At 38.9% G+C, this 255,650-nt stretch overlaps 3 protein-coding genes and 1 long non-coding RNA gene across 5 annotated transcripts; 1 reads left to right on the forward strand and 3 right to left on the reverse strand.

The window, feature by feature from the left end:
* Positions 1–32,680: 32,680 nt before the first annotated feature.
* Positions 32,681–89,401, reverse strand: LOC104566993 (uncharacterized). Of its 2 annotated transcripts, none has more exons than XR_015913079.1 (2): positions 89,280–89,401; positions 32,681–32,716 (listed from the first exon to the last, which is right to left on the reverse strand). It is a non-coding gene; the product is annotated as an uncharacterized LOC104566993 (long non-coding RNA). The 2 variants fall into 2 exon arrangements; XR_015913078.1 differs by lacking the exon at positions 89,280–89,401 and adding an exon at positions 87,999–88,045.
* A 21,231-nt stretch (positions 89,402–110,632) lies between these two features.
* On the reverse strand, positions 110,633–167,737 carry ARSB (arylsulfatase B). Its single transcript, XM_088519619.1, has 8 exons — positions 167,474–167,737; positions 164,253–164,439; positions 162,710–162,900; positions 161,953–162,160; positions 131,998–132,241; positions 125,562–125,632; positions 111,516–111,644; positions 110,633–110,992 (listed from the first exon to the last, which is right to left on the reverse strand). The coding sequence occupies exons 1-8, from the start codon at positions 167,735–167,737 to the stop codon at positions 110,727–110,729; spliced, it is 1,560 nt and encodes a 519-aa protein (XP_088375745.1). The 3' UTR covers positions 110,633–110,726.
* Positions 167,738–172,392: 4,655 nt separating this feature from the next.
* On the reverse strand, positions 172,393–213,860 carry DMGDH (dimethylglycine dehydrogenase). The gene is made up of 16 exons (XM_088519618.1): positions 213,739–213,860; positions 212,105–212,264; positions 205,508–205,606; positions 204,408–204,572; positions 203,881–204,085; positions 198,370–198,618; positions 196,959–197,157; positions 192,589–192,758; positions 192,269–192,422; positions 191,251–191,416; positions 188,843–188,973; positions 187,166–187,383; positions 186,183–186,340; positions 185,098–185,157; positions 173,309–173,443; positions 172,393–172,707 (listed from the first exon to the last, which is right to left on the reverse strand). Exons 1-16 carry the CDS (start codon positions 213,858–213,860, stop codon positions 172,492–172,494), a joined length of 2,607 nt encoding a protein of 868 aa, XP_088375744.1. The 3' UTR covers positions 172,393–172,491.
* Positions 213,861–214,071: 211 nt separating this feature from the next.
* Positions 214,072–227,557, forward strand: LOC104581206 (betaine--homocysteine S-methyltransferase 1). The gene is made up of 8 exons (XM_010228770.2): positions 214,072–214,197; positions 217,214–217,346; positions 219,566–219,684; positions 222,201–222,392; positions 222,891–223,038; positions 223,904–224,086; positions 226,481–226,709; positions 227,201–227,557. Exons 1-8 carry the CDS (start codon positions 214,156–214,158, stop codon positions 227,373–227,375), a joined length of 1,221 nt encoding a protein of 406 aa, XP_010227072.1. The 5' UTR covers positions 214,072–214,155; the 3' UTR covers positions 227,376–227,557.
* Positions 227,558–255,650: the final 28,093 nt, after the last annotated feature.

A 255,650-nucleotide genomic window follows, 5' to 3' on the forward strand; every position in this document is an offset into this window, starting at 1 on the left:
ATGACTCAATTATGGCACTTCTTAGTGAGCACTAGGGAATTGCTTGCTGAAAAGACAATACTAAGACAGGAAAGGCCTCGTGAACACAAGAGATCAAAGACGCTGCGGCTGCCTAGGAAGGAACAGCCTCTCAGTGGAAGGGAAGAGATGTTGTTTTGGACAAACAAGTTTAAGAAATATGTGCCAGCTGAAGGAGCCTGTTGAGATAGGCCTGCTTGGATCACCGCATTGACCCTTATATCTTTAGACAAGACAGGAGCACCTGCATAAGAGCCTTTGCTCCGTAAGCAAACACCACAATAATTTTAGAAATTATCAAAGAGAAACTGATTCCAGTTTCTCTCCTTTCCAGCTGCAAAGTAAACACAAGGGTGAGCCTACTGCTTTGCCTGTGCAGGTGAGTTGCTCTTTTCTTACTGCAAGTCCGAAGGAGGTCTCGGCAATGCTGTTATCATATTTTCCACTGACTGTTACTCATCGCATATACCCAAAAAGAGTATCTTACATCAGTCCCTGCAGAGAGCCCCTAACAAATCACACCACAGGTACTCACTGTGGATACCTGCTGTCTGTACCTGCAACCCTGGAGATAGAGAACCTGATTTAATCTCCTCTTAATTCAAACTGAAATTGAAATGTCCTTAAAAAAAAAAAAAAAAAAAGACAGATCAGTGACTCAGAATAACAGTACAAACCAGTGTACACCACAGGACCATCCCTCTTGAGCAAATACTAGCATTCCTTTGGCCCTAGACCATGGGAGGATCAGCTCAACTTGAGATAACTTAAATACATCATAAAAGATCAGAACTGTCATATTTCCATACAAGGAAACTGCGTAGACATCTGAAATGCCTGGGTACTACCTATCTATCGCATAACCTGAGAAAAGCTTATAAAAATTAATTTCTTTATTCTGAAAAAGGCAATACATATCTGCAAGACTCTACTGAACACAAATTGTAGCATTAGCAATGGCTAACCACTTAACCATAGCTGAGAAGGAAGAATAGACATGTGGCCGATGCTGCATATTTTGTTAATTAATAATGATGGAAATGCTAAGTTTAGTTCTGGTCTTGAACTTAAAATGGAATCTCACTGCAAAAAGCTTGGAAAAAATCTAAAATAATTAGTAAGTCAAAATCTGGAAAATCCATTTTAGAACAAGAAATTAAAGGAAATAAACTACTTTAACAAATTGATTCAATTCTAAAGTCAACTTTGCTTTGACGGAGTTGAATCATGTACTAAATTTTGTGGCTTGCCTTATGCCTTTTGTCTTGTCAGACTGGTAATCACAAGAGCCCTTTTCTGGTATCAGATCCACACAACTGCTCCAAGTGTGTGGCAACACTGGGACCTGAATCTGAATACTGCTATTAGGGACCTGTGGGGTTTGGATAAGCTCGCTGTCACACAGGGTGCCAGCCACTTTCCTTATCACCAGATCACCAGCACCTAGAGCTTTTACTGAGTGGCTAAAAGAGGATACCTGATTTTCTATTAATTATGACCAAGGACAAGCAATACTCCAGCAGTAACTTTAATCTGTTTAATTAGTGAGCAACTGTGAGTTCTGTTATTACCCTGCAAATTTTTCCGTACAGTTTTCACTGTTGAATTAGACAACACCCATAGCAACAGTCCCTGGCAGCTTGTCCATTGCATCAGGAAACACAGATTTGCCTGCAAACAAACTCACCTAATAATGTTAACTGTTTCTCTGAAATACACAGGTACAAATTACAGAATTTATCTTCCATTACCCATATGCCCTCCCAGAAAACTACCTATTTTCATTACGGGCAAAATGAAATAGATCTGAATAAATCAGTAATAGAATTTATGAACAAAGAAAATAAGAGCAATGTGGAGCAGACATTTATTGAAACATCAGAAATCTACTCATAATCATACACAGCAAACCTACAAAGGTCTCCCGACATCAACAGCTCCACTGTGCCAACATTTGCCCATATTCCTGCTCACAGTTTTTACCCAGTACACAACTCGGGCATGTTCTCACACGAACTACCTTGTCCACATAACTGTACAACTGCCATTAACACTCACTGGTAACAGGAATGCGCCCATTTACTCTGACCCACCAAAGGAGCTTAACTCATGTATTCAAAAGGTTAAACTGCCTCTTCTTACATGGGTAACTTCACCTAACATCTCATGACCATGATATCTGTATTCAATAAACCTTTGTTTCCAGTTCTTAAGTCAAACTCTCCCACCTCTAAAAATTCATCAGAGTTAAGGTGTATTTCTTAAAAATCATAGCTTTAAAAATGGGATCATTCTATCAAGTGCTAAAAATGGCTAATTTCTGATTTTTTAAGATCAGTTTATTCCTTTAAAATGCCTTTTTTTTTTTTAAAGGTTTGTGCCATTTTTTATGACAGTGCCAAACTGACTGGTTGCACTGTTTCAGCAATTAGTTTTATATGATACTTCCAGAGCAGCACATGAACAGTGTAGAGTTACAACACTACGTCAGTCCTGGTGAGGTGACCTGGCACCGTTCTCTGGAATCCCAAGGGACCAAAGCAGGCGAGAGCAGCTGGAGCTTGTCCCACTATCCGTACCGTAGCCAACTGGGACAAGAAGGATTGCCGGATCCCATGAGGAACCTTACCACTTGTCTGCTGTGGATGTTACACAGCCGTCCTGCACATTCAAACCAATTCTCTTCTCTTTTTTTTCCTTCTTTACATCTGCACTTCTCAGGAGCTGCCACTTCCATAGGATAAATGCATAGTTCTGTGAGCTGCAAAACCACCGCTGTTTGACCTGTAACTGCAACTTCTGTGCCTGTACGGATCTTCTAGGGACAGAAACAGGTTGAGTCGAGTTAAAAAATGTTTTCTTCAGAAAGGTATGAGATATTTGGGCAAAATCTATTTTCATCAAACATGACCAAAATCAGATAACATTTCAAAAGGTATAGGGAGAATTTTTAACAGACCCGGACAGCCTTACTATTCTTGTCTAAATTATATATATGTGTGTATATTTATATATATATACATATATATACACCCATATCTATGCATACACACACACATGTGCGTGTATGTGTGTATATATACATATATATATATATATATATATATATATATATATATATATATATATATATATGAAATCAGCCTACAATGGAATTTACAGAGCAAAAAACACTCAAAACAAAACATTTAACCTTATGCTCCCACTGCTGAGTCACAAAGTCATGTTACTGGTCCAAAGTACTAGGAGAGAAAAAAAACCAAACCAAAATTATCTACCAGACTACCTAAATGCACAGAGGACAAAACTATGCAGAATATGCAAGTAGAGAGCAAAAGGTCCACACTATCAGGTCGGCAGGCAGCTTCCTTGCCAGCAGGGATTTGTTTTGAATGAACCATTACTTAACACACATGCTTTCCAATGCTGCTAACTGCCACCCTTTCCTGAGCTTCAGAACTTTGCAAAATCAAGCTGTGTGACACACAGTACTTCCAATACAAAGTCCTAACTACAAAAAGCTTCCAAACACTTTCTCCTTATAAATTAGCTTTCTATTCCTCCAGCATTCAAGTTGAATTGGGAAATCTATTTACTTTTTATTAAAACAGAAAAAAAGATAGGAAACATTGAAGACCTTGCTCTTCATAGAGAAATAAATAATAAAAGTGGTGATATAAAAGATGTAGGTTTCCTAACAGTTGACCTTCAACACAGAGATCAGGTTTCAGGTTCTACCATTCAATGCAAATGGACACAAAGCAGCTCCCGTGCACAGGAAGCCAACACCGTCTGCTCTCCCCTCCGAGGCACCGAGCACTGTCAGATAAGCAGCTTTTGCATTTCACCCAGAAGATGATCATGCTTCAGACCGCTTGGGCCACAATGGAACAGTAGGCTCCTTTCTCATCATATCAAAAGATACTCAATTCTACATAGAAGAGTAGAGAAAAATGTATTTATCTGTATTCAGTTAATGTTACCTTAGGTATATAAAAAGTAACAACTTACTAGTGTGTGTGTAAGTGTTCGTGAGTTTTTAAAGAACTTTAATTCATTCTGTAAAACACAAGTTGATAGATCAGTTTTGTGCTTTATATAAAATAGATTCTAAGAATATACAATAGATTCTAAGAATATACTGGTTGGCAACATTTTATTTTCAGCTAGTTTTGCAATCCACTTTCTGCTTTGGGGTAAGATAGAACTTTAGAGGTTAAAAAAAAATGCAAAGAGATAAGAAAAATACAAGGGCCTTTTCACTGGAAAATTTGGAATCACTTGGAATCACTTTTGCCAGTGTATCCTGTAGGCTATCAAGATGACTCAGAAGAGTAGAAGCTCTCACAGCTTGTCTGAGAAGCCTGGTGTGATTTGCAGCACTGCCAGAATATGCTGCAAGACCTAACTGGACTGACTCACTCCTTTGGCCAATGATCTCATCTGAACTGACGCTGTGAAAACATGAAGTGATTTGAGATGATACAACCACTGTTGCAAAATTCTTTTGCAGATCTCCTTGAAAGAGGGCTTTGCTGGAGGACAGCGACGAGGCCCAAAGGAGATTCTCCACATGATCCGACCAGGCCCCTGGCCTGGTGCAAGCAGGTGACTAAGTCAGAGCTGCTGCCCATCCCTCTTCTAGCAGCTATAGGAGCTATAAAATTGTTCACTGCAGCAAGACTACCATAAAGTTATCAGAAAAAAAAATTTAAATCAGTTTGAAGCGTTTTGGAAGATTCAGTTAACCCAGAGTACTCCCAAGATTTTGACTACTAGCAGAGGGATGTTGCAGTGATGCTTCGCTTACAGCCCCTGTGCTGGAGGCAGATGCTGCTGGCAGCCCTCACGCAGCCCTGAATCTCTTTGTTATTCTGCAGACACCGTGTGTGAGGGCTTAGCAGCAGTTGAAAATGCTGTGAAATATGCTGCAAGAGGAGCAATAATACACTTCAGTCTCCTCCTCATAAGGGAAAAACCTTCCATGTACCACATTTTGTTTTCTTTATGAGCTGTTACTGGAAGACTGTATGAAAATGTACCTGAGAAACTGGTTGATTAGTTTGTAGAAAAAGCAAAAAACATGACAGGTTAGATTACATTAGGCATGTATGCCTGAAAAGCTAACATGGTGGTCACACTTATACCTAGTAAAAACAATCCTCTCCCTTGTTTTCAAACCCATATTTATGTTTGAGAAGTTTTTTTTTCTTTTTTTCTTTTTTTTTTTTTTAACAGGAAGCCATAAAAAGAAACAATAAGCAGAAAATACTTAAACCACAAGCGAATGCAAGGAAGAGATAAGGTGAAACGCTAAAAATAAGCCCAGAGCAGTTGCAAGTGTGGTGAGGAAGGAAAGTAACAGCAAAACATCCAAGTCTTTATGCAAATAGGGTTAAAAAAAGAAAAGAAAAAAGAAATCGTAACCAGCTATGGAGAGGAAGAGCATGGTGCCACAAAGCACCCTCCTGGAATGCAAACACGAGCTGCTGCAATAGCCTGGGCAGGAAAACTGCAGAGCTGAGAGATGGTCGAAGCACTTCTGCATTCACAGAAAACATGAGGAGTGCGGAAAGGCCAAGAGGACTGCGCGGGGGAAGCCCGTTCAGCTGCACCTGTGAGGACTGACTCATTATTTGTGCAGAAAAAAAAAACCCTAAGTGACTTGTACCAATAGTCAGTACAAAATATGAAAAAAAAAAAAAAAGGTTTCATGATATAAATGTTAAATGATGATCCAGGAAAGCGACACTGGGTCTTACAGGAAGCTGTAGATAAACAGCAGCTGATTGAAATGTAGGCAAAGGAATGGTCAGTGCTGACTTGAACTTTGAAAACTCTGGAGGGATTTGTTAAAAAAAACAATAGAATGGAGGGCTGGAACTTATCAAACACAGCACTAACCTCTGGACGTGGAAGAGGCTGGGAAATAAAAATCAGTCCAGGCTCAGCTAAGACCCAGAAATAGGACACCTATGAACTTTGGCAGAGAAATTCAAGGTGAAAAAAAAAATCCTTATTCAAAAAAAAGACCAAAAAAACCCTCTTCAGCCTATGAAAAGATTATAGTCTCTGAGTCTCTGAATCTGCTGAGATTATAGCAACGAGTCTGTTCTCTCTATACCATGTTCCCTCAGAATGACAGGCTAACACCCAGTTTAAACCAGCATTTCTTTAGGAGGAAAATATCACAAAAGGTCTTGGGGCAAGTTATTCCTCCATGCATTTTAAACCATATTTCGTCTTCAGAGAAGTGCCCTGAAGACCACTGCTAAGCACAGTTTGTGCTATGCTTAGCTTGCTATATGGCATAGCCGCTGCCAGCGCCGCCTCCTGAGGGCCGGCTGCCATGCAAGCCCTGGCGGAGGGAGGCAGCACGCACGAGTTCAGTGCCCCATTATGATTCGTAGAAGTTTTACCTAATACTGACATAAGTCACGTCCTTATGATCATTACATGAGCAAACTGCTTAGATACTGCAAATGATCCTGAAGTTGATTTTGAAATAGTTCAAAACCCTCAGTAGTAGCACAATCCTGAGAAAAACAAGGAAGACTTTTACATTTCTCTTTTACTTTCTGCAGCAGCGAAGGAAAAGATCAAGCATTACTTCAGATTTGTTGGTACTGCACCACTGTACTCAACTGTAGTGCTATTCAATCACTCAAGAACAAGTAATGTCCTTGCAAGACAAGATATGGAAACAATTAGCACTGAAAACCTTTCCCTGCCTTCTCCTCTCTTCCTCTGTAGACACAAGTTATGTTTGCATCGATCCCAGAACAACAAGGGACTCATTTCTGCACCATTTCTTAAAAGCACCTATGTTGACCTTAAAAAACATACTTAGTTCCCTGTGTAAGTTAGCATATAAAGAAAATCCCTTTTAAAAACCTATTTCCTGTATTTTGCTTGGGAAAGCAAAGTATTACTGCAGAGCAAATTTTTACATTACACAATAATACTACACATAATTTAATTCAAAGTTAGCACAGTTTAGCACAGTATGTTGAGGAGACAAATGTTATTCCAATCCTGACCATGTTGCGCATGCTATCAAATAAACACATTGTGAAAAACAGAGAGAATATACGGAGAGATCTCCACATACATCCCCTTTTTTTCAGGCAGAGAAGGAAGAAATTAAACCCCATTTGATTTTGGCAGTAAAATCCAAGCAATACTCTCTGGCATTTTTTATTTGTTTTGCCCGATTTTAGAAAGGTTTGGCAGTAACTTGCACTGAACTCTGCAGTAACTTGTACTGAATAACATTATTTATCTCCCAGGGAAATATAACTGCAGCTGAAAACACAAAACTAATACAGACTATGATGATGATCTTTCAGTTGGTAAATGTTTTCATGCAGCCATTACAATATTAAGACAAATCCCTTTGATTTGAAGACAAACTTCGGACAATTTGGGAGCAAATCTGAAATCCCCAACATTGTTTGGTTTTGTTACCCAGAAGAAGATAACACACAATATGAAGGCTGCAGATATATCAGACTTCTCAAACTAAAACAAAAACTTTTAAAACTGTAAGTTTGTATAGTTTTTTCCCTGGGCAGAAAGACTTCATAGAATATATTTAGAAATGCTCAGTATAATGGGAAAAAAATTAGCTACATAGCCAAAATTTTATGAACTCATCATTTCCATAAGACTTGCCCTGCTACTTGATCACAAGAATACAAGCCTCTTTTGAGAATTAACATGAATCTACAAATGTAATCTTAGAAACAAAACAACAAACTGACTCAGTTACTATGTTTTTACTGAGATCGTCTGGTATTCAGGAAGCGAAGCTCTGATTAGTAATCTTTGAGAAAGCCCTTGAAATGATGAGTGACCTTTGAAAAGTTCAGAAGAATAAACACGTATCATGAAGTTACTGGAACAGAGCTGCTTAAAGAAAACAGGTAATGGAGAAACGCTGTTCTCTGGGCCAGGCACATCCTGATTTTAATGTTTGAAACATCACAAAAGACTGAGCACTGCCCTTCTCAAAAACAGCAATGCTTGTTTTTCCCTTCACCATTTAAGCAGATACTTACACTGTATTCATGTTACCCATACATAACATTAGACTGTGTTGACACCAGTTAGACATTCAACCTACGTTGAAGTATTCATGTGTTGTACTAAAATATTTGAGAAGAGCCAGTTGTTTCCTTCATGAGAAAGTACTAACAAAGAGAAGATTTCAGAGACCATGGGGAAAGGACATATCTGAAAAGACATTGAAAGTATGTTTTGGCAAGAACTGATTAAATAAAAAGTGTAGGGAACAGCTTCCCTACTTTCTCAGCCAGGAGTGGTATATGAGAAGGAAATAGTCTTATATTTATCAATAATATACATATATTTGCTCAGATATTCAGGAAATCGAAGATAAACAGATAGAGAATGTCTCTGGATGAAGAAAAGAGGGGAAGAGAACAAAACAACCTCCACCTCTAAACCATCCCCATCTCCCATTCCCAGACAGATGATAAATGAATTTTTGCTTTTATTTTAAAAATGTACTTGAAGTATCCAGGAATAGCAGTAACACAGGCCATTATTCAGTTATTTGTTGAAAGAACAACATAAAACAGCATGAAACCAAAAAGATAACATTCAATAAAGGTAAGGGCAACTTGCAAGAAAGAAAGATCAAATATTTAAGTGCTGAGTGAAGAACAGCTAGCAGTGCTACAGAAAAGGATTCAAGTGCAAAATGGGTCACAACTAAGTACTAGCCAAAAGTCTGACAAGATGTGAGGAAAAAAAAAAAACACCGAACTTAAAGCTTCTAAATTCAAAGATATATGAATCCTATTCAAGGGTAATACTTAATGATACATTAATACCAGGACACAGAAGATTATACACACTCACTCAATGTGGAAAAAGACACAGACAAATTTAAGAGGTCAAGGGACAGCAACAAGAAGGTCCAGACACCTAAAAAAGGCAACACATGAAAGACCTGAGGAGCTTCAACTCACGCTAAAGACTACCCCTATAATATCTTATTAAGCTTATACTCAGTTATACTATTCTCAAATTAACTGAGTTCAGGCATTTTGGACAGTAAAGGCTGTCAGGGCACCGCTCTGCCAGTCTGGGACACTCGTGCTCAGAATGGTCCCGGGCGCATTACAAAGCCAAGCAGCAGAGCACGTTGCCAACCAGGCGAATAGCTTCTCCTTATAGAAAAGGGCAATAAAAAGCCACCGTTTTTACTACAGCAAAAATTTCCTTTATCTATCAAAATGTGAGTTCTGTCTAGTTTAGATATTGTTCAACATTTCCACTATTAAAATATGTTTGTATTGCTTACAACTTTGCCAAAACAGCAGTTTGGGTTGAAACTTTCCATGCCAGATGCTTGCCTAAGGCTGAATTTTCTCAAACAAGTTTCAGCCAACATTTCTGATGTTTCAGGAATGAAGCTACATTGTGCAGCACTAAAATATCGTGGTGACCTTTCCTTCAAGGAGGTCAGAGATGGTGCTTAGGAGAAGACATTCCTGTCAAATTCCAAATGCACATTAGTTTGAAAGAGAAGCACGAGCTGTAGTAAGAGATGACATCATTTATTAGATCCGCCGGCGCCTGACGGGGAGGGGTGCATGTCCACCCTGATGAGCCTTCCCAAAGCTGCAGTTCAGCAACTCAAACCTTCAAAGACCGAGTCCTCGTTCTGCAAACCATCCCCTTATGGCTGAGTACTGCTCAGGGCGCAGAGTCACCATCCTCAGAGAAAAACAGTTGGCTTTGATCAGCTGTGGCCAGGATGTAACAGAGCTGCAGCCAGGGAGTGTTTTCCCTAGCATACGGTCTCGCCACTGTGCAACAGTGCTGCTAGGGTCTGGCCAATGCAGAGAAGGGAAAGAATTAGCCAAAGTTCTTTTTTTTTTTTTTTCTTTTAAAGGCCCCAACATTTGTTTGAAGATTGGGTGAGTAGAAGAAAATAGAGCGATAAAAGAACTAGCATCTAACAAATTGGTTGAGGTGGGAGAGATGGGAAATTACTCTCTGGGAGGAAATGTTGCATCAAGGGATGGATGGGGACTGTCCAGGAGATAAATCAGAAAAATAACTAAAGAGAGGTAATGATAACATGCAAAAAAAGCTTTAAGAATATGAGATTTATTTTGCACAAGCAGCCTCAAATCTGACCTTTCCTTACATCTTAAGGTTGCTGTCATAGAGTGTTTTAAAGTTCCTGTTCTGAAACTGCAACTCTAGTGTAAGTATTCACATGTGCTCTTGTGAATGGAGGACTGAAGTTCGATGCCATCCTGAGCCAGGCAAGCAGGTAAGCCCTACAGGTTATTACTGACCCCCTTCTGTCCATTCCTGGCTAAATTTCCTCTCCACTTTCCTTGATGGCTGTGCTGGCCATTGGGTCCCTCCACAGCACGATTCAACTCACTAACCAAGCAAAAAATTCACCCCAAAAGAGGAGGAAAAAAATCCTCAAAACCACCACACATGCATCTATCCGAGGGAGCCAGCTGAACGGGCTCTGGAGAAGGGGGAAGGAGCGCAGCTGGCAAGAGGAAGGGGCAGGAACACACAGCAGGGAGTGGGGAGTAAGACCTCCCCCTTCACTGCGGATAATGGCCTTCAGCACTGCAAGCTGAAGGAGATTTATTATCAAAATTATAGCATGACATATCAAAGCCTTAAAGGTAAAATGCTTTTTGCTCACCTAAAGCAAAGCTATTATCTCTATTTATAGACAAGCAACATTTAACAGAAGTCATTTAAACCTCCCCACAGATTATAGCCCCTGGAAACAGAAGCTTTTACCAGAAAATCTGACCAGATTGTCAATATTTCTCTGTGCATTGTCACAACTCTGGAGTCGCCCTCTGAAATCACTTCACTTCTGCAGTGTTACAATGACTCAGGCCACTGTGCAGTATATTCCCTCCAAAGGGCTCAGCTTTATTGCTTATCTAACATCTGTTCTGTTTAAAAACAAGATAGTTTTATTTAGTCTCTCATTTTTGTGTAGTTGAGCCACAGTGGCCAAGATGTACCCAGTGGACACTCCACTCACTGAGAGTTTAAAACTTCAGCTACAGCATGGAGCCGGAGGGCAGCTGTGATGGGTGCTGGAGGCCCCTGTATTGACACATCACATCCTCATAGGCCCATGAGCCCAACGACACAAACCTCTGGAGACTGAGAACCTCTTGGTCTGGGTGGCCGAGAAATCCTGGGCTGGTCACTCCCTAAGCTTCAGGGAGATCTGGTGAGGAAGACACAGTGGCACTGCTGCCATTGGCATCAGCTCGCTGATGTTGCCCAAAAGATACTGCTGACATCAGATCCTGCTCTTGGATGAGCCCTGCTAAATGTTTCCACCAGCCAAGCTGAGGAAGCTGCATACAGTATGTTCACTCTGACCTGGACACTGCAAGGCAAGGGGTAACATAATTTGCTTGCAAACTGCTTTGAGATCCTTGGATCTAATATTAAACTGCAGAACTGTTAAGTTACAAATGTGGATCTACTAACCATTTCCGAGCACACAGAATAACCTGCACAATTTAGATTCCCTAATGGTTCCCTGCAGTTAAGTCTTTATTTCACAGATTTATAGACTTTACTGCAGCTGTCTTCCCCTCCAGGCTCCTCTAGGTCAGAGCTGTGTGTACAGCACAAATTTCTGAGCAGTAGGAAAGGAATTGCAAAGCTTGTAGTTGCCATCAAGGGAGGACTGGGAGCCCCCGAAGCAGCACGTTCTCTGGCTACAGACTAGCACCATTCATCACACCAGTGGACAGAGTAGATGGGCGCACCAAGGGGGCTGCAGCCCGTTCTTCTTCCTACACTAGGGGCAGGGCCTTTGGGGGCCTCATCTGCCATGACTGCCCTCCAAGCTCTCTCCCTAAAGCTCTAAGCTCATCCTCTGAAGGGAGCTCTGCAGTTGGATATTGCAGCTACACATGCAAAAGAAATCTTACACACACTCTCCAAGCGAGTTCTGGAAAGGGAGCTTCAAGTTGGCTTAGTCAGCAGGTCGCCCAGGCTCTCCAAAGGTAAAACACACTTGTTCAGAATCTCCATCCCTGGCTGGGCTGCCAAGTGCCAAGTGCTTTTTCCTATTGCAGAATTTAAAATATGTTTGCTCTCAGACACATGACTGGGATCTCCTAATGCTTGAAGTAAAATACATCCTCTCAGTTTAAAGAATCAATGGGAACAGACATAACTAAAAGTTCCCACAGCAGTAAAAAAGTAATAAAGAATAATAATAATTTTTGTAAGTACAAATTAAATAAACCAATGTGTTACTTTTTTTATAAGTACACATCAGAAAGAAAGCAAAGGGACTCAACTTACAGCAAAATAACAGGAAAGCTAGCAAATTTGTATTAAAAAAAAAAACACCTTTTCCCTTCAGGAAGCTAATGGAAGTATTTTGGTTTGCAGATAACAGAGAGGAAAATTTCTCCAGGAGACAGATAAAAGTATGTAGGCAACAACTACATATGCAATGAGAATCCTCAAATGTTTGCCTTGCTGACAGATCCTGAGAGTCCTGGGGGATTAAATTGCACAATGTGCAAAACTATTTATGGGCTCCACTGTGAGGTAGAAAACAAAAACCTAGGTGAAATAAAGCTGTTTCTCAGTAAGTTGTTGGTAAAACATCTGAAATCAGTTTCTCAATTATTTTTGACATAAAAATGTTGCTTTACCGTAGCTAATTGAGAAATAAACAAAGAATTGTGAAGGTGTTACATGGGGAGATTAAGGGAGAAACAAAATTATTTCAGTGTTGGACTCCGAAATGAGCATTTTATTACTTACTTAGCCAAAATACATGTTTCAGATGCGTTAGTTACATGGTTTCAATTGATGTAATGAGGTATTCAACTTAACTACCATTTCTTTTCAGCACTAATTACTCTTCAGCACATGCATTCTGTCATAACAAGATTTTGCTAACATTCAGATATTTCTCAGATAGCTTGAAAGCCTTTCTATAACTAAGCCAGATGCCTAGAATGTCAATTCAAAAATCACAGTACTACAGACTAATGCACCAACAATGTATTTCCAACACATAGATTGAAAGACAGAGGGGGAAGGAAATGGAAAATTAGCAGAACATTTTTCATAGTCTAAAGTCTATTTTGTTCCTCAAACAATCTATTCATATTCATAGAATCATTACAGTTGGAAAAGTCCTCCAAGATCATCTAGTCCGACCACAGACCCTTCAACACCATGCCTGTTACACCAGGTCCGTAAGCGCCTCATCATTTCATGAACGTTTCACAAACACTATCAGAGACGGTGACTCCACCACTTCCTTGGGCAGCCTCTTCCAAGGCTTCACCACTCTTTCTGTGTAGAAATTCTTCCTAATATCTAACCTGAACCTGTCCTGGCACAATCTGAGGCCATTTGCTCTTGTCCTGTCAGTAGTTATTTTGGAAAAGAGATTGACTCCTGCCTCACTACATCCTCCTCAAAGAGTTGTAGAAAGCAATGAGGTCTCCCCTGACTGTCCTCTTTTCCAAACTGAATAACCCCAGCTCCCTCAGCCACTCCTCATAAAGTCTGTGTTTCAGCCCCTTCACCAGCTTTGTTGCCCTTCTTTGGACAAACATAAAGCATCACGACTTCAGTAAAGCGAAGGGGCAGGACACAGGCAGTCCCACGAGCAGGGAGGCGCAGGGCTGGGCCGCCAGCTCCCCGGCGAGCCACCCCAGGTCACTGCCCCTTCCCAGGCCAACGCTTGGGAGAACCAGCTGCTCTCTCAGCTTCACTCTCCTTTGCCTCCCTCATGAACTTAAAGGACCCAGGTCACTGATGTGTACCCAGGAGACTGCAGGAAGGGTGTATTTATTGAAGACATCTGGACCGAAAGTTTCAGGCCTAACTAACAATTCTGAACAATCACCTGGAAGACACAGAAGATGTTACTACTGATTTGAGCAGAGGTAGGGTTTCAGCTGTTCCACCCACTTGTACTTTATAGAGAGGATGACTGACATTTCTTATGTTCAACAGAGAGATGATCTGGAGTTGGATTAGGTCCCCTTATTGCATCATGCCTCTGAGATTAAGAGGCCACTTCTGTTCCAAGAACAGTTCAAAACAGTCCCAAACCAAGTATTTCTGTTCATGAAGTTTTGTTGGGAGACATTACAAAAGATCATCAAATTAACTCCAAGTATGTATAAAAGAAAGGCTGCAGCTGACTTTCAGCATAAAAAAAGAAAAAAACACAAAAACTAAAATTACATGTCAGAGCATGAAATACTTTCAGCCTTTGATTTTTTGTGTTGTCTTAGTGTCTTCAGTCTTCTAAAATGTCACAACTGCCTCTATGCTCAAGAAGCTGTATTTCAGACTCTCAATCAGAATACTTGTAGGTGAAACATGCTTCCGAGTTAGCCTTCACGTCTAATTATAAATTATATTTCCAGATTTAGTGAGAGCTTTCATCACTGACTTAGCAAAGCAGAGACTGAAAGAAGAATGCTGAAATAGGAGCAAAAAAAAAAAAAAAAAACATAATTATAATGGAATATTCCCTTAGTTAGGCCACATATTAAGAAGTCTCTTCAAACAAATTCTGATTCGCTCACCTGAGCAGAAGACAGAACTCAGTCCTTCAAGGTCTTTCTCAAGGAAGGAGAGGCCAAAGAAGCAAGTTTACAAAAAGGCTTGCAAGCAATAAAGAGATTCATGCAGGGTACCACAGGAACAAGTGATCTTTGCTTCTCGTATACAACCATGCAAGAATTGCTCTGGGTTGGATTAAATTGCCATTTAATGCAGAAAGTTAATAATAGGTTAGTACACCTAAAGAGTATACCTAAGACCCTATGTGAAAGTGAAGTTCTGCATAGAACATTTGGGATATTTCATCAACTATTTGACTCGTTCTTCCCAACACAGGCCTCTGGCAGCAAAACGAGGAGGAGGAGGAGGAGGAGATCCTACAACAGTTTTTCCCGGCCTTCTCTTTTGTAATGCCAACATCTTGCACATAACTGTTAGTCTGTAAGCCTATGCTGCTTTTTTTAATCTCCTGATTCCATAATAAGGATACAAAGATGCCTAGGTTTTGTGTCTATAGCTGTATATATGTATTTTGTGGGATCAAAGATTATAGTGGGCTATAATTTCACAGAATTCTTGTTCTGAAGAGTGCTGGCAAGGAAAATTTCATTGATTCCAATCTGTCAACAGTCTGAAAGGGTCGCTCACAAAGCTGCAAATGATTTTTCGGTATTTGACTGCAACGACCAGCTAGTGATGAGAAACACATAGGAAAGAAAAATGAAAAGAATATTCAAAAATATATCAAATTGAGTGAAAAGTTATTAAATACTTCCACACATTCACCAATGTATGCAGAGAGTAAACCTTCTCTAACTTCACAAAATTTTAAAAAATTAGGAAAAAAAATACATTAGATTCTATAGATATTCAATATATGGGGGGGAAAAAAAGGATATTTCTTTTTACAATTCCTTACACAAAAAAAAATGAAACAGGCATCAGTCTAAATTTCTTTTTTAAGTCAGAAGAATGCAAGGTTAATTTCAATTTTCCTTATTGTTGTTTAAAGCTGTATTTAAAGACAGTTCTCCGATCAGGAAATATTTTTACCTGTTCATCAGAACTTTAAATCCCTTCCTTCAATAACTAGTATGAGATCATTTTAAATAAAATGGAGGAATGCCGATCAAGGTTGCAGGTGCCTCAAACACGAAGTATTTGAGCCATCAGACTGTTCTGGAGGGGCACTTTTAATGTCAGTCAAACAGTATTACCTAGACATCAATGGTATCAAGACAAGCGGTTAAGGTTTTGCCAGTGGGTGCTCTTACCATCTTGTCTCACATGCACACATTTATTTGCCTATCAACACATCTCTCTATTCTCAGGAAGGAACAAACTTTAAATACATGATCTCTTTTCTCAGAAAGATCCTGCATAAACTTTTAGGAAAAAAAAAAAGTGTTAAACTTTTTCAATCTGTCAGTGCCTGTTAAGCAACAATGTCACATTTTTTGTCATCATGCAGCTCTTCCTCCAAACTTCTGCTATCCAATCTTCTAAAAATTCATCATATTGGTGTCTCAGCATGGAGCCACTGAAGAAATCCAGCCTGTTTCACCCTCCCTGTCTTGATGGTTGTCTTTCCCCTTTACTATTTAGCTATGGATAAAAGTGGCAAATGATTCCAGATAGATTGGCATTAAAAGGACAATGGAAAACCTTGACAAACTGATGAGGAAAATAACAGAAATGGAAAAAATATCCTATGTTTTATTTGGAGGTGGAAGACAGCATGAAATGGAAAAGTATGCAAGTGAATAAAATAATGAAACAAAAGGATACTTCCATATTATTATGGAAAAGATAATACAGATAGCTCATGTATTTGTGAGACTAATCTTACAAAAACAATTTCATTTTTTTAAAAAAGAAAAAGATAATCATCATGATTCTGTGTTTGGGAACTACACTAACAGAACAATGCGCTGCATAATCATTTTTCTTCTGCCCAAATATTTACATTTTTATTAGTGGAGAGTAACCCATACTCTTCCCTCCCTGGATTAAAGCATCACCACCAAATTACACAAAAAGTCATGGCTAACTGGAAGCAGCTGCTAAGTCACTTGCATCTCCATTGGATTGTAATACCCACTAATAACTCAGGATCATATCTTACATCTGCTTCCCTTCTACATCAAAGTAGCAATATACAGTTAGTAAGTGAAGTTGTCATAGAACCTAGATCTTGGAGAGACACAGAAAGTGATCTGGGGGTTGCTGCAGATGTTCCCCTCTGTACAGGGAGGAACTTTAACTGGTCTTGGAGCCAGAGTCTCCAGATGTCTCCTCCAAAATTATTACGAACAACTGGAAAGTTTACAGGAGTAACATGACCTAAAAATTCCTTTTTCCTAAATACATCACACAATTCTTGCCCAACATCTCAAGCAACTCCAATATCCACAGGGAAACTGTGCAATATAAATATCATAGATTTTCTGTCTTAACATAAACACGCACAAATACAGCAAACCAATGCAAAAGCATCCCAGAACACCCCCTACCTTAGACCACCACTTCTGTGCCAGAGAGGCACTTCTGGATTCACCAGCAGTGCTGAAGCCACCAGGCTGCACTGTCTCTTGCTGCTGCCAAGCACTGCTCAGAGGCTCTTGGTACAGGTCACGGTAATGCCTGTCACAGCAGAGACATTATCCAGGCAGGCCTGATGATGCAAAATAAGACGGTGAACTCAATGCACTAAATCTTCATGAAAATTCACTCCAACACAGACTTTCTACCAACATTTTCTAGACAATTCTAGAACAATTACATCTACTTTACTTTTTCTAAAAAAACAAAGAGAACGCAAAGAGAAGCTAGGATGTATGATTCACATGTCCAAACTTTCAAATCAGATGTTATTATAAAAGAACTTGGCAGGTTTTAATATTATCAAATTCATCAAATATTTTCTTATTGCTTTTGAATGAATGCAGATACTGTAATCTAACTAAAATTCAAACAAAACAGATTTTACAGAGAATTCCAGTTTCAGTGATTACAGTATTTTGTTCAACAACTTGAATCAATTCCAACGGGAAATCTGCAACCACGACGACTGAACATGCACACAGGCTCTTTTTTTTTTTTCTTAAAGTCACCATTTTATGAAGATTTACATACCCAAAACAGGTTTAATCCAGGCAGTATTTATTGCCTTCCTTGCCTCCTGCCAGAAACTTTTCTTCTTCTTTAAACAAAGAGCTACTGCTTTTCCTAATGGAATGAACATTTCCAAAGCCCCGGAAATCTAGCTGCAATTAGGTAATATAAATCAAACCACAGTAATGAAGCACTCAGATGACCCAGTTTTCTAATCAAGACAGTAGGAAGGTTCTACGGAAACATTTCCAGGGATTTCTAGTACCAGCATACTATGTCCTTATCTGTCAGGGATAGAGGCAAGCAGACAAATCTTCTCCCTTCCCACAAAAAGATGTCATAATTCTTCTTTGTGAGAAAAAAAAAAAACAGAAAAACAAAACAAACAAAAAAACACACCAAAAAACCTAAAACACTACCCACAAAAACTAAAAGCCACGATCTACAGGGAAATGGAAATAATTCCTATTTTAGCAGGAAGAAAGGCAACCATCTTCCAAGAGCCAGCATCACGAAAGCTAAGGGCAACCACTTTGCAGACAGAAAAAGCTTCAAGTTCTTGACCTGGTACAGGGAAGCAAAGCCATGAATCAGGACTTTCAGCTGAAATCAGGATGAGCTACTTCCCTGCTAGCTGTTTTAGAACAAATGAATGTCTCTTGTTTGCACCAGAAATTCTAATTTTGTCCAAGCTGAAAGCATATTTCGATGAAAAATGCAGATTGTGCAAAGTCTCAGATGGAAAAAGGTTATTGGAAAATTCTTCATTGGCTCAATATCGTCCAGCATTAGCTTGTAAATGACAAGTTGAAATAATGGCAGACTATGAGGCAAAAAATCATCTTTTATTTTGAGATGGAATAATATAAGGTTTGTAACCAAAGACACGAGACTGCCAAGAGCTATGATTTTCTTATTAATCCAGAGATGGAAGAAACAAAGACTCAATCACCTGTTCCCAGGAAGAACTACTCTTAATTTACAGATCAAGCTTCACTTCCTCATTCCCTCTCTATTTCTAGACTATCAGATAATAAAAGCTGTAGGTTTCACTAAGGTCACAACAGTACCTTCTACAAGAACTGCACAAAGTAACTCTGCACTTCAAAGACAGTAAGTAGGGGTAAACAAAGCCCTGAAATAATATGGATCGGCACACTGTACTGTCAGGAGCTACATAATTTATAGTTTCAACAACACTGCAAACTCCAGAGGGTTTCAGCAGCATGAGGAAAAAATAAAATGTTAAACAGCACTGAATGTTTTTGTATGAATACCTCTGCAGGAAAGCTTTCTGTTCAGCAAAGAAAAGGCTGGAATCTCTTCTTTACGTAGTAGTATTCAATATGCCACACACACAACTTCCAGAATGTCTGTGTGATTTAGAATCCTGAAGTGATCCTTTTTTCTTCTGCAAAACCACACTTTCCTCTTAGGCTTTTTACACTAAAACAGCGAGCTGCAGAGGACTAGCCTGTTAAAAGAGCTGGGCTCTTTGTATGACGGGCACAACTATGATGTTCGCCTGTGACAGGGCGCCTTCTTTTGCTAATGTTATGAAGGCAGCACGTTATCAGCATAGCTGCAATCACCCCGGTTGTGCAACTGTAAGCCATCATGTGCAAGGCGGCCAAATGCTTCAGTAACTGGAAAACATTAAGTCTAGACCTTTATCAGAGGATGATCGGAACAATAATAAGAAAAATGCAAAGATTTATACATCCATTTAATTAAAATTGTTTGTTCTTTGCAACTGTATGCACTTCACCACGCTTAGGCAAATAAATCAGCTCCATTACATCACTGTTTAAATAAATTTTCCATGTCAAGAAAAAAAAATTTATTGTTATCATAACTTTAGATTGAATGATAAAAGTTTTTTAACTTCAACAGAATTAGTAATTCTAGAATTGTCACAGAAACAACAGACTGTTCTGACTTTCAGAAATAAAATTTAAGAATTTTGAATCAGAGAATTTAGAATTAAGAATTTAAGAAACAGCTCTTTTTTCTTTTCCCCAAAAATCACAATTTAAAAAATGAAGTTGTAAAGTTGTAAACTATACTAAAACTGTGAAAAAAAGTAGGAGACGTGGAACAGTTCACTGTTTGTTCAACAGATTTTTCCATCTAAATACGCTTAGATCTCAAGGAGGAGATCTGCCTTTTTTTTTCCTCCTCAAAATAATTAGGGCAATGACAAAAGGTCCAGTCTTTTATCCGCTGTTTTCGATCTCTACCCTTTTATCCTCTAAGCATTTCTAAGACATCTGAAGCGAGTATTTGTTATGTTTCTCTCTCAGCCTGTTTTAACCTTGTGATTTATAGGCTCTACAGGTGAAAACTCACCTCAAATATAAGGAAGTGAAAGAAATAAAACTCCTTTATAATGAACTTGTAACTGCTTTCTGAATGCTCTTTTCAAATCACAATCCAAACTCCGAATCGACATGAGTCTTTTCAGATGAGATTTGTCACAACAAATTTGGTTGCAGTCAGAGCTTCCCAAAACCTAGGGGAGTTTTTTTGCTTGCCTTGCAGGGCCTTGAGACAGTCTCTGCCCACTGCACCAACATTACCTAAGACAGAGGTCTTTTTCCTTAGTGTTTAAATGCAATTGCTTGCATACAAACAACATGACAGAAACAGCTCATGAAAACACCACAGCTGTTTCCCACTTTAAGCCTCAGATCCAGGTGGATCATGTAACTATTCTTACAGTTGTGCTGATTACTCCAAATTTGAAGATCGCCAACATATTAAAAATGTCTCAACCTGGGTGGATTAGCCCACCCTGGTTGGAAAATCTGACAAAAGACATAACTTTGTATCATTCGAGTTGATTTAGGCACACTATAAATAGCTGAGTGTTATAATAGACACTGCATCACCATATCCTTTGCCAATTAAGAAATCGGATTAGATCTCATGCAAACATCCCAGAATATGGAATTAATCTACACAGTAAACTCGGGAGGAAAGTGGACTCATTTTCCACTTGCTCTAAGAGCCTGTTACTCCCACTCTTTCTTGCTTCTAATGAGCGCAAATGGAAATAATCATAAGAATACTGAAGGCCCAGTTTCAAAGACATATTTTGGAAAACAGTCCTCTTATTAAACATTTAACAATACACTAGTTTCCAAATAAACTGTAACGTTCTGTGTCACATTATTAGCTATCTTACTTTTAATAGATTTGAAATCAAGTAACACTGTGCCTTAGCGAATGATGACGTATAATTACTTTAATCAATGCTTAGAATTTAATCACCTGGCATAGAAAGTAAAGTTCCATTCTCTCTTGCACAGTTCCCAGAGATATTACTTTCCTCTCTATTAGCATGAACAACAACACAAAAATATGCTTATGCAAAACAGCTAGGGGAATCTACAAGCATGATCCTGCAAAGAAATGTGCAACTACGACTGATACCAATCGAAACTATGGGAGTTCAAATGATTTCCAGCTCCGGTGATTTTACTGTGAGTCATAGTTTGTTTTTTACTTGAGTCATTCATTTGGGAACCACAGTAGCAGCACTCATAATTGCATTTTACAATTTCATTATTGTGGTGAGGCCGTGTGCCTTTTTAATATATGCATCCACATATAGAGCAATAACATGACACTCCTAAGCAATGTGCCAGATCAGTGAATATCAGATTTTGCTCCACAAAAAGCAAGAGATTAAAATCAGTTTTGTAATAATCTTTAATGACACTTCCTTCATGACAGTTCAATAAAACCTGTTTACATGAAATCCAACATGTCTTGTTGCTTGTGTACTTTCACTAACCAGAGAACTCGCATTTTTTTCTTTTACAGAAAAACAAATACTACATTTGATCACTGGACAGCTTATGATAATGATAACATTCAACCCATGTGAGCTGGAATAAGGCAAACAACTGGAAGAACACAGATGAAGCAAACTTTTCTGATTTTTTTCCTTTACCAGCCTTGAGAGCCTGAAGAAGCCACAGCTAAGAACAGAGCACTCATGACCTTACTGTTTCTGAAAGCTTCTCACTCCTCATTTCTGACTGCTGCTTCTTTCCTGCCTTTCTTACCCTTACTGTTTATGTACAAGTGGTTTTGGTCTTAGAACTATGAAAAAATCAACCAATTTCGCTAGATGTAGTAGTATTCTAGTGACAGAAAAATAAAAGTCATATCAAGCTAAAATGACTTCAAAATTAATAATCAGGTAGAAAACCACATTGGTCCAGCCTGTATTGTTAAGAACTGTTACTCTGCTGCATGACTTCAAGTCCATGCTGCTTAAGATGCAAGTGGTCACATAAGAATCAGAGTTGTTATTATCTAAATTGGATGTGGGGAAGGAAAGCACACAGCGCTAGCAATACAAGTATTATTACATATTTCAAAATTCAGCTCCTGTGAATACCCACAAAACTCTAAAAATCTATCTTCTATAAAGTTTCTTCCAGAAGTTAATTGCTTGTAAGGTTTTGAAAAGCAACTTCTACAAGCGAAATGCCTTTTCAATATTCATATGAACCTCCATAAATCCTAACCATTGCCAGGAATGTATACTGCAGTTGAGCAGTGACCAAAATGATTAAACCCAATACAGCAACATGAGAAGGGGAAAAAAAAAAAAATCTGGCCCTATTTCCAGCATTGAATATGTTAAGACTTACTCTCAGATTGTACCCAGCAGAAAGCAATTCTGCTTCAGCCAACAAATAAGTAGATAAACTCATGGCCATATCTGTCTCATATCATATTTTGATTATGTTTCCACATTTTAAATAACTTACCATCTAACAACGAAAACCAAACAGACCCCAAAGTAAACCCTCCCCACAAAACAGATTCTCACAAACATGAATTTCAGGGTTCCGTGGTGTTGACTGAAGTAATGTACAGCCGAGGATGAACTTCTGGAATATGTTCTCATTTGCTGAAACAAGCAAGATCGTGCTTTGGCTGCTCTTCCTACTAACTTTCCCATCTGGCCTCCACAAACTGGGGAGAAGAGTAATGCAATTTCCATGGCACCTCCGCTCCCAAAGCCAGACACCATCAACTAGGTGTCAGCAGGCTCTTACTCCAGTCGTCTCAAATTATGGCTCTGCACCAAGACACGAACCTGGTTCCCTTTAACATCTGTTAATCTAATTGGTTCCTATAAGCCTGTAACAATTAAACCCGCTTTTGTGGGGAGCAGCAAGGAGAGAGGGTTTTATAGAGCCACAGCTGGGCAGTTAACAGACCAAACGGACCCCATCTGAATCAACGACTCGCCCCAAAACCCAGGCACGAAGCTGTGGGAACAAGCTGCAAATGAAGCTGATTGCTTCAGCAACTGGAGCAAACTCAAACTGCTCAGCGGCTGCTCTGTCACAACTGTGGCCATAGACAAGAGTGCAAAGGCTCAAAAAGCTCAAATCAGCAAATTTAGCAATCCTGGGAGAAGGAAAAAGGACTAAAACCATGCCAAATATGGACTGAATCACTCATTCAAAATAAAAACAGAATTTCTTTACAAGACATGACAGAACTGGCAATTTTTAGCTGATTTGTATTAGGAAAAAATTGGAATCAAAATCCATGATTAGTTTCAAAAATATTTTTAAGAAAGAGCAAACTATTATAATAGTTAGACAAATTCAAGTCTTCACTGATGCAGAATACTTTGTTGAATTTAGGTCAGAAATAGAAAAAAAAAACCATTTTCCTCCAAAATTAAAAGTGAAAATAAAACAAACTTACACCCAGCTCTATACTGACCCTGGTTCACGCACACTTGCATATGGGCCTGTCTCTACACACTCGGAGATGATTTTTAATTTCAGGAGGAATTCTCCTTGGCCTAATGCTATCTGCACAAGGTTTGGCAGACCAGTAGCTACATTGTCTTCCATATCCCAGCATCCAGCATAAGGAGAGCTAACGGTTCATCGGAAGCTTTGTAAAAGATCTCTAAGCCCTACCACCATCTCGCAGCCTCAGGGAGAAGGCAAACACGGCAGGTTCCTTCCAGAGTGCCTCCATCAGATCAATCTCAGCTCATTTCTTCTGTTCTGTAACCAAGTTCTAAAATGACTTCAAGGAACACTTTTCAAAAGATTTTGCTCCATGTCCTCTTCTGCATGTTCTGCCACAATTTTATGTCACCTAAGTAGCTGGGCCCAACACTGTCCTGAGGTGATACTAGTGCCCCTAAAAGGTCCTCAGCTGCTCTTGGGACACCCTGCCAGATAATGGGCCCCATGGCTGGACCCTTTTAATAGCCCACATCTGGGGAGGCAGGAGGGAAGGAGGCAGGCCACGTGTTATTTACCTGCTAGGAGCTAGGCAATTAATACGTCTCACCTTTGTTTTATAAGAACTATCTAGTGGTACTTACTTTTATAATTTTCTTGTTTGCTATTTATTACCACTTTCTCCACTCCTCTGATTGTCACGAACCCTTGTGGAATTTCACATAGTCAACTTTCAAAATAGGAATATTTCTAACACTCAAAACACCTGAAAATGCTTAAGTCTCCTGACAGGAGACACTGTCTCTGTCTGTTCAAAAACTTTTGAAAGTTTTTATGAATCCAGGTACATTTCAAAATAACACTAGGGCTCTATATTCATCTTAGGGTTTGGAAATTGATTTTAAATTATATAGCCTTTCTAGACCTTCATCTCATGAAATATCATTTCAGGTTTTAATGAGGCTGATCACCTCAAGTACCTCCAATATTTTTGAAGAATTTATTCTATTTCCTCCAAGTTTTCTCTTTTTTTCATTTCATTTTCATTTCTGTCCTGCCTACACAACCTGCTCTTCCATATCACAACCAAGATGCAGCAGAGAAAGACCTTGATTTATGACGACCACATTCTTCCCCACCGGCACTGACTGAGTATCCACCGATTCCGGCTTATTCCCAAGAATGCCAAGAAAGTTGTCGCAGCAGTGAGCGCAGAACCACTGGGACAGTGCCAGGACCGAGAACAGACAGGAATGAGGAGTTCCTAGCAAAACACGTTAAAAATTCCGATTTTGCTTTCAGCTCTGGAAGCCATGCCAGGCCAGTACGTGGGGGACGGGGCCACAACGAGCTGGGCTGTGGGAGGAAGAGGCAATTCCTCTCCCACAAGAGATTTGCTCTGCCAAAGCAAAGTTGTGCAAACAAGGTCAGAAGAAGAAACGCATACCTAGCTGGTGTGCACAGCACTGGCCAGGCAGCAGCGTGTCACACGGCAGAAGGGCAGCAGGAGGAGGGCAGATTTTGGCAGCAGGGCAATGGAACAGATGAGACTATACCTTCAAGGAACAACGTTGCTAGAGCATAAGATAAACAGGCTATTTCTGGGGAATATAGGTTTTTGATTAGTACCTTTGGGAAGAGTTGGAGTCACAGCAGCCTGTAGCAGACCAGAGTGCCTTCATGGACTTTGTAAAGTTATTGGGGGGAGGGAGGAGGAGGGAAAAATCCTGAGGCCATCCTAAAAATGTTTGAGAACCACTTACAAAAGAGTGATTATAATGTGACCATTATTGCAGGTAGGAAAGCAAAAGAGAGGCACAAAGGCCTTGCTGAACATCACACTGTTACCATAAGGAGACAGGACTAGAACAAATCCTGTTTTATGTCACCTTCACAAGGCTCTTCTCAAGCTTTCCAAGTCTGATATTCCTTCCATTATCTAGCCTAGAAAACATGCCCCTGTGAATGTGCTTCAGCAGCCAAAACTGTAGTAGAAATGAATAAACAGAATAAAGTCAAAGGCGAGTTTTTCCTGTCTGTGCGATGCATTCCCATATCTAAACTTTTCCAAGTCTCATTTCTATAAAATGATCAGTAAGCCAAGATGAGATACAGGAATCAGAGCATAGGAAAATAAAATTGCATAAACTACTCTAAGCATCAAAGAAGACTAGACTTCCTTTAATCACTCTTAAATGTTGAATTATTATTTTTAATAAATGAAATATCATGATATAATTCAAGAATGCATGACAATGCATTTCCCAGCACACTAGATTTGCTAACACAGTAATTTTCATATAATTTATTAGCATGCTTGTTGGTACTGGATTGAGTTTTTATTTTTAGATTCCATGTATAATTTTAAAAATCACTATACTAATATTATATTCTGTTAAATTACATTTCCTGAATGGGCAGTGTTAGAAATATACGATCTTAAGGTAGCAACATTTTACAAGACCACTGAGAATAGAAACTGCTACAAATGAACAACAGTCTCTAAAGATATTAAAATATGCATTCAAGGAGACCATCGGCCAAGTTCTACTCAGGCCCGCACTCTCCACATGCCTGAGCAAAATCTCTGAGCATATAATTAAGAAAACAGATTGAGAATATAAAGACAAATTTTCTTCATCATACAAAAAATACTGCCACAGCAGCTATCTTAGAAATATGTTTTTTTCCTAGTCTAGCTATATTTTTTTTCCATAGAACTTCCTATAGTCTCTACATGAGACTCGTCACCAGGAAACCATTGTTTATCATGAATTCCATTACATATTTATTTCCAGATTCAAAAAAGTGATTCCAAAAATGCTGCTGTTAGCAGAGTTCTATCCTAAAAGAGAAATGATGAATTCGTTAAATCATTTGTTGAAATATATCATAAATTAAAATGGACTAATACTGGTTACCACTTTCATTTAATAAGCAGGAAGCACACAGTGGTGATTAAAAAAAAAAAAAAAAGGAAAAATAAATGAGGTGAGGACATCTTTCCAAGCAAGAGTCATGGCATTTGGTTAATTCTACTTGCTCCCCTTGTCATCCCATCTACTGACTAGGCAGGACACCCTCTGCATTTTAAAGGTGTTAGTATGACATGCCCGCCCCTGAGGTACAGTCACTATCAGGAAAAGAGTCATCAACATAAACTCAGGAACAAACAAAGCCTGCTTGATAACCAAGCACCAGAGGGGGAACCGGTGGGAATGCCAGCGAGGGAGACCTAGGAAACGTTTGCATTAAAAATAATGTTGTCTTGACATAAATGCACAACGGCACTTTATTGTCATACTCCCAACAGATTTGACAGTTTCAGGATATGAACTGTATCCAACTTTCAGAAAGAAAAAGGTTCAATGTGTTCTGGAAAACTAGTTGGATTTCAGCAGATGTTTTCAACATCCCTAGTAATTTCTTTTTCTTTTCAGCATTTAGCTTTTCCAATAAGCAACAACAACAAAAAGTTATCTGCAGGGAAGGATATTTTCCTTGCTTAAAAAAATCTTAAAAGGCTACAAACTTATTAATTTTCAACTGCATTAAATTTTGCTCCCAAACAAATCTTTATGAAAATATTTTCTCTTCCTGTGTTATTTGTCTGAGAGATGGATTAAAAATAATCCAAAGGAAAATTGCAACCTTCCAGCAACTAGACAAAACAACAAGACAGATGATTTAAGAACAGATCATGCTCAAAGCAAGTTAATATTACATTCTCTAAACTAAAGGACATTAAAGGAGCATTCAAATATATTTTATAATTGTGGGAAAAGAAAACAAAAATAAGCAGTAAGATACAATCGAGCTGAGCTGTTACTCCAGTATTAATTGTATACCTTCTTCCTCCAATTTTCTGCACTGTTATAGATGCAACTCCAGCCAGCATTAGCAGATACAAAAGGACTGACATCTGCTCACTTACAAAAGTTGTGTTAATTTACTATTTATAATCTAGCGCTATCCTAGATGCTTCCTACTCATCCACAACCCCAGTGTGTTTCCACAGACATCAAGAGGCTTCCTGCCTGCTTGTTTGGAGGCCCTAATGCCCTCCTTCCTCTTAATAGCTTTGGGAATTGACCTAACAGCCCCAACAGTTTAAGACAGAGAGGCCTGAAGGACACAAAAGAAATCCTCTGAGGATTGAGAAAAAGGGTAAGTCTGTCTCAAGACATAAAATATGAACTATTTCTTTTAATTGATACAGATTTACTTGCGCATAAAGTCCTTGGCTCCATATTTGAGCTCTGCGCATGGCTCCACTTGCTGTGTAAGGAAGCCCTTATGACATCCAGAGTGGAAACCAAGATTCAGTAGAAGTTTAGGCAATTCCTGACAAGCAGTCTTCAATCTATACAAATTTCTTCTAATTCTTTCATTAACAGTTTATCTTTAAGCAATCTGTTTTCCTGGGCTTTATGATGCCCTATTTATAAAACATGATTTTCATGCACTGGCTAGCACATTCTTTGATGGATCTAAAGAACACAATGCACATACTTTGTGCTTTTGAAACAAGTCAGGGTGTTGTAGTAAATCTAAGGCAGAAAGACTGTGTTTTACCTTTTCTTCCTCTTCTGTCTGGCACATCTGAAAATGAGCTCAAGCTCTTTTTTAGTTCCAGCAGCTGCCTATAATGGAAAAAATGAAGATTGGCTGTTGCCAGAAAAGTGGGCAGTAAGAAATAACAGATGTGAAGTTTCAGCAGCACCAGTGGCCAGCTCAGTCTCAAGGCAGCTTTCAAGCCGGAGCTCTCCTTGGGCTGCTGAGCTCTATGAGCCCTGCCTGCCTTTTGAGCAGCCGAGTGATGCCTCCTGTTTAACTGGACTTACTCGGTGACCTCAGCAGTGCAGGAAATATTCATATCCTTGCAAACACCTGTGGGCTCTTTGTAAAAGATCTTTGATTAAAGTTAGTCATTAATTTTCCAAAATAATTTTAGCATTTCAGTTCTCTTCCTCTTTCCTGATGTCTTCCCTGTTATTTCACAGATATTTACGGTGAGCAAGGAATAAAAGATACCTCCCTCAACACAAGATCTTATTACACAAGACTCACGAAGAAAATAAGGCCAAAGAAACCAGTCTAATCTGGTGTACACCTTTTTTGGGAGAAAGGGCAGTGGATGAAGAACTCCCTTCAGAGTCAACTTGAAATCATTCGCAAAGAAGAAAAGGGGACATCATGAATATAAGAACTGTAGAGCATATCACATCAAGGGCAGCTTCTGTCAGTTCAATTTGCAAGATTAAGTAGACTTCGAGTTAAAGTCATATAAAACAAAAGTTATATTTAGGCATCAGAAATATGTCTAGAAAGCGCAAAAATGATTGCTACTTCAGAAATGCCAATTACAAATCAACAGTAGAAAAAGAAACAGTCAGTGCAGAACAGGCAACAGCAGCAACTAACATCAGCAGAAACAAAATTGGGCTCTGATCCCCTTGCAAGCCAGTGTTCCAGTATGTTCCAACTCAAGCTGTAAAACACAGCTCTTGGGGAGCAATCATTTCCATGCTGCATCTCCTTTGGCCTAGTTACTACCTGTTGCTGAAAGAAACTGCACCGCTCTCAGCGCCTGCTTCCAGCTACTGATTCCAGCCTGTCCCTAGTGTTGAACCTAGTAATTCCACGGCTGCGGGCCAAGCCAGGGCAGCAGTTAGCTGATGCAGCTTTCCTTGCCAGGAAGCTAGGCTTTTTGTTGAATCAGCTACTTACCTTGACTTCGCCTTGGGGCTAGGGGCTGATGCAAGAGAGGGAAAGAAAGAGCCGAAATGGAACTGCCCCTTTTGGCACTGGCCTCTTGTTGCATAAGGGGAACTGCAACACTAAACTGTGCTCTGGAGAGCATGAGCAGCTTTCTTCCTTCAGGATGAATATTCAAGTGTCTTCAGGATGCCATGTCACCCTGTGAGCCCCTGAGATTGAACGTCACAGCAGGAAAGAAATTCTTTATGTGAAAATAATCACACAACAACAACTTAAGGCATCCACAGGCATCAAGGCACAGTCAAACAAGTGAAGAGATAGTACCTAGACCAAAGGACTCAAAAACAGACAAAACAAGTAATAACTGAAGCAACGTTAGCAGGTTAGTTACAGGGGCAGGAACAGAACATATGGGTCATCACCAGCAGTCCAAAGCACCAGCCCAGCTTCCTCCTGCAACAGCTATTTCCTCACTGCTTCCAGTGGGTCACCCCTGTGTCAAGAACTGCACAAGCTTCTAGAAATAAAAAACATTTGTTGTTCCCAAGCAAATTATCAGTTCTGCCTGATTTACAGCGTTTGAAAGTTCCTGATGCTTTCCCAGGAAAGACCTCCTAACCTTAGTATTTTTTCAATTCAATAGTTCATCCTCTCCCTTCTAATGATACATAAAAGCAAAGTAAGTTACGAAAAAAAAAGGATTCACTGCTATTTCTGTCCTTATCAGACAGAAGTGGGGCACTATTTCAGGTTAGTGATTGTAGAATACCTCAAAATTCTCAGAAGGAGGAACAAAGATCAACTGTCTGAAATTAAAACACACACACAATAGAAGCTGCTGTTCCTAGCTTCACATATTACAGTCCACATAGAAAAAGTAGTACAAATGTATAACTTGCTATTTATTCTGGTTGTCAAAAACAAACAAACAAAAACCAAGTAAAACCAGCAATACTGGCTACACCTCTATTTTTGGCTTCCATGTGAGAGAAAAAAAAATCCCCTATCACCATGCCATTACATACAAAACCAACAATCCCAAACCAAACAAAAATACAGAAACCAGCCTCCTTCCCCCATCTGTATCCTTCTGTTGTGAACTAAGCAGGATTAGCACATAGGGACTTTTCAGTTGCATCAAACCTATTAAGAGTTTTTCTATTTGGGTTTAAGATAACATAATTCTTGAAGGGAAACACTGCCATGAGGCAGAGAAGCAAATTATACAGTTCAATAGAGGGAAAGCTGGCAGTTGGGACATCCTGAGCAAGCCACGGCTGGCCTTCCTCTGCTGGCTGTCAGGACACATGCAAAGAGCTTCAGAAAGATGCCCACTTGTTTCCAAGGCCAGAAGTACAGCCCTTATCCTCCAGTCTCAACCAATACCATAAGCAAGAGAGGGAGCTGCGTATCTGCACCTGAAGAACCACCCGCCTGGCTGGGCAGAATCTCCTTGCACAGTTATAGCTGCTTGTAGCTTAGCAGGGTCAGTCTTTCATGCATATGTTTGTGATCGATTAGCACAGTCACTCCCAAATAGTAAGGTCTGTCACCACTGCTATAAAGTATCAGGAGAAGAATTTCCATCCAGCTTTGCCAGAGGTGAACAAAAGTCCCGAGGTACCTTTCTGTCACTGCACAGAAGAGATTTCCTGTAACATTGCATTAATTTATTTCCAAACAATAATTAATATTTGTTTGTTTGTTTTTCCTCCTTCTGGATGAAAGTTTTTGATCTTCTAATTCATGGCTGAAAATATTCTCAGAGAATATTTTCCTTTTTGGAACAGGATCCTTGTCCCAAATGTCATAGTTAACAACAGCGTATCAAAAGAACAAATTTTTGTCAGTTTTGGCTCATTTATTTTACTCAGGTTAGGCCAACCTCTTCCAAACCAAACGTATGTATGTCTATAAAAAAGGGCATAGTAGCCTGTATCTTTCTTACATTGCAACACAATATAACACAATATACATACAAGTTGGTGAATGCTATTTGATCACAAGTATATGAATGCTATTACAATTAAATAGAAACCTTGGGGAGAAAAGGAGATGAAAGTGCAAGCAAAATATCGAGAATTAAAAGCTTATCAGAAAGTAATTTTGTCCTATAATTTTTCATCTCTCCTATTTCTCACTTCCAGTTACAATTTTATTCACACTTTCAAAGAACTGTAACTGAAGTGAAAAAAATCTTTAAATGTTTTCCTCTTTAAAAGTGTCCTCAAGTTAACTTCTATAATGCCTATAAAGAAAATTCAGACAGCTAGGCTCAGCAACAGATCTGGAAACTATGCTATTTACATATTTACTTATGGAAGAAGTTACAATTTTATCTTTCTTGCAACATGTTAGATCTACAGGGGGCTAACCTTAGCTGTGCAATCTATTGACAGTCACTCAAGTCTTTAAGTTAGCTTCTTGTTCCTTATGTATTTGCTAGTATTTTTGTTATGTTGCTAAGCATTACAAGATTCCCATCTTCACTGGTCACAAGCACATTACTGTAAAATAAGTCATGTTTAATCTGTACCAGTATGCCAGAAGGAAGTTTAAGTTATTTAAAACCCCTTCTAATTCTCAACTAACAGCTCCTTAAAGACCATTAAATGTATGGATACTTACATTCATTGCTGCATAAAGCTGCACAATTTGCCTATGATGTATCATGGCCAGAGTACCAAAGAGTTCAGCTTCCATTCCTAACAAGAGCTGTGAAAGTGTCGTATGGCATCTTGGTGACACATAACATGAGCAAGGCTCTAATTTAACAAGAGGTGCTGCTTCAACTTTTCCCTGTCCAACAAAATTCCTAGGCACTTCCTTAGTTTCTAAACAAACAGCATTTTAACTGTATTTCAGCAGCCCTCAAGCATATCCTCAAATTATTTGATGAATCAGAACCCCACGTCAGAGCAACCCACCAGAAGAATCACAAGATTAACTATAAAATAACAAGTATCAGCACTCTGTAAAGGAGGATATGATTTCAGTGTAAAATCATGCAATTAAATGTCAGTAAAATATTAGAAGTTGCTTCATATGAGGTAGCAAGTTGTTTATAAGATTACTTTTACAAACATACAAGCAAGCAAGGACAAGCAAGAAGTCCTAAGTAAGTTTCTTGCAATTATTTTTAAAACACTATGTATATTTTCTTTATTGTATGTTTTGCATGATGGAAGGATAGCTTTTATTTGCAGAATTTTAGGACAGGTGACTTTTGAATAGCAGGCCTATGGTCACCTGCCCATTTATCATTAGAATCTATGCATAAAGAGCCACAGGCCAGAATTCTCACCCCTAAACTTGGGAAAGCTCTTTCAAAAAAAAAAGATCAGCTTTCAGTAATTTATTAACTCACCTGAAGTTTCCATGTATTCTAAAATCATAGATCTTCTACATCTCACACAGCAGTCATATTTGAGAGTCAGACAGCACGCAGAAACACCAGCTAAAATATTCTGAATTTGTTTTACTCACGTGTGTTCCAAGATCAATCACTTGGGTCAGCCGCTTAAGAAGTCTGGCAACGCCTAGAAAAATAAGCAAAGCAAAATATAAGAAATGTATAGAGCCAAAAACATTAAAACTCTCTTTATGATAAGTATCAGAGGCTAGAATACTAGAATTCTGCTTGTAAAAGGTTATATGCACATGGGTAACATTTCACCACCACGACACTTCTGCTTTTTCAGAAACGCAACATTCTGGACACCACTCCAAATCACCAAAGAACTAAGAAAAATAAGCATGTGTGAAAGACTAATTCATAAACCACTAAGCATGCTTAAAATTACATCTTTTTTCCCCTCTATTCCGTTATTAATAAAATAGCAATACTAATAGAATAATAATACTTCCTCTTATTCTATTAGGAATATATGTCACAAGTTGAAACTATATTTAAAGAGTTTTGAACATTCCATTCCAAATTAATAAGTATTTTTAATTTTGGTGGAATAAAACTAAATGTTTTTCTATAATAACAAAATCTACATCCACAGATCCATAGAGAACCCCCCGTTATCTAAATGATTCATCAAGTTAGTAAGATCTAATGATAAGGTATATACTGATTTCCGAGAATACTGTTTCATAACAGAAAATCAGCTCTGGACTCTTATCAAAGCATGGCTGAGAACAGACAGAGGAAAACATACCGGGGTGCTGGAAAGTCAAGCATGTCCTCAAATTGCCTTTGAATTCTGGGCACGTAGTGTATGCCACTAGAAAAAATCCAGGGGACTGGATCAAGGAGCTTTGAACCAACTTCTCTCTTCTGCTCTTAAAGCGGTTAACACAGATGACAATGCAAACACAGCAATGCTCACAGAGGCAGAGACTAACTACAAGTTGTAAAAAAAAAGATCAAACTATTTTTTTCTAAACTCTGACCTGCTCAAACATCTAATTACAAGATCAACTGGATTGTGTGCACGGTTAGGATTCAGGGCTGCTTTTTAGAAACATTTTCCTTCATGGAGTCCTTAAGGAAAATAGAATGATATGCACAGGATAAGGCAGGATCAGCCTGTAAAGGCAAAAGGACTTTTTGGCATCCTTGTGTGCCCCTGCCAAAGCACAGCCATGATTTTCCTCACCCAAGAAAAGGTTGAGAGCAAGCACTACATTAAAACGACAGTGTTTTTGTCTAATTAATTTGTCACAAACCTAACAAGAAGCTTCGCTTGTCTTCTGCTACCCCCATAGCCACACAGGCAGTGCACTTTCCTCGGGATCCCAGGCGGCTTAAAGTAAACCAAAATACTTCCAAGCACATCAGATTGAAAAGGTTAAAAAAAAAAAAAAGGCCATTTTTCTCTCAAGAGTTTTTTCTACCAAATTGCACAATAGCTCATACTGATTTCTACAAGAGTTGGCAAAAAAAAAAAAAAAGAAAAAGAAAAAGAGAGAATTTTGCTGTGGCCTTCCCTCTCTCCTTTCCTCCAAAGGAAACACGACATTCTTAATTTTTAGGTACTTCCTCATTTGCAACAAGGAAATATTTTAGTATACTTCAGGGGGGTCTTCTGTGTTCCATATCTAGCAGATTTGTGGATTTAATGTTTTTATTTAGAGTCAACAGGAGAAGCAAAAAACCAAGACATTATTAACACAGCACAGACATTTTGGTAACATCCCTTTGTCCAATACACTGACTTTTTACACAGCAGGAACCATGCATACTTAGGCTCCTAAGCAAAAATGAAAAAAGAATACAAATATATCCGCTGTGTATAAAAAGATCTCTTTCAAGTAGCTTTTTCTTCAGATATACTACTGTGTAATACTTCCATGTATTATACAACATGAAGTATTCAAATCAAAGAAATATTTACTTACTTCAGGAAAGTTTGTATGACCAATTATGTCACTATGAATAGAAATAATTTGCTCAATAGGTTCTTTGTCTTCTGCTATCAATGCAGAACAGTATAAAATTTTTTAAAAAGCCACACATTATTTAATAGGCGTCATTAAGGCTAGCTTCAGAAATAACTGCAAAACAAGGGGAAAATATTTTCTTAAGGAACATACGCTAGCAAGTTAAAAAATTATAAATTAATTACAATGCTAAACAACAGAGAAAACACTAACAGCTCAAGAGAGACAATAGATTTACATTTTTTTCCTCAAGCTAATTATTCTCACAAGCTGATGGAGAAAAACAAACAAAAAAAGAGTCTAGTTTTTTTTATTACCACCTACCTCCATCTAGAAGGTCTTGCTTTCTATCTATCTGTGCAATTTAAATTAAACTCAGACTGGCCTACTATGTAGAGCAACATTACAACTTGCAAATTGTTTTAAGGAGAAAAGAAAAAAGTTCTCACTTTTTATACTACTGAAAATATTTCACCCAAATGCACCTGATCTGAAGTTTGCACCTAATAAAAGCCAGATGTACTTCTAATACACTTCTGATCCATGTCCTTAATTCCCGTTTTCCCAGCACACCACCTTGCCCAAGAAAGCGGTGCAGCCTCGTTTTACACATCATTAAAGTGTTTAAACCAAATACTACGTTTTTATAATCCTAGCAATTCCCACAAAACTAACAGAATAAATATGGAGGTATTAACAGACCCACACTGTGAATGAGAAAGATCCCTTAGCCTCTTACCTAATTTAACAAGCACCTGAGCGATTGGTGAATCAAATTACTGCATTTCTTTAGCAAGTAAGTCAGCAGCAACTAAGGTAAGAGATACCGTAGCTGTGTCTTCAGCTGTAAGCCCATTTCACAGAGGCGGACGGTGAGACAGGGACAAGCCACATGCCACGAGCAGCGCCTCGGGCCTCACTCCACAGCGCGAGCGCCGCAGTCGGGGCCTCGCCGAGGTGGTGATCCCTGTGGAGAAGGGCCCTGGGGCCCTCACTCCGCTGGGAGAGCGCACCCAAAGCTGCCAAATCGGCACCTTAGCCCCGCACTGGCCATAAACCTGCTCTCTTCTTAGCAAGCAGCCCCACGCTGCAGCCGTCGCCCCGCATCGTCTCACAGGCCTGGGACCTTCCGCACGGCGCCGATAAGGATCGGGTGGAAGGAAGACCCCTGGGTAGGTGCAGGCCCAGGGTCCAGGCTGGCAGGTTTCAGTTGCTCATGAAATACTCTTAGCAGGAGCCGTTTTTTCCACAACTGGTTGGAATTGCTTGGCAGGCTGAGGCCAGCCTTCCTTCTAAATGTCAAGCGGCTTAAAAATAACGGCTTCTGAAGAGTGCGGGTAGCACCCAAATCACAGGTCCCAGATTGCTACACACCATTACACAAAACCCAGCAAGTTTCCAAAAAAAGCGCCCTGCTGGAAGAAGGGGAGCAGGCTGCCTCAAAGGAAGGTAGCCAAGTCACCGTCTCAGGAACTCAGCTACCTCTACCTCCTGGAGAGGAAGAGCCGTGAACAAACTCTTACATTTCTTAAAATAGTTTCAAGCTCTTCTATGCCATCAGGACAAGCAACATTGTCATAAGGATATATCATGTTGGAGTAATTTCTATGTCTTCCTCACAGATTTAATCTTCACAGAAACAGTGATAAATATACACTAAAAGTAGCTTATAAAATTCACGACATACTGCTGGTCAGCAGGGTTCTTATAAGCCTTTCACTAGTGAAGAGCTTCTTTTTAAACATAAAGCCCTTCTGTGATTTACGCAATGATTTTGCTAAGTCACAAAATGTACTATTTAGGCCATTTAGGCCATTCCTTCTACAAAAACCTGTGTGTGTAGCTGAATAATCCTATGAGCAGCCTTATTAGGCACTCAGAGGCATTTAAAGCTAAAAAAAAATGCCCTTAGATCACATCAGCATATTTGTTTTCAACTGTTCTCCAGGGTGTGTCTCAGACCTGATCTTCAGTATTATAAAAAAAAAAATTGAACAAAACACAAACAAGAATAAATACATATATATATATAATGTTCTGAACAAAATTACATGTGCCTTCCTTCCTTGAGTGTATATCTAAATCTTGTAATAAAAATAAAAAGTCTTACTCAAGCATTATCTGCCCAGCTCTGGAGAATAACTCGCAGTTTCCACAGCCCTCTGCAAAGGCCCTGAGCCACTAGAGTTCATCCAGACAGCCCTTCCAACAGAAGGTCACAAGCCAAAGTAGGGATAACCCTTTGATGCTAACACCAGGAAGGGGAAACGAGGGAGTTGCTATTCTGTAAGAGTTGAAAATTATACACCATTTGCAGATGGAAGAAATAGCTGGTGCCGAGGACCCTGGGAATTTAGCAGCAACTAAGAAATATGTTAACTGTAGTTTTATTCACCACAAAGAAACTTTGCCTTTTTAATTTTTCTCATACTCTGGAGACACTTTATTTAAACACTGCTATGCACTATCATCTTCTCAGAAAATCAGTCTGTCCTGACCATACAGTGACAGTATCTTTGGGATTTATTAGTTCTTTCTCATTAGCTTTTCCTAAAGCTCTAAATATTTGGCTGTCATAGCACACTTTGTAAGAAGCTTCTTTAAAGTACATTTACTAGAGTATTTCATCTGATTAACTTCTGTATAACTAATAACTTATAGTTATAAGCTACATGAGCTAACTATAAATTATGAGCTCCTAGTGCTAACATTTTACTTTCCTAGATTTCTGCCGCTCTTTTTAGTGCCTAAAAGAAGACGCTGTACTGTGAAAAACTATCTCTATGTGCCCACATGCACATGAACAGGAAAACTGCATCTAAAAGTCCCAGATTCAGACGGAGACGGAAAAAAAAATCTGTATCTGCTTTTCCTTTCCTTTTCAAGGTTATAAATTATTTCTTTCTTTTGATTGTTACCTTTACTATTTCCTGTACAGAGGCACCTGAAAGGCTGAAGTGGATCACGGGCCAGTTTTGGACACAAATAACAGGCTTGCAGAATACTCCCCCAAGGACTCCATTTATACAGGGCAGGGAGGGCTACTCAGCCTTTTTACTCTCTTTCCCACCTGGGGTTAAGTTGACAGACCACAGAAACTTTTAAAGTTGCAGGTTGCTCAGGAACCTTCATGCCAGGAAATATTCATAACTCATCTGCACTTGACCCGGAGCAAGTGGATCCAAGCTGGCCCTGCTGTGAGCAGGGCATAGTGCCAGATGACCTACAGCAGTCCCTTCTAACTTGTATTATTCTTTGATTCTAATTACAAATAACTGAATATAAATCATATGTAGATATGTTTTCCCTGAATATGGATGCCTGGCCTTCCTAGCTTTCACGTTTTCTTTCGCTGATTCTTTGCATTCCCAAAGGTAGGCAGGTACTGAATGTGCAAAAGGTTTATGATAATCACAAGATCTTTCATGTCTTCTCCTTTCACTTCTCCTTTCCCACAGGAATAAATGAAGATTCTTCATTTTCCTAGTATTTTCCAGTTGAGAGACTGAGATAGGAATCCGTTCATTTAACTTGTTTTTGGTGTATATTATAAATTACAAAAAGTCCATGGCACTTTCCCAATTAATAAGTTTTTAGTTGAAGAGGTTTTGAGGAAAACAATGAGTTAAAAATTTTACTTAAAATTCAGGTCATATTCTCCACTTGATTCAGACATTTTAAAATTCTACTGGTAATTCAACCCTTCGGAGAACGCATATCTCATGCGACCTTCAGAAACATCTCATAGCTGATCTTCAGTCCTTTACATCCTGAAGATATGATGGTGAAGGTTGCCAGACTGATTTTAGAAAGAGTTATCACCAGCCCAGAAGGAAGCATTAATCAGTTGCTTAAAGGCTCTTGTGAAACTGAACACTGAATTGAATAGTTATCCCCCCCCCCGCCCCTGGTGTGGGGACATTTAAGTTGGATTGGAGACAGAGAAGAACCACTGGGCCTGAAGAAAGTAAAACAGGGCTGCCAAAACAGAAGAGATTTTGGCTTCTTTAGCCTAACAAAATGATGCTGATAAAAAGAATATATAGTTGTTTCCTACAGTTACTGTTGATGAAGAAGCAGAAAGGAGAAAGAGTAGCTACTTAAAAGGCAATGTTGGCACAAGAACAAATAGATGCAAACTGCCTGTGAATAAGTTTCAGGTGAAAAGATGAATTGCTAAATGTTCTGAAAGACCAAGATTCTGCAACAGCTTTTGAACAAGAAAAATTAGGCAGGAAACCCAGCTAGTTTTAAGTCAGAGATTGACAGTACCATGAAAGGAATGACATACAACCTGAGTACCAAGGGAACAAACTTACTAACACAGCTTTTCTCATCCGTAGTTGTTTGCATTTTTGAGAATATGCACTCTTCAATCAGCTCTCAAAGTATGTATTTTACTCCTGTAAAGCCACCCAGAACCCCACAGTTGAAAAGAAGACATACTGTTGCAAATCCATTTAAATTCGTACCAAAGCATTAAGAACCAAAAAATGCAGTTTTTCATCTGAGCATTACCATATGCATTAGGTTACAGAACCACTAGATATGCCCCATGATTTTGCTCATTAAAAAGTACCAAATACATTTATTAGAAATCTTGACCATGCACAAAGTATCACATCAACTACGTTCATAAAGCCATTTTTAAAGAACATGAAATAGCCATTTATAGCATTCTAGACAGCGCCTAAAAAGCAGACATGATGGTATGAAGCTCTTTATTCTGAATATTATTAGCCCTTCTTTTTTGTGAACTATATAAACAAAGTAATACCCATGCAAAAAAATTTGAAACAAAACATGAAAAATGAAGGTCAAACAGACCTCCCTACAAACAAAGACAAATGGAAAAATAGTCCCTCTACAGAGCACTAGCCTTAGAGAATCCCTATAAAAAAAAAAACTGTAAGAACATAGGCACTTTACAATAACCCTTGCAGAAAACTGGCCTCTGTAACAATCTGAGGCAACGTTTCTTTTGAGCACACAGCAACCACTTCTGAAAGTCCCTTTTGTTCTCTGAATCTCTCAGATCATTGTTTGGACTATTTTATTAGCAATGAACATTTTAACAGTCATGGGCCATTTCCTCGCCAGCAGAATGCGTGCAGTAATTCCTATGCTATGGGAAGGGCTAAAAGATGGCCAAGGAGGCAATGACATGAAGGGTGTAAATGTTCCCACCATGCCTACATCTTAGAAGGCTGGAAAGAAGCATCACAATCAGACTCCTCAAGCCCCACTTCAGGTTTTTGGGTCAACTCCATTGTTTTCCCAAAAAAAACCCAATCTGTAGCTGAATTCGCAGCTCTCCTAATCCTTCAACATGGTAGGATAATACTAACTGAAAAACTTCAAAGGGGACTTCTGGATTTCACAATTGAACCTGAAACAGGGTATGGCCTTATCTGTTTAATTGATCTTCCCCTCGTGGAAATTTAAGAGCAACAAATGTATGGGTTTTTTGTTTTGTTTTTCCTTTCAGGTTGAAGGCAAATTATTTCCTAGTTACATTTAAACAAATATTTTCAAATGATATTTCAAGCATAAGTTACATGTTTAATAGGAGATCCAATTCTGCATCAACTGAAAATGCAGATTCCTACCAACAGTTGCTATCTTTCATGACCAATACACATAGGAGAGAAGGCAAACACACTGGGGAAAATGACAAATAACCCAGATTTTATGAGCTGCTTAAAATCGTTGATGAATAAATTCATCCCAAGAGCAAGAATCAGATAATTCCTTAGGTCTCACTGACTGTTCAGTAAACTGATTCAAAATCATAATTCTGTACAGTTTGAAGCTGAAAGTTCCAGAATCCCCAAATACTAACCTCTCCTCTGCCATACTCAGAATTATTCTGATATATTTGAACTGGCTATATTTTTAAAAGAGTTTTTCCAAAGAAGGTTGAGTTTTAGAATGCAACATGAATAGATTTTCTTAGGTAATTGCTTTCTTATGGTATTCCAGCAACTGAACATTGACTCAAAATCTCTTACAGGAACAGCTGGCTGGTTTAAGTCATTGCCTTTGAAAGTGCAAAGATGGTATGGAGCTACTTTACTCCCCGGTATTCCTAAAAGCATTGACAACTTTTCAAATAAAGCAAGCTATACATACACACACAACTGCTCACATATACACAGGACATACACATACATGTAATATTCCCCAGCTTAATTCAGGTGGTTCCCAGAGGTTTTAGCTTTTAAAAAGTAGTTAAATATATGAAAAAGAAACAGACCCTTTCCTTGTTCACTTAGTACTGTTTTCAAAGGCTTGTTCAGAGAATGAAGCAGAAGAAAAATGCAAAGTCTCCACTATGCTCCAGTGACAAAGCACCCAGTCTGTTCCCACTGACTTGTAGCTCTTTTTGTGTCCACATGTAAGTGATTAAGAATACATTGTTTGAAACTTAATTCCACATCTGTTGTTCTGCAGGACTTGGAAAACGGATGAATTTTTTTGACAATTATTTGCAGAGAGTATAATCAGAAGCATCTGTAATGGTATCCTAAAGTGCAAAAGGAAAACACCATGCATCCAAGAAGCTTTTTTGTTGAGTATTTTTGTTTCCTTAGTAAGATTAAAAAATATATATCAGATGGAAATCATTAATAGTTGCTTGAGAAGTCATCCACTGTAACTCGAAACAAGCAAAATCCAGGTTTCCTTCCTAAAACTCTTTGTTTCGTGTCCCAGTAGTTTACCCATGCAGCCAAAATCCATTTTATGACCTGTCAGGTGACTTTTAAAAAATATGCAGAAGTGACAAAAGTCTGCAGATCTGTAACACAGAAAACACATGTTTTTTTTATCGATCTCTACAGCTGTGACAATTTTCAATGTTATTAGTTACAAGAGTCAGCCTGTTCTGAACGGATGGACGCTTGAGTGATCTGGATGTATTTTCTTGAAATCTTTATAAAATACTGGTAAGAACAGAAAGGAAGAACAGGATCTCTTCACTGAGTTTATAATGCAAGCACTGGTAGATTTAAGGGAAACTGGGGAACACAAGATTCAGGACAGCACTTCCTCATGCAAGGTGTATTTATGATGAAGAAATTTGCTGTAGTTTGTCATAAAGATGAATTTTCACATTTGCTCAAGAAACTACTGGACATCTTAAGGGACGAAAGATCCACTATTAAACACAAAACTATCCTCTGAGGACTGAATAAGTCTCCCAAATGCAGAGCAGTGGAGGATACAAAAGCTTCAGGTTTAGGCTGCCCTGAGCTCAAGGCCGCTGACCTTCAAGTTCAGCTTGATGAACTCTGCAGTCCGAGGGTATTTGTAGCCTTGCAACCTGGGCTTGGACCTCTGACCTGGACATCCAACAAGTGCAAGAGCAGCCTTAGCGGCAGCCGCTGAAAAATGTGGGATAGCGCTGAAGAACGGGAAGAAACATTTGGACCTCTTTTTTTCTTTTTTCTTTTTTTAAACTTCATGTTGAGCTTAAAGTAATATTTTGTCGTCTATGAGGACAAGTCAAGGAAAAGCCAAAATTTTAGTACAGTCACAGCAAACCAATGTGTTAAAGGAACCAGCCACTACTGCCGATTCCTACAACTTTGCTGTGAACTTCCCAATATTTGGTGTTCTCTTAAAACCACAAATGCCAGACTTAGGCAATTATCCTACATAATAAAAAAAAGGGTTCCAATTCTCCTCTCCCCCTCTCCTTTTCTTTTTTATTAAGTCATAAGGCACAAATGGCCTGCTGGCTATGATTATTATATACATTCAGCTTCATTATGTAATTCAAAGAATGGTATAAAGGAAAGACTAATAATGCAGAAGATGCAATTAGACAACACCTTGCTCTCGAAAAAACATTTCTAACAAATCTGTATCAAAGTACTGAAACAATTAAAGGATTAACAATATTGTTTGACTAATGATTAAAATACCCTGGATATTTATACATATTTATACCCCCTTATTTATACATTAATTGTAGTCAAATTGTGCAAGCACGACTATGATATCCATCAGTTTACTGTAAACAATAGCTTTGACTTTTATTCTTTCATTTAAAATGATTTAATATTGTAAAGAATCATATAAGGCTTCCTGCTTGTAAAGGAAGATTGAACATATATATCTTTAATTAACAATCTGCAGAGAAAAAATCTGGTGAAAACATAAAACTCTTGCATTTCATGGCCGGCCAGCACTGAGGTGAGTGTCCCCACACTGGTCCCCCTCAGTTGTCAGGGTGCTTTGAACACCGGGGCTCTCCCTGTGCACAAATTTCCCAGCTTATCTTCCATGGGCACTGGAAGGCATTTACCTTTAATTCTTCTGGTTGGAGTATGCTCAGCCAAAACCATTTCCTAGAAAACACAGCTTGTGTGTGCACATGCGCACACACACACAAATAAAAATCCATAACCCCCACAAGGTTATTCACAAAAGAATATGAACATATGGCCTTTGAAGATTCCTATAGCTTTTTCTATGCTAGTGTGACCAGAAGGCTAAATGAAATTCAATACACATAGGGGTCCCATGGGTCTCTTCCACTTTGTCCTTGTGTAATTGTACTAAAAGTCTGTCTGGAGTCTCTCTCTTAAAGCATCTGGAGTTGACACTTCTTGTATTTATCCAGCTAAAGAAAGGTCCACTGGTGTTCCCCTGCCAATACCATGAAGGATTTAATGCATCAGCAGGGACTTGAAGTCTGAAACTCAATCCAGTATTTTCATAAAATGATTCACAGACTTATACTGACCTTTTTGACTTAGCGCAAAGGGATTCCATACAGCAATTTTGGACCAGATTAATCCACTCATGTTTCCAATAGAAGGGGAGGACGGAAGCGCACTAATAACAGGCAACCACTGAATTGACTTTTATCATAGCGAGACAGAAAAGAAATCCAAATTAAGAGGCACTTCATAACTCCTTAAAAATATCACAGCAGTTATTCAATACCTCCTACAAAACCAGGAATACGAAACAACACAACAGCAAATTAAGCAGAAAATCAAAATGGAAGGGGAAGCAAGAATCATCATGAGACTCTTTTCTACTTTACAAGAGGAAAGTGGCTTGAAACCAAATCTTACCCCACAACAGTATGCATGGATAACAAGGAAGGATCAAAGGATGATTGGGATCAAAAGGACATTCACGTGCAAATCTGAGCAGGCTCCCCTTTTTATACCTAAATAACAAGCTAGGTACTTAGGATACAAGGAAGAGGTATTCTGCCACATATGCAGAGGAATTTGCCAAACTTCTCCTTTTATTATGCCAAACAGTATAACAAAAATCAGCAACGCTAAGTATTCTGAATTTGACTCTTTGAAAATGAAATATTTTGCACTTCTCCTGCCATTTTGCCTTTTAAAATTAATCGTTTATTTGTGTAGGATTGATACAGCTTGCTTTTGGAAAACAACATCCTTTCTCTTCCTTAGTTCCTCTGAAACTTGAAATGTCCTCCACTTATACATCAGCCACAGATGACATAAGACCCAGGTACATAAACATAAATATTATTTAAATTAAATTTAAAAAATCCCAGCATTTTTCCAGAAGATTAGACGTTTATATTGGGTGGTCTTCCAGTTATATAACTGTTCAAAGAAAGAGATAAAGACAGCTTTCTGGCAGATGAAAGGAAACTATAGAAGTGAGGGGGAAAAAAAAGATGGAATAAAGGCTCTTCTATTCCTTCTTTTTAGGCACCAAAAATCAGACAAAACTGTTGGTTTTTATTTTATTTATATTAAAAATGTTATTTATATTTTAAAAAAGCAGTGAGGAAAAAAAGAACATATAAATCTATTCCCAAATATCCTTCTAATGCCTTCATCATCTAAATTCTAAATTCCATTTAAATTCCAATGAATCTCAGTGTGAGATTCACTGGAAGCATTTGAAGTGGGCAAGAATCAAGCTACATGGAGTAATCCAGAAGCACGGCAGCAAATAAATTCATCACACGATGAATCCCACAACTTGCACATAATGATGCATTAAAGGTGTGCATGAGAAACAGGACCCTGCCCTGGGCAGGGAGGCAATTTCAACACTGATTAACCAGAAGGATGCATCTGCACGAGGCGCCGTCAGCCACAGAGCTGGCACAGATGTCACCTTTGCTGAACGCCCACCAGGGAAACCCAGACACTAGAATAAAGACTAACAGTTAAAGCTTCTGCAGCTTTATTCCAGCCTTCTGAAAACAGATTTCAGCCAGCAAAGCACATTTAAGATTGTGCATTAAGGTATTTCAGATTCCAATCATCAATAGGATATACTACTCAAAAAAAAAAAAAAAAAAAAAAAAACCCGCACAAAATTGGCTGATTTTTTGTTTTAAAGTACCTGTACTTCCATTGTTTGTCTTCTGAATGTGGTAGATGCTTACTAAAAATACTTTGCATGCTGAGAATGCTTTTGGAGGGAATATAGTCATACTCAAATTAATAAAAGATTCCAAAAGATTTTCTAAAATCTAACTAAAAATGGAGCCACATTAATTAAGTACTGTTAATTTCCAGGAGTATATTCCAGGCATCTGTAATATACCCCTCACATATTAATGAGAATTCATTTATTTTATATCATATCACATATATTCTCCATATATGTACGTATTCTATAAAGCATGTTCTCAAGTTAAAAATACTTCAAAAAGCCCATATGGTTAACATAATAGCTCATTTTTTCTATTCCTACAATCTAAACAATGTGGTTCTATTGCATCAGCTCCTATTTTCTCATTTCTTCTACAAACAAAAAAACATTAGAGACGACACATGCCATTTAAAGCATTTCAAAAAGGTAAAATACTTGCATTTTTTTCAGATGTTCAATTCTAGTCACCCAATGGTAAAAATGTGAACTTCTGTTTTTCTTTTATCTTCATTAAATCTGTATACCCAACGACTTCATGGCTAGAACAGACTGCCTGGTAAAAAAAACAGCCCCTTGAGCCACAGACCATTTCACCCAAGGGGAACCCTGGCACATACAAGACAACTGCACACTTCAGCAGGCAGGAAGGAACTATTCAGACAAATGGACAGTCAAGATACCTTTGCCAGAAAGGGTTTCTTCACTCATATACAGTTGTATAATATAAGGTTAGTCTTTTCTCTGCAGCGCACTTAACAGAGCTGCAAATACTTCAAGCTAAATAGATCCGTCTTATTTTGACTTTTTGCAATTGCTGTTCAAAAGCAGTTCTAGCATTGACAAGCCACAAAAGTTTAAGCATCATCTTGTCTTAATCATGAAGGCACAGACTCCCCTTTCTGTAACTTCCTGATTATTTGCATGTTTTTGACTTTTCCTTCACTGTGTTTCAAATACTAAATGACCAAACATTTGAAATGGTGAATCAGATACCGGTTTAATCACTGAGTCCCAGCTGAAGCCATCCTAGCAGCTAAGTCCCTGCAGTACAGCCAATAAACTTTAGTAACATTGGCTCTTCCACTCCTTTTCTGGAAAGCTAATCTGTATTTGGACATATAGTTGATTCTATATACAATGCTTGTAAGTTGCCGGGGTCCCAATATTCCATATATTACTGCCCATACTTTAAAGATAGCAATTTCAGCACTTATGGCACCTGCCTTCAAGTTGGCACAGGTTCTAGGCGTACTTTTTAGAACCCACCTTTAGGACCTCCAAGCATATGAAAACAAAATCTTTAGTCATTGACATCACATAGTAAGATGTACAGTGCTCAAAATTACTAAGTCATATAGTACATTTTTAAACTTTTTTTTGATGATTTTCCAAACACAGCCAAATTGAGCAGAAATCCAGGGGTGGTACTGTGTGTCCTTGCCCTGTCTTGCCCTTCCCTAGGCAACTGCTGGCAGTCATTGATATGCACATGGCTGCTTTTTTTATAGATTAGAAATTGATGTCAGCTAACCACAAATAGCCATGTAGCTGCACAGAAAGGCTTATCAGTGACAAATCCCATCTGGGAAAGGCGTTCAAGAGGTCCACGCGGGACAGAGATAGTTAAGAGTCTCTGGCATATACGTAGGTTCAGAAATGCTCTTTCCCTGTTCAACCAACACTTCCTAGGCCCACCAAATTTAGCAGGAACTATGTGCAGCTTGTACTACTGTAACCCATATTTCCCCTTTCTTGGGGTAACTGCTAGAATTCCACTAGCAGTAACTGAGTCCAGCCCCTCAGGAAATAAATTTTTGGCACTCAGCGTCAATCCATAAGTAAAAAAAAAAAGGCTTCTGAGCAGACAACACATCTTTACTCAACATATCTCTGATGCTGAACATTCCTAGCCTGCACTTTGTTTTTTAGGAGCTTCTGATTGTTTTGTATGAACTAATTATGAAATACTTTATTGTAATGACCGCAAATTCTTTGGTAAATTTAAGAACTTACATATTTCTACAAATTTTACACAGCAGACTATCATCTTTAGATTGATATCAAACAGCCTTCAGTCACACTTGATTTTTTTTTTCCCCATGTTGAGAATTTAAATGCATATCACATTTGGCTTGTTAAAATGTGTTCCCTGTATAAACAAGCAGCAGTAGCCACATCAATAATTAGGTAGCAAGAATGAAAGTCTGAGCAAGATGCTTTTGTAGAATAAAGAAAATAAAGCATCTCCAAAATCAAAAACTGCAGAATTTTTGAAAAATATAGCTTTATTTAAAAACAAAGTCGTACTTTATGCTACAAAAGGAATGTTCTTCATTAAAACTGGTATTCTTGACTTTATGGTTCATCATAGTATTGCAGTAGTGAAATTTTTAACAGTAAACTGCTTTTATCTAATCTTACTACCTACCTATTGCTGTGAAGTTAAGTGATTAACCTTCAAGGTTGTGTCATTTTTGGTAAAATAAATAAATAAATAAATAAACAGCACCAGAGTTTTACAATTTGAAAGGAAAAGTCATGTTTACAGAGCACATTTTCAAGTTTCGTTTAATATCCCACTCAAACTGACAGAAATGAATACTGAGACTAGAAACTTTTGAAGATAGAAAAGAATGAACAGTCCAACATGCACTGTTCAAAGATAAAGTATGTCCTATGTAATCATAAAAACAATACGTGTCACCCAAAAGATATACTGGATCATCACACCAGGAAAAGAGGTTGTACCGAGACAGATGTCGATCTCTTCTCCAGAATAACTACAAATAGAACCACAGGAAATGGGCTCAACTGTCCCTGGCAGTGTTCAAGAAATGGGACATGGTTTAGCAGGATGCTATTAAAGGGTTTATAGTGGGACTCAATGATCTTGAAGGTCCTTTCCAGCCATCATGATCCAGCACTGTAGGGAAAAGGAGAGAAGTCAGAGAACTTCATGACAGGGAGAAAGCAGAGAACTGCACAGAGGCAAAAGGAAAAGACCTTGCAGGAGAAAAATCTGAACTACAGTACTAAGGAGCCTGTGGCATTAAAATGCCTCATTTCTCTATTAATTACCAGTCACCATATTTTCTTTTCATTTTTTTCTGAAAGGTTTTATACTTCTTTAACATAATTGTCTTAGACTATTAGTGATGCAACTCTCATTTTTATGCCTACATGAAAATACAACCTTCTCTAAGCCCTCTTATTAAACATTAACTTGACTGACATTTTTGCATTCTTTGAACAGTGAAAATATATATATAAAGGAAAAACAGGTTAAAAGGAAAAAAAAAAAAAAGGAGGTGGGAGAGGACTTTTGAATTATTCATGAAGGCAGTAAACCTTCCTTTCCAACCATCCTTTCCCTAGTTTATACTTTTGTTAATGCCTGTATAAAACAAATTTAGTGCTTGCAAACCTGTTATTATAAAATTCAGCTTAGGATGACTTGGTGTCAGGTTCAGCAGAAAAAAAAATGCAGTTTGCACAAAAGTTTGTCCATGAGGCTTAAATATGTTTTAAATACTCCTATGAAAGGATAATGTTCATGGCATCATCAATGTCATATACATGCTGCAATCCAGCAGGTTTTTACAGTCAGCATTAACAAACAGTAAGAGTAGAAACCGACACTAGGGCTACTGCCCAGGTGCAAGAAAACAAGAAATTCCTGCTAGTGCCTTTGAATATAGTTGACTATAACTCTTTCCTAATGAGGTTATGTGCAGTAAAGAACTTAAGGACACTCCTTAAAAAAGGAGGAGGAAAGAAAAAAACACCTTTAATCCCTCACAGTTTACATTACTTATTCAATTTATAGGTTGTGTAAATTCTTATTATTTACAGCAAAGTATTAATTTCTAAGAGAAAGCATTAAGGGCAATTTCCTTAGCTTAAGTGTTTTGGGTAAGTAATATGTTTACACTGGCCCAAACAGCTTTTTAAGTTTAATAATTCTACCCAGTTTTACAAAGCAAACACTGCATTCAGGCAAAAGGGTATCTGTAAATTAAGAGTATTTTCCTGGTTCAACACAATGTTAATGGAATCTCCATTTGTTTCCTGTTTGAATTTTAAGGAAGGGTTTTTCTCATAAAGGCATCCTTGTTATTTCTGAGTCTTACAGAAAAAAAAAAAAGTCATAGACTTACACCCCATGAAAATCCACATGGCTGAGGTGCCCCCATCTGCACACAAGTTAGATGGTCTAACTTAATGCCTCAGGTTCTTATAGTCTTCACAGATGCACAAACTACATAAAGCTCCACCACTGCCATCAAACCAAACGCCACTATAGGTGATTTCAAAAGTACACTTTGCCTGCCCTAGGGCCTTATGACAGTGAAGTAAAATTAGCTTAAAGGCAGAATTATGACAGCTAATACATACATACCCTTTATGGGAAAAGGCTGGCACGCCGGGCACGCTGGTTCTTCTCTGGCTACCTCAGCTGGAACCACCTCAGACTGGGGTCAGAAATGCACCTGGTTTGCACTTTATGGCCAAACGCATTAACTAGTTGACTGTTGTGGAGTAGGGGACAAAATAATGTCTTAATGCTTCAGTAATTGCTTTTTTAAGCTGTTTTCACAAAAAAAAAAAAGAGGATGCTCAGTTATCCACAGGATGGGGATGTGGCCGGGCCTCCTGCCTGAGCGAGAGGCAGTGAGCAGGTCTGCCAGAGGCCAGGTACATCCTGGACATTTGCAGGTTACTCCGCAGGGACTCGCAGTAGCTGAGATTTGATGGGGTTTTACGTCTTTGCACGCTGAAGCAGAAAACAAAGAGAGATTCAGAGCCACACTTCTAAAATTTACTTTAAAATAAGTATTTTGTATTTTTACAGCAATATTAAACCCATTTTGGCCACTTCCTGCCTCAGCTTCTCCTCCACGTTTTAACGTACCTGGGGACCTGATCCAGAAATCTGCCTGCAGCCAGGACGCAGTGTTCCAAGTCACTGCTTTCTTTTTCGGGACCCCCTGCGCAGCCGTCTGCCTTTGGCCAGGCTCGGCCCTGTGCTGTCGCACCTCAGCAGCACGTTGCTGCCTTGCCCTATGGGCCCCGCGCAGCACCTCGCTTCCAAAGGACTGCCCCCGCGTTCTCTTATCTTTGCTCCCTTTCCTGTGGAAACTAAAACTTCTCTAAGCTCTCTGCAAGCAGGCTGAGGAAAATGTGCTCGTTTTATCTAGGGCACAATTCTTCCTTGGTTCTGCCGCCTGGGAGCTGCGTGCTCAGCACGCAGAGAGGCCAGATCGGCCCGCTGTCCCAGGAGAGTCACCACCAAGGATGGGAGCGTAAGAACATTTGGAAGGCAAGAGACAGCTTACAAAACCATATGAGGTGAACCTATTAATTGCACATAGACAAGTTCCCCCAATCGTTCTAGACGTTATGCGTATATAAACGCTACTGAAAAAAATTAAAATCTTTTCTTAAATATATTGAGCACCTTAATAGTTTCATTATTAAAATAAAAACACAAACGTTGCCCCTGGCTCTTTTTGCTTCCATAAAGTTGCTTTAACCTCTTTTCAAATGTATGTTCAGGGCCTGTCTAAAACCTACATTTTCTAGAGTATTATTTTTAGCTGAAGGAATTCACTGCAACATGGAACAGTGTTCCCACCAGTCTCACTGTTACAAACTAATGAAAAGTTGGCTGCTCGTTCTGTGCCTGAAGGGCAGAGACCATAGACCATGAGCTTCTGTCACAGGCACCAAGGAACACGTCACAGCATGAATTTATTCAAAGAGCCCAACGGAAGCGCTTTGCTTCCCATTCATTGCAGCGGAATGATCTCCTGGGCCCTCAAAACCATTAATTGTAGGGTCTTCTCCTCTTCCCGTGTTACTAGGCTTCTCCAAAATCATCTCTACAGAAAAAAAAATGGTGTTCTTTGTTCTTCTGTAAAACACAGTATGCGGGATAATCACGTATTTTCTTAACAGGACACACTCCACTAAATTTTAATGGCATGTTTGAAGAAAAGTTCACAAATAAAGTATTGGCAAAATTGGATCAAAAAGACTCAGTGCTGATCTCTGCATTAAAAACCCTGCTCTAAACAAAAGCTATAAAGGCATTTTAATTGTGTACTTTGGAATAATGCCTGGAAATGAGACTACAAAGAACCTCCCCATCCACTGTTCTGTTTTATAACACCAAATAAATTTAAAATTATAATATTTGAGAAAAAACAAAAAACCTAAAACAACACAACATGGTATTTGTTCAAAGTAAAGATTTTAAAAGTGCTAAACATTGTCTTAATTGGAGCACTCCTGCTGGTATCAGTGGGAATAAATTCAGCTATTCCTGCCTACTACAGAACAATTCATTTCGTAAGCTCTAAAAATCCTTAGCTTTAACAGTACCCTAAATTTGATCTATTGGCCTTATAAACTGTGCCAGAATTCTTTGTTTCTAAAGAACAGGGACATTCTACAACTTTTAAAAACAGATGAACAAAAGGATTGTAATGATCTACTTTTAAAAAAAAGTGTGAGTTATTAGATAATACAAGCCATTCCATTGGAAAGCCATGCTTAGAGTCACCCTTTATAACCACTGTGTTAGAAAGAATACATGCCAAAACTTGTAAGTTTATTTTCAACTTCCATAATTCAAAACAACATTGACAAATGTGCAGAGGAGAGACACGTAAAATGTTTGTCCTGAATTTTAAGCTCAGCATTTCATAGCAGACCATATACAGGCCCCTCCTTTCACCTAGCCTTTATTCTGCTCTCCAGCAGAGCTTTTCCTGTCTCCATGCTTAAGGCATACAGCCCCAAATCCCATTTAGTAGACGGTGACACGGTCTAGTGCAAAATTGTAACTTCTGGTGTGGAGTTGCAAATGGCACATGTACAATATTCTGTATGCAACCTAGCAAGCAGAAAGAACAAATGAGTCATCCACTGGATCCTTCTTATTGCTAGACAGGCTTCTAACACACTATATAAAGAAATCAAATAAAACAGTGATATCATCAACTTTTGGAGGAGTGAAGTCTGAATTATTCTAGTTCAAATTTATAGTGCATTTGGCTGCTAACGGAAAACTAGCATCTAAAATAAAACCTTATATGGTAAAGAATTCCTGAGCTATGGAAAACAGTAATTAAAGCAAGTAACTTCATGAACTCTGCAAGTAATGAATCCCATTTTTGATTTAAGCTTCACAGATGATTGAGAGATTTGACAGGATGGTTCAGAGTCCCTCCTTCATTTGGCCACCTATTTTTGTAAAATACAAAGGTATCCTCTTTGTTGAGAAGACTGATTTTCTGCCAACAGCTGAAATCAATTACTAAAGGAAAAATTACACGGAGAAAGAAGGGGTAGTGCCAACAGACCCTAGGCTAGCAAACTTAACGGCTGGGAGAACAGGGCCATGTAGCATGACTACACTGAAGACACATAAGGGCTCTGGGCTAAACATATCATTCCTTTTCACAGGGTGATGTGGTTTCTCCTAGTACAACAGTATTAGTATGAGTGAACAACTGAACTGGGCTTGGACATTATTTTGCCAGGCCGCAGGAACTGTGTCTCATCAGCCTCTCCATGGAACCTTTGCCAACCACCCACTGCCTCATGCTGAACGCATTCACCCGGCCAACCCTTCACAGGGTTCAGGGCTCCCTCATCCTCCCCTCCGCACAGTGCTCCTGTAAGCCTGTCACACTGCTACCCCAATATTGTTCTTTTCACTACTGCATGGCAAATATACCCTCACTTTTTTTGTGCAAGGGCACGTAGGTGCAGCATAGGCTAGGAGTGGTTGATGGATGGGCCAGAGAGGCACAACTGGATTGTCAGGGCCCATGGGAAGAATCTGCATACAGGCTCAACATAAGGGGTCCCAGCTCAGATCTAGTTCACCAGCAAGAACACGGATGACCTTCCTTGGAACCAGAACAAAGTATTTAAGTTCTCAAGGAATTCTGCTCACACTTAACTCAAGTTTTACATAATGTGTTGCTTCTCTGCCATTCCAACTGTTCATCAAAATGTTTCTTAAACAAAGTAAGATTCCCTAATAAGGCTGCATTCATTATTCTCTCTCCCCCCCGCCTTTTTTAATATAAAATACAGCTAATTATATGTGCTCTTTTAGCAATAGAAATGCCTATGGAAATATCCTTCATCAAAAATGGTAGTTAACGACTTTGTACAGCATACAAAGGCAGAAAGAAACTTCAGTAATATTGTACTTGCAGAAGTTACTATCATATTTTACATACTATCACTTTACATAATTTATGATGATGTGTAATTTATACACATAATCTGAACACAGGTATTAATCAGTATTCACAGAACCTCCCTCAATCAAAGAAATTTTATCCTAGTTTTACTAGTGGGAAACTAAATATGCAGACTCATTAGCCTCAAAGTAAATGGCCATGTTTTCACAGTGTTGCAAGACTATAACTTCTATTGGAGCCTTCTAAGACCAAAAAGATTCAAAGTCTTCAGCACACAATAAAAATTATGGAGAAGAGCACAGGGACCAGCAGAATAACAAACCAGCAGAAACAGTGAACAACAATTATTCCTCATTTCTCAGAGCAAAAGCTAGCAGGCAATGAATGAAATGGTAGATTTGAGACAAACAAGGAAATGCTGTTTCCCTACAATGTATATCCACTGCTAATGAATACTTGTACACAACCTAAGCCACTAATTAGGAGACCCAACCATGGGAAAGAATCACTGTATATACTCCATGTATTTCTTGCATATTTCTCCCCAAGCATCCTTACTGGAGGTCTTTAGAGAAAGCATTGAGCTAAATGGACCCTTGGCCTGATTAGAATGTCAGTTCTCTTCTCATGAAATCAGAAGATATGCCAAACATCAGATGAAGCAGACATGCCAACAGGCACAAAATGCATGCAGACTTTAGACTGTTATTCCCCTCCCAGTCCACCAACAGCATCAATCACCATTTCTGCACACAGCATGACATAATATAAGACATAACAGATTTGGACAGAGCCACGTATAATTACTGAGAGAAACAGAAATTACAAATGAGAAAAATGATTTTACCTCTCTTGCATGTATGACTTCATTCACTACTGGGAAACAAGCCATGATCCACAGCCAACACTTAAGCAGGAAAACAAATTAGGCACAACCAGATTTAGAAGCTGAGAAGTATTCGACAAGGAGGTTAAATATTGATTCCCTTTTAGAAGGTTCAATTACAGGATTGGACAGGCAGACCCATATCTAAAATGTCTCCCAGCACAGGACATAGATCCTACTCAAAACAGAGTAGGAAAGGTCATTAAAATCAAGAAAAAGCTCAGTTTAATTATAAAGGTTTCTGTTCCATTCCTGTCTTAAACATTACAGTCCCTCTGGCTAACGGTTAAATTTCCGTAACATGTAGAGTCCCTTGAGACTGATCTACACATCTGTAAACTGGCCAATTAAATCCAACTATGTAGATTTGTTTGAACTGTTACAGTTGTTCTTGCACAACCCCTGTAACACAGTCAAGAATTCTGTTCCTTCTGTGGTTTTGAGCTATTACCATACTTGAAGTTTTTTAAAAAAAGGAGGAAGATATCTACTCTGGTATTCTTGCTAAGGGGAAAAAAATAATAATTTTGTCACGACCTCTTCATAATGAAGTAGGATCTGGTGCTTTTAGACAGATCTTCTGCCCAAAATGTATTCTTTATTGTGCTGAATTGCAATACTTCAGCCTGGAAAACTAGGGAGACTTGGATGCCCCTAGAGCCTGAAACTGCTGTCAGTTAAGTGCCATGTGAGAACCTATTCTTCGTAGTTCACCAAAATAAAATTAAGATGACAAAAGATTAGACACAACTACTTTATTTATTAAGGATGTGGGAAGACAAATCTTACACATTTGTCCAAATGGTTGACAATGTCTCTATCTTCTTTAGACAAAGCTTAATTCTGTTCCTATCCTGTAGGTTCAGGTTACAAGCAAGCCCTCTAATGAAATACCCCACCTTACTGTTCTCTGGCATAATATTACCTGCATGAATGTTCATTCCTGGGGGGTTGGATCTTGTTCTGTGAACCAGTTAGTATGCTTCCCCTTGACTCAAATGGTTTGTGTACTTGTAAAACCATGGGAGGAGCTAAAAGAGACTTCAAAAGATCATCTTATCTAATTCCTGCTGTGAGACACGATCAAGGATAGTTAGATCATCCTCAAGACTTTTTTGCATCTAACCTGTTTTTGGAAACTTCTAATCTCAACGGATATTCCACAATATCTTTAAGTCATCTATTTCAATGCTTAACTATGCACACAAAAAAGTTATTGAGACTAAGAGGGCTAAACCACATAATAGCTGCAGGGTATCAGACATCTGCCACAGAAACTTTTCTGCATACCTAAGACAATTCCTATTTTTCCTATTATCCATCCAAAAGCATACTACAGTAATTGTTAAATTATTTTTTTCTGCCTTCCACTAGCACGAGATCTTCTATAAATCTTTTCACTTCCTGAGAAATGTCTCTCTCAGCCATTATTTTTCCTATGAAATGAAGCAAATACAGTTTCTTCATCTTTTTTCCTCATAGGCAGCATTTTCAAAGCATTTGCTTTCTTAAGACACTACAAGATGTTTGTGCTCTTTAAAAGAAAAAGTTAGTAATTCTGAAATGAAAACAATACTTTGAGACTTGAGCAGTACTAAATAGACACTAACAACTGCTTGCCCTTTTACATGGCATTCGTTTTTCACACATCTCAGATGATATTTGCCTTTTAGCTATAAACCCCAGGTTTTGTTTTGCTAAACTGCTTTAGCCTTTTATTCCTCCTTTAACATTTGTGAAAAACAGTAAACTGTGCTCACCTTTTGGAATTTCAACTCAGTGTCTTTGGACAATGTCTCCAAGTAGTTAAGAAAATTGCTTTTCAACTTTTTTCATGGCTGAACCCCTGTAAGTGCTCCAGTAAAAGTACAGAAGTCTTTGCAGTGAATTAAGGCTTCCAGATAATAGGCTTGCTTCTGCGAGTTTCTCTTCACGAACTCCCTATAAGCAATCAGTGGATTCACTCAGTCTGCAGGCTACAGCTTGAAAATCATCTATTGTCATCATTCTAAATTCTTGTCTTGATTTGCAACATGCTTATGAAACATGCCAGCTTGATGTCCACAAACAAATTCTCTCTACTCTAATAGCCAAATGCCTATTAAATATACAGAACAAAAACAAACATACATACAAAAACTCCAAACCTGGCCCTATTTGAAAGGCCCTCTTAGCTACCAGTGAGCCATTAACAACTTGGAGACCCTTCCCAACCACTTGTGTTCAGTTTATAAGAACTTCATCTAGAGCTCCCTAGTCATTTTCTAAGAATAAGTGAGAGATGGTGTCAAGAAATCACATGCAGTCATGGCCTAAAAAACATAAGGAAGTCAAGACATTTCACCAATCTGCTGCTCATCTTTAATTCACTAGACTAGCTATACTGGCAAGGAAGGAAATTAAAACTGTCTGACAAGTTTGTTCTTGGTATTTGGTACTGTATTGGCTACTTATGATTTTTATTATGCTATATATGCTAATAAAGCAACTGTTTAATGACTCATTAAAAAAAAAAGTTTGTGATTAAGATTTCACTTGCAGTAAATTTCCTTCATTTCCCCAGCACCTTTGAAAATAAAATAAAAGAAAGATGTAGGGAGAGAATTACTACGCTTGCCCTTCTGCAGTTCTCCAAGCTTTCCTCCTGTCCTCCTACGGTTCTCACAAAGATAGTACAAAGATTCAAACTAAAGGTTTCCTGACAAAAAGGAGAAGGATAATGCTGACTTTTTGGGTTAGTAACTTGAGCACAGTAAGCTATTAGCATCAATGAAGAACCAAGGTATGTTAGTCAAACAGAAGCTTAAAGAGCATGCTGAGATAGCTGGAGAGGACAGAGGAAAGTTACCCAGTGTTATCCCAGCCATCCAGACAGAAACATTTCACTAGTCTGCTGCCTTAGGGGATATCAGTGGGTTAAATGTCTTCAAAAATCCAAGTGCACTGGGGGAAGAAAGCAAGCTAAGTTGCTAGCCTTCCTGCCTGCCTCGAGCAGCGTGTTGAGGGGCAGTGGAGCAGGCTGGCTGAACAGATGCGCAGCAGCGTGCTCATGAGCCGCTCCGTCAGGCCCCTGGGCCGGCCCGCAGAAGCGGGGCCCGCGCGGCTGCTGCCCGGGGCGCGCGGGAAGCGAGCGCCTCTCCAGCGTTCCGGCCTGCGGCTCTCCTGCTTGCTCCAGCAAGAGGCTGTTCTGCTCCTGGAAACCCACTCTCAGCTCTAGGTTTCAGTCAGAACTGTCTCTTTCCTGACATGTTTACCCAAAACGTTAAGTGTCTGTGGCAGCCTGTAGTTAAGAAATTCACCAAGAGACTGTCAAGAGCAGGAGACACAAAAGGCAGCAGGAATAGCAAGAAGGCATTTTTGTGTGTGTATCTGCCTTGAGGTAAATGGAAAGGGTAGGTTACCTACAAGGTAGACTGAACGCCAGATCTAGCATGTGAAGACGACATCACCCCAGTAACAGGTACCGCTAGGCACTGCTCAGCCCAAGCGCTCTGCCAGAACTGCTAGTAACAACCCTATCGTAACTGTGCTGATTTAAATACCTGTCACACTAACCTATTCAGCCTTCAATGCACGCAAAAAAAAAAAAAAAAAAAGCAAAAGGTGCTTCTTTCCCTCTCTTTTTTTAAAAAAAAATAGAAGAAAAATTTTAAAGAGAAAGAAAAGCAAATGCAGAAGGTAGAGATTAAAAGTCAAGAACTACTTTTCCAGTTGACTCAACACAGACAGTTTGCAGCATTTTTGCCCCCTGGTTCATTTCTCCGTCAGTTCTAGCCACCATAACAGATGCTGAGTTAACAGAAGCTTCAAACCCACATAAAGCCCAGAGAGTACACCTGTGGAGGAATTTCCTTTACTAGCACCCACCCATGCACTAAATATTCATGCTTATTCTTTTAGCTCTTGGAGGCTCCATACAGGGCCTCCAAGTTTACTTGTGTGCACTAATTACCGCAGAGTTCCAGTCTGTCATGTTCTAAGCATAAATGAGATGCAAGCAAGTCCCATTCTGCACGCTGGCAATATACGGTGATTATCTTAATCACTGTTGGAACTGACCACTAGCATATTGGAAATAACCACAATAACAGAAAAGACTGGAAGGAAAAGAAAAAGTGAAGGAAGATTGAATTAGCACATTTTTTGTCCTATCCTCCAATAAATGTCCATCTTTCATTTTTTTAAACTGGAAATGTTTTTTGAGACCATTTACCTGGGACTGTTTCTCCATTTATAAATTGTTGTTCAACAAAATAATTCCTGCCTTTATCATGACATCTCGGAGTCTTTCAGAAACATAGCCGGCAAGGACTGTTAATCTACTAGCAAAGATCAAGAAAGCAGAAGTCTTTTCATTAGGATTCAGATCAAAACTTTTCTGAACAGGATCATGGTTGTAACACCTACATTGGCTCTCAGATGATTTATACTAAGACAAGATCCAAAGAATTGGAGAGAAGTCTCTTGTGAACTTCAGCAGTCTTTTCCTCGAACTCCTGTTCCAACTAACAGTAGTGTTATTTCCGCTCTCCTGTTTAATACTAGGATCATTTAGCTCAAGACAAAAACTCATTTATCCTGGCTGAATACAGGTAAGTGTTTTTAATAAGATTTTGCCAGACCAGGCCTATTTTCACACACATGATTACCCCCATTTAAAAATATATTTAAGTTAAATATTAAGTAAACTCATATCATGAAAAAAAAAAACCACAAATTTCTGAATTACCTTACCTTCTCAGTTCATCATAGTCGTCATATTTTTTTAGGACGCTGATTTTGAACATTGGTAGGTTATGTGAGCACACTAGAACAGTATGATAAGTTGTTTCATCTAAGTTAAAGGACGCTATATGCATACACACATGCAGTGTATCTATTACATCTTTAGAAAATAAACCAAATGCTGATAGCGCCCTCAGAAAAATAACCTCTCCTTCTTCAAATAGGAGAAAGGAATCTACATTTGATGATTTCACAATACAGATTGGGACCACATGTTTCATTGGGAAGGTTTTTTTTTCAATTTTTGTTTTTCTTCCCTCTTTAAGTACTACAGCAAGCTCTATTATGCACGAATTCTAAAAGCACGTCAGCCAAAAGTTGTAAATCTCTCAGGATAGACACATCCATCTGTCATTTCACAGCAGGAGAACAATAGCAGCATCAATATAGACACAACAAGCACACACAGTCCTTAAACAGTCAGACAGAAAATCTGCCTTCACTGATAACTAGCTGCCTTTGAAAACCCAGACAGATGTTCCTGCGTAGTACCAGGATCAATTTCTTTTTTCTTGATCCTGCATTTTCAAATTTCTCTTCTGACCATAGCAACCAAAATATTGTTAGTTTACTACTCATAATCTCTGCAGAGCTTTGTGAAAATAAAATCTCAGGAGCAACAGAACTCAAAACACAAGCACAGACTACTACACTATTTTTTAATCTGACATTTCTACTGCTGGGGCCTCTGTCAAAGTAGATGATTCACCAAGCTTGACAAAGAGTCTTCTTGTATTCCTGCAGTTTTCTAGAGCTATGCTCAGCAGCCTCCAATACTTTTTTCCCTAAATCTGTTTAACAGATGATATATTGTATTGCTTCTCCACTGCTGAAAACCAAATTAGGCTTTCTTCCCCCCACCCAATAATTTATTCAGCAATTTATCTGTACATCTCCAGAATATAAGTTCTAGTCAGGAACTGAATTTTATTGTTCTGTACCACACATTTGTAAACACTCTAACTTAATCTTTAAACGGCTGAACAGGATAATTGGCTAAGCATTTAGTGGGAGTTAAGTGTTTAAGGAAATAGAGCCTTACTGATAACACTCAAGCAATTTACATATTTAAAAATAATCTCACTAAGCCCATCTGTAAAACCTTTCTTTCAGTAGTATGTGTTTATTTTTTCTTCTTGTCAGTCAGTCTCATGGAGTTTTGATCACGGCAGACTTGCAAGTCTGGCTCTTTCACCCTTTTCAGAAGTAAACAAGCAGCTCTTTTTAAACAAGATAGTGCTGGTGTCATGTGCCCTACTGTAAAGTTTTCTTCTTTGAGAATAAGCTTCTAAAACAAATCTGACTGCTAGTAACTGAGGAGAAAATGAAATTGTACAGGCTAGAGTGACTTCACAATTCAATGTTGGGATTTGAAATTAAACCAACCCCAAAAATAAGAAAAAAGAAATCTCAAATATAATTCCTCAAGATGAAAGCTAACACATTACCCTGCAAAATATCACCAGCACGTGTTCAAAAATGCTACAACTTGCACTTCTGCTTTTCTACGATGACAAAGATGGAGGACTGTGATGGTCCAGGAAAACAAAGAAAACAAGGAAGCTTGGGCAAAAAGCAAGACAAAAGCTTTTATAAGCAGTGTAGGCAGTAACCAGCAATTTTTCAAAAAACAAAGACAGAAATGAGGTATATGCAGCTTATTAACAGAAAGTATGATTTATACAACCTTAAGGTTTAATTTCAACAATTTCTCTCAAATCTTTTTGAAAATTTTCCAAGCACTGAAAGTAAAGTTTTCCTTACTAGAATCATCCCCTTTTTCGAAACAACAAAGTAAACTCATTTTCTTTTGACATTGCACAACAATTTATTTCAGTTTCACTTAATCAGCAAAGACAATTGATGAACTGCTGGCCAGTAAAAGTTTGCTGGATGGGGACAGTATACAGAATTTGATCACTAAAGAGTATCTCCAGTCCTGAGCATATCTCAGAGCAGGGTGGGAGAAAAAAAAATAAAAAAGGCAAGATAAACACTTGCAGAGAGGCTTTGTGTTTGCATTTCATTTTGGGTGGCAGGGGCTGTTTGCTTTAGCATTGTGTAGAAAACGCCTGCAGTGTAGCCCAGAAAGTAGCCCAGGCTGAGTTGAAGCAAGAGTGCAGCTGGGGAAGCCTAAAATGCAACTACTCACCATGAATACACTTGTTCGATTTCCTTGTAACTCAGTGCTTTATGGAAAGTCATACCATGCAGCCCTATATTATCCAATAAAAGGTACTTTCCTAAACAGCAGATTACATTAAACATACTTGATTTGTCTTTCATTAAAGCAGGGTGTGTTCTACCTACTAACAAATTACAGCTTCAGAAGGTGAATTTCTACCTCTGTTTAACATGATACATTTGTATCAAAACTAAGATGAGTCTATGCAACTTACACCTCAAAAAAATCATGTTTCACGTCACATTTTTCTTTTTTCTTTACATAAAGCTCCACACATCCATTAGAATGGGATAAGTGTCTTCAGGAAGCAGAAGACAGAAAGCAAAATTAGGCTGCAGATGCAGATATACAAAACAATAGAAACTCCAAATTCCTCCCTCTTCCCAATCTGTAGTATATTGGTAACTTCTACCATAAATAAGAAATAAAGATTTAATGAGAAGCACATAACACCGAGCTAGCATTTTCCTATCTTTGCTGAAAACTCCAGCCCTCTGCATGCTTGAATTCTGTCACACAATGGTTGCTTCATCTTCCAAGCACACGCAGATTTCAGAATAAATGGGAAACTTTGCTTCATCTAGTCCAGGGGTAGCTCAGGGTAGGACAGCCATGGCAGCAGCTTCTATGTCGAGCAGGAGCTCACTGGGCAGAGCACCCCTGCTGCTCGTACTGGAAAGAGGGACACAGCAGCTCAGAGACTCTTTGCCAAGCTTGTAAAGGGCTAATGACAATCACCTGCACCAAGTCACAAAGATGCCTCCAAACAAAAGCTCCTCTCTGCAGTCACTGGATGCAGAAGTGAAAGGTTTCCATGGTAGATGAGCACACAGGACAGAGACACCTGCTATCATTGGATGTGTAACTCTTGCTTGCTGAATATATCTCTGCAAAGCAGCAAATATTTTGGTAGGTCTCAGTTTGTTTACGGGGTCTTACACTGCAGACAACTACATCTTCTCTTAATGTTTTTCTAGGGTATAACCTTGTACCTGGGGTTTGAGGATATCCAGCACCACGTTTGTGTTATTTCTCAATCCAGAATACTACAGGCTGCTACAGAGTACTACTGCTCCTTTTTGCATAAAGCCCTACTTAGATTTCCAGGAACAGACTACTAGTATGTTTTCTTTCCAAAACTAATTTTGCTACTGTAATTCTGGAAAAAGAGACACCCTGGGGAAGCCCAAGCAGAATCAAACACCGGCAACAGAAGTTTGAAAACAAAATGGCTGCCTCCCATCTGCAAAGCATAGCTGCTGCAGGCCGCAAAAGGGGGAGGGCTTTCAAGAGCAATCTCGGCATTAAGAACCTATTTAGATGTCTCAGACAGACAGTGCCCTGCTGTGCTTGTCCCCAATTAGCTGGAAGTGGAAATAAGATGGGGAGCAGATTGTAACGCTTTGATCTGAAGCAGAGAACGAATGGTTTCATGATTTCAGTCATGTCATGGCCTTTACAAGCAGCCAAGACCGAAATCTGTTCCTGAAACACTCATGTGTCCTTATAGTCTCCTACGTCCACTGATCTTCTTTGATCAAAATGATGAGTAGCCCTTTTGCACCCAGAATGAAAGGATGTGGTAGGAAAAAGGGCGCTGCAAATAAACCCAAGGCTTCAGCTGAGCCAGTTTGAAGATTTCCTGCCATCCAAGAAGGAACAGCCCCCTTGGCTGCGCTTTTTCCTCCCACTCTTTCCACTTGGCTGCTTTGTGCCATCCTGTCTCCTCCACCACTTGACAGAGCCTCCTACAATATACTACATTTAAAAGGGATGTTCTTCTTCAGAGTTAGGATGAGAGGACAGTCAAAAGGAGAGGGTTAATAATAAGTACCACATGCTAGGGTACAATAAACTCCTGTGACAAACGTGGTGGTATAAGGACTGCTCTGGAGCAGAGGAAGGGAAGTGGGACTGCTCATCAGAGCAGTGAGAAGTGCTGGGTCTCCAGGCCCTACAAAGGCAGCAGCTGTCACGGCTGTACTTCTTCAAAAAGTTCCTTCAACTAGGGGATTACAAGAACATCTCTAATTTGTCCCACTTGTGAGTTTTTTTTCTTGTATCATTTGACAAGACTCAGACCCAAACATTGATTTTTTTTCTGACAACTTCAGACATCTCTGCTTACCATCAGCGTTGCAGGAGTGAATAAATACATAGACTTGGTAATTGCTCAAGCTAAGACTTTCTGAAAAAAATGGTTATAACAGAACATAAACAGACAGTCCTTCAGATTATGAAGAGACCTACCTAAAAATGTTATTAGCTTGTTTGTGGGCTTTTTTAAATGACTTAAAGTATGACAACTTAACATAAACAAAACCACATGCTCTTTCTTATGGAGTAACACTAAAACAATTAAGTTTGTAGCACATTACCCAGTTTACAGATGCTTTGGTTTAATGAACTAGAGATATACTAGTACTATATGTCCTTCTAAATATTTTAACATAGACATATTCACAGTATATTGTGACACATCCAACAAATGGATGCTTACAACATGTGCCTAAAATTATTACTACATTATTTGTCACCTGAATATTACTACTTAAGGAGAAAGCCAAGATGATGTCAGGCTGAATTTGATACTCATGTTTCAGTATTGCACGTGTGGCTACCCTCTGCTATTAAATTCTCTCCCCAAAAAAATACCATCAAGACCTTGCCATTATGGACAAAAGCCCTTTGTCTTTGCAATTGATAACTAAGTTTTGACACTAAAGGAGTCCCCTATCCCAATCTAGATAAAGAAATTTGTCTTCAGAGAAAGCTTCAGATTTCATTTGCACCCTTCTCTGCAACCAAAAGGATTCACAATCTCTATTCTTAGGCGGGCAGATCTTAACAAAAAAAAAAAACAAAAGAAAGAATTAAAAAAGCCTTTCTTAAAAGCCTTTCTTAATTATTACAAATCTAGAAATTTACCAAGAGATGGCAATACAAATACAATGGTTTTCCTCTCAGATGAGATAATAGGACAGGTTCCTGTAGTTGTGGGGAAGAAATGTATGATGCCATATGGCACAAAAGCAGAACAGGCAAATAACAAAAATAGGTTTTTGTTGTTGTTGTTGTTGTTTGTTTGTTTGTTTGTTTGTTTCCTAGCAGTCTAGCAGCACACATGCCGTGACAGAACTACAGGCCACAAGTCAAAGAGTAGCCCAACAGACTCTGTAATTATTTCAGGCTTCACCTAACTTCTCTGCACTGGATTTTCCACCAGAAAGGAGGTTGGTCCTTACCTTTAAGTAAGGTCTTTTACTTAAGAGGGTCACAAAATATTCTTTAGTTAGGTTCCTTTGAGATGATGATCAGCACAAAAAACAAGGGTAAAAGGAAGAAAGGAATGTCATCATGGAAAGGGCATCTTGTGCGCTTTTAGCAGTCCCACTTTTCTGTTCCTACCTACTTAAAACAGAAATTACCTTCCCAGAAAAACATCTCCACGTGTTTTCTGGATACAGCCAGCTATCATCTCACAAAAGAAGAAAAAACCTCCTCCCCTCCTTTTGCTGGGCAGATGTCAAATTAACCTCATCTTTTTCCTTCTAGCTCTGCTTGCTATGCCAGACTCCTCTTACAGGTGTTGCAGAGAGCATCTGATGGGGCTTATAGTTTTAATTAAGCCTCATGAGGCCAGTATATTGCTTACACACCAAAAGTAGTGAAACTCAGTTAATACTGTAGAAAGCCAAACAGCCTTCAAGTTAGCCTAGATTTTAAACACATCCACAAAAGTGCAAATCTTAATTCAAATTAATTCACAGTAAAGCCATACATATATCTAGGTCTCTGTATCTGTATCTCTAAAAGGCAAAACTTCTTGGACCTTTAGTAGATTGTATCAATAATTTAAATGTGAAATAAAATTAGATTCCACTGTGTTTCACAAAAAAATTGTCTTAAAACAAAGAATTCACGCAATAAATATTAGCCCTTTACAGCAAATGTAACATATAAATGATCAAGCTCTAACAACTCCCTCTGCTCTACCGGGCCAGACAAAATCACTCTTGCTTCTTAATTGGCAAAATATTTAACCAGTCTGAATAATCACTTAAAGAGAACTTAAACCCTTGATTCCATAAGTTTAAACATTAACATTTTCAGTCTGCAAGAGATATAAGTCAGTTAGCCTTAAAGAAAGAGGCACATAAACCCCCAGAAAACACCCTCCTCAAGCCTATTTGCAGCCTGTTTTCTTTGATGTAGAAATAGGCACTAGCAAACAGCAGAGTTTACCAGTGGAGTAATTTTGTTAAGGTTTATTTTAATTATCAACTAGGAACCTGATGGTCTGAATGCTATTTGTGACTCTTTATAATACAAGTAACTAATTTAAACCAAAGTCTTTGCAATCTCACCTAACAAAAAATCCTGAAATATTTACCCAGTGAAACATCCAAACTCAGTCAATGGATAAACCTTAACTTCTCAAATAGCACAGGCTCTTCTTACATTTCCTCAGGATATTTCCTCAGGACAATCTTTGCAAAACAATGACGTGTATTAATGCAGTTCCAAGTAAACAGTCTTAAACAGTCTGAAAAAGCAAGTGTTACACCAGATAATGGATCATTTTTACCTTAAAATAGCATTATTCAGGTAAACCAAGATTACTCTCCTTTGATCGCTGAAAAAAGATATAATTGATAGCAAGCTGTACGTCTTTCACTGATTTTTACTGGACCCATCACTTTTCAGCTCCTTTAAAACAATCATGCCCTGAAAATTCAGGGAGGTATCACAGTGATACCCAAAGGATACCTCCTATCATTTTCAAGAGGTATTAGCAATTACTGCATGATTTTTTTTTTCTGACGATAAGCAAAATTGTCAAACTGTACTGGCAGTCAGGTATGGAAAGTGAACATCACCTTGCCTATGGTGGCACTTAAAAGTTACAAGGGGGAGGAAGCGACCTTCTGAAATACAAGTCTCAAGGAGGTCCCAAGCTGAGAGCAGCTCATGCCCTGAGCCTGCACGGCCAAGGTGGGTAGCAGTTCAGAGAGCTGCTCTGCGGGCCGAGTCCTCTGCTTGCACAACACAGCAGTCACCAAGCTCTGCTAACTTGAAGCAAGTGCCTGATTTTTAGGCTCTGTGTCTTTTGTGATTTTAATGGTGTTTGTACAAAGAGATGCTTGGAAATTGTACCCAGTGCTTTTATGACTTAATTTACTCATATATCAATCTGTAGCATAATTTTGAAGTAGGCCATTTAAAAGCCTATTTACAGAAGAAATATGTGTTGAGGGGGAAGAAAGATTCACTTTCCTTTTACATGTATATGTCATTTTAATTATCACCTTGCAGAGAGATCAGTTTATTGCTAAACAGAAGTGGCTCCTTTTCTTACTGGGTAAAATGCTAAACATTCAGATAGAAAATCTTAAAACAAACTAAAACCAGGACTTGTTTGATATTTCCAGGATATTTATTTTCCCTTCCTATTTTGAAGCTAATATATTTGCAAAATAATGGTAATCCTGCATTACTCAGGCATGTTTTTTTTTTTAAAACATCTGAAATCTTTTATGTCAGGAAATAAAACTATGTACTGTGTACTAGTATTGTACTATCTATTCTTCAAGCAAAAAGTAAATTAACCAAATGGATCTCTAGAAGTTTAAATTTAGATCAATACATTATAGAGGCTTTATTACACAGCATTATTCAGTACACAGGATTTTCTTCAAAGCTCTCCATCAGATCAGGTTTTGTTTCTATTTTACTATACCATAGGGGATGATGAACACAGCTAATTTAGCAGCGAAGGCCAGGAAAGACAGCAACTTTGATTGCCTTTTTTTAAATTATTATTATTTTTTATCGTGAAACAGCAGAAGTCATGCTAGAAAGAATAGATTCAGCATTACACAGTCTTTATAGCAGGGCAAGCATGCTGCAGAAGAGGCCATGACAAAACCTGCACCCATTATGGACGTGCAGTGGAACAACAGTTGCAAAACCCCCCCAAAAGGCATCTTTCCTTCTGGACTAAAAGGTCAAGTATTGCCGTTGTGAAGGTAACTTAAAAAAAAAAAAAAGAAAAGAAAGAAGAAATCAAATACACATGTTGGAGATTGAGACTGGAAATAAGACATGGCAGATCATGTATAAAGCAATCCCTAGCTGCCACGGTTTATTATTGTTGAGCAATATATCTGGAGAAATTATTTGGATTTATAGACTTTCTCAATTACATTCAAGTCTTCAAGGATGTATTATTTTATACAAGAGTAGTCTCCAAAGAAGCATTTAGGCTTGTGAGGGGAAAAAAATTTAGGCCAGAGATTGCTTTCAAGATAACCACCACTGGTAGTTGTTCAGACCAGTTAAAAAGGGTTATACTGCACCTGTGTGCAGGCACCTGAGCTTCAGGAGGGCCTACCCCAAAAGCAGCTCAGCAGGGCAGAAAGCACCCCGGGGGCACACAGGTTATCCTGATGCCATGAAAGCAGTTCTGAAGCACAGACAATTTCAATCGCTTAGAATTTTTTTTTTTTTTTTTTTTTTGGAGGGGGCCACTTGGTATAGACTTTTATCTAAGTGCAATACCCTAAAGGACTTCAATATTAATGAGTATTGTACGTTGCACAGCTTAGGCCAGAATCTGTCAGATGAAAGCCAGAGTTTTGCCAGATGGCCTTTACACAAATGCACACAGCTGAAGATAGAGTTAATAAATATACGCTATCTTCTGATCAGCAAGTGAAATAGATGTATGCCTTATGGAGCTAGAAAGGCCTGTATGTAAGTCAAGCCATATGACTTTCCTCAAATAATTCTATGTTGAATTACAGTTTATTTTTCTGAGGGAATATCTTGATTCTAAAATTACCTGTAACTCTCTCACTGACACACCAAACAGAGTAAGAATACTAGGGCATAATTCTCTGTCTTTCTGAGATTTTTCTGGCTCTTCTCTGGTCACAGTTAACATAATCTTTGATTCATGGGCAGTAGTACAGGGCTCCAGTAGCTGCTGTACCAGTGCCAGATAAATGATATAACCTCTGTATTGTCTACTCCTACCTGGAGTGTCTCATTTTTTACATACAGAATCACGTTTTCCCTTTCTGGCCAAACTGCTACACTGAGAGCTCACGTACAGTAAAATATGCACTGTGACTCTATTCGGAGTTGCCACGTTTTACGCAGAACGTGCCTGTAGCTGTTACCTTTATTCTTAGTTCCCAGCTGCATGTCTTTGACTTCAGAATTGCCATACCACATAGCTCACCAACCACATTGCTGTCCCTTTCTATTATTTATTATTCTACTACTTATTTTATATCATTCACACAGAAAGGGGTCTTTTTTCATCACTAGTGATTTTAAACTACATGGAATGTTTTCTTTGTTGTAGCTCAAGGGGTAGTTACTTCAGAAGTGTCCTAATGCCCCCAATTAGCCAGGCAGTTGGGTCCTCCTTTGCTTCAATGCTCCTTTTAGGTTTTGACTGTTTAAAATTTGAGAGATAATTTCATGCTTTCTTTTACGTCATCAGCAAAAGATTAGTGAAGAACCAGGAGATTATCTGGAAACCCAGTTAGACAATGACAGTTCTATAGACATAGTATATCGATATAATATATTTAAGAATCTACTCATTGCTTAGATTTTGCTTTGTTTTAAAACTAAACTGGATGTTAATAAGTTAAATGCTTAACCTAATTCTATTACATTGTTATCTATCAACTGAGCTTGTAGTTTCATCTAAGAAAATATCAAGTTCAGATAAATTTTCCACAAATTTCTACTAGTTAGTATTAATTTTACACTCTTTTCAGTGTATGTTAACATATTCCCACTTGGACAACATGATGCAGCTCCCATGCTAAAGCCTGCCTTTCCCAGTATTTGTGGTGACCCCAATTTTTTCCCTGGAGGGAGCAGAGGGTAGTTTTTAGGTAGCAGCTCAGGGAGCTGAGTATTTCTGCGTATTGCAGCCTGCTGCAGAGGGTCAAGCTGCTGCTGCCCGAGTGGAGCCAAAGGCCGTTTCTGGTGCAGCGCTGCCCAGCACCACCCCTTGGCTCTTCCCTCCCAATCCAGCACTTCAGGAGGCAGCCCAGGCCCCCTCCTCCCTCCAGCTGCAGATCCGGCTGGCAGCCTAACGGCTCTGAGTCCAAAACAAAAGCTGGATCCAGCCCATAAGCCCGTGCTGTACAATATTAAGTCATCACATATAATCTAATAAAATAGAGACATAATACTGGCGGCATTTTCTAGTCTCTAAGAGTTCCCCAGAGGTAAAATCCCAGGGGCAGGAGGCGGCGTAAGCAGCATTAGCGGAGCACAGGACTCTCTGGGCAGCTTTTTCAGGCATTCTGGATGCACTTTATTTGGCCCCAGTGACTTTCGTGGTTGCTGTGCGATGTGCTGAGTTAGGGCATGGGATGTGTTTCATTCTAAACCCATGGAAAGAGCTACATTGTCTCTTCCAGATAATGGACGTGGCTATCTAATTAAAATACTTGCTGGTTTTACAATCCCATTTACAGTTATGCCATTCTTATCTAGTAATGGACTGACTGAAGTGCTCAGGTTCTGTTTGTTCCTGCTACAAAAATCTCAGCTTCTACAGCCCCTACCACAGCAATCACGGTAATCACATCCATGGGACAGAATCTTGTTGCCTTTAAACAGGAACTATAGCTGGCTCTTCCTCGTACTCTTTTGCAATCTAAAATGTTCCACGTTGTTCCAATTACTTTTCAAATAATTGTTCCAATTACTTCATTTTTTTTTCCCCAGAAGTTTAGTGCAATGCTGTTTAGGGTACACATTTCCAAAATAAAATGATAAATTACTAATAGCCATTTCCATCAGTGTCTAAACATTTAAGTTTCTAAAGGCCCAAGGCACTTGCGAGATGAAACAAAAAGAAACTGATTACTATCCAATCCAAATAAGTTAAATCAAAAGGATTAAGGAAAAAAAAAGGTGATTTTTATATATTTGAAACCTAATACTGGTATACAGACATATAGATATACCAAATGAACACACATCTAGAATTTAATAGACAGCACGGGGAAGCATTGTGAACTGTGAGTGGTGCTGTGCAAAGTGCTATTCGAGGTTGCTTTTAAAACTGGAAATCTCCTATAGAGCTGTTTTTAACAGCTGGGTACCAGACTCAGTGACCCAGAGAGCCTCTGGCAACTCTGTGATCTTAAGTAATTCAGAAAGAAATTGACTGGAACAACCCTTAGAATTTTATGACAACTGAAAATAAGGATAGTGTTAAGGATAAGGATACTACTCAGAAGAACCAGTGACTGCATCAGCTATACTGCCCTGAGTTTTTTAATTATCATTATAGTTTACATTTTGAATTTCTGCACATGCAGAACTTGTTTTTTCTCATACATGCACAAGCCTAAGTATGTATATTAGTTATAATCTTGATGGGTGGAAACCATATATTTCATTTCTTTTATGCATAATACCTCTATAAACCAAAACCAGATCTCCATGGGCACTGGTAACACTATCACTGCCAAATGGATATGTTGACTTTCAACACTATTAAAAAAAGTCATTTTCTTTCATTGTAGAAATGAAAAGATTTGTACAAACATACAAAAAAGCTATTCCCTAGCTAAAGCCTTTCTACAACTATTCATAAATTCATTAAAGTTCCCAGTGTAAGTTCATGTCATAATTGATGTAGATATTTTCCTATAAACTTCCCTCTGACTCCAACAAAACTATAGTTTTCCTGAAAGTACAGTTAGCAATCACAGGACATTCACATTATCTACATTCCTTCTGCTTTAAAAATTAAAACATATCTTCAGTTCTAGATTATACACACACATACACATGTATATATAAAATCAGAATTCTGTAGTTAACTGAAATCCTATTTTTCAGTTCAGTTTTACAGAGGAAAATTCCTGCTCCTCAAGCACTCAGAGAGCCTAGCCTCAGCTAGGTTCAGTTTCAGCCTCTTTTGAGCAAAACCAAGCATCTCCTGAGCCGTGTCTGGTGGTTTCCTCCACTATGCTCGAGAAAGAGATGAAAGGCAGGGCAGCCTGCCTGTAAGAAGTCACTTAAAGCAACCTGCAGAAGATGAGAGTTAACTTTTTCCTCAGCCACGCTGAGTTTAAAAGCAAATTCAACATCCACAACATGACTACCCAGTGTGGTTGGGAAGCTACCATTAAATATTTGGGGCTTTTTATGTTCTGCTGATTTTGAAGCATACAGTGAATCTCTTACAGCAGCTTCTCTCCAGAGCTGCTGAGCTGCAGCACAGACCTTCCTTGTTCTGTACAAGCCAGACCAACTATAAAAAGAACAACAATGCTGTGAAATATCTGCAGAAAGGACTAATTCAAGTATGACAGTCATATATCACACATATCATGTTCCTGAAGGCAGATTTCTGCTTCAAGATGGAAAAAGAATAAGATCTTAAGAGTTCTACAATTAAGAACAGAAGGTTCAGGAGGACATCAAGGACATCAAAAGCTAATCAAAGGTACTACAGAAAGGGAGCATATGCCTGGAGCATATGAATGTACATCAAGGACCTGAACAATGCATGAGCACACATACCACTTGGGGCAGCATTTGTTTCTTTGGTAACTAACAGCCGTAGACCTCTTAAGTAAATAACATCTCTCACCTTCAACTACTATCTGCAATCGTTCCTGTCTCAAGTGCTCAAGATAACATAAACTTCATAAATTGACTAAAAGAATAACAAATGTAGGTAAGAATGGCAGGAAGGCTAAGAGATGAAAGAATACAATGTACTACAGTGGACGTGCTTTCTTTTCAAGAAAGTACTCTCATGAACTTCAGCTGAAACAGGACAGACGGGCTCCGGGCACAGACATGCTTTCAACATATCACCAAGAGGAGATATCTGGAAGGTGACACCACCTGGCCAAGATAGCACAAACTGTACAGCTCGGATGTCCTATTCCTACTAAGCTGAAGGAAACTCTAGTTTAAAAATCGAATCTTGCATCTTCATCTGCTTATGAGGAAAACAAAGATACTATTGGACCTTATTTTAGAATGAAACCAAATCAAATGTTTTCCAAATTTACAAAAACCTATTTAAAATGATGTTATTAAAACAATTTCCCTGTCCATAAATGAAAGACAAGATAGTTATGCTCTACATATTTTCTTAATCATACAACAGGTTGTCTCCATTACGTTTCAGAATACTGAGGATTTTAAGTAATTTTTCACACTAGCACATATGCCAGAATAAAGGATGATTAAGGATTTGGTTGTTTTTTAAAACTCAATATAATCAAATCATTCATGCAAGAAGAAAACTTCAAGTCCACTATGTGATGAAAGGGTAACTGTAAAAAATGGATAAGCCAGGGTTGTCTCTAAAAAATAGGGCTTTTTAAAAAATAACATTTGTCTTTTTAAAAGCATCAAATGTAAAAATAAAAGTAGACACAATCACGGAAAGCTGTCTGCAATTCTGTGAAATGCCTTGTATCTTTAAAAATAGCATTTACCATAGATAATTAATTCAATGGACCACACTTTATGGCTGGAATGGTGTGCCACATTCCACTCATTCGGAAGACACTGGAAACAACAGAACATTATATGACTACAAATGTTAACGTCACTGGTCCCCAAGTTATCTAAAAAGTACAATTTGAGCAGCATTTATTAAGTCACAAGAAGGGATTTAGTTATGAGGTTATGGAAGTGGGGTAGAAATAGCTCATGTGTTCCTCCTGCACCACCATGTTTCCTTTTTTAAGGCAGGCTGTATTTGTTTTTTTTTTTCCCCCGACATAATTCATTGCCTACAATCATTACATTGAAGGAATGGAGACTTTTCTAGTAGTTGTATCATCTCTAGTATCCATAACATAAAATGCCCCAATGTTACCCCACCCTTTTAAGGAAATGGTGACTTTAAACATGGCCACTCTGAAAATAGGAATCACAAAGCTATGTCTGGGGAACGCTCAGTGAAATGGGATACCCCCTCATTTGGTTACACGAGACATAAAGCTTTTTAGATACCTTCAACTGTAAATAACTGGATGTATATACCTTCGAGCAACCAAAACACCAAATCCCAGTGAGCAGAACTGCTATGGTGTGATGTCTGGCTGCATGACCTGCACATATGTCTCCTGTCCCTTGGTCACACACTTCCCCATCACAGGGTGGACAACCACCCAGGCACAATGTGCAGGGCCACCCAGCTGCAGGAAGGAGGGAGGGAAGGAAGAAGGGAGCAGGACAGTTTGCAATTCGCCTGGCTCTCTGCCCTCCCTCTGCTTACGACTGAAGGGCCTCAAGAAGGTGAAGACACAGAATAACGGGAAAAAATAGGCAAAACAACTCATTTAAACACATTTCTTTGGTCCAAATGGAAGTTTCCTAGAGGTGGAGGTGAAAGGATTCTCTATAGATCTACACGTCTAGGTAATACAGAACCTCCAAGGCCAAATTAAGGTCATTATGCAGTGAATATTCCCCTTACAGCCTACTAAAAAAAGTTCAAGAACTAGGAGACACTAATTAAGCTGAAGTTAATCAATGAAAAACAGACAGTTCTTACAAACCAGGGATATGGAAAAGTCAGTCTAGTCAATCTACATTAATGCAGGACTGCCCATTACAGTGTTACGTTGCAAACAAAGGATCCTATCTAACCTAAGAAGATGTGGCTGATGTGATTTCTGATATTTTATAGGAAACGCTTCCAGAGAAAACAATTTCAGCGCATGGCTACACTGACACCCAGTTTATATTTTCTTCATTTCACCCCGTTACAGCTTTGCTTCTTTGACCTAATTTCAGTACTGTTTAACAAAGCCACTAAAACTACTTCTGTCTTCCTCATAAATCATCCTGCAGTTCCTTTGATCCTTTTGATACCTTCTTCTTAACTCCTTTGATTCCGCCAACCTCTTTTCACAATAGGTACCTCAAGCTGACTGCAATTCAAATAAGTATAAATATATTCCAGAGAGGTATATTGTAAATCGGGAAGAAACACCTCTACTTTTTTTTTTTTTTCTCCTTGATCCATAGATTATTTTTGCAAACTAAACTGCAATTGATCTTCTTGCGTTGCTACCTCAAGCTCAAATCGTACGTATTCTCACATTTCTTGTATCTTCTGAATGGATACTGCTCTGAGAAATATGTTGCTTCTGCACCAGAGTCAACTATGAATTTTAAAAATAGTTCACAAAATCATGTCAATGATAGCAAATGATACTTCTTGCGCATGCCTTATCCAACAAAATTAAGAATGTATCTGCATTTACAAGACTAGAAATACAACTCAAAAGTTATTTATGTAATAAATATTCTTTATATTAAGTAAAATTGTATAGACAGTATTTATGCTTTGTATTAAATGTTTTTCATATTAATTATGAAATATTTGATATTTTTCCATACTAAATACGTAAATAGTTAAGTTTTAAACACTAGCTACCTTGTACTGGAACAAACAAATGGTTTGGCAGTGCATATTCCAATCGAACTGAATAAAAACTCTAGTACACAGACAAATAGGGAGCCAAAAATGACTGCTCTGTAAAGACAGAAACTCATTTAACCATACGAAAAAAACATCATCATTAGGGAAACTAGTTTATCTTCTGTTTCTGAAAGACTATAATAAATAACAGATACAACTACAGTGTGGGCCTCATCCAGGAAATCTGTGCGGTCTCTTGGACCACACACTCTTTCTAGAAAGTCTCACATAGCAACAATGAAGCAATTAACCCACCCAGGGCAACACTTGGATCACTTACATATGGCCAGAAAAATGCAGAAATTCAGCAAACGCTTACCTGCCCCTCAGGAACTACCTCCACTTCCAGACTGAATTCTACCCATCTCAGTGGCATTGAGGGGCAAGAACAGACTTACTCCCTCAAATGTTTCCAGTGCAGGAGCAGATTCCCCTCAAGACAAAGTCTAATGATGACTGCTTCTTTTTTTTTTTTTTTTTAGCTGCAATACACTATAGTTTTCAGAAAGGAAGCCAGAGCCAGTGACCATGGGAAGTGGGTGCTGACAGACATGTTCCAGCATAGAAGATACTAAATGCTGTACACAAATACCCAAACTCCTGTGAAAAAGGAGGGGGAAAACAAGTACATTTTAATCATGTTAAATTAGAGGAGAAGGAATATTAAATTTTTCACTCAATGGTTGCTTCTCTAACTGTCAATGCAACATTACCACAAGAAACCTCCCCTTTTTAACACCATACTTACACTAACTTCAAAACAAAACAGGAATCATTCAAAAAATTGGCTCTCAGCTGGGCCGTGATCCCTACCATGAGGGATGGACCAGATACTAAATCATTTATTCCACTGCAAGAGAATGAAAACTTCAGGAGAAAAGAAAAAATAAACAAACAAAAAAAGCTTTTGCAGCACAGACAGTTTTGGGCTAGCTATATCCATATATAGTAATTTGCTCCTTTAAATCTTTATCTTAGCCATGCCAAAAATAAAAAGCCAACAACTCTAATATAAAGTATGTATGAAAAAAAGCAAGGTTCACCAGGCTTAAAATAATTATTATATAAAAAAATAAGATTCACCAGCCTCTATTCATTAAAGACAAGGCTAAACAGCAATTTTCATTGCTTTCTTGGTTCATAAACAAGGAATATTACAACATTACTCTGCCATTAATACAGTCACAGCATGCCTGCGTTAAACACAAGAAATATTTAATTTGAATTAGTGAAATACAGAGTTACAAGAATACACAACTCATCTGGTATCAAACATTTACAGTTGCACGCAAAACCAAAATGTTAGTCTCTAGCAAAAATGTCCTTATGAAGTTGACAGTTATGAACAGCAGACAGAAGCAGTAGGTAGGAATATTTATTATTTTTAAAGACGACACTAATTTCACTGTAAGACCAGCAAATAAACTACTACTTTAATATGGTAATGACATAAACACAGATTAGGAGTTATATTTGTTTCTCACAAGTGAAGCAGAGATGTCCATAGCTATCCAAATATAACAGACAGTCTACTCCCTGAAAAATACTGAGGAGAAAGAAAAGGAGAAGTGTGAGGCTTTTGCAGAGGAGTAGAAGTCCAGATTTAGGTCCCAATGTGAAGCAACGAGGCAGTCAGCCTCACACAGTCATTCTGAACATAAATCCCTTCTATTCTTCATGATGAAAATGCCCTGCATGCAGGATTGTTCTGGAGAGCATTTGCGAGTATCAAGTCAACACTTATTTGCTGTTACTTAATGTGATGTTTTAGCTATTTTTATGGGGTTACTACCAATAACAACTTGACCCTACCTCACCTGCTTCCTCTCTGGATAAGGGAATACATATGGAGTTTTGAGCTTCTGAGGCTTTGAAAGAAACAATGGGAAAATAATTTTAAAAGCAAAACAGTGCTTTCTAAAACAGCAATTAAGTAAGCTTTATATATACCAACCAACATGCCAAAAGAGCGTTTAACACCTTTTTTTCCCTAATGAAAATATAGTCTGTTTACATAAAGATTTAGTAGAAGAATCACTATCACAGATATAAACCTTAGGTCATCGATCAATCACACTGATTGATTGAATGATTGATAAAAGGCGATTTTCCCCCTATCTTTTTAGAAGATCTCCAAGTAGTGAATGGGAAAAAAAAAAAAAAACATAAAAAGGACTTTTTTTGGACTGTATTCACAAATCATATCCAGAGCACGTATTCAGCTGTATTCTCTGATTATCTGGCAAAGACCTTTGTATTATTCATCAGCTAACAGGTAGATGGGTAAGTATTTAAGCAGTAGCTTACTCATACTTGACGTTTCTCAGAAGTATAGTCAGTCAATGACCCATGTTATTTAGCTAAACTTTCCTCTGTCCATAGAGAAGTGTTTCTGTCCAACAGAAGAACTGGTTCATTATCTTTTCTAAACAGAAAATTTGATCTTCTTTCATCAGTTCAGAAATACACAGCTGTGATACTGCTGAGTATGACTAACTGTGCTTGGCATGACTTTAATAAAACTTCAGAGAACAGAATTGTATTTGCTGTGTGCAAATACATTACCAGTTCAAATATTTACAGGTATCAAATTATGGCATTTGAACATAAAACTACTTCTGGGGTTTACTGAAGTTTATTCTTAAGGTACTCAAAAACAACTCTGTTGTAGTAACATTAATTAACATTCACTCAATGTGCATAATCAAAGGTGTGCAGAGATAGCCACTATATATGGTATAACAAAACAGCTCTCACTGTTATTTACAACAAACTTTAACAGTCTCACCCGCCCAGACTCAAATGCTGCCTTTCAAGCCCCTGTGTAGTCCTGCTTTCCCAGCCTCCAAAGCCACCTGCTTCAACAGAGCTCACTTCAGGGTAAACTGAACAGAGTTCCAGTATGATCAGTCTGCTTCAGAGGCAGAAGTGGGAACACACTGCAAAGACCCTGGAAAGGAACTTCATAACACATGAATGATTCATTTCATTTTAATCCTCTCTCCAGCGCATCAGCCCAGCTAATCTGGGAATTTACCGCCTGTTAACAGAGATGGTACACAGAATGAGGCAGCATTTCCGACAAAAAAGCTTTTTGGTGGAACAATCACTGCACGCACATTCCGTCTCCACGCAAAGTCACTTTTCCCTGTACCTCAGACAGGTAGCATGACAGACAGCCAAAGCATGTTAAATATATCAATACATGACAGAAAAGTGAAGAATGCATGTGCAAGACAGCTCTGTGTTCATTAAGGCCAGATTACCATCTGGCACATCACCGTCTGCTATGGTCACCAAGCAGTACAGATTTACCACAGAGCAGGTGTGGACACAATCCCACTGCTTCCGAATTTGCCAGAGCACTGGATACTGCATTCAGGCAGACTCTGCACCAGCTGAGGGAAGACAAACAGGACTTAGTCTGGCATTGTCAGAGCCAGTTTAACAAAGTTAAACTGGAGCTGACAAGATGCATATATACTAAATCTTTGCACCTTATGACTATGCATTTTGATCTGCTTGTAGGTACCCTGAAGATTTACTGTTGAATCAACACACAAAATTAACCTAGAAAATCAGTGTCTGTAGAAGAGTTAGTAACACAGAACCCTTGTCCTTCTACATTTCTCTGTCTGAGTTGAGATCTGAGAGCTTCCTTTCTTTTCTTTCTAACTCTGCAGGGCATATTGCATATTTTATGTTCATTTCACCAGGTCAAATGCATCTATAATACAAGAAAGAAGGAAAAGAGAAGAGAAACTTCCACATTAAATAAAAATTCACAGAAGTGTTGAAGAAAATAAATCAGCAAGCCCAGTTAGGATTACAGGCAAAGCTGTTTAGATTCCCTAGATGAGACAATGTGTATTATCTCATCTGGCATTTTAGCATGACTGAAATGAAACATAATTTGTAGCTGATGCCAACTGGCAGGACACAGCTTATGACAATGTTTGTTTTTTGCATTTTTTTTTTTAATATACTTCGGTCTTAAATTATAAAGAAAATGAATAGGATGCTTTTGGCCTATAAAGTGCAAGATCTATAGATGTTAGCCTGAACTGCTAACTCACAGAAAAGCAGGTCTTGAATTTTTATGCTCTTAAAAGACAAAAAAAAAAAAAAAAAGGAGTAAGTACAGCCACGCTGGGTCGAATCTTCTGCCCAGTACCCTTGCCTGGTTTCAAGAGCAACCAAAAGCGGATGTCTGGGGAAGAGGATTAAGAATAGTGCAACCATTTAGTCATACTTTCCCCAAATAGTTTCCAGTCTCCAACAGTTTGCAGTTCAAGGGCTTTCAAAGCCAGAGGTCATGCTTATGTATTTAATAATCCTCTACAAACCTTTTCTTCCATTCGTTTTATCCAGTCTCTCTTTGAATTAGTGTAAAATTTTACTATCTCTGACATCCTGTGCAGTTCCACAACTTATTGATACATGTGTGTGAAGAACCTCATCTTTTTGTTCTTCTGAGCTTCTTTCTTGCCATTTTCATTTCCATGCACGTTAGTTCTTGTACTGGGAGAGACGATGAAAGACTGACTGATCCCTAGCAATCTAGCCAGGCCATTCATAATTTTATAAAACTGTCATCGCATCTCCAGTTGTCTCTCTTCCTCACTGACTTAACTCACTTTGTATGGGAAGTGTTACACTTCTCTGGCTGTCTTTACACCACTTCTCTGGATCTCTTCTTGTTTTAATACATCCTTTTGAGATGGTGGTTCACAACATGGCAGCCAAGAAGTGGGCGGATTCAAATGGATTCACCATGGATTAAAATGGTGGATTTGTCTTGTATTCTTTAAAAGAAAACATCAAAAAATCCAGACTCCTAACATTCAGCTTGCTTTCCTGACTGTGTCATGAACTACTTTTTATAAAGCTTATATATCCCAGTGATAAGTCAGGTCAGAGACCACAGCTTTACATGAAAAGGTAGGTCTGTTCTCCTGTCCTCCCAATACCTCACCATTTTTTTCTATCAACATTGAGTGGCATATACTGTTTTACTAGCAGGTTACTTGACCTTGTAAGGTATTTCTATAAATTCACATAGTTATTACCTACATGACACTGCAGCAGCTCTACACAGCAGACTATTTATTTCCACTGTTTTTTACTTTCTGGTCCATGCAAGACACCTTTTTTCCCTCCACAAAAACTTACTTTCCTCAAGTTTTTTTGAAATTTAAGAAGACTAAAAACCAACTTGATCTCTGTAACGTATGTGTTTCTAGGTTGGTGAAACATGGACTGGCCCTTGATAAACTCGTGTTACCTCTTCCCCAGTATCTCATATTTTATATATGTTTCCACTAAGTCTCCTCTTTGCATATTACAGACATGCGACATACTGGTCTGTAGTTCTCCGAAAGCCCCCTGGAATTCTTTCAAAACTGCCAGACCATTTGCCAGCTCCAGCCCTCTACTAACAAAGCACATTGAAGAAGGTCTCAGCCCAACTAGCAGTTACTTCATTGCTGAGTTCCTTTAGAACTCCCGGGTGAACACCATCTGAATCGGGCAACATGGTATTGTTCATTTTTGTCAGTTCTTCTGCATCTCCTGCCAGGATTTCAATTTGAGACAGATCCTCCAATTAATCTTCCATTAAAAAAAAAAAAAAGAACTCAAGAACTCCAATGGAGAAACCTCCATTAATTCCTTCCATAGTGAATAGAAAAGCAGAAAATGAACTTAGTCTTTTTACTATGGCCTTACCTTCTTTGAATGTTCCTTTTATTTCTTGATAACCTGTTGGCCCTACAGGCTTGCTGGCAGACTCCCCAGTCCCTGAGGTGTCTAAAGAAGAATTTACTATTAATTTTTATTTCTTTCTCAAGTTAATCCTCAAATACTTTTTTTAAAATCTACCTTCCTGTGTTTGTAATGCCCATTTAATATGCCTGAGTGTGCCCTTTCTATTTGCTCTGTCAGACACAACTCGTACTTTTTTCAACTACAGATATTATTCCTGAAACTGCATTTTTCGATGAGCATCAATTACACAATGGCTGAGAATTAATATTAGTGAAATAAACAAGGATGAAAGTCAATATTTTTTCATGAAAAAACCTATCTCCATCACTTGTAAATTAACTTAAAGACTTGAAAAGAAATGAGGCTTCCCTCCATGCATTAACATTTGTGTGAACTGCTTTCTCCACTCTGCAGAGAGTCACTGGAGTCACCATAAATTTTCTTGTTTTTCAGATATTTCTATACCCATGGCTAAATGAAATCACTTGAACTCCAAAGAATATATTTTGGCCTAAAATTTTCCTGTCTGTTTCTCTCTCCTGCTTACAAGTAGGGGAAAAAAAAAAAAGAGTTAGTTAAAATTTATTTATTATTCAGTTAAAAATTATTCCCCATTTCTAGGGCAAGGATTTTATCTTAAAAAGTAATTGTTCTAGTATTAGTATTTTCAGGAAGGGCCTGCATGATGAAATCAAGTCATCTATTATATTACCAAACTATGTTAGGAGATGAGAATTTAAAATGAAGTAATGGAAAACAACTCAAAAAAACAAGAAAAGGTGTACAGAGAACAGCACCACTGAGGTCGCACAAAGAATTCAACTTAAAATAAAAACAGGATATGTCCAGCAAGAAGAAATATAAAACATTGTAGAAGATTTCAAAGAAAAAAAATGATGCTCTCTGTCCAACTCAGATGCTGAATGAGTAGCTATGATGTACAGCAGCAATAAGAAAGGTATGAATTGGACAACCGGGAAAGAAAACTTTTTCACTGGATGATGATGTGAGGGAGACTGGTGAGTTTCCTAACAAAAACTCAATCATGACAGATACAGGTGATCCTAATGTGAGTCAGAGGAATGGCCTGGATGACTCAATGTGTCCTCTTCCTATCCTACCTCTTTATGATCCCCAGCATCTGAGGCCAAATCTTCACTTGTAATTTCCAGTGATTTAACAAGAAAGAGTTACACGACTGTCTTGGAAAAATGAGGTTGCAAGCAATCCGCTCACACAAGAACTATTCATCCAGACCCTCTTCTTGCCCGTATCTGAAAAGCTCGTAAGAAGAAAGAAAAGCTTGGAGCTAGATGACTTGTGCTGATAGCACGGACTTCTCTTTGACCTTTTCCAGGCCTCCAGGAAACATGGCTTAGGAGCAGATGCGTCCTATGTTTGCACAGCACAGTGGCTTTGTACATACCCATATATGCGCATATGTACCCTGATGCATCCTGCCCATTCGCTGGGAAAGTCATGCAAGAGAAAAACTACACAAATGCTGCTGATACGGGCAGCCTGAGCAGCGGTGGGTTAGGCTCTCTTTCGAACTTTCACCATTCCACTTTAACACATCCCGCTCTTGCACTAAGCACAGTCAAGAAAGACTGGATATTTCAGTACTCCAGATATGGTTGCAATGAAAGACAAGCTCTAATTCATGCTGTCAGGGCTGTCATGGAATGTGCTTTGGGTCACACAGAAATAAAGATTGGTTGAAGGTAATTACACAGATTTTATGCAGTCATGATCACAACTAATGACTAAATAAACATGCATGCGCAACACAAACCTCATAGTTATTTCTGCAAGCTGGCAGCCTAAATTATCTAGCACCTCAACAGAGCAATCAGCAGGGCAGTCAGTGGAAAATCTTGCACTCTAGCTATCTGGCATGCACAAGCAGCTTAAAGAAAAGCTAAAACAGAGAAAAATTAGATCATTGTCAGCTCTTGAAAGGTAAACCACACCAGGCCATCCCCATGCTGAAAAAATCAATGTGGAATTACTACTGAAATATTAAAAAAGAGAACGAGAGAGAAAGAGAGAGAAGACTATCTTTGCATAAATACAATAATAATTTTGCATAAACTTTATTTTGAGCATAAAATTATAATTTAATCATTATGCTCAATTTGGCCCACAACTTCCTGCTGAAATTGTAAGTTAAATTTTTAAATATAGCAACATATCCACAAATATGACAACTTAAAATCCAAATATAGGCAACTGATCTCAACATATAAAAACCACACAAGAACATATTGCCTTATGGGGAATCACAGTTACATTTGAAAACCCCTTTTCAGCAAGTCAGTTTTCAACCAGAATCTTCCTATATACTTTAAATTATTCACATTTAGCTGTAAGAATGATGGTCAGGGGGCCTATTCCATTCTAAAATAGAGCAGTAACTTCTACTGCCATGATAACTATTTACACAAGGGAGTAAATGTACTGTCCTGTTTACTTCATAAAATAAGAGACTGGGAGGCCTAGAGTAAAAGAGGCCCTCCAGTGATAATACTAAAGTCAGAATTCAATGCATACCACTCATAAATATTAAATATTTATATGCAAAAAGCAGGAAGGCTAGGTTTTTCTTTGAAGACGAAAGGCTACCTTCTGTTGTACAAATCTCACTCAAACTCCACACTGACAACAAATTTTCTTCTCATCTACAACATCTTATATTTTGTGTCTGCTTTACTGCAGGAACAGTGACATATACATTCGTTCTGCACATACTCCAGTTATTTCATGTTTCAGGAAGAAACCACCAGATATGAAACTGTATGTTTTGCTACAGATTTCTGTCCCAAAATTACTGTTTGCAGCACGCGCTAAGAGACATAAGCAAGAGTATGTAACCATTAAAACATAGGTTCCCTCAAATGCATTTGCCAGCACATAAAAGTAGTGCATTAGCACCACCGTGTACTTTACTAGAGGTTAGTTTTTGAGACATGAAAGTTCAGTGCAACCTCTGAAAAAAGTATTTTCTGTGATCCTAGACGTAAACCTCACAACCAGCAATTCACGGACCTATGTAAACTGATTTAGTTTTCGGATAATTTACTGGTGAATACTATTACAAAATCCATAAACACAGATGGCACCAGCTGGCACCCAATCTGCAATCTCAAGTGAAGATCAAATATGGAAAATGAATTTATGCTACCACATCACAAGTGATCCTTCCCAAACGAGTCTAAGGGATTATTACTCGAAGCTGAAGGAAGAAAGTTATGTCACAGCTACCCAACACCTCATCTGCCTAGAAAAGTTCTATTGCCTGAATGAAACTGGCTTAAAAAATGTATGATTTTTTAATAAACCACTGCAGTGTTTGGTTCCTACCAGGTCCAAGTTATAATTCTGAACACGGAGGTCAAACAGTGGAATTTTTTTCAGGCACCTTACAGAAGAACCTAGGAAATACCTAGAATCAAAAAGAAAGCTGCAAGCCAGCAAGGCCAACAAACTGCAGTCCAACTTAAAAGACTTACCAATGAACTATTAAATGAATATTTACTAAATGATTCTATCTACAAAAAATAGTGTTACTTATAGGAATGCAGCACCAGAATTAACATAGGTAAGAGTAAATTATCATAAATGATGCATGAGAACACACACATAAAATATATGATGTCGGGTGTTGACCAAATGAATACCAAATGAATGAACTCTAATGCTAATTCCAAAACAAGGTATTTTCATCGATAAAATGACAGTTACTTTGTATAAAACATAAATCTAACAATAGCTCCACTCTTAAAGACAGCAAGACAGTATTATAGCAAAATACTCTGAAATGGGACACACCATTGACACAGGAAGGTGTATGGCTGCTTTGGCAACACCAATTCAGTAAGTCTTTCTTAAGTGTATGAAGCTGAAAATGGGAATAAGACTTTGAAAATCAGCTCAAGGTAAGGTTTCCCCATATGTCTTTTAGTTTCTTGGTTTTATTTATAACTTTTGGTCTTTTTACCTGGTTGCAACACACTTACTTTCTCTACGACAAGTGTCTTTCTCTTTGCACAGTACTTCATTTTCTTAGTTTATCATTTAGTTTTCATGTTTTCGTCTTTGGCCTTGATTCTCCAACCCCTTATTCCCCAACCAAGAACACTTAAATGAACACAAATTAGAAATGGAATTCAAGGAACAAATTCAAGAAACAAATGTGACAACAGTCCAGTCTCCTAGACTTCCTACAAAAGTTTGCGTCTATCTTCGCTATGGAGCTAACTATAAAATAATATAATTACCAGGAAAAGAAGACCAGGAGAATGAGAAAAGTCTTTAGCAAAAGACTGTAAAAGATTGTTTGTTTTTTCAGATTTACTGAATTAGAATCTCGATTCTGTTATGTCAACAGCACAACAAACCCTAAATAGCTTTTATTGCTATTTGATGCTCAGTCACTAAAACCCTAATTGGTCCAATTTCTTGGTGTATTCTTTGAATTCAGATTTCCAGGTATATTTCAGAACCATTCATATAGGCACAGCACATTTGCAGTTACTTACTCAACGTTTACAGCAAATTTACAGTTTACTTTGCTTTTGTGGATTTTTTTTTTCAAAATTATCCTCCATGAAAATACCTTCTAGGAAAATACCTCTAGTAAAATTGATTTTTCTATTCTTTGATTAATTAGTGTTAAAATATTGATTCATGGCTTATGTCTGATTTCCTGCAGTCTGAACATAGTGAGAAACAGTTAAAAATTAAAAATCTCAGCAGTAATATATTTTAAAAACACATTAGCTACTTTTAATAATGTATCAAGAAAATGACTGAAATATTTTATTTGCTCTACCTAAAGGGCTGTTTGTTTAAAAACAGTGGTAGATCTATTATTTACACAGCTTTTAGAGGATATGACCATAGCTCTCCAGCAATATACTACGAAAAGTAACAAAAGACCATTTTTTCTCTTTGTTTTTTTAAGGCCCTATATTCAGTTTAATTATGTAGTATTATCCTATTATGTAGTCTGATAATTTTGGAATGATACATTGTATTAGTTCCACTTTTCTGGGAAAGATTTTGGGCCTCATCACCTGGGAGAATCCCAGCTTTTTTGTGAAAACTTGAAAACCACAAGGTAGAAAGCCACAAAACAAAAGCCTTTGGCATCATTTTAACAGACTTGTCAGCCGTAATCACATCTGCAACTGTCTCTACATCAAAGAAAGGGCTCTGGGAGACAGTAACACCTTCCAGCAGCTCATCACCTCTGCCCCTGTTCCCAAGGAAGTACAAAATGCTGACACTTTGGATGATTTATCCCCTAGGCTCAAACTAGAGAAATAGGAATTGTTGTGGGGGAAGAGAGGAACTGGAAAGAGAGAGGAAAGAGGCAAATGAGAGGATACAGAGAGATACTCTTCACAGGAAGGTAGGAATGGGAACAGCTTTCTCCTGGCTAAAAAAACATTAGCTCTTCACTAGCTGTCTTTGCACTTCTCCCCACAGGCTGCACGGAGCCAATAGGAGAAGCTGTGTGTGTGTGTCTACCTGCGTGTGCATGCACACACGAGTGCAGCAAGTGAGAAAAAAGCAAAGGATTCCTCTTAGCTTCATTGAAAATGTCTTTTCCTATTGTCCTGTAATGAGTTGGCTTCAAAATGCTGAAGAAGGAGTTCCTAGAAGCTGGCTGTTGCCTACAGTAAACTGCAAATGTAGTAGGTGCTAGGAATGGAGCTGAGGCACAAGACAACTGCTCCACCAGAGCTGCCACCAGCCCTCCCTGGTCAGTGCAGTCTATGTCACATCCACTGCTTCTCATTTACTCTGTAGTTATCCCACTGATGGTGAATGTGTCTGCTGAAAATATAAAGTTGGATAAATAATAATTGTGTGTGCTTCATATCACACATAAAAATGATAAATCCATCTTCAACAGAATGATTATTTAAAGAAGAATATCTACACTGCAGAAGTATGCATAACAACATACTGCATTGCTTGTTGGATGCCATCAGTAAGATCACCTCCGATCCAAATAAGGCTCAACTGACCCAATATCATATTGCATTTAATACACCATTATTCTACTGCATTACAGAACAGCATAAGTAATTTTCACAACCACAAGCCAGAACATGAAAAAGGATCAGCGCAATTACTGCGTTTCTTTTCAGGCTTTGCCTTCAATGCTCCTGGTGCAAACTTGCCATCATGGTACAACGAAGACTGATTTAGATGATTTGGAGACCTTAGGTTGATTAAATAAGAAAGAATGGAATATAGCATTCTTATACAGAAATACCATGTCCAGTCCTGGTAATTTATGATCTTGAAAACAAGCAACCATGACTTGTTGGATATGCAGGTACATCACCACACAAGCATTTCCCAGAATGCTTAATAAAAACAGATGATTAACTAAAAAAGATTAAGTGGGCAACCTTCAAAGTACTGATTAAACGTAACTCATGACCCAGACAGAGTGAAAAAAGCAGCGACGTGACAAAAGTTGCAGCGGTTGCAACCAACATGTATTAAAAATCAAGAAATGATCCCATCAACTGAGTTTAATTTAAAAGCTCTTATTACTAACTGCCATAGCAGAGCAGAGTGATGATCTATCAATGGATGGAAGAGAAGAAAATACTCAAGAAAAGATTATATTTTATGCCATATTTTATTCTCAAGACTAAATAGGAATACTGACATATTTAGTGTCATGGATATTTGGCAATAAGTAATTTTTTTTGTACTGCATGTATTAAGGCCTCGATGAGTCACAGCTCCACAGGAGGATTTCTGTGACCAAACGTCCCTGCAGACAGCAGGGCCTGGCAGGTGGATCCCTGCACAGCCAGAAGCAACTGGAGGCCTGGGGCTTAGCCAACATTTTCACTGAGGTTATCTGTGAGAGTGCCTAGGAATGTTTTCCTGAGAAAGCCAAAACTGTTAATTAATATTAATAGTGCTTTCTTCCAAATGAGATCATCTAGAGCTTTCTATTGTTCCAGCTATCCCTAATAATAAATCTCTCATCAGGCTCTGCACATTCACAGCGCCTCGTAGCTTTCTTCTGGCTCAGCATAAGCCTATTGAGATGGAGACACCCATCCACACTGCCGCCAGTTACTGGCAGCATTCACACTTGTCAGCGCACAACAGTATTAGCCCAGGTTGTTTTACTTGATACTGCTCCAGCTCACTCACAACTTTAAAGTTACAGAGTCCAGTTTCTGCTATCTTAAAAAAAATGGCATTAACATTGTCAAGTTCCTTCTGAATGACACCTACAACAGCACTGGTACTTGTGTCCTTCACTCCTATTCCCTCTCCTGGAGAAACCTCTAAGCTAGAGTGCAGCTCTAGCAAGCCCCGCAGGCAAAGCCCCAGGAGACCCGGCGGAGAGGCGGCAGGTGAGGGCACAAAGCGCCCGGGGGAGCCGCGCGGCGCTTCCCGCGAGCTCCGCACCGCGGCCCGAGCCGCGGGGCCCCGGGGCAGCCTCGCCAGAGCCGCGGCGGCGGCGGCGCCTCCCCGGGCGCTCCCCGGCGGGAGGCACCGTCCCGGCGGCGCGGCCGGGGCCACGCGGGGCGCCCGCCGCCCGCCCCGGCCCGCGCGCCGCTCCGCTCCGCTCCGCGGCCGCCCCCCGCTCCGCGGCCGGGCATGAATGGGAAAGGCTCCGGCTGCCGCCCCGCGCCGCCGCCCTCACCTCGGCCGGGCAGTGGCCGCCGCTGCCCGCGGCTCCTCCGCGCCGGGGCTCCGCTGCCGCCGCCGTTGCCGGCCCGCGCCGCGCTCGCCCAGCCCGCGCTCCCGCTCCCGCCGCGACCATTCGCTGAGCGAGGAGGAAGGGGAGCCGCGGAGCGCGGCGGCTGCTCGGCCGGCGGGATGGGACGGGATGGGACGGGACGGGACGCGGGGAGAGGGGAGGGAGCCGGGGCGGGCAGCGAGGGAGGCGGGGAGGGGAGGGCGCCCGGCCCAGGACCGGCCCCTCACTGACGTCCCCCTCGCGGCACCGGCGGCTCCCACCGGCACCCAGGGCGGGCCGCGGTGCCCGCGTGGGAGCGGGGCGGCGCGGGGAGCGTGTCTTTAAACACCCCCCGCTTCGCCTCCCACCGCCAGGGCTGAGACCGGCACGGACCGGCCCGATGGCGGATACCGAGCTCGCTGTTAACAACGTTACTGCTCATCCCTGTAATAACTGTTCGCTATGATACCTCTTGCTTCAACTACTGCTCCATTTCACCTAGTCTTGGAAGAAGCTATGAAAAGAAGAAAAATATTCTCTCATTTCCAAATGTTACTCTTTATTACATCTTTTTTTTCAGAAGATCAAAATGAACTATTAACTTAAATGGCAGTAAAAATGTCTCAAAATATCAGCAAGGCTTCTATTTCCACTCCACGGAATGCTTCCCTCGCAGAACCAGACATTCCGCAGCAGTCTCCTTTAAAATCCTAGGTAGAATTCTCCCAGTTTCAAAGCAGCATTCTGATGACACAAGGTTTTCAAGAATTTTGTAAATTTTAAGGTGTGTTAAGATGTCCAGTTTTAAGCATACATGAACATATGAGCAGGGAAATTCATTTAAAGCATTTGCAAACACCTGCAGGGAAAATTAGTTTAGTCTTGGACATGTCCCTACTTGCCTGTGCTATTCCCTGCTTTGTGTCCTCATGTAATATACCAATGAAATATGCTGAAGGGTTCAAGGGGGTGGCAGGTGTCTAACTTCATACAGTGTTTCTCTAAAGCATCTTCACTTGCTGGATTGTAAATGGCAGTTGCCATAGACAAACCAGCCACTAAGTGAGTAAATAGATCAAATCACTGGGTATCTCAGAAAAACTCTCTCTGAGGTAAAAAGAAACTACCAAACTACCACATCAATGTAAAGTTTGCTTTGCAGCAGCTAAAGCTGTCTTCCTCAGAAATATAGGCAAGGGCTTCTCTTTCCATAGCTCTCAGACCTTTCATGAACACGGTATTTACCTGTAGATGTGTTTCAGGTTCGTTCATAGAGCTGAATTTCTGCTTCACTCGCTGACAGTACGGAGAACTCCGCAGGCCGATCAAGGCTGGGGTCTCCAGAGGCATCAGTAGGTCTGTGCACAGCCCATTCAAGCCGGTCCCCTTGATGGACCCAGGACTCCTTCACAATTAGTGTCTGCTGCTCAGCAAACCAAAAGGCAGTTAATATTTTCCTAAAAGTGTATACATTTAAGAGGAAGAAACAAACAGGAAGCAGAATAAATAAACGATGTTTGCATGACAGAGACAATCAAAACATACATATGGTTAACTACACATAGTGAAAATAGAGCATATGCTTTCATTACTTTAATGTCCAAACTTGTATCCTTATGCTTTTCCTCTTTCAATTGAGAAAAGTCATCTACTGAATCATTCAAAAAAATTTATTAAAGATATTTTTGTTAATTCCTGTTAAAGGCCCTGAAGACACTGTTTCTACAAAATAAGGGTATCTTTGTAAAGCTGAACTTTTTCTGACCTCAGAGAGTAGCTACTTTAACATACAATAGGAGACAACCCAGTAGGCCTGTCCAAAAATAAACATCTCTTTAACGAATATTTTAACCCTGGAGACTTCAAACAAACAGAGCAGTCAGAACATTATTTGATAATACAAAATGAACGTAATTAACGTATTAATTTGCAAGAGCTAGAGAACCTCTTGCATCTCACTTTGAGCTAGTCTTTGTAATAGACAGCAGTTACTTTAGAATAGAATTGTTTTCCCAAACAGATAGATTATGCCATTTCAAAAGCGTGTGTTTGAGCTTTGATGGCCCACTAGTTAAATGAAACTGGAAGGTATAAAAAACTGCACTGCAAATATTCTTGTAACAAAGATCATTTTTCTACTTATCATCTATTAACTTCCAAAGAGATTAAGTGCCTACTGATTTAATAGAGATCACCTAATATGAAAGAGAATAAATATTTTTGCAGCCATTATATTTCTTTAAGAAGTTCCTTGTGTCTTTAAACAGAGGCATCCATGTATGTTCAAGTCATATAAGTTTCACTGCAATTGAGTGATGGGATAAGGAGTGATGTCTAAACATGGCTAGTTATACAGAAGGTGATGGTGGTGTTTGTGGTGTTAGGGAGATCCAATGGTGGTAGCAGCCCTTTTCTTCCCATCCCATTAACTGTTTACCTTTAGGAGAGAGTTTGGCTGTCAGAAGCCTAGGAGGAGAGTGGCACTCACGCCTTGATCTTCACAGGGGGCTGCAGTGCAGACACTTTTGGGAGCAGTGAAGGCAGCTTTCCTACTAGTGTGCAGTATGGCCCACATGCACGCTGCAAAGATCCATAAGGCATGAATCTCATGCTTGTAATTCTGCAACAGAAGAAGTGAAAAGTTTGACAGTGCAAATGATAAACCAAACAAAACACTACATCAGAGAGTCAGGAATACAGATGAGGAGTTGTCCAAATGTGGAATTTAAAACTACATAGTAGGAACTGTTACACGGGGCTGCCATCATTTAGAGCTTGTGTGCAGGCTTAGCAATGGATAAAGTAACTACCAGTGAGAGTGATGATTCCAGATAACAAGAAAATGACTCCCCATACAACACCAGGATACAAGTTATAAGAAACTTGAAGGAAGTTTCTGCACGCTTCTTTCAGAGTGCAGAGTTACTGCACTCCGAAAACCCAGGAGAGGGTTGGGCTACCTGCTGTGCTGGAGAGGCCTGGTGGGACAGGCCTGGAAGAGTAGCTAATACCTGCAAGCACAGGGCTGCCCACTGCAGAACTGCCTCTCTCCAGCCATTATAGGAGTTCAGAAATCTTCTCTTCTAATTTAGAGGTCAAAATGGAGGCAGGGTGAGACAGAAATAAGGTATGTGCAGGACGCATAAAGGAGTTAACGCATAAAGGAGTTAATACTTATACAAGTGTAATTCCTCTAGGTGAGCTGGTGAAACAGACCTACAACAAGATCTCGTCTCAGAGAATGTGTACACTTAGAAATGCTTAATGAGTTTGTGCCTACCACCAAAATTGGGGACCCAGAGAGATCTTATAGTATAGCATCTTATTTTCTTACTTGGAAATAAATATTTATTTCGAATTGGCATGAGGGACTTGCTACTTCCTCCTATCAAAGTATAAATGTTTTAATGTCAACTAATTACAATATTGGCTTTGATGTGCAGATCTAAACATTTTTATTCTGATGATCTGAAATCCAACTGCACAAACAAATAATCCATCACCAGAATTTAGCACACATGCATTATACAAACAGGAAATAGAGATGTCAAACAAGCACACTTTAGATTAGGTAATATATTACATAGAAAAGATGATATAATGCTCTTTCCTCTTGCTCACAGATCTTCCCAAGTATTAACTTTGTAGGCATTCTTTTGTTTAGACAGTTTCCCTCCCTAAACATCAGTTTACTTATAACCCACAAATGATTTGACAACATTTTGATTCATCTATTTAAATTCTCCATGAATTGCTAGAATGAAGGATTATTTTACCTTGAAATTTCCTGAAGTTCACCTGAACAAATACAGCCTTGGACATGGCCCAAAAACATTCTCTAAAGGATGTAAGAATAGGATATAGACTGGGCAGACAACACAGGATAACACAAAGTACAACCAAAAAGGCTGTTACATCCAAGTAATCAGCAAATAACGTACAACTTGGCAATCAGAGCAGACACTACTTGGCTCAAAATGAAAATCACAGTCTGTGAAGAGTCACTGGAAACTATTAAAGAAACATTGGAGAACATACAAAAATGTCTATATGATGCCTAAAGCAAACTAAAAAGAAACAATGGATTATCATGTGTATGTATTAAAACTGGAAGTAGATAGACTGAAGTGCAAAGCCATCTTAATTTTGTGATTTTCAAATATATTCACCTTAGATATATTCACTGATTATGTTTACTTGTTTTTTTTTTGTAACTGGCTGTTGTGAAGAAGAGGAAAGAATTTTGTCAAGGAACCATAATGATCAGGGTCTGGAAAAACTATTAGAATTGGAATTCATCCTGAGATCTCCAAAGAAAAATGGGAAGAGAGGAGAAAGAGACAAAAATTGAGAAATATACAAAAGACGTTTCAACTCTGGAAGAGTAGAGAAGTCAGTGGAACTGAGGGAGGCAAGGAGTGTTATTTCTTATGTTTTCTTTGTTTCTCCCCCCCTCCCCGAAGAAAAGAAAGATTTAAAAAGTCGAACAAGATAGTTCTTGAAGAAAATGTGTCTTTTTAAAATAAAGCTTATTTTTCTTTACAGTTTCAGATTATTGGTTCCTGTAAGCACTTAGCTATGACATTTAATTTTTCAGTAGTTCATTAGTGTCAACCAGCACATAATGTTACAGAAAATCTGGTCCATCTGCTCTACAGCCAGTGACAGTAGCAATATAAAAAAATAAGAAAAAAGAACATTCGAAGACTCTTAACTCTGGGAAATCCATCCACTGTAACTTGTTTAGCCAAGACTTGTAGAAACATTGGTCAGGGATCAGATTCAAACTATACCATAAACATAGACTGAAACAAAGGCCGAAAAAATATTACACTCTAAAAAAATGACACAAGAAAAAAAAACAGTGTCCAGGTTTAGACAGGCAGAAAGATGACGAGCCCTAAGTATCAGTTACAATTATTGAGCAGCAGTTTTGACAAAAGTATCAATGAAAGAAAAATGGCACTAGAATCTGTCATTGTAAATTGCCTGCAATATAAAGGAAATTTTGGTACCAAATAAGAGATGAGAAAAGCCTGTGGTTAAGCTAAAAAGGACATTCAGAACTAGTATCTTATGTTGAGGTTAATAAAGAGAGAGTACGAGAGCATCTTGGGTGGATAACAGCAGTATCATATTGAATGTCGAGTTCAAAGAAGACAAATCTATAAGGCACAAAATAATGCTCTATGAGAATTTTAGACCTAGAAAGCCAGAAAATATGCTATTTTAAAGATACTACATAGAATAGAATGAATGTACAATATAGAGCCTGTCTGCATGTGAGGACTCAGGGAGAGATTAGTTCTAAGAGGGAAAAAAAAAAAAGTGAGATTTTGTCTACGGTGAGAAAGGAGACAGGAAGAAGGTTTGAAAGGAAAAACTGTGAGCTGTCTTTAACTGGACTGATGAATTGATGGCTTGCCTCCAAAACTTACAGTAAAATAGCCTGAGATTCTAGCCAGGAGAAGGAAGTCTACAGTAAGCCTGTCCACCCTCACTTTGGGAAAGTTAGTTTAATTTGTTTGAAGATTTTTTTATACTAGAAACAAGTACAAAGGGAACAAGTGACAGAGCTGTTTATAACTTGGCTAACAAAGCCGTGAAGAGAAGGCTCTTCCCACCAGGGGCAGCATGCGAGGCAGCAGCATGCGCTGATTAAAATAAAAACAAATTGAAGAAATAATGCCAGTTAAAAGGGGATGTCTCACAATCAGACACTTCTCTGGACTCCTCCTTTTTGAAGAAAAGAGAAAGGCTTCAGATGGTTTTACAAGGTATCTATTGACCCTAGTGAATATTCTATGGGTTGTTATCTACACCTCGCATTCCAGTTCTGAGCCAAGCTCAGTGTTTTTGGGACCATAACTGGTAACTAATTTGGGATTCAGCCAGCATGGTACCAGCAGGAATCCACCCCTATATTTTAAGAAGTCTGTAATTGAATGCAGACACTCAGGCTCACTGAAGGGATCCAGATTTATCGCTGTGTCTAATCTGTATTTTTGAAACACATATTATTCCAAGTAGTATGAAAAAAAGCTGTCTAGCCAAATATATGTTGCCTGACACAAAAGCAGTAACAGCTGTTTTATCTCCTTTCCCATAATTTGCGGCTCTAGGACAGAGTATTTTTAAGTGCACTTTGAGGTGGTAATTCATGGGAAATTAAATTAGCAATGTCCTTATACTGAACAAACTGAGACATCCATTAGGAATAATTTAAGAGGCTGAGTTTTAAATATGACATTCATCTATTGAAATTCCCACATTAGTACCCAGCTATGCTAATGTATTTCTCTTCTAATGTCTTAAAATATCTTTTCACATCCTAAGAAGTGCTAAGAGAAAATATACAGAGCCAAATGATTAAATACTCTTGAGCAGGACACTATGCAAATAGTATCTGAAACTACTCTATCCACTCATATATCCAGTTGAGAAAAGAAACACCGATATGTTCTTCAACTGCTAGCTTATTTATCATAAACGAGACATTTTCTAGGACTTTGTCCAGAATATCCTTCAATTCTACTGGCAGTGTTACAAAATATTAGGGGAAATAGTCTAGTGCTATTTCTAAGAACTGTATTTTGCAAAATTATTTATTCATCAGCGCTAGCATCTTTAGAGATGGCGAAACCTCAGAGATTATAACACTAACATGCTGAAGGTTTTCAAGTAATTTAAAATCTAAAGAAATTGTATGATAATTGAGAAGATTCGCTCTCTCCTGCTCAGATCCCCGAACGAGAAAGAAGAAAAAAAAAAAAAACCAACAGTAAAAAAAGTCTTCTTATCCCATAACATCAGCTCAGAGTAAGTGTCTTAAACATTTCTCAGAATTAAAACGGACATTCCAGTAGACAATCCTACCCGAGGAGAGACTGGACTATGATCACACTATGTCATTCCGAGCTCCAGCTGAAGTACCAGGGGGATGCAAAGCAACACAAATCCAGTCAGAGGGAATGATTCCTCCCACTGGCAGTTTGTACTGCTTTTAAGCTAATATCCATCTCTACCTTCAAAGATGGGGAGTGGATTCCTGCTGTATTTTATACTTGCCTGGATGTTCATGCTTGCACACACTTATATTGCCAGGATGGAAAAAAGAGAGAAACGAAAACTCAGTTGGCTTTTTTTTTTTTTTTTCCTTCTCAATTGCCTTTTTTGTTTTCTGCTGTAGATGAGATGCATCTCAGTTACAGTTTCCACACCTTGCACTTTACTAAAATTGCTTTTACAGAGGATTTAATGACGTCTCAACTAGTACTCCATCCACACCTTCCTTACTTGTCAGCCATTTGTCAGCCTTACGGTATTTTTGAAATCTTACCCCATCATCTCATGTGGCTCTAGTTTAACTTCACTTTCTTTTGTTGCTCTAATCACAATTCTCTTGGAACTCTCCTTACTTTTTAATATTGAAATTTGGAAGAATATCTGCAATATTCCCATCTAGCTCCATAATGAAATTACATAGCAGGCTAGATCTATTAACTCCTGATTTCCAGGCAGTATGAAAGTGTGAAATTCTCAGTTGAACAGTTAGATATACTCTCTTGAATCACACTTTCACTTTGATCTCTGTTTTTCTCTCAGAAGCATTTTCTTTATGTTTTGAAGCTGATTGACTGTGAAACTAAATTGGAAGGCAAACAGCTTAAGCCTTTGGCCAACACTATGTATTTTGGTTAAACCAGAACTCTGAAAATAAACCAAAAACCCAAAAAAGGGCTGTTCTGTGTTTAAATTTAAGCTTCCCGAGAAGTAATTCTTTTCCCAGATGTTTGGACTTTGCCACAGGCTATTCCAATGTACTCAAGATTCAAAAAATTAACCATTTGGGGAACATATTGTAAAGGTATTCTTAGAGGAAGCCTAAAAAAATGTATTTCATTTTTCCAGAGAGCAGGCAGCAGTAATACCTTGTAACAGAGTTATAAACTAACTTAAAAAATAATGCTGAGACAGTTTAGGCAGTTAAGTACCTGCAATGCCTATGAAGTATTGATTGAAAAAAAAATCATGTTTAAGTTTAGAGCAAGTCCTCTTGAAAAAAGACCTATGATCCTATTAATTCACCTAACTCAACTTTCACATTTTGTGGGACTAAGTCATGTTCATATTTATGGCCTTACTGCAGTACTAATCTGACATATGTCAGATTAAAGAGATTCAGATGTCCTAAGCAGCCTGGGGGCACATAATAACATATCTCTTCCAAAGAATGAAAGATAACACACAGTACCCACTGACACTAATTGTGGGATGATCTTTTAATGGGAAGGATCAAATACAGCCTATAGAACGGGGAAGAAAATTATCTTCCCAACAGAAAAGACTTGTAAATTAATCAGGAAAGTGTCTTTTAAGTTTACATGCAGTATTTTTATGTAGTCTATTTTACTGACTCCAGCACGGACTCACACCAGGGGCTTTTATTCTGTCATTCCCCAATCACAAGCCAGTACTAATGGTTACAAGGATGTAGCAATTTCCTTGTAACTGGGCAAAGTATAGCATATTACAATATTAGCTTCCTTGGGACATAGGCATGTGTTCTGAATTTGGACAGAAAGAGTAATATAAGTTATACAGAGAGGTTTACATATGATAGTTCTAAAAAGTCAAAAGCCTTTGAAGTGAGGCAGTTTCACTGTGCAGTGCAGCATACAACACCAAATTTAAGATAGCAGGCCTAAGTTTTAGAACTGTTTGCAAGAAGCATACCCTGAATAAATTTGGCCAAGTCAGCAACTTTTTACTTAAAATTTACAAACAGACTCCTCAGTTTTACATCATTATGAAGAACAATGTATAAATTCAAAAGTTGTTCAGAGGGCTCAAGCAGAAGACGTCCAGAAGCCGGAGGAAAAGAAAAGAAGTATCAGCGTACTTACAATTGCTCTAGTGCCTGGAACTATTCAGGACAAAGTAATGGAACTATTTTTGGATGATAATAATGTAAAGTCAAGCAAATGTAATAAACTTTCACATTCAAACATTCCCATTCAAGTGAATGTGATAAAATTTGAGAAATGATTGAGAAAATCCCAGTGAAGTAGCCTGAGAATTCACATTAATGTTATTCCCCTGTAGAGCACTATCTTTTTCATTTTTTCACGGGAAGCTGAATCTATCACTTTGATATATCTGTCTTGGATGTTAAAGAACGTGCAAATCAGCCTCAATATAAAAACATGTGACCCAAATAGTAGTTTACGGTACTATAAGACTTCAGACTTATGTAAAATATATAATTTACTTTGCTCTGTTTTTATTCATGTTAACATAAGAGATTTTTTGGGATCTTTGCATTAGGCTTCTCCTTTCCACTGTATAAAATCTCAGTAACTGAATCCCTACCTCTGAAACAGATTGATGTAGAAGGTAAAATTTTCACAGCCCTTAAAATTATTTGGAATGTAAAAACTACTGCACAATCACTCTCTACAGGAGATTTAAACTTTTCTTCTGGGATGTTATTTTGAATTTATATATGTTCAGTGTTATTACTGTCTTCTGACTGTAATTGCCCCTGTCAATTGCCCCATCTCAGAAATAACCAAATTATGTTATTCCGGATTACAGTCATCTCTGACATAAAACTTGCTTCCACAACAGGGATCCTTGTTATTAAACATCTCTCATGCTATAAATTAAATATCTCTCAGATCACATACTTGCAAGAACTAAAATAGCCTTTTATTTCTGAGAGATTCTATCTATGTCCTGGTAAGTGATCATGCTGCATCTTCAGCTCTTTTGCATGTAAGTAGAAGACTTCAAATTACATTGTTATTTTCTGAATCTTCATAAGAATTAAATTACCTTTTCAAGAGTGATGAATGATCTCCATTAAAACACGAATGAGAACTCTGATCTTGAGATAACATTACAAAAACTACAGTGATTAGTACCAGAAATTCATGCTTTCAGTGCTTGATTAGATGGGATGGAATAAACAGCTTGGAAACCTCGAATTTTGAAATAGCTGTAGATGGCACTGATCCAGCAAGGACATTAATTATTGGGAATCATAGGAAAAAGAAAATAGAAGATAATTTAAATAGCACAACTGATTAAATGTAAATGCTATTTATGGAGGAAAGGGAAAAAATATTTACAGAGAAGGAAAAAGACTGTATCAGAGTAGGTTGTTAGTAATTAGTGCATGCTTTTCCTCCAGAACTTAGCTATCAGCTACATCTCATGGGTTGGCATCATAGTTAAATTCACTATCAGGTTATTGAATCAGGTACAGATGGCACAATAATGCAGTACTGGCTGTCACACAGTAATTCTGCTTTGCAACTTCAAAGATTTCAAAACAAACTATCCCATTGAAACTTTAAGATATACATTTTTATTCTGTAAGTCATCTGTAAAATAAACAAATAAATAGCAAATTTATGGTTGTACTATTTCATTTGTGAGTTTTCTTCTGACATTTTTCTGTGATTCTATGATTTTCTTATTTGGTATTTGGCTTTTATGCAAAATTCATATAAAATAGTTATCTTTGGAGAGAGAAATGTAGCCACAGCAGGAAAAGTCATAAAGACATAGTTACATAATCAAGTGATAAGCAGTCTTCCCCATATTGTGTGCATTGTTTCATTTTGTAAAGTCACTGAATGACAAATAGGGAAAAGCTGCTATCATAACTAATCCAGCTTATGATCTTTCCTGAGAGGTGAGTTTGGTTACCAGTCCTTGAAAAACCTTCTGAAGAAGAGACTCTGTGAAAAATTAGACCTCTTTGCTCTAATACTGCAAAACATTACGTTTTGTCAGGGAATTTGTAGTGCAGCAATTTATGCACCTAATAAGTATGATCATTTTGAGCAGTCCAGGAAGAAAAGAGATGATCCTCAGATATTAAGAAATGGCTCAATGCAGCAGTTTCAGACCAAGTATTACACAGTGAAAATCAGGAATAAAGCCACTGTCAATATACAACCTCTGTATTAGGAAGAGCAAACAAAGAAAACCAGTCTTAAATGGCAGAGTGCATATGATTTACCAGTAATATTACAGTGGCAAAATAAAGAGAACACTAAACTACTCCCTAACAGAAGCTTTTAGTTATGTTTTTTACTAACTGTGGATATACCAGTCTTGTGGATCAGCATGTTCAAATACTCACCACTTCTAACCAGCTAGATTTTCATGGTTTTGACTCTGGGATTTCAACTGAAACATCAGACTCAGCCAAATCATAGTCCTTCCAAAACTGATTATAAACTAAATGGACTTCAGTGAGCACAGATATACTTCAGTATATCTGAACAGAACCAATTAGACTCTTGGTTTTCTCCCTTTTCAAATTAATTGAAGAATCATAAAGGGCCTGGCCTCCACTATTCCTGTTACAACTAAAATACACTAATCATTCCTTTATTTTCTTAAAAAAGTCTAAATCCAGTGAATAAATACTTTGCAACCAATAGGTCTACTAGATCTTTTGAAGGGCAGCTATCTTCCATTTTTTCTTCTGTAAGTGCAGAGAAGAGAGAATCGTAGCACAGCTAAGAATAATGAGCATCGAGATTTCCTTGTCCTTGAGAAGACCCTGGTAAAGTTATAAGAAAAAAGGGCACTCAGTTCCAGAAAGGCAATCATGGCTTGTTCCAGAAAGGCAATCATGGCTTGTAGCAGAGATTCAAAAGCTGAATAACTGTGAGGTTACGCTGCTAGACACTTAATGAATCAGATGTAGTATCCTTTGCCCAAAAAATGATTTTACAATTCAATTATTCTGTATTTAGGAACAGTTAAGAAAAACAATCAAGGATATGAAAGAGTTAAATTGCTTACAAGCTGTTATAACTGAACAAGTGAATTAGAGACTTGCGGTCACATTACTGTACAGTGAGCAGGACTGCACTCGGTATACTCCTTAAATTGATTGATTTCTCTTAAATGTTAAAATTGATCAAATGAAAGTTGTCTTTGTTACATCAGTAGTATGTCCATTAAAATTCAGTTAAACTGCTTATAATTCACTTTCTGTTCTTCTCTTTAGTAATTTTAACTATATAATTAGGATTTCCTGTCAGCTTTTCCTTGTCTTTCTTTTTTCTGATCTAATCTTTACTCAACTATAATATGCCTTTTATCTATAACATCTTCCTGAGCAGTACAAAAAAATCAACAAAAAAGAGAAACAGTGAAGAATGTGCAAATACGTGCAAATGAATGATCCTTAAACACACAAGTCAATAGAGAAAGTTGATACAACCAACCCTTACCACCATTAGCATATTCTGTCAACTCAGCCGAAGCTGACACTATCATTGCATTTGTGATAGGGAGCCATGCAGCTATGGCTGGAAGATTCCCACAGCCCTGTCAGATTCCTCAAGGGGATTAGCACTTGTCTGATTGCAGTACACAACAAAGACATTGTTAAAGTATCAGGACATCAATCAGGAGGAATTTGGAGACTTTGAAGTTAAAAAAAAAAAAAAAAAAGTAGCGTGGGAAAAAAAGCGGTTGCAATCGTTAAGTGCAATTATGCTCCTCTAATTTAGTTTGATGACACACATTATGATGGCTCAACTTTTTCTCTTAACAATGTGTCACCAAAAAAAACTTGGAAACAATTTTATCTCATCAAATAATATTGATAGTTATCTGAAAGAATTTCAGCTTTATATGATTTTTTCCCACTAGCAAGAAGCTAACAAAATATAAAAGAATATTAATTATGATTAACTGCAAGTCTCAGACTCTCAGTTAAGCATGCAGAGCGTGAGACTGTGCTTCTCTACATTCCTGCTAGCGTTTCTCCTCCGCGCAACTGCACCAGTCCAAGGTGGTGAAGCTATGGAGAGCAGGGCGCGGTAACTTCCAGTCTACTCCTTCTAAATCTCCCTCTGCTTTTCAGGTAATAAAGACACTTCAGCTGGATATCATTCACTGATAAGAAAGACAAACAGTAGCCACATTGTTTCCTATGAGGATAAATTCATTGTGCTGCAGTTTACTGTTGCAATCATATCCAAGCAATCTGACCTAAAGATAGTGAAATATGCAGGCTTTTATTTAAATGCAGAGTTTAAAATGCTGTTGTGGTAGGCTCTGAACTAGATGTCATATACTAGAGATGTCAAATACAGGGATATACTCAAACTGAAGGTTCAGGAAAACTTCTCACTTCTCAGAACTTCTTATATAAGTCCAGTAAATACCACATTTTAAAGAAATGTTCCAAAACCCATGAATGTATGTCTCCAACAGCATCTCCAAGGCTAATAGCAGAGATGACTACCTCTGTAGTGCAGTAGTCACGTCATTCAACATATGCACATAATGGGAAGCACACATTCAGAAAGCACAGAGAATAGCAACAAGAGATTTGATGATACTGCTGTCCTTACTACATTTGTTCATATCATGTTCACTTGATCCTGCTACACAGATATGTAGAAAAACACATTCATTACTTGCTTACTAGAGCCCAGAAATGTCAGCAAACTATGCTAAAGCTGCCTCAGTTTCCAAACATGAAAATCTAGGCTATTTTGTGGATCTTATTATTGCTTGGGAGTTTGGAACAATAGGGATGAAATTGGAAAATTAAACATGTCTGGTTAGATGATCTGCAGAGAGCAGGAACTGGCAAGAAACAGGCCAGATTATGAAGTTTTCAGTTTGTATGTGCCAACAGGGCATTAAAGGTCCATAAGGATTTGCAAATACTACAGTATTTGAAAATCTGTTCTGCCTTTGTTGTTGTTTTGCTTTGTTTTACTGCTTTTGAGAAGAGAGGAACAAAATGTGTCAAATTACAAAGTGTAATTCCTACTACTGACCAGAAAACATTGAATTTCCTTGGGGAAATTCCTCTTCCTAGGGGAGAGGACAGTAGCCACTGTTATAACTTTTTGGAAATTCATTTCTAAGCAGTATCATAAAGATAAATATGGACAAGTTTGGACTATAGAAATCTAACAAATTTGTGAAACTATCTGTATGTGTTTGATTATGGATCTAACAAATGGAAAATACATCTTAAATGTATTTTTTCCTTTCTGAGTTTGCAGATATCTTTTTATCTTTATGAAAAAATCCTTTCATGTCCAGGTTTTTGAGTAGCAGGAAGAAGAAATGGAGATCATAATGTTTTCAAGACAGAGCATTTACTTTAACGATAGTTAAGTTCCATGAATAAATGTATCTTTTTTCTCTGGAGTCATATCTAACTAACATTTATTTTAAATAGGATTACAATAACAATATAGTGCTTGTAATACCCATGGGGAAAACAATTTCCTATTTCCAACTGAGAAAGTAAGATTTTCTTCTTCCAGCAGTGCCCTAAACCAATAGTTTTAGGCACTTCATACCTTCAGATTACTTTTCAAAATAACACCATCATTACACAAGAAATACAATTTTATCAGGCAGCAAGAATCAGACTGAAGCAAGAACATGGCTCCAGCTCACATTTTAAACTGACATAAGTCAGCTCTGCAGCTAGTCTGGGCTGGTTGACAATATAAGCCCAGGTTGAGGATCAAAACCTTGAAGAAAGCTTTTCTAAAAGGCACCACCTTTGGCATAACCCTAGTCTCTATTTCTAACTGTAACAGTTAAACAATCTCCTTTCTTCTCACCATTTTTTCCCACATGTGGGCAACTGAGCCACACAGATGCTAATTAATCATTAATAACTCAATTCAACTCTTGGGCAAGTTTTACTAGAGGTGCTGTTGCATGCTTCCAGCTTGCCCGTGGCTATTGCCACATCCGATCCCGCAAGGCTGCTGGAAAGCTGGGCTGAGAGCCAAAGGGGAAGTGTGGGACCCTTCCCTTTGGCTTCAGGTAGTCTGCATTGAGAGCAATGTGAAACTGCACCCGCAAACCAATGAAAATCTGCTCCTCACTCATAATCAGCTAACAACTACTTAGAAATACACTCTGATAGGACATGAGAAGAAGAGTTGTTAAACAATGCTACTATAACGTAGTCTCAGCATCAGCACTGCTTGTAAAAAAGATGCCAATGCACTGAACAATTTAACTTTTGCTTAGAATCAGAGACCCAAGATGTGAAATTGAGAAGTACTACAAACTCGGTCTTTATAGCTCTGTTCACTCTTTCCAAAAACAGAAACCGAATGTGTTCTTGCAGTTTTATTTCTTGCTATAAATCTAATAAGAATATGGACAATAAAAATCTTCCTATTCTTCCTTTTTACATATAAGTGTTGTCTATTTTCTAGAGACAGAATAATGGCTAAAAAAATGGCTTTAGCTGTTTGTTTGATATTCTGTGACCTTTCTTTATTACAAAGTAAATACAGGGGAAAAAAAAAGAATTCTAAAAAGTTCTCCCTATAAAAGAACATACATGAAATCCACATGCAGTGCAGGCATTATAAAAATTATATTACAAAATTAATTATAAAAAAAATCCTACTGTTAAGAAGCAATTATGACTCAAAAGAATTTCAGACACCCTACACCAGCTGCCTCTAAGAGAAAGTTTCTCATTCAATTCTGCAAATGTTTCTTCAAAGTATTCTAGGGCAAATATAAACAAAAAATGCAATGTTACACTTGGTTCCCTACCACATTTTTCAGAATCCAGCTGGGATATTTTAATAAGTTTTCTTTGATACTAAAAATGAGCCTATATTTTATTCAGCCAAAGGCTGTGCCACTTCAATTGCTCTGCATTTCCTTAGGCTGAATTTATGGAAATAGAAAGCTACTAGCAAATTCTTATCCAGGCTTCTACACTCCATTAGTCTATGAGCTTGAGCTAGAAGCGGAATAGCAGTAAACGTAAATGTTGCTTTTATCCATTTGTTTTAATGCACTGTGACAATGTTCTCTTCATTAGAAAGTAAAACCAAAACAGAATTGAAAAGGCAAGATAATTACTTTTTATTTTATTTTTTTTTCTACAGCAAATCACTGCTCTGTGCGTTTGGTACCAGATAATTGACTACTAATAGTTAGCTACCTTAGTATTACTTCAGACAGTACTTTATCAATCATGTTATGTAAAATGAAGCAAAGAGGACAAGAACTGGAGTGAAAATTCAGTAAACCTACAAGGGCCACCTACAAAGAAAACATCATTTAGAGTTTCAGATCTGCCAATACGGGAATCTATAGATTAAAAAATATATATTTGTTATAGAGAGTTAAATAATGTGAAGCCAGAACTTATATATACATCTGGTAGAACTGAAGTCAAGAGGCTAAGGTTCATGCCCCAAAACCTCTGACTTAATGGTGTCATGAAGCCTTTTCTTCCAATGAGGCAGGACAAACCAAAGTAACATAACGACTCAGATGTCCTTGGATAAGAGTATGTCCAAGTTCCCTGTATAAAAAAAAAAAAGGGGGGAGAGGGGGGAGAATGGGCGTTTCACCCATTTCATCAGTGTTCTGTGAGACCATATACAATGAAGAAAAGTAAAGTTCAAACGTGCTGTTAATAGGGCCATCAAGTGATGCTTCAGGCAGAATTTTAGACCTCACAAAATGATTTGGGTAGGCCATGGATATCCTAACTAAAGGTTTCCATTCATTACTGAGGGCTTTATGCCCACAACTACTCAACAAACATTGCTGGATATAGAGCACAGACTTTGTTTGCATGCGCATTCACAAAGCCTAACTCCTTGTTTGCCTGAAGATCTCATAAGAATGCATAATACAAAGCAAGACACAATCCTCTATTTTTAGCACAGTTCTGAATGCCACAATCTGGTAGCACAGAACTGTGACTTTGCTGTTGTACCTTGTTGTGGCTTCTGGAGACTCGTCCAAATAAGCACTACATTCCTTTAGATTCAAATCCAGTGATTTTGACTGTACTTTTACTAACTATAGTCCTGCAGACAAAATAGAGCTGCTTTTGTTGCTATTGAGTTTGGTCAGATTTAGAGGACAAACATCCCATAGCTACTTTGATCATGACTGCTGAAAGTCAATTTTTAGAAACTTGGCATCAGATATATCACCAACCTTTCCAGTATCTCTTCACTACACTACTCTAAGGAGGGAACACTAATGCAACAAGAACTTAGTGCATCATCCCATTTTCTTCAACTAACCATAGGATGCAATTATCAGAAGGGCTGTTACAGAACACATCCATGGTTGGATGGCTGACTCGGTCTGCTCGCTCTCTGCCAAAACGTTTTTGCTGCTCTCTGCAGCAGTTCTGTTTTACGTAGATGTGCTCATGCATAGACTTTGAGCAAAAGAACATACTTTTGAAAACAGTAGAATGAGAATATCCGAATGAGCCTGGGAGCTTAGGTAACTGTTTACACTGTTTTCTTCCCATATCTGAAAGGTAATAATTTCATTATTACATTACATTAGCTGTCTGCAGCAAAAGAGACTGTAAACAGAAAGAGCTAGGTTGCTTAGTTTGAAACCTGCTAACTAGAATTCAGCTTTAAAAACTCCCCATACTTAGAATTTATGCTTTCCCTTAGTCCAAGTACTACTTACCCATCACAAATCTCGTTATTTTGAGTAAGAAGTCCCAAAAACTAGGGGTGCTTTTGGGGTGAAGTTGCAAAGAGGATGCTAAAGACTGGACCACGGGAAGAACGCTCCAGGCTCAGCCCCTGTCTGTAGCAAACCTGACTCTGATAATGGGCCTTAACTGCCCTGACCAGCTTCACCTGGGACACCCCCTGCACTCCTATCCCCATCCCAATCCCTATACCTGAGCTGAGCAGTGTGGCCTTGGTTCCCTAGTCACCTGCCTAATCCTCTTTTAGATTTCCCAGACCCTATTAGTACAAACCTGATTTTCACACAACAACTGCAGATCTTGGTGTGCCAGGTTCCAGCACACACAGTGGGTATCAGTAGTCCTGTCATTTTTACTCTTTCAGATAGTAGCAAGGTCACCCCAATAGGATTAATTGCGTGAATTAAAGCTCCTCTATTGCTTCTTTAAGAAAACATGGAAGAGCTTTGGAATTTTCCCAAGAAGCATCATTGCTATTTTGCCACAAGGAGTGAGATAAGAGGCAAATTCCAAGAAACCAACAAGGATGGTTAGTGCATCTTCATGTCTACACAGCCTGAAAGGGCCTAAAATCTGGTTCTTATGTTTAGATATTTTGCAAATAATTAAATAACTAAACTTAGGTTTTCATGCAAGACTCATTTATCAATTCTAGGAAACTTACAGGACATATATAGAGCCTTGGATTAAGAACAGGTTCAGATCTTGTGCTTTGCTTATAAAAGAATTCTTTCTTTGCTTGTGTACATCTATCAGTAAACTGTAAAAGAGACTGTATAACCCGCATAAGCATTCCTCCTAAACCTGGTTTCTTTACTTTTCTAAAGCTTAAGTTATTTTTACAACACAAAAATAAAGACTTTCAAATCTGAAATACGCAAAACTTTGCTAGATTAAGATTGAATCTTAAAGCTTGGAAAGGGATGAAATGAAGTCTTATTTAAAGAGTTCAAAATGCTTGCATTTTTGAATGTTATTCATGTAACCACAAAATGTATAAAGAATTCTGTACTTCCCAATCTGAAACGACTGAATGATATACAAGTCTCTGAGTCTCTGCTGATGCCAACTTGAATGTGTCAGCCAGCTTCTTTTTTTTTTTTTTTTTCCCTAACGCATTTCAATTAAAATATTTTATGGAGGACCACCCAGGGAAAACAATAAGAAATTAAAAGAAATAATTATATGCTCTTATATACTCTGTAGCTGAGAAAATAATGATTTTTAAAACAGAACCTCTCTTTGTTAGGAAAAAGGGGAAATAGAAGATGAATTCTAAACCACAGGAAATAGTGACATACCATGGTCTCTTGCTAGTAGAGGGACTTGTATCAGTTAGATAATAAAATACAGATTGCAGGACAGAGAGAAAATTTAAAAAAGGATATGTGACAACTCTAATTACTTTTGAAATTAAAATTAGAAATTCTCTGATCATTTCTAAATTTTGCCAAGAAGTTGATATTGAGGGGAGAACTTAAGAATATGAATTACCTGTGTTTTTCAAAAGAGCTTTTTTTGTATGTATATATATACATTTTAGTCCATGAAATTAAGCAATAGCTTACAAAAACCAGTATCTGTAAATATTACTGACAAAAATTATCACTTTTGTGTGTAAGCCAACATCCTTCCTCCTGTAATGTGAATAGAGAACACTGCATGATACAGAGAGACTTGGGGCCCATCTCTGCCCCTCATTCTTAAGTCTGTTCTTTTGGTATTGTGGCAACCACATCGTGTAATAGCTTTTATAAACTGCCATATCGCGGTATCAACCGAGAGCAGTTATCTTTTAAGTCTTTCATATCTACTAGTGTAGACAGAGTACTAAATAAATATTCACACCCCCAAAAATCTCAGTCCTCTCAAGAGTAATACTAATGTAAATTATTGGACCTAGTTTCCCTTATGTAAGTTTTCCCTTATGTTTCCCTTATGCCTTTCAAAAAGGCATTTGAAAGTCTAGCTAATTAAGAAAAAAAAAGAAAGTAAATTCATGAGATATACTGATACCTTGTTCTTTCAAATCCATGTATTCCAATCTATATCTGATTACTTACAAGTAATGAAAAACCAGAATGTGAGGATTACAGCTGCAGAATTAAAAGGTAAAAGCTATAAACTAGCATAGGTGTGTTGGTATAAAATAGATATACTGTATTGGTTAGAAAAGGGAAATACAATAAAGGTTTTCTAGAGCTACTGAAGAAAGGCAATGCCATAGCTAATAAAAAGGTTCTGTTGCTTATATTTTTGATCCCTACCTGTGGTTAGCAGATAAGAGAGATTGTCTCAGAAAGTTATCTCAGAGAATCTCTTGGATCTTGAGAGTGAAATGCTGTGCTGGGAAGCCAAAATAGAAAGAAATGTTGGTAACAGTTTTTGAAATTGAAAGAAGTATGTATCAATTTGCAGACAGAACATACAAATTCCAATTTTTATTATAAAGACATATTTACTATTAGCTTTATTATATTTTTATTATATTAATTATATTTCATTATATTTATTATATTTTATTATATTAATTATATTAATTATATTTCATTATTTTTATTAAATTTTTATTATAAATATGTATGGATATGAAAGTTATATAAAGTTAATACGAAAGTCACTAAACATGGTATAGTAGGAACTTCTGTTGCACCATAGGTATTTTACCAGTGAAAAGTCAAACTGCCCAGAAGCAGAGCACGAACAGAGATGACTACATGTGGTGCATAGTCAGCCTGTGGAACTCCCAACTATAGAAGAAGACCGTGTGAATACTAGAGTTTACACTGAGAGCTACTAAATACACAAAATTTAAATATCTGAGGTTCAGTTCTTCTCTGAACCACAGCTAAAATATGAAAGGCAATCTGGAGAATTTAACACACGTGTTTGCCCTTTACTGCTGTGCAGACATGTGTTTTCAATCACTGACAGAGATAGATTGAGCCTTGGTCTGACACAGGCTTCCAAGTCATGTCAGCCTAAACCATATGCTTGCCCAGCATAGGAAAATTATTCTCTCCCAGTCCATCTTTCTTTTTTACCCACCTTCAATACTGAAGACCACAAAATAAACAGAATGAAAAAATACTGGGATAAAGAGACGGAAGTGACAGAGGGGAGGGGAAAAACATGAGACTCAGGGAAAAAGATAAACAGTTGAACATGCTTTTGGAGAACTTTGCCTCCCCTTCTAGTATACAGAGGAACATATCAAAGGTGGGAAAGGCAAGGTAGGCTTAAACAAGCTATAGCAGAAGACATGAATTTCTGATTATTTTAATACATGTTTTTGGTTTCCTGAATTTCCGTCTTTCCTGTGCTTTATTTTTGTAGTTAATTTTTTTTTTTTTAATCAAGGTGGCTGTCTCTTTATGGGTCTGTTTGCTAACAAGTAGCAGATGTCTACTGAACTGGGTGTGCAAAATGTCAGTGCCAGTTATAGGACTCAGTCCCGGATTCTGAAAACACGCAGTTAGGTTCCTACTTTCTGGAGGATGGCAGCTAGAGCTCTGCAGCCTGAGAACTTGGCTAAGGACACCAAAAAGCAGTCCTGGAATTCTGGCCAGGCGCCAGAGGCTTACAGCATGAAGAGAGCTGGTGGGTGAAGCTGGTGAGCTTCTCGCATCAATTTGGTGAGTAACTGAGTCATTTGACCTAGTTTCCCCCTGGCTCAGAGCCCACTTCAAGATGAAAACAGTTGCTACTGTAATAATAATAATAATAAAAAAATCTACAGAAAGGATACTCATTAGAAAGGCAGGCATTAAGAGAGAGTAAGGCTTTGCTCATCACAGAATCCATGAAAAGGTAGGCTGAAAGGGCTCTTTGGAGGTGACCTTTTGGAGGTCATCTGGTTGTTGCCCCAACCATTACTAAAGAGGGCCACTCTGCAACTTAGAGTTAACTTCAGAGTTAAGATTGCATTATCCAGAACATTTCAGAGGATAGAGACACCACAATTGCCCTGGACTGCCCGTCCCAGTATTGACAACCCTTATGGCGAGATATTTTTTTCTTATATCAGATTATAACTCCCTGTGTTACACCTTGTGTCTGCTGCCTCTTGTCTTCCTTTGTGCACCTCTGAGTCTGGACTCATCTTCTCTACATTGTCCCTCACTGAAGACAGCATTTTCCCTTTTGTTTTTTCTTCTTCAGGCTAAACTAAATCAGTTCTTTAGCCTCTCCTCATGTGTCATGTGCTCATTTCTGTGACTACACTACATTATAGAAATGCTTTTTCTTGTCTGAGGAAGCCTAAACTGCGATGCAGTGCTCCAGTGGTGAAGAGAGGGGAATAACCACTTTTCTCAATGTGCCGGCTACATTCTTGCTCATATGGACCAATACATCCTTGGTCTTCTTCACTACTAGGAAATGAGGTCTTTCTTGTTCAATGCATTGTGCAAAAGGACCCCAGGTTCTTCCCCACGTCGATGTTCTCTCTCCATCCCAAGGGCAGGGCTCTGTGCTCTGAACTTCAGAAAATTTTTGTTCACTATTTCTCCAGTGTGTTAATGTACCTCTACATGGTAGCCCTGTCCTCGAGTCAATCACTTCTGTCTACCCCAATTTCATATGTTAGCAGTGAACAGGAATAAGGGATGTTGCCGCATAGTGGAAGATCTTTTGTTTATTTATTTTTATTATTGGAGATTTCTGACCTCTTCTCTGAACAAAAGTGCACCTCCAAGGTAAAAAGTCATGCCAATAGCTGTATTTCTTCTATTCTTTACAGATACATTAGAGTTTCTGATAGAATTTGTCATCTGGGCCTGCATGAAATAAAACATCAGTCTCTTCCACAGCCAACGTCTGAATGATCCTGTTGCCATGACTCATAGCAGTTTTTTAACAGAAGTAATTTCTTTCAGGGAGGGAAGCAACATTCTGCTTTAAAGGCACCTTTGTTGACAAGGAATATTCAAATAACAGATTTCTAATTTATAAGCATTTCATGTATGATTGTTGAGAAGGAGAGAGTGCGGAGGACTGAAAAAAGATTCCCACCACATTATGATGGTAAGAAAGACCTTGAGTAATTCCTCAAGGAATGAGCTCACAATTAGCAAAACTGTAAAAAACAGGATAAGAAACAAATGACTTGGACCTCGAAACTACAAATCAAATTCCAATCAGGTGAGCTCTGCAAGGAGCAATGCTCTGCACTATTCCCAAGGACCCCAGGCACCAGTTGCTTCTGGATCACAGCGGGGATCATCATCAGGGAAGAACACAGGCACTGAACGTTTATAGTAATACTGAAGTCGTGAGAGCAGTTTCTTCACCACATGAGGATATCTTTCGGACAACTCATTTTTCTCCTCAGGATCGTGAACAACATCAAAAAGCCAAAGTCTCTTTGTTGGAGGATCAGATGACTGAATCATTGACTCATTGAACAAAGATGGTGGAGGGAACCAGTGACTGCAGCCTACAGAAACAGGAATAGATCAAGGGTTAATTCTCAGATTGAGAGCAGTGATGTGGAGAGGCAGAGCTGCACTGTAATCAAGGAAATCACCAGGTTGTTTGTCAAGCCACTGGCTAGGGGTTGTTCCTGCATTCTTTAATTCTAGCCCAGCACCCAAGTCTGTCTAGATCAGGGCTACCTCTACAAGACTCCTGTTTGTAGAACGGAAATCATCTTAAAATGGTGATAAAACAGAAGGCAATATGCTCCAGGTTTCATATTCAGAATTTCATTTCACTTAGTTTTGCAGCAAATAATTTCACGGACTTTCTATTTGATGGTTTTTATACAACTGCAAAAGACACTTATATTATTTGATGTTGCAAGGTTTTTGTATGCATTGCGTGCACTTTAACCATGATCAAAACCCTTAAAACTCTGCAGAGTATATAAGAGAAATGATCATTTATTAAACAAAAAATTGGGCTGGGGGTGGAGGGGGCTGGAATATGATATGTTGGATGAAAAGAAGTTACTTTATTACCTGGATATCCTGTTAGTAATTTCCATTTTCCATGTCGAATTGCTGCATGCATGGAGATATTGAAAATTGTATCATCCCATGTAAAAGAACTATTCTGCGATAAAGATGTTCTGTTGTCGATACCAAGACCTTAAAGGAAAGCAAAGTAAGTTAGGAACATAGTATAAATATGAAGTCATTTTTAGAACTCTATTAGAAAACAAACCAATATAATTCATCTAGTCTTTGTGTGACAGATGCAGCATTTATTTTATATACATGTGTGTATGTGTACAAAGATGTGTGTTAAGGTTCCCTGAATATACCAAGCTAAGTGTGAGGCATGTCTTCATGTGATTTGGGTAGAAAGAGTCAAATATGACAGAGCTTTATGCCCAGATACTGCAGCAAAGGGTAAGTGTCAACTATGCCTAAATTTCCTCTCAGAAGAATCTTGTAGCTTTCTAGAAGGAGGCTCAGAAAAAAATTAGCGTGTGTGCAGCAAAGATGACTAGGAGGCCAGGTCTTTACTGAAAACAGGAGGGGTTCAAACAGACACTCCAAGAGCATACAAACTAACAACCATCTCACATTTCAGCTTCTGTGAACATGATCTGGCTTTCAGAAATAAAATGCTAAGAGTTTTATATTAACTGTATCAGCTGATATCTGTTTTCGAAGAGAAAACCTAAAGGTAGTTCTGTAATCCAACTAGAAATGGGACATCAGGAGGCAGAGAAAGAAAAAATTTCTTACATCTTTCGAGATATAATTTTCAATTAATTTCAAAGTCTAAAGGATTCAGCAAACAGATTTTTGCCACTAAAACAAACAAGTTAAAAAAAAAAAGAGTTATGCAATGATAAGAAACCCAAAATTAGAAGTAGTACAAGAGGCTTCTAAAAAAAGAGTAAATTCTCTAAGTCACAGTGATAGATAGAAATGGTAGATCATGCAGAAGAAAGCAAAATAAAGTTTGGGAAGAAAATCCTAGGATACAATTTCTTTAGTTTTTATGAAGATATTGATAAGTTTTTAATTTATTACTGGTCTTCGTACTTGGAATCATTTTTATTTTGATAAGCACTTCTTGTGCATACTCAAGTCTCCTGTTTACATCACACTTCCATAATGTTCCCAGACACATAAAACTACAAAAGAGGGCTTGTCTAGAATATGCATTTACAGAGACGGGAGGTCTCGGCTCAGTTCAGATCATGATGCACAGAAGCTGATAATGAAAAAAATAATAAATAAAAGAAAATACTGTTAAAAGAGAAAACTTGTAGAAGATAAAAAACTTGCTCTTGTAGAAGATAAATGCACAAAGGACCATGCGAGATGTCTGTAGCAGATACATAACTTTTAAAAGATTAATACTGCTCACTTATCAACATCATTACATTATGTATCATTCTGTCATGCTCTTTGTTACTGGGAAATTATTTCATCATTAATTTCCTTAAAGAGCACAAAGAAATACAGTCAGCAGATAAGAAACGACCATGTGCTTTAAATCCCTACGATATTAGGCTGTGGAATAAAGGAAAAAAAATTGAGTTCACAATTCCAAATTTAAGATTTAGCATGGAGAACATGCTTCCAATTGCTGAACAATCATCTATGAAGCCATAGCATTATAGAGCATATATATTAAAATACTTCAAATAAACAGTATGAAAGAGTGAATTTTTAGATATACTTTTCAAAACAACATTAGAATGGCATACATCAGTTTCATAGGATGACTACAAAATATAAGTTGATTACAAAATATAAGTCAACTAAAGGAAAAAAAAAAAAAAACAAAACACCAAATTGTTCCAGGTAAGCTTTACTGAAAAACAAACAAATCCTAAAATTGAGCAAATACTTTTGCCGGAGCTTATAGTTAAATTTGTTTGATAGAATATTATATTTGAAAAAAAATTATGAAAGAGAAAAAGGCAAGTACCCTCATGTTGAGCTATATATACAGAACTCTGTCAGTCATTATTTCACCCCTGGTAAACCCTTGTCTTCTGCTACAGTAACGTACTGTTCGTTCAGTCAAGCACATTGCTCCACATGTCAGTTCTTATCAGACATACTGGCCACAGAAAATAGACTGATGCTCACTGAAGTGATCTTAACACAGCATATATATACATATATACATATATAGAACTGTCAGATTAAACAATATATCCATTCCATCATATAATTTCTATCAGGCTAGTATATTCCTCCCCTAAACATTTATCTGACTTTCTTCTTTGCTGCAGCCCTACTGTTAAGTTTGTGTGTCTCTTCCACTTCTATTATTGCAGATGAAATTCAGAATTATTGCACAGTCTTCTCCCCATGTTGCAGGAATTTTACAGAATTCTCTTTCTCTGTTTCATAGACTAAACAAGCCACATTCTTTTTGTTCCCTCTGTTAAGATAAAACATTCACTCCCTAGGCATCTCAGTAGTTTTCCCTTCAACTGCTCCAGTTTTATTTTCTTATTTTTCAGCATGGTTGACCAGGCAGCAGCAATAGCCCCATGTACTAATTCAGTAACCAGACAGATGCCTTTTATGAATCTGTCCAATCCAGTCTGTCTTCACATGCCCACATCCTCATTTTATAGAGTCTGGGCATATATCAAAACTATGATGTCTTTCAGGCAAAGAGGCTAAACATTTATCCTCTGTCCTGTGATTACCAGTGTGTCAGTGGCCGATGAAATACTGAAGCTTTTCTTTTACCTTAAAAAATACCACAGTCTTTGCCATCAATTTTCTTATTTTCAAACAGAAGTCACTTTCCTGAAGCCACCCTCTGAGCATCAACAGCTGCTTTATTTCCTCAGAAGTACTCTATTGGGAAATTATACAACTTTTATTACCTCAGAAAGCAATGGAATTTCATTCAGCTGTTTCTTTTTAAATATTTAATACTACAACAAATAGTCTGATCTAAATATTTTTTTTTGTGGCAGGTGTAGGTTAGCAAAAAAGTATTTAAATAGATTTTATATCTGTATAGAAAAAAAAATTGCATAAGTGACTTAAAATGTATATCTTACTCCAAGCCCATCGTTAGTCTTAATAACCTGAAAGCTCATTTTATGTTCGAATTTTAAAAGAAATGGAGGTGGTCAACTTCCACTACACACAAAAGCAGTTTATGATTTAAATATTTTAAAAAAACATGTAGCCCTTATCCTCTCATGAAAACCTCCTAGTTCACTTATTTTCATTATTGCACATATTTTGTCTCTATAAACAGACATATTTCTAATTTTGGCATAAATTAAAGATACGATTTGAATTTCATTTTTTTTTGTCAAAGGAAAGCTCAACTTCTAGTGACTCAGTCTAACAGATAAAGTATGAAAAAAGACAAGAAATGTAATCAAATCATTTAAATGTGTATTCATTTAACCTTTGTTCTCTAATTTTTAATCACAGAAAGGAAAACAATAAACTGCAAACTTTCAGCTGAGATATAAAAAAGAGAATATAGATGGGATAACATATTGCCCTGTGCACATCTAGGTATATATTTGCACAGATCTAGTAAGCATATATAAACTACTCCCCCAGCTCTCCTTTCTCCCTCTAATGATGAGATCAATTCAAGTAACTGGCAGAATCCTAAAATGTTGTGATATAAATAGACAGTGCATCTAAAACCAAAATATTCTTCAGTCTATGATTAAGATGATCCATGCTAAGAAGTTTCCTCACAGAAAAAGAGATCAAACAGCACACAGTTCTCTCTAACATAGCATTTACTTAGCTCCTGACCACAAAAGTTAAGACGAATCAAAACAGTGTTGCTTGAAGCATGTTACATTTCTGTGCTCTATGGTCTTACATAGAAAGAAATACTGGGAATTGGAGAGCAATTTTGGAGAAAGACAAAAGAATACTAATTTATTACTTATTTGGGAAACAGAGCCCTATCTAAAGGATTACCCTGAACAACATAGCCAACTGTCAGATGGACTAGGCTTCTGCAGCTTCCCAGTATCCCTGGGAAGTTCCCTACACAATAAAAACAGCCTTCACCTGTAAGCATCTACATACAGCCAGAGTCTTTCACGGAAAATATAAGATGAATCTTTCTCTCCATTTCTTTAAAGGAATGACATAAGCACATTAACAGTTATCTACTTTTTTTTTTTTTTTTTTTTTTAGTATATTTCCCAAAGGAAATTTGAAAAATAACAGCATTCTCTATAGTGAAACTTCTGTCTTTGATAATATACTAGCAGACTGATCCAAATGACAGAGAAAATATAAATGGCTCCAAGCTTAATTGCAACCTACTTGATGGAAAACTCTGAAGCGCAGGCACTAAGAGAAGCCACAAAGCGCTGGTTTCTCTAGCTGGCTCTCCCTCTTTCCAGTCTAATCCAGAAGCACATCTGAAACGCATAATAAGCAGGTGCTACTACTTTGCAGGTCAGCAACGCAAAGTCCATTTAAGGGCTTCCAGACAAAGCTGAACAGCAACAGTACAATCTCCTGTAAGGGAAACACGTGTGCACATTATGCCACTTGGGCAGCTGAATAGTTTGACACTTTGCAGTGTGCAATGCATGCCGCACAAGAGGCTTCCCCAGGCATTCTCCTAGTAACTTAACATGACCTCTGTAGTTCTCCAGACTTCTACTGTACTAGAAATTGTCACTTGCAACTCACCCTATCATTTAGTTTGTTACTCTGCTCCCACTTCTATTACAGTATGAATTAATTAAGACTAACTAATTAAGATGAATTATTGCTGGAAAATAAGGCGACATTTCAGTCACTCATACATCAAAAAAAAAGTCACTGCTTTAAGACATTTAAAACAATACACTCTCATGCATACAGGCTGTGGAATCAGTGAAGACAGTCACTCCAAGAACACAGGCTTCAAAAGGCAGGGTCATCTGACAATGACCAAATTAGATGTACCATTCCATTTTTAATATCCTGATGAGTTGATACCCTAAAACATGCCAAGTGAATAAAAAGACAAGTTTTTTGTTTATTTTTTTTAAGAGAAGAGTGAACTTCTTTATATGTTACAGAGTAGTATTCCACTTAATACTTTAACCAAACACGGGGGAGGGAAAAAAAAAAGAAAACAAAAACAAAAACACACACAGGGGTTACTGTCACTAGAATTTAAAACTAACTGGCAGTAACTGGTAATATGTTCACAGCAAGCCAGTGCTTATCTCTTCCTGCCTCATCTGATCTAAGTAGTAGTCTATAAAAAGCACAGAGGAGATCCCTAGACAGAAGTCTGAGACTGGCAAACACCAGAACATTTATCCATGAAACCTAAAAGGAGAGATGATATTTTCTACTATGCTCATTATTAGCTTAAAAATTAACATACTGCTTTAATCATCCAGGAAATCCCTATTGCACTCAAAAGATTCTATACATTCTCATAAAATGGTATCATTCACCTATTGCTTCCATTGAAATAAATCAAGGATTTTACACACCATGGCTTCTGTTCTAATGCAAATCACCTCACTCTATTACCAGGATCTGAAACATTTTCTTTTGTGATACCTATTTATCAAAATAGTTTCTCCCCAGTGGTGCAAAATCACAGGCAATTATTCTTCTGTCAATAGACACTGCTGACATGTTCAAATCGTGCTGAATGTGTTTTTGTACCACAGCAGTTTTTTTTTTTTTTTTTTAGTAACAATCACTACAGACTACCTTCAATATTATAGAACTACATGTAAAAATTACTATCATGGAAACAGTCTTCAGCATTCTATAAATCTGACCAGATGCAGACAGAGAAAACTTGTCAACTTCACTGTCCCTTACAAATACTTAGTTTAAAAAAGCAGCAGTCTGCTGAGGTTTGGAACAAAACACACTGAAACTAGCAGCAGCCTTTCTGGTACCTCCCCTGAGCTCTTGAGCATCAGCAGAAACAAACAAGTGACTTCTATTAACTCCTAGCAATTTCTTTTAGTCACAAAATGAAGCTATGTCCCCAGTAAATACAGTTCAGTAAAGGCATAGTTCAATAGGCTTACACATTTACATTCACAACAACCATTTCTGGCAGCACCTAAGTTTTAAACCACCTACTCCCACCACCACCACCCCCAAAAAAAGACTGATAAATATTAAAATGATTGTGAAATCAAAACAGAGAAAAAACACTGATAGATTATTTAATAAGCCTCACAAGCAAAAGCTTATGAAAAACTTCAGTCAGAGCACTCAGTCCCAAGAATGTTACCAGAAACTGAGGCTTATGGAATAATGGAGAAAACAGAACTGCAGAGTCATTTTCTCTGCTGCAAAATACATGTCAATAAGCTTGGAAGTCAAGACTTAGAAACTGTCTATTTAAACATATCACTTGATCTTCCCTGTAGCATTGACACAACAGAAGAAAGGCAGTCCTCAGGAAGTAGGCACCAAAACACACAATTTTTTATAGTCAGAAAGGGAAACACTAAGCTGAGACTTGAACCATAACTTTACTTCAGCAAAACTTGGGAAGCCATACTGCAACTTTTCCTTGGGATCAGATTCCCATACCTGGAGCTTCCGAACTTCCTTTAGACAGGATTTTTCCAATCCCCCAATAGTTTCTTCTATAAAGGATAAAATTCTCAGGTCAGATGGAAATCCCACTGCAGGCTGTACAAATTATTGATAGTATGCTCACTAAAGCAATTAGAAACAGTTGCTAACGCTTAACTAATTTTCAGTAAACTCAGAATAAAGAAAGGGCTCAGATGAAAATATCTTCAAGATTACATTTTCTAAAAGTTTATCACAGTTAGGCTGCTGTTACTAATATTTGATGTTTCAAAAGACAGACAACTCCTCTCACTGCTGGAGTGAAAACATGTATTTTTTGCCAAGAAACATGATGCATTTCACTTCATCTACAATAATACTTTTATCTCCAGACACCTACACAGGATAAATAAATTAATTTTTGCTTGTCTTCTAGGTCATTTAAAGGCTAGTGTTTTCCCTTTGTGTTTAGAATAAACACATAAATAAATGATTCCAAGGTGGTTCTAAATGATAACATAGAAGTCAAAAACTCATTGCGAGTTTTGATTTTCCTATTTCCCTTGCATCTGTATAACCTTGTCTTTGCCCATTCTCATTTGTAAACTGAATTTTTGAGTGGCACAAGTAGGTGCGATGCCTTAATTAATAGGCTGCTATTTTTTTCTCCAGGGAAGAAAAAAATGAAAACATTTCAGAAAAATATGGAAACAAGTCTGCTACAGTCATTTCTAAATGCTGAGGGCCCTCAAGGTCTTTGCACATATATGCTTTTAATTATTGTTTTTTCCTGAACTCTGATGTATGGAACATTTGTCTCAAAATCTCAAAAAGGAAACTCTGGAAATGTCAAAGGCTCCCCCAACTAGTACTGTGGCAATTAATTATTGGAGAAATAAGGTTTTTGCTACTTCACTGAGGAAAGACATTTTGTGACCTTTTGTTGCTCTATAGCAATAATGAGTTTTCTACAAAACTATGAGACTTGCTGTTGCTCTATTAAAATAAAAGTGTTTGAGAAATATCCATGACCTTAACTTTGTAAAAATTAATAGAATACCGATTTTGAAGAAACGGATGAAGCCTGAGGCACCAAAACTTCTTGTTGTCCCGTTGATGATGCCACACAGAGAACCTCACAGAGTGAAGCTCGCTGATCTTAAATCTGCTAGTGGAACGGCAGATGTTGTTGCTAGTTGGCAACAGTTAGCTGCAACCTTCACTATTACTCCTTTTACTTTTCTCTTAGTGATGTTTGATTTCGAATACAAAATTTATATTAGAGTACCATGCTAAGACTGTTACCTTTCAAATTGCATGTCCTTCTAAACTTATGTTAACAATAGTAAGCATATACAAACACTCTTGTTGTTCTTTCAAAGTATTCTCCACTTTGTGTTTTATAATCAGAGATATATATATACAGTAGTAATATACATGCATATATATATACACATATATATATTTATCAAGCTACTCAGTAAAATCCAGAACTATTAAGGGCATCAAAAAAATCTTAAAACACTTTAACAAGGCCAAGCATTTATCCAGATTACTACATTCTTATATAATTACACATTTTTTCAAAAGGTTATTCTAAATGAAAGTAAACTACTTATTAATACATTTTCCCATTCCAGTTTTCCCCATTGAATTCTGTACACTCAGTCAGCTAATTGTACTAGTGGTTTTTCTTCACTTTGATTCTGTGCATTTTGATTCTGCAAGAGTAGATTCCAGATATTAACATGCCACAGACAGGCAGGATACTTATCCTATTCAAAGCCCACAGAGCACACTCATCCAGGAATATCTATACCTCTTACAAAACTCTGCTGTTATTGGATAATTCCATCACCAGGAGTTTTTCCACGCTTTTAATAATTGTGAAACAGCTAGGTCAGCAGTAATAAAACCAAGGAAGAAATCATCTTTCACCTGGGCACAATATGTAATAAATAGTGCCTAAACATGGCTAGTGTGTCCATTCCTTAACAAAGATTAATCATTTTGGTATGTATGTGTGTAGCTATATATAATGCTACAGCTATTCTAATGCAATTATAACGTCCATAAATGATAAATCAGTCCCAGAAATTAAATGGTTTCTCCACTGTATCACACAACACATCCATTCTGCACAGAGCAGACCTAGGTCTGTGCAGAATGCACCCTATAAGCAGTCATTTACTTTGACAATTAATAGTTCAATATATGAGGTAATGTCTTTTTCCAAATGCCAAGGAAAGCAATGTAAAATCTGATTGATTACCTTTGTTCAATGCAAGATCGGAGGGAAAAAAAAAAAAAAGAAAAAGAAAAATCACAAAGTATTTTTTAAAATTCTTCAAATTTCTGTCTGACTGTCTGCATTTATGAATACATCTTTAAAATAAATGAACTACAATTAGTAGGCTGCAATCTTATGCTTTTGAAGTTTGAGTTCATGGTAAAGTCTGAAATTTTAAATGAAGTTAGAAGGTTTTTCAGCCCCATATGACCCCACCTAGTCAACATTCAATCTGAATATATCTCTAGTTTATTTAAAGATTTCAACTTCCTTTTGAAGAGATAAAAGTATCCATATGAGCAGTCTAGAAGGTTTTATAAAATTTACAAACTTCATTAATGAATATAGCAAGTCAGATTAAAAATAATAGAGTGTGTAGTGACAGATTTTGATTTAACAACTCTGAATTAAAACATACATTTTCTTTCAGCATATCAAAAAAAAAAAAAAGCCTACTGTGGGATATAAAGTTTCAATATTACTTCAAGACTGGCCATGCAGCAATGACTGTGTGGTCAGAAATATGTTTAGTTTAGCAGTTATGAAAATCTAAACTTAAATTCAGTTGGTTTTTGATTCAGCTGAATCACCAAAGCTTGATGAGATGTCATGAGGTTGTCTAAGAGAAAGCAGATCTTTCACAATGGAAGAGCTGATGTCATCCTTGCAGCTGCCAAACCAGCAGCTTGCCTTATTTAAAAAAAAAAAAAAAAAAAAAAAAAAAAAAGAGAGAAGGAGAGAGAGACAAAACAAACGTACATAAATGTGGCAAAACACTATTTTCTTTTTTTTTTTTTCCTTCTAACATGTGTAAATTAGATTTTTATTTTGTTAACTGTTGAACTATTTTATGCATTTTATTTGAGCTTTTGTAACATTTATTTTGCAGAGAAAAAGACAGTCAAGTTTGTTTTAATTTAATACTAGTTCTGCTGGTTTTACTTTTCTTAATTTACTACCAAGTCCTAAAATTAATAGAAAATGTGAGTGTTTCAAACACAAATCTGGAAGAGACCAGATCTTTCATACCTATGTCCTACTTCTGAGACATAGTTTCTCAGCCATGCTGTCATCATTTTTGAGGGAAGGAAAAAAAAAATACTAGCATTATGAAGAAACAGCTAGAAGGACAAAAACAACAGCAAGGATGGAGAGAATGGTAGGATCCATATTTCCTCCCTCTGGCTCCGGCCTCATGAGCAGTCAGGTAGCACCTGGAAGGCTGCCTCCGCCTCTGCCTCCCCACTGCCAGCTGTGCAAGCCAGCTCACCCCTGCCTTGCTCTGGCATCTCCTTCGATGAGGGGATTCAACCCACCTGCCGAGGGAAAACCCATCTATTCTTCATGCCACGTGAGCAAATCAAAGCAGACCATGGATGTATGTGACAAGCACTGGAATAGGTGTGAAAGAAGCATCGAGAGGATGTGGCAAAGGGGAGAGGAGGAAGCAATCAACTGCTGTCACCTCTCCCCATGTCATGAGACAGAAACCTCAGAGTTTAATTTCAGAGCCACCAGCAAAGCAGCCTCACCTATCCTGTGCAATACCTTCCAGCCACCTCCTTTGTGTTAGAACTTGTGATTGGCAAAGTTATATTCTGAAACTGACCCTGGGCATGTATTCAAGAAAAAGAGGCTATTACAGTCTGAACCAATATCCTGAGTCACTTTATAGTTTGACTATATAAGTGGCATTGGCTACCCAAGGGAGTGGGCAGTGGAGCTGAGCATGTATGGGAAGCAGGACCTGCACATACGGGAGGCAGAACTTGCTCCTTGGTAAGCATTATCGACTTATACCACCTTAAATTACTATACTACCCTGAAAAAAAAAATACTGCTTCCAGGTGAGGTTTCCTGGTATCTTGTACAAATGGAGCTGCCAGGAGCAGTCTGCCACCAGCTATACACTCCATCCACTGGCTCTCAGTCATATAATCAAAGGGTAAATTGATTTAGCTAGTTGATTTGGTAGAAATCTTTCCTTATTTATTTATTATTTTCTAGGCCAGTTTGACAGGCTAATCTGGCAGAACAAACATCTTTTCAGGCAATTTCCAGCTCCAGGTAAGTAGAAAAGGATGGGAGAAAAGGAGTAATAGCTCACCAAGGTCCTGCCTTTGCTATTGAGGACACACCAGACCCTCCTCAGCATTTGGTTCATGGCCTTCACTCCAGTCTCACACTCCGAGGGCTACGCTGCCTCCTCTGTGCAACTACCATGAGTGCTGCGAGTTAACGCTGCAAACCAGGTCAGCTCACTCAAGAGGAAAGATTATTTTTGACCCTGGACTACCACAGGTCACTGCCATAGGTCAGGGAGTATCAAGAGGGCAAGAGCCTGCAGCCGAGGACAGAAACTCCTTTTTGGCACTGATTGGAAGGGAACAAATAAGAAACTGTAGTCTGAGACACTGTGAGGAATGTATAAACCATTTGGATGAAGAAAGTTGAGCTCAGAGGTAAATGGCAAATGCTCGAGACAATAAAAGAAGCCTGGTCAGCATTTTCTTATACCATAGTACTGCAGTCAAACTTCAGTGTTTTCCCTCTTACGTTGTTCATTTTTAACAGTAGGAACAAAGTATGGTACTTTGATACAAGACTAGCGTATGGCTATAGTATTTTACTTACTTCCAGACAAAAGCTCCTGAAGAAAGGTTTTTAAATGATGAAACGCATCAGATCTGCTGGCATAACCTCAACTGATGCCCAGGGGTCAGAAACCAGCACCCTTCAGCACTTGAAAAATTGTGTGTTACCCCATGAGCAGTAAACTCGCAGGCTCTAAAAGACCAGAGCCGCAAAAGATGTAGTTTCTTTCAAGACAGTGTCTTTTGCTCAAATTCTTCCCTGAAAGAACGCTCGCATGAATTTTGAATAAAATGCAGCTCAGTTTTTCTACTTCAGTCAAAAATCCATTGATTACACAACTTCTCATGATTTATGTTCTAAAATATACACACGCAATCAGCCCATTCAGACAGACATGAAGATAAATTTGTCCATTATTTAAAATTAATGTATACTGAACAAATATATGAATCATTTGCCAAAGCACTAAAAAGTACAGGAACACTGAACATGTACTATATAATGATAACTCTGTATGTGGTATCATCTCTACAATCACTACAATACAGTGTGTGTCTTAATTATATAATCACAGCTCTCCTAGGTCAATCCCAATCTCCTGAAAGACTTTTCTTGGTTATGTTTAATAGAATGTTGAGATTCAATTTCCTATTTGCTGCTCTGTAGTACTCTGTAAAACCAAAGGTTTGGCTGATCTACATCTTCCAGTCATTATTTTCTGTTTCAATTTCTACAGAAAAGAAAATATTAGTACAATATGGGCACACCGTATGGCATTAGGTTAAGTGAAATTTTAAATAGACTTGGACAGTTCATGTGCAAAACGGTCATAAAGAGGCCAAAAGACTTAGTAATCAGCACAGAAGGTGAAAAGGAGCTGAACAAAACATGTATGTATGTACTTTAAACCATAGACAAATGATCACTTTGATCTCAAAACAGGACAAGGAGACAATAAACAGCCAAGGCAAGATTATCCTGGTCAAAAACAGCATCCTAAATGTCCCATTAATAAAATGACCCATCTGTAAAGCAAAAAATCATTCAAACTTTTGATCAATTTTTAAGAAATTAAGCACATTATGATAATAACTCAAGTATAAAGAAATCTGGATTCTTCTCCCCCAGCACTGAATTGTAAATTAACATGCTCTGTTGCTTTAGAAATGATTCAGTTTATTTAGAAGAAGGGTGATCTGAGAAATACAGTTTTAGATCACTGTTACACATGACAAAAATATTCTTATCAAATCTATCAGTAACACAATTATTTGCTCTCAAGTACTTTGAAAATGCTATTATAAAATCAAAATGAAGAACCACGTATATGCAGTTGAGCACTGCCTGATTTTGACTGTAAGTGCTATTATGGCAGAAAGTAAAGTTGATAGTAAGGAAAGTTGCCAAAGCTGTCTTTGCTGAGGAGAGAGAAATCCTGCATGGTGCATAAGGAAATACTAGTAAAAAGTTACCCCCTTTTTTTTTTTTTTTTTTTTTTAATGTGACTCTAGTTTTTAAATGCATTTGGGAAAGCACTTCCTGAGCTTATACTCCTGAGCGCTTCCTTTTCTCATGCACCTCGTATTTAAGTCGGGAAGTTGTCTATTCCAACACCTCAGCTGAGCTCACTCATGACAGTGCCCATAAGCAAAAAGGTAGTCTCTGAAGTATGTCTCAGAATACCACATCAGGGCCAAGCATTATACAGGAATGCTACAACTCATTGAGCACTCTTTGAAGGGAAATTGGAGAGGCTACGCCTTAATTCCATCAGTATGTAGGAATTATCTGCAGGCACTGCTGTCCAGCCAGCACTAAATACCTGCAATGTTGCTCTTTCTCAGAGCAGCACCACAAAACTAGACATGCATTGCAGAGGATCACCTTATCCATTTCCATCAAATTAGTTGAGAGCAACTTCTACCTGCCTGCAGACCATTATCCATAGTTTCCCTCTGTCAGGTTTTACTTCGCTTAATGAAACACAGGAATGCTATGAAAGCACTGGAAAGGATACATTCAAATGTTCTGCATGAAAAAAATCTCTGCTGGAAGAGTTTGTAGTCCTTAGCAAACTAATAATGTTGAATCATAAAACAGACCATGTTTAGAAAGCTATACAACTGGCAAACTTAAGCTCCAGCTCAAGTGAAAGATCCAATTCCTGTGATTACAGAACAAAAACAACCACGAAGCCTGGAACTTCTTTGCCTCATGCAAAGTCAGGCTTCCCATTTTCAAAGTCAGTAACACAATCATGTCATACAGATGTACCAAGAGTGGATAGCAGTTCAATAAGAACTACCTACTAAGTCCTTTGTTTGTCTGAGTTTTTTGGCAGTGGTCCTCCCTGTGAACCTCAGGTTCATGGCTGTCCCTCAACAACCTCATGTCCCAAGGGGCTTCATTTATATCTCAGAGTCAGAGCTCTGTGAAATGGGGACTGTGTGGGGATCATGATTTTGGATGTATTTATGGTGCCTGGGAATGGTGTTCCTGTATCTTTTAGCTAAGCAATTTGCAAGCAGAAAGCATCCTACTCTTATTTTGCTTCACCTGGAACAAAATACTTTGTTAAAGGAAAACACATGGAACATTAGGAAGACAAACTACATGTTTAATAAGTTTTCAAAAACCAATAATATACTCACATGGGAAATCATCCACAAACAGGGGGTCTATGTTGTGAAGCAATTCGATTCTGGGAGATGCTTTTCCTTCACTGAGAGAGATTTCAAAAGGAAAGGTTAAATTCTTTTTACAGCTTGCTAGGATTATGCATATTTTATTTTTGTCATTCTAATACAAAACAAGTTCATGCACATAAACTAATTTCCATCAACTTTAATCTGAATGTTCTTTCAAGGCCCAGTAGTGACAGCTTTTGCCCAGTCTTCCCTGAATTCACCGGTAGTTATTGGTATTATTCAAAAGTTGATAAAATACTAAGTTGGGTCTCTGCTTACCAAGAATTACACAAAAGCACAGTTTCATAACACCCAACTTTAAAAATAAAATTTAGCAGTATAAATTAGCATGCTAGATTTGTCTTTGGGTATATCGTCTGGAAACCCACACAAGAACTCAGGAGCGCTGAAGGCATTTGGTGAGGTGCCTCACAGAGTGCTCTGGCATGGCTACCCCTCGAAAGCACCACCTGCAATCTGTAATGCAGGAAAAAAACCCAAAAAACAACCTACCTACAACAACTTCCAAATGACTTTAATTTTCTCAAAGAAGAAAAAAAAAAAAAAAAAAAGAAAAAAAGGAAAAGCAGAAAAGATGATCCAGGCCCCTGAACCACCTGACATTAAAAGTATAAAACGAAGTAATATAAAACTTACAGGAAACCCAGGAAATCTCCAAAAAAGACCAAGTTACTTTAATATGCATTTTTGGAGGAGGTATTTTATAATTAAACAACACTTACATGTAGCTTAAAGCTTTCAATAACAACTAATTAAAATCAATATTCTAGTACCTTTCAAAAAAATTTCCTTATACATTTTGATTAAATATAAAACTGCCAAGGAGGACTATCTAAAATACTAAAGGTATTCAGATGATTCAGCTGTTCGTTTAATGCACAGGGAGTTCTTCATCCCAAAGTATTTTGAATTCAGTGTCCAAAAAATGACAGAAAGAAATGTTTTTCCCCCAGAACATGTGAAAGGTTATCTTTTTTTTTCCCCCTCTAGTATCTTTACTAGTCACATGCCTAACTAAGAGTGTCTGGCCTTATTTAGCAGAATCTGTGCTTTCCAACAGGCCAGCCCTTAACCTTGTCCTAGTGCCTGGGGTTATTCCTTCCTGCACTTGTTCTTGTTGAACCTCATGATGTTCCTCTCTGCCCAACTCTTCAACCTGTCGAGGTCCACGGTTAACGTGTCCAGATTAATTTCAGCTATGAAATCAAATAGTTTATCACAGAATCATAGAATTGTTAAGGTTGGAAAGAACCCCTAGATATTACCTAGTCCCACCCCCCTGCACATGCAGGGTCACCTAGAGCACATGGCAGAGAACTGCATCCAAGTGGATTCTGAAGATCTCCAGAGAAGGGGATTCCACAACTTCTCTTGGCAACCTGTTCCAGTGCTCTGTCACCCTCACTGTTAAGAAATTTTTCCTTAAGTTTCTGGGGAACTTTTGGTGGCTGGCCTCATCCTCTACACTGCCTCCCTTGAGGTACCTATAGACACTGATCAGGTCCCCTCTCAGCCTTCTCTTTTCCAGGCTGAACAGGCCCAGCTCTCTCAGTCTCTCCTCACAGGGCAGATGTTCCAGGCCCCTGATCATCCTTGTAGCCCTGTGCTGGACTCTCTCCGGCAGCTCCACATCCCTCTTGTACTGTGGGGCCCAGAACTGGACACAATACTCCAGATGTGGCCTCACCAGGGCTGAGTAGAGGGGCAGGATCACCTCCCTCGACCTGCTGGAGACGCTCTTCTTAATGCACCCGAGGATCCCATTGGCCTTCTTGGCCACGAGGGCACACTGCTGCCTCATAGTCAACTTGTGGTCCACCATGACACCCAGGTCCTTCTCTGCAGAGCTGCTCTCCACAAGGTCGGTCCCCAGCCTGTACTGGTGTCTGGGGTTATTCCTCCCCAGGTGCAGGACCTTGCACTTGGCCTTGTTGAATTGCATGAGGTTTTTCACCGTCCAGTTGTCCAGTCTGTCCAGGTCCCTCTGGATGGCAGCACAGCCCTCTGGGGTATCAGCTACTCCTCCCAGTTTGGTATCATCAGCAAACTTGCTGAGGGAGCACTCTGTGCCTTCATCCAGGTCATTGATGAATAAATTGAACAGGACTGGACCAAGGACTGACCCCTGGGGGACTCCGCTAGCTACAGGCCTCCAACTAGACTCTGCACCGCTGATCACCACTCTCTGGGCCCTGCCATCCAGCCAGTTCCTAATCCATCTCACTGTCCACTCATCTATCCCACACTTCCGGAGCTTGCCCAGGAGGATGTTGTGAGGGACGGTGTCAAAAGCCTTGGTGAAGTCGAGATAGACGACATCCACCGCTCTCCCCTCATCTATCCAGCCAGTCATTCCATCATAGAAGGCTATCAGGTTAGTCAAGCAAGATTTCTCCTTGGTGAATCCAAGCTGACTACTCTTGAGCATCTTCTTGCTCTCCACGTGCCTGGAGACAACAGCCAGTATGAGCCGTTTCATCACTTTTCTGGGGACGGAGGTGAGGCTGACTGGCCTGTAGTTGCCTGGGTCCTCCTTCTTGCCTTTTTTGAAGACTGGTGTGACATTGGCTTCCGTCCAGTCCTCTGGCATCTCCCCCATTCTCCAGGATCTTTCAAAGATGATGGAGAGCGGCTTAGCTATGACCTCTGCCAGCTCATGCAGCACTCTGGGGTGCATCCCATCAGGGCCCATGGATTTGTGGGTATCGAGGTTCCTTAGGTGCTCTCTGACCCAATCTTCCTCTACCCAGGGCAAGTCTTCCTCTCTCCAGGCACCTTCTCTAGTTTCTAGGGTCTGGGATTCCAGGGGGCCACCCTTGGTAAACACTGAGAACCTTGGTTTACTCTGAGAATTTCACTATGATCTTTCCTGCACTGTTTTTAAAACAGAAGGAAAGATCTCGTATTCTTTAGTGAACTTGAACAAACATCTACACGTGATCTTTCATACTGGTTTTTAATAGTCACAAGTCCCAGTGTCCTTGGGAAGGAATCCAAGGTTTTCAAGGGTAAATTTGTTCCTCTCACACAAAAACATCCTCAGTCAGTAGGCAAAAGCATTTGTAATGCATTGTCGTATATTGTATTTCTCTGGGTCATATCTGTACACATTTCCCTAAAATAATTATTTTTCAGATAAGCCTTCTTCAGAAAAAGAGCTGAGCATAACATTTAGATATCTCGTTCTTCAGCATTCCTTTAAAACTAAAAATAGCTGTCAGATTTTTTTCCCAACAAGCATTTAATTCCTCAAATTAGATTTTTTAGCAGAACAAGATCAACTAGATTTTTAATGTACCAAATTATTACATTAGTTGATCTTGCTTTGCTTACTTCATCCAATCGATTCTTGTATTTCTGACATTACGAAAATACAAAACTCTGACAAAAAGCTGACAAACTTTGAAGACACTGACTATTTTGACTGCATTTTATCCCAACTCTCTCACTCCCTAACATGCTGCTATGCATGCTTAACAGTAATCAGCACTGTAGCTTTTCATTTTCCTGTTAATGCAAAACAAAATGCTTTTTTTCCTGAGCAAGGAAATACTGGATATTCAGTACTGGAGAACAAAATATATCAAAACAATGTACCAACCAGGGCAGCTTTCTACGTAAGAAAAATTACTTTGCTTCACATTTTCATTTCAATGGAATAGCAAACACCTAGAAACTAGATATTTCTTAGAAATGTAAGAACCTTTTGGGACACTTGCTCAGAAACTTGCTGTTCAGTCTAGACTGCTTCACATATAGTATTTTCCTTTTTTTTTTTTTTTTTACTAAGTATTCTTGGTATTCTCAATTGTTCTTTTTGTAAAAGTTTCCCAACTGATATTATTAATGAATTTTTGAATGTCATTTCTAATAAGTACATGGTTTTAGAGCTTCCAGCTGTATTGTAGCTGTATTTATGACAATCTGTAGTATTAGAAGAGCACAGTCTACTATGATTTACTCGAGACTGAAGTTTCAGTCAGGTGGGCAGAAATATTTTGGGAGTGAAGAGATGCATCAAAGGGACTGAATAGCTGAGAACAGCAGCAACATGCTGCAGTGGCAGAGGGAAGCCCATGCGGTGGCCCTGTGGGAACTCTGGAAAAATTCCCATTGTCATGTCCCATAGGCAGAATCTGGGAAGTCCAGATAGCCAGAAGTGGGAAGACACAAGAATACTGTGTTATTTGCATTTATTAGCTAGATAAGATAGGAAGGCAAAGAGGTTTTTTGGGTTTTTTTTGGTGACCAATAAACCTCTCTCTTCTGAAGGTGAGAGTTTTCATGCCATTTGCTCCTAAACATTAGCTTTCTTATGTTGCAGACATATAGGCACTTCAATATACCTCGAGAACATAATATAATCTATGTCATGTGAATACAATTCATAATTTGGACTACCAAATATCTTAAAATCCGTATGGAAACTTAATTTTGTTTAAAGGTTTCAGAATTTATACTAATTATAATACAAATGCATCCAGACAGATACTGGAATGAATTCCATATTCCTGGGAATTCTACATATATTTTGAATATCTAAATAAAGGTTCTAAATTTATATCCTTTTTTTTCCCCATTGCTTACCCACATATGTAACAAGACTTTCTAGATGAAAGTAATCTATTACAGGAGCATATGAATCTATTTTTATTAAACTGCGCTAAAAAAAAACATAATTGCCACATGGTAACCGGCTATTAATGACCACTTTTCAAATGAGGTAGAATATTAGCCAATTCTATTTCACTCATTATGAGCCACCTGGTCCTAGAAATGAAATGTATTTGAGCTTTCGATCAAACCTCACCAAAAGGGCATTGTGCTTTTGTTGTTCGCTATCCTATTCAAGTGACCTTTTGAGCTATGATCATGAAATTCGGCACGCTCATTTCTCTTGATTTTAACTGAAAACCATATGAAATTTGACATTTCTGGTGTAGGTCAGCCAAGCAGCAATCTAACAATTCACGAAAACTGACTTGTTTTTTTTTTTTTTTTTTTTTTTTTTTTTTTTTTACCTCTGAGAAAGTCACACTAGACACAGACCCTCCAGGTTGAAACTGTTAAAAATAAAAATCTGAGCTCACCAATTCTCTAAGTGTGCTAGTAAAAGTTATGTTCTGTCCTTATGCGAGTTGGAATCAGGTGCCAGGGCAAGCAGGGGATGCACAACTGTACCTATTTTACACTACATATACAAATCTTACCACTAAAGTCATCTGATCTGAGAAGATCAGTTCATGACAAAGGATTCGTGGCTGAAACTGCATCTGAGGCAGACAGGCATTCTGCTGGAGGAAAAGTCAGTCTATAGTTTAGGAGTACACTGGGATCCTGTAGACGTGATGCTCTCCCACAAAACATTAACACGTAAAACATTTCCCCGTCTCCGGATGGACAGGAGACTCCATTCCTTTCTATGAGTTAATGACCACATCCGTGTCTTCTTCCATTTGGAAGAGAGCCACACAGTGCACCTGGGCACGAGGCCCAAGCGCTTTGACATTCCAGCTAGTATGATTCGTTACAACACAGCTTCTCAGAAATAGAGACAGCACCAAGGAAACAAGCTAGGCAGCAGTTAAACACTATCTGAGCTCACAGGGTTTGGATATCCCAGGTAATACAGAAGTGCACAAAGGCAGAGGGAGCCCAGCAAGATTCATCAGCTTGGTCTCATTGCCAACTCCACTGCAGGTGAGCTGCCTCCTGTACGGCATTTCCTCGCTGCATTCCCGTGTGCTCCAGCTTGCTAAACCAAGCACAGCATCACAGCATCAGGTCTTGTAATGCCTCCAGGCTCACAGGCTTTCTGAGAGCATGGATAGGCTGCACATTATGTTATAGATCTACCCAAATGGTCATAAGGTCAAGCCACTGACAGGACCTGTACTGAGTTAAACAAATCCTGCAGATTCAAAGCTGAAACCACACTCAGCTGGTTTAACATCTGCACAGATTTCCCACATGTCCAATTCCAGAAACATACTGCAGAAATACCAATTTGGCTCTGTAGAAAGGAGGGCTGGGTTCATTAAATTTACTATACTGCACTCTATGATGTGCAAAATCAGCTAATGTACTTCTGGATCATGGAGGACTCTTGAAGCAGCACACCGTGTTTGAGCAATGTTGTGTCTATGCTGGTAAACTCAAACTCAGGCTAACGTTGCATGGAGATTTTGAATCTGTGACCGGGATCAGTCTATAACCTGGATAACTTTCTCATTAGTAACAAAGTTAACTGCGCTTCTACCTTCTCTCTATTTAGGTAAAAGAGTGTTTACACTTTCCCCCTATTCCAACTCTGTTCTCTAGGCTCATTAAATTCTTTTCATGCTAGAATTCTGACTCAGTCATTAGGCATGCAAGTTACCTGATAGTTTTCCAAACATCAAAGCCATCCAGAGGCTTTGTGCCATTGGTATGTCCTCCAGCCAGGTGCACCAGCGTTGGCAGCCAGTCAGAGATATGGATAAGTTCGTGACTTTCTGCACCTTTCCGCTTCAGTAAAGGACTTGCAACAAAGCCTACTCCTCTCACTCCTCCTTCCCAAAGAGTCCATTTTCTTCCTCTCAGTGGCCAGTTGTTTCCACCTGACAAGGTCTGTCCTCCATTATCTGAAATATGAGCAATTAAATTATTTGTTAAAAAGTAACTAAAAAAGCCTATAAGCAGCATTTACTCATTCATTTAAAAATGTTATCACAATATAGTAAACAAATATTTGCATGTCATTATTTAGATGTTCATACATGTTGCATATTCAGAGCACAGTACAAGCATAAGTTAATTCTTAGAAAAGTCTCACAAATTCTTATAATGAAGAGTAATGATGCCCAGCATTACCACAAGCTGATGATTTAGAATGATACTGGTAAGAGCAGCCCCTCATGATTTCAAACATATTTAGACAGCAAAAGCTTCTAGAATTAAAGATCTGCTGGAGCTGCTGTCAATGCCTTCATTAGTACTCAAACCACTCTATCATTCTATTTTCAAATCCTTTAGAAGACAAAGCTGTCATTCCAGTGTCCAGACAACACTTACATCCTGGAACAATTTTTAGGCAGGATGTGATTTGTGATATCACATAAAACTGACAGATTCTTGATCAAAAAGTTCTCTTTTTGAGAATGAAAAGAATTATAGTTAAAACAATCTGTGAATACACTGAATCTATTATGATTGGTGAGAACACCACAGGAGGTTGTTATGGAAAAAGAGGAACTGTTAAGACGTTAACTCAGAAATATTTACGTGAATTACAGACAGCTCATACTTTTTTTTCAATTCTTTCTGAATGTTCTTCCACATTTTAAAGAATTTTTCAATTCTTGAAACTAACAAAATTAATGAAAAAATATGGTTTGATTATTTGAAGTAACTTTCACTACTACTGTAGGGTTGTTCTTGTCCATTCCTACTCCAATACTCTAAGAAAAGTTATTGATAACAGTTCTTCCAATCCTAAGCAAAAAAATATTTAAGGAGTCTAGCACTAGTTTCCATAGTAGGTATTGAACGGACATTCAGTATTACTTTGCCTTGTTTATATTTTGAGTACTTTTTATTACTAGGAATTTGAGGGAAGAAACAGGAAATACATTTCCAGCATGTTACAAAAGAACTTTCCTATAATTGACATACAACAAAATAATCCCACTCTGTTTCATGGATTAGATATAACCCCCTCCTGTGAACATCTGTCTACTGTGCACAAGAGACGCCTTTTATTCCACTAAAGGGCAAGCTAGTGTAAGCAGCAACCAAAGAGAGGCCACCGATATTTATCAGGCAAGGATGATGTTGGGCACTAAGATCTGAGAACTCACATCACAGTTGCCAGTGACAGAAGAGACACCAGTTTTGACAACTCTCTACTCTTAGCATAAACATGAATAGTGTGTGTCAGGAATACTCAGGGACCTTCAGTAGCTTTTAACCCTGAGTGGCATTATAATAAATGGGATCTTATCTCCACTACAGTGGAACAAAGTTTGGACGTGTGTAATCAAATTGTAAACATTTAAAACATCTTCCTCCTATGGAAAGCTACTGACTTCCTTTATCAACTCAATACTTGCATGAGAGCCCTGAATGAGACTATCAGCAATGAAGTAGCAAGGAAATTATAGTAGTTGAGCATCTTGTTGAAGCATAAAAGAGGAATCATAGAATCACAGAATGCTTAAGGTTGGAAGGGACCTCTAGAGATCACCTAGTCCAACCCCCCTGCACACGCAGGGTCACCTAGAGCACGTGGCACAGGACTGCATCCAAGCGGGTTTGGAAGATCTCCAGAGAAGGAGACTCCACAACCTCTCTGGGCAGCCTGTTCCAGGGCTCTGTCACCCTCACTGTTAAGAAGTTTTTGCTTAAGTTCCTGTGGAACTTTTCATCCCTATCTGAATCAGAATTTTCACTATCCCCCATGTGTCCTTGTCCCAGTCCTCAGGATCTTCCACCCACAATTTCCTAATTTGTACTGTCGTAGGGGAGTATCTTGCTCAGGAGAGAGTAAGTTCTAGTTTATCTGGTAAAGAATGTGTATTTCCCAGGTTATAGTCAAATTTTATTATAATTTTTTTTTCCAGAGACTTTACCATTTTTAGCGTAGTTGAAGACATTCACACTCTACCACTTTCATTAAACCTTTTTTCCCTTCCATTGAGCTTTCTGGGACAAGCATTCCCTCTAACATAAACCTGTAAGTAACTGTGTGCAATATCAGTATTCAGACAACACACAAACAAAAGAGGAAAAAATAAAAGGTCTTTTTTTGATTACATCTGGCATTGAAATGAAACAAACAAAAACCATCGGCATATGAAACAAGCTTCAACCCGCTCATTCCTACTTCTTATTTGCACAATGCTAGAACTTGCAATTTCCTTCTCCCTAAAGAGTCACATTCAAGTGACCCTTTTTGCTTTGTTTCCTGACTAAATTATCAGATTTTTTTTTAAGGAGGGAAAGTGATGATTTTTGCTTTGATTTCTAAGGTTTGTTTCCTTTCCAGATAATCCCAACAGAGCTGATGTTTCAGTGTGCTTCTGATAGATTTTCTCATTCAAATAACCTAAAACTTTGGTAGCAGTTCATATAGAAGTGGAACCAATTTTTTAAAGTTAAATCTAAACTGTTTTTGCTTTGCCTTAATTATTATCTAGTTATTAGTATCAAAATTACAAATAATATGTTAAAGAGGAGAAAGTTGCACAATATTGAAAGATCATAATGGAGTCTATATTGATGAAATGTCAAACTAGCTAGTGATTAATAAAAAGAATGAGGGGAGAAGGAAAATACACAAGTTTTAGTTTTTGCCTAAGAAATAAATTCAGGAGAGGCTTGAAAAATAGGAGCCCTAGCGAGATAAGATTGGGTCCAAGGCCTGTTCAAAGGTCATGTCAATTACTCATCTCCAACAAGTGCATTCTGATGCATTTGCTGTTATGCTGCCTCCAAGCTCACTCCTTGGAGCTCACTGAGTCTGCCCACCTTTCCCAGGAAAACTCCATGCCTCTTATCGCATACTTTGTGCATTCCAGGAGATAGGAAACTACGTCAGCTAGGCCAAATGTTTCAGCAGTTTGAGTTAATCATGGTGGGCTGATGACCCACTTTGCCATCTTGCCATTGGTAATTTAATTTACTTTAGTGCTGCTAATTCTGAGCAGAATCCTACCTAAACCAAAGATACATTCAAATAGTTTTTCTCCCTGAGAATTCTTTCATATGAGGTTCTCTAGACCTATACTTTATCATTCCTTCCACTTGGTGTGTTTTTCCCTTCGTATTAGGCATTCTGTGCCCATGGGAGAGGCTTTGGTCACAACAACAGCCAAAAAATTCCCCCTTAAAAACTCTAGTCTACTATCACAATGTCTATGAGTAAACATAAGGACCAATAAAACCAGTTTGTCTTATGCTAAAACACAACAAATGCTGACAGAAATGCTCCCCAAACTGTTTTTATTAATGACTTCTGTCTGTAGAGGTGTGTAGAATACAAGGTGTGTAGAATACAAGCTCTGCTGTATCTGGCCTGCCAGGATGTGCCTAGACAAGAGGGAACAAAGTGGCTTGTGTGTGCTCACACATGCACATACAGATACCTTTCACCTAAAATACAGGTGAGGAAGTGTCCCATGGATGCTAAAAGTCAGCATGGACTCACAAAGAGAAGAATCACTGACAGTTCTTAAAAGAAAAGATATCACCTCTGCCTCACGAATTTCTTTAACCACAAAATGCTAGAGGTTACAACATGCTCTGGAGAAAGACACCAGTCAGGAATTCTAAAACTCTTTCTTAGGCATCTCCTACCAGGCATTGCCATAGGGAGGGGATACTTGGCTAGCTGGATTTTTGGTCTGTGGCATTAAAGACATTCTAATGTTCTCCCAAATAAGTAATGCCTTACTAATTCCTCATACCTTGAACCTGGAACAAACTCCAAAGACCATATGGAAAATCCCAGTGGTTTAACACACACACACACCCAACATCTATTAAGGTAAAAGACAAATGGGATCATTGTTGCTTCATGTTCTACACTGGTTCCTTATCCAAACCTATGTCCACTTCAAAACAATCTTTCCTCAATGATTTCTCATCCATTTTTGAGTCTGATTCTTGCCATGAACCATCCTAATACATAATCTCAGCAAACAGTCTCTAAAGCTTTTTAGAAGGATGTCAACAAGTGGCCCTGATTTATAACATTTCTTCTTTTAAAGCCTCAGTTTTGCTACGTCAGCTGGAAACACCAGACTCCTCCATTTCCCCTCCCAAGCATGATATGACAAGTTGTTCTTTCCTAAAAAAAATCATCAAATATGATTTTCAGTAAAAATAACAGTTAAATAGTCTGGAAAATGTAGTGAACATATTTTTTCCTATATGGAAGAATCATTTTTGTAGTTATACAACTACATACTATATAACTTAGATTTCAGTACTATCCACAATGTATTATGTGCATTACAAGAATTCTAAAACAAACCAGCTCTTGCCCCTGAAGAAAGGATGAAAGTGGAGAGAACTAGGCTATCATTAGAAGCGCTGTTGGTTGGTATAAGCATTATTTAACTAATTTATTTAGTTTTGTTTAATTTTCTTAAATGGAAGTATCATGTATTTCTAAAGATCTTTGCTGCTGGCTTGGTTCAACTTCCTTTAGTAAATGTTCAGCTAGCTTTTTTCTCCTCTTGTTATTTTTATTACTTCCACCCATGTTCTTTTTCGTTCTGATAGGATGTTCTTCTACAAGCTGAAATATAACAAATGAAAAACAACACTGAAGACGGACATCTTCGCTGATCCAGGGATCCAGGGATAGCTGGAGTGAAACATAAGAGTTTATCCAGTATATCAGAGTTTGTATCCGAACCACCAAAACCCCTCAAAAACATAAAAGACTTGGCCAAAATAAGGACAAAACTATTGAAAGGCATTTTGAAACAGTATCCTGTTTTAAAAGCTAGTTTTGATCAAAGTAACCCATCGTTGAATATCAGACACATTGACTATGGAGAAAATTGTAAGGTGTAGCAATTGGAACAGACACTGATGGCGTGCTCCACTGATATGGGAGGAGATGTGATCTCTGCTCTGCAAACAAAAGTTAAAAGCTTGAAAGAAAAAAAAAAAGGAAGAAAAGAGAAAAGAAAAAAAAGAAAGAACACATTGCCAGCTTTGAATCTGGGAGAGAACCTGCAACTGTTTAAAAACAAACAAACAAAAGCTACCATTCTTTCACTTAATCTTGAAAGCAATCGCTGCCAGAAAGGTACACATTCACCCTGTTCTCTAGCACATTCACAGCATTCCAGGGAAATTGGTACCAACCACATAGTGACAAACCAAACAGTTTCAAAAAGACAGTAACTATTTCTGAAGGTCAAGAATTGGGTTGTAAGATCATTGGGCTTTAAAATGTTAAAGGTCCATAGACATAAAAGTCAGGCTTATCTCCTTAGTGTTGTCATTCTCTATCAGCGTCTCAGTCGTATCATTCTCATAGAGCATCTCTTGCGAGCAGCATCGTTCTCCCTTTCAGCAGTCAAGAACTAGCAATCTGTGAAGCAAATTATTTCAAAACCCAAACAAACAAACAAAAAGACCCACAAAAAACTGTCATACAGAAGTTTCATTCAAACTGATACTAGCAAAATTAGAAGGCCTAAAAAACTCAAAGTGAAACACAATGCCTTCAAACCCAAACCACCACCACATTTCAAGCTAGTTTTTCCATACAAATGTATTCGTGGGAGAGACATCTTGATGAAATTGCCTGATCTAAAGTTTTCCAGAAGAAAGAATACCAAACCACTTTTGCCTCAGAAACATTCATACGCAGTAGACTAACCTCTTGAATACTTTTTAAAGAATTCACAAATTTGGACCTCAGTAAAACATAACACATATCAGTAGAGCAAAAGTAATTTTTTGTACTTTGAATTCTGCCTTCCATTTTGAGGCAAAGTGAGTCTGAAGAAACAAACAAACAAACAAACGTATTTTTCTTCTATCAACTACCCAAATATTCCTTCAAGGAAATATCTTCTTGGATAGTACTACTTCCACTGTCTTTCACTCTTTTTTTTTTTTTCTTTTTTTTTTTCTTTTTTAAACTTTCAAAGTAAGGAAAAATATGTTTTTATATATACCTGTAATATATATATAACAACATAAAATAACAATATAAAATATATTTGTTATATATATAACAACAAAAGCAAAATAAAGGCCATGCATCTTGAATATGCATTTCAAAATTAAGGTCAATATTGTCTCTTCTGAAACATCTGTTTTGGTAATTAATATTCATTGTCATATACATAAGAAAGAATTTAATTTGTTAAATCTGTAATTTGTAAACTGTCAACAAATCTTTGGATGTCTTGCAGGACCTCTTAAAGGAACCAGTAAACAAAACTAAGCAGACAGGCAGTTTTGTTTCTCCCAAACTCTTCTCTGAAGAGCTGCCAGCTGCCAAACATTCTGAGTAGTGCACTACACATGCGTCGATGCGGAATATACGTGAGCAGTAAACAGCCTAATGGCTATAACCACTTTGAAGACACAGAGCAATATTAAAAAATAAGAAAATATCAATTCTGTGAGCAATAACTAATGAAACATAAGGAGATTCAGCTGCTGAAGCTGACTCTCTTTATGTTGAATTTCTCCACATCTGAAGTAATAGCGCATTTCATACTGTGTAGAAAATCCACATAGGTTATAGATACCTCTAGTTGTGGGAAAATCTCCAGCTGGTATTTCTACAGACTAGAAACTTATCTACACTTTCCCAAGATTTCCCTCCCTAATTTCTCTCCAATTCTTATCTAGGACTTAACAGACAAATTAATTTTTCACTCTTCCAGCTGAAGAGACTTTACTTCAACTATAATCAGACAATACCTTTTTAAACAGCACTCTTTTTTTTTGTCTCCCTCGTGACTGCTCAGGGTGCTACATTCTTCCCCATGGCCACAACTGGGGGATACACCCTGGGGCTCCTTTGCCCACCCTGGCAAATGGTGCTAAGTATCCCCGGACAGGGTCCTCACTACTCTGCAGGCTTGTATTCGATTATGCTATTAACTACAGTATTTTTTTTCAGTCTTTGTGTTCTCCTATTGCAAATACGGAGACACTACTAAGCCACTACACAAGAAGAGGAGGAAGAAAATCACTTACTGACTACATTTAGTATGTATATTGGCAAAGTGAGAACACCTCATAAAAATATGCAGGGTTTACATACTGAACCAACTGCTATGTGTTCTAAGACTTCCACTCTCATAATGAAAGACAAAACAAGATACTTCAATTTGTGATTGTATAACTTGAGTTACAATGGCAGAACTGTAATCCTAAATATGTATTATAGTAAGCCTAATTATTACTCTAGCTCTATTAACTCTTTTTGGCATTTGTAGAACAAGGAGAACTGAAAAATAAGGAAAATATTTGCAATCAGAATTCTGGAAGTAAAGTAATTGGTCATTTCCTTTAGGAACACTAAACCTTAACCAAGAAATGGTTTGATACAACAGTCCACCAGAACAAGATGTTCTGCATTGTAGGTTTCACAGCAAATAAGAAACTGCATAAAGAAATTGAGAAGAAAAAAAAGAAGAAAACTGCCTGACATGACCAAAAAGGTGAAAGCATCAGGTAAAATATTTTATGAAAATAAGGTTAATAAATATTGTCAAATGTAAACACGTAACTGATGTGTCTACCTCAGCTTCATTTTTAAAAATAAATCATCCAAAATTTGTTAACAGATCTGTATGCATGTATATATACATACTGAGTAAGAAATACCAACCAACAGTAAAAGGAAGCATTTAATTAAGAAATTCTGACTGTCCAACCACTCGTTTATCCTGTTCAGACCACAGCACTAGAGCACTAGAAGTATTTCAAATAATACATTTGCAAGGGCAAAGCAAGAAGAAAATTAAGGTTTAAGCATCTAGGATAATATAAACACAGTTAGATAGCAAAAATCAATTCACTAATCATTTATTATGTATTATATTTTGCTACTTATTAAATTTGTTCAACTATTATAGTCTGTAAAAAGCAATTCTAGCCTAATAGTTCTGGCTTTCAGCTACAAACACCTGGATCTCTTTTCTCCCCTGTCGCTGAAAGCAATAACCAAATACTTGCTAGTCTTCTCACTGTACGTACAGTACTTCTCAAATCCAACATTAACACGCCTCAGCTTTTTTTTTTCCCCGTTTTTCAACCTCTGCACAAGCTCATACATTTTTAAATCATTGAAATTTTCTGAAGTTGCAAGAAAACACTCCCATGCCCTCTAATTTCTCCTCATGGGCCCCTGCAGTAAGCTGATCTAGCACACATCTGTCTGATATGTTAACCATGCCAAACTCAGTTTGAAAGGTTTGTCCAAAGGCAGGCAGTATTTTAAAAGTAAGTACAGACCTGGGAAAACCCAACTCTGTGTTATTTTATAATGGAGATTTGGACATTTCAGTACAACAGAATTAAAACATCCTGGAAATAAAGGGACAAAAAAAAAAACAAAACTAAAAAACAAACAAACAAAAATCCTATCTTCAATGCCCCTACTACTCCGGAAACTAAAGGCTGTTGACATAGGCTGCAATAATGTTGAATAAAATACTTGCACAAAATGCTCAAAGGGGAAGTATGGTGAATATTACTTCATTGTGCTTGTTCCAGTTTTTTGCTTTGATTAATAGGTTACTTTCTTCGTGAAAATGAGAGTCAAAGTAAGGCTATTTCTCTCTGCTAAAAGAGAACAAGATAGTCCCTCCCAAATTCTCCATCTTAAAGCAAATGTCTGCTGTAAATTTAACTCAGAAGAATGTCTGAATTCACATTTAGGTTCAAGCACCAAAACGCATAGCTGCCAGATACTGTCCAACAGCTGCAAACATTAAGGTGTTTTTATTCAGTAAAAGCATTCGGAAGTTTATTTTTAATATATTTGGATTTCTTCATCTGCTTCTGGAGAGAGGAGGACTCTCTTAGAACAGGCCTATCCAAACAACATTATGGACCTCATTAGGATGCATATTCATGGCAGCTTTTAAAAGAGGAAAAAAAAAAGGAGGAAGTGAGGCCACTGTTACTGTATTTAGAGATATTCTGTATAATCATCAATCAGACAAGACACCAACATGGCTGTACTTCCAGATGGGTGGAAAATATCTGGCCTCAATCCTAATGACTTTGTAATTTAAGTGGCAGTTGTAAGGTAAGGAAAGACTATCAAATTCTAACACACATGAGGACGGGAGCCAGCCTAAAACTAGTTTTACCTCTATTGTTCATCATAGCACCGTATGTGAGCACAACAACAAAAGATTTTCTGACTTCAGTCGCAACAAAAGCTGTAAGAGGTGCGTGGTCTGTAGGGAAGGCTGCCAGCCTTGGAGGATCATTGTTTCTCTTCACTCCAGTTTCCTCTTTTGGGGGTGGGGAAAAGAAAAGACTTCTTCAATCTAACACGTTTTTTTTCTCCTTAAAGGAGAAAAAAAATCACTTCCAGGGATATGAGGCTGCCAAAACTTAGAATTATATGCAAACAGCAGACACAAGTGATCTAATCTACATTCATTAAAGCCGCATGATTGCATCCAGAATCTGTGTCTTCCATCATAATGTTTTGTGCCCTCTTTCTTTGGAGTTTAGGTCTATGATTGTATTTTGTCACTTATCTTACACAAAATAAACAGAGCAATCTGGAGCCAATTTGAGCGGTTTAGCGTATCAGGATACAGCTGGGAAAGATTTTAAGGAGAGCGCTGCGTGTGCACAATAGCGCCGTGGAGGAAGGCTGTGCAGACAGCCCGGCAGACGGCCGTCAGCCCCTCCAAAAACAACCCCAGCAGCCAATGCAAGCAGGCTGGGCTCGAAACTCCCTGGCCAGCCTAGAAACTGCAACAATAAAAACAGAGAATTAAGAAGTCCAGACTTAAGGTTGGGAGTGTCGTGGCCATAATTCGTTGTCAGGAACATTTTGCCTGTTCTTTGCCCATCTAGCAATAAGCCGGCTCCTCTGGCACATCTACCTTTTTTATACTTTATCCACCGTGGGCCAGATGTCTTTTTTTTTTTTTTCCTGTTAAAATTAAGTGTAGCCACATGCATTAGCTTTACTGAGTGTAAACCATAACTTGATTCAGGCAACTGGAGGGATTTACATCTGTTTTTCACATTACTTTTCTGTGACGAGTGATTTGAGTTTTGAATTCACTTGGGGCCTTAGCTATACTCAGGATATCTTGACTCAATTCACTAGCAGAAAGAAACACACATCTGTCAGCATAAAGACATTAATATGAACCAAAACTCTTTAGTCCTCGTACACTGGACATTCAAAAAAGCAGCAGTATTCCCCTTAAGGATCTCTTCCTAACTCTCAAGCCACGAACTTAAACCACAAAAATCAATTGAAATTCTATCTGACAGTCCTTTAAACCAAGAATAAAACAAGAATAGAAGAATAAATAATAATATTTGCAGTACTAAATTTTTTTTTCTCTGAAGTTTAAATCAAGAGATACACTTCTTTGTGACCTGTTGCAACAATTCTGTCTCCTAGAGGTAATTACATTTTGTTAGAGATAACACTGGACCGAAACAAGTAACTTTATTCAGGAGTCACCAATTAGGTGGAAAAGATCTTAACCTTGCATAGGCATATTCAGCAATGCCCAGACCTCTCCAAACTGCTATTTCAGCTTTGGCTAAAGGCAATATGCAAAAATCAAGCCAAGACACAAATTACTTGATAAGCTTACATGGTGGGACAGAGTGCAGGTAATTAAGAGAAATGGAAGTTTATACAAATATTTTTATTCTCCTTTAATGACCTAAGCAGGTTTTTTTAATCAATTTTCCTAAATCTGAGTTTGTGAGCAATGGGTTGTTTTTAAGATGAGGAAATGTCAGAGCATAGACTTGCCAAATGAATATTTTAAAGTAATTTACTACTTGTTTACTTATTTAACACCTTTGCTAGATGACAGGTAGCAATGGCTAAGATAACACAGTCAAGTACAACTGGAGAGCATGTCAAGTCAGCCAAAACTGGCAAAAAGTGCAACAGTCTTCTGCCCTTCTTTGTTGCACCAGTACTACATTCAAGCGAGTGATAAGTACTTACATTCAAGATTTTTAATTGAACAAAAGGGTTTTATGCTGATTTTGCAGTTTATTTCCCAGCTACATGCCCAAACCTGCCATCTTCCAAATGCTCCCTTTGTCTGTCTCTCTCCCTGTGTCTGAGCCATGGCAGTTCAGCAAGGTCACTGGTGATTTCCTCTTGACAATACCCAGCTTTTCTCCAAGGCCGAATCCTTGAACCTTCTGCCACTTTTGATCACGTTTCCTGAATCCTGACATTGTAAAATATCTCCTCTGGCAACTATCTGGCATTACACACCACATTCAGTTATCAAACATGCACATACAACTCTCACTAGTTTCTAAAGGGGCTGTTCATATTTACAACAAAAACAACTGCAGACTTCAAAGGACTTTGATAACTAAGTAATAGTCACTCATGACTTTCCATTCTTCAGAGGCTAACTAGCTTCCTATTACATTTTTGATACTGGAAGAAAATTTGAAAAAAAAAAAACACAAAGCACTGATAAAGTCCTCTGCCCAAAAATAGTATTTCACTGTTTACAGAGCTTTAACCCTGGAGTTAAACCCCAAGTTTTTCCCAGTATACTCATACTTAAGCTCATCCTTTCATTTTCAGAAGAGCTCTTGCCTTCATTTCTACGCAGAAATTCCTTATCTAATGGAGTGATATTAGAATCACTAAGTGGACAAGCTTTAATGTCTCAAGCCATGTTTACAAAAGGAGTTTGCAAGGACTCCAAGCCTACCTGCCTCTGTTCAGCATCCCTGATACCACCACATGTGAGAATTCAACATCTTTCATATTTATGACCAACATATTCACATGATCACTCATTAGCTGGCCTCAGTCCAAACTGCATTAGCAAAGATTGTTCAGCCAAATGAAGGTAGGAAGAGAGAGGTGGGGGCATCCTGTGTGGAGAAAGACAGCGAAGGGCTCGGCAGCCCTTTGGCAGGCACAGATGGAGCCAGAGAGCACATTCATCTCCACCTACAAAAAACGCAACTTGGAACCTCCCCTGAGCACCATGATTGCGGTCATGAGTCCAGAAGTCCCATCTTTTCCCCGCTCCCAATTTGGCAAAGGACTTGCTAATACTTCAAATCCATTTTCAAGTCTCTCTCCACATTATGGATTAAGTGACCCATTAAATTAGCCAAGGTCCATGTTTTCCCAAAGCCTCCCTCCTTATTTGCCTTAGGCTGCAACAAGAGGCACTCTTAAACCAGTTTCAAGGATGAAGCTAATTAGAACCTCACCTATCCCAGAAGAGGTCAACAGCCCCTAAAACAGACTGGACCAACTGTATGTGTGCTACCTCTTACGCTGTCAAAATTATCTGTAATTTTCTATTGAAAATGTTCAGGCTACAGCCAAGATCTCTTGGAGAGAATGCACCAGGCAGCCTCCAAATGCAGCTGGGAGTCCTCAGCGGGTGCAGTGCTGAGCACCTGCAGGCAGAAAGACTAACCTTTAGTCCCCACTCATAAGCAGCCAGGAGAGCATCACTGATTACACCGCATTTTCCTTAGGGCATGGATTTTTCTTTTTTCTTCACAGAATCACATTGAATGGTTGAGGTTTTCACTTACATACTTTCCACTAGCTTTAACTTCCTAATCAACAGAATGTCCTGCTTGCTAACAGCTGATTTTGACTAGTCAAAGTGAATCCTTTGTGGCTGGTAGACTGTAACAAACAATTTTAAACAAAAGTGTTGCTTCTTCAGTCAATTGAAAGCATAGAAATAAAGCTTGGTAGCACATTTATTCAATACAGTATGTGATGCATTTAAGTATGATTTTGTGTCATTTGCAGACATTACTGCAACTATGTACAACCTCATGAGAGCAGAAAAGGAAGCACCAAGTAGTACTAGCGTAAAAAAACAGACTTGACAAGAGACCCTGGCTAGGATGTCATTCTTAATGTTCACTTGTTGCAAATGCTAATGCAATTGCAAAATACATTAAAATGATGCACTGCAAACAGAAAGCAGATTTAGAAATCACTTAACTCTAATAAAATCATTGTGAAAATTAGCACAATGGCAAGATATTTTAACTATCGTATTATTTATTTGTTAAAATATCTTTTTGCAAGGTATCAGAAGCAGTGTAATGCTCCAATGTATACAATTATTTCCAGTGATTAGTAAGAATCTTTCACATAGTGCATTATATATAATCATATAGTTTAGGCTAATGTTAATAACAAACAGCATGCACTACTGCTTCCTTCCCACTCCCCCAGTATAATTGGTTAAAGCAACTTATTTTAAAATAAATGTATTAGTGCAGATTTCTCATTCTTCACAATCAAGTTCAGCAGCTCTGCAATCTTACTACATAACTTAGGGTCAGCTCACTTCAATGTATACAAAACTCTGGCTATATTTTAACTTGAGAAAATACAAACAGAGGTCAAAGCTAAGAACAAGCACAGGCAACATTCCATAAGGTAGCAGGGCTCAAAGTTCAGACAAAAGGGGAGGATGTTTCTTCTTGAGAAAAAAACTGAAGAAAGAGAGATGCAGTATAATGGAAGACAGATATTCCAGCCACAGGAGGCATATGAAGGCTTACAGAGGTTTGCAAATGCAGTATAGAAAATTAGGAGTAGTGTATAGAGAAAGCAGACTTTTACTGTACAGAGATATAAGACGTAGCTGTAAAGAACTTCAAAAAAAACAATGATCCTTATGAAAGGAAAATCAGCCTGTTAAATGAAATATTAGTGTGAAGAGCAAAAAAGCCCAAGACATGCACTGCAGTAATAGTTCTCCAAACTAGCTTTATACTAGACATTTGCATGGTCTGATATATGCTCATTTGTGGCCAAATCTTAACAGCCATGACTAAAGTACATAATCACTTTGAAAATTTCTCTCTGCTCAATTTTACCAGCCTTGAAGATAGGCAAACACTTTTCTGCTTCTAGCCTTTTCTATTTTATATCTTTCCCAGTATAACACCTAACTTCTACAGCTCCAACAACTTTCATCAGAAAAATCCCTTCCTGTTTGCCCAGGATATAGATGGAACTAGTACCAATGCAACTCCCTGCAAAACATTTTGCAGCGATAATATCTTTCTAGTTGCCTTCCCCCGGTCTTTCAGCACTGCACTCCCAATTTTTTCTCTTCATTCCTTTACCATTTTCCATGGGAATTGACATTCAAAGGCTCTTTTGGTGAGGGTTACCAGTAACCTCAAACACTCTTGCGATTTCAGTCTCCACCTCTATCCAACAGTTGGGAAGACAAATGGTGTTTTTCGACGCTCATCTCTCTATGCCTTAGTCTAAGAGATCTTGTTTTCTTGCGTCAGACTGTGTTTTTTCATGGTCCAAGCTGACTTCCCTATCTGTGCTACAACATCTCTCTGCACCTGCTATTCACAGTCACTATTTAGTGTGGCAACATCCTGTCAAATATCTAGATCGGTATCACGGTAAGATCTTCAGTTCATACTACTTGAGCCTACACATCCCAGCATTTTCCCATCTCACATCCTCCAGCTTCCTACAAACATTTTTAAAAAGCAACCTATTTATTTATTCATCTAACATCCCTCAAAATCTCCTACCATAACCTAATCACTTCTGTTGTTCTTCACATCTGGAGTATTGTGTCCAGTTCTGGGCCCCACAGTACAAGAGGGATGTGGAGCTGCTGGAGAGAGTCCAGCGCAGGGCCACAAGGATGATCAGGGGCCTGGAACATCTGCCCTATGAGGAGAGGCTGAGGGAGCTGGGCCTGTTCAGCCTGGAGAAGAGAAGGCTGAGAGGGGACCTGATCAGTGTATATAAGTACCTCAAGGGAGGCTGGCCTCTTTTCACTGGTGGCCACTGATAGAACGGCCAGAGACGGAAGCATCAAAAGTTCCCCAGGAACTTAAGCAAAAACTTCTTAACAGTGAGGGTGACATGTTGGGGCCTTAGTAAGAATATATAGGAAAGCAGAGTTTGTGGAGAACTGGACCGACGCCTAGCAACCGAACACCTGGAGGAGAACCAATCAGCGGGGAGCCTGTAGCCAATGAGTGCTGCTCCTCAGCGCATGCCCACCTGCATGGGTATAAAGCCCTGCTACAGACAACAGCAGGGGAGTTGACCTCACTTTGTGTGGAGGTGTTGTTTGCTCTGGCTTGTGGGGAGGGCCCTGGCACTTGGCGCAAGAGTGACCCTCGACATCTGGTGACCCCGACGTGATCGTGGGCGACGTGATCGTGCGAGAACGCGAGGGATCTTACTGGAAGCGGATTGTGACCACGACCTGGTGAGTCAGAATGGGAATTGGCGCATCTAGAGTGGAAGTTGCTGCAACAACAATGGAACATGATACTGTTGAACGCTTTGTAAGGCTTGCTCAAAAAACTAAGATTGAGGTCTCGAAAACCGAGTTAACTGATTTATTGCTATTTTGTAAGAAGAGAAAAATCATAGAAGAAGCTTCCCAAGCATATAAATTTGAATCATGGGAGCGAGTAGGAAAAGAACTATGGGACGGTGTACAATTAGGCTCGGAGGAAGCGTGGCGCCTCACCAAGACATTTCGTCTAATATGGCCTATGTTTGAGCGGTTAGTTGCTATTGCGTTTTGGGAAGCGCTCCAGGGAGAAGAAAAGGAAAACGGGTCTGAAAGTTCTGAATGTACCAACAATACTGAGCCAATTCAGTGTAAGAAAATAGATAATAAGAGAAAGGTAACCTCACCTAAACAGGCATGTCCGGTAACTTTGGCCGAACAAGAAGTTTGGGGGGGAGTGGATGAGTATCTCCCCCCATGGGAGGGGGAGGAGCGACCACCCCCCACAGCACCCGAATGGGAGGGGGAAAAGCGACCAACCCCCACAGCGCCCGAAATGGAAGTGGACCCAGTTAAAGTACCGATCCCAGATGGATCGGACGATGATAATGCCGTGGTTCAAAAAATGCGACAAGAACTTCGGGGACAGGCAGAGAGAATGACAGAATTATTAGAACAAATGCGGCGACTAGACGGTGGGTCCAAGGCCAGAGATGTGAAGGCAGCCTATAAGGCTGCCCATAGGGCTATAGTCGAAGGGTTGGAAAATGTAGACAAACAATTAGAGCAGTGGGAGGCACGAAAAGATGCTCCTAAGATTCAAAAGAAAGCAGCTGGAGGAAGTGACCCAGCTGAAGAAGGATTGTTGCCGGAGCTCCCAGCCACTTCCACTGCAGGTGGAAGTAATGATGAGGAAATGCCACCTGTTAATCCAACATTTAATGCGGGAGCACGGTATAAAGGGCTCATAGAGAATGCTCAGTTACAAGGAGAATTTGTATTAACACCACTAGCAGCTCCTGTAGTAACGGGAGCCCAGGGCCCCAGGTGGGAACCTCTCGATTGGAAATTTGTTCAAGGCATACAAAAAACAGTAATGCAGTATGGGCACGACAATAAGTTGGTGAGAAATCAGGTCTCTGCCCTGTTTAAATATTCCCATATGGTACCTGCGGATAGCAGAGCGATAATGGAGCTCCTGCTTTCCTCTACCGCTTACATGCTTTGGTTAGCAAAATGGCAGGAAAGATTAGAGGAAAAACAGTTGGAGAATCTAAATCGCAGTATGGATGATCCATTAAGGGTTGCCACCCTTGATCAACTGATGGGCACTGGGCGTTACCGGGCAACCGAGGCCCAGGCAGCGCTCCACCCCAGGATACTACAGCAATCGAAAAATGCAGCGCTAGCCACTTTCCTTGCCCTACCACAAATAGGAACGCCACAGTTGCCATACACCAAAATAACACAAAAACCGAATGAGTCCTTTTTCAACTTTGTTGATCGACTGAAGGAAGCCTTGGATATGGCACCTAATGTGCCTGCGGAAATGAAAGCAATATTGGCAAAGGATCTTGCAGTTCAAAACGCAAACCAAACTTGCAAGCAACTGTTAGTTACTTTGCCACCAGGAGCTTCAATTGTCCAAATGATAGAGACCTGTGCCCGAGCGCCATTGATGGAGGAAGAACAAAAAGCAAAAATACATGGTGCGGCTTTGGCCGCAGCAATTAAAGGAGAAAGAATGTCTAGAAAGGAAGACAAGAGATTCCATGGGACATGTTTCCTATGTGGTCGATTAGGACACATGAGGAGGAAGTGTCCTAACAGATTCAGGATGGAGGATATGGGCCCGAGAGGATTCAATGGGACCTGTACGAGATGTCAAAGGTTCGGGCATAAGGCAGCGGAGTGCCGATCACGGTTCCGCAAAAACGGCACGCCAATACAGGGAAACGGGAGCCGCCGCGTTGTGAGGGACGCGGCGAACAAGTATCCCCAGACAATGGCTGCCTCCACGAACTCTCCGCCGCAACCCGAGGAAGTGCAGGAGTCGACCTCTCTGTGGCAAAATTCACAGTGATTAGAGACTGACGGGCACATATTAGAATTGATGTGCACTGGTCCCCTGGGGAGGAGCTGAGAGCCAGCGACCCCCCCCCCCCCCCCCCCAACCGCCTGTCCCAGCCCCTGTCTCTCGGCGCCCCCTCGATGCTCTTAACTGAGTGTCCCGCGGGGCCCGAAGCGTTTACTTTGAAAAAATTAGAGTGTTCAAAGCAGGCTGGCCGCCGGAATACTCCAGCTAGGAATAATGGAATAGGACCAACATTGACCCCGTGGGGAGAATTCAAATGCGTACTAGAAGAACGCTCTGGGGACACTTGGCTAAAATTTACGCAATGCACTGGGGGACTGATTCCAGGCTTCTAGTCAGTGCCTCCCAGGATGGCAAGCTTATAATCTGGGACAGCTATGTCTCCTCCTAGCTGGTTATGATGACTTCAACTGCAATGTCTGGAATACACTGAAAGCTGATAGAGCAGGTGTCCTTGCCGGTCATGATAACCGTGTCAGTTGCTTAGGTGTGACTGATGATGGAATGGCAGTGGCAACAGGATCGTGGGACAGCTTCCTCAAGATCTGGAACTGAAAAGAGCGGCAGACTCTGTGACTGGAAGAACTTTCCAGCGGTTGAAAACTAAAACTGATAGCATATCCAGTCTGACCATACTAACTTGGACCCCCATCCTCCCCAGCTCCAAAGGGCAAGATTTTTTCCTTCTCCTGTTGCTGAAATGAAGAGCACAATTACCTTTCCAAGAAGAATTTCTGTGGTTGTAAGCAAAATGAAATTGTGTATTCCTTTGGGACCATTTTCTTTTGTCTTGGGAATTTAAAAATGAAACACTATCATAAGCGTGACCAGAATGATTATATTTGTGCTTGCAACTAAGTTACTTTGTTTTTGTTCATAATATTTTGATGCATGGTATTGCCAATTTTTGTTTTTTGTAAAAAGAGGGGAAATGCTGAGGTTTACAGCTATGTTAATTTGTTTTTTGTAAATGTTGCAATGTTTATTGCTAATTTTTCTTTTTTGGAAAAAAGAGGGGGAGATGTTGGGGCCTTAGTAAGAATATATAGGAAAGCAGAGTTTGTGGAGAACTGGACCGACGCCTAGCAACCGAACACCTGGAGGAGAACCAATCAGCTGGGAGCCTGTAGCCAATGAGTGCTGCTCCTCAGCGCATGCCCACCTGCATGGGTATAAAGCCCTGCTACAGACAACAGCAGGGTGGAGTTGACCTCACTTTGTGTGGAAGTGTTGTTTGCTCTGGCTTGTGGGGAGGGCCCTGGCACTTGGCGCAAGAGTGACCCTCGACAGTGACAGAGCGCTGGAACAGGCTGCCCAGAGAGGTTGTGGAATCTCCTTCTCTGGAGATCTTCAAAACCCACTTGGACGCAGTCCTGTGCCACGTGCTTTAGGTGACCCTGCGTGTGCAGGGGGGTTGGACTAGATGATCTCTAGAGGTCCCTTCCAACCTTAAGCATTCTATGATTCTAGGATTCACTTGCAGATGCATTCATCTGATCGTGCCTTCACAAGTACTTCCAGGGTCTTCTTTCCACCTCATAAAATTAAAGCTTATCTTTACCTCTGCACTTGGCACATTTTAATGTCTTGCTATTTATCCAGCTTGATTTCTTTCTTCAGACTTTAGTGATAGAAATAATCTCGCTTCTCCTCATCTTTTCCTCCACCGCCTGGTCTGCATTTCCCTTACACATTGATTCTCATGCGGACAACACTGTTATTGGTCTGCAAAGCTACTGCCTTGAATTGTCAAAAAAATATATTTTTAGGAACCCGCAGATACAGAAGACAATGGAGATTTGCATATTAAAAAGTTCTTTATATATTAAAAAAAATCTTATCCTGTGAGATAAATAAGATGATTTATCTTGCCTCTTTCTCTTTCAGAATACAGCCTGTGTATCTCTCTTACAAAAGTCATCATTTCCCTGTATTTTGCATAACAGTGACCGGAAACAAATGTCTTCTGTCTTGCAAGCAGTTAAGCTGAATTTTCATAAAGATTAAACCACTTAATACAGAAACTTCTTAGAATATTCTTTCCAGAAGCGTGTTGAAGCAGCTACAAGTGCTTCAAAGAAATGTGCAATTCCTTACACTGATCATAGGGGGAGTCCCATGAACAGTCTCATGATCCCTGGCAACGCCCCAGAGAAAACTATTTACACTAAGGCATGAAAAGCTTAAATCCCTTCTAAATTTTTCTTAGACATATAGAGGGTCAAGAAAAAAAAAAAGAAAGAAAAAATACACACAGAGGAAGAAGAAAACATACATAACTAGCATATATGTTTATATTTAATTTTAAAGTCAACCTATGTTTACCAGATACAATATCTTACTATTAAATACTTGCAATTTAAAGTAGCTAACATTCCTGCATGTTACGGAGGAGAACTCTAAAAAGTATGAATTACTAGGCATTGAAAAATCTTACATCTTTAGCTTATATTAAAAGTGAAATCTTTCACAAATGCAGATCTATTGTGTCTTGTGCGTAAGAACAATACAAAGGGATTTAAAGTGAGAGAAAAAAGAATATAAATGTCAGTCATGTTGAGCTTTTATTTGGGAGGATTCTTCGTTCTTTCTTTGGACGGCAGCCTTCACGCGCGTCCACCTGGAGCTCACGCTCTGACTCTGGAATAGTGTTAGCATATAGAGCAGAGGTGCTCGCCTGATCTATAGTCTATGTGAACACACAGGTATTAAAACAAGTGGTAAATCTGCAAGCAGCTTCAGAACATCTCAGCAAGGATTCATTCAAACACTATTTATTCAACTGAGGCCATTTTGCAACATCTGCAGTTTCTTCCAAATTCTTAAGCCAGACCAGATAATATTGACTTAGGAAAGTCAAGTTTGTGATAGCTTCTCCTCGTCTTTCTAGAATCATTCATGAAAGCAAGGGTTGTCCAGTATCCGTATGGTAACTCTTAGAAAAGCAATATTTTTAAGATAAATATAAAACCTTTCTGTGAGCTTCCAAACAACATTAATCAGCTACAAAGGAAACCTAAAAATGTGTGTATATATAAAATCTCAAATTTCCATCTATTCACATTGTATATTAAACCATGATTTATAATTCTGTATGTCAGTATTTCATTAAATGGATTTAAGAATTTCCACCATAAATTTTACATGATATCTCACAATATTAAATCAAGCTTTTCTGAGAAAACACAATGACAGTAAAAATTGAAAGATAAAATTTAACAGATTTAACAGACATATTTAGCATGTCTACGTTAATTGATTCCTAGTGAATTTAAAAGCACTATTTTTTTTTCTCCTTCCCCCTTTCCTTACCTATCCAAAGTTCAAAAGTTTGGCTATACAAGAAATGAAGAAATGAAGGTTCTTAAAAATGTAAGTTCTTGAAGGATAAGGTCAAAACTTAATACCTTTAATAGTATCTTATATTTTTGTAAATTCATGACAATAGTCTGAAACAATTTACAGGACAAGGAAGAAATACTTAAAAGGTGCGCAATGGAGCACATGTAGGGAAAAACAGGGCTTTCTTAGCCTAAAGTTTCTCTAAGCTTTTCCCACCACTTGTGGCATTATGCCAGGAGATGGTCTCCTACAGAAAATGAAAGATATTTTACATTTGGGCACTTTAGATAGTCAATCAAGTAAACTGATAGAAATCCAGAGCCAGCAACAGATTCTAGCAAAATAGAGAAAAAGCAAATCCCTTCCCTCCACTCCTCAAGTTACTGATGCATTTCCACTGTGCAAAAAAAAAAAAAAAAAAAAAAAGAGCTCAAACAAGAAACTGAGGCATAGCCCTGCTCTAAAGAAAAGAGCTATAGGAACCGAGTCTAAGATCGGAGTTGCCAAAACCAGCAAGGTTCTATGAATAAACAAACAAATAAATAAAACGAGGTTTCATATGATGGAAGCTTACAAACTAACTACACACCACAGAGGGACATTTTTGTTTGTTTGTTTCTGGACTTTCAAGAAAAGCCTGAATGTACCAATCCGTCCCTGCCCCCGGCCAAGGAAAAAAAAAAAAAAGAAACAGCCAGCAACAAAAAACCCCACACATTTACCTCTTACATTTACCTGCTTACATTGGTAAAAATGAAAAGTAGAAGACATTGACAGACTGAAATAAGCTGCAAACAGCAACAGAAAAGTACTTTTCTTCTAATCCTGAGTCTCATAGCATCTAAAATCAATCGGAACGTGTGACCAATTTTTTAATGTGTTCCACATCAAGAAAAAAAGGCCATTAATTAACTGGACTAATTTTAATTTTCAGAAGGCCTTTAGGAAATCTTTTATACTGCACAGCATCCACAGAATGTGCACAGTTAGAAACGTCAAATACTCCCCTGAGCAGCTACATGAAACCTTTACACAAGTCACAAGCAACATAGTCCGTTCTTTCTAATGGGAAAAGTATAACTGTTTTTAGCTATGATATTGACTCCTCCTCACTTTAAATATTCACTTGGACTTGCAAGATGCAAAGTAAGCTAGAGCATTTTGTTATCCCGCTAACCTGTTACAGATCCCCCTCTATTGCATAATGACACAAGTTTGACAACATTCCTTTCAGAAATAACTGGGTCATATACAGCTCACACTGCTAAACAGAATATTAGTATTTTTATACTGAAATCCAAGAACATAGCGAAAAACAGATCTTGCAGGAAGGCATCATTCAACTAGGGCCTTGAGGTATAGGTCCACTTCGCCTCCTTCCCCTGAATATGTCCATCACTAAAGCTCCCTCTTCACTGAAGGGCGCAAAAAGATGACAACTACCTGCCAAAGGTGCAGGATGTCTCCTCCTTGCTGCTACAGTCAGTGCAGAGAGATGAACTACAGCTGCTGCCAAAGAGAAGGGTGGCAAGCAGGGCCAGAGCCCACAAACTCAGGTCACACAGTGGCAGCAGGTCAGCTCCCTTCCTCTGGAGCACCAGTCATCAGCCCTTTTCTCGCCCCTGTGTCTGAAAAACTGTACTCTGCTTTAAATTCATGTTAGAGCAAGATTTAAAGCCTTTCAGGTTTTGTTACTGCTAATATCAGGCAACCAGTAGCACTGCATCAGTCAAAACAAAATAAAATGACCTAAGAACTGAAGAATAACATCCTGCGCAGACCAATTATACAACTGCACATTAAGGAAGAGTCCAGCTCTTGTGGCTAATTATTTTATTACCATCCCTTGAGAAAAAGAGCAGGAATAAGACAACAAAGCAAATTCACCCATAGTTTTATGGTGTAAACTTTTGCTCTGTGTTACATATGCAGCATTTCTTGCAGGACTGGGGCCTTCCAAGCAAGCCTATTCTTATGTCTAATCAGATCCACATGGAGGTCAGCAGGAGGAACCATCCACCCTAAAGCAGGACTCGGAAGTTTGTTACAAGTAATTGTGAAATTACTTCAAATGTAACTTAAATCATTTGAGGACCAAGTTTAGTAATGTCAGTGTCTCAGTATTACTGAAAACATAGTATGTCATCGAACAGACTTGCTTTAGCTACAGTATTTCCATAAAGCAAATTTCTGAGAGTCTCATCTTGAACAAAGTAAAAGAAGCCTCAAGCAACGTGGAAACAACCTTAAACAAAGATACAGAACAGGGAAAAGAGAATCCTAGGGAGAAGGGGGAGGAAATAAACAAATAAATAAATAAAAATCAACCCCCTAGCTTTTCCTTGTTTCTAAAGGAAAGTCAAACGGCAGCAGGCAACATGGGGCAGCAACACCTCTTTTCTGCAATGCAAAATGTTGTGCTTTACATGATTTTGCTTTTTATGCTGTTAACTATTGAATGTCTCCCCAGTTTCACGGTAACAAAAAACAAAGAAGGATACAAGCAACACTAATACAACTGTAAAAAAAAAAATCCTATTTAGCAGATAAACACATAATGGATAGTACTTACTGGTCTATTTAACAATGAGGTGATGTCAATCTACATGCAGGATCCTGGTACACAAAGTTTGGGCAGAAGACTAGAAACAGCTGCCAATATCAACAACACAAGCATGCAGTTCAGGTTTTTTAAAACTTTTTAATTTTGTGGGTGAATTTAGCATTTATGAAAGAGAATTAAATAGCACTGACGAGTGCCAGACACAATATGAACAAGCACTAGACAATTTCAATGCACAGCTTTGTAAATGCATCTCATTTCTGACCTCCAGCATTCTTGCCAAAAGTCCAGGTCACAGAACAGGCCTTCAGAGTCTTCTCTGTGTGATTTAAGCTCATGATTGTGCCTCAGAATTAAACAGAAAGCCCTGTTGATAATAGTGGTAAAGGATCCCATTTGAGGAAAATTTCTCCCCTCTGATCTTCACAGCATGAATAATGCTTATTCTGTACATGTTCCAAGCACGGAACTCCCATTGAGGTTTCATAAAAAGGCACAGAATACACAGCAGAGATCTACACTGCGGATAAGCTACTCACAGCATGAATTAGAGAGTAACTTTGCCCTTAATTTGAACTCAAGTTCTTCCCCATGCTGCATTTGAAAGATCCATTTGTTGCTTCACTTTCCAATTGTTCCACAAATGTGGCAGAAACATCAGCCCACTACCCCTGATGGCTAGCAGGAAACATACATTTCCAATGACAGACACCCAAATTGCTTGCCTGAGACGAGTTGATGAAATAACATCTGTTCAGTATGAAGTTGCATATTCAGCATAAAAAGTAAGCTTGATGGCTCAATATAAGTAAGACAAAAGCCACACAAAAATATATGCCTTTATAGAGCTTATGCAGTATTATATTTTCAATGCTTAATATGGATTTTGTTTGTGTAATAGAACTACTGAAAGCACAATAAACAGAAAACCCACCCCTCCTATATAATTTTGCCATGGAATTTTTGCTATCCTTTATACACAGCATAAGGCTGTTCTTTTCCATCAAGGGAACATAATACTTTTACTGCATCAGGGTATCATGCAGTTGTGTGCAGATAAATCAGTTTGGAAGTTTTTGTGCATCACTGGAACTATCTATTATTCTGACTTTTCTAAAGTAGGAAAAAAGAGTAAAACTGATCTCATGGAAAAAGGCATTTGATGTGTACAAAATTCCACTAGATAAAGATCCAGCTCTATAACAGCTGTGTTACACAATGCTGTATTTCATCCTATTCAATCTTTTCCCCCCCTTTTTTCTCCTTTCCAGTACAGCTTTACTGGTAGAAGCAACCCTAGTGCCAATCGTTTCAGGCGACTGCTTTCATTGTGAGCAGTTTCAGTAACTAAACGGGTCTCACTACCTACAAACCCTGCTATTTCAGGTCTATGGTCCCATTCACCATCACCAAATACGAAAGGAAGACAGGGAAATTTGAACCTTAAAGAAAAAAAGAATAATCTGATAATCTGATAAACTTCTTATATGCCTTCAGCAAGCAAGTTAAATAAGAAATAATTGAGAAAGCTTTTGACTTCTTCCTGTGTCAGGGCACTGAACCAGAATCTTGAAATGGATGTAGAAAAATCAGATATATGGCTTACTGGTTTCAAGATAGAAAATAAATGTTTGAAGTTTACAAAATGAAATAACTTGCTTGAGAGACGGTGTTTTCAGCTGAGACACCTGTGTTCATCTCTCCTTTAAGAGGCAGTAGATGCTCATGAACTCTCCGTGCTGATAACGCATTGAGCCTTTCAGAATTTCATTAAAGCATCTCTTCAAATCTATAATTGAGCAGGTTTACTATAAATTGTGTCTGACAGCATACACTCCAAATTAGCTCTTTTAAGAAAATCAGATACTAATTGCTCTAACCAGTCTGTCCTTCTGTTAGCTCAAGTAACACAGACTTAAAAGTCTCTCTGAAGTTTCTGCTAGTAAAAGGGAAAAAGCAGTTTATTCAAGAACAAATGCATTATGATAAAGATAAAAAACAGGCCTCAAGGAACAAGTGAAGGGCACTGTAGGGCATCCTACAATAAATCAGATTCCCAATTTCTACCAAAACATAGAAGTTGGAAACAAGAAAAGAACAAAAGTATTTTATCAAACAAGAGCTGCAATGTGCTGGACTGAAAGAGATTGAGAAGTCTTTTTTAGGAAAAGGATAATATAAGCTTTCAGAAAATATCTAGGTGTGGATGAGAGAAACAGTGATTGATTGTATAAACATCAGTAATTTTGACAAATCATGCTCTTGTTAATCATAACCCCAATATGAAAAAAGGCCATCTTTTGGAATGAAAACATTCAGTTCTGTCACATGCTCCATTATGGACAGGATTTATGTGGTTTCCTCTTAGCAATGTAAATCAAGGCTTGGAGAGGAAAGTTCTACATATTTTACCCTTCAAAGCCCCCTTATGGCAATTAACAGATACTACAGCTCTACTCCACATCAACATACTCCGGGATTAACATAAATACTGAAAGAAAGAATGATAAGGAAAAGGAAAATTACAGATTTAGTCAAAATGACAAACTTTTAAGGATATTAAAAAAGTGCAAGTTAAGTGAAACAGAGGATGTTAGTTTTAACACAGAATTGAAGTCATGTCAATCTTTTGCTCTAATGTTGGCAAGTTTCCACCCATATTACTTGCAATATTTTACAACAACTATAAACACATGCTATATAGCAAATCACCACTTCTTGCCTCAAACCATAGGTCTATATTTGAAACAAAGTTTGAACTCTAAGCCAATGTAAATAATGCAGAGCTAAATTTGTACAGCTTCAATGCTTATTATGTCCTCTGGTTATTTTAAAGGAGAGTCCTTCTCAAGAAAGTTATAGCTATATTGTCTTACATTTTCCAAAAGGAAAAATGAACTCTAAATCTCATTTCTTTTGCTTTCAAAAGGACAAAAATTCATATCCAAATACCTTGGATGCCCCAGATATAGCTGCATCCATTTTGTCTGCCTCACCCCAGAGACCATAGCTTCATGGTCACCACTAATTTCATTAGTACAGAATCACTTGTATATGAAATAAACAAGCTGCTCTATAAAGGCAGATTCTATTTTCTATTGCACCAGTCAATAATTTTCAAGCTAATGCCCAATACACAAACATGATACCAAACACCTTCGAACTGTCTAATCTTTTTGTCTTATTGACCCAGAAGAATAGCTTACATATCCACATAAAATACAGAAAGATACCATGTTTATATCACATAAATCAATCTCTGGAGTCAGACTTTACTAATGACCAAGTTAGTTACTTCATTCTTGGCCCAATATTTCCATTAGGCCACTAAGTCCATTATGACTTGGAATTCATGTACACATTTATACATATTTTATACACATTTTACAAAACCCTTTTAAAATGTGTAGTAGTTGCCTTTGTCAACTAGCATGTTTTCAAGGGAAGCCTGGTTAGGCCATAACATACACAAATCAGAAGAAATATTAAAGAGCTTAATAAAAGAAATCTACCATGACATAAAAATTAGTCAAGTTCTACTACATTTCAATTAGTATCCACTAAAAAGAGGTCTTTAATTACGGTGGACCGTAATAGTGGCGGAATCATACAGGAAGATTGTATGTTTGTTGCAGTTTTACTTGTTGGAACAGCTAGATGAATTTTTTTTTTCTTTTTAATGGATTTTGAAATGAGAAGTAAACATAAAAGCGTGAACTTTGGCCAAAACAGACAAGGAACAGTAAAGAATTTAGCAAAATTTCATTTTGCAAGGGTCTTCAACTCTCTTTCCTCTACAGCTTTCCAACACCCCAGTTGCTAAACTATATATAGGTGGATTTTTTAAAAAAAATAGAACAGCTTTTACAATTCTGAGTCTATATTGTGCTGTGCAGATGAGATTCTGTTCAATAAAACTGTGAATATTATATAAACTTCTCTAAATAAAGACTACAACAGAGAATTCAAGTTTTTGAATTATCTTACTAATTCTCAACTCCACAGCATGGTAAGACTTATATCAAAGAGAGTTCCCAGTACGAGAGGAAAATTTGCCTCTCTTGTCATACCAAGCAAGAGACGGGTCTGCAACTTCTTCTGGGGCACATGGGGCTGGGAGGGGAGGTACAGCCAGAAAATGACTGAGGAAAAAATGGGAAGGAAAAAAAAAAAAAAATCTGTCCTTGCCATAGAGAAAACAGCAGAAGGCAAGGCATAAAACAACTGCCTTGTTGCAGACAATACAGAACGGAAGGCATATTTTCACTACACTTCTATAATATATACCAAGGAAGATTGGAAAGACCTAGGTTTAGGACATACAGGAGTGTGGATTTTATAGTTTAAAAAAAAAAAAAAGGAAAAAAGAAAACTTAAGTCATTTCAAGAAAAAGTGTAGACCTAACCCACACACTCATTACTTCAGGTAATGCAATTCTATAATTTCATGCTCATATTCTAACCAGCAGGGCACACCAACACTCTCAGTTACAAAGGACTTGGAAGCTGTGCAAACAGCTTGCAGAGGGATCTCACAGAGCACCAAAACACACCAAACTGTAGATTCTCTTGTGTTGCCTTTCAACCTAATTTATGTTTCTTTTCAACCTAATTTCTAATGCTAATTTTAAGATTCACGTAATCTGAAAAAACTATGAATATAACATAGAAAAGCCAAATAGCTATTATGCCTTTTTTTTCTTTTTCTCCTCCTTCAAATACTTAATGGTTTCAACATTTATTTTCTGGAAACCATATCTTTACTGCATATGATGTTTTATGCCTGTAGAGAATACTTGTGTGAAGTGAAGTGAGAAGGCTGGAAATAAAATGAATCACCTACTTGCGATCTCCCTAATCTATACCCAATTTTCTTGCATTTCAGTCATAATAAATTCCACTCCTGGCAGTTTAAAATGTTAATTAACTCCTCAACATAAGTCTCATTAGGTAGGACAGACACTGGATTCTCCTGCTTATACTTTAAATTATTTTTTAAACTAATTATATAGATAACTACTGCTAAAACCAGGCTATAGTGTAGCAGTTTGAAAGAACAAATGACTTAAAAAATAAAATTCTCTTTTTAATTGAGTGATAATTTGTGCTTCCAACTCAGATGTCTTTAATTCTACTCCATAACGTACTAAACAAATGTTACTGAAATAACTATACCAGGACCACATCAGCAAAGACTGAAATTTTTCCATATGGAATATGAAATTGCTGTAATTTTCCATATGGCTTTGCTTACTTTCAGTTCCAAATAGCAAAACATCATAAACAAAAGCAGGCACTTTCATAGACCAGTTATCAAAACCCATCAAGAGTCAAAACTTGAACACTAACATAACACCACAAAGCAAACAGGCTTGGATTTAAAATAAGATTCCAAAGGATATACAATGCAGCCAACATTCAAAGTACATCATTACATTTTAACCAATACCTCTTTTTATTTTTTTTCTCCTTTCCTTCTTTCATAAAATGTTCCTAGAGAATGAATTTGCCATTTTGACACCTTTAGTGTTAAAGCTTGGAAAAAAGAACAATTGTCAACTTTGGAAGGTTATTTCCCACTCCCAAACAACACAATGTTTTCCTGAGTTCTAGCCAAGTAGCTGTATTCTGAAGAGGTTCTGTTTCCTTCCTAGCAAGGAAACAAAGGTAAGTGTTTTATAATATATTATTTGCATTATCCTTATAATCTAGAAAGTGGATTAGGTTTCCACTGCGCTAATATATACACCACTTAAATAGTAATTTGGCGATATAGACTACGTCATCAAATATTAAGCTTGTTATTAATAGCTTTTTGCTTCCTGGGGGTATGGTGCCAGTGAAGTAACTCAAGTAAGATGAAAAATCACGTTGCCTGTAAGTAAGAAAAAAAAAAAAAAAAAAACACCTTTTGCTTCAAAATCCCTCCCGCACAGCAGTTTCTCTGTCATTTATAGGCTGATCAGACATCTCCCTAAAGCTCAGTACAAACCAATTTGGCAGACATGTTTCAGTAAGGCTTCATTCCTGGCAGATACTCAGTGACTACACTGGCAAGTAAGTTGTCCCCAACTTCACCACTGTTCTCAAAGCTTTTACAATGCAGCTTTTACTCTAATAGGATTATCTTCCATAGTCACAGACACTCATCCTGACATCCTCAAGACAGTCACAGGAGTGAGGGGGAGAAAACCTTCTGCATGTGAAATAAAGTCCTCATTCATTCTCATCAGACTTTTGTAGTTACAAAACATATTGAGAGAGAACCAGAGGGGTGAGAGTTTTCTGCGTTCAATTGGTTGGACACTATATCAAAGGTATGACTAGAAAAATATTTACACTTACCAGTAGAAAAAATAAGAACTGTGTTATTCCAAAGATTGTATTTTTTCAGAGCATCAGTAAGGTTTCCTACAGCTTCATCCATAAGTGTCACCATTCCTGAATAACGGCGCCTCTTTTCATCCTTAATGTGGGAATATGGTTTCATGTATTCCTCAGGGACCTCAAGAGGATCATGGACTGATTGAAAAGCAAGGTAGAGAAAGAGAGGCTGGGGAGGAAGGGACAGAATGTAAATTAGTTGAATGTGAAGCATTGCAGGCAAAAGCGCAAAACATCTGCCATTCATCAAAAGGAATAGGAACTATATTTTCATTTCTTTTAGATTTTTGTCTCCTAACCCCTAAGCAAAAACTACTCAAACACTGATAAATAATGAATGCACACCTGTGAAAAACATCAGGTGCATCTTCATAATCACAGCTAAGTTTTTGTGACTCTTCTCCCACTAAACATTGTTTTTCCTTTCTGGAGACTGAATCTTTTAGAAGACATGCTAAATGGGTTCTATAAACTCATTTGCCACAACCTGTGCCAATAAAAAAATCAAATGAAGGGTAGCAAGCCAGCGTTATGTAGCCTAAATGGATTCAGACAAGAGGCAAGGCAAGTTTTGTGGGCACTAGTTCTCACATTTAGTTGTCTTCCATCCCGCAGAAAAGCTTTAATTCACAGCATGAGCATAAGACTCAGCATTAACATTATTCTAAATATTCTTTAGTGTTAAAGTTATCAATAAAGTGATAGCTGCTGACTGCACCTTCTCAGTGTTGTGATTGGCTATCAGATCTATAGCTCTTTCTGTGAACAAATTAGTGGAGTACACATTTTTAAATCCAGTCACAACTTCTTCTCCATCTCGGAAGTCACACGCACAGCGCGTCACATTCTTTGCTTTGATGAGCACACAGCGGTCATGAGAGTAGTAATCCTCACTCCCCAGAAGATAGCCTAGAACAGGAAAGGTGACAAGCAAACAGGTACATCAGGAAAAACAAGGTCAGAGATAAATGTCGGGATTTGATGATCCCTGGACAAGGCTCGTTATTTCAGTGTTCAACATTTCTTGGGCTTTTCGGTGCTAATGCAAACAGTAATTGCAAAAAATACAAAACATCTTGACAGGTAATGACTACGCAGTAACTTTATATCAGACATTACCATTAATTAACACAATCATAGCAAGGGCAGTTACCTGGCCAGGTACTATTGTGATTTTTAGCTTGTATGATTTTGTATATTTGCCTTTTCACAAAAGATTTCTCTCTATTAGAAAGTTTGGAGTTATATTTTGTTTGCCTTTATTCAACAACATTAAAGTACCCAGCATTTTTCATATCAGCTGCAAGGCAATTTCTGGTCTGCTGCTGACATCAGCTGGTGAAAAGGGATATTATTTAAAGATCTCCCAAACAAACAGGCTAGACAAAAATTCTGGTAAAGAACTTCTCTATCAAGACTCATTCTATCAAGCTTTGAACACTTTTGCTTTTCACCGAACCAGAAACAAAATATTTCACAAACTTATTTTGAAGATTGAATGATTTTGAAATATTCCATTCAATGAAAGCATCCTGAGAAAAAAGAATTGGGGATTAATAACTTTATATTTAGTACCAAGTGAAAGAGATGCCTTACTGTTTACCTGACTACAGACTAACATCTGTGATACTTGTGTAAAACTATTAGATCTTCAGGCAATGCTGGGGCAGAAGCATTAAGACAGGAAAAATAAATCACATGTAGTCAGCAGGTTCTTGTACAAGTTACTTCCCAACTTGAAATTCTTGTACAGTGCTTTTTGGATGCTGTTTTATAGAGTTTCTTAGACCACCTTCTTTGCCATGGAGTCTGGGAAAGCAACTTAAATTATGCTGTATTACCAAAGCATGAGCACATCACGATATGAAGTGTGTGGTGTAAAGTGCTTTTAAAAGTTTCTCTTTTTAAAAGATCAGCTTATCAGATACATTTCATTATTTACAGAACAATGAATGTCTACTGCTGATCTAATGCAAAAGTTCGGTTCAAAGGTGCCTCTAGAAATCATATTGACGATACACCTTGAATTTCCTAAACATCTTCACTAAATTCAGTAGCTATGACATTTTCTACAATAAATCTTATGGCTTTGACATGCCTTTAAGGCATTACTTTTTTTAAACAAAAAGTTATACCTCGTAAACAGGCATGCTCAAGTATTGATTTAGGGATACATTAACAATAAATCTATCACCCTTAGAAGAAACAAGTCATTTCTCCTTTTTTAAATGCTATTTGTATTATTAACATATTAACATTACCAAAGAAAGTATCAAATCCTCTCCGGGTTGGAAGGCATTCCTTTCTGTACATGCCCAAATGCCACTTCCCCACCATGTGGGTAACATATCCTGCCTCTTTAAGGAGCTCTGGGAGTAGCTTCTCATCCAGGGGGAGGCATGTGGGTTGGCAAGGCCAAATTATTTGGTGTTGTAAACCTGTGTGGATCTAGAAGGAGATGAAAAAAGAAAAAGAATAAAGAAAAGGAGCAGATATGAGTTACAATTTAATATAACACCTTAGACAATGTACACATCCAGGTATGCAACATTGTAAGTGAGGGCCCAAAGAAACAAAATGGCAGCGCAAGAAGGCGTGAGTTTGAGAGGATCCTGTTTTAGGGGTGCCCCGCAGAGCAGTTACAGGGGCCAAGGGTGGCGGAGGGGGGAGCAGAGAGGAAGATAACGAAATAGTGCTGCAGGTGGCAGCAAGAAGATCTTTCCAAGCACAAACTAAGCATAATTAAAAACCATCTTTCATGTTTTCAGATGAAAACCTGACAGGCAGCAACTACCATTACAGTCTGTTTGAAGGCTAAGCGCGACGTCTGAATGTGGAACGAGAAATGTCAAGGGGCGCTGGGGACAGGCTGAAAAAGAGCCCTGCGGGTGAAGAGCTTTTGTCTGTGGGTGAGGATAGTCACTGGGAAAAGGGCGCTGCAGGTCAGGAAAGCAAATGTTTGTATCACTGCTCTAAGCAGACATGATAAATACATCCATACATAAACACGCGTATATACATGCTTAAAGGGAGCATAAGCACTTTTAGAATAAGTATTCGAATATGAGGGATAAAGCAAGTTTTATATGCTGCCTAAATCTGACCACATAAGTTTCCAGTCTTAAAAAGTGACTTATCATATATATTTACAAAAACGTCACGCAACAGGCATTACCTGAAATATTTCTTGTATTACTGATATGACTCTCCAGCTGGCATGTACCATAAGCTTACTTTTGTCAACTCCGCTCTCTCTCTCTCTCAAAAACAAAAGCAATTATCCTAAACCTAGGACAGGAAGTGGATGTTCAGGCTACAAATATCTCATTTATTTACTAAATATTTCCAGTAATTAGCCTTTTTCAAAGCAGAAAATTTCCAGAGCCCTCTGGACCACAAGACAGCTGATTTTGTAACTAACCAATCCAGCAAACCACATAATTAACTTTAAAAGTATCACTTAACATTGCTGTGAATTCACTTTTAAATCAAATGAGTCCTGATCTTAACCAAGTGGGTAAGTAGGCACTCACTCACTTAAGTTAAGTTTTTAGTATTTTTCACTATATTTTAATATACTGAAAGACACAAGCTAACAAAGCACTGTAAACTCTTCCAGTGCCTCTAGAAGGCAAAAATAAGGAGAAAATAAGATAAAAATCTATAATTTTTATAAATCAATACCTTTGCTCTTTGTTCATTTAGAACAAAATGCTTATCAAAATTCCACCTCTGGAGAGGACCAGATTTACCAAATTTAGGATTTTTTCCTCAATCTCAAAGCAAATATTAATCAGTGCTATAAAACAAACAAACAAAAAAAAAAACTGTGCACACTTGCTACATAATTATTTCTTGCACAGCATATATCCCCAATTTTATATAAAATTACTGCCTTTTTTTTTTTTTTTTTTGTAAAAAGGTCAACCTGAATAATTACATTATCAAGTCAGATACATACCAGTTAAATCAAGGCTGATCTATGAACATTTCCATTTTTAGGAGCAGTACAGAACCTCCACTTAATAATGAAATATTTCTACACAAGCAGCTTAGAGTACAAATTATATTCTAGAAATAGTAAAAATGAAGAAAAGCATTATTTTAGGTTATGTATATACAAATTTTAAGAAAGCTGAAGAATCAGCTATATGTCCCTAATCTTTATTACAGACTCCTGAGGTTTCTAAGAACACATCAAAGCTGCCACCAAAGGGTATCATCTAGAATGGCCTTTCTGAGAGAACAAGAGAGAATAATGTAGCCAACAGTTCAGGAAGGCACTTGTTTTCATTCTGAACACTTTCCTTAAAAAATCTCTATGATTAACACACATACATGTAGGATTTTCTGATAGAGATGGAAAATACACCTCATTCTTTGTCAGTTCCCTCTTTCTGTTCTTGCTTTACTTCTTCCTTCCCCATTTTTATCAAAGTTTTTTTTAAAACAAGGAGAGGGGATGCAAGAGAATAATAAAGTTCCGCAACGTGATGAAGGCTGATTCTTACCGCTGCACAGCAGAAAACTGAGGGCATTAGATACCAGACCAAGGTGCAGTCAATCTGCACCCCACCAGAGGTGGGTACGTAAAGATATGGTATCATATAAAGGAAGATATATGGGTTAGGACGTATTCACATACTGCACTGGAAAATAAGCCGCAATGTTACATGTCCGTCCAGTCAATGGCCTAACAGAAGAGGACAGTATGGGAGATATTTTTCCAAAGACACCACTCCGCCTGACCTGACCTGAAGCGCAGACACCTCTATGCTTTTCCGAAGGGCCTTGCAACAAGACCCACATTTAGTCAACTTTTAAGCCAGTAAACAAAAGTGAAGATGGTTTATTTGCACGTAAATACACCTCATCTTCATAAATTCATGGAGTCACAACTTGGAGTCTTGCTCCAAGTGATTATTTAAGTGAGATGAAAGAAGGCCACACTATACGTATACATTAATACCTTAATGTATATGCTATACATTAACAGCAGACGGCAAGGAAATCCGTCATCAAGTAAGTGTTAGCGCAGTATGTCCTATTCAGAGTACAGCACCAGAAAGACTAAAGAAAAGCCCCAGAATTAAGCGCGGGAGAAGCTGGGAGCCATCGAGAGGTGCAAACCCTCCCTGGAAAGCACGGGAGATGCCATCCCGAGCAGCGGCAGCCGCACATTTTGGCATTTTTTGCAGCTATATTTTTCCTTTGGCGGCGGGAAGACGCTCGCTGCGGCGCCCTCCGGGAGGGTCACTCACGCCTGCCCGCCCGGGTAGGGCGAGCCAGGAGCGCCGCACGCGCGGAGCTCGGAGGCTCCGGAGGGCCGCGCTGTTATCCCGGGATGGGCGGGCGGCTCCCGGGCCCTGCGGGGGGCGCCGGCCGCTCCGCGCCGCCGCCGGGCGCTCGCAGCGAGCCGAGGGGCGCGCTCGGCCCCGCCTGGCGGCCGTTGCGCGCGGCCGTTGCCGCCGCGCCGCCCTACCTGGTAGCGGCCGCTGAGGAGCTGGCTGCGCGACGGCGTGCACAGCGGCTGCGTGTAGTAGCGCTCCAGCCGCACGCCGCCCGCGCCCAGCGCGTCCAGCCGCGGCGTGCGGATGGCCGAGCCGTGCCAGCCCACGTCGCCCCAGCCCAGGTCGTCGGCCAGCAGCACCACGAGGTGCGGCGGGGGCCGCGCCGCCCGCAGCGGCCACCAGAGCGGGCAGCAGAGCAGGCAGAGCAGGCGCCAGCCGCCCGCCCGCCGCGCCATCGCCGCCCGCCCGCGCAACCAGGAACTGGCGGCGCCGCCAGGGCGGGCCGGGCGGCCAGGCCGCCCCCGAGCGGGCAGCGGGGCCCGCCCCGGGGCTGGGTCCCGCCGCGGGGAGCGCCCCGGCTCCGCCCGCCGCGGCGGGGCCGCGGGCAGCGCCTGACACAGGCCCGGCCCCCGGCTCCCCGCGGCCCCGGCCGCCCCCGGCCCTCGGCTCCTCCCTCACGGCGCCGCGCGCGTGACCGGGGCCTCGGGCTTCGGGAGGCTTTGTGGTGCGGGCCGCGTCAGCGCTGCGCAGTTTAAATTGATTCATTTAATAAAGGAATGATTAATAATAATAGAAGTGTTTCTAAAGTTGTTGTCTGTGATACCAGAGTATTCAACGCAGTGATGCTGGAGTTCTGGTTTTTATCTTCTTTTCACTCCCACCCTACAACCCCCTTTGGAGGCTGTGGGGTTTTTCCCAACACCACACACCTACCTGGGAGCTTTCATATCAAGATGTTCTTGCTTCCATGGAAGTCAACAGACTTTGCACCAAGACCATGGCAGCCCATACGGATTATACAGAGTTTACTTGATGCCTGAGCTAGGTGGAGCAGCCAACACTGGTGCCTGCAAGGAAAACTGTGCTGGTCTTGCTGCTTCCCACATTGCTACAGCCCTGGAAAGATGGGTGGCCACTGAGGAGGCCACAGTAGAAAGTGCTTGGCCCCTCTCCTCACGCTCCTACCAGCACCGCTGCTGCTCTGGTCCTTCCCCTGTCCATCCCCATCTGCCAAATCATGGGTGACTTTTTTTTCTGAGGATGTTAGAATAAAATTTTGTTTATACAGAGAAGCAGCTTGATGTAGCTCTGGCAGTAAAATATTGCTTGGGACTGTTAGGGAGTAGGAAGGAACTGAAGCAACCTGAAGCCGAAGGAACAGCAATGCCGACAGGGCTGTTTCTTCAGACCATGTAATCTTCTAAGGCAGTATCATAAAAACCACTAATCTAATTGAAATCTTGATGTAAAACCTAAGAGTGAGTACTGCAAAATGACAAAAATAACTGTCAACTCTACTGGCTTGCATTCATCCAAGGAATTTTAATGTCTATTTAGATATTAATTAATTATATGTTTAACATTTAGCTGGAATGGTATGGATGTACATTTACAAATTAATATAGTCATTTGGTACTAGGTGAAAAAATCCGCATTAAAAATGTTATTTATCAGTAAATAAAGGCAAAGATTAAATATGCCAGATTCCTGTTTGCTGTTCTTTGGACTAACAAGTCTCTGTGGAAAGAAGTCTTTTTCCTATGAATGAACCCTCCTGGATAAGCCTGTGAAGTTACCAGCTCTTTACTTCCAAACTGTGCTACCTCCAGATTAGGAAGTTACAGGAGGAATACTCTTTCAAGAGGTAATTTATTTATCCTGATTGTCATAAATACACAGCTGTATTATGACAATTCAGGGTATATCAGATGACTGATTTATAATCCCTTGAGGAGCCAGATAGGACACCAGTATCAGAGGAAGAAGCAACAATACCTCCTAAAGTTAGTTTTCCCTGAAATGAATTCTATTATTGCCAAGTTATGTGATATTTGACTATGAGTTAGATTTTCTTGGTTGAGATGTGATTCATACTGTTTAAAAGACTGGAAACTTCCATCTTACCTTATTTTTAGTTCTGATCAGTCACCAGTCACAGTTGTCTCTGAATTATGTATTTCCATGTCCTTGTTATATGTAAAATTCTATTCAAATGTTAGCATATTCCCATGGAAACAATGCTTGTTCATTCAAAATAATTACCTTGAAACTCTACACAGTGCTGATGCAAACACAAATATTGGATATACGTTTTATGATCAAATTAATTATACCTATTCACCTGGCATGGTTTCAAAATTATCACTGTGTTCAAGTGCTGCTGAACTCATATCCCTTTTAGAACATTGTCAAGAGTAATTTGCTATTTATTCTGCTCAACAGAGTAAGATAACCTGCTTGCCTGAGTTGTTAGAGTTATAACACTAAATCAAACCATCTAATACATACACAGCAAATATAACTTATGTGCACAGCTGCAATCTGGAGGTTGATGCTGTCATATGTTCTTCAAGGTTTTATTAATTTTATTGCAGAAATGTCCTGTCTCCCTTTCCGTCATTTAAGTTTGGTTTATTTAATTGGAAGCCCTCTCAAAACATTCACGTACTGCTTAAACATTCTTGCGCTTACTCACTTCCCCTAGCTGCATCTTGACACTGTAAGGTTATGCAACATTATATCACAACATACCATGAGAAGAAATAGCGTCAGGAAACCACACACACACACACACACACACACACAAAAAAAAAAAAAAAAAAAAAAAAAAAACTGCCAAGTGCCCCCATCAATTTCTTCACGTTTGTATTTTTAATTTTATAACTATGACAGATTGACCTGTATGTGTGAACCTCTCTGTGAGAATGATTTGTCATGTTTCTTCTTCCCCTTAGAAGAAGCAAACTGTACAATGTTTTGCAATGTTTAGCTATCCTAACATATTAAGGATAAGCTGGCTTGTGTAACAGAATAGTAAAAAAGAAGGTGGGTGAACTCAAAGTCCAGCCAGAAATATGGCCATCACACAGCTCAAACGCTTCCAATACTCAGTGCTGCTTGCTTAAAACTACTTCAGGTATCTCTACCCCTCAGTACGTTGTTAAACATAAAGCACAGTCAGACATAACAAGATGCTGCAAGTTGTCATTTGTCATATTTATCGTCAGTGAGGAATATGAAGTTGTTCTGGTCTTACAAGTGGGGTGCAGTAAATTAACCTTACTTTGTATTGCCTTTACCCCCAAAGTATGTCTCGCTTTTTTGTCTAATTCCTTAAATATTGAATTGAAATAAAAATTAAGTGTCCATAGTTCAATTTTGACTGGCCTTGACTGTCAATGAGAAGCCCATAAGAAATCGGTGTTTAGGTCTCCGCTCCATAGATCATTTGTATTCACAGTGCACACACAGTATCGCTCCGGAGTTCTCATGGTCATGTTTGGAGTCTGAGCCTGAATACGAGGAATCACTTACATGCTTGTTAACCTTGTGCACATACCTAAACTAATACATACTCCTGAATGCCATTATTACTGAATAGAAGGGTTTTTTTGATTGTTTTGTTTTGTTTTTCCCATCAGTCCCATGCTCCTGTTATCTATGAATATTATATTTTTAAATGGGATAGGTCATCCAAATTGACATAGAGGGAGAAAATGAGTGGTTGCGAAGTCACACGTGGAAATGTGGTGCAAGTACATAGAGCAAACAGTTTCTGAGCTCACAGGAATGCTGTAGTTATATCTATGATTCGTTATCTTTTGCACAGACTTCAGAAAACCAGCCCTTTCTGAGTAGTCTGTCTGCTCTGGTCAATGTGTTATTGAGTAGCATTTCTTTCTTCCAAGCTGGAAAAAAAATCTGCTTCTAGCACCCTCAGAGGAATGTGGAAGTCATCAAGGAGACTGAGGCGGCTTCCACAACTCCGGGCAAAACGCGTGTTTTGCTATTAGCAAAACCTATTGGGAAAGTGGATGCAAGAACCTGCCTAAGTGTAACGGTTACTGCAGCGTACACTCCGTGACACTATGACTAGTCAGTCTGCTCATTACTCATTATTCAAACTGACTGTAGGAAAGGATTATCTGTAGCCTAATAATAAGTGTTATTCTCTGTAAATGGGAATTGTGACCTTGCTATCATTCAAAGGATCTGTTGAGATACTGTGGAATTGAGAAGTGAGTTTTAACCATTTATTGTTTTCCTGTTTATATTATCGCAACCCTGCTTTTTCAGGTTAACAAATATTTAACATTAAAAAAAACCCTCCACTGTGGCTTTAATTATATATTTTGTCAATATTTCTGTGTAACAACATATGATTCTTACTGCTGTTCAGTTTATAGCTAATAGGAAAAGGATGAACAGTTCTTCAAGGTCTAGAGCAAGGCCTAGATTTGGACCATTAAATCAATGCTCCATTGTACAGTACTCTTTATTTCTACCCAGAAATAGAACAGTGACATCACATGTGTTGTAAAATGTTATATGTAATGTACTAACTAGAAGATCCATACAAAATAATAACTGTGAAAAATGGCCTCCTCTAAATATTTAGAAATATCTAATTTTGAACTTCTGTCAGAATTTCCGCAGGGATAATGCATTGGGAAGGAATGCTGGCAATTCAATTTCCCTTAAATTATTTTTTAACAATGCTGAAATTTATTTCAGTACTTTAGAGAAAATTTCTGTGCAGAGCCAGTGAAATTCTAATGATAAGATTGTGATATCAAGGGGAAATGATAAAGTACTTGACTACAAAGACAGGCAAAGGAAGAACTATGTCGCAAGGAGAAAGAATTTGCTATTGGTCGACACCAAGAGCAGTTTTCTCCTCAGCCACAGCTCCGACCCCGTGGACAGCATGTGGACAAGTGGAAAGGAGGATCTACTAATTCCCAACCATTTTCTGCTCACATCAGAGGAAGAGCGCTGCATAGCTCTTCATTAACCTTGCTCAGATCTCTGATATGCATAGGCCATATACAAGGAAGCAAATGGGTGACAGCATAAAATTCCTCACTAATGTGGCAATGAAGATCATGAATTTGGTGATTAATGAATCTGAGTAGTTTCATTTTCTTAATTTCATGGGTATAAATTGATATATTTCTATTATACAATTTCCCATTCCCACCACCTCTGTTTATGCTTTGGGATTTCTACCCTTTCCCTGCAGGCGGCTTCTTGTTGGTTCAGTCAACACCAGTGGCTCTTGTACAATGGTTGCTGAATAATTTTTTCCTAAAAGTTCAACTTCCAAATTCTGTCCAACTTTGCTGAGTTCTGTGGGAACATATGCGAACGCCAGACTCCGCTGAGCACCATAGCTGAAACAGCCAGATGTAGTGTTGCCAATAACCTGATAAAAGAAGCAAATGTATCCTTAAAAAGCTCTCAGTTTAGATACTTGTTTCATATATCAATTAAGTTTGGAGTGTGTCATGCAGTTCATAAATTTCTTCACCATCAGGGAAATCACCCTAAACTCCTTAAAACCCTAGTCTATACCTATTGTGTTCAATTAACTTTTCAGTTGAGACAAATACTATTCACACGCGCACATTTATATATACAATAATTTAACTGCTTATGTCTGTTTTGATACCTAATCTGCAGTGCAATGCAGAAGGCTAAACTTTGTTTTTATTTTTTTTCTCTCTTTTGAGCAAGTAATTAAAGTGTTGCTAGGAAAATGGTGAACTTGCAGGAAGAAAATAATAGACAAGCTAATAGTGTAGTCTGTTCCATCTCTAGTTTCTCTAACTAGATAGTATTTCAAACTTTACCTGTAGATATATACAGTTAATCCATGCTTCCTGACTGAAGATCAGAAAATAGTAACATAGCCTCAAATTGTTCTGTGTCAGTAAAACAAAAATAATATATTCACATTTGAAACACAAAGTTAGACTCTGTTCATGGAGAATTAACTTTAGCCTCTGTAACATGGTAGCCTTTACCTTGCCATTATGCCACACACTTTCATTTCCCTCTGGATCAACATTATCCGTTTCCAGGGTGAGATAGGCGAGCCGCCGTTTCAACCCCATTTCTTTAATCTCCTTCAGTGCTTGTTTTCCTATAAAGTCTGTTGGCTGAAAAAAAAATCAGATAATGGCTACTCAGGTTTTGGAAAAAGGTTAGGTATGCAAGCATTTACATTTGTCTTCATTTGTTTTTCTATTGCTTGTATGTTCTATGTGAAATACAGATTAAACCAAGTCTTTGACAGACTTTATATCATAGAATCATAGAACACTTAAGGTTGGAAGGGACCTCTAGAGGTCATCTAGTCCAACCCTCCTAGAGTCACCTAGAGCACGTGGCACAGGACTGCGTCCAAGCGGGTTTGGAAGATCTCCAGAGAAGGAGACTCCACAACCTCCCTGGGCAGCCTGTTCCAGTGCTCTGTCACCCTCACTGTTAAGGAATTTTTGCTTAAGTTCCTGTGGAACTTTTGATGCTTCCGTTTCTGGCCGTTTCTTCTAGTTCTATCAGTGGCCACCAGTGAAAGAGGCCAGCACCATCCTCCTCACTGCCTCCCTTGAGGTACCTATAGACACTGATCAGGTCTCCCTCAGTCTTCTCTTCTCCAGGCTGAACAGGCCCAACTCTCTCAGTCTTTCTTCATAGGGCAGATGTTCCAGATCATCCTCGTAGCCCTGTGCTGGACTTTCTCCAGCAGCTCCACATCCCTCTTGTACTGTGGAGCCCAGAACTGGACACAGTACTCCAGATGTGGCCTCACCAGGGCTGAGTAGAGGGGCAGGATCACCTCCCTCGACCTGCTGGAGACGCTCTTCTTAATGCACCCCAGGATCCCACTGGCCTTCTTGGCCACGAGGGCACACTGCTGCCTCATGGTCAACTTGTCGTCCACCATGACACCCAGGTCTTTCTCTGCAGAGCTGCTCTCCACAAGGTCGGTCCCCAGCCTGTACTGGTGTCTGGGGTTATTCCTCCCCAGGTGCAGGACCTTGCACTTGGCCTTGTTGAATTGCATGAGGTTTTTCACCGCCCAGTTGTGCAGTCTGTCCAGGTCCCTCTGGATGGCAGCGCAGCCCTCTGGGGTATCGGCTACTCCTCCCAGTTTCGTGTCATCAGCAAACTTGCTGAGGGAGCACTCTGTGCCTTCATCCAGGTCATTGATGAATAAATTGAACAGGACTGGACCAAGGACTGACCCCTGGGGGACACCACTAACCACAGGTCTCCAACTAGACTCTGCACCGCTGATCACCACTCTCTGGGCTCTGCCATCCAGCCAGTTCCTAATCCACCTCACTGTGCACTCATCTATCCCACACTTCCGGAGCTTGCCCAGGAGGATGTTGTGAGGGACGGTGTCAAAAGCCTTGGGGAAGTCGAGATAGACGACATCCACCGCTCTCCCCTCGTCTATCCAGCCGGTCATTTCATCATAGAAGGCTATCAGGTTAGTCAAGCAAGATTTCCCCTTGGTGAATCCATGCTGACTACTCTTGAGCACCTTCTTGTCCTCCACGTGCCTGGAGACAACGGCCAGTATGAGCCGTTCCATCACTTTTCCAGGGACAGAGGTGAGGCTGACTGGCCTGTAGTTGCCTGGGTCCTCCTTCTTGCCTGTTTTGAAGACTGGTGTGACATTTGATTTCTTCCAGTCTTCCGGCATCTCCCCCATTCTCCAGGATCTTTCAAAGATGATGGAGAGCAGCTTAGCTATGACACCTGCCAGCTCCCACAGCACTCTGGGGTGCATCCCATCAGGGCCCATGGATTTGTGGGTATCAAGTTTCCTTAGGTGCTCTCTGACCCAATCTTCCTCTACCCAGGGCGAGTCTTCCTCTCTCCAGGCTTCTTCTCTTGTCCCTAGGGCCTTTGGCTCTAAAGAGCTGCCCATGGTAAACACCGCAGCAAAGAAGGCATTCAGCAGTTCTGCTTTTTCTGTGGTTTTGGTAACCAGGGTACCCACTCCATTCACCAGTGGACCCACATTTTCCCTGATCTTCCTTTTGCTGTTAATATATTTGAAGAAGTTTTTCTTATTATTTTTAACATCCCTTGCCAGATTGCATTCCAACCGTGCCTTAGCTTTCCTTGTCACATCTGTGCATTCCCTGACTACATTCCTGTATTTCTCCCAGGGGGGAGAAATCCTTTTTTTCCACACCCTGTATACTGCTGCCTTCTGCTTGAGCATTGCCACAAGCTCCCTGCTCATCCACACAGGTCTCCTGCCCCCTCTGCCTCCCTTCCTACACACAGGGATGCCCCGTTGCTGGGCGTGGAGGAAGTGCCGCTTGAAAACCAACCAGCTCTCTTGGGCCCCTCTGCCTTCTAGAGCTCTAGCCCATGGGATTCTACCGAGGAGGTCTCTGAAGAGGCTAAAGTTGGCCCTCCTGAAGTCCATGGTTGCAAGGCTACTTACAGCCCTGCCTCCTCCACCTTGGGTCTTGAACTCTATCAGCTCATGGTCACTGCAGCTGAGGCTACCCTCCACCTTCACACCCCCTACAAGTCCCTCTCTATTTGTTAGTACAAGGTCCAGTAGCCCACCTCTCCTCGTTGGCTCCTCCACAACCTGCGTCAAAAAGTTATCACCAACGCACTGCAGGAACCTCCAGGACTGTTTGTGCCTGGCTGTGTTGTCCTTCCAGTTGATGTCAGGGTAGTTGAAGTCCCCATGAGAACCAGGGCCTGTGACCGTGAGGCAACATCCGACTGACTCTAAAATTTCTCATCAACTTCCTTATCCTGATCAGGTGGCACTGTATGCCACAGTGTCTCCCACACTAGCCTGCCTTTTAACCCTTACTCACAAGCTCTCAACTCGCTCATCCTCCACTCCCAGGTTGAGCTCCATGCATTCCAGTTGCTCTCTCACATAAAAAGCAACTCCACCACCTCTCCTTCCCAGCCTGTCCTTCCTAAAGAGCACACAGCCTTCCATGGCAGCGCTCCAGTCGTGTGAGCTATCCCACCACGTCTCTGTGATTCCAACGAGATCATGACGCTGGGACTGCACACAGATCTCCAGTTCGTCCTGCTTATTCCCAATGCTTCGTGCACTGGTGTACAGGCATTTCAGGGAAGTAATTGAGCCTGCAGGTTTCCCAGGAGGGATGAAAGAGGACCCTATATAATCATATCGTATCCTCACTTCCCCCATATATCTTGATAAGTTCGGTGATTTTTTCAGCACATTAACTTGTCCTGATCTCAGTCCTTTAATATTCATAATTCCAAATGCAGTAGAAATACATATATAGTGAGATATGTATGTTACAGCCATATTTGTCCAGTCAGGGTCATGAGCCAGAAGATTGTGTTTCATTGCAGTTTCTATTAAAAATAAGTAACTCCAACACACGGTCCCAAAGCCCTGGCCTCCCTCAGTGGACACTCATCTTGTTTGATGTGATCAGCCAGTGCAATTGTAATGTGTTACCATTTCACTTTGAAGTCTCTGGGTCAGGATGCACAGCAGTTTGTTCTATATTCTTGTTTTATGAAACATGGTCTTTTGTCCCGCACTGCCTATTTTATGGGACAATGCAACATGCTAGCTGTAGAATACTTCCTTAAAGAGCTATAAGCAGATCTTCACAGTTCAAGAAGCAGACAGCATAAATGTGCGAGAAGTACTAGGGAGACATCTGTAAACCTCAGCAATCACAAAGGGCACTGAAGAAGATATTTACTCTATGCGACAACATGACCTTATAGTTAGCCTAATTCCACTGCGAGATGGAAGACTCAGCTGAGAGATGGGAGCTTATTTTGCCTACTTGTGACTGCGAATTTGATTTGTCTCACACTGCTGTCTCCCAAGCCTTTAATGCAACTCAGCTCGCTTCCTTACTTAGTTACTTGACTAGGAAGAGAGTAATTTGGAAATACGGGCCCTAAAAAGAAGAATTAGTATAAACTTGGTTACTTTAGGACACATGGACTTAGGTCACTGTGAAGCAGGAGCTTAATTCATGTGATGAGTGTTTACAGGAAAAAAAGAAACACCGACAAAATATCAGTAATATTCTTAAATATTATTATATTCTCTAGAGTCATGACACTCAGATGCTAGAAGTAGATTTACATACATTTGTAGTTAGTGGAATTCCAAAGTACTGTAATCCGGGAACTGTTTGTTGTGACTCCTTGTGTGACAACACTGAGTTGTTATTTTGCAGCAAGAGCAATCAGAATTGCAACCAAAACATACTACAGTTGTATTTGGAATAAATTATTATGTAGTTATTTCATCTGTTCCTATTTCTGTAGGTCTTGTTTGGTTTCCTGTATTTCTATGTGCAAGCTCAAAAGAAATTACTGAAGTACTGACGAGTTTCTGAAACTGAAACACTGGAATCTGTAAACTGTTGCAAAAAACAATTTATGAACCAGTTATGGACCATTTCCTCTAAAAAATGAAGTAGACCTACTGAAGATAAGGCAGATATTGCAAATAAAGATCACAGATGGTCCCCTTTGGGAAAAGATGGCATGAAATACAGCCCAGATTAGAAAAAGTAAAGGACTTTAAGGATTAGTTTCAGTATGTAACTGTCAAGAAACTTCAGGAAAAGATAAGCAGAGATCTCAGATGAGACAGTAACTAGCTACTGTGTAGCACCCTGTCACTCACAACGCTAGTAAGTTGCAAAGCAGATTGTTCAATGTTTGTTCTGACAGAAGTCATAAAACCCCCAAATCAGCTTGCTTTAAGTGAGAGAGAAAGGAAATGTATTTTTTTTTCAGATCTTCTCATAAGAATACAGCTACGTGTCAGATAATGAGACATAATCACCCTTTTCACTCAAAGGAAAAAAGGAACTACTGGACAAGCTGCAGCAACAGGGTATTTCAATGGTACCACAAAGATTTCTGCTTGCTTCATCAAAACGTTCACGAGGGTGTTGTGAGCAATCTTCCTTCCCATTACAAGTCTAACATATTTTTCTTAAACTCCCCCAGTGTTTTGTTAATAGAAGACTACAACTATACAATTTGGTTTGTGTTCTGCATATATTAATCATAAAATTTTAATTAGAAGACATTGCTTTTTCACAGAATCACATTTCTATTACACAGAAACACTTATAAAGGCTCCTACAATGAAGAACCAAGACAGTATACTACAGCCCAACACTCAAATCGAAATGTTTTCAGTGACACAGATTGATCCATGGAGTAAACAGCCAAAATGTCTCCTTCCTACATCTGCAAATGTTGCATCTGATATTCAAGGGAGGGGATTGCAGTACCTATAATCAATGTCAACCTGGGCATTGACTTAGGGCATTTCAACTGTCCTCCAAGTGCAGCTCTTCTATGTGTCTTGTCCTAAATTTGCCAATCCAATGCAGAAACTATTGATACAGTCAGACACCTGAAATGGCTGTATAAATGTCTGTGAATTTATATCTGGGTCTCTCAGTAATCAGAGTGGCAACATACAGGAATCTCTCAGAACTAGTTTCTTACAGCACTTTTTTTTCCCTGAGACTATTCAGATCCCTGTAGGTAAATGGATGTAGACAGAGGTAAAAGTTGGCCAGCTATAAAATTGCTGTTTTTCACAGTGATTTTTTTTCCCCAAGACTGTAAGTTATTTTGCATCTCTATATATTCCTCACTTAGAAATGGAAAAACAGTTTCCATAAAGGTTAATGCAGCAATCATAATTGGAGCCTTGAGCACGACCTGGTAACAGATGTGTACTGCTTTAACGGGTCACTTCAAGATTAACTGTGTAGATGACAGTTAACTCTTGCTCATATCCTAATTACTGAAACCTTGAGGTTGACAGCAAAAATAATTTTGACTTCCATTTGTTAATTACCTCTTAGCTGCACATATGGAAACTATTAGAGCAAGCAGGTTGCAAGTTTAAAAATCTATGTATTCCTGGATCATTCCTCACCTATTTATTACAAATATGAAATGAAATTCTTAGATCCATTTGAGGCAAGCTTTAAACTACCTGGATAAACCACTTTATAGTTCTCTTGCTAACTAGAAATGCATTTTAGGGATGACATATGTTGGGGTTGTTCTTTTTTATTTTCAATGGAAATAGCAACCCAATATTCCTGAAGGCTAAAAATATTCTTGTAGCAGAAAAATAACCAAGAGGTAGGCTGAGATTCTCAAGCTCTGCAAAAATATATAAATACACATACACATTTTTACAGTTTCCCCTATCTTGGTCTCTTCCTCTCATTGCAACTCAAACTGATTACTCTTGGCAACATCGCCTTCCTGCTTCAAGAAAATTGGTCAGTATGGGTTTTACCTCCATTTGTTTTTTGCTTGTCACACTAAGTTAAATCTAAGCTAATATCCCATTTAAAACAGTACACTAGAATTCACCAAAAGAACAAAATAACATTTGGAATCAACAGAAGAAAAAACGGACGGAAACATCAAAACAAACAAGCAAACAAATAAAACGACCCCCCCCACACACACATTTTCTTTGTCTTTTTCTTTGCATGGGCAAGAAAGATATGCAAATCTCTCTTAATAATGAAGCACTGTAATTTATTTGGTACACTACGTATGGCTGCTGGCATACGGCCAAATTAAGTACACAAAGCCACCCAGCTGAGGAAGGCAGCACCAAGAGCTGCCACAATCTGCTATGGCCATTGCATTACAACACGCTGAAGACAGCATGTTGTCTTCACACACAATATTTTGAAATAAATAAGTGCTTGTTTTCTCACTCACTCCTCCTCTCTCCCACACTCCAGATCTACTTCACAGAAACCCTCAGGCCCAATGGCACAAGTGAGTGAAACTCTCCTGCTAAGGCTCCTGTATGGAAGGTGCACTCTGCTCTCCTTAGTGGTGCTGGTTCAGGCTTGTGGGGTATTCTTTTCCAGAACTGCATCCATGAGTAATGGAAAAAAATCCTTCTCTAAAAGGATGTACCGTTTTGTGCTTTAATAAACCAGAGCACATTGCTTCTGAGTGCTGTAACACAAACAGCTGGGCTGACAGAACTGAGAGGGGACAGGAGGCAAACAGCTGGAAAGAGGAGGTACTTGCTACAAAAATGGGTGCAGCACAGGCTTAGAGCTGCTCACCTGAGCTTGTCAGTAACAAGTTATGTACAGTTATCCTGGAGGTCAGACCAAGCTCAAGGACTCTCCCTTTGATTTATACATAGCCACCCATTTGCATGAAGCTGTTAAGCACGACATTTACCTTCTAATCATGATAAATGAGAGAGTTAATTAAGTGCTTGTCTAGGTAACAGGTGCAAGAGTGAAAGCCAGAAATCTGATGCCAAAGTCAGAAGGAGACATGGGACCTGGATCCTAAAGGGCATTTCTGGCCAGCTAAATGCAGGCAGGTACTGCGTGTTGCTGGTGGAAATGAGAGAAATACTGAGAAGCAGGCAGGGAAAGGAGCAATGGAAGAGACAACAGAGGCAGCAAACAAAAATTCTCTTGCATACTAAACAAAAATTCTAGTACATATGCAATAATTCTGGCCATAAGAAAGAAGCAATGAGAGATTTTGGCATAATGTATAACCAAGAAAGAGGCTTGCAATAGAGAATGAAAACTATCTCAGTTCTGTAAACAAAGAGAAACAAATAAATACCTGGCTCTGATAACACTATCTTCTCTTAATGGCAACAAATGCCAAGTATTAGCCAACCACTCAGCCCCGAGCCCAGAAGAGCGCAGCAGAACAGACTCTTGAAGGGATTTTCATTCCTTCCCTCATCCTATTTTTAAAGAGGAGCTGTTGCTGCAGAGAGTGCCCAGGAGATGGCACTCTAGCATAAAATAGACTTTAGAAACAGTTAACGCATAGAACTTTATAGTTGTGCACTCTGGATGATTACGGGCACTATTGAATTAACATGGAAAATCATTCTGAAAGATTTCTTCTCTGTTAGTTGTTCAGACTATTATGGAGAATTTCTCTGTAACATGAGGTCTCTTGGGCCTTCTGGACCATTATGCTCCAGAAAACAAACAGGCTATCTTAAGAATACTATATCAGCTACTAATATTCAAACAGGTGAGATGAATGAAAAAGCACGTGCTGTTTTTTTCTGATGACATAAAGAGCTTCTGAAAGGTAGGAAAAAACTTCTTCTCTATGCCATAATAAGCAGTAATAAGTGAACATAATAAGCAGTAATAAGTTTGAAGTGTGGCAAAAAAGGTCTAGGATACAAGACAAAAAGCATTTTTCTAACACAAGGATAGTGAATCCCTAGACTAGATTACCCAAGGGACGATGTCCAGGACTGGTAGGTCATTATAATGTTACACATGACCTTTATACATACAGCAAGGTAAACATAGATATATTCTAGCATAGAATAAGGAGTTGAAGTAAGTTAATATCTGGAGATTGCTTATTATTTCTATAAACACATCTGGAAAAGCAGTTAATTTCAAAGCAGAACTTTAAAAAAGAAAAGACATTCAGGTGTTATATGCTACAGGTCCAACCACTTTAACCAGAGAAAGTTCATATGTGTGGCAGAAATCAAATTATCAAACTGCCATTAAGGGCATTAAGAATCTGGTGGATATTTAGTCACAGCATGCTTATTCAAGAGATTAAAATATTACTGAGGGGAACTATCTAAAAAAAGAACAGTTAGACAAATTTTATAAACCAAAGACCACGGATATTAAAAAAAAAAATCCCACACCTAAAACAAACATCTTTTATAGACATTAGGAAGACAACAAACGCTCTCCAGTAAAAAAATAATACTGCTGCTGTCCCTCCACTTTGGTTAATCACAGTCCACCCTGCTCACAGGAACAGGGTCCTCAACAGCCAGAGGAAAAAGGAACATCAAGCAGAGGGCAGAGAAAACCTAGAACAAGGCTATCTCTTTGGTGTCACTGAAGAAAAGGTATTTGCCACAATAATGATGAAGAAGAAACAGCTTGATTATTGTCTTGTTATAACTGACTAGATCACAAAGAGGCATTTCAACTTAAACTTAAGAGTCCCTCACCAATAAGAGAACGATTAGCCCTTGTGTTCCTGAAGATGACAGATACTCTAAAACCTTTGTAAACTTTGTTTACAAAGTTGATTCGGAATTTACTTTTCTTTATATTTATTTCCCAGCTCTTTGAATGGCCTCTTGAGGAAATTAAAGTACTTTTTGATTGTGCTACTTTCATTGATATTTGGTTGTTCATTCACATTATTTATAAAGCGTTTACATTGTCTATGACATACCACTCAAGATTTAATTATTCTGAAGGGAAGTATTTTTGCTCAATTTGCAGACTCTTTCAGCTGTCTGTTGAGCATTAAGAAGCTCTGCCTTCCAGGTTGCAGCATATATTCTTTCTAAGTCTATAAAGAAACTAGCACCTTCCCTAGCTGGGGGCGCACACTTAAAGGAAGTAATCCTTGCCAGAAATTACAGGCTAAGATGTCAAACAGATTTAACTCGAGCTGAAGAAAACTGCTGCTTACAGTTCATAGTCTGTTTTTTTTTTTCTTTTTCTCAAAACAACAACAATGACAACACTTTAAAACCTTCTTTCGTAATAGAAGCACAGATAAAAACTACATTCTGCTTGTTTTCAGACATGCGATCCACCAAAAAAGCGCGAGGTCCATGCCTTGCCAAATGGACACCAAAACTAAAAGCATGGATTTGTGTAACCACAAACTGTCAAGAAGAAGAGTAAATAAACTCATGTGGTGCTTCATGCTAATGTTTAGACTGCTTCCAGTGTGACTTGGTAGCTCTGCAGTGTCAACGTACAGTTGTAACAGCCCATTTTTCTGAGTCTATAAATAAACAGATTATTTCCTTTTTCACATTAGTTAACTGGCCAGGGCTTTAGGCTGGCATCCTGTATCTACGGTGGCATTTTATTCTTTGCTCATAGGTGCACAGCATACATATCTGGAGCAGAATATCTGCTTCAGAAAGCTGCTCCACCTTTGCATCTTAACCTTGCAGAAAAGTGCGCAGAACAGCACAGAATGAAGTGCTTCAGGCACATTAGCGCCTTCATATATTCTACATTGGCATCTTGGCAAGTAACAGCTTACCCTGCTTATACTAACAAAAAAGAAAATATAAACAGTAATGTTTTTCACTGCATTCTCTTCAATCTATAAAAGCTCTTCAAGAGTAAACAAAACACTCTCCTGTTATATCAGACGATTTCCTCCGCAGGCACAGTTTTCTGTGACTAGGGCAAAATCCCAGCCCAGCCAGGACTCCACTGCACTCCCTGGCTCGCTGGGAGCACCATACCCTCCTGTGAGCTCTGTAGCTGGGCACAAGTGAATTTAGAACTTGTATTTTATGTTAGAGCAAAAATTGATGTCAGCCTGGGATAAAAGTGGGTTTTTATCAGTTCTGCATAGATTGAAGAATTTTGCTGCATATAGATAAGTGCTGCAGATAGAGAGAAAAGGCATCTTTCTGCACTCATTCCTGTTTCTCCCAGAGAACTTGTTCATATTGGTAAAAGCACCATTTCAGGTTTGATATCTGCCCATAATTCTCACCTTCCCAAAGCTTACTATATGTTGCTTATTTGCTTATTGTACATCACCAAGACATGACAAAAAATACCTTGTCAAAGTGAGAATAAATAAGAAGAGAATTTTCCCCTGTACTATATTACATAATTGTAAAGACCAAATGCTTCACAAACAGTATTTTTTCTTCTCACTTTTCCCTTATGTGAAAATGTTGGTGCTTCTTCCATTTTACAGACAAAAATTTGAGGCATAAAGATTAAGTCATAACTATTCCCTAATTTAGGGCACCTAACTCGACATGTCTAGGACTTTTTTTGTTATTGTTATTTTCTAATGTTCCAAACTTCACATTCACCGTGTAGGCAACCGCAGTTTGAGGCTAACTGGCAGCAAGAGATGGCACTAGAGCTGCATGGGTGAAGATTTCACCAGGTTTCACAGAAAGGTTCTCTCTTTGACCAGGAGTTTGGACCCTTGCTCTGGTTTTGTTTTGGACTGGAAAGAGTAATGACAAACTATCTCTATAGCTCTTAGACCATAAACAGAGTTTGTTTTGCTAAAATATTCTAAGAAAATGAAAGTGGTAAAGAAAATAGAAAGGAGGTGGATAGTATGTCTACTCCTAAACTCTGAAATTCACATTAGGCGAGAAATTCTAAGGAGGGCACCTCTTCAGAAATTCTATGAACAAATAAGTATTTTTTTAACCAACATAATCATTTATCTTACATTTGACCCACATCCAAGCTGTCAGTCCACAGTTCTTCCAAACTAATATTTTTTTCAGTAATTTCCATACTAGAGTGGGAGCTAGGGAAAAGGAGATTACAGACAACTTCCTTAATAAGAATAAGCAGATAAAGTGGTTTCACTTTTTTATAATACGAATAGGCCAGTTCAGCTAGTATACACATACTGTAAGTTTTAAAGAGTACATGACCCAAATTTGTCTAGAAAGCTATTTCATTCAAAGAGTTATTTTTAATAAGTTAAATTCCTCATAGTCAACACTAAATTGAATATTTGCAACTTCTTGATCTAATGCACAATTTTGTCAGCAAGAATTATAGAAAAGTATGAAACTTTTTTTTCAGTAAACTTGTACTTAATAGAGCAATTACTATTGTATCCAGCGCAGAAAGACGTCCTCATTTGCAAATACCCATTTTACTCATAACAACATTCTTCCTTCCAAACACAGAAATAAACTTGCAGGTAACAAAATGCTTTGAAAACAATGTATACATACTTATAAACATAAACTTACCTTATTTAGCTTTATAAAATATTCCAGCCCAGCTTCCAATGGATTAGTGTCACAGTTCATCTGAGAAAAAAAGAAATACTAAATCCACATATGAAGGATTACCATAGCTTTTTTTCTTTTTTGCTGTGCACCCTTCTACTTATTCTTGATTGAATGTCTCTGTGCTCTATTTGTGTAACTTCCATTTGAACAAACTGTGAGCTGTCTACACGCGATTTTCAGCAGAGCACCTACTATTATTCTTAATATGAAGTGTAGATATACAAATCAGGCATCTAATTTTCTGGATGCAAAATAAATACAAATTTCAGTTAGAAACAAGACTTTTTGTCAAAGCAGTGTCAAGCCTGCAAAAGCTCAAATAAACGAGGTACACATATTAATTGCAATGCAACAGAATGCCTTGGCTGACAGGGAAATAAATATACAGTGCCAATTATACTTACCACCTGCTATTACCACCCCCTTGGGTAGTAGGGGGAGTGGTTTGTCAGGCAGCATATAGAGTTAAAATGAAAATAATTATCAGTAGACAAAGGATCTTTCCTTTCCAGAGAGTTGGGAAAAAATCAGGGAAGCAGAAATTATCCTGATTTTCCTTTCCTGAAGTTTTTTAGGCCACTTAAATAGTTCCTTATTGCAAACGAGCAAATACAGCAGACACAAGTTAATGAGAAATGAAAAATTCAAAATATGTTATGAAGCAAGAATAATTGGCCACCCATAACACGGTCATTACAGAAATAAAGCATTTTCAGAAACTACTAGCCAAAGCTTTGATTTCAAAATGCTGGAACTCAGGAAGTCCTCAAATTTTGATTATAATCAAGATGAAAATGTATCAGTGAATCAAAATAAATGCCTCTGTCACAATTGCCTCAAATATATTAGCTATTTTTATCCAGAAAACGTACTGTTCCCAGTTATAGTGGTTTTCCCTGCTCCAAATAAATTTTATTTTCATGCCAGAACTGGAACAAATATTATCTGTGTCAGCTCTGGCTGAAATAATCATATTTTTAATCATTTTTATAATCATAAAGAAAATAAACAGAAGGAGTTATAAAAATATTATATTTCCTGACCTCTGCCCCCCAGGCTCGGAAACCCTTTTCCAACCTTAAAGCATTCAGAGCATATGTTCCAAAGTTGTCAATCTGCTCTTTCTGCCCAACTTCCATGATAGCGCTATAAAGAGTCAAAGAATCTTCCTTTCTGTGATAGAGCTCCCAGCCCAGCTCACCTGTTATACAAACAAGTTTAATACATTAATCAACTCAAGACTGAAATAATCCTAATTAATATAGTTCTATCACAGGTACAACGTAAAGACTTAGTGATTACCAAATTACCTGCAAGCACCACTAGAAGATATATATTAAACAGTCATACAACTATTAAAACTGTTACCTGAAATAAGGGGAAAATAAAGAATAATTGATAAGAAAAAGACATGCAATGAAGTCACAGTGAGAGATGAAGCTTAAGGGAATCAAAAACAGATGACAAATTGGCAAGAGAACAGCAAACATAACTGGCTATGTAAATAAGGATAAAGGCAGTATTTTATTATATTCAGTATAATGGAAAGGAAATTTGAATTACAACAACTTTGCTTGCTTCAAATTGCACTTAATTTAGTCCACTACAGTAGAAATGAACACAGAAATAAATAAAAATGAAATAACAGAGAAAAAAAGTAAATTCTTGGCACTTCAGTGTTACATTTTCAAGGATTTGACAAACACTATTATACGATAATCCAAAAACAATTCTTGACATTGGTTTTGCAGCAAATACCACAGAGGTTATCAGAACTGGCCTTTTGTTCTGCAAAATAAATATTTACATGGTAGAGTATTCTAGAGAAAAAGATCTTGGAAAACACAGTGCAGACTCTGACCAGATCACATCTGAAAATCAGTATACTGGGTTTTCTCACACATTTATATATAAAATGTGACAAACCTATTGCTTATGAAGACACAATAAGATTTATTTCTCAACATAATTTTAGTTTCATTTATTTATTTATTTATTTATTAACTAGTTTCCTTAAGAGTCTTACCTGTGTAGGATATCCTAATAGCAGTAACAGCAATACCTGCAAGTTTCAAATGTCTGGCCTGCAGAAATTTAAATGAACTGTCACTCAGATCTTCAGTTGTCAACTTCTGGAGAACGTGCCGTGCATAGGGACCCGCTATGCCAAGTACTCCCATCTCATCTGTCATGTTTTCTATATGAACTTTGTAATCACCTCTGACCACCTCTTCTTCTATCCATCTGCATGTAAAAGACAATAGTGATTTTTGCATGAAAAGTTACTGATTTAGATAAACATTGGAAAAGAAGAATTTTTTTAGCATTAATCTTCCTAGCAATTCCCAGCCCCAGCACCTTTTCAAAACCAATAAAAGTACATTAAATAATCACATGCATCACTGATGTAAAATAGCATTTTCTGTTGAGAAAACTAGTACCATAACACAGGCATCTGGGATACAGCAAGGAAAGGAAGGAATTTAAACGGGTAAAATGGGATTTTCGAGATGAGAGAAAGAAATGAGGTCATAGGACTTGAATACAGACCTGCTTTTGTATCCATTAATAAAGTCAGCACATAAACATAATAAACATCAGAAATCTCAATATAAATTTCTGTGTTAGCATAATTCTGTGTTAACATGAATGTATAGCTGGGTTTACTCCTTCCTTGTACAGTATTTTAAGTGTTGGCAGGAAGTTTGGTTTTGAGTCTTGATTTGGTCAAAAGCATCAGCTAGGTATTGTTTTTCAGGAAGCTCTCAAAATAAATGAAAGGGTAAATTTTAAATCTTATGAAATACTGATTTATTATACAATATTAAGAGATCTAAGGCACAGGAGAAAACCGAATAGAGCTGCTGAAATTCTTTACAAGTAGATGCATTCAGCCTGGTTTTGCCTTTTCTCCTTGCATTTGATGCTTTAATCTTCTACTGGTTCCCATGAGACAGCTTATAGAACAGCACATTATTCACCATGTGTTGGGGTAGCAAATCTCAGTCTTTTATGTCTTGCTTAATTTTAAGGACTGGTTTGTCAGCAAATCACACATTTTATTCTCCAGTATGGAAAATCTTTTTTCAGTATGGTTGTACAATCACTAATAGGACCAGAAATTTCACTTACAATGCACAGTCTTACAAAAAAAAAATAATGCAGTCATCCTGCAAGTGTTTCTATCTCTTTCTATCTCCTTCCTTTCTTTCATTTCACTTTGTGATCCCAGAGCTCAAAAGCCCAGAAAGCACTTTCACAGTATTAGGAAGACTGCACTACCCATCTTTACTGGCTAAGTCAGTGCCTCAGTGGTAATTGTTGTTTAATGCCAATCTTTTTTGTGTAAGAGAAAACACTGGAAAGGAACAACTCTGGTCTGTGTTACCATACAGTGCCAAACACAAGTCACAACAAAACAAGAACTACTTATATTAGTAGGTTACATAACTATCAGTAAATTGTCCATCTTTTCTTTTTACACCAAAGGCATTCCAATATACAACTACTCTACTTCAGGAGTCACTTCAGTTAAGTTTACATACAAAGAATTCACTTAAACATGGTGAAATTTCTCTTTGAAATTAATTAAGAATTTGGCTCCTTTGACAAGCGACTTTACCACATATATTATCTCTATATATTATCTATACTATCACGGCTGTACAGCATTGTGTTCTTACTGCATCAAAATTAAACTTACCTCAGATCATGGAGTTCTGACCCAGAGCCAGTCACAAGCATAAATTCCCCTGGATCCAGTTGAGAGACTGTTAGTTCAGCGTATACTTTTCCTGTTGGTGTTAACATATGACTTATATTTGTAGAACCAACCTATAGAATAGAATTCAGAATTATCACATGTGCAAAGTAAAATCTTTCAATTCTTAAATATTTGAAAATATATGGAAATATGATTTTGTACTTAAGTCTTCAACTACCTTACTTTACTTGAAAGATTTTTTTTTCTATATTTGTTCTGCTGTGCCACAGTAGGATAGGACAGATACCCAACTGGCCAGCCTTAAACTTTACAGTGGAAATTTCAATTTTTCTTCCTAGAAAAAATTATTTTTGAAATTACATGAATCAAGACTTCTGTAACTTATTAATTGTCTATTATAGGAGGCTTTCTTAATCCACAGTTGACTAAGAAAGCACTTTCAAAGTGAACGAATCCAATTACTTTTAGTTTAATAACCATCAGAATACAAAATTGCTTCTGTTATTGACATAAATATTCTTATTGAATCAAGTGAATAAAGCTTTCAGATCCCCAAAGAATAACATACTTTGTTCTAAATAAAACCCTATTACTTTAAAGAAAGAAATAGTGAACTGCTTGATGACTTTGTGGCCTTGTGTAATGACTCTCAACCTCTGCTTATGTGAGTCAGGATTCTGTGTAGGAATGTAAGCACTTGAGGTAAAATTTCCAACAAGAGTTACTCAGCTGTGCTCATAAAATGTATGTTTGCTCATCATCCATACAAGTCAGAGTGTGAACGAGCCATAGCTGCTGTGCTTATCTGCTTCCAGAAGCAGAATTTAATCTGTTATGTTTCATCCTGTTTACATGAGAATCTTGCCAATCTCCTCGTCAGTGCCAGACTTCAAACAATGAATGGAAGAAGTAAAAATACTGCGGACATTAAAATTTGTACGGTCATATTATATTAACATAAATGCTAGTATATTACAGATACATAGTTAAATGATCAGGTTCTGATGCCAGCTGCACCCTACCTGGTTGTGATACAAGTGTATCTTCATGGAATTATTTTATGATGCAGACATAAAAGATAACAAAATCAGACTTTGGGTGTCTAAATAATCAACTGTTATGAATGACGAATTTTCTTAAGAGGGCTCATAAACCGCTCATTCTGTTTTGCTGCCTGTCTTTTTTTCTTCCCCTTAGCAACACTGGTTAAAATTCATAGAAAAAATGTGCCTTTTTTCTCATAATTTCTTACTTAATATTGCTTCCTCCCCCCATACACATCTATAGCAAATGTTATCCATGCCAGTGGCTGACATAGCTACCCCACCTCTACCCCAGGTTACAGAGAAGACAAGTAGGAAATTTTTAATCTACCTTGCTATCATAGATTTAATACAAAGAACAAAATGTAACACAGTAACTCAGTTTGGTCTTTTTCCTAAGGCTCCAGGACATCCATCCTGTGCACAGCACTTGCATTCGTTTTGGCCTGACCTCAGAGCCAATAGTAGTGTAGCAGATGCAGCAGATGATTATAGTCTCAATCTACTTCCTCTGCTTCCTCCCTCTAGTGGTTGGAGCAGCTGAAAATGTCAACTACAGCAAAAATGCAGTGAAATTCTGGGCTGAAACAAGCAAACCCCAGGGCAGCAGCACTGGAGAAATGAATAACGTGCTGACTGGAGGTGCATCTCTGACAGTACAGACATGGGTGAGAGTAGAAAGCAGGTAGATACAGGGAGGCATGGAGCACTACCATGAACAAGAAAGCTGGGGTGGGTAGTCACTGTGTGCTTTTCCTGAGAATGGCATCTGATTCAGGAGAGCTGTGAGCAGAATCACAGTTGTGGAGAAAGGATGGGTGAGAGTTTGGAAGCTGAGCAGCCTAAATATTTACAGTTCTGCTTGCTTCAGGCATAAAACTCTGCAACAGGGCTGGTATGAGAGGCATTGAAAATAAGCAGGGGTCACATTTAGAAAAACGATTCCCTTGTGCATGCTGAAAGATTACATCAAGCTGCTACAGTCAGGCAAGGGCACAGTCCACTGTTCTCCCCTGCTGCCTGAAGCTGCCACACAATTTTAGACAGGCAGCCCAAACACTTCTAGTGCCACTGTAAAAAAAAAAATAAATAACAGGTGAGATTCCCTTGGTCTTCTTCAGATAAAGATTTTTGCAAGGGCTGGAGCTGCTCTAATGTGTAAACTCAACTGTTCATGCTCCTAATTAAGTAGAATATATCTTCTAACACAAGAATTTCTCCAAGGGAACTGGAGTGTTTGACATCTGAAAGGTATTATAATAATATAATAATCTATTTCCATTTCTGAAATAGATTTAATTTGTCTAAATCCTGTATTAAAACAGTTATCACTGTCCCATTTACCTTTGGAACAACATTTGCAAATAGATGATCCAACAGTTTAACAGAATCAGAGCCTTTTACTTTAAACTTGCCAAATGGTGACAGGTCAATCACACCGACTTTCTCCATAACCTGTTTATACTCACGACCCACAGGGTCAAACCAGTTTGTGCGCCGAAAACTGGGTCTGAAACAGAGCATTTATACATGTAAAACACAATTTGGCCATTTTGTGCTCTTTTCAGCAAACTATACTCTTCAGATTTGGCAAAATCATTCAAAACAGATGGGATTTCCTAGCTGTAGTTTACCCAATATTTTCCTCAGTCACAGATTAATTCTTAAAGCCTTTAACAACAGAGTAAGATATTAGTTGACATTTTATCATCCATTTTGGACAATAAGCTGTGAATTGCTCAAATGCTAGAAGAACGAGTAGTTTTTCATTATGTAATCACAGCATGCTTTGTTGCTGAATCATTTATTTGAGTTTAAGGGATCAAAGCTCTACTTTATGAACACCACGAAGTGTCTCCTCTTTCCTCTGTGAGTCTCTTTTAGCTTAGAACTCCATCTCCAGTATCTGCTACACACTCCCTGACGCAAGCAGGTGACTAGGTAGGCAGACATAGAGAAAAAGCAAAGGAGGAATGGGAGGAATGGACTAGATGATCTCGAAAGGTCCCTTCCAACCTCAGCCATTCTGTGATTCCATGAAATATGTGCTGCTGATCAAACATGTAGCAAATAAGAAATCATCAGTTATAAAGAACAGATTATTCTCCAGTCCCTCTTCTCTGCTCACTGATACCCCATATACACAACAGTAACAGGGTACCTCAATGGCTGCCTTAGACTGCCTACACTATTACAGAAAAATGAATTCTAAAATACAAAAAATAAATCTGCTTAAAATCAATAATGGAATAGCTGAAACAAATGATAAACATACGCTTCCCCTTAAGTTTAAATCTGCTGGCCCTTATTGTCATTACATTTTACCAGGAAAAAAAAAAAAAAGACACAATCTTTCATTTACTTGTATCCAGTCTCATCTCCAGGTTTGTAGAACCAATGAGGTTGTTCCCATCCTGCATGAAAGCCCATTGAACATTTTGACTTCAGTAAATCATAAAGCCCACTGATTCTTTCTGTTGGTCTTCCAGCAAATCTTTCTTCTTTAGGATAACCAACTAGAAAAATAATATATTTTTTTTAAAAGATGGTATACTGTCCGTCACCAAGAAAGAATGTATTTTATATATATATATATATACACATAAACATGAATGTCTAGAATCAGCCCTAGTTGAAACTCATTGTCAGGATATAAATATACTTCAGAAATGATCTTCTTACTGATGTTATTAAATCCGTAAGATTCTCTTGCTTTGGCTGCTGTGTATTCTGTAGTAGTCCACTTTCCATAGCGATTTGGATCTAATTCTATTAAGTCAAATGGAGGCTCCCCATCAAGGATCCAGTCACTGAGGTACTTCCCTATGCCACCAGCATGTATAATGCCGTATCTTAAAAACAGAAAAAGATCTCAATATTAGCATTTATTACTAACGCAGCCTGTACAATACTTTCATTTTTTCATTCATTTTTTGTTTGTTTTATCTTTTTTTCCCCAAATATTGCTTCACTGACAGTTGATTCAATTACCACTTTCCCAGTGTCAAAACACTTTTGCGAATGTGTTGGTAATTCTGGTGCATAAGGTTATAGGAAAGTGTTTTTTTTCTGTAAATCAGAAGTTTGAGAGCTTTCTTCGGGGTAGATTGTTGAGAACTTCTACCATCTCTGGAAAGACTATTAAATTCTGAACTTCAGAGAAAAAAATACTTTTTAGGAATAGGACACCTTTTCTTTTTCAATCCTGAGATTTGAAAAACAGAGATATTCTAGCAGTTATAATGAGTATTTATATTGATGAGAGTAACAACAAAATAAGGAACCACCCTAGCAAGACAATTTTAAAGAATGAAAGGCCTCAAACTTGAAATACCAGGAGTACTTTTTATACCACTCCACAGAAAATAAGGAAAGGTGGAGGAATAGGGGACCAGAACAAGGAAACTTTTTTGCACTGGTGTCAGAAGTAAAGCAGAGTTGCCTTTTCTCGCCTGGAATACCTTCTCTGTCTTCCACTACAATTATTGGGAGGGCTGCTTCCATTACATTTATACTAACAAAATACGCACATAGGAGTTCTCTGCTGGCAATCTATAGCAACAACCTGTCCTATTTCTACCTAATGAGTGTGTAAAGGATCAGACTGTAGAGATTTCCTGTATTAAAGGAACAATATCAGTCATAAAGGCAGGCATTCCAAAGTCAGGAAATGACAGATTTAAGGTTCTTTTATGTGAGCCACTTTGTAAGTAAGCATCTTAATTCAAACTTTCAAAATGCTTGCTGTCTGCATTTTCATAGGGGAAAGGCCATTTGTTAGACATACTCCAGCCAGGTCCCTGAACCGGACAACTGGGAGACAAAGTTCTTTGGCCTATTGCAATATGAGTGTGTCACTACTCTGTCTAGATATGGCCAAACAGTGCTGTGCAATGCCAAACTACAGGCATCTCAGACTGGACTGTGGAACTGAATGGTGTGATGACAATTAGTTGTTAATAATGATGTAAAACATTTGATTTTAGTATCTCTGCGAATTAAAAATTTCTGTAAATATCTCTGTGCCTAAAAAGGTACAAAGCATTGTTCCATTTAAAGGGCATGTCAAAATAAATTTGCTACTTGTGAAATGTTCCGATGAGTGTGATAGAAAAATCCTTGATGAAACACTAACTCAGTCCTGAAATTAAACTCCGATTAGAATGCAGTAATTAAATCAGAGACTTACACTGAATAGTGAAGCTACAACAAATCTGAATTGCTGCCATCAGCTTTGCGTTCTGAATTCTATGCCTTGAATTAAACAGGCAAAGATCTTATGGAATGAGTAGAATGTAGTTATTTAATACTAATGCATATTCATAAGGAATTCAAATTACACAGGCAATTTAGTTCTGGTACTTCCTAACTTCAGAATGCTTGATTTCATGATCTTTAAGGGATTACTGTCATACAGTGGTTTTTTATCTGTAATTTTTCATTTTCTAAAAGTAAAACACACACACAAAAACTGTTGGACACACGAAGTCATTCTGCCAAACACACTCCTGTTCAGCAGAAATCTTCAGATTCTCAGTGCAAGTGTGTATCACTGCAATTGATGCACTAAAGACTAGCGCTTGTGGTGAGCCACCGTGCAAGTCACTGATGTTAGGCAGTTCATGAGCCTAAATGCTGTGAGCATGAACCCTTTGCTTCCAGGCACAGCTCCAGAAGCAAGTATAGCCAGCTCATGTCTCCCAGCGCCATTTGCTGAAGCCCGAGGCAGAGACGGCCGTGTGACTGTGGCCAGCGACAGACAAGGCGACAGGGAAGGGTTCTGCTTGGGCTGAAGGACGTTGAGTCAAGCAGGGTAAGCCCAGGGCAAGGGAGCCTCCCAGGCAGCTCTGTGGTATGGATACAGTCCTACACCTGGCTCCATATTTTTTTTCTCCACAGTCCACCTTTCGTGTTGTCCCTTCCCTATTCTTATTCTTATTCTTATTCTTATTCTTATTCTTATTCTTATTCTTATTCTTATTCTTATTCTTATTCTTATTTCACACCTACTTTCCACTCCTGAGGGTTCTCATTCCATCCCTCTTTCGTAAGCAATCAGAGTCCCCACCCTGCTTGGTCTCTTTTCTAGTGTCTCTCTCCCAGGTTCAGCCATTTTCTATCTCATTGCAGCAAGAAAAATTCTCCACAATCTCTGGCTGCAGAATACCACTGTAGGCAGAATTCAAAAATTTTAGTGCAAGGTTTAGTGAGTCTATATCAAGTATCTATGATCTGAAAGTTTTTAAAAGTTTGCGTATTAGCTTCAAGTATAGATTTTGTGAAGAATGGCAAATAGGCATATCTGCTGGAGAAAAGATATTTCTGGCAAATGTCAGGTTCCTTCTCAGACAACCTCAGAACTTTTCAAGTGAAAGATTATGCCCAAAATACCTAAAGCTCACAGAACAGCATACTTTCCAATAATCTTGTTCTGTGGAATGGTTATTTGACTTAAAATTTTCTGAAGAAAATTCTAGCCAACTCAACATTTTGAAAGCTATAGGCAACTGAAAACAGTCTTAAATGGGAAGCATTGAGCAACCTTAATAATAAACAGTGCTACAAAACCCTGCTAATGATACTTATTAACTTCTTTGCACATTACACTACCTAACTGCTGCTAATTTTAGATGATAAAAATCCTCTGAACTAACAGCACTAAGCCCTCTGTCACAATGTCCCTGCTAGCTGCCTGGAAGATAAGGATTGCTAATGCACACAGAAAGTTACAACACTGGTCACAACGCTGCAGTGACCCAGAGGCACGGAACAGGGAGTCAAAAGTCCCTGAAAAGCAGACAGGACAATTCAATAACAGACTGTCTTCTAGACAACATAACTGCAACCTTGATCTAAGTTTCTAGAGATTACTTAGATTCCTGAAATAAGATATTTTATGAAAAGTAAATGCATATTTATTTGTTATTTGTATACAGAAAAAAAGTTCGTATACGGAACTTTTCTTCCATCAAGGCCAACGATGGAAGAAAAGCCCCAAAGAGTGGCAGCATAATTAACAAACCAAATCCATCTCTCCGGAGAACTAGGATTAGTAAACCACTTCTGTAACTAGAAGTTCTGTAAATGTTATTAAAAGCTACAAGAATTCTCTCTTCTGCTATCTCTATTTTTTTAAGTCCAAGTAGCAAAGGTGAGTACCTTTCACAATGAACTGTTGCAAAATTCCCGAAGTCTTTTAATTTGGGGAAAGCACGTTAGTGACACTGCTTTATCTTACAGTCTGAGGGTTTGTTTGGTTTGACTTAAAAAAAAAAAATGGAAAAAGCTGAGCTGGATTTTGAACCGCAAATTAGGCAATTGGAAGAACAGTGTAAACAGAACATGTTCAATAACATGTGCCTGCAATTGGATTTAGTTCATTCTATTTATCCTGAATCAATGAGCAAACTAAGGTAATTAAAGAGAAATCATTAAGAGTTTTACCACTGACTACAGTAGAGTCAGAGTGTATTTGATGCAAATGGCATTCAAAGAAAATACCAAAATGAGCAGGAGAGAATGAGCAACACCAGTAAGACCCATTTTTTGTCCATAACCCTAGCATGCCAGCAGTGCCTCCTGCTTAGTGTGACTTCAATTTTTCACCCAGAAGTCAGCATTGTGGGTTAGTTCCCCTTGTGCTACTCATTCTCACCCCAGCTTCAGCGACACCGTTTCCTGCCTATGCCAAACACTTACAATGCAGTTCAAAGTCATTCATAAACTGGAAAGCATTTTGTAAAACCCAGAACTTCTGGGCTTCTTGAACACACAGTACCAAGTGCCACTCAGTTCTTGCTGCCCTCTCATGTGTCACTAACAGCACCTTTCAAAAGAAAGAGGGAAGGAAACAAACTGAAAAATACTGAGAATTATGAGGAAGCTGTAAGAAAGAAGGAAGAGCTTGGGTCCCAGTGATTAAGGCTACTTGCAAAGACATTTTACATACAGTACGTAGAAAAAACACCCCCCAAAACCACAGATTTTTGCAAAAGTCAGACTGCCATTTTAACAAGGTGATGGACAAAAGTTGTAGCAATAAATTTACTCACCCAAAACCAATAGCTACCCAGTAATTTCTGACACCCTGATGTGGTCCCACCATAGGAAGAATGTCTGGAGTATAGGTGATAGGACCCGCAATTGTGTTTATGATGTTTGCGTGTTTCAGAACAGGTACCATTTCCATAGCAGCCTCAATATATTCCATTATTCTGTTTAAATCAGACTCAAAAAGTTCTTTTCCAAAACCTGCACAAATATTTGACTCATATTATATATTTGTCAATTGCACTGAAAATACTTATACTTTCAATACAGTTATGCAATCTGCATGTATCACTGTTATATGGAATTGTTGGTACACATTCAAGCCTTTCTCATCCTAAGGGAGAAAAATGGTGTGCATAAACCACAAGTTCCCTGCAGGATCAAGTTTACTGTCACTGTATTTACATCACCTTTCATATGTATTTGTTTAACCCTAAGGTCACACAAATTCAACAGTGAAGTAGGAAGGAGATGGTGAAACACAGAAATTTCCTTTCCTGTTAACAAAAACTGCTTACTTCTATCAAGATGGCAACAATCTGGGGAGGGAAGGAAAGACACTGCCTGAGTCAGCTTATGATTTCCTCGGTGTATAGTGAATTCCTGGATATATTTCAACCTTTAGTCTGGGCTCTGAGCATTACTGAACCTCACATTGTAGCAGTGAGTAGAATTGATACTAGTGGAGACACTAATTGGAGGAAGCTATGACAGAACAATTCAGTGCCCAGCAAGACTGGTTGTTCTATGTCCGGAAACATGTGTTTTTTAAATCATCATGACCATTGATTCTGCCCAGAAGTGAGCAGAGAGCTGGGTCTAGATATTGATATAGAAAATACAATGCATTTTCATAAGCAGCAATATGATGCTTCAGGTAGTTGATTTGAGTTTTTTTTTTCTGAAAAAAAAAATCTACTAACCCACAACTCTTTTCACTTATTTCTGATCACAGCACTTTGTCTAAGACATTGCTTTACTGCATCTGTATTTCTGTTTCACTGCACTTATCTCTGGAGAGCAGGCAAAAATCCAAAGCCCCTGCCAGCATACTGGAGAGAGCTGTAGATTTGAACAATCCCTACTCAAGTGAAAAAGCCTACAACTCTTAGATTTAATGACTGGATCTCATCACAACACCGCAATCACCTGTTCAGAGAGTAGGGCTAGACCATGTTTTAGACATATATTTGTGCCTATTTCAAACAGTCTTTTTAGGTTGCTGTGTTATTTCTATACATTTCTAACTAGAGGCTACAACCATTCTTTGAAAAAAATAGTTCCTGAACTGCAATTGCACATTGCAAGTTATTTCCATGTTTCCCCAAGTCAGGCAGTGTGACAGGATGGGATTTATACATATTAAATGGCATGCTAGTGCTTATCAGTTTAAAGGAAAAAGGTTTTAATTACCAGGTGGGACTCCATGTGTTACCCATGAGTCCTGTAGCTTCATCTTCTCCTGGCTTTCATATGGACCAAATAAAAGTCCATCCCTTTCTTGCCTTACATAATATGATCCTTCTAAGTCACGAATCACAGGCAGTTCTCTTTTCAGGGCTTTCACCTCAGGGATACTTGATGTTACAACATACTGGTGATGAACTGGTATGAGAGGGTGCTGCAGACCAATCATCTTGCCTATTTCACGGGCCCAGAAGCCTACAGAAGACAATAAATAAAGTATTAATATTCAAACATTTATTTCAGGGAAAAAAAAATAAGGGTCAATTGTGCTTTACAGAAGGCGAGAAAGATATCACTTTCTCCATACTTTTAATTTTTCAATTTGTCTTTCCTATGATCTAGCATAGTTTTTGATACCCTTCACTTTCTTGCTCCCAATTATACCACCATACATTTTTCCAGTGTACCACTGATCATAAATAAAGCTGAAACATAAATGGATTAAGCTCCTAGAAAATTCATAGGGATTTTAATTAACAGTCCCATAGACCCCATGGTTTATTTCAGTAAATACATCTGCAAATACAGCTCTAGCACAAATAAATTGGCTCACATCATATGTCTTAATCTAGTCTCTTACTATCCAGCAAATGAGCTGGTATACTTACTCAAGAGAACAGCCAAGAGAGTAGTCAGCTTGCTCTTCCACAGATACTCAGTTAGAAATTCTGATACACAGGTGATCAAATAAAGGGAGCAGCAACTTCCATTCACATTTCCTTCACGTACACTACAAGATGTTAATTTAAAGAAGGCCTAAGTCTGTGTTAAGGTTCCTCAGGACTAGCCAAAGTGCATCCAAGCTAACTGTGCCCACTGGCCCTGTCTGGTATGCCCATTTGGGCCCTGCATCCCAGCTCATGCCTGATGTGGGGATGCAACATACTGAGCAGGGAATCAGACAAATACAGGGAAGTGGGAAAGCAGCTGCTTGAAGAAGTTTGGAATATCCCTCCACCTCACTCTCCTGACTCTTTGGATCCAGGAATGGACATACAAGAAGTAGGAATGCAGGGGGAAAATTCAATGAAGCAGCAGTCTCAGAGGAGCCTGTGGGGTTGAGAACCAGTGTTGGGAGAAGGAGAATGGAAGAGCAAGAAGAGGTTGTGGGGTCTTTAAAATAAATGACTATGTACTGATGATCATCCAGCAAAAGGAGGCAGTTCATCCTGTTTCCTGTGTAACCAGCTAATCTTGAATTGTTTATGTAAAATGTCTCCAATAAGATTTGCTACCTAACATCAAGTCTCCTGGCACTTATATTCGTGATACTCGACTTAACATGCATTCTTCCTCTTTTTTACTGCTCACTTGGCTTCATACCTACATGTTTCCACCTCCATCTCCGCTTCCATGTTTTCCAGTAACTGGTCAAAATTTAGCTCTTAGGGTCCTGAGGAGACCTGGAGGGGACTCACTAACAGAGCAGTTGTTAAGTTAATCAAATTAGGTCAAGGAAATCATGTCACAGTCATGTCCTTTAAGGCTAGTGAAACCTGTTTCACTTTTATAGAGAGAATAACCAAAAAGTTGCAATGATGTTGAATTTGTAGCCCTTTGTGAAGGCTTGTTTCATTAGTCATGACAAATACAGGTGTGGATTTGACAGGAGGCTAGAGGTGCCTGGAGTTGGCAGATACCAGAAAATGGAATGTATTCACTCTTGTTTGCCAGCTACTCATGCACAGTGCCCTTTTCTACCAAGTCCAGGCCAGAGACTAGACAACTACAGCTATTGCTTATACGTATTGTAATAATGTAAAGGTGCTTTAGACCTCTCAGCACCATTAGGATGAATTCTTTGACTAATGTAAATGAGCAGTCCTCCCACAAAATCAGTAGAGAATCTGCTCTTCAATCTGGAGAAAGCCATTAAAATTCACTCTTTTTTGTTTGTTTTTGGACAGAACAAATAACATTTCATCAAAGTAGTAATTGCTTGCTTTGATTCAAATGAAAAGGAGCTAATTCTTCACGAAACCCCTGTGTGGGAAAGGCACAAATCTTTCAGATCTGTAAACATACTGAAAACCTACAAGGCTCAAATTTTTCCAGTTATGTAGGAAAAAATGATGTGAGAACATCATAAATGTGTGAAGACGAGAAGATACATATGTGATAAAATACAATGACATGTCAGGGAACCAATTTTAGGGAATTATTTTGATTTGGACATTTCCAAATGATCTACCAAGATCACTATTTTAAGGTATGGCCAGCTGATGACCAATGCTGGAAAAGGGCAGGGTGAAGTAGCAGAACATTCCATCTTTAGTATTACACCCTGTTTTTCTGCCAAAACTGCTTGGACTTCCAAGAGATATTTTGAAAAAGAATGATGCTCCAAGAATGTGTTCCTAATAAATTTTAATAATTTCATACTTTGGCTTACCCGGTATATGGTACCAGTGGTAAAATACAGACAGCAAAGATATTCAAACAAAATAAAAATGGTAGACTAAGTTTTAGCTTTTTCATTCTTAGCTTTGATTCTTTGAAAATAGAATTAAGATTTTTTTAAAAAAATTAATCTTCTGCAATCATATAAAATTAGAGTTGTTGAATTGCTGTTGAACTAAGGTTCAGGTATGCTCAATACAAAATCTTAAATGATGCAGTTCTAGAAAAAAAGTTCACACTTAAGCTATTTGTTCATTTAATCACCAAGAATAACAACAGGAGGGATTTACTAAATGAAATATATTACAGTTTCTTTGTCTAAAGTTTCTGAACCATGTGCAAAGGCCATTACACAAAATGGCAATGTTCACTGATATAAAATTCTAATTGGAAGCAGATGTCAAGCTCTACCACCCATAGTAGAGATAAATGAAGGTGTAAATTATATCTCTGAGACAGTTGTAATGATTATATTGTAGAGATTGCAAACATCTGATGCTGAAACATTTATTGGTGGTAATACTTAGCATATCTTGAATGCACAGTTGAACTACGCATTCCAACTCTTGTTTAAAAAAAAATCAGGAGAAAATCTTCCATCACTACATATATGCAAAACAATAGGGAGATTGAATGTGTGCAGGCATGCACCTGTGTGTTTATATACTCCTGCATACTACTACATATATAACCAAAACTCAACATTTTTGGAGATTTTAATCAATCATTCTATTATAAGTAGGCTGCAAATCACTTCACCAGGCTCAATACAAGTTAGTTCATGTCAGGGATTATTTATTAGGGATCTGCTTTCTTTGCAGATGGAAATCTCACATAAGGAATAGCTAAAAATTGGTTGGAACTAGTTTGTTCCAGTTCCACAGCAGATGTCAGTTAGGGTGGGGGGAAGAGAGAATGTAGAAAGCCCTCAGATGTATTCTTCAATGCTCAGACTGCAACATGAGCCTAAAGCATGAGCTCTGAATTATATCAGTCGTGATCTGTAGAGGAATGAGGCAAGGCTGAGAAGAATGAATGTTAGCTGACAGAATATTTATAAAAGATATGGATTACATAGTATTGATTTCACATCATAAGCCAGAATGTTAAGCAATATGTGCTTCAGATGTTCATTTGGCAGAACAGTTAGCTACACATGAGAATTGACTAAACATGTCTCTGGTTTGGTAAGTTATTAAATCAAAAAAAGACTATGAAAATTTCAGAAGGGTGCATGCTGGTTTTGCAAACAAAATTTGAAAAGTAGTTATTAGAAAACTCTACCTAATGTCAACTTGATGCATACCCAAAAGAGAGACAGTTGTGCTACAAATATAGAAGGAAAGACTTCATTTATAATACTTCATTAACATGTTGCAAACCTAAGAGTCCAAAACAATGAGTGCCTAGAAATTTGGGGCCTAAATAAGAGGTCTGATTGCCAAAAGAGCTGCTTTTCGATTCTGTAATCCCAGATCATTCCCAGATTGATTGACTATTGAGATCATAACAGCATAATTGGCAGGTTTGAAGCCTCGAGATGAACTTTACACACCCCTGCCACTTTAGCCAAGCTGCCTACAATAGCAAGTGATCACCTATGGGTGCTGTTAAGAGCAGAAGAGAAAGCATCCTTCGCCACCTGGTTTCCCAGTTGCTCTAAAAGGCAGCAATGATCTAACAAGGTTCCCCGCATGCACCACTGAGAGGAAGGTCACCTACTAAGCACATTTCTTCTGCTCATTCTCTGAGTTCAATCCTTCATCACATTCCCTCCAATCTTCTCTCTATCACAAGCTTCTCTCTTTCTCATCCCATCTTAAACTTGTCCTAATATCCTTTTCAGCTAGTTTCTCTCACTCCATGTGCAAAACAGTGTTCCTCCTTGTCCTCCTGCCTTACCTGGTTTCTCTTCCTTGCGATCTACTTGCATCTACCTTTCCCTCCACCAGTTTTTACTCTTCAGACAACTCACAGAGTCTCAATTTTACAACCCCAGTTTTGCCTGGAGCGAATCCTCAAGTACCTTCCCTAATATTTTTGCCTAAAAAAAGCTCCAGTTCCCTTAATTAATCATTTCAGTTTCCTTTCTGCTCTCTAGCTCTTTGGTGTTACTTCCTCTGTGATACCCACCCCCAGGCTGAGCTTTCTTAGCCAGCAAGTCCTCTCACTCGCAGACTTTCCACTTGCTGTAAGTGCTCCAACCATCTCCAGGAACCTTTCTGAAGCTCTTCTCTCCTCCAAGTCTATTTCCCCTCTAGTCCAATTCACTCATAATTCCAACTACAAGCCATAGTTATTCTACTTACCAAACAGAAAGTGGCATAAAAAACATGTTTATTTTGCGGACCGGTTTTTAGACCTATTGATTTGTTTAGTAAAACAGAAACAGAAATTCTTGCCCAAAAGCTCTTTGAAACAGAAACATCAATTTGACTTCTTTAAAGCAATGAATATAAAATCACACATATAAATACAAGCAACCTTGAATTAGGAAACTTCTATTCCATGAAAAAATTATATTGTTAAGTCAAGTACATGCTCAAAATACTAATCAAAGGGAAACAAAAACCTTCTGGTTCAAGAACATGTGGATAGAGTCAAGCTTTGCAGAAAGGTAATAGTGGAATAGGCAGTGTTATCTTACTGGCAGCAAGTCCTCAGTCTCTGAAAAAATAGCAAAGACATTTCTAATTCCTTTCTGTTTTCCTTCCTAGGTAGCACTTATAAGAGGTCCTGTAAGTTTAGAGGACAAGTTGCATAGGCAGTAACTCTCTGTCTCTTCTACGTAGTTTACTGTAGGCTAATAAATCTAACAAGACAGTCTAGCTACTAACTGCTTAACCAGAAAGAAATATCATTCCTGTCTCATAAAGGATAATTAACTCAATTTTTCACAATATTGTTACAGTAATATATTCAGAATATGATTCTATGATTCTATGATTCATAAACCTGTATTACCTGTTTCTGTAATCTAGACAGTTCACTACAGATGCTCAATAAAAAGTGGTCTGCAAGTCTCAAGAGTATACAAATGCTTATGTTAAAACCTACCTGCAGTGTTCACAACTCTTTTCGTTTGAATTATTCCAAGTGGAGTTTCAACTTCCCACTTCCCATCTGACCGGAAGTTCAGATTAGTCACTTGGACTGGGTAATTTAACTGAGCACCGTATTTTCTGGCTCCTGCAGCCAAGGCCATAGTGAGAGAGTAGGGATCAATATGTCCATCACCAGGGTTATACAGGCCGGCCAAAACCTAAGTGGAGATTAGGTTTTAAAAAATTTAAAACTATATAATGTTATAAATTTTTAAAACTGTACAATGTTACAAAATCTAAAGCTAGCTGGCTAAATAGTGCTTCTAAGAAAGTAAAATTTGTCAGCTCTCCCATACAATGCTGGTGTTTCAATATTATGGCATAGAATATGAGCTGAAATGCATGGAAGTCTGCTCTTTTTTCCACTGCAAAACAAGAACCTTTATGCAAATTGTATCAAAGAAACAGGCTCTAGATCTACATATCTGGTAGACCAATATTTAATAGCAATAGACATTATTTTTCCTAAAATTTCTTTACCGTATCCATATTCAATAAGGGAAACAACTCTTGCACTTTCTCAGGCGTTATTAAGTACTGCTCTGTTGAGTGCCAACCAGCACGAGTCATTTGATATTTGAATTCATCCACTCTAGTAGGGGTTGAAGCAATCCTGATGCTGCCAGGCTGATGAAACCCCACAATCTGAAACGAAGAGGAAAAAGTGAATTATTGCAATTTTCATTAAAGTTTATCACCTGCATAGTTTTCTGTTGAGAATATAAATAAATTTAACTGATCAAGCATCTTTACTGATTCAAAATAAATAATTCCCTCCTTTTTTTCTCTTCTTAGTAACGTAGAAAACTCTATCTAGTTGAACACTTTCTGGCATATATAATTTAACTTATGCTTCTCTTACTTCACAGCACATTAATACAGCAGATAAGACATTTTGTAGAAGAACTCACAATGATAATTTGCTGTAATGTCTTAGGTGAGTGACAGTACAAGGCAAAAGGCATTTTATGGCAATTACCAAATTAGTAGACTTGCGAGATCAGGATCATGCAGGTTGTATTACGGTTTCTGCTGCAACTTGAGCAAGCATATGTTTTGTGAATGGAAAATATATGGCTGGATGATGACAGATAAAAAAAATGACTCCCATATTTCTCAACATACCCATTCCTTAGGTCACTAAATAAAAGCACAGCTCTGAGAGCGACAGGAAGAATTGCAGCAATCTTCTCAACCACAGACAGCATCATATCATGTGTGCTTTCCAGCAGCCATGCTTAAAGCAGGAATGTACAATAATCAATCTGTTCATTCCACATCCTTGATGCTATTTTAACTCCTATCCAGAGCTGCACACACTCAGTCTGCATGAGTTTCCTAGATGTTTGATGAAAATCATTTTCTTAAAGATTAGAGGGATCTTGGAAAATTTCTAAAATATTTAGTGAATAAGAACCAGGTTAAAGCATATTTATGCAAGAAAAAAATCAATAAAAGCTTAGCCTTATGATAATCATTAACATAAGGACACACGACTTGCCAAGGCCAAATGCTTCTACAGGGCTTTTAGTAAGATTAATATTGATCTGAATTAGTACTTCAAAAATTAAGGATTTTACCTGTCCAGTTTCCTCTTCCAGCTTTTCATATAATTTGATACTGTAATAATGGATTTTCTTTAGGTTTATTCCAGGATGAAAGTAAGTAGTTAAACCAGCCTCAAATAAAAAACAGAAAAAACATTAAGGATGTAATTAGAAATTGACCATTTTCTTTCTCTCTTTCCAGCTGTCATTCAAAAAGGAACTGTCAAGTTACTGTAACGAAAAGTAACACATGAATGGAGCCATCCACTACAACAATAAAGTTCTTTCCTTACTTATGCCATTCTTGTTCCCTGCAAACATGTTTTTCCACTTGTCTTTTCCATTAGTTCTATCAAGTTATGATACCATTGCATTTGTTCTCTCCTGTGACTTCCTTTCTCCCTTAAATTACTCAGTTGTCTGTTCCAAATCTTTTGGAAAAGACATACAACTCATTTTCTGGTCTCTGAAGGTCTCTAAAGGTACTCAGTAGAAGTCCTGTAGCAAGTCCTTTTGCTTTTTGCAAAAGGGCATGAGATAGAAACCAAACCTTCACAAAGACCAAATCTGAACAAGTTATTACTTTCCTGTGGTGTGAACAACAGGGTGGTGGAAGGCAGTATTCTTCTAGTCTAGGTTCAGCAGGTAGGTTCTTCCAGAATAGGGTAGTTAATATTTACTAATTCAGCCACTAAAAACAACTTGTTAACCTCTCTACTCTGGAGAAACTAAATTGTTGCTATCGGCTAAAGACAGGTAGCAACCTAATTCTTAGTACATTCAGCACCACTAATTTCAACTGCTTCTTAAAACTGTTGCCATTCAATCTGAACAGTGGTGGATTAAACAGCACTGGCTCTATGATTCCTGCTAGATTCTTGAGATGCTCCTAGGGATCACGTCCAGAAATCTGAGAAGAACTAACTTGGATCAGAGTTTAGGAGAGTATGATAGTTTGTGTATATTTCATCCAAGACTTTTAATTTTCTTTCACAGGAAAAGGATCAATGATTTTTTTCCCTTTTTTTTTTTCCCTGACTTTATGAGGATTTTATCTTTCTAGCATCTTAGACTTAATATACAACAAAAACCATTTAAAGTTAATAAACTACCAGTGTTGTATTTTTTTTAACTGTGATTATATTTCATCCATACATTTGTCTCCAGTTCCAAACTATATTCAGTGCTCTTCATTACTTGAACAATCTGAGTTCAAAAAGTGACTGAACAAACCTGCAGAGGACAAAAAAAAAATCCGCTGAGAGTCATATTAAACACAAAGTCAGCACCATGGATTCATAATGTCCCTAAAATACAAATTAATGGGCTAAGTTAATTTTCTAGGAGTATGTTGCTACATACCTGTCCTGTTCTTACTATCATATCAGATCATACCATATCAGCATCACGCTGGACAGTGCTGGAGATGTTGGGCTAAAACTGCTTTTGACATACATGTTTTATGCTGTTGTAAACATGCTAATTTTAATTTCTTCAGACTAAAACCCAGAGCTGTTTCACTGAAGCTTTCATAATTTAGGCTTACTTTTTTGATTTTTTTATTAGGCTTTAAATGTGTTTTTGCTCTATAAACTGAATAAAGAAATACATTACGCATTGACTACTGAAATGTTCACACTTCTTCAGCCATTTTCAAAAAACTATGGATAATTCATTTACATGTACCAGAAAACTGTGTCAACTTTTCTCACTTCCAATGCAATGGAATTCTATTGCAGCAGTTACTGTCAGGTAAAGCAGTTTTGAACAAAATGAACAACTAATTATTTATAGGTTAGCCACAAAATGATACAAATTCAAAAGCATTTACTGGCAGAATTAAACCAGCAGCTCTAATATTTTTGAGCAAAGAAAATAATTGTAAACATATACAATGTCTTTTGGTTTTGATGAAGAATGTTGCTTGTTTAAAGAGCGGAGTTAGGAGACAACTCAAACCTGGTAGAATTGTATCAAAATGAAAAGAATTGTATCAAAATGAACATCTTCCTGTGCAGCCTCCTGCTCAAAGCAGGATCAGCTATGCAATCAATTTGTCCAGGATTTCTCCAGCCTGGTCTTGAAAACCTTCAAGGACAGAGACGCTATTACCTCCCTGCCCAACTATGGGACTTTCCATTTGTCTCTGTTGAATTTTGTGTGGTTCTTCTCAGTCCATCCCTCCAGCCTGTCAGCATGGCAGCCTTTGCCTTTGTACAGGTTGTCAGGTTCTCTGAATTTGGTGCCATCTACAAACTTGATGAGTGTTCACTTTGTTACCTCCTCCAGATCATTGATAAAGACACTAAAGAGGATGGATCCCAGGACAGATCCCCCCAGTACTCCTCCTGTTCCTGCCTACAAGAGGCCCATTAACTGTTCCCATCTAGGTCAAACCATCTAACATTTTTTTAACCATCTAGTTGTTCACACATCCAGACTAAAATGTTTTAATTTGTATACATGAATACTATGGAAGGCAGTGTCTAAAATCTAGCTAAAGATGAGGTAAATGACCTCTACTACTCCTGCTTCGTCCAAAATTCAAGTTGTTTTATCCTATTGCCTTCATAAAGGCAATTGAGTTTATCAGGCATGATTTACTCTTGGCAAATCCATGTTGGCTGTTCCCAGTCTCCTCATGTGCCCAGAAATGTGATCAAAGACTTGCTCCAAGATTTTCTCAGGAATGATAGTAAGGCTAAGAGGCCTGTAGTTTCCTTGATTGTCCTTTTGGAATACACCACTTACCTTTCTCTCGTTAGGGACCACACTCAATCTCTACAACTTCCTCTTAGAGACATACTCTTAGTTTTGCTCTTTTTTATATGACAGAGTTTTTTTGAAGTTTGTGAACATGATGTGAAAGTTTTTTAGGTATGATCACTATACTATAAAATGCTGAGATTTTAAAGCACTTTCATAGGTTGAAATTTTCATATAGTGAAATTTTCATCTATCAGTTTTGTTCTATTCTACTCCATTTCACATTTTATAAAAATTCAATTATTGAACGGAATTTGGAAGAGAACTGGCATTAGTACAGTTATCTCCTACATTCTCTGTCCTTGCAAGTTTGACCAAGTCTTAACAAGTTTTTATTTGAATTGTGATTTATTAACTATCAGCAGCAAAATCAATTGACTGTTACACAGAAAAGTATTACATAACAGAACGATATAAAATAAACATTTCCTTAGAAAACTCCTTGCCAAAGAATTACTATGGGAAAACCTATCTGCTGAGCTATATGTGCTCTGTTCAGTACTCAAGCCTCCAGTAAGATTGCAAATGATCTCATCTGTAGTAGATAAGAACTTCAGGAGGTCTTAAGTTCTGAGTCCTAACCTAATTTATACACATATAATAACCACTACTTTATCATAGTTAGATAGATACAAGTATGAGCAGCACTTGCTCTGTTATTTATGTGTCTCATTATTGCTATTATAAAAATGCTACAAAAAATAAAAAGGCACAGAGTGCTCCCTCAGCAGGTTTGCTGATGATACCAAACTGAGAGGAGTATCCGATAGCCCTGAGGGCTGCGCTGCCATCCAGAGAGGTCTTGCCAGCCTGGACAACTGGATGATGAGAAACATTATGAAATTCAACAAGGTCAAGTGCAAGGTCCTGCACCTGGGGAGGAATAACCCCAGACACCAGTACAGGCTGGGGACTGACCTTCTGGAGAGCAGCTCTGCAGAGAAAGGCCTAGGGGGTGTCATAGTGGATGACAAGTTGACCATGAGGCAGCAGTGTGCCCTCATGGCCAAGGTGGCTGATGAGATCCAGGGGTGCATTAAGAAGAGCGTCTCCAGCAGGTCGAGGGAGGTGATCCTGCCCCTCTACTCAGCCCTGGTGAGGCCACATCTGGAGTATTGTGTCCAGTTCTGGGCCCCACAGTACAAAAGGGATGTGGAGCTGCTGGAGAGAGTCCAGTGCAGGGCTATGAGGATGATCTGGAACATCTGCCCTATGAGGAGAGGCTGAGAGAGCTGGGCCTGCTCAGCCTGGAGAAGAGAAGGCTGAGAGGAGACCTGATCAGTGTCTATAGGTACCTCAAGGGAGGCAGTGAGGAGGATGGCGCTGGCCTCTTTCACTGGTGGCCACTGATAGAACTAGAGGAAATGGCTGGAAACAGAAGCATCAAAAGCTCCACAGGAACTTAAGGAAAGTTTTTTTAACAGTGAGAGTGACAGAGCATTAGAACAGGTTGCCAAGAGAGGTTGTGGAATCTTCTTCTCTGGAGATCTTCAAAACCCACTTGGATGCCACCCTGTGCTCTAGGTGACCCTGTGTGTGCAGGAGGGTTGGACTAGAGGATCTCTAGAAGTCCTTTCCAACCTTAATGATTCTATGAAAATGTGCATACTTTCAGTGCTGTTTTCATTTAAATAAAATGAAAGTCAGCCAAATCTATGTCAGATCTAAGAAGGGGAAGAAAGTTTTGGCAGAAACATTAGCAGGAATATGATCCATCTGAAATACGACCCTGAGCACTGGCAGAACTTGCTGGACTATGAAAGAGGGAAAATTTGGTATAGTACAGCAACATCTGAAGTCGACTCTCAGCTTTTCTGCCTGCAGGCAATATACTATGTGCCTTTTCACATTCAAAATGTATTGTAATTTTCATCTGTACCTAGTATTATATCACTGCAAATAAACCACTTAAACATGCACCGTATCTGGCATAATGAAGAAGTACTGACAGTGACAGTTTTATCTTTCATATCATATGAAACAGATTTATCACCAACTTTCTCATCTTCAAGCACAGCACTGTAATACTGAGTGAAGCAAAGAGTGATAATATACTGTGTAGTTTACCTAACCGCTATTCATTTTTAACCCATATCATGACTAGATACCTGGCTGTGTTAGTCACACAACATCCTGCTGCAGCAAGCAGAGAAGAGCAGCCCTCCCAGCTGAACCTTCAGGCACCTTCCCTGCTGCACATTCACCCACTACTTTTATAGCAGAGTTCCTCACCCAATTCTCCATCGCTAACTTCATTAAGAAGTGCATGCTAAAATTTGGAAGGAAAGGTTGCTTTTATGAGCAATGAATCTGCATGAGAGAGTCTAATAACTACAATAAAGGAAACATTTGGTAACAAACCCCTCTTCCATGATTTCTTATTCAGTAAGGAGATCTTCTGACGCACATATTTTCTGTAAATATTTTGGGTAAATAGATTTCAGTCTGTGCCTCGCTCATGTATGCTTCAATCAAAGCATTTCTTTAAACATTTAATCTGACACTTCTGATGCATAGTGCTGTGTCAGTATCAGTAAACTGTATCAGCTGTGTTATGTTTCTGTCTAAAAGGAACACAATTATTGAATTTTGTCTTTCCAACTCCATAAAATGTGTTTTGTTTTGTTTTGTTGAAAAGCAAGTAAAACGAAGTATAAGACCTACCTTGATATCCCTAGCTATGATTTTTTTTTTTTTTACGTTTTTCTTTCATAAAGCCCGAAACACAAGTACTGAAATACTTCAGACTTCAGACCAGGAAGAGGATGAGAATGTATGAGAGAAGACTCATAGTCTGTATGAGTCCCCTTAATGTGCTTCTGAAAGGTACTCAGATATTATAGTTACATGCATGGCATAAATGCTCCATTGTATGAATAGAGCAGTGCTAGGGATAGCAGGTTGTTGCTTTTGCATTCTTTCTTATTGCTACATACTAGGATAATTTTCTTCTATTTTCATCCAAGCCTCACTGCAAGTGAGCGGAAAAAGCAGCTATTTTTGTGCCAAGCTTGATTTAATTCATTACACTACCCGCTGCAGACATTGACATAGCAAATACATAGCATGTACGACATACATGTATGTTGTACACCATCATCTCCACTAAATCAGTGTAACTATGGGAGGTGTCCCCAGCTTTACCTAGTAGCTATATGTCTTTCCAGTTCTTTCTCTTAGGGTACAGACAAACATTCAGCCCTGGAAAAACAGTTCATGGTTGTTCATTTTGCTCCTTCAATAGCAGAAAAGAGAGCTCTTGCAGAGAGAGCCCTATTAGAGAGCTAGTAATACTAGAGTAAACTCTGGGACAGTAATACTTTCTGAGAACTGGACACTGACGCTGCTCCTTAATCACCTCTCTTCCAGGATGGCGTATATATGAAAACGAATTACCCACAGAATGAAGCCAAATTTCACACTTCTATTTTAGGCATGCCAATACAACCATCACCAGTGGTACAGTTTGCAACATAAACTAGGCTACTTTAGAAATAAACACTATAGTCTAAAAAGTTCAAACTAAACTAAAGTTCAAAAGTACAAGATCAGTTAACTGCCACAAGTGTATTATAATATTAAGAGTTATAATTGTATTTGAGTACTTCCCATCTAGTAATTTCAAAACACATTTATCACAAATTTTACAAAATGAGCAAAGATTATTACGGATAGCTGAACCAACTTCGCAAAATTCACATAGCAAGTATACACAGAACTCCATGCTAAAGGTTGCATCTACGGAAAAAAAACACAGGATAATGAATCTCTGGAAAAGCAGGGAATATAAGGATCATGAAAAGTTCTATCACCATTAGATTACAAACCTAGGATAATCTGAGAGATTAACAAGACATTTCTTACTGCATGCCATGTAGATCCTGCAGTGAGCTCAGATTTTTCCAGTAGAACAACATTCTTCATGCCAGCTTTAGCCAAGTGATAGGCTAGACTCACACCAACACAACCACCACCGATGATCACTGTGTCTGCTCTATCTTTCCCCAAGGAGGGATTTTCTTTCCTGGGAAAAAATTACAAACAAGACAGTTGCAGTTTTGCCCAGCTTTTTGTTAGTTTGTTTACAACTCCAGCTACAACATTACCTTGTTCTGTGCTTGGGACTCCAAGCGACACCGTCAATTTAAATACATGACCCTGTACTGCAGTACAACACAAAGGGAAAAATACTATTTTTTAATGCCTGTGTTCTGTCTGTTTTTACATATTCTGCTTTGACAAATCCAAACACTACGGAAAGCATTTTTTCTCAGTGTCTCGCACATGCTGCTATCCTTTTTACAATCACTTTAAACCAGTGTAAACCAGTTGTGCTGCCACAGGCAGCCTTCTTCTGCTCCTCCTTGCTTGGTCTCCTCCTCTACCATGCCCCTTCCAGGGACAGTCAAGTAGCATGCCTCATTGGAAATTCATCTAAATTAAAAATGTGTGAGATAAGGTGGGACCTCTTGTTGATGCAGCAATACAGACTTCCATGAAAACACAGTATCTGTCCTTCAGGACAGTTATTTAACATTTGTTTAATTTTATCTCTTCCCCCTGACCCTGGCACACAGCTTTTTGCTTGTTTGCCTTTGCAGCCTCTCTGGCAAATGGCTATCTAATGTTTAACTAGCGTTCTGCCTACCCTCGCTCACAAATCAGGACTATTAGTTGCATCTATTATGAACAAAGATTTCCTAAAACAGTATGAATTTTTAGCTGTGAACACAGGAGGAGCCCGGATCATCACATTCACTGTGTGGGGATGAATGAAAAAGAAAATAAACAGGAGTCCACACCACTGCAGATTTTCTGTATGAGATCCATAATACTTGCATGTGTTCCTTTTCGAGATTACACATTAATTTTCTCCCAGTTAACAGTAACCTGTTTAACAGAGATGTGAAACCCTTGCCCAAATTCCTATTTTGAGTTTTACCAGATAAACACAAATCAAGCACAAGGGTGGAAGGTCTTTTCATGCATTATTTTACATTGTGAATTTGACACTGCTTTGCTGTGACTGTCGACACCTTTCCAAACCTTTTCTGCCAAACCCAGAAGCCTGGTGAGCATCTCAGGGTGTCTTTGCCCCCAGATGCAGACAGTTCACGCCGCGATCCTAGCCAGAGCACGGCAGCAGAGGAGTCCTGCTTGGCCGGTCCCCCTCCTGCTCCAGCCCGGCTCTGTTCTTCGAGGGGGTCATCTGAGACACCCAGAGATGCGTGGACTCAGCACGGAGAGGCCTTCAGGGCCCAGGGACCCTCAGCAGCACCCGCTGTGCCGCTTTTCACGGCGGAAGGTGCTAAGTTCCCCTCAACACCTCGTGCCCCCCGTCCCAGAGTCGCGCTGAGGCGGCTCGGCCTCTCTCTCAGAGTTGCGACCGTTAACGGCCGCCGCGCCTCGTGCCGGCGAGGCCCCGCACGCGCTGCGGCCGCCGCCGGGAGCGCCTCCCTCGCGGCCCGGCCCCAGCCCCAGCCCCGTCCCGCACTCACCGGCCCGGGGCGGCCGCGCCGCCGCCGAGGGGCCGCAGGGCGGCCGCGCCGGCGGGGGCAGCCCAGGCGCCGCGCCGCGGGGGGCGCAGCCGCCGCAGGGCTCCGCGCAGCACCGCGCTCATCGCGCCCGCGCCGGGATGCGGACGGGCATGGGGGTGCGGAGCGGCGGCTCTGCGCCCGCCCCGGCAGCGCGCGCTCCCCGCCCCGCCGCGCGGCCCTCCGCGGGGCCCGCCCCCCGGCTGCGCGGGCGCCGAGGGCAGGGGGCGCGGGCCGGGGGCGCCCCGGGCCCGGCCGGCGCGGGGGTGTCGCCCGCGGCGCTCCCCGCCCCCGGCGCCGCATATAAAGGCGCGGGCTGCGTGCGCGGAGCTGTCGGTGCTGCGTGCCGAGGTGTGGGGGCCGCGTCCCTGCGCACGGGAGATGCTGCCCATCGGGAAGAGCGCGAAGCAACAGGGCAAGCGGGTAACTTAACACCCCGCGTCCTTCCCCGGTGCCCCGGGGGCGGCGCGGAGCGGGGAGGTAACCCCAGGAGCGCGGCCGGGCAGCGGCAGAGCCGCATATCCCCTTTCAGAAGGACGGGATTGTCACCGAGAGCCCCCTTCTTGCTCGTGAGCACTTTTTTGCGGTGTTATGTGTGCACCGTGTAAAGCTGTGGCAGGAGGGCAGGAGGTGGGAAGGGTTCTGCAAGTTCTGGGCCCTTCCAGTAGATGAGCTATAAGTGAAAGAGGTGGTGAGGTACTTGTTCTGCTTTTAATTTCCTGGCACATACCCTTGCTGCCTAATTTTGGATCCACAGCAGAAGACTATATGCAGTCCTATGCCCACGCTGCAGGGAATGGACAGATAGAAGCATCCCTCAAGGGATCTGGATAGTGCTTTTGAGACAGAATTTCCCTTCTGCTGGTAGAAAGATGGGGTTTGGGTAGATCAAGCAGGATTTAGGTATATCGACCAGTTTTCACTTACCTGGCTCAGTTATATTCCTGAGGCTGGATGGGAGGATCACATATGCAGCTATCTGCACACTTTTCATGGATAGATGTGTGGACTATGTGGTGCAGGGAAGCAGCAAAAAGATGAATCAAAAGAGCCTTGGTTACCTTACAGGTACTGTTTCTTGTTATTTAATACCAGATATGAGTACCACTGGATTACCTAACAGTACAAATTTGATCTGGATTGGGCATAAACACAGTCGCATTTTTGCTGAGCAGAACAAAAGAGTGTTGATGCTGAATTTATGCTGGCTGTGTTCTTGTTAAACCAGTCATAGTTTATCCACTATAGATAAGTTTATTTTATGTGAAGAGATGATATAAAATCTATCAAAGTCTCCTACAATGTTAGTTCCATTTTGAATGAATCTGAACTAAGTAAGTTTGTATTAAGTACTCTGTGCTGTATGATCATGTCACCTTTGATCTGCTAGTAGGAACCCAGATGCTAGATTTATTTATTACACATTGTATATTAATATTCCATATAATATTAAATTGTGGCTTTTGTGTGTCAAAGGTGAACATTATTTCAGATTGTAGTTTAAAAATGCTAGAATTATGGAGGAATGCTGCTGTTAAATCCTAGAAGTGATTTGTTAGAAGAAAAAGATCTGTAACTGCAGTGCTTTTAAATATAATATCCATATATGGTGCCAACATGTACATATTACCTAATCTTCAGTTACAAGCAACAGCTGAGGTTGCTTGTACATTTGATATTTTCTCCCCTGCATTCCTGTTCTCTTGATGTTAAACTCCTGATTCTGGCGCTCTCAGTAAAAGACTCCTGGACAGAAAAAGAAGTCTCAATGATCCCTGCAATCCCTTGGGTGGTTTTTCAGGTCCCATTTCAGGCAGTCTGTTGCAACTGCAAATTGGTTAACGGCAAATATAATCTTTATAAAGCTTCACGCCTGCTACACTTGCAACTAAATCTTCTTCATAGACAGGCATGACTGGGAGTCACTGCAGTTTTGTACACTGAGTTTTGCCTCAGTCCTGCTGAAATCAAGATAAAAGCTTGCATACTCTCCTAAAGCTGTGACGTTGATAAGGTCAATATTTTGGCAATGTGCAGTGGAATGTGATGCAGAGATCTGCAAACGGCCACTTGCCCAAGCTCATATATCCACTGTAGGGAGTGGATAGCCATAACTTTGCTGCTGTGTCAACAGCTGAGCCAAAAACCATGAGGCTGTCAGCCAGGCTTGGGTGGCTCTGAGCAGCCCAGCACTGCTGTGTGTGGTACAGGAGCTGGCACGAGTGGCACGGTGCTCCTTCCTGCTGGAAAGACATGTCCTCGTCCTTCCCAAAGGGCTCTGCTGGGAATGCAGTAATGTTTGTCTTTCCTGGAGGAGTGAATTAATGAAGCAGGAATGATGAAGAAAACTCATTTATTAAATGTTGGAGGGTAAATATTAGAAAACCCTTCTGCTCAGTACCCAAACCCCACTCAGGGGGTACTCCCCCCATGTCCTAAAAGCATAAGTCTCTTATTTCCAGCTCCTTTCAAAGCTCATTCACTACTGCCTGAAGCAGCCAACACTAGTATGCAATCAAAAAAGATACCTATGGAGGGTAATTTCAGTCTTACTTTTGATACACATATTTTCTTCTGCATCCACTACCTTTACTGATGTAGTAAGTCTGCATTCATCCACTTTTGAAAGGCAAATGGAATTATAGTTATGATCTAATAGTAGAATTTAGCACCTAGAGATGCTCTGTAATGACAAGGTACTTTGTGGAAGATTTGAAGCAGCCAGTGAAGCAATGAAAGGAATGCAACAGAAATATCTTTTAGGTCCAGTAAATATATATTGTTATGTTTTACATTTTTACAAAAAAAAAAAGGCAGGAGCACAATTAATCATAGGATACTATAATGTTTATAATTTGGCATCTTGAAACATTTCTGGGATATGCAAAGCAAGCAGGATTTTCTTTCATATTTTAAGTCTAGGTAAGCAAACCCAGGCTAGTGAAAAGAACCTGTCAAGAAAATGAGGGCCAGGATCACAGCATTTTGAAAGGTATCTTATTTGCTAGGAAAATATTCCATGTTTGTTTCTTTATGTCTGTTGTGCCATCTTGTGTTGCAAGCTCCTTGTGCTGTGGCTCTGTAGAGCTGACCTTTGTGGCTGAAGAACAGATGTGTCCCTAATAAACTGGGCAGTAATATTAGTGTTTCATTTAAAATAGTCACCTGCTTTTACAGGACAGGCTGGGACTGTGCCATTTACTTTCACAGGAGTGGAACTGGACCATTGACTTCCAGTTTGGGGCATTATCCATCTGAAATAAAGTCTCTTAGTGAAAAGTCTGTGTAAAATATATGCGTATATTAAAGCATTATGTTCTTGTAAAATAAACCACTTGGCATTCTCTTAAAGAGAACTTCAAAGAAAAAATGGAAAGACCCAGAAAGCCAACAAAGCTGAAGAACTATAATTATTAACTTTTTCTCCTGTTTTCTTCAGGGTATTCTAGAGCGCTTAGATGCTGGAGAAATTGTGATTGGAGATGGAGGATTTGTCTTTGCCCTTGAAAAGAGGGGATATGTAAAAGCTGGGCCCTGGACCCCTGAGGCAACTGTGGAACATCCAGAAGCAGGTCAGTTTTACTGGAGAAAAGACACAGTGATTTGTCTTAAGGGACTAGTTGGCATAGATAAGACCTGAGCCATCTTGTAATTGCTACTGATGTGATAATAGCTATTTATAGAACATACTGTTCATGTCTGTAACATGCTGATAATTTATAAGCCCTTTATAGGCTATTTATACATATACTCTTCACTGAAAATTTATTAATTTCTTTTAGGGCAGTGTGCCCTCCATTGCTGCTCATTTCTCCTGCATTCTCAAGGGTCATGTTACTTTGAAGGCAGGTGTGAAGAACAGAAGGAGCAACTGGTTGGCTGGGCCAACTGGTATAAAAGCTACAAGCCTTTCTTCAGTTTGCAAAGAGAGAGAGAGGGAAAGGAAGGGAAGCTTGAGAATGCAGCACTGAATGGAAAAAAGGAGTAGAAGGCAATTATGTCTGTTATGTGACAGGGGAAGTTTGTCATGACTGACAAGTTCAGAAATGAGATCTAAATACTTATTTTGAGCAGGATCAGGAATCTTGGCTACTGCTTTGTGCTGAGCACTGTGTATATGAACTTCTCTCCTACTAATTCAAATTCATATCTTGTGTGACATGTCCAACTTGTGGCAGATTGAAATGAGAACTCAGTATGGCATGTCTGATTCCTAAGATGCATCAAACTGCTATTCAGCTTCATGTGTAGCTGTTGTCTCTGCTTCTCAAACGGTGGTGGAAAAGAGAGCTTAAAGGAACATGCCAGAAGTCATCCAAGATGTAAATGACAGGGTGCTTTGGATTGTTGTTAGATTGAAATTGGACCATGAAAAGCTCAGGCAGATTCCAAGGCCTTTCTCAACAGCAGTTCTGCTACAGTCTATGTTCCTGGGTTGCTGGCAAAAGAAGCATTGTATTAGATGAGTGTGGTTGCTCAAGGCTCTTATTAGGAATGAAGTGCTATAGTAGAAGAGAAAATCAAAGAAGCCTAGCTCCTCTATGAAAGCAGTCATGAATAGCAGTCACTTAGTCATGAATATGAAATTGACTCCAGCAACTCCCATTTGAGCTCTCCTTGTGTGTAAGGCTGCTTGCTGTAACTGAAGGCAGTAATTTTATTCTCATGGAGGATGCACATGTTTGCCTAATGACACAGCTTGTCTGTAAACAATGGGGCTTGTAAACCAAGAGTTCAGGAAAACATCTCCAAATGTCTGCCCTAGAAACTGCAGTATTCTCATGTCTCTAAAATACATCAGGGATAAATTATTCATTTATTTGCTATAAGACGGCTTTTAACCCTGTTTTACATGACCAACAATGTCCCAGAAACTACAACAATTGTTTTGTGAGTGTACACGGAACCTACTGACAGTTCCTCTTCTGCTGCTGTTATGGCAATTGCAGTGTACTTCTCACAAAGTGACAAAGTCAGACCTGCTTCTAGACAGCCTGTTCCCAAAGTCCTGATGTAGGAAACACATCCACTAAAACTGGTACCAACCTTTTCTTCAAAAGAAAGGCTTTTGGGTCTGTAGTAAAATCATCATTTCTATCTTTAAGAGAAAAGACGCAGAGAGACTCACTTCTCCAGGACAACCAGTCATGTTTCAATTAAGGATATTCTTACCAAAATGGAGTTCTGCTCTTAGCCAAGGCTGAGTTGTACAGAAGGAATGGAAGGAAGGAGAATAGTGTAGATAATGGAACACAACATTCTTCTCTATAAATATCATCTTGTTCCTTTGTTTGTTTTCAAGATGTTGTTTCTTCATACAGAAGCTAAGAAGGTGTATGGCTTTTCTTTTCATATGCTGATCCTCCTATCTTCTGTCCCTCATCATACTTCATTTTGCCAATTGTCTGCTCTCCCTCACAAACTATTATGCAGTTCTATAAAGTGAAAATGGGAGGTCTGATGGACTGCAGAAAGTAGAACAGTGGCAGACAAAACTGGATTTAGTGCTGAAGCAAAATGGAAATCTTCAGTCATTTTTAGCAGAGAGTAACTAAAGAGAATGTTTTCTACTGAATGTTCTAAGAATGGGAAGAAAGGAATTCTCTGCAACAGGTAGTACTGCTCCCATCCATATCATAAATGGCTTTTCCAGTAAATTCAATACCACTTATTTTACAGTACTCTTACTCCCTGAACAAAAATAAAATAATACAGAATAAGAGTCAATGAACATTTAATTTGAGGATAACCATAGTAATAACTATCCATTACTTCCTTTAATTCTTTGCAGTTCGTCAGCTTCATCGCGAGTTCCTCAGAGCTGGATCAAATGTTCTGCAGACATTCACCTTTTATGCCAGTGAGGACAAACTAGAGAACAGGGGAAACTATGTAGCTGAGAAGATCACTGTGAGTAAAATACTATTTTAATGGAGCTATGAAAATAGTGGATTAATTTGAAAAGGTTTAATAGAGACATTACTGAGTATTTTCAAATTTTCATTTTTTTTCTGTATTTGAGGACCAAAGAATGAGGTGATATGATTCTATAGTCTGGAACATTAAGAAGACAAAGTTAATGAGAGAAAATGATAAAATAGGGCAAGGGTGAAGGAAGGAAAGAGAGTGCCTACATCTTCCAATTTGAAGAGATGAGTTTAGTACGGTTTTGATCCAAAGAGTATGGGGAGGACTAAATGCACAGACAACAGAATCAATTGGGAAAAAAAGGAAGGCTTTAACATTCAAACAAACAGTGAAGAATCCTAGAGAATGACTGACTAATAAGACTGCATGATTTTTAGAATCTTATCTCCAGTAAAGTAACAACTAATAAATCCAAGGTATATATACTATGGTTAAAATTCACCTTTTTGTGTATATGGTTAACCTGGCCCAGCAGTGAAAGTACTATGAGGGTCCTTTACACAGAGATGAGTTCTGGAGGATGTTGGGTGTCACTGGGGATTTTGGCACAAACATACATAGATAGTTCCTTCAGGATTAGAAGATTTATCATCCTTTCCTCTATGGTTGTACTGTCTGTTCCAGCCTCTGGTAGATAAAGAGGATTCTTCAAGGGAAAGAGGTAAGAATTACAGCTGTGAAGTTGGATCAACCCAGAAGTTACAGCAATCTGGACACTAGAGAAACTTCTGAGTCTTAATTAAGAGTTTACCTTTACTCTAAAGCCGTTGCACATATCAGGATGAAATATATAGCAATGTTCTCAAATTGTATTTGACATCAGCTCTCACCTGTGTGGGTGGCTTGTTGAATAAAAATAAACAGATCTGATAAACAGGTGTATCTGTTATGCAAGTATGACAGTCTAATTTCTTTTTTTTCCAGTTAATAATAACCCTGGAGCCTGTTTCTGTGCATTAGAATATGAGTAGAATGAACCATAATTCTTCACATCCTAAAGAGGAAAAGCACTGGTCGCTATCAATATTGAGATACCAGAACAGCTTAGAAGTTAGTAATGTGGAAATTACTCAGAAATGACTAGTTCTGCTTCCTGGGGTGGAGTCAGAACCTATGTTTTAATGAGTATCTTTCTCATTCTTGCACCCATTTAGAATGTGCTCATATTTTGCCTGCATTTTTAACTCTTCCAGACTAGCTGACAGAGTTCCAATGAGAGGATGAATGTTTATTGTTGCTTGCAGCTTTACTTTTACAGTTCAGATAGGCTTCTGTGTCAATGGTAAAAATAACAGTTCAGGGGGTTTATAAACAGAAAGCTGTTTAATGGGTGGAAGAAACATAACGCATAAGGTCATATGGTGAAATTCATCTGAAATGAAGTATCTTTATAGCCAACAGATATGACTTTCAAATGTCTCAAGTGGTAGTCCCAGAAATGTGATGCCTCTGCAACAAGTCTTTCTGCAATTCTTGCTGCCATGCAAAATGATCTGAGTGTGGGAGAGCAGCTGGAAACTAGAATGCGTGGCAGCAATGCTTTCAAGGTTGGGTTGCTGCCAGCTCCTCCTGACACTGACTGGTTTATGGCTCCTGCTCCTGGAATTCCCAAGCACCAGTGCAAATGGAAGGCACTCTGGCACCAATAGCCTGAAAAATCACCTGGGTTTTTTGAAGCAACTGTGGAAAACTTCAGTGGAAAGAAGCCAGTGTAGCTCCTGAGGCTGGAAGTAGTCCATGGGCACCTGAGAAACCTGCTCTGGTCAATGCTTGCTTACCCATCTCAAATAACATGGTCTTTCCACCCTCATTTTTTTTTTTCAGTTTAGCTGCTTTTCTAACAAGCTTTTCTAGTCAACCTGATTTATGTATAGAGGGAATCTGTCCTTGAGTCTAGGTAATTAATCATGTTAATTAATCAGTATGTTTCACTTCACTCTTTATAAATTGACAACTTTACCTTCAGATAAAAAATGATAGCTTTAAAAAAAAACTTCAGTAAATATATATGAATATTATATTTTAAATTATTAGGAAAATTAATAAAATACTAAAAAGATTGAAATGAATAATCAATTGAAATTGCTTTTTTCTTTCACCTACAAAATCTCAAAATAGAGGCATAAACAATACACTTCAGTATCCCTAACTCATCTTCTGAGAGGTAGAAGAAAATCTATTTCACACCAAATATTTGATTTTTACAGATTATTTGTATAAGAAAATTTGTTAGAGCTAATATGCTTTTGTATTAGTATTTGATAATATGGTAAGTTATACGTAACAAGGAATTCTTTGTTTCCTAATATTTCTCTTAGTTTTATTGAAAGATGTCAGTCTTCCTAATCAATCCCAAAAGGCTATTAAAGTAAAAAGGAAATTAATACGAAGAACTCCCTATGGCTTTTGCTTATTTCATAGTTCTTTTTTTTTTTTTAACTGTAAAACTACTTGCATCTCTCTGACCAGGTAAAACTGATGTAACTATGTTCATACAGGGTCAGAAAGTTAATGAAGCTGCTTGTGACATTGCAAAAGAAGTGGCTAAAGAAGGTGATGCCTTAGTGGCTGGAGGAGTCAGTCAAACACCATCCTACTTAAGCTGCAAGGATAAGGCAGAGGTCAAAGCGGTCTTTCGAAAGCAGCTAGAAGTCTTTATGAGAAAGGAGGTGGACTTCTTAATTGCAGAGGTAAATTATATATATATAAACACCTTCAATTGATACAGCATGTAAACTTTAGATGTCTAGTCTTTTGGGGAAAAGTTAGTCCATACTGCTTCTTCCTTTAGAATCTTCTGCCAAACATTTACTCTAGTAGTATCAAGTATTTTTTGTAAACACATAATAGAATATTGAAGTGTTCTAAATTTCTGTCTTAAGTCAAATCATGTGATCTTATTTGTGTCCGTATTTCTTCCCGCTTGTCTGCAAGCAGTCAATCCATGATGGCAATTCTTTACAGATAAATTCCTAATTAATGGGCATTCTTATTCTGGAAAAAAAATATTTTTTGATTAATCTACTGATTTTATTATCCTTTAACTGTGCAGTAAGTGAATTCAACAGAATTTTGCTAGTGTAAATCAGAAAAGGCTTATTTTCTTGTTGGTGGATTTTGAGTTTGAATTAATGTATTTATGCTTCATCTCCAAGGAAAGAAATCAGTCCAATTTTTCTTTCTTCTAGTATTTTGAACATGTTGAAGAAGCCGTCTGGGCAGTTGAAGTTTTAAAAGAATCTGGAAAGCCAGTTGCAGCTACAATGTGCATTGGTCCAGAGGGAGACATGCACGGTGTGCCACCTGGACAATGTGCTGTCCAGCTTGTCAAGGCTGGTAAGAATCTGCTTTTATTTGCCCTTTAAAATTATGAAAGTGAGTGAAGCCTTGAAACACGGAGATAAATGGGTGTGTATTTTAACTTTCCTGATTACATCAATAAAAGTTTTGACTCCGTAGAATAATTTCCACGTGCAGTTTAGTAGAGAAGAAGTCTTGCAAAAATACATGTATAAAAATGCAGCTATGGAATCCTTATTAAATACCAAACTGGTATTAGGGACAGTACCGACAGGCAGCTGTATCAAGGAGAACAAATGATAAAACCTTTCAAATTCTCGGCTTAGAATTATGAAATATACAGTCAACCCAAGCCCGCTTTGATTCCCTGCTCCTGTTTTTTGAAATTTCTGGAGTATAGCTCAAATCCAGGATGAGAGAAGAGGATGAAAAGCTTAATGTTTTGTCTTTCAAAGACAGTATTTTCTGCAGAAAACTACAGGAGAAGGCATGATGGATGATGCAGAGATTTTTATAATTCTGAACTATGCTTTTCCTTTTATTTGGAGTGCAAATCCAAAGGTGAGACATGTGCTAGGAACCTACTGGACATCTGCATGTATGGTTGTACACCAGTTTTCACTGATAAGACTAACTGATAACACAGGCAACTGCACGAGGGTGAGAAATGTGACTCACTCCAGCGTTCAGTCAGGAAGGCAAGGAGAAGTTCAACTGAGATGGAAATGGATTGTTCTGCCTTAGGAGAGCTGAGGTTGCCTTCAACACTTGAGTTCAGGTGGTAGTGGTAGGATAGTGGTACTGTAGAGATGGACTGCTTTGCTTCCAGAAGGCTATGGCTAGAACCTTCCCCCTTCCACTTCCTGAAAAATGAATTGAAAAACTATATTCTTCCTTCCAGGTGCTTCTATTGTTGGAGTCAACTGCCATTTTGATGCAGATATTTGCCTGAAAACTGTGATGCTTATGAAAGAGGGCTTGGAGGCTGCTAAACTGAAAGCATATCTGATGTCTCAACCACTTGCTTTCCATACACCCGACTGCGGGAAGCAGGGATTTATAGATCTTCCAGAATTTCCTTTTGGTAAGACATGGGCATCCTTTTTTAATTATCTGACACTCCCTTCCACGCCCCAGTTTTTAGCTAAGCTGAGACTGCAAGGCTTCCTTCTGGGCAGTAGCATCACTCCCCTCTGGCATATCCTCTCTGGCATTTGGCATAGAGGGCTTCCATTTTAATATTAGGTTAAAGAAGGGAATGGTGATGCTCTACATCTTCCATACAGAGAAGGTATTTTAGCAGCCTCATAGCATGCAATTGAAAATGAAATTATGGCAAAGTAGTTAAAATGCATGACCTAAATTCAGATCTGATTAAGTGCATTAATTCTATTGACTTCAGTGGAGATGCCTTTTACCTCTGAAACTGAATTTCTGCATACTACAGTATATCATTTACCACAGAACCAGAAACCAGATTGAATATACTCACAGATCTTCCGTTATTCTGGTTTAGTGACTCCCTAGTACTAATATTTATATAAAGTGCAGAATTACTTCAAGTGTTTGTTCCAGGTGTATTAAATACTGAAGAAACAGGTCCAATTGCATAGTCAGAAATCCACCTATTGTAAACCCAGAAGTTGTTCTTTCCCAGTCAGACTCCAAACTCATCAACCTTTTTTAACTTCATTGGAGCATAAACATGTAATTTCTGTTACTGGATTTTTTGTGTGTAGTAAGAAATATGACTGTTTTTACATAATTTCTTACCAATGTTTCTATAATAAAGAACACCCCTTTATGATTGTATAATCAGTCCCCAGTCCAGTCATGCTTATCAGCCCATCCAGAGACTACATTGTTGAGCATAAGAAATACTCCTCCTTAAACAGGACATAGAAGATAACAAATATTACTTCAATATTCATTCCTCTTAAGAGAGGAAGACAAAATCAGCTAAAACACTTTATAGTTTATTAGAAGAAAATGCCTTTATTTTCAGATATATACACTTTTCTCAAGGTCAGTCTATAAAATTCTAAAGCTTGAGTTTATAACAAAAATATGAGAGAGAAATATGATTTTCAGGAGAATCTTTTTTCTTTCTTCCTTCTACACAAATCAAGAAAAAAGAATAAAGCATGAGCCTGAACACTCATTAGATGATGATAATATGTCTGTGTTCTGAAAATAGCCTGAGGTATTTAAGTGTTGGAAACTCATTTAGCCTATTCATTTAGCCTATCCATTCCTTTATAGAACTCCCCCCCCCTAAAAAAAAAAAAAAAAAAACAGATGCAGTAAGTAATCAACTAAATTCAGATTCACTGTTTGATTTGTTCTGATTGTTGGCTCATATGTTATAAGCAATTTATGAGATCTCAGTTTTCAGAAATTTCCTGAGTCAATTTGAGAAGTCTGGTTCAGTAAAGGTTTTCAATACCCAGAAGGAGCAACTCATCACTTGATGGCAGATAAGCAGTTTGGTAAATCACTGTTAAACTGACCTACTTAACTCTTTTTTTTTTTTTTTTTTTTTTTTTTTTTGGTGGGAGGTACTATGCACAAAGAGGCATTTACATATTTGAAGTATATGTAACTTCTGTACCTTAGTTGCTCAAAGCCAACTGCCCTTCCCAGCTGCCAACAGTACTTATCTGTTTTCAGAACTTTTTCTAGTTTTCTGCATCTTTCCTTCTGTGGTACTGGAATTGCTCTTAAATGTTAACCAAGGACAATATTTAGAGAGAGGAAAAAAAAAAAAAGTCCTGTCAGTCAATGCCTACCATATTATCCCCAGAGCAGATGCACAGAGAGGCTAAATCTAGGAGAAGGTTACAATCTTCTCATCAAAACTTGATGAAAATTCCAATCTCTTGTCAGTATAAATGACCAAACTGTTAAATTCTAGATGCTTAAATCTGAATAAAAGACAAGAAAAGGAATGCTATAGAAAGATAAGCACGGAAAACAGAATGTTCCTGAATTTTTGGAAGGGGTGGGAAGGGAACATGATCTAGGCGGCAACTTCTTTTTGATGATACTTCTTGTCTTCTAACACTGTTTCACAACATACACATCCAGTTCTTGTGGCATGGTCTGTCCCTATTTCTTAGAGAGGCTAGGCTGGTGCCATCCTTACACTCCTGAAGCATAACCGACTGATTGTGACAAGGTGGGTGATGGAGAAGACTGGAAGAATCTCTACACTGTTCATGTGGACTGTTTAGTTACTAATGTGTGTAAAAAATGCATTTTTCCTTTTTCAAAACAAAAGAAGCTTTGATGGTTCACATGTGGTTTGCCAAAGCTCCAGTGCTAGACAGTTCAAAAACAGCTCAGACAATTCAAATATTTACATTTACAGCTAGATTTGCAAATACTGTTCAAATGTTCCAGCATGTAATTTCTTACCAAAAATCTGCTGAAATGAAGCAGGATGAAAATTTCAGCTATGCTATGAATATTCTTTCAGGTCTGGAGCCAAGAATTGTCACTAGATGGGATGTTCAAAAATATGCAAGACAAGCCTATGACTTAGGAATTCGTTACATTGGGGGCTGCTGCGGATTTGAGCCATACCACATCCGAGCAATAGCGGAAGAGCTGGCTCCTGAAAGAGGTTTTCTGCCAGAAGCTTCTGAGAAACATGGTAGCTGGGGGGATAGCCTGAGCATGCATACCAAACCCTGGGTCCGAGCAAGGTACGTATGTGTGAACTGCAGAGCGCACTGGTGTAGACTTTGCAAGACTGTATATTGATCCATCTTACAGACCAACTTCACCAATACAGAGAGCTAAATACCACTGTAACCATTCTGTGTTAGTCATTTTGAAGAATTAAATCTGATCTGGGAGCAGTGAAAGGGAAGAAGGAGCAGTATGAGAACTCAAAATCCTTAACTTCCTTTAAATGAAAAATTGGTCTAAAAGAGTGTGAAGATTAAAGTTAAGTCAGTTAAGATAAAGTCAGATTTGTGTAAAACAGCTCCTAATAGTGAGTGACTTACAGAGGTCCTCCTGAAGGATGACAAGATGCATTTTAAATATGTAGCACTTCATTGCATGTTTTCATTCATCCTCCTTTATTGAAATATAAAATGAATCTATGCAAGTTAGACAACTCTCTGCAGTTAAGCCACCATTATGTTATGAGATGCTGAAACAAATATTAAGGTTTCCTTTCTTTACTTAGAGCAAGAAAGGAGTACTGGGAGAATCTGAAGCCGGCTTCAGGCAGACCCTATTGTCCTTCATTGTCAAAGCCAGATGGATGGGGAGTGACCAAAGGAGCCAGAGAGCTGATGCAGCAGAAAGAAGCAACCACTGAGCAACAGCTGAAGGAGCTCTTTCAGAAACAGAAGTTTTAATCCACGGTCGTTGCCTAAATGTCAGAATGATTTATCTACAGAGCATCTCATGCCTTACAAGAGAGAATTAGTGAGGATGGGTATCCTGATAATTTATCAGTTAACATGTAATGAGAGGAACTAACTGTAGACTGTAGAATGTGATTACAAATCAAGTATGTCAAACTTTGTCAATAAAATCCTTGTCTGGACTAATATTTTAAAACCTCCCAGAAAGAAGGTGCTTGCGATTCTCACAGTGATTGAACTACTCTAACTGCTGATATTTAGCTAAGTGTTATTAATTAGGTAGATACTGAAATGCATGGAAAATCGGCTCAACTTACCAGCAAAAAAGAAAGAAAAAGCCATTTATAAATGCTGTGTCATTGGATTTCCAATCCTAGTCTGTTTTCAGCTGGGGATTTGTTGAGGCATGTGATGGTAATGCTTCAGAGTTATCAATAGTCACCTCCTTGACTTCAAGAGAAAAAGGTAAACTGAAAAAGACATCACGAAAAATGAATCAAAAGGCAAGGACAATAAGGATGGGGTTGTGTAGGAATCTCCTATATGTAGGAGTAAAATTCAGAGAGAACTTTCAGGAAACAAAAACCCTAGGTAAATAAATCTCACTGTTTTGGAATGAAGGTGCCATATACTCTGGATTTCCTCCTCTGGAAAATAGATTTTTCCACTCTAGAGAGTAGAAGATTTAAGAAATTATTCTGAAGTTTTAAAAACTGAATAAATAAGAAGTAACACCATAGGATCATAACTGCAATATCTGCATACCTTAAAACATAGGACCTCAAAAAAAATAACATGCCCCCAGTCAACTATTGTAAATTTCAAATGAACCAGCTGGCTTTTGGATATGTCACTTGAAACATTTGCTCATCTCAAGATTTCATTTAAAGACATAAAGATTCTTAAAATACAAGGAAAATTACGTGAATTCTTGTTTCTAAGAGCTATAAAACATACCATAATGATATTTTTTAGCATAATGATTCAGTCTAGAAAAAGTTAAATGTAGGAAAACATGGAAAATGCTGTTAGGAAATAGATAAATCCACACAAGCTAAAACAAATGAACAAAAAAACACTGACATTGTTGAGATGGTGGAGTGTTTTTTTTTTTTTTTTTTTTAGGAAGGACATCACTACCCTTGGAAACCATACATTTCCATAGCTTATTTTGTGAAACACCCTAAAATTTAAATTTGTCTCTAGAATCTCATTGTTTAAAGCTTTTGATGGGCTACTTGTTTTTTATGCGTAAGTCTGTGTCATTATTGCTATATTGACATTCTGCAGTCCAGGAAATATTTTAGTAAATAACAGTTTAATGGGATACTTCCAGTACCCTTTTTAGGCTGTTACTGGCTGGCACACTTGAGGGAAGCTCATCTGCTTTCACCATGTTTGTAACAGCTTACAACAGTTATGACCTGGAGAACTTGTCTTAAAGCCGAACCACAGTGGATACTTTTAAATGTAGCTTATTTAGAAAGCATCTATGTAAGTGTACTTGCACCACATTAAATTCCTTTTCTTCCTAAATCCTTCTGCAAGTCCTTCCTGCAGAAAGTGGAATGATACAAAATCTACAAAATAAAAAAGATCTTTGATCACCACCCAAACGCACACAGCATTAATGAGGTATGCATGACAAGGTGGTTTCAGATACATTCTGCAATTGTTAAAGAGGAGCTTTTGACAATCATTAGCAGTCTAGCGAATTCCTGAGGCAAAGGATGCATCTGGACTGTTTGAAAATATTCCAGTATTGAAAAAAAATACTGTTGAAATGAATATGAGATCATTTCCTGAATCAGATATTTAAGAACCATGGCATTTCAGAATGGGCTTCAATGTGATTTTATGCACTTACTTTTATATGTCTATTTTTTAAAAAGGGTCCAAATTTTAACAGATATTAATGAGTACAGGAAACATTTTTTTTGAAGTTTTTGAAGCCATTCAAGTCGAGTGCTTACCCAGTAGAGACACTACCCAATCCCTGTTTGATACTTATTACTGGCTGTGCTTAGACATTGACCACAGGATGAAAACAAGTTAAAAGGGTGCTCCTTGTTGATCTCTGTGTGATACATCACTAAAGAACCTGCAAACCACTGGAAAAAAAAAGGGGGCAGGCAGTGAAGCCAACAAAACTTTATTTCCCATTTCTTTCTGTGCAAAATCTTGGTCAGAGATAACCTGTTAGATTTGCTAAAGCTTTCCACTGGTCTGTTATGTGACCCATTAAACATGACAGACAAGAGAATCTGAGGAAACCTTTTTCTTTAGGAAGTCTGTTTCTAAACTTAGATAATTAAAGCTGAAATGGGCTTCAGAAGGACAAGAGCGGATCTGAACACAGCATACTTTGGACGCTTTCTATATGTTATTGGTAGTACACATGAGAAAATGTCAGCTCCAAAATTCTAAGGAACCTCATGCAAAAATAAAGCAGCCTAAAACATGCAGCTGAATAGTCAGATATGCTTTCACAGAACCATAGAATAGCTGAGCTTGGAAAGAACCTCTAGAGATCATCTACTCCAACCCCCTGCTCAAGCAGGGCCACCTAGAGCACATGGCACAGTCCGGTGGATCTTGAATATCTCCAGAGAAGGAGATTCCACAACCTCTCTGGACAACCTGCTCTAGTGCTCTGTCTCCATCACAGTCACAAAGTTTTTCCTCAATTCAAGTGGAACTTTCTGTGCTTCAGTTTGTGCCCATCTTGTCCTGTCTTAGGCCACCACCAAAAATAGTCTGGCCCCATTCTCTTGACACCCTCCTTTCATTTGCTTGTTTACTTTGATCCCCAGTCAGCCTTCTCTTCTCCATGCTAAACAGGCCCAGCTCCCTCGGCCTTTCCTCACAGTTGAGATGCAGTCCCCTAACATCTCTGTAGCCCTATGCTGGACACTTCTTTCCTTGTTCTTTGGGAGGAGACTTTTAAAAAAAATCCTACCTAATACTAAATCTCCATGTATCATGTACTTCTTTTTAAAGCCCCTATGAAACGTTGCAGTTGAAAGCCATAGTGGTGGTGGGGGAGGGAGGTGGAAGGAGATATCAAATCAGTACTGGATTCATGAACAGTCTGTAGACTGTAGGTCTGATTGCCTTCCTAGGAGCGAATCGAGTTCCCAAATAGTGTGATCAACTATAAGCTCAACCCTGGCAGTACTGGATTCAGAAAGAGCCTGTCACTGTAGGTCCGATCGCCTCCCCCCAAACAAGTAGTCAAGTTCACAAACAGTATGAGTTATTCAAATGCAAAAATGCAACATTTACAAAGCAGGTTTCGGATGTCAGTACAGGAAATTCTTTACTACAGCGTGGCGTTTTTAGGTAGCTCTGAAGTACAAATGTGCAATCATCACTCACCCCAGAAGGTAGGAGAGGGCTCTCAGTCTTGAGTCTCCTCAGGCAGCATTTCCAGTCTGAGGGGAGGAAAGGGGGATCAGTGCATCGACTGATCCAAAACTTATGATGGAATCTTCCCTCTCACTCCTTAGTCTCCTCAGGGGGTGTTCCAGTCCGAGGGGAGGAAAAGGGAATCAGCCTGTTGACTAACCCAAGAGTTAGGATGGTTTCTTCCTTCCCCACTCCTTAGTCTCCTCAGGCGCCGTTCCAGTCCGAGGGGAGGAAAGGGGGCTCAGCCCGTCGACTGACCCAGGAGTTACGATGGATTCTTCCCCCCTCCTTTTCATCCTTAGTTCACCTTTTATACTTTTCTTTACATTCAGGTGGAGCTTGAGTGACTATGGGTCATACTTAATATTGTTATTGATTGATGAAAAAGTTTCTCACTTTCATTTAAAGGAACAGTCAACCGAATGCTCAGCGCATGCCCAGTGAGGGGTGGTCGTACCTCAGAGGCGGGTAACTTTTGGGATGGAGGTGTGGTTTGGACATTATAATGAGCAAAGTTCAAGCAAAGTTCATCTGAAAGGAGTGCTTTGCCACCCCTTGCTGAGCTCAGCACCGGACATGCTATCACTGTATCTCCCATTGGACAGCTACTGTGCGGCTTATCAGCAGCCCAGCACAGGGAGAGCAACAGAGCTTGGCCGCGGTGTCTTCACTCTGCTCCATCCTCCGTTACTCCCCTTTGCAGCTGCGAGGAGGGCAGGTTGTGCTGCCCAGGGAACCGTGGAGGAGCTGAGTCCGTAGGTACCAACTGTCCTGAAGGGGCAACTGTGTTATCACCCCAAGCAAGCCTCTGTAACATCAAAACTTTGGTTAGGCCCTAGTTTTCCTCTCAGTTCCTGCTTTCAAACAATTCTTCCACAGCCCCTTATAGCTCATGCCTTCTTTTTCAACTCTGTACACAAATGCAGTTGCAGATTAAGGGACATTTTTAACCTAAGCGTGAGATAAAGTGATTTCACAGATCAATCTCTTTTTTACTCTACTGACTCTGTGGAATAATTAATACAGACTATTCTTATTTAAACTTGCAATGTGTCAAAATATTTTTCAATATAGATTCTATTGAAATAGGAAGGGCAGAATATTATCATAAAATACTTTTTTCAGCATGTTGCTTTATTGCAAGAATTCTTCCTTACCACTGTTTTTTTTACATTCCATTTTATTGTCAGGTATCATCTAACATAGTAAGTTTCATAACAGATACTAACCTGCAGTATATACAATTTCAGGCACTTAAAATACTAAATTTGGTCAATAGTGGATGATGTGTGTATAAATCCTGGAACACACTGTCAGATCCAATCAATCACCTCACAAATTTAGGAATCAGAAGACAGCATTTTAATATATCTTGGTCAACTCCACCTTGGGGTTTATTTGTCTAGCAAAGTACAAAATCAGAAATGAAAAGCAAATTGGAGGAACAGAATTTCAGACAGAGTGGAGGGTAGTTGCTAAGAACTGCATGGCAATGTAGAATTCAATATGCTTGGAGTAGGTAGAAGAATTGTGATCCTATCTTATTACTATCAAAGTAAGAACAAACATGTATTGATCAAAACATGCTCTACAAGCTTTACCTGCTATTGATGATTGATCTAAGAGTGTTTTGCAGAGTTCATTTGCAAACTTTTGCATGTCAGCATTTCTGTACAATTAAGCGACCAACAGGAAACTGAAACAAAAGAGAAGGAAAAATTAACAAATTCTGCCTTACAATTTATCTGCTTGCAAACCAGGAGTGCTAGAAAGAGACCCAACTTGTCCAGCTCAGTGCTCTAGTCTTGCTTTTTAGCAGCCAAGGTAAAAAGTGCTAGGGTGGATGTTATGCTAAGTCTCATGATCATATTCTTTTAATTTTCAATCAAACAAAAAACAGTAGGTCCACCAAGAAAGAACAGAGTGTAGTACAGTTTTTAGACATTCTTAAATATCAGTCATGTGTAACCATTATGAAAATGTTAATTGCAAAGACTCTTAAGACTAATGTAAAGCTAAATTTCCGATAAGCAAAAGCTACATATCTCTTAGTAATGCTTTAATATAAGACATTTCTCTGGAACTATATCAGCCTAGAAGAGCATTTGCTGATGCGATGTATTAACACTTCACAGTACAGACTGTGATTCTTTGTATTTCATGAAACTATGCAGAATTATTGCCATCCAGACCGCCAAATCCACATTGGAAGTAAATTTATGAATTTATTTCCTTGTTCATGGATCAGAACATTTGTAAAATGTAAAAGAGTTTTCTCACAGAAACAAGTTTTATAGTTATACATATTATGCACAGTTATAGCATGATGTTAGAAGAACCTTTGAAGAAAATCTTGCATGTTCCTTTTGATTATGTTATTTATTCCTTTCTGTAAAGTATCTTAGCAGTATCACCACACCAGAGCTTCATGGAACATTAAAGATGCATGCTATTAAGGCAAAAGCTTTGAAAATCTTGCTTCTCACAATGTGAATTCTGCTCAGACTAGTTTTCTGTATGATTAAATTATACTTTAAATACATAGGCTGGTAGAAATATGTGCAAACAGTGCCTCCTTGTGATTCACTGAGGGGCTAAAGAATGAGGGAAGCTGGAATCTCAAATGGCTTCTCAATTTTGTTTACAAAAACAAATTACTGACAGCCATTAGAAAAGTAACAAACTCAATCACACTTCTGTTTGTTTCTTGGTGAGGAAATTTTCTGTCAAAGAATTGTCAAAATGGAAGTTCGAAGATACTTAACAAATGTAAAGCTTTAAATATATCTAAACATTATCATCTCCCTGACCATCTCAGTCATTTTAAAGTCCCCAAAGTATTAGGATGAAGAATTTCCAAAGTTTAATTCTCAATAGATAAGAAATTTAAACGGATGTCCTTAAATCAGCTGCCCTGAGTGCTCATCCTATGCAGTGAGTAATTCACAGGAAAACAGATGCTGTGTGGTAATACTCAATGCTACTCAACACTGCATCTATTACACAAACGGATAGAATAAGCTGATTTGTCAAACACACAGAGCTCTATCATCAGCTATATCTATTTTGTTCCACAGGGCTTGAACTTGCCAGGTTTCTGCCTGCAGTCCTGTCAAGACTGCCCTATACCAGAACAGCAAATTGAGGCTATACACTTCAAACCTCCTGTTGTCATCCTTGGTGGTTTCATCCATGTGAGAATTCCTGACTCCAACAAATCATTGTTATTCCTACTTTTATACTGCTACACCTATGTTTAGTATGACTGGTTCTGCTGGTTCTGTCAGTCAAACAGACAGGGCTCTTTAAAGATAATTACTATTTGCTCCATTGACCTGAAAGATGATTTGCATTTGGTTTTTGGACCTGCAGCCCTATCTGCTCCATTCCATTCACACTGATAAGGCAACATGAAGGGACAGAAACTGGATTAGCTATGTTTTCCTGCAAATGGAGCAATAATTTTCTTCATTTGGGTGGCATAAGGATGATGCCTGACTCTTAGCCGCCATCTTCTTTCCACATGTGGGAATATGGAACATTCCAAAGGTGTGAGAGCTTGGCCAGAACAGCTCACATTCCAGTTACCTTTGGCTAGGAAATTAAAATAGTTCATCAGTTTTGTCATTTAAGCCTGTGGAAAGAAGTCTGGATGGGAGTTCAGAGCAAAGAATTCCAGTCTGTTCATGTCCTATATTCATGTTACCAACTGCCCAAGGTGTAGAAGCCTAGTAACTAAGGCTCATCATTTCTTACTTCTGTGTTTTACCAGAGTATTTACCTTAGAGCAGGTTGATGTGCTATGAAAACCTATGTCAATAAATTGTCTTCTTGCTCTCAGCTGAGAACAGAATGGAGATTAGTGTGTACAAACACTATGCAGGAAATCGTTTATCCAGAAAAGGATCTGGCCCCTGGTTTTTAAAACTTCACGAATGAACCAGGCAGAAGCCCTCTGCAACCCTGGTTATCTATTCTTATTAATAGCAATAATCAGCAGAAAAGTGTGGATCTGTATCTATTCCCCTGGTTATTAGCAGCTGCGCTTACCACATAGGGTGAGTGTGAAATGCTAAACAGACCAAAATTCTTTGCATGAGAAGTCCAGGTCAGCAGACTTCCCAGCAGCATAACTGAGCAGCTAGGAAGACAGAATCAGACCACACAGGCAAAGTTAACCACAGCAGAGACAAAAGCAAGGATGGACTGTGTTCACTATTTAAGTACATTTTCACTGTTCACAGCTTGGTTTAATAATCTGGCCAAAACAATATCTGCTTTAATAAGGTGTCTGGTTAACAAAGGGTTAGTCATCTAAGGTATAAAGAGATTCCTCGTCAACATAGGCAAATCTATCATGCAGCTAGCAAGTTGCAGGCTAATAAATCAAAACTCTTCACATTCTCTTGTCCTAATATCTTGGCCTCATTCCTAAAAGTAGTGTCTAATCGTATGCTGTGCATATTTAGGAATCCAATCCTACAGGCACTCTACAGCTGTACAAGGTGCATCTGCATACACATCTGGGAGGACATTCTCCAATTTATTTCTGTCTATGGGGTACACGTATATCAAGCAGCAGAAATCAGTAATTTACAGCAGCATACAGTAGCATATTTGCTACAATCTTCAAAATATCCAAGCTGATACATGAATTAAAATATTAAAATATTTCATACCCACAACTCAGTATTTCCTCACTAATACATTAAAGACAGTAATATTCTACATGTGAAAACCTGCTGCCCCTCAGTGGTTTCTAAAAGAAACAACAGAACAATATGCCCATAATAATAACAAGGATATGCTTAGAACCAGTGCTTTTGGTTTAAAAAAACCCCAAAATCTTCAAGAATAGCCCAATGTGAAGGAATGGTCTGCAAGCAGAGAACTGATTGTGATGCCAGGCGGGTCTGCTTATTTACTGAGCCCAGTACCTGTACCCCCTTCCCTCGGTGTTTGCTGTCATTTCTCACTGGGTGACAATGAACTTCGACTTAGACTGTAGCCCTAAGTCATTGCTGATGCTGGAAACAGCACAGAGGGAAATGCTGTGGTGAAGAAATTCTGAAATCCTCTGTAAAACTGGCCCTGATATTTAGAAGCATTCAGTGTCCGCAGCTACAGATGGAGCCAATGTGACTGGCAAGTAGTTTGCAAGACCAAAACAAAATTCTTCACCCTGTAAAGAAAATAAGACCGGGATTCCTAATCTGGAATAACATCTACTCTCTGCAACCACTAACAGCATGAATAAACAATAAGGATGTAATAGTTTATGGTAGTGAAAGTGCAATTCATCTGAAGAAGCTATATAATAGGATCACACTTATATAACCTTAGTTACAATTTCTCAGTGCTCCATAATCTTATAAAGTGTTTAATTTTACAAGAACACAGTGAGACAGGTAACTACGGACCACTCATTTTGTGTATGTGAAAGCAAAAGAAAGAAGGGCTACATTCAGACAGATTCACACAGGTGCCTAACTTTGCTACCATAAATACTTCCTCCACTGATGGCACAGGGAGGCAGAGTCTTGTGTTATGCAGAGCCAGTGCTCGGAACTGCTTAGCTCACTCTTAAACTGAGGTGCTGTAGCGGTTGCAAAACCAAAGGTTTGGACTGATAACATGTGGCCTGACCACGGCCTTAAAGAGCTTGTCCACGGTCATAACCAAGCTTACAATAGAGCAGAAAGCCGAAGTTAGATGTTTCATCAGTCATACAGGTTAGGCAGGAAAAAATTGTGGAAAGTAGGATCTCTGTAACCAATTTTTTAAAGTAACAACAGTTTTAGGTGAGCCAGAGGAAAGCTCACTCCCCCTATCTGGCAGTAGGAGTTTCTGGCAGATGGCCACATACCTGCTTTGCCCCAAGATTCCTTTCCTCCCAAAAGCCAGTTAGCTCCCTCTCTCTCCACAACCTTTGTCCCTTGTAAGAAACCATGAGCCTCATTTTCAATCTAGGCGAAAATGATTATAATTGATTTGAATTATGCAAAGCTTCGTGCTGCATTTTCCATTCTGGCTGATTCAAAGCCCTGGATCTGAACCCCCTGCTCTGCACTGCCAACCCAGATCTGAATCTGTAGATCAAACCTACTTCTAGTTTCAGAATTCTTTGTCTAGCTGATCATACTAATAATTATGATTTGTACAAACACAAATTTAAGCCACAAATTTAAACTTGAGTTAGTGGATGAATACCATCAAACAAAACTGTCCTTAAGTTCCTTGCAATACATAAATAACTCTGCTGAGAGCATAACAAAGGCCCTTTGTATTCTTGCACAGGGCAGCCAAAAATGTTCTTGAAGCAAAGTTTGTTTTCAATATAATTACTTACAGCTCATACATAAAACAGCTCGTCATGCTGTAGCCAAAAATGTAGTCCTTTAGATTCCACGAACATCTTCATCTATCTATATCGAGTAGAACAAATGTATGGTACGACTGCTTATTTTTCACTGAGTCCTTTTTTCATTGCATTTGATATATTACTTCTTGTCTAAGGACACAGTCCTGCAAGAATCTTACTGCTGGCACAAATAACTGCCTGTAAAAATTGCCTTGCAGAACTGGGACTTTAGTCTGTATTCAGAACTGTCTAGATATAACTTGGTACAGTGCCTGTTACTAATTCTGATTGGGGACTTTAAAATTTGCAGTGATAGAACTGAGCAGAAAATATAGGAAATTCATTTCCAAATGCAGTAGAAAGGCTGAAGAATTTGGAGGAAATTCTTTGTATTAGGTGTGCTAAAAACAGGAGGATATGTTCAAATTTTCCAGCAAAAGCTTAGATGCCTAAGGTTTTATTTTAGGAAACAAAAAGTTTTCCCAGACATCTCTATCACTAGTCAGGATGAAGCATTTGGAGACTCCTCAACAACTCCTTGCGCACTTGCAAATGATGGAAACAATTCTGCATCTCCCGTTGTCTGTGGGGAACCAGTTTTTCAGATAAGAGAGTATCTTATTTCAGCTGGGAAGGTTTGTTCCTTTGTTATTTTTCTTCATGTTGCTGCACCCTTCCATTCCCTATAATAATGACTGTAAAGCCAGATATCTGTTACCCTGATTCTCCCTTGTGTTCTCTCTAATGCTTCAGCATTTAATATCTTCCTTTTTTGAGTGCACTAATGGAAAAGCAAATGATAATAATCCACAGGGCAGAGCCTCATTGTTCAGAGCATTATATTTCTCTGCCACTGCAACACCTGCGTTTAGATCATTCCAGGAAAAAAAAATGCCTTTTATAGAAACTATTTTCATTGTAGAGAAATTCATAGTAAAGGACCTTTGTAGTGGCCAATCTGGTCTTCATCCTTAATCATAACGTAAGGACCTGTTGGTCTGAAGGTGCGTTATGGCTATGCCCTGGTGGGACGTGCAAGAGACCAAAGAATGATAAAGATACATTAGCTGTTCTTCTCTACTGGCTATAGACCAGATTGCCGAGAGTAGTAGATCTGTGCCGAGAAGCATTTGTTTTGCTAAGAAGGCACAAACCATGTCACTGAAGCGCCAAGTTTCTGGAAAAGAGTTTTTAATGTTTAGGAAAAGCCATTTCCACCTCAATTTATAAATTATATTTTTCCAAGAGAGAGGAAAAAAAAAAGGTTATTTATGTGTTTATATAGCCATAAATAGGCTAGGAATCACATCATCTGAGATCCATAGTCCTGATGCATGCCCCTCTCTTCCTTGCCCTATTTTGTCCATCTCCTGATGCTACTACATGGCCTGGCATGTAACGGGGGGAGAGCTAATGCTCCAGCACTGCTTGGCCCAGCTATGCCAGCCTGAGGGCAGCACGCAGCAGAAAGCAGAGCTCTTGGGTAGCTCAGCAGTAGTTTTCCTGCCTCTGTTAGTATCACTTACAATCCATACTCCATTCACAGTACTGGTACCGGCAGATGGGGACAAGGCTGGCACCTGCAAGCCTTCGGCACTTCCCACAAAAGCAAGCGGGCCGGGGCATGGTCCAGGAATGTGTGCGGAAAGCCTATGAACATGTGTCCAAGGATTGCCACATAGGGACAGGTGATCAACTTTAAATTAAATAAAGCTTTACCTCAAAGAAAAGTGAGATTTGCTCCAGAGATTAATAAGTATTTTATATTTATCACTAAACCTCTAAAACACAAGCATTCAAATTACTGTTTGACTGAGCAGTTTTAAACTAGCTGGCAAGTTGCAGCCAGATTCTGCACTGATGAGAGAATTTTTCTTCATTTCAGAGCCAGAGGAGAAGGTAAGCCCAGCAAAGAGAAATAGTTTGTGCTGGGAAAGGGAAATTCTATATATAAAATTACAAATATAAATGTGTATCACAATTATGCTTAGAAGATATGGGGGCCGGCAGAGAAAAACCTACAGGATTCCCCTTCTTAGTTTAAAATCGCGACTGAAAGAGAATCCAAAATCTTAACAAAGCAATATTGGACTCCTGAAACTTTACACTGAGGGAATAGAGGCTGCCAAAGCTGGACTACCTGAGCAAGCCTCAGGGTAATTCTGCACTTCAGCCTGGACACACCATAACCATCTGTGGATCTCTGAAAACTAATACCGCACCGGCAGTCTTTGGACTCTGTGTGCCTGGACTCTGATAAAAGCTTCAGGCTAAAATAAGGAAAACACTGATCAAATTCACTAGGCATATAATGGGGAAAGAAAAACTAGAAAAGCCAAGCTGAAATTTTTTCTAACAAATCTCATGTGGACAATGAGATATGTGGAGCTCTCTGAAGAGAACTATCACAGAAAAAACCAAGTACAGAAGTAGAACTAAACCCTGGTTTTTCACTCAGTTTCCTACAGGCCCCCTTAAAGTGGTGTTTCAGAATACTCCGCTGTGACAAGTGTTACAGTTCCTATACAGAGATTAGTTAAAGGTTAACACATTGACTGTGAAGGTATGTAAATAAGAGATTGTAGATTTTTAAAATAAATATTAATACTGCAGTTTTAAAAAAACAGGCATTATTGATCAGCCCCTGTGGGAGGAGGGTTCCCAATAGAAGGTGAATACGAGGAGCCGGACTAAGACCAAGGCGAAAAGTCACCAGCTGGAAAAACACAGAAGTAGTAGAGGAAGAACCTGTAAGCAAGCTGATCAGTGCAGGATAGAGGACTGTGTGAGCCAATCATGTAAACGTGTGCCTCGATATCTACAGCCAACCTAGTACGGTAGAAGACGCGTGGACAGTAGTATGTAATCAACTGCAATGTGAGTGTATGCGTGGCTAGATGACTTAACAGAAATGTAGCAGATAAATAGAGTGCTGTAACACGAATAAAGCCATTTCTGTTAGACTCATACTGAAGCCTTCAGGAGTTGTGTCTGGCCTCCTGCAAGCCCCAAACTGTGTCATCTGCAGACCCTAAAGAATATTCCGTAGTTCTCCAGTAGTTAAGTTCCCAGTGAATATACTCTTGATCGGGGGGCAATTGCATCACTTGGCTGAAGCTGCTGGCCATGATAATTACCTTCCCCTCAGCCTATTTAAGGAAAGGACTGCAAGGGACTCTGTTTCGGGAGGGCAGTTTAGCAGCAAGGCAGTCTCTCAGGGACAGAGCCACACTGAGGCTTGCGCAAAAAAGGCTGCTTGTGGGGTCCCGTGGGGTCCCATGCACTCTCCCGGAGCGTGGGAAGCCATGTGGACATATGGGATTGATCTGGATGCAGAGCAGTGTGTATATGTGTATAGCACGCGTATGTAGACATGTGTGAAAGAGAAGTGCAGAGAAACTCTGCACATGCAGGCAAATGAAGCAGCAAAACAGAGATGCAACCAGAGAAAAAGCAGCAAGAGCAGCATGACCGTGAACAAAAATACAGCAAGAATTTTGGAGTAAGTCTATTCTGAATAACGTCTGGAACTGACATTAGAGAAACTTGTTCTTTTTACTTGCATCCGAATATACTCAAAGAAATACACTCAGCCTCTGCAAATGCACTGGATTACGTTAGAAAATACCTAGCTGTGCCTTCAATTTCTTCTCCTACTGGAAATATTCCTTGAGACTCCTCCCAAACTGATGAATTACTTTTGTCAAAACAGCAAAACAATATTAAGGCAGAAAACTTGGGAAGCTGTACTGGAACCGGAACTAAAATAAAAAAGCAGAAGATTAGCTGGAATGTATCTGCAACTGGTTTAATTTTGGGTTTTGGGTGTATGCTTTTGAAATTAAAATGAAGAATGCCTTCAGCTACTTGCTTTATGATAAGTTACATAATGTCTCGTCTGTCACTGATGTCTCTGTAAAACTGGAAAAACCTGGGTTGGAATTCTGTTTTGATGAGCATGCAGTTCCTTAGTGCCTTCTCTTAACAGCCAGCCTCTTCTCTCCAAAATGTAGACGGCCATTTTAGTCTAGTTCACTTCTTCCTTATCGCACTTGTCTTCTTAGAAAGCAAACAGAGCACAAGTACCCTCAGTGCTAATGGGAACAGCAGTTGTTACTGAACCAAACCGATATATTGCAAAAGAAAACATATTACAAATTAATTATATAATTTGCTTGAAATCCTTTTGAAAAAAATTGAAGAAGAAAAAAAATGCAAGAATTCAACCTGACCCATCTACTATATTTCAGGGTACGTGTGCTGCTTCAGACACTACTTTGACAGAGGTGCACACATCTGCAGACTTGCTGAATACTGGGATACAATAAAAATATTATTTTTCTTCCCATTGTCACTGCAAGAGCTTGCAGGAGATCATGAATGATGCCCTTTTCATAGATATGACAGCCCACTGGATTCAAACAACTACAGAAGATCTCACGGCAACTGAGAGGGGTAACTAGAAATCAGAAATAACCTTGTGAATGGACATAACAATTGCAAAATGAGAGAAAACAGAAGTAAAAGTAGCCAGAAAAGAGTTGGCCAAAGATAAACATGCAAAGACTGTTCTCTTATTTTGATTTTAAGGATTTTTAAGAGAAGAAGAAAATAAATTATCTTTATAATGTACATACTTATAAAGAAGAGGGAGAACAATATGAAACTTTGCAGAAAATATTTTAGATTCAAAAACTGAATTCAGTTGTGAAGTTTTATTATCAACCAAAAGCACTTTAAGTCAAATTACATTTTCTGAGGAAAATGTAGTTGAGAAAATCTCCCTTTTCATTCAAAAATGCAGTTCAATATTAATTGGGGTACCTGAAGATAGACAGTTAGGTGAAGCAACAAATGCAAGTGACAGAGAGAAAAAAAAAGGGGGGAGCGGGGGGAGGTGAAGGAAGGAAGTAAATCAAAACAGAGAAAGCAGAATAGCAGAGGAGAGGGAAAGAGGAGAAAGGAGCTGTTTGTCTCTCACCACAGAGCTTTGGAAAGCTTTCTGCTTGTCTTGTCCACATTTACTGCCTTCCCTGAGGATGTGTTGCACAACTGTAGAGATGCATCAGCATGAAAATGCATTTGCACCAGAGTGCATCCTACATTATTTCAACCTCCTTTTTTTCTTGACTTTCTTCACACCCTCATCAAAACTTAATAATTGCTTAGGTTGCATTTCTGAGCCATCACTCTGCAGCAAATTCATCACTGCCAATTCCCACCCAGCACTGAGGTTTCCTGTTCCTCTGCAGCCGCACCTTCCATTTCCTTCCAGGCCACATTCCCCCTGCTTGATAAAGCTCAGAAGTGATAAAATGCATTCATATGCCTGAATAGGCAAGATTGCTTCTTTCAAGGTAATGGAAGATCCAATTACAAAACTGCCTTTAGGCCTTATTCAGGCACCATCTCATTCCTCTTGGGCTCTCAAAGCCTTTTAGCTTATAGGTCCAAGGCACAATAGCTTCCCCGCCCTTTACAAGCCACAGTATTACTGACAAAAGAAATGTGAAACTGGTATTTCACAAGGAAAGTGTTTATTTTCTTTTAGAAAAAATCCCTAAATTTAAATTTCAATGTATTCATAATAAAACCAAAATGTTTTACTCTGTCTTTTGCAAAAGCAAAAGACAAGATCATTGTATTTACATTTCTATCCAATGAAGAACAGTTTTTGTAACTCAAATTACATAAAGTCTATGTAACTAAAACAGTTTTTATTTCCATTCAGAGTGAAGAGAAAAATTTAAACAAAACCAAAAAGGTATTTGGCTTCCTTCAAATCTTTTAATACAAAACCACCTGCTTTTGCCTGCCAGCCTAAGGGAGTGAAGGACGTGGTCGTTCCCCAGAACTCTCAGCTGAGGGGCAGAAACTTATGTTCCAAATCGTCCAAAGTGAAAACTCCAGCTCTATCTGTTCAAAGAAGATATTCTGTTAATCTGAAATTGTACATTAAAGACAGAAGCATTAAGGAAACTGTATGATGGATATATCATGACATGTAAGTTAAGGGAACATCTGCTGTTGGCCGAATAGAAATATGGTTCTCACATGGAAACCCAGCTAGAGTAATTATTTTGAACACTAGGGACAGAAGAAAGGTAGGGAAGTCATTTGGTCCTAAAAGAAATCAGAAAAATACATGAATGAAGGAGGAATAAGACACCATTTTTTTTCTCATAAAATTAGATTCGCCGCCTCCTGCTGCCAAGGTAAGTAAAAAGGTTAACAATTGTTATGTTCAGTTTTTTTTGTATTCATTCCAACTCAAATAAAAATGTAATGGTTCTTTAAAGAAAAGGAAATCAGCAGCATATTAAACCACACTATTTGAAGATTTGGGTAGTTCTATGACTATGATTGTATATAACAAGTGCTCACATTATCTAAAATTCAAAGGCACATCCCCTGAGAAAAGCTCAGACTGGGAAAAGGCAGCTAGGAAACATCGATGTTGGAAAAAAAAAAAAGGTAGCATGCTGTAAATAATACCAGAAAAGAGAAAAGAAAGCCAGAAAAGACTAAAGTTAGAAACATCTCCAGGTATCCTTCAAAGGTCTGTGATAAATATTAACATAATCTGTGTAAGAAACAAGTATATCCCCCAGGGTCTTCTTTCCTTGTCCTAGGGAAGGATCCTAGAAGTCCAGTCAGGAGAGGGGGTGGCTCTTCCTGCAGCCTCACAAGCAGTCCTGCTGGAGAGCAGGCTCCCGCAGTGCCAGTAGTGCCCCTTCCCTCCCCACCACAGTTCCTGCTTCTACTCCTCTTCCTACGCCTTCAGCTCAGTAACTTCCAGCCAGCCAGGTCACTCCTCAGCAGCACTGCTGCAAGGCCAAAACAGGGAGGCAGGGGAAAGCAATGCCTTGAACCAGCTCAGAGATGGTGCAGCTTAGCTAGATCTTGGAGTTACCGTGTGCTGTGCTCAGTTTCCTCTAGCAACACCCTCGTAAATTAAAGCCAGAAGCAGAAACAGAAGGTACATTTTTTAAGTTGGCTGTTTTATCCCTTTCCCCTTTTGTGTGTGCTTCTCTTGATTTATCATCAGGCTGATTCAGGCTTTTACCACAACAGTAATAACAGCAGCTCTGGCTCATCATCTTAACTTTTCCTTCATCCAAAAAAGTGGTTATTACCATCTTCAATATCACCTAAAAGGCTGCCAAAAAAAGCAGTTTCCCTTTTTACAAGAAACAAAACAAAACCAACAACCACCACTGCAGTTACATGGAAACAAAATAAGAGATGTTGTCAAATGTTACCCAGCCACTTTTCTGGCTTTGCTCTCTCCTTGGTGTCTAAGACTGGTTTAAACCTTCTTTTTTTTTTTCCAGTGTGGGTGTTGACAGGTCATTCAGGTGTCTCTGAAAGACCAGCCTTTAACTATTCAGTTTTTGTACAGTGGCTCATATAAACACCTGTGACTTGTCTGACTCATTCGCTTCACACAACATGTTTAAGTCTTCTAATTAATGCAGTATGTCACTATGATATCTCTACCCGCCACCAATGGCTCTATGTCCTCTGTCCTTATTTCTTCCTTATCTTTCCCTTCCCAGGGCTTTTCCTCTCACTGCTATCCTGATCGACTCGGGAGCCCCAGCCACCCCGGTCTCTCCAGAAAATGGCAGCTGTTCCAGGCTTTCCTTTATGCTGGAGCGCATAGCATTTACTTACTCTTGGTTATCTAATCTTTCAGCAAACATGAAAAAGCCCAACACTTTGATGATGATGGGATGAGCGCTGGGTGTCTTCTTACAGTCCAGATCACTCTTATTCTTGCCTTCAAGATTCTGGCCTACAACTGTGCTACAGTTTGTAATCACATGTCAGTTGAGCCTTCCTTCTGGCCATGGCAGCCGTGACAGTACGGATGTTTCTCCCAACAGCATCTCTCTCCACACTGTGTGTCTGCTTCTTTTGGAATAACTCTGCCTAAGCATGGCAGGCTTCCAGGCATCCATCCTCTCCCAACTCAGCACTCTATTAGTACCACAGACTTTGGATGACATCAAAGGACTTCACCCAGTATTAAGACTGCAGAGGCTAAACTCAAGTTAGACATGAGGAGTGGAGTTATTAAGGTGGTAGAAGGGGTGGGGGGGGGGGTGGTTAACATGCCTGTGAGTCCCTATCATCGGGGACTTCAGAAAAGAGGCCACATGGACAACCAGTATGAGGTTACATGGACAGCATTATGCTCTGGGAGAAAAGGATGTTCTGCACAATCATCTCTTGAGGTGCCTTCCAGCCTCCATGATTGATTCTGTAACATAAGCATGAATATCTGACTGCAGGTAACTCAGGCAGGCCCACGAGGAGTTCTGTGCAAGCTGCCAGTTAAAAGCAATGATCAAATTACACTGATGAGTGACTCCGGATAATCGTTTAACATAAGAAGTATGTTGCCACTATCTACAGCCCCAGGTACATTGCTCTTTGGGCATCTGCCTTTTCCCATACCTCTTCCTCCCTATTTCTTACTGTCTGCTCTGACAAAAAACATGTCTGGTGAAGTACATGAAATATTTGCCATATGGCTTGGAATGGAAGAGGTTCCTTTCAAGTCAGTGAGACAATTCCTGATAAAGCTAAGCATGTACGTGTCTGTAAAATGTTAGTGCCATAATGATAGAGATTTGAGGGAGATTTGAAGACTCACATTCAAATAACTGTAGAACAAAATTACACATTATCTATATTGAACTTATACTTTTGATGACTGAAATGACATTGAAGCTTTTGCAGTTCTATATAGTAAAAATAATAATAAAAAAGCTTTTCACTGCCAGCTTAAATACATTTGATACTATCCCAAATCTTCAGGAAAATTCTTAGTAGGGTTTGTGAAACTGAAATAAAGAGAGGCTGAACAAATACATCAGATGGGGAGTCTCTTGTTATTAGTAGGGTAACCAGTGAAACATCCTTATTTCCAGAAGGAATTGTCTGACTTGCTCACTGGAGCAAGTGTAAACTAAATGCAAGGCAATAGAAACTTTTCATGTGAGATGTTGAACTTCACTGAGATATTCAATAAAATCAGAACACATTAGATTTGTCTTAGTCACATCAAGTGAAGATCTTCAGTAGATCAGCTCCTATCAGCAGACCTATTCAAAACTCCAGCTAAAAATGAACAAAACACAAAATAACACAGGTCAAAAGAATCCCTCATTCCCCTCTAACGTTTTGCAGAAAAAAAGAATCCACTAAAAAGAATACAAAAAAATCAGTGACATTAATAATCAGCAATGGAATGACTAATGCATAAATGAGTTTTCTGTGTTGGTACACAAACAAGCAAATACCAAGCAAAATAAATCTTTTTATTAGTCAATAATAGAAACATATAGAAATCATTAAGCAGAGCATAGTTACATCACCAGGAAAGGATGTCATAAAAAGTGCAGAGGAAAAAAAAAAAGATTTACCAAACAGCTATTAATAGTATGCAATTAACAATACAAATTCCCCAAATAAATTTGTCTAATAAAAGATGCATCTCTTCCTTCCTTTAAATATCACTTGACTTATTTCTGAAAATTATGGTTATGCCAACCTAAATATCTCTAGAATGAGTAAACATATAGCATATACTTTTGATACCTTTAAACAGAAAGGGTTTTCCATGGTATGATGACAATAGATTACCAACCGGAACTTGAATGACAACTCAGGATTAATTAGAACATGCATCAACAACTAAGAATGTTGAGCTGCGTTTGTCCTCTGATGCAATTCTAGAAATAATGACTTGCTGGAAAAGACGTCAGCTGGCAATTAACAACAAGCACATGCAAAATTAGAGAGAGATTCCTAGGGATGACCACCTTCTTTACAAAAAGCAAGCAAATATACAAAACTGTGTAAACACTGGTTTGCTTTATGTATACTACACCGTGCTAAAATCTACCATAGGATTGCTAAAATGTATAATAATAGCTTATTCTCCTGTTAGGTATGCTTCAAATAATATCAGGCACAGAGTAAACTTGTAGAGTAGACTTTGAAAGACAACATTGGTAATATGAGTAGAGCCTGAGCTAGCAAAGCTGAAATGTCAGGCCTGGAGTCTGTTGCTTGGTATGCTGCGACAGCCTGATCAAGGTTACAAAACTGATACCAGTCAGCCCAAACCTCTGCTGCTCCTCTCCTAATAATGTTTGAACATGTTAGCTGATTTTTACCACATTTGAAAACAGCCTTGAATCATAATTTAGGTTGGACGAGATTCAGGAGATTATCTAGTCCAACTGCTTAAGTATCAAAGGAAATTTAATTTTTTATAAGTTTCGTAAAAATCATCCATATATAACACATACATATAAGCAGAGTTTATACTTTGTACTGACTGGCTGACCAACTAAGACATACACACCTATATTAACAGCTTTGGGCAAGTCAAAGCACATACTGACTGCTGTCTGTGTGGGGTGCAGCCTGGAGGGCACAGGGTGAATTAGAATATTGCACTATATATGAGGATACAGAACATAAAACAGTAAGAAAAGAGTTGTGAATCATTCTACTGGTTGTAGTGTAACTTGTTTGCCTGAGGCATACGTCTTTTAACTGAAAGCAGTAAAGCTCATTAAATTGGCCAGAAAATAGTAGTCTTTGCATAAAATCTGACTCTAGTAACCTTCTGATTTCAATTAAATAAGCCAGGTGTCATTTCCATTTACAAGCAAAGTAACACGACACGGATGATATTTCTACTGTGAAGTGCCTATAACCAGAAAGTAATTTCCTGCACAAAGGATTCAAGATACTGCTTAAGAGGAAAAGTATTTATTTCTAAAAATAAAAGTGCATTGTTCTCCCTTTTTACAAGTCTAATTTGGTTTCAGCCCTGCTATTCATCAACATTCATGTGATAGCAGTAAAGAATCACAGAAAGAACCATTTTCTACAAATGCTGAACTTTGTTTAGATACAAAAAAGTGTTTTATTTCTATGGCTACGCCCTCTCCCATCCCACACCCTTGAACTTCTCTGCTCTTCTACAGAATGTCCACTTCACTTTGTGCTTGCCAAACTGTAATGCCTAATGACACTGCAAAAAGAAACAGACCCTTCTCCCCTTTACATCTCTTATTTAAGCTACAAATCATAGATCCATGTGAAACCTATCTTGGACTTCGCTCCTCTTTAAAGTCTGATCACCTGTATTTAAGGAGGCATTTGACCTTGGCATTTGTTTGGCAGCATGTGGGCTCCTCCACACATTTGAAGAGGACTGTTTCCCAACCTTGGTGTTTCCAGGGGGATCTCACAGCAATTCTGCTGAAGTTGGAACCAGATAAAGATACAATCTGTTCCTCCCATACTGAGCAACTGGATCAGACTCAAGTATGTAGCATCTTCGGGTGTAGCTGCGTCTAGCTACAGCAGTTTAGCTTCTCCAATATTTATCCAGAACAGTTTAATCAGGATGAGAATCTCTTTGGTAAGTGAGGCTATCTGTCAGGCCTCCTGTGTAGAGGAAAACACCTGAGATCTCCTAGGGCTAGGGTTCTCATCTTTTGATAAGAATTCGGGATTAAGACTGACCTAGTACATCAGTGGCATTACTGTGACATTCATGCCATAAACTGAGCTTATTCTGTCATACGGAGCGTTTCTGCAGTGCACTGGAGGACTCTCTTGCAAGACTTCCTCCTCACCAGTGCACATTTCTTTATCCAGCACTCTGCTCTGTTGGACTGTTTCCAGTCTTGTAGGATTCTAAAAGGCTGGAACAAATACCTGGCAAATATTACTTGCTACTAGTTGTAAGTCCTACTAAAAAGTTGATAAAATGTTCAACTTGTCTGTAGCCTGCTGACTTAGCTTTTTAGGAATCAAAATTTCAAAATGCCTAGGAAAATGCTCTGTGCTTGGTAAGCATCATATAAGTCTATTTTTTAAAAATATTTCAAAGTCTGTTAAGCAATACTGTCATTAATCTGCTTTATGTTTTGGCTTCTGCCCTAAATCTGCTTCTATATTCTCTTGCTGTGTTCTGATAGCTCAATGTACGTATTTTCTATGATGTTGCTTTTCAAAGACTTTTGGTACATCTACTCTTCAGCCAAACCGGTGACTGAATCTTGCTTGAATGTATACAAGGTAGCATGATAAACATCAGAATATTTTGGTGACAAGGATTATACTAGTATTCTTTTGATTTTATTAGACATCTCATTTAATAACTGATTTTTCTTTTTACTCCAGTGCTATCATTTAACTTAAGACCAACTGCTTGTCCACAAACCATGCTGGCACACAACTACTATTAATTAGCAAGTGTTCCTATTAAAATTTACATTTTTCAGATTTTTACTCACACTATAACATTAGTTTAAAATTTGAGGCCAGGAGTATAGAGAAAGCAGTCAGAACTGGACAGCATAAGCCAATGTTTCTGTCACTCCCCTGGGGTGTTGTCATGGTTGGGAATATCAGTAAGCAGAATTCCTATACTGGTAAGACAGCTTGGGAAGTTACATGCACTGCAAACAAATCTTGACACTATTCTTAACAGTCAAGTGATATTTCATCCCTTTCTTGGCTCAGCTGAGCTTTTCGTCACCTTGATAGACATTTATTGGACTTCCTTGAGTACTGGCTAGAAATGGTAGATTTACCCCTTACACGCATAATGAGCAATCTACATCCATTACTCAACCCATTTCTAGCTTTTTAGAGACTGTTTTTAGAAATCTTATCAACCAAGTTGTGACCCAAAGGCAGTGTTGGCTGTGCTCACAATAGTCTGCTGTGCTCATCCCAGCCGGCATGGATGGACATGACACAAGGGCTGCAGGAGCTCGCAGAGGTCAGGTGGCCTGGAAATTCAACTGGAAATATGAGTGACTCATCTAGTTTTCTCTCTCTCTCAGCCCAAAGGAAAAAGAGCTCATACGTTTATGGAAAATGCCAGGATCACACACTATATCAAAGGGCAGTGGGGTTTCAAACCACTCTTTTCATCCTGAAGGTAATTGGTCTGAGAGAGAATGTTTAGCTACTACTCCACAAAAAGCTCAGCCTGTCAAAGACTGCATTTTAGCAGCTCATTAAAAAATATTTAATATCAAGAACAAATAATTTTGGAATCCTATAGCTTCATCTCCTTTTTGCAAATGGGTAACAACTAAAATTTCCAACTAAAGTAAATATTGCATCTTAGTAATTTTATATGAAGAAGGAAAAAAACAGTTCCCCTAAATTAGGTATTCTTCCTTAACTGGGTGTGAGGAATCCCAATTTGTTTTTCCTAAACTTCATTTAAACCTTTCTGGATACATGTGAATTCTTTTAGTATATTCTTTTAGTAGGCCTAGTATAATCTTCCAGACGGTTCAGTCTGACAGCCTATCAATCCCACTATTGGTCTATCAGCGATAGAGAGAAGGGAACATCTAAGGCTATATAATAATAATAAAAAAAAATCTGAGTAGTTTTGTTGTCATATGCCATCCTCATAATGATCAATCAGAAGGCAGACTGTATGCATTACTAAAGGACTATAATTCCCCCCCCCCCTTTTTTTTTTTTTAGATTAATGTAGGTATTTTGTCTAACTCAATGCTTGTTCTGTGGTTTGTGGCTTCCCCTGTCTAGTTACAAAAGTTCTTGATTGACTGTGTGTGATTGTATTGTGCATGTGGCTAAGAATACTGTTTCCTCTTTTCCTGAGTGAAGTCTGCCATTGCTCAACTACAGCCTCGGTATTGCATGGCTAGATGTACTGTAGTTAGAGCTAGGCAGGCATTTTCTTTATATATCTATTTCAAGGAATCTTAAAATAATTTGGACTGGAGTTTTCACTCTTATCCTCAAAAGAAAATGTCACTTTTTGCTTTGATAAAGTTATCTTCAGCTAGTGACAAGACAGTAAGCAGGAAAAAAAGTGTATTAAAAAGTTATAAATATTTGATTCATTTTTGCACTCAATATAAAGAAAACAAGTACTCTTTAAAGATTTCTCAAAACTACAAATTGTTCCTTTTGTCATTAGAATCATTTTCTCTATCCCAATGTACTTGGGTTGAGCTTATCAGAATATGGCTTCTGTAAATAAACAAGCTGAAGAGTTGCTTTATAAACCACTAGAGAGATCTGCAAGCACCATAATTCATGACTCATTCAGTCCGCAAAACAACATTGTTCCAGTTGTGCCTCCTACTGCATTTATTTACCACAGAGACTACTGATTACTGTTACATATTTACTAGAATTCTTACTTTTATTAGTTAAACGTAGAATTGTTTCCACTGTGATGACAAGTTTGTAATTGGGAATTTGATTTTGTATCATCTTCTGAGGTTTCAGAGGGGGATGCTTGAGTATTACTAATTACCAAATTACCAATATTTTCTTCATTGAGTTCAATCTGCCTTTCATTTAAACAGGTAAACTTGAATACTTGTTTGGTTAAAAGAGAGAAGAATGATTGGTCACAAGGGAAGTTTAATTTGTATTTAAACCACTGTGTCCTCTCAGCAATAAGTCAGACATTAAATTACTCGTTTAGCTTATCACACATTTGTAAAGACCACCGCACAGTAATAATTCCACATGATCTACAATTGTAATAATACTTGGTTGCAGAAAATTCTTCCAATTAGAATCAGTGTAAACATTCAATGTATACAGTTTTTCTCCTTAGAAAAGATGGGCTACCAAATGCATCACAGTTATCCTGGTTCTACCATACAATGCAACTCCTTGTGCTTGGTTACTACTTCAAATCTCTTCTTATATCAAAACAGTTAAGGGTAGACATTTAAAGTACCCCAAAATGCAGATCCAAGCATTGCTAATAAGCCTGCTTTGGGGTAGATGCTTGCATGAAACAGTGCTGCCAAGCTAGCACCTAGTCAGCGGTGCTTCAGCTTCTTGCCTCACTTCACACAGGCACTCTGAGAAATTGTCTCAAACTTTTGCCAGAAAAAGACTCGCATTAACAGACTTTGCTATTTGGCTTGCTCATATTAAAATCTGAATAATGTTATCAACAGAAACCTATTAAAAATGCTTGCCCAGCATAGCTCTGCTAGTACAACACTTACAGCAATTTCAGAATAGGTACCTAAAAAATAAAATGCCATAGTATTTTGAAGCATGGTGTGAAATACTCTCTGTCCCTTCCCCTTCCCACCCCCCTGCCCAGTCCTCGGCCCCCAATTTAACCACTATAAGAAATTCTGCAGCTGGTTAACTGAGGATACAGCAGTCTTGCACTTGGATAAAAATCATGTTACAGCAGTAGTAGTTTGGAATTCATTAAACTCAGGCTTCTCAGATGACATCTGGCTTCTCAGAAATGCTTTGTACTAAAAACTAGTTTATCCAAGGTGTTTAAACATTCAGATTAAGGGCGTAATTTCAGTTGAGCCTGAAGCATTCTGTAGGAGTCACAAACTAGGTGCTGGAATGTTTGTATAAACATCTAAAGGAGTGTTTCTGCTCTCGTCCACAGCGTCAGCACGCAGAAGACAATTTAGACATGACTGGGTGAGATCACTTTGCAGTGATTGAGGTGACTCAAGAGAGACCCAATTCTTTTCTCAGAGGCAATAGCTCACCTACTCTAAACACATGTTGGTACATATGTGCAGTTCCATAGGGTTTCATCTTGTAACCTGTCCTATTCTGCATCCATTACATATGGATCTAGATCTACCCGGTCAGACTACAATTAATTCAGCTGACAATCTTTGACTGTCTCCTACTGTGCTGAACTTGGGTCTTGTAGGTGCCTTGTTTTCCCATGTCTGAGAATCAGCAGGCTGAAGGAAACAATACTGCAAGGCAGAAAAAGTACAGAGGTCCTCATGGGAGTGTGCAAACCTAACTTTCATTGACTTGTTAACTCAGGATCCCATTCAGTATTACTGCTGGAGGCTGCCCAGGGTCAACAATGACTTGAAGTACTCCCTGCCTTAAAAGTTCTGAGCTTGACGCAATTCCCTAAAAAAAAAAGGGACATCAATTAAATTTCTAACCTTGGGTTTCAGCTAACTGAGGATAGAACACCTTTGGCCCTCAAAAAGCTTTGGTTCCTTGAAACATAATAATCCATCTTGTCAGCTGAGTAACTGCTACCTCAATAGCCCTTTTCACATGGTTAACTAAGCCTCTTGTGTACAGATTCCAGGTTAGTGATGGGATCCACATGCACCTCAGTGTCATGTCCCAGGTAGCACTGTTCCAGCAGCTCACTTATCTCCAGGATGTCCAGGTTCTGTTAAGAGATGGACATTCCCCACTCATTGTTTGAGTCTCCATTTTTTTTTTCTTCCCATTTTGGGAATCAACCACAAGCCACTGGGATGACTGGGAACTCCTTAACCTACTCCTGCTTTGTAATGCACTGTATCCACCATGAGTCTTGTTCAAAGGTCAACCAGTAGCCTTTAAGAATGTTATTTTAATTGTTTGCATGAAGATATGTAGAGTTGATCCCCTAAGAGCAATTCACATAAATCTGAAAAGCTTGTTCTTCACATTTTTATGAATGTCAAGTTATGCATTTCTCACTACATGGCTGTCACTGTGAAGCCTATTCATTATCCTAGATAATGTAATTTGGAATAACTTTTCAGACTAGACTTCTGCCAGCTGCCAAGTGTTAAATTTACCTGAAATCTGCTTTAAATTGCATCAGTTTATCCCTCCACTATCTGAGAACAACCAGACTAGCTCTGCTTCAGAGACTTTGGTCTGCACAGTGACTTGTCTGGAATACCAGGACTCCGATCCTTTGGCTGACGAGTGATTCTGAGTCTATGTTCAGCTATCTTAAACCCGGACAGAAACTCTTAATTTTTTTTTCTTCATGCATTATTAAATAAGAAATTGGATGGCTATTTATATACATCCATTCAAAAATTATTTTTAAATTAATAACAGAAACAGACTACAGTCTCCCCCTCCGCCCCCAAGAGCTTGTTGCTTGGCTCCTTCTAAACGGGGCATAATCAAATCTTCCAACTCATTTCACACACATTTTCATCTGATGCCTGAATTTACAGTAACAGAAAAGAATGCTGTTTTTTCCAGATGTAAAGCATACATCAATCCCTTACTTTTAGGACCCCAGATACAGTTCCTCATCAGGCTTGTTCTTTTTCTAACAGCTATGACTCTGAATATTTAAGACACAGACACGATTCTCCTAGATATGAGAATCTAGTTTGCTAACGACTGGAGAATGTTTGGGTTGTCTGAGACTCTCCTCAAATATTTTAGCCTTCATGAACAGGACGTCATGTAGTCAATGCAGTACCTTAGAAAAAACCAGTAACTATGACTCACTTGGCTTCTCCGGTACTCAGCTGAGAAGGTTTTATTCTCCCAGTGCTTCCCCTATTTCAGAAGAGGGCAACAGTACGGCTGATGGGACAATGAATACTGCCTACTGATCTTACTTTTGACACAAGTACTTGGGCACCTCTATATTAAATCATTTCCTTTCTGATTTATACAGGAAGTGAAACGCAACACCATAAAGGCCACCAAAACCCTGACTGTTTGCCTCAGAACGGCAGGTGATTAATCACTCCTTTCCAGCGCGCTCCTGGGGTGGCCGGCCACGTTGGCGCACAGCAACCTACGGCCTCTGCGGTGCACCTGGAAGCCCTGCAGAGCACCAAGGCCAACTCTGCAGTAGGACAGCCCAAAATGAGCCACTCAGCAAACCACAGTCACCCACGTCAGGCACTGCCCACAGCAGCTCTTTCAGAGCACTCGCCTGTGCTCCTGTGAAAGGACCTTGGAAATACGTGGGTTTAATCTCTAGTCAGAAGGAAGTAACACAGACAGGCTACAATAAGCTACCAAGGCATCACAGGGACCCACAGAACAGCACGGAAAACGCCTGTGGAGAGCGGGCAAAGCAGCTCTAGCCGCCGGCACAGGGCCGCGCTGCGGTCGCGGCCGGGAAGGGGACGGACGGAGCCGGGCCGAGCTGCGGCCGCCTCAGCCTGGGGCCGCTGCCCCCCTCACCCCGCTGTAAGGGCCGGGGGAGGGACATGGCGCAGGAGCCGGGAGGACCTCGCCCTCCGCGGCCCCTTCCCGCAGGCGGCCGCAGCTCGGCCGGAGCCGGGGGCCACCACAAGGCTCGGCCTGGGCACGGTCACACCGCCCTCGCCCCCAAGCCCCTCCCCCAGTCCAAATCCCCTCCCCCACTAACGGCTGCGGGCGGCACGTGCCCTTCCCAGCATGCCCAGCGCGGGGCGGCTCGACGGCCGCGCTCTACGTAGCCGCGGAAGGAGCAAGGCCACGCCCACCGCGACAGACCACGCCCACAGCTACAGGCCACGCCCACTGCAGACCCCTCCCCAGCCTCCTCTTATGGCGGGCGCAGGGGGCGGGGCTAAAGGCCGGAGGGCGGGCGGTGGAAGCTGATAAGCGGCGGTGCTAGCCAATGAGGAGGGCGCGCGGCGGCGCGGGGGGCGGGGCCCGGCGGCGAGTTGCCGCAGCGCCGCCGCCGCTTGTAAACA

Source organism: Tinamus guttatus, unplaced genomic scaffold (assembly GCF_059628265.1).
Source record: "Tinamus guttatus ecotype Peru unplaced genomic scaffold, ASM5962826v1 Tinamus_guttatus_pri_ptg000064l, whole genome shotgun sequence".
Taxonomy (NCBI): Eukaryota; Metazoa; Chordata; class Aves; order Tinamiformes; family Tinamidae; genus Tinamus; species Tinamus guttatus.

What these genes read in the sequence shown, in the direction of transcription:
- LOC104581206 (XM_010228770.2), top strand. Translation starts at nt 214,156, where the DNA reads ATGCTGCCCATCGGGAAGAGCGCGAAGCAACAGGGCAAGCGG. An exon ending in TGTCCAGCTTGTCAAGGCTG is followed by an intron (nt 223,039 to 223,903) that starts GTAAGAATCTGC and finishes TCTTCCTTCCAG; the next exon opens with GTGCTTCTATTGTTGGAGTC. An exon ending in TCTTCCAGAATTTCCTTTTG is followed by an intron (nt 224,087 to 226,480) that starts GTAAGACATGGG and finishes ATATTCTTTCAG; the next exon opens with GTCTGGAGCCAAGAATTGTC.
- ARSB (XM_088519619.1), bottom strand. Translation starts at nt 167,737, where the DNA reads ATGGCGCGGCGGGCGGGCGGCTGGCGCCTGCTCTGCCTGCTCTGCTGC. An exon ending in AGTTCTTATTTTTTCTACTG is followed by an intron (nt 132,242 to 161,952) that starts GTAAGTGTAAAT and finishes CTCATATTTCAG; the next exon opens with ATAATGGAGGACAGACCTTG. An exon ending in GTTTGTGGATGATTTCCCAT is followed by an intron (nt 111,645 to 125,561) that starts GTGAGTATATTA and finishes CTTTCCTTTAAG; the next exon opens with GTCTTGGTATCGACAACAGA.
- DMGDH (XM_088519618.1), bottom strand. Translation starts at nt 213,860, where the DNA reads ATGAGCGCGGTGCTGCGCGGAGCCCTGCGGCGGCTGCGCCCCCCGCGG. An exon ending in TTACGGATTTAATAACATCA is followed by an intron (nt 192,423 to 192,588) that starts GTAAGAAGATCA and finishes TTATTTTTCTAG; the next exon opens with TTGGTTATCCTAAAGAAGAA. An exon ending in TTGCAAATGTTGTTCCAAAG is followed by an intron (nt 188,974 to 191,250) that starts GTAAATGGGACA and finishes TCTATTCTATAG; the next exon opens with GTTGGTTCTACAAATATAAG.